General features: G+C 34.9%; 11 protein-coding genes across 15 annotated transcripts in view; 4 read left to right on the plus strand and 7 right to left on the minus strand.

Annotated features, from left to right (window-relative positions):
* The first annotated feature begins 21,379 nt into the window (after positions 1–21,379).
* Positions 21,380–146,471, plus strand: LOC113492231 (allatostatin-A receptor). The gene is made up of 6 exons (XM_026869607.1): positions 21,380–21,759; positions 41,027–41,071; positions 74,290–74,308; positions 124,163–125,030; positions 128,390–128,545; positions 145,996–146,471. Exons 4-6 carry the CDS (start codon positions 124,206–124,208, stop codon positions 146,098–146,100), a joined length of 1,086 nt encoding a protein of 361 aa, XP_026725408.1. The 5' UTR covers positions 21,380–21,759; positions 41,027–41,071; positions 74,290–74,308; positions 124,163–124,205; the 3' UTR covers positions 146,101–146,471.
* Positions 146,472–231,787: 85,316 nt separating this feature from the next.
* On the minus strand, positions 231,788–233,903 carry LOC113508740 (glucose dehydrogenase [FAD, quinone]-like). Its single transcript, XM_026891822.1, has 2 exons — positions 233,400–233,903; positions 231,788–233,290 (listed from the first exon to the last, which is right to left on the minus strand). The coding sequence occupies exon 2, from the start codon at positions 233,141–233,143 to the stop codon at positions 231,788–231,790; it is 1,356 nt and encodes a 451-aa protein (XP_026747623.1). The 5' UTR covers positions 233,144–233,290; positions 233,400–233,903.
* A 4,555-nt stretch (positions 233,904–238,458) lies between these two features.
* On the plus strand, positions 238,459–241,289 carry LOC113492234 (sucrose-6-phosphate hydrolase-like). Its single transcript, XM_026869611.1, has one exon. The coding sequence runs from the start codon at positions 238,779–238,781 to the stop codon at positions 240,243–240,245; it is 1,467 nt and encodes a 488-aa protein (XP_026725412.1). The 5' UTR covers positions 238,459–238,778; the 3' UTR covers positions 240,246–241,289.
* Positions 241,290–243,044: 1,755 nt separating this feature from the next.
* On the minus strand, positions 243,045–244,670 carry LOC113492235 (sucrose-6-phosphate hydrolase-like). The gene has a single exon (XM_026869612.1). The coding sequence runs from the start codon at positions 244,651–244,653 to the stop codon at positions 243,190–243,192; it is 1,464 nt and encodes a 487-aa protein (XP_026725413.1). The 5' UTR covers positions 244,654–244,670; the 3' UTR covers positions 243,045–243,189.
* A 1,035-nt stretch (positions 244,671–245,705) lies between these two features.
* On the minus strand, positions 245,706–248,197 carry LOC113492232 (sucrose-6-phosphate hydrolase-like). The gene has a single exon (XM_026869608.1). The coding sequence runs from the start codon at positions 247,478–247,480 to the stop codon at positions 245,990–245,992; it is 1,491 nt and encodes a 496-aa protein (XP_026725409.1). The 5' UTR covers positions 247,481–248,197; the 3' UTR covers positions 245,706–245,989.
* A 4,554-nt stretch (positions 248,198–252,751) lies between these two features.
* LOC113492233 (lipase 3-like) lies at positions 252,752–256,626 on the minus strand. The gene has a single exon (XM_026869610.1). It carries the CDS (start codon positions 254,973–254,975, stop codon positions 253,494–253,496), a length of 1,482 nt encoding a protein of 493 aa, XP_026725411.1. The 5' UTR covers positions 254,976–256,626; the 3' UTR covers positions 252,752–253,493.
* A 1,502-nt stretch (positions 256,627–258,128) lies between these two features.
* Positions 258,129–260,660, minus strand: LOC113508650. Its single transcript, XM_026891730.1, has 4 exons — positions 260,178–260,660; positions 259,659–259,776; positions 259,070–259,238; positions 258,129–258,576 (listed from the first exon to the last, which is right to left on the minus strand). Exons 1-4 carry the CDS (start codon positions 260,231–260,233, stop codon positions 258,389–258,391), a joined length of 531 nt encoding a protein of 176 aa, XP_026747531.1. The 5' UTR covers positions 260,234–260,660; the 3' UTR covers positions 258,129–258,388.
* A 3,551-nt stretch (positions 260,661–264,211) lies between these two features.
* LOC113492236 (glucose dehydrogenase [FAD, quinone]-like) lies at positions 264,212–267,566 on the minus strand. Of its 2 annotated transcripts, none has more exons than XM_026869613.1 (4): positions 267,548–267,566; positions 266,382–266,528; positions 265,934–266,064; positions 264,212–265,827 (listed from the first exon to the last, which is right to left on the minus strand). In XM_026869613.1, the coding sequence occupies exons 1-4, from the start codon at positions 267,549–267,551 to the stop codon at positions 264,223–264,225; spliced, it is 1,887 nt and encodes a 628-aa protein (XP_026725414.1). In that variant the 5' UTR covers positions 267,552–267,566; the 3' UTR covers positions 264,212–264,222. The 2 variants fall into 2 exon arrangements, with proteins under 2 accessions (XP_026725414.1, XP_026725415.1); XM_026869614.1 differs by lacking the exon at positions 267,548–267,566 and adding an exon at positions 267,176–267,270.
* Positions 267,567–276,381: 8,815 nt separating this feature from the next.
* On the plus strand, positions 276,382–277,422 carry LOC113492241 (7,8-dihydro-8-oxoguanine triphosphatase-like). The gene has a single exon (XM_026869624.1). The coding sequence runs from the start codon at positions 276,680–276,682 to the stop codon at positions 277,178–277,180; it is 501 nt and encodes a 166-aa protein (XP_026725425.1). The 5' UTR covers positions 276,382–276,679; the 3' UTR covers positions 277,181–277,422.
* A 928-nt stretch (positions 277,423–278,350) lies between these two features.
* Positions 278,351–282,918, minus strand: LOC113492237 (nuclear pore complex protein Nup85). The gene is made up of 9 exons (XM_026869615.1): positions 282,709–282,918; positions 281,721–282,413; positions 281,517–281,639; positions 281,088–281,300; positions 280,676–280,785; positions 280,353–280,570; positions 279,871–280,089; positions 279,463–279,562; positions 278,351–278,906 (listed from the first exon to the last, which is right to left on the minus strand). The coding sequence occupies exons 1-9, from the start codon at positions 282,772–282,774 to the stop codon at positions 278,690–278,692; spliced, it is 1,959 nt and encodes a 652-aa protein (XP_026725416.1). The 5' UTR covers positions 282,775–282,918; the 3' UTR covers positions 278,351–278,689.
* A 375-nt stretch (positions 282,919–283,293) lies between these two features.
* LOC113492238 (epsin-1) overlaps positions 283,294–288,358 on the plus strand; it is a 35,625-nt gene continuing 30,560 nt past the window's right edge. For 2 of the 4 annotated variants that reach the window (XM_026869620.1, XM_026869616.1), the window contains exon 1: positions 283,743–284,142. The gene's annotated coding sequence lies outside the window, so the exon portion shown is untranslated. Of the gene's footprint in view, positions 283,707–283,742; positions 284,143–288,358 lie in introns of those variants that run through there. The other 2 variants (XM_026869617.1, XM_026869618.1) reach the window with 2 other exon arrangements.

Genomic DNA, 288,358 nt, shown 5'->3' on the forward strand with positions numbered 1-288,358 from the left:
TTCAATCATAAAAAAAGAGTAATTAAATGTTTTACAAGAAATTAAAGTCGTTTTTGCATGCACGCGAATTCGACTGAAAATAAGCAAGCTTGACGACTCCGGATTTTGGTAATACGATTCCGTAGAGGCTCTTCCCTCGACTTCTATGATCGATGGTCTGGTTTATATTGCTGAACCAAAAGTTTATCAGAAAGTATTAGTTTACCTTTAGAGCTCACGATATTGCCCACTTGAACCCACCGGCTATCCTAGCGTGTGCTGCGGAATTGTGCAGCTATTATTTTATTTTATCTCTGGCAGGAATTTGTTGTTACTTTTATGGCCAAGTTAACCCATAATTTTCGTCTAATGTCAGAACGGATAGCTAAATGTATCATCACTCCAACTGGTATGAACATAGCACAAGTTAAAAGCAAGAAAGGCACCATGAGATTTAAAGGTGACTACTTAAAACTATGCGCAACAACCCCGAGAAGTAATGCCGAAAAAAACTCAAGGGTCGCCGTCTCTATTAAAGTCCAGACAATCGACATGGGTTTGGCGTGCACTAACTCTATTAAAACAATGTTAGTCTTCTAATACCTATATATGAAGGCCATTATACAGCGACTAAGAAGCCTGACCCTTAAGTAAGCTTAACGGCCAATAAATTCTAGGCCTGAAACAAATGGATACTAGAATGTTAATTATCTGTTCATTTATTCAAATACATAGGTCAATTTTGTTTCAATAACCTAACCTACGTAATCATATCAAAGCTCTATTTCTGAGGTCCCGGTGCCCGTCTGTCCAACCGTCCTTTAACAGGCTGTACGAATCGTGAAGCGTGATAGCCAGACAGTTAAAATTTTCTTAAAGGCAGTTAAATTATCATAAACTTCTTTTATATTGTGGATACTCAGTTTTCAGGTATGTTAATTTACGTTTAAATAATCTTTTCTAAAAAATATACACATTTTATAGTCCGTAGTTAAGTAAAATGCCATCTGATTCAACAGCTATTGCTCCTACTCCAGACAACACGGCCATTTAAATAAATTTAAATTTCATGAGATGCTATTTTATACCAGCAGTCAGAAGCTCAGCATCTGATCTTATACGATATGAAGATAATTACGAAAAAAAACATAGTTTTAATTGAAGATGAAGGGGAGAAAGCTTTGGTTGCAAAGGTTGAGGACCCTGGACTATGAATTGCTAATCCTAATTAAAGTGTCCAATCTCAATGGACTTACAGTTTACAAAGTTCATTTTAGTTAAACGATAAGACCCGAAGTGCGGGTAACTGTTAACGCGATTTGAGGCTAAGAAACGGATGGGTGGATAAGCTTTTAATTAATACGCTATTTATTGTTATGAGTAGATTTGGATTAAGCGCACCTGTGGAGTTGAGAGGGTTGGATCGTTTGTGACATCGAGTTTTGAGATTAAATTCTTTTTGTAGCAGATTTTTCAGGTAAAATAAAAACAAATGGAAGCACTGCATTGATGCATTTTTAAATCGATACAATGAGCTCGTGTACACCATCGGGAAATATTAATAATGAGGCTTCCATTATGCACATCAATAGTGAAACGAGAATGTCCTCTGATAAATTTCAGTGCTGAAAAATGATGCTGAATTATTCCTATATCTGAATAATGAAACACTACAGTCAAAAGATTTTAATTTTACGAATTTTCCTGAAACATTTCGATTTCCTGAAATGCTAGGAGAGAGTATGTTCAGTGCGTCCTTTTTCAAGACATCATTTGACTTTCAGATAGCGCGCAGATTCCATAAATGAAATGCTCAAAATTAAAATGTTTGAGATCTTTGAATCGAAATTGATATTGCCTTAATTTAAAGACTATTTTTTCAGTGAGAAATAATTAAAAATGTAATGAGGCCTTTAGGTACCTAATTGGACGTAATTATTGGATACTGATAATTAAGTGATGTGAGGCATCCTTGGAAATATCCTGATTCCAGTTGTAACCAATTTACCTGAGTTTTGAGTTTTGAATAAAGGCTAGATGCTTCTTATCCGACCTCCGGTAACCATTTTAGTAAAAATGCCGTGCATTACAGTTTCATTCACTGTATACTGTGCTAAAATAGCACACTTTAGCACAATGCGTGGTAGCTTAACAATGATCATTTCATTAAAATTGTTGACGCTACAAATCCAAAGCAATCGGGAATCAATGAGTCCACCAACCATCGCGTTTGAAACGCCTACAGTTACAAATAAAATGAATGATACATAATTGCATTCCAGAGATTCGGTAATCTGTGTTAAAAACAAAGCCAACCTATTGTAACCCATTTAATTAGTGGGAGGCAAATCCCGCATTGACCACGTGAATACCTCGTGTTAACACCAGTTTCCAGTTTAAGCTATTTCAAGCAAATTAAACCACAGACCGAGGATTAAATAATAGTTTATTAACATGCCGCCGTCACTGTTTGTAATTAACGAGTAACGCGAGGCAACCATTTTAAACATAAATTAGGAACTTGTTTCACGTAGAGAAATATGGTTGTAATTAGAACGTTGGTGCAATAACGTATGATGGAACTGCTGCAGCAATAATTTTGTGAAATAATTGCTCTTGATTGCAATTATATCTTCGCGAATTCTGATAATATTACGTTTTTGAAAGGTATGCAGTAAGCCTGCGAGAGTTAGACAGATTTTAAAGGGTTGCAGTTGAAATTGATTAATTAATGTTAACTTGTTTTGTAAAGGTTATTACCATAAAGTTTAGATATTGCACTATTATAAGAATTCGTTTGGTAATCTTAGTGTTATTCGTTGTTGCCTTTGTGCTAAGTGCAAAATACTTCTTCAATAGATCGTGCATAACATACTTCATCTTATTTTTTAACCAAGATGTACTATATCATAGTAACTTTAATACAAATTATGTTTATTTTTATATAGTTTATATTACAATCTAAAATGAACGATAAAATATTTTATCACATTTTTCATTTCAGCTTAACATTTGTAATTTAAAAATGTTAGTGTAGAGTACTTTAAATAAAAATGAAAAAACCCAATATTTTCCAAATTCACTTTCCGGAATTTTCATATTTTGATACAAACAATAAAACTTATTCCCTACGCAGAAATCTATTTCGGTGAAGCATGGCTGCAAGGGAGGTCCAAAATCTACGAGCCAAAAAGACCCACAAAAAGCAATGAATTTGAAACATTGGTCATTGAAACAATTTCCGGGAACTGCTGAATTTAACTCGTGTACTTTTTAATTCTAAATAAGCTTTGGATTCAAAGGCTTTCAAATTGAATCAGCTCGCGCAAAACGCGCCGATTTGCGGCTGCCCGTGTAATCGTCGAGCCTTTAAACCTATTGACCCTATCGCACACTGGAAGCGACGGCAATACAGAGAAAAACTATACCTTAGTTGATCTTAAAAAATCAAATTGTTAATGATGATAACATTTCACAACGCCATCTAGTGTCAAATGAAGCATAGCTTGTATGACGAGTACGAGACAACTGAAACATAATTATATATTTAAATACAGTATTATGCATAATGAACTTATATAAATAACACTCAGAAACAGATCTTGCTCATAACACAAACATTTGTCCTGGCTTGGAGTAGACGTCTTCGCGAAACCCGGTTCTGCAGTCAGGGCCACCTACCACATGACAAACGGGCAAGATGGATTGTTGTCTGTGTGTGTGTGTTAACGTCTTATCAACGTTGCTAGTAAACAAGGCAGTGCAATCAACAAACTCTTAAAAAAATACTATGTACTAACTGCAAATAAATGAAATATTGCAGCATAAAAGCATAATTTTCAAAGTAATTTCTTAATTTAGCATTTATTTGAACAAAAAGGTCACAATATTTCCCGGAAACACAAATCTATTAATATTAATTCCGGATACATGCAGTGCATTCCTCGCAGAAGCGTTTCAAGTGGGATATTTCGGTACCGGGAAACTGGAACAATTGAATCCGTTTGTAGTATGAAGTGTTTTACAGATAAACCAGAACAAGACAAAGCTTCGCACTACACGCGAACCAAGCAAAGATTTTTTTTTTTCAAAATTTTGCTATTTTTTTTTGCCATGGATGGTGGGCGGGGCCAAACCACTCTTTAAAAATTAAGACAGATGTAGTTATTAAGATGAGACGCACGCTCTACAACATGAAAGATAGCGTAGCATAGCTTAGCTTTCGCTGTGACACCGCCACAAAGACACCTTTTATTTGGCAATAACGCCGTAACCAATTCTTAACGTGATTACATTTTATTAGAGTTTCACTTTAACGATCACTTTAACTTTAATATGTGAAGTGATACAATTTAATTATACGGTGGCGGCATGTTTTGGTATTTCAATTAGTTTTTGCTCTTAGTCCTGATGTAAACATTAAGCCAGTTGAAGCCGAAAAATACATTCCTCTTCAAACGCAGTAAGGCTTCAATGTTGTGTCTTCTTTTTACTATTTTGTGTAATACATTATTAAATAAATAACTAAGGTTTTAACGCATTGTACTAGAGCACGAATAAACAAAAACTATTTAAAATACAATTTAACATATATCGAACATCACCTGTTCTTCCATTTAAAGTCGGTACCAGTACGAAACAATACCAACATGCCTACCATCATCTCTCAAGTAGGAATTGTGGAAAAGAGACCTTGCTCTACACAGGGTATACGGCATTTCTCTCCCACACTCTTGGTAGGATTCTTGGCCATGGCACAAGTATTGTAGAGAAAAATTTCAAAGAGTGCCAGATAGTAAAACGCACCTGTGTCTAATGAAATTCTTTGTATAATCTCGCATTTTCTTAATAAAAACAATAAAGTGTGGCAGGTAAACGACATTAAAGAAAAGGAAAATAAAATAAAATGTTAAGATAAGAAAAGCAGAGAGCTTTAACTTCGCTTAAATATATCTGCAGTTAATTTTAATACAGACCCTAGCTTATGATTCACAAATCGCCTATCTTCAGACCTCATAGAGAATGTGATATTATTCGATCGTTTTCCGAAATATATTGTAAATGAACCCTCCTTTGTAAGTCCTTGTAAATTTACAAATATGCTTCATGACCGGGTTCCACATTACTTCTAATACATACATGTATCTGGATGCTTCTGTCAAACATTTTTGTATCATTTAAAGGCAAAAATTGTCCTGAGACTGATTGCATTTAATATTTCCACAAGTCACTGCACTGCATACTTGAAACCATCACACATAGAAACGTGCATAAAATAAACTATTTTGCTACAAATACTGTGAGACGAGAGAATATTGACCCGGACTTTGTATCACAAAACATTCCTCAAATAACGATCAGATTGAACTTGGCTAAATGGATTTTGTTACTGAGAATTTTTGGGAGTACATTGAAATTTTTTCCCAAAAATAAAATTGTTGGTAACATTTTTGGTCACACTTTTAGGAAGTTGAAAATTCATTTAGTACTAGCTGTAAATTTATTTAACTCTGTATAATACGTTTAAACACACCTTGAATACCGCTTTAGTAGTGGAAAAAAATGCAAACTGAAATCTAGACAATTTACAAACTGTGAATAAAAATCTGTATCGCTGGAAAAAAATGTTCATAAGATTATGCGTTTTTTTGGACAAAAATCACATATTACATACAATAGCAATTGATAAACATGTCTCACGATTATGAACGTATTTATTATGCTCAGAATCATTCTAGAGTTCGTTTTCTTATTTTATGTTTAACAATGGTAAACTTTCGTCAGATCGACTTCGCAAAACAATAGTATCGGGCTACATGGACTCGGACAGAAGGTAAAAAGTTTTGAGGCCTGGTGCCGAAATACCGAATCCTTAGTTTATAAGTATCGTTATCCGTGAAAGTATACAAAAAAAAAAACACTTTGTTCAGGCCACGTATAATTTTAACATAAAATTCTAATTTACTGATGTAATATAAATTCTTTAAGTGCCAATAACGTTCCACTATCATGTTTCACGAGAATTTCAAACCATTTGTCTCATCATTTTAGTATTACGAAGCAATTTCCAGACATCCGTTGGGATCTATAGAATGAAAATTGCATGCAACGAATTCTCTGGGGCTATGGTCTGATATAAATTAGTATTGTCTTAGAATTCTGAACCAGCTGTGAGTTACATTGGCCGGGAACTCAAAATGCAATTTGCTAAAGTTTTGCTAATCGACAACACTAGACAAGTTGGGACTTACTCAGTTACTGCTATTATTTTGAATGAGGTTTAATGGAAGGGAGTTCGGAGATCTTCACTGGATTTTGTTCTGGAAGTTAAAGCACAAAATCACGGCCAGATCAAGTTTAGATGAGATCATTTTACTCGACCACATTCAGCTTTTTTTTGTTACCTGTAAATAGAAGTCAGTAAAATTTGGGATACAAATGCTAATTGAAACAACTAAACATTCATCCCTGCAAGGAATAACTGTAAACAAGGTGACTTCGGAAGTCAAAAATATAAAGCTTATCAATCGAAATATAGGTGCTTTGTTTATGTAAATTGTGAGAAATGCGATAAAAACAAACCAAATATTGTGTTGACAGCTGTATCAACAAACGAATTTCAATAGTAAATAAAAGACAATCGCATTCACAATAACATTTATTTGGCACTGTAACAGCCGTTGTAAAATCAATCTTAATATTACAATTTAGGACTTAAAATGGCACATCGTTATATATTGGCACAGATTTGATCACATTTTTTCTATAATTTTAACAAATAAATAAAATATATATTTCGTTTAAAATATCTTTTTCGCGATGACGTAAGCTACTAAAGATCTTAAATATAGCCTTATCATACTGTTCCAAAATATATCTTATCGCGTAGGCACAAAGTTAAAATTCGTTAAGGCACGGCTTCCTCATGGGGGTATACTCTTGGGCTTCCACATTGGACATGGGTTCCAGGGTCTGCTTGCGATGGCAGTAGAGGATGACCAGCACGCAGACCAGGCAGAGGATGATGAAAAAGCCCAGCATGAAGAGCAGGTATATCTAGGGGAACGAAAGAACTTTGTTGTACTTTTTGTTAAAATAGTTATTTTGTGTATTTATGTGAGACTAGCTGTTGCCCGCGACTTCGTTCCCGTGGGTAGAAGTTATAAGTTATGATTTATACCTGCCCTGTTGTTTCACATTTTCCATTATACCTATCTTTGCTCCTATTAGTCGCAGCGTGATGGTTTATAGCCTAAAGCCTTTGTCGATGAATGGTCTATTCAACACAAAAAGATTTTTTTAATTTGGACCAGCAGTTCTCGAGATTAGCGCGTTCAAACAAACAAACTCTTCAGCTTTATATATTAGTATAGAAGTATAGATTAAGAAAATATATCTCGTGAATTAAACTAGTACATAGGTTTTTGTTTGATTCAAACGTAGTACAACATCATCAAACGCAAAATCGTAACTACTACACACTCCATCCTAAAAAGTATCATCTCAGAAACTATTTCATAATAAAAAAATGTATAAGGCTCGCATAAAATAACCCTTTGATAATATAATTGAGACGAGCAGATACTCCCAGTCGATTTCCTATCATAACCTAAATCAAAAACCATGCTTATATCACACTACAAACCTTCATATACATATGCATGCACAACAGGAAATTAAGCTATGTTTAAAACATTTTGTACTAGTAGTTTGTATATCATTAAAATTAAAATCTGCATGTTACTCAACCTAGTGACAGTCCAAGTTATAACGAAGCAAATGTAACCAGTCTGCTCTTCTTTCGCTGACAAACAGGATAAATTAATTTACGAACATTATAAATTAGTATGTCTGTATAAATTAAATTACAATTTACTTATGAATTTTAAGTATTTGTTTCGTTCATATGTGTTTTGATGTCTTGATGGATAAAAGTTGAATGGGAAACTCTCTCAGAAAACAAAAAATAATCAAGGTGAAACTAAAAATAAACCAGATTTAGAAAAAACGTGTCTGGAAATTGTATAAACTAGAAAAGAAGATCGATTAAAAAAAGAAAGATCTTAGTAACAATAAACGATATGCGATATCGAAAAGCAGACAACAAAAAATGTATACTTATTATTAATGGGTAAACAAAGACCTTCCTTGATAAAAATATCTAAAACATCTAAGCACCCACGGTACCGCTTAATCCATGTAAATTCCATCACAGCGTCCTTCCTTGTCACATTATCTTCCACACATTTACATCACAACACGCCACTTTCATCACACGAGGGTAACTCGACCAAATACAATATACCACATTGACAGCACACATCAAATTACGAATGCCCTATTTAATTTGCCCGGGTAAACACTGACGTCAACCTATACAAAAACAACAGGCACGCATGCGTGGAGAAAAACAATTGAATCAAGAATATTCGAATTACAAATACTGTGTGATGTTTATTTACCGGCAATTGTTTTTATTTTATTTTTTAAATTGTTGGTTTTGGGTATCCGAGTTTTTGGAGCTCGTTCGCACTTACCCCGAAATAATATATAAGGAATTTTGACGACATGGTGTCTTTATAAATCCCGATGGGAAACTGAGCTATGGGGAAGGCAAACTGCCAACTGTTTATGTAACTCACCCCCTATTTTACATCGACGTTTTGGAAAAAACTTAGTATTTATTTGCGCAACTCGAGTTTAACCTATCAATGTGGGGGGGACGTGTGGCAAGTTCTGTAATTAAGATTACTCTGGAATTAGGTCAGATTTGAATAAGGTTTCTGTATTAGTTGGCGATGGAAAGTTTTGGTTCGATAAGGAGGACTCATCGAAAAGTTTATTTTTTGTTCATCATCTCGTTGACTTTCTGGATGCTTACATTTATTTGTATTATCGAAAAATGAGTACATCAAGGTTTCGAAAAGACTGGCGGACAAATATAGAAATAATTACTACTAAGTACTCAAAAATAAATACAAAGAGTCTTTTTATAATATGAATATACTTTAGCCGAACCCCTTTGGAATGTAATTTGATAGTTTTAAGAGGTTTAATCGTTCATGGTAAACGTGATGTGAGTCATGTTTACCATGAACTCTTAAACTTCATTGAAGCGAGACAGAGTGCTACACTACGTGAGTCGTCGTCTCACTTCCACAAAGACGACAACTCTGTTCAGTTAGCTCATGGTACAGGGGCAGGAGGAATAAAAAGTTGTGAAAAAAACTTGTTTCAGTGGCTTTAGCTAGTGTTATGCAAATTAAGAATTAAAATGTTGCAGTGAAATAAGCAGTAACGATGTAAAATGTTGCTGCTATTAACTAATGCATCTTCCAAGCTTTTTTATTTTAGTCGTTTGTTAAGCAACGGTGCTTCGTTTTATATTTGCTGATTTCAAGGGTTTCAGTAATGTTTGTATTAAATGCCCGTATTCACTCGATATTGTTAGTATTATTTGCCACATCATTGCCTACTTAAATAAAAGCCAGAAAATATTCAGTCTTCTAATGATACTCCTTGAATAGTTTATACATTTCACTCGTTATAGCCTGTATAACGATTGTAAGCACTAAGGGCTTAAATAGGTGTCCAACCTTTTTTGTTACCCTACAAAATAACAGCAACTCATTGTAGACTTCAAACCGTTTATCGAAATCTGTTACTGATTGTCTATTTTCAAGTGTTTTTGTCATTTAGACTTGAAACGAAAACAATTGAAACTGCTGTTTGCCATCACGTTTAGGATGTCGGTTATTGAAAGGTCAACGTCGTACCCTTATCTTGATTCCAGTAATAAAGTCTACCTTTTTAGTAATATAGGTAGATCAGGGGTAAGGATAGGTCGCATGGATACCCCTCGACGAGGGTATCTATGGAGAAATCATCGCAAAATGATGAATTGATTTTACATATTCTGGTTTAGTAAAAATCAAAACAGACGAGTGTGTGTAATAGAGATAGTATTTATTTTTCTTCGAATAATGACTCTTGCTCTGGACAGTATGATTCGTGTGTCGGAGGAGGTTTGACACATATTCAAGACACAAGCACAAACGGCCCGATGACAAGCATTTGTGGATCACACAAATGCCTGTCCAAAGTCCTTTGCGACACATCGCACGCAGTCGCACACTGCCCTGACTGTTATATTTACTTGATGGAGGTGATATTTTTGTGAGGTATTATACTTTGCCACTCTTTTTTGTTCCACTTCTTAATACGACACGACCGAATCTTAGCTCGTTTTCACCTTACTATCCGCTAACATTGGAACCACACATGCCTAAAGTTTTCAGCCCAGACTTTTTATGTCTACTTATATATAAAAACCAGACGAGTGCGAGTTGGACTCGTGAGGCTGAGGGTTCCGTCCAAATAGACTAAAGAAAAATAAAACCATTTAGTGGTATACAAGGTAGGTAGGTACCCGCTGTTCAGCTGTTTTGCTATCATAGTACATGAGAGACAGCCTGGCGAGGGACGGACGGGCAGACATAGGAGCCTCAGTAAAGGGTCCCATTTTCACCCTTATTCTACGGAATCCTAAAAACAAAGAGTAGATAAAACAGTGTAGGTTTGTACACCGCCTTGTTCGTGATTTACGACAGTCGCCATTTTGTATAAAAAGGTAAAGGGTTCCTTTTATGTCAGTTTCTCTAATATTATTATGATATATACCGTTTCGATGTTTGTTTAGCCTTGTGGGTAAATAGCTGAATTCGTTATGTATTTGTTTAACAAAATCTTAGGTCAATAATTATATAGGCCGCTTGAAACGTATGGCAATGAAAATAAATATATTGTACTGGACGGCATTTTTGTCAGTAGAATAATCTATGTTTGGGTAGGTATAATAAATGATTTTAGGTCATATGAATACTAAAATATTAATTTTAGTGATGCGTTTAACTAGTAGTGGCAGGTTCGAGTCTTGTGTAAAGTTTTGTTTGTCCTCAAAATCCAAATTTCATTTACGAGTAAGTATTAACTTCGCATTATTGTTTGACTGATACTAAAACTGCATATTGTTTATCATTTATTAAAACAAGTCTGTATCAACTTTGAAGTGATGATGTTTGAAACATGTGGCTTGGCAGTAATAATAAAAATCAACTCAGTCCGTCCTTCGTTAAACAAGGTTAAAAATGAAATATATCTTGCTGTATTGATTCTAGACTGTTGGTAGAAAACAAGTGACAGCCGACATACACTGTATTTCTGAACTATAAATCCCAATTTGTTCTTGAGACCGAGAGATATTTACGACAGACCTAGAATTTTTCCAATTTGTCTTATTTCTTGTACCATCGGTAACATGAATTTAGTAAATACTTCGAGCTAAAATGGACTTTAAGCAGTTGTAATAAAGATGCCGTTTTATAAACTTGTGAAGTTTAGAAGTGTTCTTAAATGTACCTTGTCTTGTTATTACAGTAATATAATAAATTTCAAAAGTGGTTTTAAAAATGTAAAAGATTATGTGGCGAGTAGTATTCAATTATTATGGAGGAGCAAAATTAAGCAATTAAGCCCGAAATTCCCATATTTTACTAAGTTTCAAAATGTTTAGTCTGAAATATTGCTTTTTATCTACACAAAAGGCATATTTTTTGACGATTTTCATAAATTTCATATTTGCGTTATTTTAATTGTAATGCCGTATCTAGTCAACAAAACAACCTTTTCAATAAAACTTAGAAAGCTCGGGACATGGAAACAGGCGCACGAGTTCTTTATAAAGACCTCGCAACGTGCTAGATAGACTCCACTCGTATATATATCTATCTATATTCATAATGCTATATCATTGTCATGTTAATGCTGTTAACCTTCTGGATACGTTTCCTGCCTTTAATAGGGATAAAAATGTGTGTTTAAGATTTTTAGGACAGATTTCTATAATTTTATTCTTCTTAGTTCACATTATTAATACAAACACCAATAGGTCTTCATTCGTTTTTCCCAATGGGAGAAACTAGATATTGTCAAAATTTAAAAAAAATACACTAATTAAAATATCTCAACAGCATTTTTTTCCAAATGCACTGTCAATAGTTCTCGCTTGGTAAGATACATTATGCCACTAGCGGTCTCAATTGAAGTGGCTCTAAGCCCGTATAATTTCACCGTCACTCAGGCTCGCCTGCTTGCAAACGATAACCGTTTCTGGACGGAAGCGTCTGGCAACTTTTAGCTCAGAGTTGCCAGTGTTGCCATTCTATTTGAGATAGCATTAAGTAACTTAAGTTTTACTGAAAAAAGATGATTCATTGTTGAGGTTACTTTAGGAGTTATTAAACTGTTTCTGAAGAGGAAATTATTTTTGTTTTGTATTGATGATATAGCTTGAAGACACCTGAATAATAATTGTTAAAAAGGAATCAATGAAGAGCAAACGGGGTAGGCTTAATCCGATATTGAGTGATTCTAGGATAAATTATAATAATATTTAAGTGTAGCCTGACTAGGCTTGGTCGAGTCATCTAGTGGCTACCGGCCCTGCCAGAGGTCGTGGGTTCGATTTCAGCCAAAGACAAATATTTATATCATTAGATCTGTGTCTTGGTGTAACTTTTATGTCATGTATGTATGTTTACAATTTTATTTTACAATGTTTAGGTTGACAACTGTGTTCAGACCCACTGACAATCCAATTTAAATTTTACTCAACTAAAAACTTAAATCCATAACTCATTTCACATTGCTCTCCAAAATGATTTTCCAGTGAGACGACTAGTAATAAAGAAACGAAAAGAATTTTTCATAAAAATAATTTCACTTCTTCACTGTAATGCACCGAATAGCGCATGCATATGAAGACATAAATCTCGCATGCATGCTGAGGATGTCTGTTGGACGCTCAACTATTTTATGAAGAGAAATGAATACTAAATGACAAAAAACATGATTAATGACACTGAACCTTCGTGCTCTATGTAGAATGCAATATCGCTGTATTACTACAATAAGGCAAAATACCAGGCTGTGCACTCGGAACTGGAAAGTTTAGTCAAAGTTTTGTTCAATTAAATGGTCCTTTTTGATGTTTTTTTTTTTGTATAATGGTGGTCGAAATCGAGATTTCTACTGTTACCGTGCAACTAGTTCATGTTTAGAGCGATTGTTGTTGCTGTTTTGAAGTAGGCACATAATTACAAAATCGAAAAATTTAGAAAAGGACATCTAAGGCGTTTCACTCTTTCAAGAGCTACGGTGCCACTCAGACTCCACACACAACAATAGAACTTATAACACCCCTCTTTTTACTTTTTACATCATCAGGTTTAATAAAAAATACAACATAGAAGTTTCAATTTAGAGTCGTCAGTAATGTCAATGTGTCTGGACAATTATTTACAAGCACTTGTCGTGGTTTTGCCTGAGCGGCGGGCGCCCCTATGTACTCCTCGAGGCGTGAAATTGGGACAAACAAACATGGCCTTTGTGTGCATAATATTATCGGGGATGGGTGGGCTCAGGTCTTGTAGTAAACAACAGCTGCATCATAAATAACCAGACAGAACTAGATTTTTTTTTATTTCTGACTGAGGATTACGCAAATTGACTACTTACAGTCTTTTTTTGAAGCTACTAAGATAAACGGTTTCACTCCTCATTTTCAAAGTAAATTGTCTTCACAACCTAAATAATAAATATAAATAAATAAATGCGGACAACATCACACACATTGTTCTGAACCCAAAGTTGCTAAAGCACTTGTTTTATGGAATTCAGATACAACGAAGGTACCACAAACACCCAGACCCGAGACAATGTAGAAATGTGAATTTTTACATTGACCCGACCGGGGATCGAACCCGGGACCTCAGAGCTAGCGACACCTTGAAACCGGTGCGTACGCCACTCGACCACGGAGGTCGTCATCCTCGTGCAGTTTTGGTATAACTCTTGATTTTCGACGAAAATTTTGAAGATTGGGTATGAGTATTAATATAAGCAGTATAGGACAAGACTCGAGGCTGGGACATTGATTCATTCACCAAAATTAGAATGCCAACTAGAACCCTTATTAAGACCCATAAAAAGATACAATATGCTGTTGGTATCTGGACACAGCCAATAGCCCAGTAACCAACCATACGAGCAAAATACGAAATCCCATAGTGCTGCAATAAAATTGAATTTCCCATTAGGCAATGCGATGCAATAAATCAAAACGCTTGAGTTATAACCACGAATGGAGCTCATCCACGTATGTGTTTACGAGCATATGACGCGCATGTGTGTGTAATTGTGATTAACGACGCTTAAGGCGTTTCAGATGTCAAGTGAAGAAAAATAATACGTAACTTAGGCAGACTTACTTTGTAGCCTGAAAATAATGTTCTGAGCTTACTGAAAGTAAAGAAGTCAGAAAGTAGGCAATCTATTTATAATGTAATAGATTTGTTTTCTTTTTCGAACTCCTTTTTTAGGACTTCGTATGGAAGGGGATAAAACGAAATCCTAATGCTGAGGCTCCACTGCCTGTAGGCGTTAATAATGGATGCAAAGATTTGCTGCCGCTCATATTATTACAATTCTAAAATAAAGATCGAGGTTAAGCAATTTTTGTTAAGGTCATAAATTTTGTTGGTGGGTGGCAAATCAATTTATGGGTGGGTACCCAGTTGTTTATCGTGTGTTATTTACTTATTGTAGAGGGTTCCCCTCTGTGTCGCGGGTGCTACTCGCACTTGTCCGTTTTTTTTTATTGGTAACACATAAGAGTGTATTTATTCCAGTAACATTGTGTTTATGGCTTCTCGATTTGACAGCGGCAAAAATTCTGCACAGCTCAAAATAGGTGTGCAAGTCACCATTTTAAAGAAAAACACAAAGTGCAAAATCTCCCTTATTTAAGAAAAAGTTTAATTCAAAGCAATTTGGCTAAAACGTTTCTGTAATTTGCGCTAAATTCGTACGAGTGTGATGTATAAGGGGAAGTTGGTGTCACGACCCATGACATACCGAATGCAATGTAAAGAAGCATGACAATGTACCACGCTTCTACCGTGAGCACCTTAATCAAAACTATTACGCTGTTAGAGCGAGACACCGCTATGCCAAGTATATCGCGCCATCTTGCTTCCACACTCGAAATAGTCGTGTTGAGTGAGGTCATAGTACAGGCTCTGAAGAATCTTAAATTATGACTTGACATGAACAACTTATATCAGGTCGTTGGTCTTCTAGTTTCGAATGCTAATATTAGATGATTGTATGGAATGCTGTTTATGAGAATATTGTACGAAAATTGACATCCATTCTCGTACATCGTACTTTTCGGGAAATAATATAATCTGTATGCTTGACGTCAAATGGTTTGGGTTGGCAGGATTGGAAGTATTATCTTGTAAATCGAAGTCCAAACATTAAACATTTTAAGAGGTTTCAAATTAAGTATATATTTGAAAAATAATATATATTGCTGTGTATACTTTCTTTGTTTCCCGGCACCAAATTTGTTTGATAAATAGTAAATTTAAATAAAACAAGAAGAGTAAATACTTGGCTTGCATTACTGATAACTATTATTTGCGTTACAGGATAATTGTTTCCTCATAATGTTTATATGACTGAAGTAAATATGGTAATTTCTGCTATATTTTAAATGATACGTTTTAAAGTTTCTATCTTTATTACTTAAATAGGCTGAAAGCGTTACGGGGAGATAATATTGGTAATTTAATAATAATGATGAACGATCCCGCACACACAACACTAGTTGTGTGTGCGGGATCGTTTAGGCATTGAATAGATTGTAAAAAGTACAACTTACACAACTTTAAGTGATATATAGTGCAAAAATATTAATAAAATAAATACTACCCAACAAAAAACCGATTTGAATCGGTTTTTAAATAGTATTAATCTATAATCAGATATATTTTATACCTATATGGGTATCATGTTATTATTTTTAATATTATATCATTATGCATTATAATTAGTATCACTTCAACAAGGTAGTAGTAACATTAATCATAATTATTACGCGTAGTAGCAACAAATGCCTACGACGTAGCAGTGCGTAGCTTTTGCTCATGCATTTTAAGGTGCGTTTCCACCGACGCTAAACCGAGTGGAACGGGTTGTGAATGTGTGTATCTCTGTCGGAACTTCAGTTTGATTGCCCAATGTAATCTAGCTTTGATGGAAACGTACCCATGTCGTTTACAGCAATCCCATGGTTACAACTCAAAGTAATCAAGAAAACATGGCTTTGATACGCAAAGTTATTAGTAGCCGCGTTCTGATCTTGTTATGTATGTAAAATGCATAATATATTATATGTAACTTGATAGTCAGAGAGCTAGTAATGTTTTCGATTACATTAACATAGAATTATCTCTCCTAAGTTCTGTTGTACAGATCGTTAGGGTGCCCAGGTTTCTTGGTCAGAATCCGGACAGTGATTTATGGATTTTGAGGAATATTTTTCTTTGTGTGATGTGATATTTTATGGAAATACCATTAAGGTAAAAATACTCCTTACAATTAGTTGCAAACTTCAAGTAGTCAATCGGTGCACCCTCTCAAAAGTAATTATCATTAAAATATTTAAAGTATCAAGTCAAATTTCATGTAAGTAAAATCGGCTTTGTGTTCGGCCCCGTCTTTTGGAAACAGGTTGAAAATAACAAGACGGAATGCGAAGTAAAATAAACTTTTTTGTGTCAATATTTTGACACTATTATGACAGAACATTTTTTATGTAAGTCATGCAAACTTATTTGCCTGTATCCATGAAATGAAACAGTGAACTCAAAATCAATATACACAGTCACCGTGTCGTCTGTCCTTGATTATTTATATGACGTCTCCCTCCAGTCGTAAACAAAGCTCTTAACTAATTTCAATGCGAGGTGTGGCACATTCATCCGAATCATTCGCAAAGGGAAATGGTTTCGAGTGTCCGAACCTTGGCTTACGAGGAGACAGGGAATATGAACCAGTGTGTAAATGTCTAATGCTCTCTTAGAAAAGTCACCAAGTCCACTATGACTGAAGTCATTTCAGATCAAGTCATCACTATGACTTAGTGATTTCAGATTTGACTATTTGGTCACTCTCCTCTACTTTTCGTAAAAACGTTAGAAATATTTTTAAAAATTGACAATGAAACCAACAGACCCGGAAAGATGATTACCTAAACTAAAGTACCAAAATGAGTATTTGGGCCTAAACGCAATTAATGAGAAATTCGTTTCGAGGATTCGGTAGGCTTTTACGGCGTTCTCAGAATACTAGAGAAGGATGTAGTTGATATATTTAGGAAGCCATTCCGGCCTTCAATGGCGAAAGCTTTTCTTCGAACAATTTGTTATTCAATTATCATTTGTCTATTGTTATTAATTTGTCTATGAAGACCTATTTATTTAGTATTCAACACATTGCAAATAAATTCCAGGAACAACACACTTCTGGAACCTGGTCTAGATTGGAAGGGAAAAGGAAAAGCCACGGATAGCCAAGTGGTTGAGGTCACCACACCAAACCGATCCCCGGACAAACATTTCTGTGATCCACGAATGCTTGTTCTGAGTCTGGGGTTCTTTGTGTATGTAAAAACCCCCGTGACACAAGGATTGAATTCCTTATTGCGGGAGTCATTATTTAAAAAGAAAAAAAAATGTTTCAGCAGAATGTCGCCTTTGCGTGTTTTTCAAATCAACGTTTTTCAAAATGTTCTTTAGACCTTTGCAGATTTGTTGTGAAGAGGAAGGCCGACAAGGTGTGGTCAGACACATTTACAAACATATTAAGCATTCAGGGTAATCCGAGCTTAGAACAAACATGTGCTTATCTCAATAAAGAGATGATGATTATACGCGCAGTAGTGCTCTGTTTGAACAGGTCTGTGCAGTTAACTTAAGCTTATAGTTGATTGCTTCAACCGTTACCGCAGTGCTAATCTATGTTTACATTTTTTCAGATGGGAAATCATTAAATAATTTCATCTGGTTTAGTGTACCGGGTAACGGAATCTATTATGGTACCTTAATATGTCAAACTTTTTTCTCGTTTCTTAGTAAACTATTTCGCCATATTTATCATTATGGTATCAGCATGGCATCATCCACTGTTACTGTGTTAGTATCCTAAGTGTCCTTTTTTCTACTTCTTTCTTATTTTTCATACGGTTGATTAAGGTCCTAGTATCCGAGTTTAAACTGGTGCCTCTGACAAAGCTCTACAATTCAATATTATCATATCAAGATACAAAAACACTGACTAATAAATATTTTAAAGAATGATTAAATACGATAATCGTACTACAACCTGTTGCACGTCTAGTAACCTACGCTTGCCATTTACGCACAACATAACCTGGGCTATGACGACAAAAGAACTTGCGCTAAAAGTAGAATTTTAGAACTAAAATTAATAGTAAAAGTGGGTGTTATAGGCCTACAATAGACCCAATATATTTTCTAAAAACGCGTGGGATATTGCGTACGTCTCACCTCTTAGCTTGTCAGCTGTTTTGATGAAAAGATGCTCTATTCATCTGACCTCAGACTGGTCTTAAGTCGTGAGACCTAAAGTCATGACTTAAATGGTGGATAATTGTATATATAGGATCATAATTAGAGAAACAGTTTGGTTTCGTCAGTAATAAGCCACTGGAACCAATTAACGCAAGTCCATTTTAAAAATAACTTGCCCAAGAAGGTGTCTCACAATTTAATACTACAAACAAAAATCATCTGTTAAATGAGAACTCCGCTATTGAATATTAATACGGTCCACATCGTTCATCATTCACATTCTGTAGGCTAGACGTTATTATTTTTATATTCAGGTATTGATTTATCACTTAGCCCAAAAAAGTGACAAATGCGTACAATGGTAATGACGAGTCGAGGTCACGTGACACGTCAAAAAACAAATACTGTCGTTTCTTATGCACGTAGAAAATGATAATTAACCTTTCATAATTACATTCAACACACATTGTTAGGATTTATGTGAAAAAAATACATTTAACTAACTTGCAAAACAAACCTAAAATTACGCTTAAAATCTCATAACGTACTCTAGCATTTGTTTATTCCATTCTTCAAATTGAATCAGACACTTTCCAGTCACACACAAATTAAAACAAATATTGCTTAATTTTACTATTCAAATATTTATGATAAAGAATTACTAGCCTAGAATATCCCACAGTTGGGTAAAGGCTTCCCAACTCTCCTTCCACTTGTCTCTCTCATGAGAAGCGAATGAACAGTTCGGTAAGAATGCATCCAGGTCATCACAGATACATAAAACTATTATTTACCTCACTCATAATATTGCAACTATTATTCACCAATACAACATATTAAGCTTGATACTGTATTAACTAAATTCCTGCAGCTCTATTGCCTTGTAACGTCCAACATGGCTAAATAAACGAAGATACACGTGTTATATACATAGATAGTTTAAGGACAGTATAGCTACAATATACAAGGTGTGATCAAAACTCCTGGGGGTTAACCATCACCTGTTCAAACAATGACATAGTTGAAAGCGAGAGAGATCATTCTATGCCGTGTAGTGAGGCTCTGTTATTTTTATTTATTTACAAAGAACGGCACATAATACCACTTACACTTTGCTTAAAAAGTTACATTTTAAAACTTACTCTTATACTATCTACAAACAAGATTTGTAAAAAAGACACAGTAACTAATTATTTCATCCATTATTCATCTCACAAAACTTCAAACATGCTAACATAAAAAATTGCCTAGCTCTCGATTCCCTCGCAAACACGTCACACTCAGGTATTGAATCCAGGAAACGGTTTAACAATTTCAAAATACATGGAACCGGCGAATTAGCTCTACTTATGCTTCCAAGGCTGCAATGGTAATAGTCTGCACGGACAGGCAAGTGGGATAAGTGACCGTGGATCCCCGCTGAGGAAAGCATTTATGTGACTCACGAATGCTTGTGTTGAGTTTGGATGTCTTAGCCTTAGCCTGCTAGCTTATCGGGAAGTGCCTCAGAGTTGAGTTGCGAAAATCCAACCCGAACGACAAAGAAACAAACAAGAAACTTTGTGTAGAAAAACGTGGAAAAATAATAAATAAATGTGACAGATTAACATTTTTAAGAAATAACTTTACTTTAAACTATTTAAGTATAAAAAAGCTTTGTGTCATTTCAGACTCCCGCTTGCCTAGTTTTCTTTAGAAATATGTCAGAAAAAAGTGCTGATATCGCTCTGAATGCATTCCAGTAACACCATGTATTCATTCACCGTGGGTAGCTCACCACCCACCAGTCTCCAAGGAGTTTCAGGTTTCAGCTCTTGTTGATGTGATTTCTTTGCTGTGGTTTTTCATTTTAATCCAATTGTGATGTGGGTTGTTGAAGTGAACAAGATTTTTTTTTCACACACGGTTATCTGATCCCAAGCTAAGCAGAACTTGTGTTATGGTAACCAGACAACTGATAAACTTACTTATATATTTCTAAATACATACATATTATAGATAAATTACACCCAGACACCAGAACAAATGATCATGCTCATCACACAACATTTGTCCTGGGCGGGACTCGAACCCACGACCTCCGGTATAGCAGTCAGGTTCACTAACCACTAGACCAACAAGCCCGTCAAACACATTACGCATTACGAGGTGTAAATAAAAAGGGAAAATGGGTGACATTTTAAAGTTAACTTTATTTTATTAATTGGTTCATTGCTATTTAATAAAGTAGTGAAAGATGAGTTTAATTACCTATATCGATGTATAAAATTTCACAAATATATTCCTAAAACTTTTTTGTGATCGTCTTATTAGTCCACAGTATGAGAATCTTCTGTTTAGTGGTCATCTTACTAGTCGAGAATTTTAATTGAAATAGAATAATGATTAGATGAATCATCGTTTGCAGGTAGTCGTATATCAAGGACATAAGTAGTGTTGAAAATACTTTATAGTCATTTTTTTTAATCAATCAAAATGTTACTGAATGGATTGCATTATTTCTTCAATTATTTTTAAAACTTGCTTAAATCATACAGTTTCACAAAAAATGCACATTTTTGAGACGTTAATAAACTGATGAAAGAGCCTTTCTTTATTACACAAAGATTAGGTAAATATTCTATATAATTTAAGAAAAATAACTACGAGATGAACGACGTAATTTGATTAACGTTTTGTTATAACCAATAAAACCATCAATCATCACGCGCCATGATTAAATTGACACAATTATTTCTCCATCGAAACAATTACTTGCGTACTGTATCCAAATGGGTTTTACAAAAAAGTCGGATCATAAGTATTACGAATATACCACCCACATATAAATACGAGTGCGTTAATAATGTTCTAGGCAATATGTCCGAATATTTACGATAGCGACCGACGAAAGTCCCCAAAATATCGCTTTCGTAAAAGGTATCCTCGCTCAGGTATCACTCGGCCCAGATTTCCGTTCAAACAATATTTCATTAGCCTCGGGTTTTCAATAAATATTTGTCGCTCTCGCCGCTCGTCAGATTTTTCTTTCTCCCTAGGAAATCTCCTGTCCTCAGTCGCTGATTGGGAGGCGAAGTGAGCGGTCGTGCGTCGCGCACCCAATCCTGTATCGTCGACGAGACATTCGAAATTTTCAATTTGTATTTTAGTTTCCATTCGTGTGTTCTGACGTTGGATGCGATAAAAAGTGTAATTTGAATTTTGAGTGTAGTTTGTGTGTGTTTTGTTTCTTTTGACTTGAGTTGAAGCTGATTTGTTCGCGGGGACCTCAATAGGATGTAATGTAAGTAATGAACAAACTTTTATTGGTGGTCGCAAGTGGACGCAATAATTATATCTTTGTTTGGCTTCCCGTCATAAATGTTGTCGTTGATTGAGGTTCTTTCCGGACTTACAGGATAGTTTCGGACTTTACATTTTTTCAGTAATTACTTTTGAAAGCGGGTTTTTTTGTAACAATTGTGGTACGATATATTTATTCTCTTTTAAAGTAATTCCAGTTGGAATATGGTTTTAAGCCACATATATGGGATTTGTTATTTTTTTTGTTTTCCAGCCACATTCAATTAATTAAACAACTTTATCACATTTAAAACTCTTACATTTGCTATATTTTTTTTTATATAAAATTTTCTAGAATATAATAATATCCTTGTTTTGAGTTTGTGCTTTAATAGCTATCAATAATAAAATATAAAGTTATTTGACAATTTAAACGTAATGAAAATAATTTGGAATCGCATGTAGGTCAATTGTATAATAAATTTTATGCTAATTGAGTTTTAATTTAATTTTATTGCAAAATCAAAATTAAATTATCTCGAACTATCAGAATGCAAATAAATTGTTTTGGTATATTGCTTAAATAACATAAACATGGCACAAAGGTTCGTTATTAATTGATTCAAAAATATATCCCACCGTTGGTAAAATTGGTTTTAATACGGTTTTCATGCTGTAAATGTTTCCCGCAGGGTTTTCTTGAGCGTATGTGATGTGCTGGCAATATAAACCCTTAATAAAGGGCGAAATCTTATACTATTGAAGGAGATGTCATTGTGATTGATCAATTACCTTTTTTGTGAGTCCAAAAAAGGAAGTTATTTTCGAATTCCGGACTCGGTTGTATTTTACACGTGTAGAAATGTTTTATCTTCAAGGTTGAAGAATTTAAGTATAATATTTTCTTTCTTTTTGTTGCCAAAATGAAATAAAATCATTTTTTCTGTAAAAAGAATACGACATAGCTTATGCATGTCATATTTTTTTAACTCTCAGAAAAAAAATTGAAACAAAATCCAGATAGAAACTATAATTGTTGTAACTTTTGAGCTGATTTTGAGAAAATTTAATCATTTTTTATCACTCTTAGTACCATTGTCTTCAATAATATTTAGGTAGGTACTTTGCAAATATCGAACTTTTGTTGCAGTTGCAGTGTTTCCATTCAACCAACTTTTAAATGAGGTGATGAGGGATTTTACCGATTACAATGAACTTCTTAGCAAAAATACATATTTCTTATATCCATGAAATCATATACAAAGGCGGACTTAATATAATGAAACATTCTACTGCCATTGGGTGAAGCAGAGAAAGCAAGAATTAGGTTCATTGGCAATATGTGACAACACTACTTGTTTAATTTATACAATTCTATATATTTTTTTGTCTCATATTTTCTTTTCTCCAAAGCCTTATTTCAATAGGTCAAGTATTGGAAGTTTAAAATAAAGAACTAGAATGTTTACTAGATATCTTGGGAGAGTTATCTGGTTGACACCCAAATAAATAATAATACAGTTCAACCCAGTTTATCTAGATTTAGATCTCTCGAAACCACAACTTTTCTCAAATAGACTCAAGATTATTGCATGCCGCCAAATATACTGAGAACTCTTGGTTTTATATCAAGTATCTTGCAACATCAAACCAAAAACAGCACAGCGCAAATTGTAGAATGATTGCTGTCTTTATTTCGTCAGTAGGTAATCATTGTGCACATTTTGCAGACGTACTGCATTCGCAAGACACGTAATACATACATATCTGTGCCGCAGTGGTGAGACGTTCTCAGAATATTTGGCTGGATGCAGTCATCTTCAGTCTATTTAAGACGGGTTGTGGTTTCCGGACTAACTCGATCGGATTTAGCATATGACTATGTTATATGGCTATATTTTCGTTGGGTTTAGAAATGAAACTTGATGATGTAAAGAATGTTCTCTTTACCTATGTTTTTGGAATTTTTTTTTGTATTGTTTTAAAATGTAATTTTACGTTTTTTACTGGTATTCTGTGAAGTTTTCACTGCTGAAGCACTTAGGATGCGTGCAATATGGGTTGTTATCTATTTGTTTTTTTATCTTTTGACGAACGAAAGGTATTACAACTATAAAAAATACTTAGTGTTTTCGATTTTGATGTAGGCTGAAAGACAGATATCAAATATCTATTCCCTTTCATTCTGACTCAAGTAGTGGGACGATAAGGACTTTTAATAAAAATAAATGATAGTTTCTTCTTAAAACAATGATTAACGAAATATGATAACCGCAATAAAAAATGGCTCTTTTTTATTCGATTGTTTTGCTATCTTAACCTACCAGTTCCTTGTAGACATTTCAGTAATTTCATTTATTTAATTGTAGATGTCGTTTCAATTACTTTACTATGTGTTACTTCAATATGCGAGTTTAACAATTAATATTATATGACTTGATTTGATTTGATTGAATTCAATTTGTATAATTCCTTATCCATCGACGAATAAATAATATTAAATATAAATAGCTTTGAAAACAACAAGACGATAACCCTACTTGTTATAATGAGCTAAATAATTATGACATCTAAATAAATAATGGCAACCGCTTTCAAATAATCTCTTAGTCATCCCGTTCGTGGTCTTATGTTCAAATAAACGATTACTAAAACATTGTAATAAATAACACATGTATACCAAACGATGAAGTGAAAAAATAATAAAAGTTTAAATAAACTGACAAACATGAAAAATATTTACAGTGAAATCGGAAAAACAGTTGATAGATATAACACTTAAGCATGTGTTAATGTTTGATATCTTTACGAAAATTTTATCAGAACTAAATTTGTATTGAATTGGGAACTTTCTATTTTTAAAGTCACCTTAGCGGACACTCTTGTGACCGCAAATAAAAATTTGTGGAGATTAGTTGCTCGAACGAAATCCAAAAAAAAACCGTTTAAATCACTATATTTTTATACAAAGTAGAACATATATAAACTAGCTGTGACATGTGACTTTCCCTGCATTTTTTCGATTATCGCTATAAAAAATAATCCCGATTTTAAGGACGAAGAAAGTGCTCTTTATGCGTTTTCAAGCTATGTGCTGTGAAAAATCTCATCATAATCCGATCAGCAGTTTTTGAGTCAAAGAGAAACAAACATCATTTCTACTCTCACAAATTTTCTAGTGTATAATATTAGTCGTATGAATAGTAAGACATAATACTGATCAGGCCATTACAGTTAGATGCTGGTATCATTTCTGTATAGAGCAAGTGATGTAATCAGATCCTTGACATACTCAAAGGATGTCATTATTCCTCATCAAAGTCTTTTATCGTTCAATAGAGGTTTCAATTGTGAAATTCTGTCGACGATTTGTCATACAGACACATATATATTGATGTCAAACGACTCACGGTATATTAACTCTAAGTATAGCGAAGTATGTAGCTCCTAAAATAAGAAATGGTTTTGGCTTTTTGAATTTGAAGTTAACATATATTACTCCTTTTATTATTTTTGGTCAATTTGATGCTTTTTCTGGGACCATTACAGAATATCCATTTCAAGGTTTTTGTACCCATGGATAAAAAATTCAACTGAGATAACGGAGTATCAGTATGTTCGTCTATCCATCGGTTGCCAGGCGGTTTTTCATGAACCGATGGCTAGACAATTAAGTTTTTACAAATGATGTATTTCTTATGTTGGCGCTGTAAAAAGGTTAAGCAATTATTTTTTTGTACATTTGATTTTACATATCCTATTTGTATGGAAATACAAATACAACGCCCGTAGTATTGCGAATCTGACTCGCACTTAATATTTGGACACTTCTTGTTATTCATGACTGTGCCATGTTAATTCCCTGAACTTCCACAGTTTGTGGAAGTTCAGGGAGTGAAGTGTTTATCCAAACCTAAAATACATTGCTGCATCATTTAATAAAGATCTATATTTATTTGTGTATTTACGATAAAAGTGAAAGTCGTTAAAATATCTTTTGAATAGATAAACCCTTTAGAACCTCACGTCCACAAGCCTTCAACACATGTAAAATTTCAATATGATTTAATTTCGTTCAGAATCGACGTTATTGCTAGAATATTAATGAGGGGTGCAGAGTGTGCGGCCGCCATCTTTATACGAGTAAGCTATAATAGGGTTAGTTTAATATAGATAGGTTTTTTATTTTTTTGTGTTACTAAGTACATATAATTTTGTACTATCACGTTGATTTTCAAAATCCTAGATAGAGTTTGCGGAAACTCAGACTTTTTGAAATTGCTTGTTTTGTTAAGATTGATGGTCATTCAATGAGCGTGATATATTGCAGACAAGTATATTAATTTAAGCTCCATATTAGTCAGTGTCAGTAAATTGCATTAATTATTTTTTTTAACAAATACAAATAAATGAGTTTTGAAGATATATTAAATTGTGGTTCCCGGAGGCTATTTATACATTCTTGACAGTCTGTTCAGTTTTAAGCTAGAGGGTTTGACAGAGCAGTCCTTACTAAGAGGTAAAAATGGGTTGAGGATGATATTAAAAAATTAGTGACGTTTCATAACCACTGAAGACAGAAAAACCAACATCAGAAGCATAGTCCCAACCACGCCATAAACCACACGATAACAATACTAATTTTAACCTACACACATCATAAATAATGTATAAAAAAATCCATCTGAAAGTATCTATTTAAAACCTTTAACTTCCGGAAGATGTAGGGAACCCTCGGTATAAACTTTCTAACCTATTGAGGATGCATTGAATTATTTACCAGTTAACTGCTTTTTGCTTTCGTGGTAAAAGGGTACACCAATTGGCTTGTAGACTTGCTGATTGCCTAAAGTAAAGAGTCCGGATATAAATAATGTAAGTGGGTTAGTCCGAGCTCGTTGCAAGCCTACTTTACTGATTAGGTCCTTTTGGTCTTTTAAAAGAGTACTTCCACTAAACAAATTTTGAGAAATCGGCTCTTAAAAAGAATAAATAGAGGCAGGATACAAGTTAGTCAGACTAACGGTAAGGTCACTTTCTTATTTTTTTTAACTACTCCCGCACAAAGTCACCCAGAGTCAATTCAACCATTCTTGGACAATACAAATGCTTGTCCTACACGGAGATCAAACGGGCGACACGTCGAGCACAGTCGACTATTCGTGCATTCAAATATTTCCAAACATCGGTTGTATAGGTTGAAAATCAAACATAACATAATTACAAATTACAATTTAGTTGTTTATTTTTGACGTACTACCAATTAAAATCGTTTTACAAAACGTTTTCAGTAAATGTAAGTACATACTTACAAGCTTTGTTATAAAATTCCGGACAATAATTATGACGAATTAATTCGTGCCATGCAATTAGGCGTTATCCAAAATCACAATGGCCGAAATATGTTTATTTAATTACGAATAACACGAACCATAAATATTTTTACAGAGTTTCCATCAAAACCAGTGATGTTAATAAAAAAGGTTTTTAATAATTAAAAGAGAGCTTTTTTTGCCTGTAATACGGTATTAAAATAACCACATGTAACAGATTTATTTATTGTGAGAGTAATGAGGGCCTAGGCATCGCATTAGAATAGAATAATAAAATTAATTTATATTTTGCACAGATCTCTTCCCTTATAGGGGGGGGGGGGTTGAGCAATGATCTCCACGTAGCTCACTGCGAGTTGGCGATTATAGATTCAAATATTTGGAAACCTCACACTATTTTCCTTCACAAGTGACATGACTTTGACTTGTCAGTTCAATAAATTCAAGTGATTGTACTGCTTAACGAATGAACATCGATACATAGCGAAATATATGTAGATCGTAAGCTGTAAATGTCAAAGATTTGATAAAGCTACGAGTCCAAAGAGGAGTTTAAATTTATAAAATTCAGGGTGGCCATTTCTTTTCCGTTATTTCATCACACCGATGAAATTGCGTTTTTGAAGATAAAAAAGCTATCTGTCTTTTGATGGTGATTAAATTTTGTTTAATGTCCTTCGTTCATTTACAATTTCTTACAAGGTTGTGTTGTATTTTTTTTGAACCCATGCCAAAAAGCCGTGGCTTTCCTTAATATACTTAACTCACATTAAAATTATATCCGTATATTCCTGGCAAACCACAGCATTCGCCTTCTGTGCAATCACTTAGCCACGTTTCGAATTGGGTCACCATTTTGACACTTCCAATTTAAAATATTGCGCTATGAACGTAAATTCTGGAATCCAACTGACTTGATGAAGTGCAACGCCAACCGATCGGGTCTGTTCCAAACTTCTAGAAAGCCGTAAAGTATTGGAAGTGTTTTTATATTGAAAACAGACAGTAGTTTTTTCCTTTCAAAAATAAACAATTTCTGGAAAACCACCTATACTGACGATGTAGTATGGTAATAATACCTATGTATGTACACATTTTATCAACCACTAACATTGCGGAACACATTCATAATCTCTAAATTTTCCAATATCACCAAATCAGCACCCAGAAACGGTAACAGCTCATAAGCATCCCTAAGGGTAGAAGCCGGTAAACATTTTGATCCACGCAGCAATTCTCAACGTCCAACGTTGATCGTGAACGTCAGCGAATACAGTTTGGCAAACATTACAAGCTTATCAACTGTGGATGCGAATGTAGAATGAATTTCCCCGCTCATGTATACGCGGTCTACTTATTGCTGCACGATTCGAATATCGAGATTAAGGACTCCTTCGATTTGCGTCGCGGAGTCTAATCGAAATTCTATGTTTAAATGGAAGCTATACGTCACGCTTGCAATTTTGAATTCCGTATTATGGGGAAGTTTTATACCTCCTGAAGATGTTTTCGTTCCCTTCTTTAATATTGCTTGGATATTTTGTAGGTGCTTATTTGTTTTATTTAGGTTTATTTGATGCAGTACTGAAATTGATATGATATAAAACTCAAATATTGTGAGGAAAACTTAAAAAATATATTGGAATTTACAATAAAAAATAAATAGAAAACCAATATTTTTTTATTCATACCAATTAAACCAATTCGTATTTCCGATGAAAGCTTAGTTTATGCACGAGGATTAAAATCCTATAATTCCCAAAACTAGGCAAAAATTGTATTCCAAATTTATTGATTTTGGGTATGGTTATGATAGAGGAAAATATAGAATATTTAGGGATAATGTTCATTGGGGGATTTAAGGCAAAAGGAAAACGTCAGGGAAATGGAATGATTCTGATCGTATCATGTTATGTGTTCTTTTCTGTATTTGTTCAGCTACCTGCCTACAAATATATTTAGCTGACGTATCTTTAGATCTAAATATGTAATTAGTAATGTTGTACTGTTCGCATTGCTACATTATACATTACTTTTACTAAAGTTTATAAGTCAGAATCTACAGAAAATAAACATAAAAATCTTGTAAGTATAAAAGCCTTCATCATTTGCAGAAGTCCAATGGTTGCAGATTTAAGCCACTCGTAAGCCTCCGACGAATTTTGAAACACCTTTGAGAACTTCTCTGGTGTGCCTCATGATTTTTCCCATAGCGGTTTCAGAAATCCTTTTTTTTAAATACACATGAAAAAAGACATGAATGTGCAGTGTGTTGACTTGGCAGTCCAACGATCATCAATGAATTAATTTGGTCCACTCATCGAAGTTTTGCCATAACACCCCTTCAGTCAGTCTTGAGTATCTAGTCCGAGCCAGTACCAAATTTAAACTCAATAAGTTCTGAAATATATTTCTTGAATATTTGATATTTGATTGACACAGACCGACCTCCTTAGAGAGCTAACAACAATGCTAAAATCCCTTCAAAGCCAAACAAACTTTTGTCCTTATCGAAAGAAATCTCTCTATTTACTTCTGCCTATCACTGTACGGTATAGTCGTAATAATCCACACTTTTTCTCCCATTTCCATTCCGTTAAATGTTTGAAGCCAGGAGTCGGGTGTAAATGTCACCCGTTAACATTTTTATTCAAATAGCTAAAAGGATTTTTATGTTTTGCACACAACTATAATGTGTGCAATACTCACTACTTTAATACTTCATTCTACGTGTTTTAGCATATTAATGTGGTTGATGCTATGTGAAATATTTATATGTGATACCTGTTTAAGTGTTTACGTAATTCAACCTAATATTGGTCATAAGAGGGTGTTATTATTGCTAAGTGCTGTTGGTGTTTCACTACAGGGCAAAAACTGACTTCCGCAGTTCCATCTGTCTCTATTAATGGCAATTTTGAGTCGTTCTCCACCAAAGAAGTCAAGTTTCTCCATGATTCATCTTTTTCTAGAGCTGCCCGCACAATTATATTACCATGCACAGGCTAAAATTACGGTTTCATTTGGAATGTGCACATCGATTTTTTTTTAAACTTTACCTCATTTCAAATTACTCTAAATGTAAGGGAGAAACCACTAACTTGACTCGTCGGACATTTGAAAGAATTCTTTTTAAACACTTATAAAAATGTTTTTCTTTCTACGAGGGATAAAAATCATATTTTTTTATGACTTTCAAATATGAAAGTGAAGAGTCAATTTGAGATCACCCCTTCTAAATTGTCCATAACAGCAAAAACCTTCATTCCTTTTACTCTCAAATGTTATAAAGATATATTTATCTTTTGATTAAACTCTGTTGAGCATTGTCCGCGGTAATCCGGGTTTTGCCCGGCAATCTTAGCTTTGTTACTTTTGTCAGACAAATTTGCCATTGCCGGGGCTCAAATGGACTTGATGCGAGGTATTTTAAGGTCAAGACTGTTATTTATAGTATGCGTGGATAAAATGATGCTGTGGTACAGACATTTTTAGAAAAGAACGAGGAGCTCGGAATGAATTACACAGAAATTTTTCTTTGTATTTAATTGAGAGGAAAATTCCTCAAATAAATGGTTTAAGATGCAGTCTAGGAAAGTGCAAGCAATATACGAAGTTAGATGCAAATATTAGTAATATTCTAAAACTGGTAGCAAAAATATTTGGACCATTCCACATGTTTGCTACTATGAGTCATTGTTAAGGTTCTGTTCATTACTTCTCGTTTAGATACGAGAATAGACTTTGACCTATCTGAAGATCTGTGAACTAAAAGCATTAATATTTCTTTATAAATAATCCAATATTATTCAATATATACCTGCGTAGCAACAAAAGCCATCGTTTACATGATTGAAACTAAAAAGAAGAAGCTTAACGTTTCCTTTATCAAAGAAACAAATCATAATAATATTCGAGTCCCACGTGAAGGGAATAAAGGTATTTTATGAGCCCTTAGGCAGCAAAAGAGAGGATAACACGGAAAGGGTAATAGGTACTTGTGTGAAACTGTTTTGATGTCCCGAAGTAAGGTTGTTGAGCAAGGAAACTGATAAATGTTTATTACAATAGACAGACATTTTACGAGAATGCTTATAGTTACATGGTCCTACTTGAAATGGGTTAAAAAGAGTTTAAGTTGACTATTATTATATTTACATGTAGGTATGTGGTTATTATACCTACTTATGTAAATCATAAGATAATCATTAAAAGTTTATTAGTATTAACAATTTCGTTGGATTAAAATGTGTTTAACGTGTCAGAATGGAATTATTTCAGTGAGAGATTCTGATACTTTTGAGATCTCCTTAACCAAAGATTAAAAACGGATCCATTGGCACGGAGTGCTTGGTACAGTCCATAACTTAATTGGTGGCAACATTTTAGCGACTTTTTCTTAAGTTTTTTTTGCGTGGAATTCTTAGCGTCGCGAGAGCACTCGCTCTTCACTAGTTCTTCTAGCTAGGCTTTACAGAAAAAGAAGATAATTGATTTTGTTGAATTGCTTTTATTATTGATTCATGTTTCAGTTGAGATCAGTAAAGACATCAAACAAGCTCAAGCATGATGGGATTGTTTTGTTTCCTAAAAGCGTTATTTTTGCCTATTTTTCTTAAGACAGGTTCGAATGTAAGTGGGAGGAAAAATGTTTTTTCAGTCTACAATAATATTTTACTTAAATATTCATATCGTATTTACATAAAAAACTTTCCCAAATTAAATCCTGAAATCTGAGAGGTTTTATAAAATCAAATCTCAAATCACAATTACTTTCCACGTGGTTGAAAACATCCAGATATTTTTAATTTTTCCCAAAAAAATATCTCGAATTATCCGTAGGGTTTGCTAAAAAAGTAACGTACGAACGCCTTTAAAATTAAAATGGCGCCTTAATTAGCACATACATTGCTGGGAGCTGGCGTATATTTTTTAATTAAGCGTAATTTACATACTGTGAGTTACTGAGTCTGTAATTTTAGACGTTTAAACCTTAGGCTTTGTAATTGTAATGTTAAGTTGTGGTTGTAATAATTTGATTCAGGTTCAGATTGAAAAACAATGGAACTGTATTTTAAGCACGATTTGATACTGTTAACGATATTCGAATTAAGTTTTCTTAAAGGCTTTCTTATTAAATGATGTAACGGTTTACTTACGCGTATTTATCGGGGGTCCCCGACTAGTTTCTGACCCAACCGGAGTCCTTAATTATGAGCTGACGCGGCGGGATCGCGAGTTATTATAAAAAAAAAACTATCTTGTCGCAAAAAAACTTTATTTTTACCAATAGCCAGACCCTACAAATGTATCATCATCATCATCATCATCCACAGCCTTTATCTTCCCACTGCTGGGCATAGGCCTCCCCTTTTTCGTGCCAATTTCTACGGTCCTGTGCAAATGTATGGTGCATTTCAATTCATACCTAAAAATGAATCTCTTGAGATTATAAAATCAAGTCAATCAGCCGTGTCATGATTGTTTCTTTAAAATCTTTACAACCATCTCAAACCTAAGCCCATCTCGACATTGAATCTCGTAACCATGGCAACGCAAACCAAGTACCCTTGAGGTCAAGACCTCTGGGCCTCGTAAATAATGGTGCCATTGTAAAATGAGCGGAAAAGGGTTCCGAGACCTCCCATTCAAGTAAAAACGGCATTGTAGTTAGCAATTTGAGTGAAAGAACAGTCAATACAATCTTTTTATGTGTTTTTCTTCAGATTGGAAAAACTTGCTTTAAAAGGCACGTTAAGTTGTGCGAAAATTGACAGTTAAAAACTCTACAGTTTGATATTTCTCCGCTAAGTGCTAATGGTCCCTTTTATGCCACTGTGGAAGTGAGATGCAGCATTATGTTCAATATTTCTATTTTTACTGATATTTTATTTAGTTTCACCTGTCCCTTCGTCTGTAATCTAACTTAGCCAGATTTTATTATACTTCCGAGTTTTCGATTATCATCAGCTCTGAATATCCCACTGCCACTGGGTGTTAGCTTCTATCTCTTGCGATTCACATCCAACCTATTCCTGGTATCATATTTTTATCGTCTACCCATTTCATCCTCGGTCTACCGGGAATTCGCCTTCCAAGCCTTCCGGGTTTCCGATAAAATATGATATTCCGATGCAATAATGCATGCAGAACCTTCTTGCGGGACAATGCAATAAATATCATGATATAGAGTTGAACTGATGCTGGAGACTGTTTACATGTGACATTACACTGACGCTGAAGAAATGCTTAACCATTGAACTGACAAGCCAACATCACGTTACATATCTAAAATGGATCTTATAACCATGTATTTAAAGTATTTTTTTCTAATACCCTTTAGTATTTTCTAGGCTCTCCGTTCGTTGAGCATACAAACCAGTTCAAACATATAAAGTAAATGTACGTTAATTGCTTAATTGTTTGATACGTAATACAATCCTTTGAAAGTTTGTTTTAATGGCGTTTATTGATTACCGTCGATCGTCTTTTGCTTCATATAATATTCGCGCCGCTCGGCTCCGGAAAACAGCCAGTGTTTGTTTAAGTAATGTAGATTAACTCACTGGGCTTTTAATTGGAAAATATTTGTTTCAGTTGAAGGGTTTTTTTGTAAACGTGTTTTGTTTCTGGTAGGTGTGTTATTGCACGCCTACGTTGAATCGCGACATTGTTTTTATCAGAATTAATTCATATTTTAGAACTTTGGCTTTCTTCGTTCACGCGTCATAATAGGCAAAACAGTTGAAGAAATCATAATCAAAATAACTGTTAATTACTTGAAACAGCACCTATTGAAATTCAAAGTCAAGTACACTTGCTGCGCTATGGTACAAACTCATTAAAAGCAAGCTGTCTTTCCAGTTTGCAAAATTGTTACATGTCATTTAATTTACAATGATGGTAATGTTTGACTTCAGACTGAGCTGAACTACTTCAGGAAATGGTGGAAGTGTAAACTTTTGTTAAAATTTCCTCCATTTCAAAATTTATTCCGCCAGGAACCTTAATTATCCGCCGCCACGCCGTCGAACATTATAATTATTTTATAATTTCAAAGGGCGATTATTCGAGGAAATGCAGCGAGTCCGTGAGCCTATGTCATTCTGTCAATTACAACGAACCTGTCAAATACAGGCGTTGACATTTTAAATGGTTGTACTGAAAATTATGAACGGTAATATTTGTTTTATCGGAAAACTTGTTGTAATGGCTTCATTCGTCAAAGCGACCGTAAGCCAATATTTGTTCAAGGAATAAATAATTCTGTTTGATTTAAGAACGGTAACGGAAAATATATTTAAGGGAAACTAGTAAGCAGGTAGTGTACCAGAAAACAAAGATCTTTACGTACTTAATGGCATGGAAAATTCTCTGAAACGATGACTCTATCACCGTTGTTATACCTTGCTTTGATATGATACTTTTCTTGGTAAAGTTTGTAATTAAATTTAGAGGGCCTGAAACTACCTTTTAATAAATAACTGTTGAATTTTGAAAGCTAGACAGTTGTGTACTAATAACAGTTCTAATATTACCTTAGGGATCTATATTGACCTTACACATCGTATCTCTCGCTCGAGAGTCTATCCCAAAATTAAACTCTTGTTAACAAAATTCAGTCACAGAATCAAATCAACAAAACATTTACGACTTTAATCGAATTAAAGAATCGATTCCTTTTCCAACTGACATCCATTCTTCACTGTCAATTGTTCAAAACTTGAGAACGCACAAACACTTTTATTTCGTTCTCATATCTATCACTGTCAGCCGGGATGAAGAGACGAACTGATAACAAATTAAATACCGAGAAATTCATTCCAGTCTTCGACTCACAAATGAATCTGGCAAAGAAGCAAAACATCACAATTAATGCTTTACAATAGACTCTTAAAATATGACTAGTGTCGTTGTGAAAGGGAGACTACTACGCGCAATGTAGAGCTCTATCTCGCTTCCACAACTATTCTAGTTTTCAGTTAACAGCTCGTAGTATAAGGCACTGGATTTAATGGTTAGAAATCTTCAAGTCAAAGCTAATGAGCTTAAGGATAATGTCGGTGTCGTTTTTTTGTTTGATGGTGTGCTAATTATGGCATAAGTCTACAATTGTTCATTCTTATCTCGGTTTTGTATTTAATTCATTTTATTGCATTCCGACTGGAAAGAAGCTACCACATTTTTTGATTATTCATTTGTTTATTGACGTCCTAACTTAAATCCGTTATTGTATTAGGATGTATAGACGTTTAACCTATGTTTTTATTGCAAGTGTGCCTCTGAAATACAGTTTGAAATGTTTTATAGATTGAAAATAGTGACAGCTAATTAAAATCACATTGAAAATTTCGCTGAAACTAGGTAGGATAACGACATAATTATAGTTACAGGTGAGTCACCAATTTGTCCAAAAATATTCTGAAATCTAGTACCATTTTGAAAAGCGCAAGCAATTTCAAATTTGTCGTAAACATTGGATGCTACTCACCGAAGCGAGCGTTACGATAATTGGCACATTAATGGTGCAAGAAGACAGGATGCGAAGCAATAAAACTGGCTATATCCAGTAATATCCAGATGTATCTAGCTAGCTGTAGCTCGGTAAGGCCGAGTTGCACGAATTTTAGTATCAAATCGATCGTAAAATTTCGGGGTTCAGCATAAAATTGAGACCACCCCACGTGAATCTGTAGCGATGTCACGTACCTGGCAGAGAGTTAGCTAGGTGTACATCGATATGCAGAAATATTGCTGACGTAATGATAATTCACGCTTGCACTAGACGTATATCTAAGTATTTTAGTAGTAGTTCACAAGTCAAGTCCTTTTCTTTGATACTCATATTTGGGTTATTGTGAAATAACATTCACACCATCATTATGCAGCGGTGACCATCATCATCGGCCTAGCCTTTTCCCAACTATGTTAGGGTCGGCTTTCAGTCTAACCGGTTTCAGCTGAGTACCAGTGTTTCACAAGGAGCGACTGCTTATCTGTGGTGACCATATTACACTGTTTTTTTTTTCAAACTTTTCCAAAAAAAAAGCTATGGGCTTATTCAACATGCAAACCAAAAATATATCAAAATCAAAAACTGTTGATTCGTTTGATAGCCACGATAACGCTGTCACACACGCACACACCCATAAACACACAAAGACACGTCGAACTTATGAGACTCCGAAGTTATTACGTCGGGATTGAAAAAAGCAAAGAATATAATTTCGCCATCAACTGTTGTAATTTGGCTTTTGCACGGTACGTAATACACCGCTCCGGTTAGGTTTTGTTTAGTAATGGAGAGGTTGAACCCCTTTTACAGGTGGGCTTGACTTATCGAGGTATTAAATAGAGCCGGTATGCTTCCGGATTTCTGAAGTGAATAGAAGACAGCGTAAATATTTTACCTTATGTAATGTTAGACGATTTGTCATTCAAAGTTGCATGATAATTTGCAAATTGATCGCAATTAAGATTGCAACACTATGTAATGTCACTCTCTATGAGTATAACACACAATCCATACTTGATAATATCATTGATGAACGGTATAAAATTTTAAGTCACATTTCTAGCTTTTTTATATTATATCAGTCTGCCTTTTCAGCTGGCTAGAATGGAATCCTCTTAAAGCCTTTCATGAGTTTGTAGCCGTTATTTTAAGCCTGCTACGTGAGGCCGGCTGCTCTCAAAAGCCGATATAATGCACGATCGTCCGGTTACAATTACGAAGCCAATGCCACATGAACGAATGAGGATTTTTGAAAAACTTTTTGACAAAAAGGTTTTTTTTTTAATTGCCGAAATTATTTGAGAATTTATTTGTAAAGGTACTTATGGGCAAAATTAATTGAAAATATTATCTCGTCTGGTTTATATTTTTAATTATCATGAAAGAAAGTACACACAATTTGAAACTTATTTTAAATAAAATATAGAAAAGTTTATGCTAACACACACCACCATAAGAGATGAAAATAATAAAAATACACTATATACAAGTCACTAGAATGTTTTAAAGTAATTTTGACTAAATATGGTCAAAAAATATAATTGTATTTTATTCGGTGCAGTTTCAATCACACTACATTCAACAAAATTGAAAACTTTTGTTGAAATATTTCAGTATTCACGCATGGCTGAATAGATATTTGTGAGTTTTGCTCAGTTATTCGTGAAGGAATTCTTCCAAATAGCATCGTCTTCACAATGGAGGCACGGTGTGCAGCGAGCGAGGTCATCAGGTCCCTTTAAAATGTTTGAATAAATTCACTTGTTTCTTAATGCTTTGGCCGTCGAACTGTCAAGAGAAATACAAACATTTCTGGTATATTTACATTGAAATTCAGGTTTTCTCTGGTGTTGGTATTGATATAGGTACATATTTTGAATGTCAATTTATAAATTGATTACATTTTAACAAAGTGTGCAATACGTTACTAATGTTTAAAACACATTAGTAATTAGTAATAATATCACATAGGTAAGTAAACTAGCTTTTGGATAGCTTTGGGATTAAAGTTCTCGAAAAGACAATTTAAATTAATCTGAAACTGGTGTTTTTAGACGAATTCTAATGGCCATCTTCGAGGTTCTACGTCATGTTATGAAATTGCATTATCACGCAATTTATGAAAAATTTCACGCTCGTCACGGAAATATTAAAAAGTGGATCAAATTAAACTTTAAAAATTTGATTACAGACAGACAGAAAAAATTGAGTACATGCTTGTAATAAATTTTGAAAGGAGTGGATACATGAAGTAATTTTTAATATCATATCACAAATACATACTTTTTCAAGTTAAATCTACCTTTAACTTAAAAAATAAATATAATAGAAGTCGCGCCGTGATCTCCCCTTAAGCTAATGTGAGAGACATCAATAGTGAAGGTTTTATAGCCGTGACGGTCTGATGTCCGCATCGGATTGGTTTTTATAGCAGATCTGAATCCTAGTAGTCTTGCATGTCAGAATATAATGTTATCTAGACTTGTAAACTGGTGAATAGCCTTCGAATGGTAATGTGGTCGCATAAACTTTAAATCAATGTTGGTTATTTGGGTTTGGTTACTGAGGGAGTATTGAATCATGTCGTTGTATTTCAATAGTGAATGTCGTAGTTACATCGCTGAACTATGTTTGCATTTGTGAGCATGTGTAGGTAAGTTTGATACCCGACGTAGGTAAAGTATCTAGAGTGACTTTTTATAAGTTAATTTAGTTTTTAATTATTCTTAAGCACCATTGATATACGGTAACAGAAAACAGAGTGAGTGAATTGAAATGAAACTACTTTTACGGATTTTATCGCGGTTTGGATTTTATCGCGGTTTAATTTTAGATTTCAGTTCCCGACGTTTCGACACCTTTGCAGGTACCATGGTCTAGAGCAGACTGAGATGACGTTCGTGTTGACAGAAGATGTTGCTCGGTCCGACAAGACATTTATTATGAAGAGATTGATTACATTTATTATAATAACGTGAGTGAACCTGGATTCTACGTATTGGAATCTGAAATTGTGAGCTAGCGTGTTTATCAATCAGCCATTCTGTATTGAAACTTTACGTGAAGTTTGACGTTTCATTGGATTGGTACTCTTAGTTTATAATCTCAGTTGCTTGTAAATATTTTGCATATTTCTGATCCCTCAGTACTTGCAATATAAAGTTATTGATCACACGTAATCTCATTTATTGATCGACACTGATACAAAATAATATGACATAAAGCTCCTTGCTTTTATATAAAAAAATACGATTCAGCTTCGGCATTCTAACTGACAAGTCATTTTGGATTAATTCAACAACATGACAAAAAAATTGTGTCCCATTGATATACATAAATACTTTTCGATACCAATCGTCCTAGAATCCCCAAATCCATGTGATATTAAGATTTCCTCTCTAGATATAGCAAGCAACAATATGTCAAATAAATGAATCACAGGTTAGGTTTTATATGTCTGGCACATTGCCAAATATCAGAGGGTATCGTGACTTTTAAACACAGATCTGCAGAATGACCATCTGTCAAGAATAACGTCTGTTTTCGACGAAGATAAACTGTGTTGAACATTTAACTTTATACTCGAGATTTAATGACCTTACTGAAGTGCGAGTGTCAATTACTATTTCCATCTCAGTCTTTAAAAATCTGATAAAGTTTTTAAGTCATATGGGTTACTGTCGAGGGTTTTTCCCACGTTTTTATTCACTCGCTTTATTGTTTGTTTGTTTGTCGTTCCTCTCGCCGTTTCCGCATTGTTCCGTTCATACTCAATTTTGAGGCACTTTCCGAGAATCTAACAGGCTGAAATCTTCAGGGTAGCTTCAAACCAGATGACAATGCAATTTACAAGTATAAAAACGGCTGTACCGATTTTGATAGGATTTGAATGGATTTTTTTAATCTACTTTTTATCGGATAGCCTTGTTTTTATGTGTCTTCTTATTTACTCATACAATTATCTCTACTTACCCTTTAAAGAATCAAGTCGTGATTATAACATGCAGTATCGAGTATGGTTGTTTCTGCACATGCTTTGTATGTGTTATAGTCGCCACATGAAATATAAGTGGGCTATGACGATAAAATGTTTATTTATACGCCTAATTGGTACTTTACTGCTATGCTAATTTAAGAATATTAGGAGGACTGTACATCGATGTCGGTAAGCACGCGGTGAAATTGTGATATGTCGTGTGAAATACAATTTGTTTTCGACTATTTTTACTGTTATTATGTTAAGCGTAATACATTATTTTGAACTCTTTTCAGTTGTGCAAAAATGGTTATTGTAAAAGATTGTCATGATATTAGTGGTTTCGGTTAAATTCATGTTTTGAATATAAGATGGTCTTGGTAATTTATTTGGGGTCACTTTAAAAATAATAGCACACTGTTAAAAAAGCCGCTTGAAACTTCGACACAGCTTCTACGAAACACTTCAAAACTTATTGAATAATCGAGAAATTTTGATACAAATCATCACGTATCGATAAAAATAATCGAATAGAATCGGCAGTCGCCTTTAAACTGGAATCAGAGCTGCTTAACATTCCGTACGGTTCGTAAACCGTCAAATGAACGGAATACGTTATTGTTATAATTGGCTTGAGTCCAGTGACATGTCATTTGGGCATAGGAGACCAAAACTACACTGCGTGGTGATGACTGCCATGTTCCAATGGTTTTGACAAGTAGCAAAACCAAAAGACTTAGTATTTACATTTTTTTTAAACGGTCCTTGTGCTTATAAACTTTTTAACGATTCTGTCGCGGGTTGTCTCGCAAACATTCAAATCACATGCAAAAAGACACCCATCACAGACATATTCAGCGAATTAATAATTTGAAATTCCAAGAAATATAATTTCTATTATTTAATACATCACTCACAAAATTAATAGGGGCTAGCGAAAATATGCGTTAGTAATTTAAAGTTATCACAGAAATAGTTAATTGTTAATTTGTCTTAGTTAAGTTGATGTATGGAAAGTTGCTTAGATGTCGTTATTGCCTCTGTATACAATTTGTAGCGCAGTGTGTAGTTTGTGTGCTGATGAAAGTAGTTCAATTTTATGATGCCAAGGTCACTGATAAACCAACACAGCGTTGGAACTCAGCTCTGTAAGAATATTGCCAATGCTGGCCACACGAATACTTTTACGTACAAAATGATATTTTTAATTTTATTTTTTGCGCTATTAACTTTTACTTCTTATAGTATCTAATTTTTGATGCTTATAATACTTACCTAATTTAATTAAATAGATCTTGATTTTATTATGAATCTTGCTTGATCCGGGACAGCAGAAAATTATAATTCTCGAGCGCCTAAAGGATAAGTGAATTTCAATCTGCGAGTAGAAAAAAATAACTGACATTTTTAAACCAAAATTTTAACAAATAATTTATTTTTACAGGTAAATATCTGCCTCTCCTGTAAAGGCTGCACACATACATGACAAGTAAGTAAAACTAATTAGTTAACCTCATGCCTAGATTGCCTAGAATTACTAGAAAATATATCACCGATTCCCTTAAGAGATTTATTGTCTGAAATCTAAACTTATAGCGTATTCATTTATCATTGCCTGTGTTAATTAAGTCAGGGCCAAGGAATTTGGGGTTTGGTTTAAACTCCTCGTTATTACTGGGTGACCTTAATTTAGGTAATGAAAAGGTATTTACTAAATATTGGGTTTGAAGTTGTGATTATTCAAAGGGTCTAAGAGATGTAACTTTTAAAGAAGTTGAAAGTACTAGCCGAATTATATGATACTTCTAAAATTATTGTCGAAATAAGGATTTTCTCAGTCTCTAAATTTTAAATTAAATTACAACAGAAGTATTAATAATTTAGAGATAGCTAGAGAGAACTGTAAATTGCATTATCATTGGGTTTGAAGCTACCCTGAAAATTTCAGCCAGCTAGCTTATTGGGAAGTGCCTAAAAATTGAGTTGCGAAAACCCAACCGGAACGACCAACAAACAAAAAAGAAAGTGAGTTTATAAAAACGTGCGAAAATCTACATTTCTACTTCTATATTGATCTTACATAAAATAAATCATATCTAGAAGACAATCTAAAACTATTTCATAATCTCATCAGAAAACAACAAGAAACAAGAACTCCGTCAATAAAACACAAAAATGTTATTAAGAGACTATAAAATGTCGAGATTAGAAGCCAGTACTTACGTCGGCCATAAACGTGAGATGAGTTATATCAGCATCAACAGCATCACAAGTAGTTCGCGGTAGATTACTCGGTACAATTGCCTTTGTAGCCGAGCCAAGGGATCCGTCACACTAGTTATCGCCTTTCTTAGTAAATTGTATAACTGTGTACAAAGACAGGTTAGGCTATTTAACGAGGTTTGATGAAGCTCGCTCAGGTATTTGATATACGGAGAAAACAACTTTCTCTTGGATTTGTAACGAAGTTAATATATTTCTCCGAATGCTAACAATGATTGGCTTGTTTCAAAGTATTGAACTGATATGTCATTGGAAAACACATTTCTTTTTTTTGGTGATTCGATGAGATATTGTCTAAAGTCTTTCAAGACATTAGGGCCTATATTGCCATCCTTCGGCCAAAACGCCGGAGTCGTTGCACGGCGGTTCAAGTTTAGTCAGCAAGAGTATCACACTACCCAGATAAGGTGGGTAGTGTGATACTCTTGCTGATTCCCTCGCCTAACCACAAAAATGGGCTTGTAGATGAGGTATATAACGCTTATTCTAAATTCGAGTATTTTTTTGTAGATGTTACTTGCATGTTTTTGTAACCCCCTGCGACACATGAGGGTTGAATTCCTTAATGCGGGAGCCACTGTCAATAACACAGTAAACTGAAAAGTCAAAGACACGTCACTTGTCATAAATAAATGACATTCCGACATACATATACGTTTTCGAATCCGTTTCCTATTTTGATTGATGTAATAACTTCAACGCCAAAAAGACAAGCCGTTTAAGAGATTCATTTCCTTTCTCTCATACAAGTTTTAATCAGCTGATGGCAATCACTTTATAATATTAGAAGTGTAAAAGTATTTGAATCTGTTTGTATTCATGTGTCAATTTGTGGCCTCTGCACGCCGAAACGGCTGGAACGATTTCCATAAAATTTAGTATTGATCTAGATGAAAATTACGATTAAGTTAAAGGCTCCATTATTAAAAGAGGAAAATGTTTATTTAGCTATAACTGACACCGAGCTTTATATAACTTTGTGTTATATGTAATTTAATAGTAGCTTTCGTGAGGATGATTCATTCTTAAATAATACAACGGTACGATTTGCGACATCTCGGTCGCGTCAGCTCATGATTAAGGATCCTGGTTGCGTCCGAAATCCGGAACCCGGATAAATACGCGTGAGTAAACCGTTGTATCATTTAAGTATAGTACCTACCTACTTATTTAGTATCCCATTTTAACATAGGAGCTATATTCATGGAGAGGGCTCTGCTCGAACATTGTATGGACTAAATTAATAGCCTTATAAATGACTGTCCCTGTCATTAGAATGTCTATTTAAATTAAACTGGCCATTACCTAGTCAAGCCTTTCGTTTTTGTTTAAGGTATAGTCAATATAGTAAGTTGTTCATCCCTACTAATATTATAAATGCGAAAGTAACTCTGTCTGTCTGTTACGCTTTCACGTCTAAACCACTGAACTGATTTTAATGAAATTTGGTACAGAGATAGAGTTGACCTTGAGAAAGAACATAGGATCGTATAGTTATATATACGATATGAACATAGTTTTTATCCCGGACTTTTGAAGAGTTCTCTTGGAAACGCGATGTAACCGACATCGACGCGGGCGAAGCCGCGAGCGAAAAGCTAGTATATTATATCCAAAAAATACTACTTTAATTTTTTACAAGTACCATTATAAATAAAGAAAGCAGAAATACGCGAATAGTCGTAATATTAACAGCTAGTGAACCAAAGTGTAGCAAATAGGTGAGAATTATTGTGCAGTATATTTAGCCTACGTTACGTAACCAGCAAGCGGTCAGGTAGCGGATCGGGTGTTGTATTTTGTAATGTAAATTACATGTTTCTAATGGAGCAAGTTTGTATTTACCTTGATAAAACTAGATATTATTTTGAATAAATAATTGAAAACTGGTCGGTGAGAAAGAGTAATTAGCCGTCCACGGTCACCAAGGAAATCGGATATGTTTATGTCCAATACAATTGAAGCCTTATAAATAAATTTCCTTTTTAGCCGAAAGGTAAAATCAAAATCCTATGACTGAGGCTCCGCTGTCTGTCCGTCTGTCCTCTCTCGGTCTCATAAACTGTGATACCGCTCGCTTTTTAATAAAAGTTCAAATAATAAATATTTTTTGGGTTACCAATTTTTTTGTAAAGTTTTTTAATAATGACAGAGTTCCGTATGAAAATTCTTTGCAATAAAATACTGAGGATATTGCGACTCTAACTCTCACCCGACCAGTTATTTCCGTTAAGGGAGGGTAGTCTACAAACAAGTTACAAAATAAAATCATGAAACACGTGGAAATATAAGTAAACTTCTAAATCAACGTAAACGAACAAACATGTGTGATCTTCCCGGGGGGCCTTTAGATCCTGGTATTTCCGATTTTATTTTCATCTGTAATTCTGGACTACAATTTCATTTTGCTGTAGTTCTAGAAATGTTTACACGTGCCAATAATTAAAGCTTGATTACGGCATTATTATAAACACTTAATTGATTTTTCACAGTTTATATTCAGTGCTGTATTATCCATAAGGCTCTTTAGGCCCGTACCACAGTAGGGGCCCACTATGAGTAGGGTCCAGCACTCCCGATAAAATAAAAAGAAAAAAATATTGAGTAATTATTGACACTATAAGAGTGACAGAGCCTGTCTTAATAACTGTGCCCAAGGAAGGCATCTCAAAAAAAGCTCGATTAATTTTACACTGAATGAAAATAATTTGGACCAAGGGGAGCTCTACTCCTTTGTTGACCCGAGGCCTCTGGGCCCCGATCAGGCCCTGTTTATATTAACTACTGTATTTATAGACAAATGTTTCGAACTTGTCGCTTTAAAGGTCACTGATAATCCATATTGGAGTATAAGGTACAAAGGTAAACGAGTTAACTGTAATTAGTTGTGAATATTGGTATTTAACCTTCCGTTTACATGCTCCGCGAAACGGGAAGTCGGCTTACAGGCCAGATAGGATCAGAGGGGATTTGAGACTTAACTGAAAAAAAAAATAGTGCTGGACAAAATTTTTGCTTCATTTTCAAATAGAGTATAATCCTCATATACTTGTAATCAGACCACGAACGGTTATAAATTCTACGTGTCTTTTCAGTATGTTCTGAAAGTAAGCACAGTGCATAAAATTTCCTACCGGTTGGCAAAAATAAAATGCATTAAAATTGAACGTTTGGTAAATCTAAAATCTTATTCTAGAAATCTATGTCAGTATAATGATGGAACACGTTCTAAGTTGGATCAAACATTTGCGGCCGATACAAAAGTTTGCCATAGTGCAGATTGGACCCGAAGCACGTAACGTTGGCATATTGCTTCCAATGTTCGGCCATCCGTGCAGTGAAATCATGACTCCGAGTATTTTCCCCGGCTCTCTTTTGTTTTATTCTATTGCCGGAGAGCCGAAAATTGGCATGTGTGAAACGGAGGTAAAGTTGTTGAAGCCTTTGTCAATTAAATACTCAATTGAGGTCAATGACAGAAGCTGGAACTCGAATATAGTCAAGGGAAAAGTTCGGAATGTTTCGATGTCACAAAAATAGAGTTATTTTTTAATTAGTTAAAAAAAATGAAATAGTACGATTAATTATTATATAATATGGTATTTTACTTGATATAAATGTGTTTAAAGCCCAATAACAAAATTAAACTACACATAACACCGCAAAGTATAATCACTTTTTCCTTACGAAAGACACTAACTAAAACAAAGTTTCATTCTTTCAAATGTTTTTGTAATAACTTTTGAGAATTTAAGTATGAATCATTACTTAAATAATACAATGGTTTAATTATGCCTTTAATTTATTTATTGCGATAGCCCAACTCCTTAGTTTTGAGTCCGTGCGGAGTCCTTAATCATAGCAACCTCGCCCCGCTTCTGCTTATGATTCAGGTCTCCTATTGGGTCCAAAACTTGTCAATCCCGATAAATACGTGTGCGTAAACCGTTCTATCACCGGTATATCTAAAAATAACTCAATATTTACATAGTATACCACCACGTGTTGGTTCCTAAACTTTCTTTAATTTAAATTTAATTTTGATTACAATAGAGCGTAGTATAAGTTACTAATTGTGTTACGACTATCATAAACTTTCTCAATTTAGCTTCAAGTTTAGTTATTTGTGTAATAGGTGGGATCCGTAATTTCAGGGCTGTCAATCATGCTTTAATTTGTTTCTTGGTGCTTGTGGGTTGATGTTATCTTTATTAATGGTTATTTCAAATTTGTTTAGCAGTAATACGGACAAAAGACAGCGGTTGTTAACATCGTTAGATAAGAACTTTAGTTGTGAGATTGGATTTTGTAGTGTTAGTAGGTTTTGATGTAGAAGACAGTAGACTATTAATTTATTTCTTTAATAATGGTTTACTCCTGCGTATTATTAGGGATAGCTCGACTATTTTCGGACCCAACTGGAATCAATCAGTTACGACTCGCGATCCCTCCGCAGGTTCCAAAACTAATAAGTAGTCGTAAAAAATATATTCTTATAACGTAGACTATTTCTTTCTCTTGCGTGTCGAAGTATTTTATGAAAACGATTGTATTACATTCATAAAAGTTGTTCAGTGACGGTTCATTACCGACGTGTCTCTAAAATGATTAACAATATTCTGTTTGAAATACTTAAATAAAATTAATGGACTATCAATTATAATTATCTTTCTAGTATTATTGTCTTTCTATTCATCTACGGAGGTTTAAAGGTAGCCATATTTTTGTATTTATCGTCTACCTGAAGGTCATTTACCCCTGGCCAGTAAAACACAAGTCGCAAGTGAAACATGTGTGCCATGCGAGGCAAGAAAAAGGCATAAAAATGTCGTAACTGCTGGAAACCTTTTGTCGTAATATGTAGAAATGGATATTAACGCCTTTTTTCTGAGTGATTAAGCAGATGTGTATGACACTAATATTATAAAAGGGAAAGTATGTGAGATTGTTTGTGTGTTTGTTTGTTAACCCTCACGCCCATACATCTGGATAGGCATACATAGGATACTTTTATCCTTCTTCGTTAAAGAACAGTAAAGTTTTTACTGCTATAACCGACATCGAGGCCGGCGAAGCCACGGGCAATAGCTAGTTACATTAAACACTAAATATTATATAAATAAAGCGAATTTATCTCGGTCTTCTCATTATTAACTACTTAACTCTTCAACTCTACGATAAAATAAATCTGACTTAATTATTCATAAGAAAGGATCTTGTCATGCAATATTTTGACGCGGTATAGTACAGGAATCATATAAAATAAAACTAGTGTATAGCTTGTGTGTGGAAGGTAAACAAGTATTTGAGTTTAAAAGTTTATTAAATTCCACTAAAACTATTATTACACAATTTTTTTCACAGAGCACGTCGTTCGTTCGACAGTTTGAAAACGAGAGAGAGAGGGGCTCGGGCGCGGGGTGATGCGTCCTGTGCGTCGCGTCGGCGCCGAGCGCTGTGATTGGTCAATGCGCGCGGGACGCGTAAGCGGCTATTCAAATATCGCTTACGTGTTCCGCGGCGGGAATTTTAAAATTAGGGATGCGCGCTACAAGTGTAAAATAAAATACCCACCAACTGCGCATCTGCTCTGCCCACTATCCATTAATTCAAGCGCAACGGCTCCTACTGCTAATTTCCCCAGAACACACTCTTAGAAGCCATAATAATTTATGAACGGACGATAAGGAATCTCACGATAAAAGTCCATAGAAAATGTTTAAAAGAACTCATTCCTTCTTCTTTTTCTTTTAAAAAAGAACGACTCCCGCATTATGGAATCTCACAAATATTCAAGCCACATGCACAAAGACATTCAGACTCAGGACAAGCATTTGTGCATCACACAAACTATAGCCATGTCAACTTGGATTTTTACCCGTCGCTCATTCCCACATGCGCTTATAGAGGATAGAGGACTTTTCTTCCAGAGACACTCTCTTTACCCTTCTAACATTACGAATCCATAAAATTTTATGTTAATCTATACTAATATATAAAGCTGAAGAGTTTGTTTGTTTGTTTGTTTGAACGCGCTAATCTAAGGATCTACTGGTCCAAATTGAAAAAATATTTTTGTGTTGAATAGATTATCCATCGAGGAAGGCTTTAGGCTATAAACCATCACGCTGCCACTAATAGGAGCGAAGATACAATGGAAAATGTGAATAAAACCGGGCAGGTATACCTAAATCATAACTTATATCTTCTACCCACGGGGACGAAGTCGCGGGCAACAGCTAGTCTTCATATAAAACAGTACCTGAAGCCTTTGTCTGGTTAGTAATAAATGGTTTAAGTCTATTGTCACAGTTGTAGGTATCTTAGAGAAATAAAGAATACCGCAGCAGACGCTTAAGTGGTAGGGCGACAAGTTTATACAAATTGTGTTACAATGCTCAGAAAATATGATAATAGTTAAAGAGATTTATTGAACGCGTTCCTGTGAAAGTAGGACATATTTTTAATGCCGTTTTTCGGCGTAAAATATATAACTTTGCAACTAAACCTATAGTTTCTCTACCATTTTTTATAAGGCTTTATTTCAAATAGTACGTGGGGTATATTTAAACACACATTCACATTTTACTTCAGAATTATTTACTTCTGCAGTCGCTAATTGTGAAAGGAAGCGCTCGAAAATGTGAAAATGGCAAATCGTAGTCACGTGACATATCGGCACGAAAAATCATTTTCGAATAATTGAATAATTATAGAATAATAAAATATAGAATAATTGACTGTCGAAATATAACTTAAAGTTGAACTTGGCTTGTCCCACTGCCGTGCCGCTTAATACAATTCTATTTAATTTCAGTTACAATAGACGACAATAGAGCCTTTGCAGACATAGGACATCAAAGGGCTTAATTCTCTCATTTATTTTAATTGAATCTTAGCATTTTCTTTTGTTCTAAGCTGATATATTGTTTTCATTCTGTCTGTTCAGTTGAAAAGAAATGAGTTTGTTTTGTTATTTCTTTGTCAGTTTTGCCCTTATTCGAGAGAGCCTACAGAATCTGTACCTCGCTCATACTTAATTATAATAAACTAATATAGCATAATGCCAGAACATCTGTATCCAACCAAAAAGTCGTAGAAGTAACTAACAGAGTAACAGTTCCCAAGACGGTCCTTAAAAACATGTTAACACTTTCAAGCAAATGTGCACCTAATGTTATATTTGACACGGTTGATTGTCGCTTGTTGTCTTTGTTGCGTCTTATGATGTTTTAAGTATTGTGGTCTGGAGAAGATTTACTTCAAATATGATTACCGCGCCAAAGCGTTGTTTAATCTGTGAGAGAAGTCTGGAGCGAGTTACATTGACACACTTGTCGGGAAAATGTGTGTATGTGTGCTATGTGTGTAAGTATGTGTGGGTAAAATGGGGTAATTTGGTAAAAATATGCCTTTTCAAGACAATGTTTATATTTCTTGAGTAAAGAATAGAGATTTATCTTGCTAAGATATTAAACGCTCAAATTTTTTCATTTAATCTACGGGCATTTCGACTTTGAAAAACGAATACTATATATTTTAGGTAAGAAATTATAAGGGCGTGTGTTACAAACGCTTGACTCAATTTATTGATACCGTGGCTATTCAATAAAATAAACTGTTATTAAAAAAAGTTGCGTTGTAACTAACCAACAATTTATCTAAAAGATGTTCTTTAACTGATTTATCTCATTATTATATCTTCAAACACGGCTTGCTATAACTAAAACAATGGAAGCAAATATTCAACTAATTTCATTGTCATTTAAAAGAAAATCTAAATCCATTTAGTATCAGCCAAGATACACCTGGCGAAACCTGAAAAAAGCCTTTTACTTTACTTGACACAATCACATTAAAATAATTCTTTATACGCTTACAATGATACCATCGGCACAGCTACCATGAACTTCTTAACAAAACTCCTGTCGCTGTAAAAGCGAGATGCAGCTATACACAGCGTAGCGCGCTCTCTCTCACACAATGACAACAGTCCTACTACAAGAGCTCATAGTACAAGCCCTGATATAATTTATCATAAAACCTTTTTCCTTTCTCGAGGCTAAGGTTTTCAGTAACAATTTACTTTCTTATTAAACTTGACTTTGCTTTTCAGTCGGGTTTAATTTCGATTCGGTTCTGAAATTAGTTAGAACATTGATTTCGGTTCAAACTTTACTGATAAAAAATTAATTCGCTCTGTGAATGATAGCTGTCACGGATATCAGACAAAATGGACGGGATTTATTTATTGAAATGTACTTTAGACCGTTCAGAGTAATTTTGATGAAAATTGACGTTTCTTAAGATTTGGGTTAGTAGATTTGAGCATTTCGTAGCATGGACATTATAATTAAATTTTGATAAGATTTACTTCCAAATTTCAGCTTATGGTATAGTAAAACTGGTCAAGTGCGAGTTTGACTGAGGTTGAAACTGAGGTTTCTATACAAAATGGCTAAATAAAACAAGGATTGCAACAAAAATGGTTACCAAAGATTTAGTGTTTATTACAAACGTACGAGAATGTAGAAAAAAATATAACAACAGCAACAGACATAAGGATTTTTTTCACAAAAAATAGTACGTAATATTGTAGTAATTTTTTTACGTCGTCAACTGTAGGTATAGAATATATCATAAGCATCGTATGATGGAACTTAGACGGGCCTTTAGTGTGTTCCTTTAAAAACACCTACTACGCACTTTGCAAGTTGGCAAGTCCCAAACTCGAGAAAGTCTGTTTCACTTCGATATAGCAGACTTGCGGCTCAGGGATATAATTTATATTTGAAAATAGGGTTGGCACATATACTTTTTTATATAAGTTGTTTTTTTTACCAGAGCGCCAGACACTGGAGTCTTTTAACCCATTAAAGCTGATATTTTCTCGGTTATTGTATTGCATATACTCCACAGCTTTAACACAGCGCCATATAGTTAAACTAAGCTTGTATTTTGAGTACAAGACAACTGTTAAATATACCTGTACTTACTATGATCGTGCTCACCACACAAATATTTGTCCTGGGTGGAAATCAATCCCACGACATCCGGTATAGCAGTCGCGCCACTAACCACCAGACCAACAGTACAATCAATTGTGATCTAAGCATACAGAACATGCTAGTATACCTAAGAATAATAATTGACTAAAAAAAGTTATTTTTTTTATATTCCCAAAAAAATGTGTCCATCACAACAAAAAATTACTCTCAGCTTGTTTATTACTAGCTGTTGCCCGCGACTTTGTCCCCGTGGGTAGAAGATATAAGTTATGATTTATACCTGCCCTGTTTTCTTTACATTTTCCATTGTATCTTCGCTCCTATTAGTCACAGCGTGATGGTTTATAGCCTTCCTCGATGAATGGCCTATCCAACACAAAAATAATTTTCCAATTTGGACCAGTAGTTCCTGAGATTAGCGCGTTCAAACAAACAAACAAACTCTTCAGCTTTATATATAAGTACAGATGTTCGGTAACAATAAAAAAAAATATAATCAAAAATATTTTTACTAAATTTTCCCATTTTGACATCCCTAGCAACAAAACGTAGGTGTATTCCAATAAGCCAGGTCGTCAGCACTGTATTTACATCATTCACAGAGACTTACCGCAGACGTACAAGATTCGATGCCCCGACGGGAATGCTAATAACAAACCCGATATTGACTTATTCTACTTTTTTCTTTTGTTTATTGTATTGTTTTTTTTAAGGATTTGAGTGGGTCCACTGGGAAATAATTGTTTCAAGATTACTTTGTGTGGTCTATTATAAGATGATTTTTTTTTATTATTATGATGTTTGCGCCAAAATTTTGAACTTGAGCTGACACGGTGTAAGTTTACGCGAGGAAGCCTGAATTTCTGATCTAATGTCTTTAAGACTATGTAACTGCATGGGTTGGGTATATGGTAAAGGTCAAAACTCACTGGGCGCGACGTGTCGCGGTTTTGATCCCCGCGTATCCACGAATGCTTGTCCTGAGTCTGGGTGTCTGAGTACTATTTGCATTCTATTGTTTAAATTTACTTTGTCTTTATAAAATGATAAAAAAAAACTGAGGGTTCCGTACAATATAACAAAGAAAATAAATTTCCCAAAAAAAATTGATACCCATCGACAACTATTGACTAACTATTTTCAACAGATATCATAATTATCTGTAAATTTCAACCGTCTACCTCTCAAAATTCACGAGATTTAACCTGGTCAAAAATAGTCGGCAAAACAGGATGCCTTAAAAATATCCATTTTTACCCGTTGGATACCGAACCCTAAAAACATCATATACCATCATTCGCAACCCGTATTCCATTAAAAACATTCACCACCGGCCTCCCACTGCGGGTTGACATAACAAAGTAGGCGCGTGTCCACACATGCGTTATCCAAAACAAATACAAATACTATATAACGAGATAAAATTTGGATATTTAATATCTGTGCTCTTGATAACAATGTTTGAACAAAGATAAAAGGCTCCATATTATGTATGTTTCTGAGAACTCGATAAATTAGTTTCGTATGTTTGATTTGTGGTTATTGAATGGGAACTTTGGATATTATTGTTTCGCTTGATATAGCTTGAAAGGGCAGACTGACGCAGTGTTAATATACAAGTATTAATAATAGACGTGTTTGTAGAGAGCGGTTACGTTGTATGTATTTACGATATAGCGCCCTGTTTTTTATATTAGGCTTATGTACTTGTAAAAAATCAATTTTCCTCAGAAAATTTCTTAGACAATTATAATGATAAGAAGTAAAAAAGGTTTTTAGTCCGTCAGCTTGATAATTAAAAACTATTGAACACATGTTTTTATTTTTAGGAGGGTGGTTGTGACGTAATGACTTAGCATAATTTATACACAGAAGTGACGTCACGCGTAAGTTTCATTTACTGTGTTTTTAACAATTTATATTTTTAGGATAAAGAAGAAATACGAATTATTATTATTAAACTTAGAATAAGGCTATAAAAATGACATTATTTCTATTCTCAATAATAATTTTAGGATTCTGATACAAAATTTTAATTGAGAGCATGAAAGCAACATTTTCTTTTTTGCAGCTTAGAATTAAATAAAAGGTGTAAAAAACTACCTGGATATAACATCTGCTAAGCCGATGGTAGTTTATTTAAAAACCTCCGCCTAAAACACCCATTCCAAACCGCAAAAAGCAATTCAAATTTAAAACTGCCACCGAAAAGTTATTTGAACTAGTCCAAATTGAGAAATTCAAAACTATGCGGTGGAATTAAAGCCAAAAACTAGTTATACAAAAAACTTTCTCGTTCACATAAATCCAGGATAAAAAATATTAAAATAGGAGCTAAAATGAGGTTCGTTCTCTTATTTTTCTTTCACATTATTGAGTGGTAAATGAAACCTTACCTTATACCTTTGACGACTCGGTCTATTTTTAACTAACTATTATTATTTTCGGCACGAGTATGTTTATATGCTTACCCATATTTTATTTTGGGCCTCTAACAATGTGCTCATTACATATATGATTAGAGTATGTGAAAATATCACGGTGATGGATTCCAGCGTCCGGCAAATTCATATTTATTTCTGTAATAAAGATTTATTCATTCATATTTATTGTGACCGCTCGACTAGTTTCGGTTGCGTCTGCTCATGATTTAGGTCTCTAGTCTGGAATCTTAGGCTATTTTGATTTTAAAGAAACAATGAGTCTAATTAATCAATAGAGAAGATGGCTGGAAGATATCACCTACTTGGGATCCAATAATAAATAAACTCAAGGCCAAACCCAAGAGCAGCGCTGCAAGACATCAAGACACAGTGAGCTCATACTGCGTAGGTCGGACCACAAATAATTAATTAAAATATGAAGGTAGAACGAGCAACATCTTCTGTCAAGACGAACGCCATCTCAGTCTGCCCGTGACCATGATACCTGCAAAGGTTTCGAAACGTCGGGAACTAAAATCTAAAATTAAACCGCGATAAAATCCGTAAAAGTAGTTTCATTTCAGAGTCTAATTAAATTAAATTAACCTACTCACCAGACATAAAGTATAAAGGATGCGGGATTGCCCGACTAGTTTCGGACCCAAACGAAGTCTTTATTGATGGGATAACTAAGGAGGCGGATCAGTGACTCCGTTTGGGTATGAAACTAGTCGGGCAATGCCGATAAATACACGTGAGTAAACCATTGCATCATTTAATAATAAAGCATAAATATGGACTTCAAACAAACACGGTCCGTTAGAAGAAAAAGTCGTATAAAATGTTGCTTATCCATTAGGGACTACCGGTAGTGTAGTGGGATCCAGTGGGACTTCTTATTCAATTTGCCAGTAACTCAATGTACAAAGCACACTTCGGTCTAACAACACTGTTACTGTGTATTACGGTCTCCTCGTGAGCGTTAATTACGTTATACGACGATTTTAAAACAATGAGACAGTCCATTTTTCATTCCTGTACATTTTATTGTTGATAAACGGGAGAACTTACTAGCGGGGAACTTAGTAATGCTGAATTGTTTTTTCTTTAATAGGATCCTTTTAGGATAGTTAAGATTTTTCGTTTAAGAACAAATTCAAATCCATGGCAAATTTTATCGAAATCAGACCATCCCTTTGGACGTGATGTCAAGACAATCACATACATTCGCATTTATAATATTAATGTTATGATTCCAAAAGACAGAATTTTAAGTATTGAAAATATTATGTCACCTGAAAGGTCACGAAGTTAAAAGCTAAAATCCACAAATATGAATATTAATAAGCGTTCCAGAAAATTTGGTCCACTTCAAATTCCTTGAACATTTTACAGATACTTTTCGACGTGTAATTATTTTAGCTTATTACGCAAGACCTGCTGGCTGTTCGTGAAATTCTTTGTCCAACCCAAATAATTTTACTTTTAAATTGTCATGTCACAATTTAAAAAAAGAACATGAAAATATTTTTCATAGTTTTGATAAGGTCGTCGCTTATTTCTAGTGAACTTCTGCTAAATACTAGTATTTAAACGTCAAACGTTTTTCGGCTTTTGAAACAGCCCATACTCGAATGATAAATTATAAAATTTGACATTACGTATGCTACAGAAGCTTCTTCTATTCAAAATTCTTTTCCGACAATATGTCTGCACTTAATGCATTACACACGTTTATGAAGACGAAACTACAGTACCCCTATAACAAACTTGGTATTTCCTGAATACTGAAAAAATCATAGTGCGGAAGATTGGCATCTATTTCCAAAAGCATACAGTTTATTCTTGCTTGTAAACTATGTAATGTCAAGCCAACTCATATAGGGTGACAATGAGTTTTGTTGGAATCCCTTTCGAAATAATTCTTGGAAATTTTGTATAAAAGAGTTTAAGTTGAGAAGCTGTAGCAGGTGCAGTTGGCAATTTTGTGGCACTTTAAGAGATAAACAACGTGCTTAAACTTAGTCCCGTTGAATAAAAATATCGCTTTTCTGCATAAGAATGAATAGCGTTTTCCAGAGTTATTGTGTTTAGTCTGAAAGTATGTGAAGACATAATGTACTGCTCGATATTCTGCACGAAATTATATCAATTTTAGAGGAGTATTGAGTATTTATTTAATACAGACAGTCTAGAGAAATGGCTATTATGAATTTTCCAGCTTCACCTAATAACCATTTATGCCCATATCATTCATATGCCACACATTACAAATTGATGTTTAAGCCATTGTAGCTGCACAATTAATTACCCTCCATTAAGAACTATTAATTATATCCTCAGTAGCATGTCTTGGGATAAGCTACAACGACCGAGATGAATTATCGAAATCTTAAGCGATAATTAAATGTATGTGAATTTTTTTTTTTTTTTTTAAATACGACTCCCGCACTAAGGAATTTAATCCTTGTGTCGCGGGGGGTTTTACAAACATACGAATCACGTGCACAATGACACCCAGACTCAGAACAAGCATTTGTGGATCACACAAATACTTGTCCTACGCGGGTATCGAACCCGCGACACGACACGCACAGTGGTATTGGCGTGGTGACCTCAACCCCCAGCTATCCGTGTAGTCGAATTGACATAGGCTTGCAGGCAGCTTAGTAATTTTTAAAAGTAGGTATATAAGTAAAAGTGTATAGAACGGTCATGTATATAATAAATATGTCTATTTATAATAAATATAAAAATGTTTTTAATAAAATAAAACAGTCTGTGCGAGTCGGAAAAATAAGTTGGATGGCTACAAAGGGGCAACAATAGCTACAAATTTATTTGTTACCCCCTAAATTTAGGATCCTTTCATAAGTTTCTTGATTTTTTTTTTATTTTAAGTATTTGTTATTATAGAGATTACTGAAAAAAAACTGTGACCAGACGGATAGACAGCAGAATTTATATAATAGGGTTTCTGTTAATAGGGAATGTGTTTTCACCCCATGGGTACGGAACCCTAATACGTTGACCATGTAGAAATGTAATTGTAAAAGTAAAATAAGCCAAGGTTGTTGGAAGATGTAAGTACGAAGTTATCCAACAACATCACATTAGTGTATAAGTTTGGTTATGTTTCACAATATCAAGTACAATTAGTGAAGGTAGAAACAAGTTCGCCAGCATTAATTGGTATGATTAGACTAGGGAGTTGGTAACTACGAGTTTCCTTATGTTACTCATCTTTATTTATTATCTTTTTTCTATATATTCAAGATAATAATCTTATTACGTAACTTACAAAAAACTTTTTGTCTGGATGGTAAAAAAACTATGTATGTATGTAAGCTTTCAGCCTTGCTAGGTAAGCGACATTTTTTGCGCTAACGCAGCTGGCATCGAACCAGCTCATTAAATTGAAAAGTCAACTTCACGTGACTTAACAAGCAGTAATAGAACATAAAGAGGGACAGAGCAGTTATCTTGCATTCTTATATTAAATGATTTAAAACAAAGCGTATGAAAATACCGGTTTCTAAAGGCCCAGAGCATTTTTCCTATATTTCAATATCATCTGGTCACCCTACACAAAATGGCTAGTTGTCATCGCCAGTCATTAGATACTTGTGTAGTCTCGTTCTTGACGAAACTATGCGAATGTCACTTTACAAATTTCTCTATTCATATTCCTTGAATTTCTTTTCGCAGAATACTGTGATGAAGTTACAAGTGGCTCGGTATTTGTTTATTGCGTTTGTTCCTGCTTGTCAGAGTCGAGAATGTGACAGTTAAGTGCAGTAAATTCTGTTTGCTCATAAAATTTGTGCGTTGTAACTATAAAAAATAGTACAATGTCAGCTGATTCGTTTAAAAGAAAAGAACACTTGTATCAATTTACGTATTCAAATTTTTATCTTAGCGTCATATAATACTCCTTTTCAATATCTTAATATCATTTGTCCATCCGTCGATCATTGGGGTGTATATCCTATAAAAATTCTGAAGAAATATAATAAAAGTAAAGATTTATATTAAGCCGCGTTTTGTACCGCCAAATTTTTTATGGGTAGCCATTTTCTAGTTTAAAAAATAGCAGCGAATCCCACTGGTACTCGATCGGTATTATTTACCAGGTTATCATTTTAAACCTTACCGTCATTGCTTTCCATTACAAATGCATAATACTTATACATATATATTCCATCGACTCTGCCCACACTTTCCACGCACCACACCTCTGATTGCCCTAATCCATCTTAAAACACTGGCAGTTCAACATGGCGGGCAAACTGTGACGTCACACACAAGCAATTTGTTTAAATGTACCAACAATCTAGTACGGTCAGCAACACAATTCCGTTTTAAACTGGTTTTAGAAACAACTGTATACAATATACCTAATTCAATGCGATACTTTTGTGTAAGTACCGAAATGGGCTTAACATCTAGGCGATATTAAACACCAATAAATAAATACATGTTAAGGAGAAGTGCTAAACAATGCTACTTTGTAAATGAACTGGGTTACTTTACTTCTGTTTCTGACGTTACCAAGCGTTATCAAACGGACTCAAATAGGATTTAAAGTTAATGCTAATTAAGTATATTGACTGTGCTTTACAGAAGTGGGGCGTTTCATTTAGATAACGAAGCCAGAAGTGTATATTATGTTGTTATGCTATATTACGTTGTAACAATTTTTTGTTCTGTACCGAAATGGTAAAAAATACCCAATTTGTTAAACGATTTTATGAACATTAAAATCACAAGGCACCCGTACTCGCAAAAAGCATTTGTGTGATCCACAAATGCTGGTCCTACTCGGAGAACGAATTCCGCTGTCTGTTGCACACAGTAGATTTTTCTTGGTGTCTTATACCACCGAGCTATCCCTTGCCGCCTATTACTAACGCTCCGTTGTATTTCCGTCCGTCACCAGGCTCATGTCTCATGATAGTTAGAAAGTTAAAGCATTCATAGATTATGTATTTATTTCTGATTCTGCTAAAGCTGTATATAAAAAAGACCATCAGGGTTAAGCAACGATAGGTACTCGTAAACCATATGGAAAAACTCAGACTTTCATAGACCCCTCACTGTCCAGCGTCTGACTACACTTGAACGGGTTTTTTTATGAAAAATCGTATGAGCGTTTTTATGGTAATTCAGTCATTCTCGTGATAATTTTAAATACGACAACATTTGTTCAGGGATTCAGACAATTTCAGCCTAAAATACAAGACTCAGGTATCAGAATATTTAATTAAGGGTTTTGTTAAAGTAATTCCAGCCGCAAATTCCATTCTTCTCAGCTCGTCGCGAACTAAATACCGTTAAGACCTTAAATATGAAAATACCAGGTTTTAAAGCTGGGACATTGTCGCGAATACCGCCACTGTAAAGTCGTGTTCTTTGACGTTATTATCATTTTGTAAATATTTTATTACATTTTAATCTATCCTCGAGTTCTTACGTAATTCGACGATGACGTCTTTCACAAATCTATACTAATTATATAAAGCTGAAGAGTTTGTTTGTTTGAACGCGCTAATCTCAGGAACTAATAGTTCAAATAAAAAAAATATTTTTGTGTTGAATAGACCATTGATTAAGGAAGGTTTTAGGCTATATAACATCACGCTGCGACAAATAGGAGCGAAGATACAATGGAAAGTGTGGAAAAAACAGGGCAGGTATAAATCATAACTTATATCTTCTAACAGCTAGTCGTACATACAATTTTTCATTTATCATTTGACTGTCTTCCTTTAATATATTGTCTCTAATCGTAATATCAATTATAGTTAACAATATTTATTTCATCGGATATTGTTCTCTGCCTTCACCAATAGATGGCGCTGTCGAAGAAACTCCTTTTTATTCTAGCTCTTTTCTCAAAGGCGATAACTGCTGACAGAAACTAGTTTCGTTTAAGCCTTCCCTCGCTTGTTTCCTCACGGGGTAAACAGATGCCCAGGTCATGCTCAGCTTCTCATATATATTCATAAAACTTCGATCGCAGCCTCTAAAGGCAAAAGTTTAATACTTAGGTGCAGGAGTTCGACTTGTGCATTTTAAGTTATCTTCAAAGTTATGGGAAAACTTTGGAATATTGCCTTTACTATAAATACTTAAGAATAGTTTCAGGTTTCAGTTCAATAAGGATGCAATGAATGTTGATTTTGATATCAGTTTATTTGTTTAATTTATAAAACGGCGATGATAACATTTATTATTGTCATTATTGTGACGAAGGGGTATCGCAAACATTCAAGTCACACGCACAAAGACTCTCAGACTCAAAACAAGCATTCGTGGATCACACAAATCACACCGATCACACGTTGCACTCAGTGGCTTTGGCATGGTGACCGCAACTACTCGACGAACCTTGCAAATTTATTTGAGGTGGGTCGAAAATTATATTTCTTTCTGGTAAAAAGTTTTTTCTCACGTACCTGTCACATTGATAGAAACTTTGGAGTTTAGACAGTAATTGAATGAAGAAATGGTCATAAAATTGACGGAATTTACGTGGGTAGAAGAAAATAGTTTATTTTTTCCTTGAAATTTGCCAATATTAGTATAAGTGACGAATCGTCCTTTACAATCTATTTTGACCTTTAATTGAAATCTATTCAGAGGCCCCAAATAATCCACTGATTTTCCGGTAATTATTATTCGAGATCCACCAAGAAAATATCCTACATAGACAACAGTTCCTGAAAAACTTTTTCCATATCACTTACATTATTAACGGAAGACTTTCGCAAACTAGATCAGCCAAGGGAGACATCACACATGGCAAGAACATTATTGAGTACTTATAATTACATTGAATAAGTTCTCCGGCGAAGTTTGTTCCGATTAACCTTTCCAAGAAACCCCTTCCTTGTTTTCAGATGGGAATACATCGGGATAACTTACTTATGTAATATAACGAAGAAGACATGTACCGCGTGTAGACAATATACGCTACCCCGGGATAGCAAGTGTACAGTCACTGACAGTGCGTCCTGAAGTTTGAGCGACACTTTTACGACATAATTGACGTTTTGAAATGGGGAATTTTTACTTTATTTGAGGAATAAAAGTTCTAACACATTTTTACACCCACATTAAATACATGTTTATTATTTATGGAAGCGTAGGCAGTTTAGAATAACAGTTAGCTTTTGTAACAATATTCCCCTGATAGTTTTTTTACACGACTGCCAAATAACGTAATCCCGAAAGTAGAAGAAAAAATGTGTATAGTGATAGTAATAAGAAACGTATGCGATATTTCGGCGCTTGTTTCTTTTGTACCCGACTGTACGCGTGTACATTTTTTTTTCGACATCATCAATCGCTTTCTGGGAAAGTTTTGGAAACTTTTCCCATTAATATCGTAGTTCTTGACGAATCGAGGTGCCTCGAGTATTTTTATTGGCAAAAATACTTTTTTCACGGATCTACATGAGTTACGTTATATTAATCACTTATTCTTCGAGGTTTTTAATGTATATTTTAAAACCAAAAAAGTGAAAATGCAAAAAAGTGTTTCTATGTGTTCTATTACAAGGTTACAAGAATTTTTATTATTCGTATTTAGCGATTGTAGTATTTTATTTTGGAATCCAGTATCAAAATAAAAAGTCAAAATTCATATTATTTTAGTATAAAATTACAGTCTTTTTTAAAAATCCAGTTATCTACACGATGTGACAGCGTTATCTAAAAAAGTAATTAAGGAAGTACAAATATCTATAAAAAAAACTCATTTTTGCCTCGGAATCGAATTTACACCAAGTGCATTTACCACAATACTCTTCTCCATTTGCTTGTATTAATGTAACATCACCTATAGTATATAACCTCATTATACAAGTCAGATGACGGACAGTAGTTGCAGTTCACCATGTAACTGACAGTTCTGTCGCTCGTTACTTGTTTAATGATGTAGTTAACAAGTGGTGATGCAACACGACCCCGAGGTGACCATGAAGTATCAAGACGTATGTAGTACGCAGAAAATGTACTAGTGAAATATGTTAATTCAGGTGTCCTGATATGACCCTCTTCGCCTTCCCCAGGGCGCAGAAAGCCCATGAGGATTTCCCCGGAAAAAAAAAAGAAAAACTAAAGAAAAGGTGTCCTGAGATGATAAGAAGAAGTGAACGAGGTTGACTTGGAGAGGGTGGCTAATGAGATACTCGACTTAATATAAAACGCGTATACAAGAAATTACAGTTCATGCGGCCAAGTACATTATATTTATGACTTAGTTGAATGACGGAAAATCTTAACAACCGCCATTGAGAAAACGTCGCCCAACTAACAACGACATCTATTGATAACAGTTGGTACTAATGTTACAAATTCACCTTAATAAGCAGGATACTATTTAAAATTGATAATCATCATTAAACACGGACAAACAGCGCTCATTTTTTCGACGTAGGCTTAGTCATAAATTTTCTATTCTGTTTCACAGACAGTAAACGTATTTATCTTTTTAATTTCAAGGTATAATACAGACATGATCATTTAGTATCGCTTTTCTGATTGAGTATTCGAGCGAATGCTCCTGAAAAGGCATATCTATACGGTCCCTGGCAAAGTGCAGGCTATAATTACACACCCATACCAAGAACCTTTAACGGAAACTGGGAATGGAACCACAAAGGCTAATGGGAATTCTACTTTGAATGAGAAGCTAAATATACCAAGCTTATTACAGATGTTATATCGAATTACATTCAACGTCGAACCTTTGGAAAAGCTATAATATTATGTATGGGCTCCGGGCGAAGTTTAAATATAACTGACAGTATATGAGCATAATGCATTAAATTACTGGCGGGAGAGGGGCACTGTAGTTTCAATACCGTCTTGTAAAGGACGAAGTTTCATATATTGTGGGGAAATGGGTCCTACCACCACATCGTAATGTTAGACTGCTGCCGGTGTGGAAGCGAGATGGCACACCACATGATGTAGAGCGGCATCTCTTTTTGACAAGTGAAACAGTTTTACTTTAAGATCTGCGGGTAGGTTTCCAGTTCCTCTTTTGTTTCGTGGTCAACTAAATTAATGAGGTTTGATAGTTTGGACATATTAGAGTTTCACTAGGTTCTGTGACAGGCGGGTTGTATTGGAGAATGTAACTTAGTCAATATGAACTTTTATTCAATGTAATAATTTGTGATTGTTGTTTGTGATCGTGTGAGTTATTTTGTTTTGTTGCTATTCCTAAGAGATACGCAACTTACAAAAATAAGTAATGGAAACTTATCGATAAATGGAAGAATGTTTATACAATTTTATTTTTCTTGACAATATGCGGGTCAGGCATCAAAATATATATTGGAAAATTTGTAGACAACATGTTCAAATATTCTATCTCGTCTCGTCTATCAAAATAGGCCTAAAATGACAGAAAAGCCTGTAACAATAATAATTCCCAATAGGAAAGTTTTCCAATATGTTCTTGAAGGCAATATCTCTAGAGCCCAAAAATTTCTTTACACAAAACAATGGGATATTGGGAAACTTTGTATTGTTGGTTGTTCTTTAATATTAATTGAACTCCCAAAACGATACAAGGTCGAATAAAATACTTAAATAAAATTGGACAAAGAAGATTAGATTGTGGACCTTTGTTGCTGATATTTTTAACGTAAAAGCGTATATACTTACTACCTACTATTTTATTGATGAAGTGTACCATCTTGCTCGCTTGAGATTCCAAGACAGATTTTTTTTCATGAAAAAAGATGAACTCGTTAAAAATTAATAAATATTTAACAAGTGTCACATGAGCAATTACTAAATTTCATCATCACTAAAGGTAAAGGGGCGTCACAAAAGATGATTTAGTTCGCTATCATGTTAACCTTAATCACTACACTTCCGGCACTTACATTAATGTCGCATTTTGATGCCAGGGGTCTTCTTGAGAGACTCCATATTTCTTTCCAAGCGATGGAAATAATTTATTGGCGGTGTCTTGACAAATTGTATATCATACGTCTGATTTATAGAACCTTTTTATTTTATTTTTATATTTATTGTTTCTTTCTTGTATCGTGATCGCTTTGAGGTTTTTTGGGTGCGATTGATAAATGTGAGGTTAGGTTGGGCTTTTTTTACTTTTGAACACGTTTAACCGTTTTGGGACTTGCTTTACTTGAATATAATCTTCAGATGCGTCTATGCTGTCACTACTGCCTACTTATGTGGAGTTTCGGATGCGAATAATGAACCATTAATTGCTGTTTTACTGACATTTAATTATTTTCCATGTCTTACTGTGCTTCGTTCTATAGGTCATTTTGTTTTACATTGTCCCCTTCGTGAATGTCAGTTTTCATGACAAAAACTAACTTATATCAGCCGCAGCAGTCCTACCCCCGCTCACTCCACACAATCCCTATACGTATTCCATTTACTTTTTCATTTGTAATATTACCATGGAAAGTAAGTACGGTGAACAAAAGACAAATGTTTAACCAAAATTATTACGATTTGTTTTCAAAAGAGTTTGTTATACAACAGAAGCTTGAACTCGAAACAAATATTGCATGTTAGTTAAAATTTGTCGATAAATATTTGTTTGTCCACAAAACATCGAGCGTTTATGTTCCCCGTATAGGGTATTAATTTTAACTGTATGTAGTTATTTTAAACGGTTTTTGTATAAGCTTTATTATGCAACCATAAATCATGTTTAATATATGGTTTAGTGTGTGTTTAATTTTGTTTCGTTGAAGCCCAATTACCGAATGAATGTAGTTGACCATGGAAAATTATTAAATAATTTTTTGTTAAAAATGATTTTGTAATACCTCAAAAAATAGTTAAGCTGGCTTGTAAATGTTTCATTATTCCACAATTAACTGTCAAATAATGGAAATTAACGAAAAGCCTATTGTAAATTCTCTCACGTGAAAATAATTTCTGATTCGATTTTTCATCAAAAGCTTTCTCCTTTCAGCTTCAGCATCATTTAAGCTCCATTTCATCAAAATATTTCAACATACATTATGCAAGTAAAATCCTAGCTCAATTGGAAACTAGAAAGTGAGTTGGATAGATGTAACTTTATGAAATTTGATTTCAAATGAAGGGACTCCATAAAAAATCAGTTCGACTTGCGACCCCGCCGCTGCGTCAGATCATGATTAAGGACTCCGGTTGAGTACGAAACCGTCGCTTCCTCTCATACTAAATAAAAGCTTTTAAAAACTACTAACAATGCTTATGCTGACCGTACGCACAGTATAGTACTCAAAGCAGATGTCAACGACATTACTGAAGTGAGCTATTCTAATACATGGCTTTATGTTGGCTATTAAGGTAAATGGAGGAGGGTCTCCGGCACATGGTAACCACTCCAACATTCTTATGGGAAGCAAACACATGTCAGTAATTGAAGTTTTTGCTCCAAACCAAGCGTATCAAGTTTTGCGATAAACAAATATGAAGCTTACTTACTTTTATTAAGACCCAATTTCATTTGAAAATGTCGAACTGTTCGATACGATATCGGGGCATAAAAGGATTGAACATAGATAGGTATTATATTTTATAGGTCTAGTACAAGGTATTGGCGTTTTTTCAACTCAAGCACATCTATACTTCTATACTAATATATAAAGCTGAAGAGTTTGTTTGTTTGAATGCGGTAATCTCAGGAACTACTGGTTCAAGTCGAAAAAATATTTTTGTGTTCAATAGATCATTCATCGAGGAAGGTTTTAGGCTATAAACCATCACGCTGCAACTAAAAGGAGCGAAGATGCAATGGAAAATGTGGAAAAAACAGGGTAGACATAAATCATAACTTATATATTCTAACTACGGGCAACAGCTAGTACATGAATAAAATGCAAGCTCAAAAATAAATTTTCATTTTTTTGCCTCTGAACAGAAAAACTGTTCAAGGAAATCTTCAAACGCTCACATCACATAGGAATTTTTGATCCAAAAAATAAAAACGCTAACATTTCCCTGAAATATGCGAAGAAGAGAAAAGTAGAGAAAGAAAACAACGTCACTGCTAATAAAAGAAAAATGAGTGAGGATTGCAAAATGGACATATCATACGGATCATATCCTCATGTGATACCTGCAAAAAAGGGTTTACATGTCTAGCTTGCGTGCCCCAAATAGTTGGGAGTAAGACTAGCGAACTCGATAGGAAGGGTATTAGCCAGGCTTGTATCTTTGAGCAGCTTAGACTGCTCTACTGAATACACTCAACATATGCTGCAGTACAGAGTAAAACGTTGAATGTTTTACGAGAATGATTCACAGAAGGATTTGCAAGTAATATGATCTGTTTATCACTTCCACCGGGATGGTAGGCGCTCTTTGGGGAGGCCTACGTTCAGCAGTGGACGGCAATAGGCTGAGATGATGATGATGATGATGATCACTTTAGTGGGTAAAATAACTGTAACTTGGGTTAAATTATTACTAAATACCTTTGGCAAAAATAATTTTTGAGACCTCGGTTTTTGACATTATGGATGAAATATCATCTATAATGACTAGCAAGACCACTATGGAACTACTTTTGGAAGTTAGCGGTCACTGTAAACAATTTAACCATGGTCCGTTTAATTAATTAAATGAAACCATTTGACATACTTTTGGATCCACAACATTTGGGCACAAAGTTATAAAGTTTCTTGGAGTCGTATATATACTTACATTATAATGTGTAAGTCTGGTGAATCACCAGGGGTGGTCCATAAAATAAAAATACATCATTTTTCTGTTTGGTAAATAAATTATCGTTTTTAAGCACTTGAAGCTAATAGCGATTGTGCGTACACAATGTCTTGTTATAGACATTTCCTTGCAAAAATACTTTCCGGTACATTTCTGTTTTTTTTCAGCTAAACCACTTAGTATACTGTTCTATACTTTGAAAAACTTTCGCTGTCTTGATTTTTGCGGCAAAATGTCTGGTTTTGAATGTTCAAACTTAAACATCAATTTAAAGTTCCTCTAATAACATTAAGGTTCAGAGTTCACAAGTTAGGAGACGATACGCCAAGGCGGTGAGTGGTTTCCCTTGCTACTTGTCAAGTAAACGAACACAATGCCATAATGTACGCAAAAAGTTTGAATACCAAATTGCCACTCTGCAGTTAAGCGTCGGCAAATTGACTGCAAAATTTCGAGAAAGGTAAATCAACTCCTTTAGCAACGAAGAAAGTAGATGTTTTGGAAAATAGCTGCAAAAAACCAATGTCAAAGGCATTATTTAAAAAAAAAAATCAAAATAAAAGCTTTGTTTAAAGCAGCATAGGGTGCTCTTCTTTAACACAAAATGGTTTCCAGACCACCAGATAATCGATTTTCTCTCCACGATTAATTTTCTTCGAGAAAATAACTTCCTTATTTTCTTGATAATTTCTTAAAATGGAAACAGTCGAGTGCCATTTTAGGGTAACATCGTTATAATTGGTGTTTTCCTTCCTCCAAACATACTGACCTCGACTCAATTTAGAGCACGTAGCAGAAATGTGCTTTTTGAGACATTCACAAAACTTGTTGGGTTTTTGAAATATCAAACATCGCTTGCTTATATTTTGTACAAAATGAGTTCTAAGTTTCAATAATGGCGACGAAGAAAGTTTAAAGCTAAAGTTACATTCAAACTATTAGAATAGTCATGTTAAGACACCTTATTTGGATTACCAAGTCTTTTCATCAAATGCAAAATAAATCTAATTCTATTAATACACCTTTGCATTTAAAAGTAGTTGCGAGTTCAACATTTTCCTCTACCGTCAGAAGTGTGAAGTCGACCCCTCTCCGACTTCAAACACTCCAGTCTCCTGTAAATAAAGATACTTGGCTTTTTCCCTCTTTTGACGGACTCCCGAGGTACTTTAATTTCATATTTTATTTGTTCCCATTGTTTGTCCTTAAAACGCTTTTGGAGAAGTGAAAAAATGTTTTGCACTTGTCCCTTTTCTGTTTCCGTCACTAAGGGCTGTAGTAGGTGTTATGCTGAAATAACTTCAGGAGTCGAAGCCTCTGTTTGTTTTCCGAGAACACTTTTCAATACGTACGAATATAATTAAGTAAATGGGAGAGTGGTTTTATAAGAGTTCCTATCATTGAACTATGGTCTGATTTTCACTATTTCTATAAATGGTTTCGAGAAATGTAGATTGTCTATTTTTAGTTATCTCTTTATATCGACCGTTTTTGGCAATTGATGTGTCTAAAGGTATTATACTGACCCGGTATCTGGGTTTACAAGGTCAGATAGGTAATCTCTTCTTGTGAATTATTACTGATTTGGATACCTTAAAACTAAAAGCTGAAAGAACACAATTGGGAAAAGGCAAGGCTAGATGGCGGTTTCAGCAATTCAATTGAACTGTTAGATGTTGAAGTAGTAGGTACACTCATTGGCTACGAAAGTCCTCCTTAAACATGTCTAAAGTGAAATAAGTTTAAAGTACCAAGTATTTAATATAATTAGGAAGCTCAACATTTGTATTCGTAATTGCTCCTCATTTGGGAGCCAGGTTGTCTCCGGCTCAGCATTTTGGCAACCGCATTGCACCACAGTTTTGTAACAAACACTTCAATTTAATGGTAATAATTTCATTAAACTTTATGATGTCATGGTTATACCAGGAATAGTTTGGGATTTGGAGCACAGATGGTTTTATAAAGTGTTACTTATTTGATAAGTTCAAATTATGTGTGTTACAGAAAAGTCTAGTAAGTACCTTAAAAAAAAATTGTCGCCTTTCTACAATTCGTATTTCTAATTCTCCAAATAAACGGGGATCATCGTATTCTGGATAGATAAAATGACACATAAATGAATATTCCTCAGTTTTCATAATTCGTTATTTTTTTTAAATTAAGTTCATTTTTTCAAAAATAAATCTGCATTTATCGCGCAGTATCGTTCCAGCTTTGAAAACCAAATTAACTTAAACGCTAAGTTTGCATTAATCTAGGTACCGTTTACTACCTTGGCTTCAACGTCTTAAGTGACTAGACCGAGACTCAGGTCAATATCTAGACTCAACGAATTAATTTCAACAAGAAAACGAGTGTTCGCGGCTCCTCCGCCAGAAGTTCTCAACGTATTTAATATTAAATACTGCTTTCCTTTGCTCCCGATTTGCATTTTATGAAATTCAAATAGAAAAGTTGGACCATAAGTTTGCTTTAGTTAATTTTACTTTTGTAAGGAAATTAATATAAGGATAAGAATTTCTCCAGAAATGCTTTATTTATTTTTTGTCTGGTCGATTTTCATCATTTTCTTCTATCTTAAACAAAGAAGAACATTGTTTTCATGACATGTCCAGATAAGCTAAATAATATTTATGAAATATCCAAAATACTTTTCAAGTGACATCATCCTCGGCCGCTTCCAGTCTAACCGGTTTCAGCTAAGTTCCAGTGTTTTACAAGGAGCGACTGCCTATCTGACCTCCTCAACCCAGTTACCTGGGCAACACAATACCCCTTGGTTAGACTGGTTGTCAGACTTTTCAAGTTTCTGTCTACCTGTAACGACTGTCAAAGATGTAGGAATAACATCCGGGACCCACAATTTAACGTGCCTTCCGAAACACGGAGGAACTCGTTATGACAAAGATGGTCACCCATCTACTGACAAACCGCGCCAAGCGTAGCTTAACCTGTGATCGATTCACTTATGCGGTTATAGCTTAGCCACGAGCTTACTCATACTTTTCAAGTGACAACAAACTTAATATAGAATGACGAGAAAGTTTAAAAACGTTCTCCTCAGCATTAAATACATAAAAGCGAAAAATAAAACCAGATAAAACTGCCAAAAACCAGTTTCTACCTCGTGCTTGCTCTAAATGCGTCCAGTTTATATGACTCGTATCAGACATACTTTCGTCCGGCGTTCATAAAGCGAGTCCGACAATCCCGATAAGACTGTACTAAGCCCCGTGTTTCCCCACATTAAACCTACATGGAGCAGTTTAAAGCATACAGCATTTGTCCTCGTTACCCGTTGAATTTTACCGTTATTTACAAACATTCAAGTAATGATTTCCTTCGACGAAATTTCTTGCTGATAAACAGTGTTGAACTGTGAGCTTTTAAAGGGGCATTTCCGGAGTCAAACGGAAAGGATCGCTAAACTTATTGGTCAATCACATCACACGATTTTTTAACATGTATTCACTGACATCATAGACGTCGTTGATCGGTCAGTAGCTGTTGTAGCAACTAGTACTAACGATATTTGAAGCAAGAATGTTGCCATTATGGAAAATGAGTTAGGGTTAACAGTTTGTAATACACGTGCTGGTACTTTGTTCCTTTTCCAAAGAAATATAGGATTTTAACTTTAAGTATTGTGTAATATTTTACCTTCAAATGTAGAAGGATTTTGATAATAAGGACAAAAGACATTATGTTTTATATGGAGCTTTAGGCATGTTACATTTGCCTGTTCCAATATTTTCATCAATCGTTACCGACGGGTTATGATACAAAAATTTATGATGTTATTTAGTATACGCACGTTCGGCCGAGTGTCCAGTTTGGCCGAGAAAGTATTTCAGGCGATTTATTTGTTTTTCGTGAGCAAAGCTTCGTACAAGCTGATATTGAAATGAATTTTCTATTCTACCCACAATTCTGACTGGGTTGCTATTCGTTTTATTTTATTTAGTGTCGGGTCGGAAAAACGAATAACAATTTTAAAATTCACTTCTTTTCTTTCAGAAATTTTCACAAATCTATAAAGCTTAAATATTTGTCTGTATGCTATGTCATTAACAGTACAAATTGTACAGGATTAACAACATTTTGAATTACTTTTCACTGACTTGTATGAGACCAGTTAATGTGGAGGCATTAATGAAACCGGTACAGAACGTCTAAAAATAGATGTTTCCACGCGAGTGAAGTCGCGGGCTCCACTCTGATTATGATGACAAAAGACGGATCGCATTGAATTAACATAATTGTCTCTTCACCCGTAACTCAATGTTAATTACACACAGAGACTTGGTGAACAAATTCTTAATTTTCCTTGTGCTTTAATTGTAGGCCAAGGATTACATGCATGCGTCAGGAATTAAGATTTTACATTAAATGAATGAATTGAATAAAACAGAGTCGAAGTTAATCAAATTTACCAATACAAGTGTACCGGTCATAGCAATAAACATAAGTAACAAGATAGCAAAGAAACTGGAATAAGATAATAATAATATATTGTACCAATTGCTATGGCCAGCAAAAGAGACTAGAGTAATGTTTCTGATGCACTAGGATGGAAGCCAAAAGACTGAAAATTCCAGACGTTTTCCAGTGCATCTTTTAGACCAAATACTTATTTTGACTTTTTTGGACGAGACGACGTAGGATATGGACCTGCCGAAATATCCAGGAAAGTCTTGTTGAATTAATTAATCAAAACAGTAACAGTTGGATACGCGTAATTGCGCGCGCAATGGAGCGTAAAGGGTCAGCGCGGAAAAAAGGACCAGAAAAGAAATTCAAATTTCAGCTGCGTAACTCCAAAAATGTAATATCTCAACCAAAAGCATCAAAAATACATTTCAAATCAAAATCGACAGTCTGGACACGAAAATAAAAGTTAAATTTATTTGGCAATTAATTCTTGCGTATACAGCCTTTTTATATGCCAATCATTTTGGTCCCATGCCAATCTAAACCGACCGAAAACTTTTTTAATGTCATCAGCCGTTGCTCTGGACCGCTGAAACTCAACGCTGAAACTTTTGCGATAACATGTCCTACAAAATGAGATAACGATAGTACGGGTACTAGGCTGTATGTAGCTTCAATTCCGGGCCATATTTTTCTATGAATTCCGCCCACAGAATGTGTTTCAAAAAGTTTTCTTCTATCCTGTATGGTATATTTTTCGCCCTGAATCTTCCTGTGATATTCTAGCTACGTATTATTTTTGTCGAATCTGAAGAGAGCTACTTCACGATTTTTTTTTTGGTCCGTGGCGAGGATTAGCCTAGTCTTCAGACCTTGAAGTATAAATTATACGTTGTTATTGCCTCTTCAATAATATCGCATGTAATTAAAGTGAAACCCCTCTATAGCCCATCTGATCGCGGAGCAGCCATCAATTACTTATTATGAAACGCTATGTATCCCCCTGTCCAATATCTACAGAACCCATACCTCATCCATTTACCTTAAGGACTTACAAGGGATGATAGACAGCTGCTGCACTCCATTTTTGGGAACCAGCACTAAAATATGGAACCCTTATCATTTTTTTACGTTAATCTGACAATCTGTCATACTAGAGTACAATTAACTATGATTTCTTCCGCCTCAACTTTGACAGTATTTTTTGCAAAGAAAAGAAAAACATTCAATGTTATCATTGGGTGCTTTTTTATTATAGAGCAGAAGAAAACGTTCGGTTGAATTAATCATAGAAAATGCTGGACTGGTTTAAAGAGAAAAATGCGTTCTATAGTTAAGTATTGGAGGATGGTTACGGTCTACGTCAGGCTTCGACTAATAACTGAGTTCTGCAACCGTCTTCTAACTCGTGAAAAGACGTGGAAAATATTCAAATGTAAATTAAACGTGAAAGTAGAAATCTTTACACATCTTCCTCAATTTTCCATCAATCTTTAGGTACACATATTTTTAATTTTTTTATATATGTAATAAGAGAATATCCAATTTTCCTAATTATAAGTCTTCGCCGGGGAATAAGATACATCCATACTTCCAAATTAATCCATCGTTCCAAAATATTAGGAAGAAATAATTAATGTAAAAGTTATGTCAAGAAAAACAAACTTTTAATTATTAATAAGTCGGGCTATTAAAATGTAGATACTACTTGTGAGGCATTAATGTTCGAGGAAAAGTTTTCAAAGAAATAATTATTTTGCTTGTTGGACGCGTCTGCTAGAATTGTCGTGTATTTTAGGAATTTTCTTGAGAATATATAGAAAAAAAGTCAGTATCAAATTTCTTAACTTTGTCTAATTAATTTTATTCTGGTGAATAGTAGGAAAATTCTTACTTTAAATTGATACTTTTATCAAAACTTTTTTGCTTGTAATAACTTTGCAAGTATTATTTATTTTTACGTATAGAGACTTATAATTTAAAATAGCGCAATGGATTTATAATTTAACAATCACACTATAAGTAGTTTAATTAATTGCTGAAAGGTCAATTAACATAAACGGCCAGTAATTGACGGGCCTGTTGGTCTAGTGGTTAGTGACCCTGACTGCTATACCGGAGGTCGTGGGTTCGATTCCCGCCCAGGACAAATGTTGTGTGATGAGCATGATCATTTGTTCTGGTGTCTGGGTGTTATTTATCTATAATATGTATGTATTTAGAAATATATAAGTAAGTTTATCAGTTGTCTGGTTACCATAACACAAGCTCTGCTTAGCTTGGGATCAGATAACCGTGTGTGAGTTGTCCCATGATAAAAAAAAAAAAAAAAAAAAAAAAAAATCAATTACGGCGTGCCAACCACAATATTATCAATTATAGAACACTTAGTTTTAAATTGTGTGACTTGAAAGGACCACATTATAGGTACAAGCAGAAAACTCACTCATTTTCTTGCTCAACGCATTTTTTCTTACTAGGAAAGACTTTTCGTTACGACCTTGCTGCTTTTGGTCAAAAAGTAATTAAAGAAAAAGAGGTCATAAGAAGAAAATACAATAATGAACTCATTGAAATATATTAGGATGTACCTATATATATAAAAAAAGAGATTAAATAGAAATATTAAATAGTGTTATTTTATTATTATTATTTATTTATTTATTTGAATAGACGGTACAACACCAATTACACTATTCAATAAAAACAATGACAAAATTACAAAAAAAAAATGCTTTCAAACAAAGAAAGTAAAAAATATGTTTAAAAATTAAAATAACAAAACATATAAACGTTCAAAAGAAAAAAAAAAAAGTTATGTTATTGTGTGTGTTACGAGTTACGGTGGCAGTATAATTTTAAAATTATTTTTCGAGGAATTTGTTCAGTAGTTGAATAGTAAAGGCTTGGTAAAACCATAATTAAATCAGATTTAAGTAAGAGTCACTTGGCTGTATCAGTGTGGTATTTGTTACTTTAACTTAAATTGTTTTGCTTCAAATAAATTATGTTCAACTTAGGTCCAATGTTATGGCTAAACAAAAAAAAATGTTTAAGACATTATGAAGCGGTTTTCTCACGATGCTTTCCCGTACCGATTGTTTCAAGAGTTAAAAACTTTGTAATACGCACATGAATTTCACTTGGCAGTCCAACGGTCAAACAATTACGCTTACCACCTCTTCCTTTAGTAATAGAAAAAATATGAATTTTAAACCTAGAACTCTATCTCGATATTATGCAACCTTCGTATTAATTTCAAAATTGTACCTCAAAACTAATTTTTACCTCGTTCCTCGTTTATTTTTCAAACAAATAAGGTTATTCAGAAAATATGCAGGCAATAGAGAGCTCTTGAATTTTAATTCAATTTAGTTCATCCGAGGGAAATTCTGGAGAGTTTTATCTCGCTTCTGAATTAGATCCTTGCGTCAACAAAAAGGAATAAAGCCGACGTTGGCTACTTCTATATGCATAATAATAGTTTATCTTTGCATAACAAGGGATCATACATTTCGTCCATTGAAACACATTTTTTCAATTGAATAAATAATTTTTAAATTTGTACATTTAATATGTTTCGTATGTTTCAGTTTTGTTCTTCTATAATGACGTTAAATTTATGTTTTGAAATTATTAACATAACGCACTGCTCTTGTTATTTTTGAAGATAAGTCTTTATTTATCTAAATTCAGGATACTTCAAATGACGGTAGATGTATTTTCTTTTACTAAATATGTATGTGTAATGACTAATGAAGATTATAGTTATAATATAATTCGTCTTAAGTAACTGTTAATAAAACCGTAAAATAATTAGTTTTTTCTTTTGCTTTCAGATCAACGAGCAATCAGCCGGTAAGTTAATTAAAGGATTAATTGTAAAGATTATCAGCACTTCGTTAAGATTGTACCGTAGAGGGAGAGAGACAGCACTACTCGGCGTAGAGCGCCGTCTCGTTTCCACAGCTCCAGTGTTCCTTTAAGATGAAGTGTTAGGCGTGAAAGGACACATAATGTATGCTTGTGTGTTGCCAATAATATTGAGTTTGATTATAACCAGAGAATGAGTATTTACTCAGGTGCTGCGTTTATGTGTGGGTGATTTACGATCGTAATAGTTCAATACTGGTGTAGGATAAATCGGAACGTGGGCGAAGTGCCATTTAATACCGCTACTGTCCAATGTAAGGCATTCAGTTACGTAAATTTCAGACTTCTGTTAATGTCATCGAATATTATCAAATCTATACTAATATTATAAAGTTGAAGAGTATGTTTGTTTTCTGTGTTAGATAGTTCATTTATTGAGGAAGGCTATAGGATGTTTTATAGAATCGCGGACGAAGCCGCGCGCTATAGCTAGTCATTATATAAAGTTTCATACGTCGACGACGTGTCGGGCATTTATGGCCTCGTTTACAAGGGGCCTTATTTAAAAGCCTATTTTCATATTAAAACAACCTAAATCTCAAAAATAAGTACAAAATTTTCTTTGTATAAAAGTAGGCCAAAATTCTGAAACATAAAAGAAAATTACCAAATTGAATGAAAAGCTCCGTAAATATTGTACTAAAAATTAACTTCTTAAACAAAAACACTGTGTTAAATCTCCATACTGATGTAACTAACTCCACGTTTAAAGTCAGAAAACAAGACAGCCCGACCCACCCCGAACTCAGTTCGAAGCGAACTAAAAATTCTATCGACGCTATCGCATACGAAGCATCCATTTCTAGTTTTCATCAGGACCAACTTTAAAAACTCGACGCCAACGCTCAATGGAAATTGAATGATGAATAATGAATGAATCGTTCGGCTCAGTTCTTCATAACAGAACATTACGTTTTCCTATGTAAATTTATTCAATAGCCAGAAGCAATTTTCTTGTGATTCCTTATTTTTACGGCGGCAGTATCAATTTGTTGAGATCAGATCGTTGCTGAGGTTGTATCGTGAACGTTGCTGTATGGAAATGTATGATATAAAACGGTTATTGTGTTCTTTATATCATGCGTATGGTTTGCGGTACTGTTCAGGTAAATACCTATACTCTGTATAAGGGATATATGTTACCAAGATGTTACGATGTTTTTCGTTTTGTTTGCGTGTTATAAGGAGGTTTATAGTCTTAGTAAATTTGGATGTATATAGTTGGTAAGTATATGTATAATTTTGGCATTATTGGTGTAGGCAAAATTCTCGGTTTATTGAAGTGGCCTTGTTTATGAATATAATTAAACTGCTCGATGGTTTTTTGATGTAGGTAAACCATTTTTATGCTCAAAAAGACTAAATGACTATTACCAGTACTCTGTTAAAGGAATCTGTCGAATATTATTCATCATGCTATCTTCCTCAATCATAAGGTAGAAATAGACATTACAAAAATCTTCATCTAAATTTTCTCACTGTAAATACATCTGTCAGTTTTCCAAATTTAAATCTGAGATATTTTTGAACACTTCAAAAACATAAAACGGTTTCGATTCAATGAGAGTTCATAAAACAATTTCATTATCCTTCCCAAAAATTCAGATAGGATACAACAAATTGAAATAAATTGGTGCGCACGAACAATTCTGGCAATCTGCCGCCAATGAGTATTACTCCGGTTAACACTTTCATGGAAATGTTTAAACAAGTTAAATTTCTGAACGAATTATATTAGTTCAACGTAGTACTTGAAGTTTTGTAAACTTGTACGTTCAAAAGATTTTTTAGCAAGGATGTGGATAATAATCATGTTTTTTTCATATTTACGTTGGCGTAAAGTTAACTTTTAATCGTACAGAAAAACGGGGATAATTAACTATCCCACTTTGTTCAACACATTGGGGTTCCGAATAAATACATCTAAAGAATAGGCCTGGCCGACGACCTGGTGAAAACCGCTGGGTTCCGTTGGATGCAGGTGGCAACGGAACCGGTCGCGCTGGAGAAATTATGGAGAGGCCTACGTCCAGCAGTGGACTGCTATGGGCTGAGATGATGATGATGATGATGAAAGAATAGGCTAAAGAAAACAAAATTTCCAAAAGATTATTAATGTTCATAAGATAAAATTGATGACTGTACCTGTTGCTTAACAGGATTATGTTATCATAGAAGTAACGGATATATCACCACCACCATCATATTTGAAAATTTCAACTCACTACTAACGCAGTTCATGACATACGGCCTGGTAACAGACAAATAAGTAGGTTTCCATTTAACACTTGGGGTAAGAACACCACAATTACCAGAAAGTAAGACTTGATATAATAAAGATAATAAGACATACACTGGCTAATATATAGAGGTCCCCACCACCCATACCTGTCTATACTTGAGTCTTCAGCTACGCTATAAACTTTCATTTCATTTCAGTTGGCCGCATGTGGGACCAAGTTAAACAAACGCGCTGATATTGAGTGTCGACTCGGCCGTGTTGACCAGTCCACATGACCTTTCGAAGATGAGGGGAAAATTACAAACAAGTATTGAGTTGGTTACTTAAAATTGAAGTTTCGATGTTACATTGAAGATGTTTTATATTAAATTGAATTTTATTCGCATTTTCGAGTTTTCGTAACTAAAAAGAAGAAATGGAGTTTCACTGTCTGTCCATCCGTATCACATGAACCATAGAAATCTAAATAACAAGGTAATAGAAATGGCATACACCGCGGCGATCTATCGAAACGCATGTCGCCGGTGGGCGGGGCTTCAACACATTCACAGCAAATAACTACGCAATCACGCAAACATTAACATCGAGAAGACCAAGCAAACAACACTAGGCCGTACGTCTAATGCAATAAGATTGACTTTGTCGTTGTATGGATTCACTAACTCACACAGTCATTGCATTTTTTTTGCATTAGTTGTAGTGATTACGTAAACTACACTAGGGATTGACTACGGATCCGAAATATAATGAAAGACGAAATTATGAGTGACAATGTTTTTTGTTGTATTCTTCTATGGATTACATTATAATATGTACCTACTTACAAAATAAAAAAAATCGCTAATTGTCGGTTGACAAAAAAAAATATTATTAGGAAATACTTGGTACCTAGGTAGGTTTGGTTTATACGGTGACTTTTTAGTCGTCTTACAAAAGCAGCCCAGTTCATGTATCGAATGACTAGTAAACGTTCATAATAAAAAAATAGGTATTTATGAGATTTGGATAAATTTAAATTGCAATCTTTATTCAATGCTATGCTATAGCGCATGGCGTACTTTTTGAAACATTCAGTTGCGAGCGCGGTCCGAGCCGTAAAAATGGAGAGGGGCGCGAGCGGCGGCGGGCGGCAAGTTATCAAGCATGCAACTAATTTCATAGTGTATATTCGGCCTAAGTTATAGGGTACCAATTTCGTTTACCCGTGGTAGTCATCTACTTGTCTTTTGTATTTATTTGCATCCTGCGGCCTTCTGAAATAAAAATATATTCAATAATATGTTCACAAAAACAAACGACTATTAAAATTGTTACTTTTCGTATACAATGTTCATTTTGGATAATTTGTCCGCACTTAACCACATCACTATTTCCGACAGTTTTGTGCGGCCGTACCACTACAAATACGATCGCATTGATAAATATTATTTTTCGTTATACATTTCTCTTTTTACAACGGTGCATTTCTGTAAGTCTCTTACTGCAGAGGCAATGATTAGTAAAGAATGCAATTGTTGCAGGATGGTGCGATATAAATATGGTTTATAATGAAGGTTATGTTTTGAAATTTAATTTTGCAATAACATCAATATTACTGCAATAATTTACTTACCGATAAAATGTTATCTATTTATTTATGTTATTACACGATGCAGATGAATTTCCAGCCTGAGAAACGCCGCAAAACACCATTTTTAGTGGTTCTTGATGTGACGACGTTCCGCGAGCGACTGAGCGTAAGTTCGCGCGCTGGTGTCGTCCAAGACACCAGTGTGGCGACAAGGTCACGCGGCGTTGGCACTTCTATTACCTTGTTATTTAGATTTCTATGACATGAACCGTTATGGCCAGACAGTTGATCATCGATGATTTATTTTGGGTACTGCTATAACAACAGCTGAAAATAAAAATCGAGTTTAAGCAAAGATGGTACGGTTACAAATGGGTCACCAATTTTCCGTTAGTCTATCTGAACGGAACCCTCAGTACCTCGAGTGGCGCGTCGTGGTGACCTTGCGGTTTTATAAACATGTTTGTATGCAGGAGATTGCAGGTTTAAACGCAATGCAGGCGAATTGCAACGTTCAAAGCTAGATCTACTTGTCTTCTTTATTACATTATACGACTGATAGGCAAACATTCCTTATTATGTAATGTAGAGAAGATACCAGCATTAATCACCTGCCTTGGTCATTTGCAAGCTGTGCTGATGACCAATGCCTAATTTCTTATTTTTGGGATTACGGTTCAAGATTTTTTTATTTTTTCAATTATTGATTGTATGCAATGACCACACATTTTATTAAATTATCTGATGGTTGGATTGAAATCTCTTCGAATCCATAATGACATTAGGACCTGATTTTCAAATTAGCGGATTTGTTAAGAAATGAAAAAAAGAAGAGAATGAGAAAGGCGAATGGCGTCATTGTGCTCTAAGACAGTAAATCGATGAATATCTAGACTCCTATTGAAACACACGTTAAAATATACAGCTCCAACGACTCTTGACTGCAACACATATTCAAATCACGGCTCCACCTGAAATTTCTGGAAATTTTAATCCTCCTTGTATTTTTCGAGATAAAAATTGTCGATGCAATTTTTTATTATTGGATTAACCTAAATACGAAACTGAATTGGACACGCTCTCTGCTTTTAATTCTTCTTTCTGGGAACAAATTGTTGTGTATTATGTTTTATTTTTGAATTTCATGTGTATGAATAACATGAGCTAGCCAGAGCATGTTACGTGGGCGCGTACTGTTAAATAGAACGCCCACACTTGATCAAATGTTTTAGATTCACATGAATGTTTGATACGTAATTATTACAGCTATTTAGACATTTAATATAATGATTAATTCATTGGGAAATGGTGCAGATAACTGTTTGCATGATTAAATAACGCAGTATGGAATTTAATCCTTGTGTCAGACATACTAAATCATATGCAAAATACACTTACACCTAGAAGAAGCATGGATCAGTCATACGCGGGTAAGCGGCGGTAAGTTGGCCTTTAGTAGTTAGACAGTAAAAAGTCGATTACATCTCGTTTTGTAACTGTTTTTAAACATTATAATTAAACCTTATTTAAAACAGCATAATTCAGTTTAATTAAAATGGTCAAAGGAACTAACAAATTAGTCGGGTCGCAATCAAACTGTGTAAACATTCACTCTTTGTGTTGGAATGTGTACTAAATAGACAACGGAATGCCTTTCCACCGGTGTCATTACGAACTAAATGAAATCGTTTCACCAGTCACTCGATAACATTAGGTGTAAGACTTGAACGATAAAATAAAAATGTGGAAATGCTTGACACGAAAATGAATTTTCAGATCAAAGTCAATTGAAAAATTGCTTTCGCTATGAGTTTAAGAAAGTCTGTATTTTTCATATATGCGTGGGGAGTTTTTCTGATTGCCTATCCTGGACAAAATTTGCCATCTTAAAATATGTGTAAAACAGGTTTGTGTGAAAAAAAAACAACCTGTCCATAGCGTAAAAAACAGTAACAATGGTTTTTTGTAAGAAATTTAAGTTTATTTCAGTTCGGTATTAGACTTTTCTTGTAAAGTCATCAGGAATTATTTTATCCCACCAAAAACATTAAGTGTAAAAAAATGCCAAGTCTCTCGATGCAGTCTTTCCATCGTAAAAAGTTTTGAGATCTCATAGAAGCCAAGTCCTATTCAAAATATTTTGTAGTTATAAATCAACATTTAGTAATTGTATCAATAGTTTTCTTTATATTATAATTATAGTGACTTGGCAATGAGCACAAGAAGAAACAAATAAAACGGCATATTTGTAGGAGTTGAAAGTTACACACACCGCATGCGTAAACATTAATATCACAAAATTAATTTTCTTTTGGTTTATCCGTGTCGTCCCAACCGAATTTCGGCAACGGCAGTCAGTCTTAGTGTACTCTCGATTCATTTACTTTCATAAAGCGATGGCCCGTAAGGTATTCTTAATTATTGTATTGGAGCATGTAGTCGGTAGTGACCATCATGATTCACACATAACAAATAATCTGATCACTGGTCTCGTCAGTAACATTTGCACATAATTCCAGGCATCAAGCAGCTTTTAATTTGTGCTCATTGCCAAGTCACTATAATTATAATATAAAGAAAACTATTGATACAATTACTAAATGTTGATTTATAACTACAAAATATTTTGAATAGGACTTGGCTTCTATGAGATCTCAAAACTTTTTACGATGGAAAGACTGCATCGAGAGACTTGGCATTTTTTTACATTTAATGTTTTTGGTGGGATCTCATTTATTTTTTGTAAGTGTATTTCTTTCTTTTTTTTAGGTGTCATAATTTCTAGGACTTCAGCTACTGCTTTGCTTAGAACCCATTCTCTATCTCTATCTCTTTTGTTTCTTCTCTGAGACTTCGTTACTTCTAATGTAAACAAGCTTAAACTTATATATATATGCATATATATATCTACTAACTTACAAACTATAGCTAAACTAAACTAAATAACACGTAAAGTTCTCCGAATATCAATTATCACTACAATATTTTTTAGTTTCGAAATGGTTTTTCATAGACAGGTGGCGCTATCAAATGAAAATTATCGAATTATTCTGAAGTACTACTTAGACTGCGCTTTGTAACGAAACCATAGCGCGATTCAGACACGTACAACGCCATCTATCGAGCGCGCATACAATATTTATCGCAATACAATAGAGTTTTAGCTTTATTAATTTAATGAATTATGAATTTTATGTATTAATTTGTATTAATGATAGTCTGTGTATTACATTTATATTATTCTTTTCTATTCTATGTATGTATTCATCCAATTGAATAGGTACTTAAACAACGAACAAAGTTAACAATGCAGTCAAAATCCATACATAATGTTCTTGCCAAACCGCAAATATAAAATTGTTTTCTATGGCATATTATTTTTTAATGTTTTTATAATTTTTCCTTTATATGTGGCTAAGGACCTATCTTGGTGCAAAATTTGAAGTTTCTAAGTCTGCTAGAAGTACCTTAGATTTTTGATGATCTGTCAGTGAGTCAGTGAGTCAGTGAGTCAGTGAGTGACAAAATGGTGTAACTTTGATCGACCGTAACTCCTAAACCATTAATTCAATTGGCATGTAATTTCGAACTTAAGCTTGTTCTAATGCCTACTATTATTCCCCGAAAAGCTAAACTCCTAGCTTTGTCCACGTCGAAGATACAGGGGGGGCGAAACAGCCGCGAATCGCTTCGAGAAAAGATGGTACGGCCGTGCCCGTTTTGCTCGAGACTTGGCAGGGGCACTGCCGTGCCCTCAGATTAAGCATTGTAGCAGCATTCACGGTAAGATATCTCATATGAAAGGACAAAGAAATGACCAAACTCATTCAAAAACATAACTGAAGGAAATAATTAGAATGTAATGTACTAAACTGCCACAAAACTATGAAAAATACCAAATTAAATCATTATCAATTCATTTTTCTAAATTGCCAACCATTTAAGACGAACTTCTAAAGCCGCCATCTTTAATTACATAAACGGTGGATGAAATTAAAATTCAAATAGAATCCAATTTTAATTATCGAATGGTCACAGATATTAATGCAGTTCGTTCAATTACTGGCTGATTCAAACGAGTCACAACTATTCTCTGGACTCGCATCGCTAACTTGTTTAAGACCCCATTAGGGCTGCCAAAGGCCGCCTAGAACATTCGATAATGTGGTCTAGACATTCAAATTGACTTTCCCATCAAAATAACATTAGATTTTTTTGCATCATTAGTACGAAGAATTCTTGGAAAGTATGTAAGTTTTCTTCTATTACGTGTTTTTAAGGTGTATTTGTGTATTTTATTTTTATAACATCAGTTTCTAAGGCTGTATTTTTGTGGGAATAGGGAACGTAATATGGTAGTAGTTTAAATTCACATTAGCTTGCGTTAGCTTTAATATTCAGAGTTTTTCAAGATAGTCAGATAAATGCATGGTGTTTTTTTGGCTTCCTGAGGTTCGATTTTTTTAACGAAAATCGTACTATACAGATGTTTTGCTACTAGTCGTTCATCACAGATTTTTAAACTGTCTTGGTACTTGGCAGAAAAATCGTTCGACTTTGTCGACTGAAACTAATGTAATAATCTCTCAAATATCAACGTATGAAGGAACCAAAGGTTTGGTATGCGTTTTGAGAAAAATGGGCATTTTTTAAGAATAATTTGTTTTAATATATTTTATGATGACAGAAAAACGTTAAGAGTCGTGCGACAATGCTTTGACCGAATTTTACATAAACAGTAATTCTGACATTAAAATATAGAGCAAAAAACAGCGCAAATTGAACGGAATCACTCGTTAATACTCCATTATTTTAACGACGTCCATCAAAGCGGATAAAACGATAATTTTATTCGTAGTTAATATTCGATGGGCATAAACGTGATGAACAAATGGGACAAGTCTAACGATATAGCTGTGCTCGATACAAATGAGGGCAAATTCTTAAGACGTAAAAGGTGACAATTATGAATTTATTAATATTTATTGCGTAGGTATATTGATCGAATTGCTTTAATGTATTAAAGTGACAATTCCAAACAACCGAAACGTAATTTCTATACATAGTAGGGTATTCAAGCGAATTCAAATTTTGAGTACCTATGTTTATTCATACTTCGCGCACAAAAAAAAATCCGTCCATATCCGTCTGCCTTTCCGTCTATGCGTCTCTTCGTCCGTCTGATAAAAGGCTGTATCTGCGCCAAACCGTTATAGATAGGCATATGAAAATTTCACAGATGATGTATTTATTTGGTTGTTTTAACAACAAATACTAAAAGTAAAGATCGTAAGATTGTTTTAAGCAGCAGTTGTTACAGTCATAAATTTGATCATTTGATTTTCTTTCAGCGTATGTCCGAATCCCAGTACTGTACGTCTGACTTGCACTGGACCGGTTTCATTTCGAAAAGTCAAGACTCCAGATAACATAAAACATTTCAAATATTACATACCTAGCATCAGTTTTCTCCTCCTGTATTCAAAACTATAACAGACTAGACTCAACACGCCAACATTACTCCGTTTGTTGAAATAACTTCGCTGTTACAATGCATTAGACACTCAAATGAAACGTTCAGTACAATACGAACTAAAATGAAAGTTAAACATTCGCTTAGAATCGTTTTAAACAATCAGAAGATTGTCACTACAGATTCTAAGTGAATTTCAACTTAATTTACTGAAACTTACTTGCTTAATATTAATGCATAGAAAGACTTTCGTGTGAAAGATTCATAATTATTCATTTAGGTACAATTTACTGTATGTGTATTCATCGAGATCGCCCGTCTAGTACTAATAATCGTACAAAAATATCCATTTTTAGTTAACTAAAAGTAGCTTGTGGATCTAACGCCTAAAATATAGTGCATAATACTTCATAACCTAGCATTGCACAGAAAACTGAGTGGTGAGCGTCACGTGTCGAAGGTTTGATGCCCGGGTAGGACATGCTATTGTGTCCACGAATGCTTGTTCCGAGTCGCTTCGTGGTGACCTTAACCACTGCGCTATTAGTGCAGTCAAATCTACATATACTATAACACTCGTGTATGTAATAATAAAAAATAAGCTTTAATCAATTTGAACACTTTTTATTCTACTTAAATTCTTTTCATTCTGAAATTAAAGTAAATTTTTCGATAGTTAAGTTTTGCTCAATTTAAGGATAATTACAAAATTGGTTCTCGTTCTCGAGAAGTGCATTTGTATACTCCCTCACTTAATCACTTATATAAAGCGACCAATTTTGGAGCTTGCAACTCTGGAAGCAATTAAAAATGTACGATTATTGATTGCATCGCGATACCCGATCCGTAATTATTTAAAGACGAACCAGATTCAATTCTGTCGGTCTGATTTTCTGGTATATTGGTTGGAAAGCCTTAAAATTTTGTGGAAACGTTTTGCTCTTTAATCATTATCGTAAGTATAGTTTGTTATAAGTTTTAATTGTTACTTCTTATGATAAAAAAAAACAATGTTATTTTTTACTGTGCACCTATGTATAGTCATTATTGTAACGTTTTAAAATTGCCTGGAAATCTGCCTATTTGAAATAAGAGCTTTTGATTTAATTTTTTCATTTGTCCTAATTTTCATTACTTTATATCGACACTGATCCTCAAACAGAACTGAAGCTTGCATTTGCGAGATTAATTGGTTGAGTTCTTAGTACATTTCTCTTAGTTGGTAAAACAAGATTATAACCACAAATATAAGTTCTTTTTTTTTAATAATTTCCTACATCTATACAGTAATATCTATTTATATACTCCTCAAAAAAAAGCAGCCTTCAGCCCATAAGAACCCTTTTTTCACCTTAACTACACCAAAATCCCTGTTGATCCTTTCCGCATTACATCCATGTTCATTTCTCTCCAGAAACCTCCTACAACCCCATTTATAAAAGAGTTTTCGTCCCTTCCTAACTCCGTTAATGAATATTGAAACAGAAGAAATAGCTTAACTACTATTAATTGGGGCACGATCCCTAGAAAAACAAAACAACAATATGAAAGGCCGTACGTGACTCTGGACGCGGCTGTACACTGGTACAATCAGAGCCAGTCGGGAATTCCCTTGACATGAACAAACAGAGAAAGGTCCTTGTCAACAATTTGTAAATACAGATGTTAATGTTAGGAACAGATTTTAATTGCTTTATTTTGTACTCAGTTTGTTTGCGGGGATTCCAAATATTATCTATGAGAATGTACCACAATCGGTCGATATTGCAAATCCTGTAAGCTTCGGTCTACAGTGATATCTAATGCAAACTAATGATAATACAAACTGACAGTTAGTGGCCATCAATAATAACGTGGAGGAGCGCGTCAAAGCTTGATTTCATGTGAATGAAAGTTATAACAGTTTCTTCTACATCCTTCATCATTTGACGTGAAAATTAGTGTAGTTAATACCGTCAATTTTTAATGGACTTTGTCAGCAAATGACATAGATAAATACGTAAACGTAGTACATGCATTTAATACTTCGCTTTTTAAATTATTAACAAAATAAATGTCAATCCACTTCTACAACACCATATAAATATTTACCCCTGTTTTATCGTCAAATTCAATTACGAACTCAGATTGCTATAAAGACTAGATAATGAAATATCAACAGCGGTATAAAGATCTGAAAACAATCCACAGTTTACAGCCCTCACGTGTAAACCTTTGATTGTGTCTAGACAGATTAACTTCTGTCTTCATTAGAAGGCATTAAGACTGAATTGCAGTACAGAATTCTTGGTAGCAACATTACCAAGTACAGACAAAGAAACGTGAGAAAGTGAGTTTAAATTCTCATAAACAAATTGAATTTCTACAAGTGTTGATAGTAGCTATCTTTGTGCATTGATATAAAACAACTTTGTTCAGAACAAACTGTTAGAAATGAAAAAAAGAAATTGTTAGGGTGCCGCGTTTCTCTAGAAATAGCCGGGCGATCTAAAAAAAAATAGGTGAGTGAATCATTGTATAATTTAATCTAAGAATGAATTATACTATGGTACAAATTGATCAGCAAATCAAAATTAATATTTAATAGATAAAAAATATTTTCGGAAACGAAAAGTTTTGGAATAAATTACTTATTTTGCTGCACTACATAAGCGGGATGTAAGATACGACTGTAGTTTGCCTAAAGCCGTAATTAGAAGACATTTTTCTTTGTGAAAATTATTAGAAACAACGTCAAATAATGATGCTCTTAAAAATAAAGAAATTAGTCCATTTCAAGGATACGTTTAATGAACCAACTCCGACCGCGAATTGATTGAGTGTCGATATCCGCAACACGACACAACATCAGGAGTGACCCAGTTATTAAATCGACTACACTTTGTTATATACTAAATCATAGACCTATATAAAAATAGATAGAACTGTATTTTAAATAATAAAACAAAAAATAAATCGTTAATTTTCTCAACGACATAAAATTAATGTCTATTTTGAACGGTTTTCTTACGCGTATTTATCGGGATCGCTCGATTAGTTTTGGAGACAACTGGAAACTTCAATCATAAACTGACGTGGCACTTTCTGATTTCATGAATTTAACTTTTTGACAACCTCTTCTCACAACGATAAAGCTATAATTAAAAAAATAGATCAATTACTCAGGCCTTTTATCTTTGAACAAGAGCAAGGTTTCAATACCGGCACACAGCAAGTTTCTAAGTTTAAGACGTACAGACTCATAAAAAATAAACCAGCATGCAGACGGATATAAAGAGCCGTCCTCAGTCCTCAAACATACTAGATTGATAACTATTGCTATAAATAAAACCTTTTTTTTTCAGCTACGTTACGTTAGCCAAGTTCACAGAAACTATTCGCAATTTCACTACACTTCACTAAAAAACTATTTTTTCCTCTATCTACCAATTTACTTGGTCTGTGGACTAAATTTATAAAATGTTACAGTTTGTTGCGTGAAATAGATGGCGCACGTCAATTAAAACTGAACAAGTTTGTAGGGGATTTTGTAACAAGCACTTAAGTACTTCAAAGTTTTGGAGTTTCCACGTGGGAATGTCAAGGGTTATTGTGCCCGTGTGACAATTTAAATTCTATACAGTTTTCGAAACTGAATTTTGTTTTTTATATCGTTAGTTTCATTGTTTTAGTTTGACATTAATAGGTTACATTAAATTGGATGTACTTCAAAAATAATTATTAAAGAATACATTTTCTAATAAATTTTTACTCTTCCAAAAAGTGAACCATTTTTTAATTTAAATAATTTATTAGAAGTTGACCTTTAAATACTTTTACTCTTAAACGAAAATAACTGTATATCTGATTTCAAAGAATTCAGTAAAGAGATAGACCTTGAAGACCACTGTTTTCAGTATTTTATTTCTTCGAATTCAAATTAAACTCGAGCATTTAACATCCTAAAATAGACCGGCCCCTGTACTATGAAATTGAAAATTAGAAAGTTGCATTGTGAACGGGATGGTACTATATATCGCGCGTAGTGACATCTCGCTCGCTCACTCGCAGGATTGCCTGTAATGTAACAGAATAATGGCAATTAATAAATAAACTCAATTAATAACTCAACGACGAATACAATGGCTTTAAAAGTATTGAGAAGGCTGAGAGTAATGACTTAATAAAGCCGGCAATTCGGAAATTTCGTTTGAAAGAAACCCTCATTATTTAACAGGCTTCCTTTCAATTATTGAGATAAGGTTTTCAAAGTTAGCGTTGTACGAAATTGTTCAGGTTTAAAAATAGTTGGTTGTCCTTAGAGGCGAATATGTTAATGTTTGTAAGCTTAAATTTTACTTCGACTCATCATCATCCCAGCTTTTTGTCAACTATTTTGAGGTCAGCTTCTAGTATAACTCGCAGTTAAGTACCGTCAAGGATCGTCTGCCTACTTGATCTCATCAGCAAGACGATACCACTTAGTAAGACTGGTTTTCAGACTTTCTAGCTTCTGAGTACTGTTAACAACTGTCAAAATGTACAACAGCTGGGATCCACATTTTAACATGCCTTCAGAAACACTGAGAAACTCGTTATTATAAAGACCACCAATGCAACTTGTGCTGTTGTAGTTTAGCTACGAGCTTCCACTGACTTCTGATTTATATCGTTAATGTACATAAACTTAAAAAAAGCATTCGTAAAACAACATTACAATTTTATATTGGGACACGAAGAAATTTTTCCCTGCATTTATTATAACTTTTCAATACAAATACTTTTTCAATAGCTTTTGGGTTATTTTTTATACCTCGACGCAAGTGTCTCATAACAATTGACGACAAAAAATTGTTAGAATTGTATCCAGTTCTTTGAAATATGATTTCTTAGTTTCCTTACAAAGTCATCCAAATGTATGAAATTGAAAGCTTGGATGGAATTGTTTTAATAATTGCTTTGAGACCTTACACAACGTCTAGAAGGTCCAATATCAATATACATATACGGACTTCTTTCATCGGTATCTAAGGTTACGATCCCTGATGTGTAGTAGTGGAATAATGAAATTTCAGGACTATTCTCGGTCTTTCATCGGTAATTTTACCCTTACGGCAAGTGTCTGGATAACCTACGTTAAATTTCAGGAGAACTTACGTAATTTGTTTGCTTTTGGGTGACAATAAAAGAATAAAAATTTTATACTTATTGGAAGTCATTGTTATTATGTAAAGTTTTTTTATAACTGTGTCTGACACTCAAAGGAATAAATGTCGCCTAGTTTATTTAACGACAAAAATATATGAACTGAACAAAAACGGAGTTGCTCAATAAAACTAAAAGTTTTATTTCTTGTAGCGTCGAGTCTCGAAGGACCAAGAATTGTTTTCTTTTGTTTTTGCTTCAACGACAGCATTCTCTTCATTGCTTCTATCAGAGATTTATAACATTATTGTAGTCTTTTGGACAATTTATTATTATAGTTCTTTTTTAAGACAGAACTATTTAAGTAATAAAGTTTTAATATTTTTTAACTGAAATCTTTAAGAATTTGCAATTGTAACTTATTGTAAGACTCGACGACTTGACTTACAATTTTGCAAAATAAGAGAGTCGTCCATGAAATTTAAGACCGTAAGTACATTTGCTATACCTCATTTTTAACTATTTGCTTTTACAACGGAAATAGAAATCCATCCCCTATGATTCTAACCGTGGTAGCTAGACAATGATCTATCAAAAAAGTTTGACAGCTGCCTGACCCAAGCCGTTAAAAACCTGGATTTTCAAAAGACTTTAAAAAGGGTCAAGCAACACTTCCACTTACCTAAACTAACCATATAATTCCAATAACCAATATTAAAACCCTAAAGAACGAACCTCCATAAATTGCAAATGCATCACTACAGCGAATGACAAACAGCCGACATTATTTCACGTTGATACCTCATTAACATATAAATGAGCGGGTAGCACGTGCCAGCTAGATACCGCAATAGTTGTTCACTTAAATTATGTTTATTATATGCAAAACATTCGTTTAACAAAAACGACTTGGCTCGAGACGCTTTACAGGTAACTTAACTGGCTTCTAATTAGTGCACAGCTGTGATAGTCGTGGTGCGCTTCTGAATGTTTTGTTGTGTAATTTGTGACATATTGTAAGCTCAGATGTTTGTGGAACAATGATTTTAATGGAAGATTATTTTGTTTTATGATTTTGTTAGGATTTTTGAATGAATTGGAGTGCGGTGATGAAAATTAAGCGTGGTTTATAAAAGCATTAGCTTTTGCCCGCGACTTCGTTCCCGTGGGTAGAAAATATATGTTATGATTTATACCTGCCCTGTTTTTTCACATTTTCCATTGTACCTATCTTTGCTCATATTAGTCGCAGCGTGATGGTTTATAGCCTAAAGCCTTCCTCGATGAATGGTCTATTCAACACAAAAATAATTTTTCAATTTGGACCATTAGTTCCTGAGATTAGCGCGTTCAAACAAACAAACAAACTCTTCAGCTTTATATATTAGTAACGTAAGATATGGAGGGTATCATTGGTTGTTAATTATTTTATTTTTAATTTATATGTTTAGAGGTCTGCGATCAATTTCATTGCCAACACTGACGTTTTTCTTTATTTTCGAATGTAACATGTTCAGAATATCTTTTCAGGGAACATGTATTCTTTTTCTTGACTAATCATTACTCCAAGAACAAGTTCGCTTCTTTACCTCTATTTATCTAAACCCATAATAATAAAAGAACATCAATCACGCCGAACTTTTTCACCTTCACCATGAAAGTCAAAACTAAAACTAATCCGATATTTTATTCCGAGCATGATTAGTTGGAATCGTTCCTCGCGCTTAGTTTAATGAGTGGCAGAGTTACACCAGATGGTTCCACTCCAATTGTAACCGATAACTCCTTGAATACCGAGCCTCGTAAAATGGAGGCTACGAATCAAAATTTGCTTGAACGTTATTCTTTAAGTGTATTTTTAGAAATGCAAAATTTGGTAGGGAGGAGTGTGAAAACGTCTGTCAAGTACGATTCGGAGTCCCGATACTTATTGTTTCATAAAAAAGTTAAAGATAACAACACGCTTTTGTGACGTCACGTGATATTTTAAAGAGATTTAATCACACCGAAAAACCAATTAAATCTTTATTGTCGCCAGACTACTTCTGACCAACGGAATAGTTCATTATCTGTCTCAAGCCATTGTCTATCAAAAGCATCGAACAATAAAGTCGTAATTCAATATTAAAAACAATTCGCGTTCCATCGCCCTGTACCAGAACTACGCGTTTGACAAAGTGCTTGAAAACTCGTCAGTGGATATTGTAGTGGGTTCTCGGAACAATCGGATTTCCGAAGGGAAGGTTACTTGAGTGATCAAACCTGCTCTTTAGAGTTATGAACTACTTATCACAAGTCCTTGTTTAGTATGTAGACATCAAGTTGAAAGCTTTGGAGCTACGAGGTTAGTAGTCTGACATAACTTGCATAAAGTTGAATCTGACTTTAGTGGACTTAAGTGGCAAGACGACCAAAATTAGTTCTCAGCTTAGACTGTATAAGCGATCGCGCTGAGAAGCGGATTATATTAATTTGCAGTTAAATATGAATAATGCTGACAGGAGTCGAATTTGCGATTTCTAGCCGCCGTCATACGCATCACTATACAAAAAAGTAATTCAAAATATTGGTATCGGTCGTTTAATTAGTCCCACCAGGAGTAGAATATCCAAGTCTCTCTAGAATTTTTCCACTGTAAAATTCGTATTTAATTGCAAATCGACTATTTCTTGGTTGCACGTGGTAAAAGTAATTCAATTCAGTAAAAATAAGAAAAGATTTAAATTTCACACTTCTACCTACCCCTCGTCACACAAGACAAACCTTCATATAGATAATAGTTCTCATTGCCTCAGTAACAGTATGGCTAAGTATTTTATTGTCCTCTTTGTTTATCGTCAACCCAATTGTTTTTGGATAAGGCCGCTGGGAAACCTCAGCTGGCACTGTGGGTTTAGGACAGGCCTTGTTCTTGACGACATCGTAACCATTACTTCAAGTGTCTTTCTTCATCCATATATCTTTCTATTGTATTTATTATGGATACAAGTGTGTATAAGCTGATGAGGGCTTGAGTAACCTGAAAGGGAAATAAAGATCTTATTATTTGGTAAATGCAAGATAAAGGTTTGGTTTTTTTGCACCTTATATCCGAAAATTATCACAAATTTTGCTGACTTTAACTAAGAAAAACTGAGGGTTTTGAGAAATAGAACCTATATTTCAAGAAAAGAAATCCTCCTGGAATTTTCGTCGAAGCAAGCACTTGAGGCTGACGATGAATATGTTAATCGATATTCAACGGTTGAGAGACGAGGCGCAATACATCTGTACAGCCTCCGCCCCACATCCTGAAGCACCTCTTAACGACGCTTACGACGATATTGAACCATGCTCCAATACCTAAGGTGCGATTCATTACAAGATTTTCCCTGTTTCAAGGAAATCATATTACATCCCCGATTTGGGAAAAGAAGTGTATTATTACTTCAGCGAGTTGTGAAGAACTGCCTTCTTATATAGAGCAATAGTTCAATAGTTTCCGTGAAAAGCGTATTTTATTGAGAAAGTTGAGAAGAGGATTTTTTTTTTTGTGTTAGAAATGGGTCAAAATAGAATAACGCTAAGCTTCGTAAATATTGTGGAGAGGCTGATGGATGAACGGAACTAAAATGGGAAAGTAAAGAATACCCTGCGTTGAGCTTTAATAACCAACAGCACTTCATGCCGTTGATGAAAAGAACATGTAGAACAGCTGATCCTGTAGAACTAATAAAAATAATAATAAAAAAAACCACGCACTCTGGGACTGAATAAAAAACCTCCATGTCCCAAACCCTCATCTAATATTTATAAAAACATAATATCAATTCCTAGAACCTCATTTATTATTATAATGTTGGTCTTTCTGTAAATACTGGGACCCTTAAACCCAGAGCCCGTATGTAACATAAATAAGTAATGTATTATTATCAAACATTATCGGATCACTTCGCTTCACGTGGGCGACAAAAAGGTCAACCATTGGAAAATAGATCTACTTATTTAGATAGGGGTACCTTTTTTAATTCAGGCATCGAAGGTTTGATTCACACTTTTGAAAAAAGACGTGGTGTCACTTCGTAATACATTTCGACCTTCTTGCAAAATGTCTTCGAGGAAAACTTTTTTTCTCATAAGTTTTTGTACTTACTACTTAATTCCGTTTCAAAGCATCCTTAAATATTTTCGAATGTATGTTATTCCTTTGGCTTAGAACCGAGATCCTAAATATATTTTTTTAATTTATTCCAATAACGCAGTACTTTTTTATTTAGCACTTTTATTTAATGGAGATCAAACATAAGGACAGTTTTAATTAAAATTTCCATATATGCTGACAAAAAGGAAAGTTCTTTCAGAACTTCCTAAATATATTCATACATTTGTCATGCTACCTAGTCAATAGGATCTCGATAAGTACCCTGTGGAGAGAAATAAATCCCTGCCGGGTAGACTTTCTGCAGACCCTCTGAATTTAGTGTCCCGGTAAATTGTAGGGTCCAGCGAACGTTTTGTCCCTTTGTTAGGATTGTCGATTGCCCAGATGTGTGCGACATATTGGGTATTAATTAATAAACAAAATAAGGCTTAACTTAAACAGAGGGCTTTCGAAACACCTTCACAACACCTTTTATTACAACATACTGAGAAACAATATGGCCAGCAAATTCTTGCAATTCTACTCTTCTCTTGAATAATTGCGCAAATTAAGGATATGTATTTTCATCAACTTGATGAACGCAGATGCTTTTCCATTCTGTTATAGTATAAAACAAATAAAGTCTATTCTTTTCTCATGTTTACCAACTATTAATCGTTCAAGCACAAATGGTCTGGCTCGGAACAAATAGCGCAGAAGCACAATTACTTAGCGGCTAGAAGTTGAAATACTGCCTGCGTTCTAAGTAATGTTAGGAACTTAACGAATAGAGTGTTTTTGAGAACGTGGTTTCTGGTTTTTATGTTACTTTGTGATATTAACAGTTTGAACACTTTAAAGTTGTTTGGCAAAAATAGAGCGACTTTATTGGGTGTTAAAGTAGGTTTAGCAACATGCACTGCATGGAGAAGGATGACGTTACTGCCGCAATTGGATGTTTTGGTCATTAAGAAAAAGAGAGCAGGGATTGAATCCATGTGTATGAAGGATTGCAACGCATTGCCATACACCGACACAAAAACGCGGATGACGTAGCACGGCGGTTCAGGTTTAGTCAGTAAAAGTCTGACACTACCCATTTCCTCCCCCGAGGGAGTGGGTGTCCATGAGGATTCCCCCGCCTAAACAAAAAAAAAAAAAAAGGATTGAATCCATAGTTATATTCTTTATATCCATCTACTTATTGGGCATTAACGACTAACTGAACATTGCAATGGACAAGCTTGAAGTGTACCAAAGACTGGTTTAGTTTTTACCACAGTGACCGACCTAACAAATGTTGGCAAAACTGCAAGATAAATAACTAGTCAGGTACAAGTCAGAATTGCTACACTTGAAGGTCCTTAACAAATCGGCTAAAGAAAACCAAGTCAGTTTGGTGACCAAGAAAGTGACCGTAATAATCGCCGATTAACCTGTCTTTAATCTTTGTATTGCTTATGACATCTGCAACATAAATTGCTGTCATCCGCAGCATAATTGTGTCAACTTTAGCTGTCTAGCTATTCTCTAGAGTTCTATTTTCCTTGGGATATCTTGGGTGTCCTATAAATACGTACATTAAGGCAATTTGATTAATGCTAAAGTCATTCTTATTAAATCCAATTTCGTTAAGATGACTTTATCAGTAATCCTCTATCACCATCCAACAGTCGTGGTGATTAAAAAGCTCTTTTGTAAAGATCAACAATCATTTATATTTGCAGCTTGTTTAAAGACCCAATTATTTAGCGACAATGCGACATCCGATCTAATTGATATTGTCGAATAACTAAGAAGAATGCCGCAATCTAAATTAGCTCCTTTCCCCTTGATAATAAAGTTTATATTTCAACAAAAGTCCTCTTTACCCTCGTCTATTTAATAGACAATGAATTGATTGATGGTCCACATAATTGGATGTAGATAAATTGATATTATTACGCTGTGTTTGTGATGTGGTGTAAGCAGGAGAATCGGTTGGATGCCATAATGCTTAGCTTAGTGCTGACTTTAAGGAACCGGTAGCCTATATTTGTCCTGGACGAAAGCCTCTTGGATCTTTCCTCGGCAGTCTTATGCCCTCTGCTCCTACTGGTCTGCGCGTCTTCTTATGTCGTCCGGGCGGTTTAGTACTATGCACGTCATTTCCAATCTGCTAGACGTCTAGTCAACCAACTGGGTTCCATGAGTGCAATATGTCTGTCCTGTTTCGTTGGTTTTCAATCACTAGTTGGTTTTATGACCACGTGATTACAATCAACACATTTACAGTTCGGTTAGAGCTGCAAAAACATAAACTTACCTTAAACACTCATATAGAAGTAGTTTGTTTTTTTAATCCAAGGTGTCAGCTACGTCTATACCAAATTTTATTTATTTATTACAGAGGTTTAAGAATGGGGAGTCAACACACACACACACACACACATACTTTCACATTTTTAGTTTTATAATTAGTGGATTTTCCGCCATAGTTTTTATGATTCAAGGAAGTATTATATTATCATACATCCGAGTCATGTCTGCCCAACTAAACCGTGTGGCATCTGTTGTTATCAGCTGTAGTGCCATGCAGACTGATTTGATTGACGCGTGTATTGTCCAGTGAGTGTTCATTGTATACTCAAGCTCTGCCTGTAAAGGGTAGGTAGGAGTGTTACATATTCAGTGCATGTTACATGGTGTAAGTTATTGTCGAGAATTTGATTGATTCATAGGTACGAATTTGTGTCAAGTTGAGGTCTGTGATGTTATGAAAATTATATGTAATAATACAAATACAAATGTGACTTTTCTGTTCGTTTGTAATTACTTTTATTACTAAACCGATTTCAATTGTTTCACCAATGAAAATTGTGTTTTGTTAAGCCACCTTTTAAAAGCCCTTGTCAAAATTACCGAATTGTCAGCGGCCCTTTATGGCTTCTACAGGAACAAAAATATAGTTGATGGTGTCTCTTGAAAAACTAGTTAACACAAATATAGCCAGCCATTTCCAAAATGGATGATTCCAATTATGAGTGAATGAGTGAATTCGCAAGAATCACAATGCATATATTATGTTTTAAATACTAAGGTGACCACACTGTCGCTTTGGGTAAATCCTGTAATGATAGGGGTGTTGGGAGAAATAAATAAATAAATAAATCTTATCTTATTCAACTGAATAACTGGTTTTACTCGCTAACAATACCCTAACCATTGTGCCTACTCAGCAACACATTATCCCATAATAACTGCTATATTTCAGAAATAATCAGACATTATGTAACGTCAATTCTAAATAGAGCTATGAATACAAATCACAATGCTCTTAATAATAGAGCGAATCAAATAACTCGATACAATGATTATCGCACGGCGGGCAGTGTAAATATTAATATGATTACAAACTGAACATGTTTCAATGATCAGACTGTATGTGCGTCACGTTGTTTGGATTAAAAAACAGATGTATAGGTGTTACGTATTGTGGAATGATACAACGATGTTTTGCGAAAAATTGAGTAAAACCTTTGTTTTTTTTATAAAAGTGGCTTCCGTATTGACGAGTTTAATACTCATGGGAGTTTTCATAAACATTCAAGACACATATACAAAGATACCCAAATTCAGGTAAAGTATTCGTGGATTAAATATACGCTTGTTTCACGCGGAGATAGAAGCTGCGACAGGTCGGGCGTAGTGGCCTCAACCGCACGGCTATATGTGCAGTCAACTTTTTATATTAATTGAATATTGACGACGCTAAACTTTGTGACATAATTTTCTTTGCAATTGTCTATAAGCTTGTGTAACAGCAATCACATGAAGACTAAAATCATCAATCATTTAGCATTTATAAACTTTTCGATATATGCTCTCCAGAACAAAACAAATCTATAGACATATTGTATTCAAGATTGTAGACAAGTTTCTAGTTTCACAGTAAATATAATATTTGTAAATTACTAATTCTCCAATCAAACGCAACACAACGTACTTAAAAACCATCTGAAAACAGACAACATATATTTCATACGCTTCAGAATATTTGTCTGAAGCGTTATTCAACTCTGCACTAAGCACCTTTATGAATAGCGTGACCGATAACACCGCGATAATGCAGCGTTAACAAGGTATTGGACACGTCAAAGGGTAGCACAGAAGACTCGAGAGCTGATTGCTGGCATTTACAAGAGGAACGTCCATGTTTGCGCTATTTTGTTAGCGTTAATGTAGAGGGCGCTTTGTGAAATAGGAAGCTAAAATGTTGTTGCTTCAAATACTATCTGTTGGTTATATATGAAGGCTATGTGGTAGTTCTAATGGGTATATATAGATGGATAGTTTTAACAATGAGTGATAATAATTATATAACTTTTGAAAAGAATAGGAGGAAGGCAAAAAGCATTTGTTCTACTTGCAGTGGGATAATTTAGGCTCTAAATAATCTAGAAATTTTAAAATGTACAATAATTAGTATTATAAATTATATTGAGGTGAAATAAACATTCAGCACAGGTGGTTCGAGGAGGCGAATGTTAAATAAGGAATCCCAGAACCATGAATACGATTATTTGATTTCAGCTGCTGCATCAAACCCTCTGAGGGTTTGATACAAAACGAAGTCTAACTGGAACTTGACCGGTTTTATACTTTTGAAAAACCATCAGTTTTGCGGTTTTTTTACTAGTGGCAGTGCAAAAACTGTTGTGGTCCATAAAGGCATAACACGTTTTTCATTCGGAGAACACAAGGAAAAATAACGGGAAACGTGTAATTGTCGTCCACCGAACCGAGTTAGTTGGTTGCATCGAGTCACCGGGTTTCAATGAAAAAATATAGGATATATCGAATGAGTAATTTTACTTAAAGGTTAACAGAAATATGTGTAGTGCACCGTATTTATTTTTATTCATAAAAAGGCTTGGAAATATTTTTTCATTTTTTCAATCAGCTTTTGTTGGGTGGAAATTGATTTTTATTAATAATATTTAAAAATCCTCTTTGGGACCAAAATAGTTTAACAATTTATCAGAAGTCAGAATAATGTAGGTAGGTTTGTCCAACTTTGGCCAGTTTCCAGGAATGGCCAACTGTTGAGTTAGGCTCAATTCATATAATAATTTTCATATCAAAGACTCAATTTTAAACTTTATGAAAGTTGAAAGCAAGTGTGGCCGTCAAATGCATTCGTAAATTACGGTTGAAACCGCCTGGCTAGCACGAGTGCTAAAACTTCGCACAATTATTTTCAACTCTTGTGCATTGGTGAGTAACTTGCTAATAAATAAAAGAAAAATAAAAGATTTTATTTTTGTAGTTCTTAGAATCCGAACTAAACAGTATATCAGTTTTGCCAACTCAACTCTCCACTAGAGGAAATGAAAATAAAATACATTGGCCCTATGACTATGTGCCATGATGCAAAATGCAAACATTTACTCCTGCAATTGCTCTTATACTTCTAAACAACTTTCTAACAGACGACTACCTGGCTATATCGTAGGAATCTTTCAATAGTAAAGCGATAACAAAATAACATTAATTGAACACTTTTAACTGTTCTATGTAGCGTATTAAAGTTTAGTGGTAAAAATATAATAATTATACATAGTATTAAAGTAATAATAGGAGGAGCTCATGGCTAAGCTATAACCGCATAAGTGATTCGATCACAGGTTAAGCTATGCTTGACGCGGTTGGTTCGTAGATGGGTGACCATCTTTGTCATAACGAGTTCCTCCGTGTTTCGGAAGGCACGTTAAATTGTGGGTCCCGGCTGTTATTCCTACATCCTTGACAGTCGTTACAGGTAGTGAGAAGCTTGAAAAAGTCTGACAGCCAGTCTAACCAAGGGGTATCGTGTTGCCCAGGTAACTGGGTTAAGGAGGTCAGATAGGCAGTCGCTCCTTGTAAAACACTGGTACTTACCTGAAACCGGTTGGACTGGTAGCCGACCCCAACATAGTTGGGAAAAGGCTAGGCCGATGACATAGTATTAAAGTAATAGAAGGAACAGTCAATTATAATACAGCTGAATATTATTAAACTACTTCATATTATGTTGTTCCATGTTATAAATTCCCGCGAACAAAATATCTGGCTATTAAACACGAGACGCCGGGGAGCCCGGAAACGACAAAATAGGCCATGAATACTCAAAATACGAGTATTTTACTTTGATATATTACTACATCTACATATATACTACATATAAATGTTAAACAAGAGCTCTTATGACGAAATAACACTATTTCTCAAACACACTAAAATAAAACACGGTAAACGGTTTGGGTGTCGTACAAACAGTATTGAGTGGTGATTGTCATAATATACTGAGTTGTGTTTTATAGAAGTGTTATTCTTTGTCTTGTTTTGCTGACTGTGTATGATAGAAAATCTTTGGAAATCTTGCCTTTTATTTAGAGAATCGCTGGATCTTACGTACTGTCAAGAAAACTAAGTCCTTACTTATATGATGGGTGTAGTTTGACATATAGAAGTGATTGTCAAATCTTTATTGCTTACTGAGTGTACAGTGGGTCTTATGATATTTAGAATTAAAATGTAAATTCAACAACAATAGGCCATCCTAAACAATATCAAAGAACATGATAATCATAAAAATATTGAAGTATTTCACCACACCAAAATATGTTTAAAATGAGTATAGGGGTAAAAATCTCGTGTTTATACCTGATCCTCATAGCGAAAAATGATTAAAAAACAGCAAAAATAATTATTATATTTAGTTACCAAAAATAATTAAAGTTTACCAAAATTCTGGCCAAAGTTTCACATTCGTACGCAACTCAAGTAACATGAATAAAAAAACAATAAAAATTATAACATAGTTCCCCGAATTGGTTAGACTTTACCAACAAAAAGTTAGACAGACTGAAAGTTTCGGGATTGTCGAACAACAACTTTATGGCTGGGGATTTTTGTGGCCCATTTTATTTCAGGTCGCAACTGAGCATCCTTTTTTTGTTATATTTCAAACAACCTCTTTCGTCACGCTACAGTATTTCATGTGGGCTGTTATTTATCTTTTGTTTTTCTTTTAATTAAGTGAGTAGCACTTTATCTTGAAGCTTCGCCGCCTACAGATGTTGTCAAGCATTGATTTGAGAAATACTTTTACGTTTAAAATGCTTGTCTATTTGAATCTCCTGTAGGAACCAAATCAACCGAACACAACATCGAAGGCTGTTTCGCTTCAATATTGAGTGTTAAGATCACGACTGGCAATATTGAGAGAGCCTTTCAAGTTAAGAGGGCTTGAAAGGAGTAAAGGCTCCGAAATTTGTTCGTCTGTCTGTCACCAGGCTGCGTGTCATGAAGTGTGATAGCTAGTCAGTTGTCATTTTCATAAATGATATGTTACAAGTTATAACAGCAATATTTAAAGCTAATCAAAATTTAATTTGACTTGTATTTTTTTTAATATTTGCTTAATTTCGAGTCTGACTCGCACTTGACTGGTTTTTTCACGTACATTGTTGGTTCACGTGCCACAATGTGAGGGTTCACGATAACAGTCCTGTTGTTCTAAAGATTAACCCTCTGCAAGTTAATTGTATTTCTGTGAATGAATATGAACATTTAATTTATCTTTGTTACGTTAAATTTCTCGGTAAACGGAGGTACGTTCTCGACACCACCATTCCCCGAAAATATTTATTTTAGGAAACTCACCATGGGTTCTTAGAATTTAACTAAAGTTCAGATAAAATGGATCCCTCCACAGGTCCCGTTGATTGATCGAAATCCGAATATCTCAATGTAAATGTATTACAGTAATTTATCAATGACTCAATCATGCTGTGACGTCACTTCATGGATACATCGCTGTGACTTCAATACTACGAACAGTTTTTTCCCTAGCTTATACTGTCATATAGCTGGTCAAATGGTCTCTCCCAAATCCTTTCACAATCCTCTGTCCCATTGACTCTGTCTTTTTGAACTAGCTCTCGTTTACCTGTGCCTGTCTGCACCTGCCCTGTGCTTTATTTCAGGGAGCCAATCTAAGGCAGAGGCAAGAAAAACGAATGCCTTTTTGGAAATTTATAATTTGGACAATGTCAAAGCATCGCACATTAGCCACCAACTTAAAGATGTTCGTAAACTTATGACTACGGAGCAAACATTTTTCTTTGTTACACAAAAAGTAGAAAACAATTTTTATATACTAGAACACAATCGCAGCTTGTAAGGTAACAGGAGTTAGCGACAAGCCACAAAATGTTACGTACATAAAACAGATATCATTTCAAACGTCGGAAATGTCAATGGTACATGAAAGCTGACTCTAGAGGTAAAAGAATAAAGTAGGTCATGCAAACACACTTTTGTTGTCACAAAATTTTTATGTCAATCTATGGCATCCCTTTATATAGGGCATACGAGAACGTCTATCCTTGTTGTTGATCCATTCTCTAATTTACATGTTGATTAAATTTTGTGAGGGCTGTTTTTTCCGTAGAGATTATAGAAAAATCGATTTGGAAACAGGTTTTAAGAGACAGATTTTTTTAACTTTAGCTTACCTGGGTAAACACGCTTTCACTTGTTTACCACAAAAGCCGAAAATTGTTAGTTGGATAAAATCAAGTTCATTCCACCTCCTCCATCTTAGTATATCTAGCTGAGGTCTGATTTGTGTTGAGGATCACTTAGTGGTAATTTTACCTCATGGGTTTATTGGCATAGGGCAGACTTCGATAACAGGCTCACACTCGAGGTATGTATGCCGAAGTGGACCTACCTACTGTTTAAAAAATGTCAAAGTTCTTAATTTCATTAAAGTTATCAGTCAGCGGAAAAGATGAAAAAGAAATGGGTTATTCTCAGCCAGATCTAGTAATACACAAAACTTCCATGTTCTAAGTAATCTTATCAACCTTTTCAAGTCACCGAATTTTAGTTCCATTCTTGACAAAAAGTGTTAGCAAGCAGCTCATTCACACACGAATCGACAATAAAATACCAATGTTCCCAGTAAATTGTCGATATTACGTCTATAAGACGTGTTTGGGCTCTCAAACCTAGGCCTCATATTGATCTGATGTCGCAAAAGGTTTTTTGTAGCACGTAGAAATAATGGACCAAGGATTTTATCTAGAATACTTTTTGATTTATGAAACAGAATTAATAATGGGTAAGGAGATAAATCTGGGTGAGTTAGAAAAAGTTGTAAAATGACATGCCTTTGAAACCTTCATGTACTTTGTTTAAACTGTAACTGTAATTTTGTAATTGTTGAAATGAAACAAAGATGGATATTTATTTAGGCGCGTGAAATAGAAATATTATATTCTGATAAAAAACTATTTATTTGGTTTCCGTACTATTTATATTCCTTTTAAAATAGACATTTGGAATTTCACGATACTTACATTTGTTTTAATTGAATCGAACAATATTGACGATATAATATCATAATGTGTGTTAGCGTGTTTTTTTCGTAAATTTATACACTAACTGCACGGATAGCCGAGTGGTTGAGGTTAACATGCCAAACTCACTCAGCGCGACGTGACGCTGGTTCGATCCCCATGTAGGACAAGAATTTGTGTGATCTACGAATGCTTGGCCTGAGTCTGGATGTCTTTGTGCATGTGACTTGAATGTTTTTGAAAATCCCCGCGACACAAGGTTTAAGTTTCTTAATGGGGGAGTCGTTTTCTTGAAAAAAAAAACTAAAGCTCTTAATAATAATGTAACGTCGTATTGTAAAGTGTGGACTTACCTCTTGTTTTATTATCGTGTCTCACCCAAACGTTTAAAACAAGGGAAGGCTCATACAACAGTAGATTATTACAAAACATAATTATAGGCCACACAGTGATAGGATACTAGAATATTGAGAGGTATATAGTATATTAAGGTGGACTTATTCCAAACGAACAAATATGGCTATTTTCATTCGTACTAGATCTTTTATTAGACAATTTCATTGTAAGGACAATGGAAGAATGTTCTATTCCTGTCCAGCCTAATAGAATTGGATTGAGTGGAGTTAGAATGAGCATTCGCTCTTTTGATATAAATCGGCTTAAGGGAACAACGCGTTCAAGTGCGACTTGACTAAAGAGAGACAAATAATGTTTGTCAACCAACAAATCTTAGACCGTTGCAAAAATTACTTAAAATAGAATTTTAATTTCATTTTTACGTTATGGCGGCAAACAAAATACATTATCTGTGAAAATTTCAACTATCTAGCTATCGCGTATCGTAAGATACAGCCTGGAAACAAACAAAAAGACAGACTAATAGATGGATAGGCAGTAGAACCTGTTTGTACCCTTTGCTTACCTTTGGACCTAAAAAGTTAGTCAGTATGACTATATTCATAATTATCCGTGACTTTTAACATAATTTTGTGATTGTACTACATCGAATGTATTGCTTTAAGCAGAACTATTCAACATAAATCCAATAATATCATATTGCGCTTGAATCGTATGTTTAAACTTGTTAAGACCAGCATTCAGATCACAACATACGTCATAATTATTATAACTGAAGCAATTAAAATGTAGTTGGTGTCATTATTCCCAGTAACGCGCCCATATTGAATTTAAACGACATTAATATACTCGTAATAATGTTTAATTTATATCAGTAAGCAATGAATTAATATGCTGTGTTGTTTACAAATTAAAACAATTAAATTGAAAATTATGATATAAAGTTATTTCATTTTGTATTTTAAAAAAGGAGAGCTCAGTTCAGGACCGCTGATCTACGGATGATGGAGGGAAAGACTCGTTTTTTTGAAACCGACAGCTGTAGGCACGGGGTGCGATAAATGGAAAGAAGGAAATTAAGCCTTAAGCCTTGCAATGTAAAACGCTTCTAAGATAAAACAGTCAGAGTAAACAGATTTAGTAATAGTAATAATATATGTCCATCAGATTTTCCAATAAAATATCAAATACGTATTTTTTTTTAATATACATAATATCCGTTATATAATATAGCGCGGGCTGGATACCAACCTACAATCTACGAGTTGGTCCAATGATCATTCCACTAGGCTATCACTGTTACTATTAATAAAATAATAACTTGTTATAACAAATACCATAAATATACAGAACATAATTTTTTCCTAATAAAACGGAAATAATAATCAACAAAGAATCTCACTCTTGTCATAATAATTCTTATCTTTATGACAAAGATATTTTTTCATCGCCAGCATTCTTGTTTTCGCTTACTTTTGTATCTCTCTTGTAACAACATATCTAAAATAACAAAATACTCTGAAACGTAATTAGGTACAAAAATGTTCATGAACTATAAATAATATTTATTCCTGTTTGCAGACAAGTTATATTAATTAATTGTGATCTAAAGCAATTTGCCATATGTTACCCATAGTAGGGCTAGGTAGAGGGTACATTTCATTGTCTGGTAACATTAGTTATCTAAATTGTAAAGTTATTTGCCTTGCTTTTTTACCACACAATAGTTTAATAAAATTGTTTTAATTTTTCGGTTGATTTCATGGCCAACATCTGGGGGCCCTACCAGCATCTCTTAATGTAAGACAGTTACAGTTGTGAAAGCGAAACGACTTACAACACGGCGTAGAGCGGCATTAATCTTCCACATGGCTCTAGTATTCAGTAGTCGGCTGGTGTTGACTAGTAGTCCTCTGACCCAGTAAACATTGTCAGCATCCAAAATAGTGGTTTTACGAAACAAATTTCGATTTCTCGGAAAACAATGTTTGTTATTGCCGTTTAAAATAGATGGAAGTGTGCGAGTATGATGGAGAGGCAAGTTTAATTCAGTTCTTTGGCAACATAAATAAAATGTTTTCCTCATGTCAATGTCTTTACGTTAGGCAGAAGTTTTTTGAAGTAGGAAAATGTAGTTTATTTAGATTAGGTGAGATGTTTTCAATGTGTACTATTTGACCTTTTTGCCCGCTTTTCAAGAAAGGTTTTTTTTTAGTTTTGGTTCTTTGGCTAAAACATTGACTTAAAAATATGTGGTAATACATTTTTAGGGTTCCGTACGTCTGAATACAAAAACGGAACCCTTATAGGATCACTCGTGTGTCTGTCCGTCCGTCACTTACAGACAATTATCTCAGAATCTATCAAACCGATTAAGACTTAACTTAACCGATTGAAATTTAGTACACATATCAATTCCTGTGACCCAAACACAGAGGTGTGACGTGAGCAGATGAAATCTGTATATGGGGGGTCATTTTTGGGGGGGAAGGGGAAAACTAAAAAAAATATTCTGAAAACTGCATCGTGTGGCATATCAAATGAAAGGTCTTGTTGAGAAGATCTTAAATGTATTTTTTTGTAATTTTAAAATAAATAGTTTCCAAGTTATTCAAGAAAATAGACGAAAATTGACCATTCCCCCCCCCCTTATCTCCGAAACTACTAAACCTAAAATTTTGAAAAAAATACAGAAATTAGTTTTCTCCTTAAAGATTATAGGAAAACCTATAAGAAGTCCTTGATATTAAAATAACATGGTAAATCACTCAATATTGTGCGTGCCAACTTACATTTGCAGGTGGAATGTGTGGGAGAACATATTTTTTAACTCCAAAAACATGATAGGTAACATCGTACGGAACCCTCTTCACGCGAGTTCAACTCGCACTTGTCCCCTTTTTTATTATTTATGGACCATCAACTTGAAATTTCATTTCTTTTGTCTTGCCTGTTTTTTATTCGTTTATTTATTGGATTGAAAAATACAAATACTGTTCAATGGATTTTTTTAAAATTCAGATTCTAAGTATTAACGAACATGAAGCCAATAAACAAATGAGTACTATCAGGTAAAGCCAAATATTTTCTAAGAAATATGTTTTACGTAAACGCTACAGGAAATGTTACTCTAATCGTAAACAGATAGGAGTTATTTTCGAATTAGTCTACAACAAATAATTTAAGAATACGAAATGAGTACAACAAATAATTTGTGAGTACAATATTACATGAGTAGGCGCTGACTGGTTATTTAAAAATTCCAAATCTCGCTTCTACTTGTAAAATCAATTTGAGAGATAATTAATGGGTTGAAAATTCTACGACTGGTTGTGCCATGTTGGTGTGTCTCGATGAAATGCGTTTGCCAAACTGCGTGGAAGAAACTGAGGGCTTACTACAAGGTCTTAAACTAATATTATATTATTGGTTGTGTGGAAGCAAGATGCCGCCATACGCATTATAGTGTACTATCACTCTTCTAAAACTGCAAGAAGACAACTTTGAAAGGTGAAAGGGAGCTTCCCGGTTCCCTTACAGGTGCTACTTATACTGTAATTTATATTTAGTACTATTTTGACCAAAATAACGTTCGCTGACAGGCGATTCTCACGATCCCGATAAATTCGAATGAGTAAACAACATTTAAATGGTCTTTTAAACAAATTTTGTGATGAAAATATGTGTTCTTATGCTTGGCTGGCGGACTGATGTCAACTCTAGGTGGATATGTAAAGTAGCTACAATTGACGCTAGGTTCAAAATTTATATCTGATGACATTTTCACAATCATTCAGAAATTAAAAAATGTTTGCTTCTTATTTCCGAACTAAAAGTATCATTTTACGTTAATCCTTGCTTACAACGTCTTAAGTTCTCCAGAAGTCTGTAATTACTGCCTTTTCACAGTAAACGGGTGAAAATTAATGTTGATGTCGGTTGCTTAATTACGGCGATTTAATTCTTTAAGAAATTGCTGTTTTACTTTAAATTATGATATTATGCTTATATCTTATTGACATCTTATGTTTATTTTTTTTATTTTTCACATGTGAATTTTTCAATGAAATTGATTTATAGTCCGATTTTTAATTCGAGGCAGTAAAATGACATTTCCAGTGTGGCAGGTTTTTAATTCCAAATAAATAGTGATGTGTTAGAATCGACTTATTACAATCAAAAGTTAGTCGAGCTTACATTTTTTTATTCAGATTAGCTTACTATAAAAAAAAAATATTTACGACAATTAATCAAAAGACATGCACGGTGACTGTTTTTAAATGTAAAAAAAAATATTAATTTAAATTTATAAAATTAAAGCCAAATGCGGTGCTGGTATAAGATGAAGCACCTTACCATGCAAGAAAAGTCGAGCGCATCCAACTCCAAACTGAATGAATTCTGACATTATGCAGTGGTTGGATGAAAAACAAATTTAATATCAACTTACAATTATAAAAGCTCAATTAATAGAAATAGTAAATTTTTGATACATAATAAAATAAAGCATGACTAAATGTCATCGTCGTAGTAAGATTTCCAAACATCACTACTGTAGCGGGTCACCCTTTTTTGTATAAATGACAGTTGCAATTGTCATTTTACTGCCTCGAATTAAAAATCGGACTATAGTTGCGATTTTCATTTTTTATACGATATTAGTATTTTTAATTGAATATGTAAATTTTGATAGCAATTGTTTCTTTTAATGACAGGTCGAGAATTTAATATGAGAACCAATTCCAAAATATGACCGATTGTATACCAAGCAAAAAATATATGAAAAAATTTGGTGCATTATTTCTTTTGTACTTTGATAATAGGCTTATTTCAAACTTAAGTATTCAACAATACATATTTACTTCAATACAGGTCCCTCGAGTGGTTCTAATCCAATTACTTTAAGGATAACGCCATTGTTGTGATTTTGATGTTTAAAAAAGCAACGGCGAGTTCCATTTATCATCGCTATAATAATTTTCATCAATCTTACTCACTTGCAAAGGTAACGTTTTAAATTTTCGTCCATTTTTTTATCTAAATACATCTTTTTTTTATAATTTTTTGTTAGGGGTCGCTATTTCGGTTAAAGTTAAGACTATATAAATGAAAGAATGGTATAAGGTCATAACATCAATTATAATTGAACGTGATAAGTTGCTAGTTTAATCCGTACAAAAAGAGAAATTATATTTGTGTGGTCAAAAGCTTTGTTCTTAAAAGATGCAAAGGGTTACTCACACATTTTTGTCGGTATTGGCCGACTAGTTTCGGACCCAACTGAAGTTCTTAATCAAGAGTTAACTAACTGAATGTTTGTGACACCCTGCGAAAAGTGAAAATATTCTAATAGAGTCCAAATATTTTTTTTTTTCGATTATCAATCGAGTTCTGTTGTAGATACACTCTTTCAATTTTCAAGAATCCTCAAATTATTATAACAGGTACAGATTGGCATTTTCGTAGTAAATATCGAAAGTTTTCCAATAGACTTAGTGTCTTACAGCTAATTAGATCTTAGACTTAGCGCCATTGACGTTAAAAGGCCCTTAATTTTAGTTAATATTTCTCGGAATATTATATCTAAATTTTCTTGAAATTTGATATTTCGTATTAATTTGACTTCAGTTTTTTTAAGAGGTTAAGAGCCAATTTGATGTTATGAGATTTAACCCCACTTATATAAAAAGAAAACATTAATTTCGTATTAACCTCAACTGATAATTTGATCCCTTTATTTCAGTTTTCAAAATAATTGACAAGGGATAAGCATCTGAATCAAACCAATTTCAACTCAATTTTAAACCGCAATACAGTTCAAAATTAAATGCTAATATTAAATTTGTGGGCACCAAACACGATTTTACCTAACAGTATGTTTCAAATTAGTTTGACGACATGTTGAAAGTTGAAAGTGCAGTCAAAATGAGACTGTACGCTTTTGTCGTTAAGGTTCTGATTAGAATGATCCTAAAAAGGTTATTTGGGAGGTATGTTATGATTACTAATTGTGTTTGGGATAAGAGCTCTTACTGAGGTGACAGTCGTACAATAGGAATTGTGTAAGAGAGACGCCAATACGTGAAGAGTGCTATCTCGCTTCCATTTTGGCAATAGACCTGCTACTAAAGGTATTGCCTGTATTAGAGGAAGGGTTAATGTTTTTAATGATAGATCGAGAATACCTGATGGGTAAATGGTGGGATCAAATAATTAAAGACTTTGGGTCGACCCTTCCTGTCTAAAATTCATCTAATTACAAGGATTAAAAGGGGTTATTCCTAAATGCCATTTATTTAAATTGTACATTGGAATTCGTTTGTTCATAGGACGAGCTAATAATAGAACGATACGTTTGTAGGCATGTATGTGAGTTTCCTCATTTTGATTTCTTTTTTACAATTATAATATTTAAAAAAGAGCGAATATATGTAATAACAATTTTATTATATCGTGCCCGGCTCCACGCTCCACGGAAACGTACCTTTAATTAGTCATAGATTATAAACCTGTGAACATATGCCTTTTATAGTTCTTGGGGTCCATAAACCCTTAGGGAAAACTAATTATAAAGTTTGACCATTCCAAGGGTCTGTACTGCGTCAACTTTGATGTTGTTTCTAAGATTAATGATTTTGCTGAAACATAGGATACATGGCAAGTGTTATGGTGTTAAGATCATAGAACAGAGGAATAAAAGGAAGTGGCTCTCATGCTGCAAATGTCTGTTTGTATGTCAACATGTCATATTACTGGAACCGTGACGGACAGTAGAAATTTCATTAATGAAGTTTGTCGTTGCCGCTAAATACAAATAAAAATCAAGTTGAGGTCTGGTTGTTATAGTCATACATTTTATACGTGACCAATTTTATTTGGACTGCACCCTTTAGTGTCGCCAGACTAACTAACACTGCTGTTTTTATTGTAATTTGACTGACGACAAAGAGCGACATGAATCTCAAAGCGAATATAAGTTTGGCGACAACTCCAGAACTACGGCAATCAAGGTTGCACTTCCTTTTCCCCTGCTCTGTGGTCCAGATTACTATGAGAGTAATGGATTGCGGGATGCCAAACCCAACGCTTGACCCTTCGGGATACTTGAAGTGCTGTTTGGACATGCTATTATAAGTTGTTGGTTCTTTTAAATAGTTGCTTCCTTCGTGCACTATACATGTTGAACACTTTCATAAAACTCTGGTAATTAAGAACTTTTTTCTTTTCTTTTTTTTAACAAACACCAGTAAATTTTCAACTGCAAAAATTGGTAAAAATATAACAAATGTTGTAATACAGACAATAGATAACACGTGCCCTATATAGATGTAAGGACCAAGATTTATGTTCGGAAATAACTATTGTACTTATTTACTATTCATCTTTCAGAAAGTTACGTGTATTCATGGTCACAGTCCGTAGAAATATGGTTAGACGCTATAAACCACACATATGATGTGTTAAATACCTCAAAAAATACTTAAAATATTTTTTTATCCACCCCACCGAGACCACTGCCGGGTAAGGACCTGCCCTAAATCCTTTACTAATTACTTACGTTTAACATTAACATAAAAATACAGCAAACAAAATAACACCACTAACATGATATCAAAATACAAAATGACGTATCAAAACACGAAAAATACTAACTCACATTCAAGACAATCGGTATACAGAAACTAGTGAGTGATGCGACTGCTTTAGATTTAGAACGGGGTCATGTTAAATTCATGTCCCATCACTATTCGCCAATATCAACTGAACGTGAGCGAGTAAACACGTAGGTTTACGTGACGTATATTATAACAGTGTATTTGCTTAGAATTTTTCATGTAAATTGGTCTGATAAGCATGTTATTTTGTTGCTATACAAGGAGTTTTTATGTACCTATTTTGTTTCTAACTTTTTGTCGTACTGTCATAGGTACTGGTGATATGTACGAAATTATAGTATTTGTGTTATTCGATGTGGAGGTTTCGTCATACAGTAAACACAAACATAGTTAAGTAGGGTTGACTATAATAACACCGACATCCGTAGACTGGTTTTATGATTGTTATTTCGTAAGATAATCAAATAGTATGCCATGATAAAATTTACGTACAAGCATATTTAAAACAAAAAAGCACACATTTTTAAGGATTCATACACAAAGAGTGCACACGGAATTCTACTGAGAATGCGCTGTTTGCAACGATGATACAACGACGGACAGCCGTCACTTAGCTGTGTATCATGTACTGTGATAAAAATACTTTTCTGAAGTCATAAATTTGTTTTGTTAGGTGACAAGTAAATTTGTGGGTCAATTTTTTTTAGCCTGTTTGTAAGGAACCAGTTATTTAAGATTAACAAAACGACCCAAAAAATCTAGCCCAGTAAAAACTTTGCGTCCTACTACAGTAGTTTACATCGAACAAGGAAGACAAATCTTCCCAAGGGAAATACCAGTCGCGGGGAAAACCTTAGAAAATTAATCAAAAGGATAGAAGACTCACAAAACCCGATTAGTCTTTTGACTGTTTTTTAGGAATGCTTCTCTCAGGGGATTTTGTTTACAGCTACAAAAGTGTTATTTTATTCACTACAATGATTACTTGTAGATGTTTAGTAACCAGGTCATACCAAAACAGAAGCTACGAAAACATTACTGACATGATTAGTTGCCAATAACAAATCTATCATAATAATAGGGAAGACAAAACAAATGCAAATAATTACAGACAATATCCAACTACATCAATCCCATTATATTGACACTAGACCATTCAATCATCGATTCACAACCTTCAAATTAATCCAAGTCTACATATTTTTGCGCCTACCGACTCCGCTGGAGCGCTTGAACTGTTAAACGTTGATAATAGAGGAATTGAACAATCGTTCTAAAGCATCGCTGTCAGCGCTTGTTTGCCAATCTAATCCAGACCGATCATCGATCAAACAATGAAGGATTATCGAAACTTTATTGCGATTTGCTCCGAGTTGAAAGCGGTGGCGGGTTTAGAGAAATGAAAATTATTGTTATGATGATGGATGCCTTTCAATTGTTGTTACATTGTGGTTTGGGTTGGTAAGAACTATTAATATCTGTTGGTCATTCAGAAACCCTTTTTGTTTCGTGAAACATTTCAAACAATGGTGTTGATCTAGTTGAAATCTGCGTTATAAATACTTTTAAAGTGAATCAGTCAACCAATCAGAAATATCGCTAGTGAAGAACGTTTGGCATCAAAAACAATTGCTCAACATTGTATTGCAAAGGTGGCTGGGGCTAACTAGCATTCTATAGTATTGTAAATTCGTAAATTGCATTCAATGTTTTATGAACATTTTAAATCATTTTAAATGGCAAATCATTTAGAACTCCTAGCACAAAACCGTACTAAATAGCCAATACTAATAAGGATGGTGGACCCAAGCAAATAATACTAGCTCTAAACAGAAGAAACAATTTGCAATCGTCTGCAAAAAATGTCCTTAAAGCGTCGAAATCACGCAGTAGGAGAAAACCCGGCAGACGATACAAGCCAAGACTAATTGATGACTAAACTGCAACGTTCACTTACAGATTGCGCCATCCCATCACCATAACCTATTTCCATCGTTACAATTAACCAAATGCTCATCTGTATACATATCTATATTTAAAACTCTTTCATCTTACTCTTCAACGCCGACAAATTGAAAATTTGAGTTATGAACTTTTAGTTTTGATTTATTTATTTATTTTAAGATGTTTTATAAACACTTTCTCACATTACCCAACTATGAATGGAATACTCGTGGAATGTTCGCGTTCAAAAGTTCACGTAGTATCTAAGGTAAATTTGTCGAAGAATCGCATTATCACGCTTTACTCTATAACCTCGCCAGAGAAGAAAAAATATGAATTGAAAGTGAGAATGAAGGAACAAAAGAACGGTATTTTTCCCGTTTGCCTCTATCATCCCTAACTTGCCTTGATATAGTCATATAGTGTAATACATACACTGAAGGCGTTACTACCGCAGTACCTACACCACAGCGCGCAATCTCCTCTCCGCGACGTTTGGCACGTCATAACTTACTCGGCTGTTTAAGCGTGTCTTTGTAACTGTGTCCGCGACTTCCGCTACGCAACTTGTATAAAGCCTTTGGCAAAACGTTGCTTTGTAAATGGGATCCTCAGTCGATGTTTTGTGATGTAACTTGATAGAATAAACGTTAAGTATTTTGTATTCGGTACGGGACTATTTGAAGAAATTTTCAAGCAATACAACAGGTTCTTAACCTGTGATTTATAGGGAAAAAATATTTCAATAAAGTTAATTCGTTACATTGTGATAATAGCGAAGAGTTGTAGAGATCTGATAACATTTAGATTTAATTCAACTTGTTCCACGAATATTAGTTAGTCCGTTTGCATCTCAAATGAATATTACTAATCATCACATTAGCACACGACGACGTTGGCATCACCAATTACAAGCCCGTAATAAAAAAAAATGGGAATTACAAACAGGCAAGAAATAAGGAAGGAAAGGATATATCATTACTTTTACATGTCTTTATTGTCTTGCTTAAGTAGACTTAAGGGAATTACCTTCCCTCCTTGAGAACAAGTGTCGAAGAAAACTCAATCTATAGAAATGTATATTGCTGTTCTGCCATTTCTGTTCCTGGAACTTGGCTTGACAAGCTGCCGCATCTCTAGATATGTTAATACATAAACACATGCAGAGTATTTCTTGGACTTTGATATATGATCTAGGTGACACGAATGCAGTTCGACACATATCTAAATACCCTGACTGCTTGTTCAAAGCGCCCACAACCATTGAATAATTCACTATATATTTGGACAAGAGAATATAGAGCATATACTGTTGCAATAATATTGTTGATGATATCTCTACTTACTAGCCTATTGGTCTGTTGGTTAGTTTCCCTGAGAGCTATATCGGAGGTCTTGGATTAGATTCCCGCCCAATGTTTATTTGATAAGCATGTTCTTGTGTCTGGATGAATTTATCTATATGCATGTAAAAATATAAGTTAAATGACTTCGTCGCGTTTTAACAAAAAGGTTGTGATACGTTTAAGTCACAAGTCATGACAAAAATGATTCTCAGCCCATACATTAGAGCGGTTTACAGTATCTTCTTATTTATAACCAGTTACTTAAAAAATGTGGAATAAAATTTAGTTTTCTACTTATCCTAAGATATTCAGCTGAAACATTCATAAACGGAATTATGAAAAGGGTAAGTCAAAGTCTGCTGTTGCTGAAGCTGCAATCTGTAATTATTTAAATAATAACAACTGGTAAAACAGCTGTTGTTGGTGATAACACCATATTTGGAGATTCGGGGTTCCCTGTTCATGCCCTCAAGATAACAAGTGTGACCCATGTACGTATGGGCTTTAAATAATTTCCTTTATTCTGAGCCGATATATAAATAGATTGCCAGATACGAATTCGTTGGAACCCTTGTCCGAGATGTCGTGTAGAACATTTATAGGAACCCAGCCCAAGGCTCTACTTCTCCTGTTTCGAGTTGGTAGCTTTAGAGAAACATTAAAATATAATAATAATATAATATTTAAGAGACATATTTTTTAAGGGAGAGAGAACAAAACTTTAATTATGCTTTCAGGGCAACTCAACTCTAAAATTTGGAATATTTTTTCAAATGCAAAAGCTTGTGAAGTTGTTGATTTAGAAATTATTCAATGGGTGTTTTTATTTATTCTGTTTTTGTGATTTTTTTTAGTATGATTTATTTAAAAGACAATTTTAATAGACTGGTTATTAAGACTTTCATGCTCGTCTGGACAATGGGTTGGACTGTCTAAATAATAAAGTCCAAAATGGGAAAAAGAACCTATTGTTACTAAAAATACAAAGCAATAAGTTTGTGTATCTTATGACACTATCTGTACTGTCCTATCAGTTTCGATCAAGCCATGATTGACATAAACTTATTCCGAAGGCTTTTCATTCAATCCATACAAGTAACGCGTCCTCGACACTCCAAAATTAGAACCAAGGACGAATCCATAACAAAAGACAACGCAAACAATAAGGAAACTATAAGAAACTTAGTTACTTACACAAAACCTGCGTAACGACTACAAAGGTTTGCGTCCCCCTAACAAATTTCTATGGGCTAACGCGAGCCTTCACGTTTACATAAACACGGAAACCTGACCCTCAATTGCCTTTATCCTTATTATTACAAGGATACATACATAAAATTTTTGCTAACATAATTTCATTGAGAAAATATTTTCGCAAAAATGTACGCGTGAATTAATATTTTGTAAAGTAATTAAAATGTGCGTTCCCATTATGAATATCTCGGTAACCTTTTATAAAGTGTTTTTTTTTAAAATAACTTTCGTGAGGATTTTTCATACTTCAATGGTTTACTCACGCGTATTTATCGGGATTGCCAGACTAGTTTCGGACCCAGCCGGAGTCCTTAATCATGATCTGATGGATGGACGTGGCGGCGAGATTCCAAATTTCAAAACACCTTGACACATATATTATGTAATCACCAAAACAATACATATATTTTCAGGCGGAAATTATTTTTTAGCTATAAATTATTCCGCAATTTTAGTTTCCGCATAATGGCCGAAAATTTAACATGTAGCATTAAAATGGGAACAGCATAAACATGAATAATGGGATATTCAAAACATATCATAAAATATGTTAACACTTCATTAGTAAACAGACAGCCGTACAATTATTAATATATGGATCTAGTGACAGAGTTATTCATTAAAAATGTCTTCCTCATAGTGAGTTTCACTTTCGTCATGTTCGCTCAGTTTCAGTTATTTTGGTTCGCTTTCATGTAACCTTGAAATTGCCTCTTATTGCTCAGTAGTTTGTCTTTTTATTTATGTTTTGCAAACAAAATAATTAAAAACCGAGAATGATGATTCAGTTACGATTTGGGTATTTTTAATCGGGTAATCCCAGTTTTTGTTTCGGTTTTCTATTTTTAACTTAATTGATCTCATCTTAATTTATAGTATCGTCTTTCCATTTATTACGTGTGCTGTGCTCATTTACCAAATGTACAAATATAAATCCTTGATACATTTTGCACAGAATCAAAAAGCTAGTGAGCAGCTTCATTTAATGGAATCAGCTTTTTTGATGACTCCTCTCAAAAGGCGATCATATTTGATCGGATTTCGCTGGCGCGGGGATGCCTTTATGTGAAAAAATGCAATTCCCGTAAAGTGCAAGCCACGTTAGCACTTTGGAATTTCATACGATTTTATCTATCGCGGTCTGGAAATGTGCAGGACGTGTGCTTTGTCCATAACAGTGTTCTCATCTTGATTCTATTACCACAAGCTTTTAAAACTTTAGAAGCATGTTGATACTATATGTCGGCTTTCAAAGCAATTTATGTTTCTTGACATGCTTCAGTCGTCGGATGTCATTGCATTTGGATTAAACTTGGAATACCTAAAAGGATGTCGTCAGGAACTCCGGATATTTATCAGGTCCATCATTTCCGACCCAAATTTATCAAAAGTACATTTCGGTCGTACAAGTTCTGAGATAGTTCCGACCCCGAACCAAAAGGGTTAAGGAAAAGTATGTTGAAATAATGTCCTTTATAAGAAGGCTTAGCAACAATGATTTGTTGTTTTGTATAAATGTAAGGAAACATGTTTGTTTTGACAAAGGATGGGATGTTTATGATAAAACTTCCCTTGTTATAAAGCTGTGATAAATATGTAAATGTTTAGACAAAAGACAAGGGATGTAAGGAAAGATGTTGAGGGATTTAAACAAAACATGTAAAAGAAAACGCCACGGGTGTTGAAATCTTTAAAGAGCACACACAAATTTATGTTTTTACTGACTGTAAGCCAGCACAGCGTAACTTGTATGTCATATTGGCTTAGTAGTCGATTCTTTTAATTTTATTTTTTTGGAGCATATTCGCCCGAAACAAATTTAACAGCAGACGAATCCGGTACACCAAAATTTTACTAAAACTGTTGTTGTAGTACTTTTTTTTCTAAAATATAATAGTTTATTTAGCATATATATAAGTGTAAAAACCCACCACCGTAGAACACATAATAGAAATAATTCAAAATAAAAAATAGATTCGAGCAGCCGTAAAAGTTCGACGAACCAAATGATTGAAATAAAGTACATCAATATAAACAAAACAATAATAAATTATTGTCCGGAGCAACTGTAACTGCGAAGTGTTTAATCTTACAAAATAAATAAACAATTGAATGGTGGTCTAAATAGCCAATAATAGTCGGGATCATTGGCTGGGATTATTCACAAACAGCGCCCTAAAAGACGCCGACACATCGAAGATTATTGTACAAACACCGATAGCTTTCGGTATCTTGATAGAAATTGATATTTGCTTTGGATAGATGGAGTATAAGCACTTGATACTTGGTTAATGTTGGTGGAGTTTTTTGAAGATTCTTGGTCCTTCGATTAAGTACGTAAAACTAGTATTTGCTCGTGGCACTGTCCGCATGGAAGCCAGTTGTCTCAGTCAAAAATAGCTTATGTATGTGCTGACACACGAATCTTAACAAAGGTTTTTTTAAACGACTCCCGCACTAAGCCATTAATCCTCGTGTCGCGAGGAGTTTCACAAACATACAACTCACATGCACAAAGACACCAAGACTCAGAACAGGCATTCGTGGTCACACAAAAGCTTGTCCTACGCGGCGATCGAACTCGCGACACGTCGCGCTTAGTGGATTTGGTGTGATGACCTCAACCACTCGGCTATACAAAAGTAAAAATATATTTCATTCAATACCAACTCACTCTCCATTTAATTCGTAACATACCTTTCAGTCTAGATATACCAGTTTTGTTATTATACGCACATGGTTCGAAGCTTACGACTTGATTCAGACGAAGCGCCAAATTGTTTCCAACTTCCTCGTTGTTTTAAGATGGTCGTTATAAATGACAATGAAGTTAGGAGGCAGCTAATACTGTTATTGTTCGGAAGCTGCGATATGGAGATTGTTGGCATAACGTATGGGGAGGTTTGTTATGACAATGATGTGACGTCACTTGTTTGTTACTATGGAAGTTACTTGAAAGTCCGTATTGTAAGTGCTTTAGAATAGTGAAATGCATAATTATACTTAGTTCCATTTAATTCTCTTGCTGAGAGGGAAAAGGTAAGAACCGGCAGCGACTTAAAACGATTTACTATTTGGTGATTACATAAAAAAATGTACAAGTTCTAATCGTACTAAGGGGTATATGTATAAATGGGCTCAAGATAAACAACCACGACCCACGAACAAATTTATAACCTAAAAAAGTATTTGTCATAGTGGCAACCGATATACATCATAAGTGAAAATGTCAACTGTCTAGCTGTAGGTTGTTTATGAGATGCAGCCTGGTGACAGACTGACGTTCCGTTTAAATCTCTAATTAAATAAGAAGATAAATGTGAGAAATAAAGATTTATACTGAAAATAATGTTTTTACAGCAAGCACTGTTGTTGTAAAAGCATGGTAAATATAAAAGTGTCGGTATAAATTGGATTAAAGAATATACAAATAGGCTGTTGTCACAATGGCCCAATTCTAGCATTAAAATGGATTAATTCCCAACATGTCGACCCAGCCATTCACCTAAATAGAAAATCCTGTCATTTTCAAAGCCCAATGAGATTTACAATCACAAATTATTATTCTGTCAAAATAATAGAGTCGTAAATTGCTTTTAACGTTTGTTTTCGACGCATTAAACGACTCACGCGAATTTATAACATGTTTTAGCCTATAAAGTTGCACATACGTACATAAATATTTATTTATTGTAATAAATATAGGTGTTTGTATTAATAATTTAGTTAGCACTGAGACAGCTCAAGGATTTTTCATCAGTTATGTTAACCTAGATGCTGTTAATTTATCATTAGATGATACAATATATTTCGGTGTGTGCTGTAAACAAGAAATTGGACTAGGAATTTAGGAGCTTTTGAATTAAGCTGACTTAATGTTTATAATTAATTGGTTTGTCTAAGATATTTCTGATGAATAAAGAGATACAGGAAAAAAGAAAGACGTTAAATAATAAAAAGAAAATTATATAACAAACATTAGCTTCGACGATGAAGAAAATTAGAAAGATAACATAGCAATAAATTAAATTGCTTGTGAAGCCAAGCGTCAGGCACCAAACTCAACGAATGAGGTCTCTCCTAACACGAGTAATTTATTATTTCACAAAGTTTAAATTGTATAAAGAAAAAAGTTCAAGACAACTTCTCCCCTCGCAGTCATTTAAATACATCGGGGCACTTTACAACTGACTTCAAATGAAGGGATCGCGATTTAAATGATATTGGGCAGCGAGATTTGAAGAACATTTTGCAAAATTCTGAATAGACAATAAACTTTGAGCAAAGCTCGAAATGGTTTCAAAGATAAGGTTAATTAATTACCAAACAAAACTCAAAAGACTGATGTTTGTTCTACGTCTGAGTGTGCTGATTCTGAGACCGCCACTGCGCGTCAGCTCATGGTCATGGACTCTCCGCTGTATAGTCTGATACTAATTGAAAGTTTCCAAGGACACAAGCATAAAGTCCAATTTCTAAATGCTCAATTGATCAAAATAATCGTTTTCAAGATAATAGTTGTGTAAAAATATTTAATTTAATTCAGGAATTCGTCGGCGGGACATTGAAAGGGTCTAGAAAAACACGAAAATATTACGCACATACATATAGATTCCACCAATTTTTCTAAAAGGGTCCTTGTCCCCATAGACTTAGGTCGTATAAGAACGAAATGTACAAGCCCTATATTTTTGTACACAGTCACGTATCTTTGTATACATTTTACACGGACTGTGAACACACATGACCTTTTTGAACCTTTTTGTTTAATGAAACAAATTTAAATAAAACTCTCGTTTGGAAGTTCATGCAGCAAATCCTTTCTCCAAACATCCTCAAAGTGATTGCTTCGGCCGATTAGCAAGCATCTCAAGTATTTTAGTCTTTAGTAAAAGTGTTAAAATGTTTTGTTTACCCAATATTTACGATTTTTAGAGAATTAGATATTTAGACAAATTCACACTAAACTGATCTATTTGAGTGTATCTATCAGTTTTACAAAAGTAAACATCTTAATAAAATAATCTCAATAAAAACTCATCAGATCATCAAAATCTTTTATTAATTTAAGACCTTGAATGTACATTTTTGGAAACTTGTTTTTACATCAACTTCTAATAGAACCAACACGAGGTTTGGATTAAAAAGGATACCCTGAATAACATTAACAATTTAAGAATCTATCACTATCCAGGGAATTTCGGACTATACATATTTATAGCTACCAAAAAATTTCGGTTCTCATGTAGAACACCATAAAACACCAATTTTTTTGTTTCCAGGGTTGTAAAGTCGAACGGGAATAAAACTCCAATCTACCCCCACATTAAGATTCATGGCGTTGGGTCGGGTTTATGGGGAGAAAACCACGAGTTAATGTTACACTCATTACGCACTTGTCCGAACGATGAGTGACCGTTAAACTTTTCTGTGGTTTGAGGAAACAATAGGGGTCTCCCATGGGGATCGCGTCTATTGGCGGTAACACCGGGCATTCAATTTGTTTGTTGTTATCGCTATATTCCCCGGTGGCTACGAAGGTTTCTGCGGCTATGTATTCAAATTTATCTTCAACATGTTTGTAATCTAAATCTGGGTCAGCATTCAGAGTGTATGTTACCAAGAGATATCGCGCTATTACTAATACGACGATCCATGATGAGTTGTTGGAGTTTTCTACCTTTAACATTTTGGTGATGTCTTTTGTTTAACATGACATCGCATTAAGAATTTGGGGACAAGAATTACATCCTATTCAAATAAGTACATTGCGGAAGACATACGACTCAAAACCAAAACGTCTCCCAAAATAAATGAATCAAGAATTGAAAATATACGAACCCCATGTTCATAATTAACAGTTTCAACGACTTGGAAATTACAGAAACTGGCATAAACTGGTAGTATGCTAAGTAACCAGACCGAGGCGATACCAAGTGATACAGTACATTAAGCTCGCAGTAAACATGATGCAACTCGTCTTCTCATATAAATTCCTCTCCACGACCGAACATCAAATCTTTATGAGTATTATTAATAACGACTATTGTAATAGCGTCTGTGCTGTGGTTTGCATTCAGATGGGAATAGAAATTACTACTGCCAACAGTATTGTCATCTTGGATGGTAAGAGAAAGCACCTTGATGCGGTTTATGTAAAAGGCTTTGATTTTATTGACAAGGATATTAGTCACTTGCTTTGGAGAATATTGAACCGTCGTGGCTTCGGCGTTGACTTTGTCGTCGTGGAGAAGTAGTGTTTATGAACTTGTTAATGTTGTCCGTGTTCGCGGGTTGGAGTGAGCGTCAATAAACTATGAATCCTGTTGATGGTTGTAAATATTGCATGCAAATAAATCGAATCTGATATGGATGGATGACAAGAGTACATTAAATATAGGAAATTCATTTTCCATTCCATTTTATGGATTTAAAATTTTAATTTGGGTAGAGTACGAATATTCCGGTTATAATTTTGAGAATTAAAACAAATATATAAAAAATCCTTAATATTTAACATTACCAGGTAACACAACAAGAGTGATCGGACATTTTATTTACTTTCTATCTTAAAACTAAAAGGAAAATCGCCTACAACTATAATAAAAAAATCGTGATATTCTGTTGAATCTCAATAAGCATCTTTCTTATAAACTAAATAGTTTCAGCAAGTATTTATAAAATAAAACTCATCACTCATTATTTATAGTCAAAGCTTTGATGTTCGGAGCTCGTCTAAAGCTTGATTTGTCTACACTGTATACACTATAGAAATCTTTTGAACTATCTTCTAAATGTGAAATCCTAATATTTATACTATAGGTAGTTTTAAGAGAAGCTGTAAAGTTAATTTATTTCTTTACTTAAAGATTATTTTCTTATATACTTAAATCTATACTTATCTATACTTCTATACTAATATATAAAGCTGAAGAGTTTGTTTGTTTGAACGCGCTAACCTCAGGAACTACTATTTCAAATTGAAAAAAATATTTTTGTGTTGAATAGACCATTAATCGAGAAAGGTTTAAGGCTATAAACCATCACGCTGCGACTAACATTAGCGAAGATACAATGGAAAATGTGGAAAAAACAGGGCAGATATAAATCATAACCTATATGTTCTAACCACGCGGACGAAGTCGCGGGCAACTGCTAGTATTGAATATATAAACCTCGCTATTGGGGATATAGTCTATATATAGTCTCTTAACATCATCATCATCATCATCATCTTCAACTTCATAATCACAGCCTAGAAAATATTCCCAGTATTAGACTAGACAAGGGTTAGCCCCACAGGTCACTATGACGATTTCGCGCTATCGACTTGTAAACCTATTTTGCAATCGTTTTAATATAATAACGATTTCAGTACATCGATTTCGGTCAATTTTATTCTTCTCGTTGTAGTGACAAAGTGGCTTTAATTTCCCCATTCGAATAAGTTTTATCTGTTAAATAAGTTGGTGGTAGTTACTTTTGTGGCAATGAGATTTCATAAAAGTTATATAAACTCTCTAAATTATTCTCAAACGTTGCTGACATACGGTGAAGACAGGCTTCGTGACGAATATTACCCACGGCGGGGGACCACATTCGGTGCTATGGATGCGGTCCCAATATGAGGCGAGGAGGCCGACGCTCTTTACACGTCGGCCTCCACACAACACAAGAAAGTGACCAACCGGCCCACATTACTGGCCGGTGGAAGCCCACGGTCGGTGTATGAAGGATTGCAACGCATTGCCATACACCGACACAAAAACGCGGATGACGTAGCACGGCGGTTCAGGTTTAGTGAGTAAAAGTCTGACACTACCCATTTCCTCCCCCGAGGGAGTGGGTGTCCATGAGGATTCCCCCGCCTAAACGAAAAAAAAAAGGCTTCGTGACGAAATCTAAATTTCAATATGCGACATACATTATATAGAAATAACCGTCCAATAGAATAGTATGTAAGTATGTAGTGGCCAATGCCAATCACGAATAAAATTACCTAACTACAAAGAATGGAATGTCTCGTATTTTTGTAGGATTTGTATAAAATCAAACTTCAGTATCTTATAGAACCTTGTGGGACCTTTTTTTTAGCAAGCGATGCCTACTTTATACCAAACATTATCCACTACGACAGTCATGAAAGGAATGGGAACTTAAAGTTAATTCTATTACCTCATATCGCACACACATCATACATTATGTAATAACATCCACGCCTTTAGCATGCTCTCAATATTATAGCTTGCGTACTATCCCTCGTAAAAGTGGTTTCTATAAGCCTTTACTATGTTATAAATCTTTCAATCATATGAAAGTAACGAGCTTTCATACTTTACGCGTCTTGAATTTTAAAAAATATCTTGAACATCAGCGCAAAAAAATTGTAGCCCATACAATTTGAAGATTCACCGACGAATGTTTTTTGACATCCAGTTTCAAATTTTTTCAACAATAAATAAAAAAATAACTCGCAATTTAATCTAATAGAGATTTCAACAATACTTGTATTAAAAGCACCTACCTTGACTTTCCAAAATAAGTTTCAAACATTATAATGTAAGAGCTCTGTGAAAGTTAGAGATTTTTCTGAAAATCTTCAAAAGTTTAAAATTAAAGCAAGTTTTCTTAGAAGAACTAGTTAAGCACAAGAAAAACTATGAATTTGAAGTCTCATAGAAAGGAACAACTGGACGAAAAAGGTCTTGAGACATGTCTCTTCTACAGAAAGTTGGTCAATTCGATTAAAACTGTGTCTCGTTTAAAATAAACAAATTCTAGACGATGCCTCTACTGCAAATTCTGAGAGCAGCAGCAAAGGAGAATCACTGCACGCCAGTCTTTTACTTTTTTTTCGTTAGGTATTTTTAATTTTCGACCGCATGGATAGCCGACTGGTAGAGCTCACCATGCCAGGCACAATGTGTGTGTTGTGTCGCATTGATCATCGTATTTGTGATCCACGAATACGTGTTCTGCCTCTAGGTTTTATGTTGCGTGAATATTTTTTAAAGCTTTAATTCCACTAATACAGAATAAAAAAAAGATACGTTTTGGGCTGAAAATGTCTGTAAAATTATAATTCTATAATATATCTTACCCTATGTAGTTAATGTTTTGGTAGTTACTGATCAGATTCGATGGCACTGAGTTCGGAAAGTAGAAACTAATTAATAATAATTTCGATATTATTTTCGTCAAAGCCATCCTTCAAACTGGATGAAAACTTCGGTAAAAGATTACATTTTGATTAAGAAGCGAACGTTTATAATTTATTACTTATCATTAAAGTTTGATCTAGAAATGTCTTCGTGAATACTAAAATTGCTTTTTCATTGTTTCAGATAAATTTCGAGAAATGAAGAACTGAATTAATCATTTTCCAAAATGGAGTCGTCAGACGATGAATTCATGAGTATATGCCTCAACTTGACGAGTGAAGAGGCTTTACTTGGAGGATGTAACTACAGCAGCGAGTATGAAAACGGAGAACTGTTGGAAAAGGTCGTCTCGAGGGTCGTGCCCATCTTCTTCGGTTTCATCGGAATCGTTGGACTGGTCGGCAATGCTCTGGTCGTGCTCGTCGTCGCAGCCAATCCGGGCATGCGATCCACAACGAACCTCCTCATCATCAACCTGGCCGTCGCTGACCTGCTCTTCGTCATCTTCTGCGTTCCCTTCACGGCTACTGATTACGTCATGCCACGCTGGCCTTTCGGCGACTGGTGGTGTAAAGTCGTCCAGTACTTCATAGTCGTCACCGCCCACGCTTCAGTCTACACCCTGGTCCTCATGTCCTTGGACAGGTTCATGGCTGTAGTACATCCCATAGCTTCCATGTCTATAAGAACAGAAAAGAATGCTCTATTAGCAATAGCTTGTATTTGGGTTGTGATACTGACCACGGCAATACCAGTTGGAATTTGCCATGGGGAGCGAGAGTACTCCTATTTCCATAGGAACCATTCCTCATGCGTGTTCCTGGAGGAGCAGGGGTACAGCAAGCTGGGATTCCAGATGTCTTTCTTTCTGTCTTCCTACGTGATTCCTTTAGCTTTGATTAGTGTGTTGTATATGTGCATGCTGACGAGGTTGTGGAAGAGTGCCCCCGGAGGGCGAGTGTCGGCTGAGAGCCGGAGGGGGAGGAAGAAGGTCACAAGAATGGTTGTGGTCGTCGTTGTTGTGTTTGCGGTCTGCTGGTGCCCCATACAGGTGAGTTATTTTAAATCTTATAAGCTGAATAATAAGATTAAATCTCTAAAAGCTGGAATAAAGTAGGGTTAAGCGCTTAACAATAATTTTCATTCGATTATCTCTTTCCGCCTTAGAAGGGAAAATCTGATAAAAGCTTAAGCAGCACTCACTTCCTAATTGTCAATTAAAATGGCTTTTAAAAATAATTCTATGAATTGGGTTGATCCTAAAGCAATATCTAAAGACGTTATTAAGAAAAGGATATCAAGAATCAGATTCAGTTAATAAGCTTATTAAAATGAGTGAATAATTTACGAGTATTGAAAGTCCCTAAATGGGGCAAATATGGCTGTGGTACTCGAATTTCTATTTGATTTATTTCCATATTTCGGTACTGATTTGTGATTGCATGTACTCGCAATATAGGTATTTTAACGTAGTTGTTGCTTTTAATACTCTTCGTGGAAATTATTGAATCAAAACAATATGTTGTTGTATACTGTATAATATATCAAAATAGTATACCCATGAGTCTGATATTGCTTTTCAGAAATCAATCAACGCTGCCACGTATTACAAATCACGTCAAACATAAAGCTTACATTGCAAAATTAATACCTTTAAATACTAACGTATTAACTTGACAACGTTTCTAATATCCAAAGGGTTACCTTGAACTCATTGCTTTATCCGTAATCACAATCCGTAATCCGTAATCCACAATAATCATAATCATCATGATGAATGATTATTGTTAAAAACTTTTGATTTTGATTTTTTAACAATAAACGGTACAATAATGACTCTAGGTCTAGGTCTAGGACGGTTCCAAAATGTCATTCGCATGGAGAGAACCGGCAGAAACTCCATAAGTTACTCCTTCAAAAATAAAACACTCGTCAAAAATTAAAAAAAATACTTCAATAGAATATTCCAATACGAAATACGAGCTATGAAATCAGTTCATTAATATACCCACGGCAAACATCTCAGTACCGTGTTCACTTTAAATGATAATTTCAGTCTAGCCTGCGCGAAGGAATGTTTAATATACGACGGAATTAGGAACAACGTGGACAGATATAAATCCAGGCCACATTCACAGGCGTAAGGCTTATGGCCACAGAGTTTGTCATTGGCCATGTATTTTCTTGATGATCAAGAAAATGTGGATTATTTTTGGAAGTAATTTTACGAGACGCTGAACTTGAGTAGTGAGACCTTTTTGAGTCGTCTCTTTTAAATGTACTCAATTTATTGAATTTGGTATAGGAGTTTATGGTCAAGCTACAACTGCACAAGTTGAGCGATCAAAGGTTACGCTAGACACGGTTGATCCGTGGATGGTGACCGTAGGTAGTTACACGGCCGGTCTTACTAACACGATAAGTGTTGCCGCATCAGGGTTGAGAATATGCAGTTGCTCCTTGTAAAACACTAGCCTTAACTATGTCTGTTTAGACGGGAGGCCGGCTCCAATATGGTTAGTAAAAAGCCAGCCTAAGGCTGATTAAATTTTACGAAATGGTAGTTATTATTTTTTCAGGTACTTTAATAGAATACTTAAAGTAAATGTAACTATTTTAGTCTCCAATTTCAAAACACGTAAGCTCAGAGCATAGAATTTGGTATTAAGCGCGAATAACAAAAACATTGTCATTTCCAATTATTAGCACAAATTTGAACGCACTACCAAAATTGATTGCATAATTCACATTCGACGGAATTGTAACACAATACATTAGCCTAATAAAGTCTTTACAGATTTAAAACTGAAACTAACTTCATTAAACTCGGTCTAAATCCTTCACGAAACAAATATTTTAAACTAGATCGGTTGGGCTTAACAAATACAGGTTGAACTGTACTTTGGGGTAAATTAGAGCTTAGTAGTTTTACGCAGGGTTAGGTTCCGAGATTACAATGAACTCTTTTGAACTATCATTAGATTTTTTTAAGATATAAATTCTATTTCTTGAAGTTCATTAGTAATTTGTAGCCATTTTATTCAAGCATAAAAAATCCAAAGGTTTCAATCTTGTTAAAAGTTGTAAGTGAATTAAAAGTAACTCTGCCACCCACAGAAGCGACATTCAAAAGATTTATAAATCAATTTCTGTAATGTATTTCTAAAAATCGATACCTATTAACATAATTACATGAAAAATGTCTGAAAAAAAATCGTTACTTCGTTTTCGTTTCAGTACCGTGAGAAAAAAAATCGGGTAACAAATCGGATTGTGCTCATCAACTTTTGTTGCTGATTGTACCATCTATTACATGTTCGATGAAGATTCACTAATCATTGTTGTAAGCTGCTTAATATCATTGAGATGTATTAATGTTACCGGGAATTACTTTATATTGTTATTGCCTTTTTGTGTGTAATCGGATTTCTTGGTCCTCATAAAATGTATTAAGAGATTAAGGATTGTTCTTTCTTGTAATGTTTATGTATCTTCACCTTGACGGTTAAATAATTATTTTTAGCTGTTATTGATAGAATGTAGCTAAAAAAAGTGCAATTTGCCAGTTAGACAGAGAAATTACTTAAAAACCTAAAAAAATACTGTAAGATAGATTTTTTTTTAACGTTTGGAATGTGGCTTTTGACTCTGAGCGAAAATTATAATTATTGAATTCTCTGAACTATGAGCTGAAAATATTTTCCAATTCAACATCCTCACTTATTATTTTCGAAACATTTAACTCGGTGTACTACAACGTTTGAACTACATTTGAAATCCAACAAGTAACTGCAGTATGTGGCTGAGCGTTGCCAAAGGGTTTAATTTAAGCATTCCAAAAGCTTCACAACGAATTGTTCAGTTTTAGCCGCTTTTACTTAAACAAGATGCATCAACACACATATTCCGAATGGAAATGGGAATACTAGTAGAATGTATTGTTTCAAATAGTTCGCAAGTGGTTAAATTTATAGCGAGTTGCCTGATGAGCGATTTATGTATGTAAATGTTTGGACAGCTCGCTCTGGCGATGCATTAGTGTACCTCAAAGGAGGCGGACTGTTGTTTTGTGGTCGAATGCGGTGATTGCATTTGTGTCCACGTCGATCGGTTTACGACTGACTGATCAAATGTGTGATAATTTGAAGGGTCTGTGTTGAAGCTAATGATTTGCATTAGCTGTTATTAAATAAACTTGGCATAATAAATAACTCTTCACAAAAACCTATTAATTATGTTACCTGAAGCTGAAAAAGTGTCACTTCATTTCTCGCCAATGATGTTCAATCTCAGAACAAGGGCCTCTCCATCCGTCCGCCTTTCACCTTTGAAACCTTCGTTTAGGTCAAAAATGCAGACACCAAAAACCAAAAACGGCAAATTATTAAAATGTTTTCTTTTGTTTTCCAGATAATCCTGCTGGTGAAGGCCCTGGACGCGTACAACATCACGTACTTCACGGTGACCGCGCAGATAGTGTCGCACGTGCTCGCATACATGAACAGTTGCGTCAACCCCGTGCTGTATGCCTTCCTCTCTGAGAACTTCAGGGTGGCGTTTAGAAAGGTGAGGATGGAAACAACACTTTCTCTTGAATATTTCTTTTTCGACTCGACTACGAGAGTCGATTCGTAGTCGAGCCGAGTCGACTCAAGTCGAGAGAAGAAAATAAACAAGTACTTTACGTTCACGCGTCGTTTGAAAAAGCTCATATACAAGTCTTGAGCAAGACAATGTTGTTTTATGATAAAGTCAAATTCTTTAAATTAATGTCGTAAAAACTTCGTATCGAGCTTTCACGAAGCTTTTGGACTACGACTTTTCGTCTCTCTATCACTAACACCCCTAAGGCAAATATATAACAAGAAAGCTTTTCAAAATCAAAGCAAATTGAACAAAATGTCCTAAAAATACTTGGAACAAAACACTTAGTCGTTATTTCTTTAGACCTCTTCAGGTTTTAGCTCTTGGAAGTTCGTGTAAATTATTTTTTTGTTGAGAAGTCACTGGAAAAGACACCGTTGATCCACTTGTGGCCGGAGCACTCAAGTCAAAAGGTCCAAGTGGGCGTTATATGAAGAGGTTGGCTTTTTGCTTGACCTGTCTTGTTTTGCGGCGAAAATATTAATATTTCCATTTTCTATTTTTTGTCCCTACTGACCTCGAAACATGGAATTTTATAAAGCTCGAAAAACTCTTCTGTAAATTAATGTAAAGTTCTAGTGCTTCATAACGTTGATTATCGCTGCAGTAATGGTGACTTAACGTGTTTAGAGGGTCATAAGAAGTTTTTAATGCATGGAGGAAATTCTATCTTCAACACGATCTTAGCACGCGAAGCTTAACTTTGAGCATCGATTATGCAGTACTCAATAGGAACGTGATTTGTCTTATAATTGCCCTTCATAGCCTACGTTAGGCTTGTCTAGAATTGAGCAAGTCATTGGGTACAAATTAAGTTTTTTTTTTGTTTCGTCATGCTTTGACTGGCATTTCATGAACATTTGCGAATAGTTTCTAAATTTTATCGGGTTCGTTGAATTCTTGCGGTAGGTACTAGAGCTAAGCCAAAGACAGTTGTCAATGATGTTGGTTTCTTGGCCGTATCTTCGATTTTACTTATATGCAGTGTTTTCGTCAATTCGTCTACGCCAGCATCATTCAATGGGAAAAGGATATTCGATATCATTGATCATTGACACTGGCTGCCCTTAGAAAAACGATACAGGAAATTGTTGCTTCATCTATACGCATTATTTTTTCATAAAAAAATACCTTTTGCTTAATCGATTTCTTATTCTATTAATATAATAATATTAACCTCCATAACTAGAGGCACAGGTTTTTTAATATCTCTTCAGATTTTTAATAAATCAATTTCTAGTCTACGGATTGAGCCTTCAATATTAATTCTACAGCAAGCTGCTTTGGAAAATATAGATCTCCTTCATAGAATCCTTGTTATATAACTTATTGTATTTTGCTTTTATCGAGCAATCAACTTCACGAGTCATTAAACACCAACGCTTTTTGAATATTAACAAACTCCGTGAACTGACTTCAGTGCATTATTAAATTTAATAATTAAATTTAATATTGTCGTTTCATATTCATATTTATAAACTTATTAAGAGTATGCTCGGTCACGATTCATTTAATAAATAACTATTTGATCAAAGATTAATTTATTTGGGCTTAATTAATTAAACATTATTTTGTCGTTGTTCGCGAAATTATCTGGAATCGGAATAATTATGTTGATACAATGAGTGTTTTTGTGAAGCACGTTACACGCCTTTGTACACGAGGCAACATAAGGCTCTCCATACTGAAAAAAATATTCTTCAACTGAAAGAGAGATTGTTGATATAATTGTATCGTTACCTGTATTCTCATGATCATTAGTAACAATGACTTGCCGATGTATCAGATTTCTTTATCAAGGCAATTGGAAGCTGCGTTACTCAGCATAAATATCAAGATGAAAAATTACATCAGGTTCATATTTGGACGATGTACACAGTATTTTATAACCCATATTAACTCACAGGATAGCTTTGATCCTGACTTTTCGTTTCTGTGAGATCATTTTTGGTTTGTAGCAGGCAGAGCCACTAGGAAAATCTTTTCTTTTTCTTTCTGTTTAAATGCCTCCCGCATTAAGAAACTTAATCCTTGTATCGCGGGGGTTTCAGAAACTTTCAAGTCACATGCACAGAGATACCCAGATTCACACACAAATGCTTGTCCCACCCGGCGTTTGGCGTGGTGACCTCACCCACTCGGCTACCCGTGCAGTCAAGCTATGTGATCATTTCACCATAAGAAAGGACTTGTTATATTAAAGTTCGATCACTAAGGTCTCCATGTAAATACTAAACAAAATTCTATACAGTACGTCCTCTTACCAAAGAATATTTCCATCATACACAATCTCATCACTGTTACTCAGTGTACCAATATATTTGCATTATACCTTTACCTCATGGTCCCTATTTCTCCACACTTACAGGGTGTGAAACTATTATAGTTTGTATACTAAAAGTAGGGATGTTGTCGACATGCAATTTTTTATTCGGATAGGGATACATGACATTATAGATACATGAAATTATAAAGGTTTCGGGTATTATAATATGTATCCGAAAACTTTTGGATTACCTGTTGTTTTGGGAAACTTAAGTCTAGTATTTAAAGTCTTTTTTGAAATATAAAATATTGTAAGCATTATTATGATTGGTGACGGATTGACCGATTAAAATTCGCAGTAACATTTTCTATCAAAACTCAGCTTCCTACCGAAATTTTTCGATACTTTTATATAGATACCGGGCTCGATTACCCATAGTTTTATATCGGATATCCGCTAGTTTCGGCTACGGTTGCGGAGCACATCCCTACTATAACGCAGTAAACACCTCGTTTGTTTCCACACACTAAACATTTACCCCGTAGTGACGAACCCGCGACTGTCGACGACCTTTGCATGAACTTAGCTGAGGTTCAATCATTTCTTATTCCAATATTATACTCGTAGGTCTTCTACAATAGTGAATATGTACTGGCTATTTTTACGACGTTTAGTTTTTATGGAAGTTTCCAGAACTTGTTGATTTTGTTGTATATTTTAGAAGCAGTATAGTGAGGATTGGTAACCACTTATATACACGTATCATATGACTTATTTTTCTTCGCACACTGTGAATTTTATTACAGTTACAAAATTAACAGTTCTAATTATCTTTTAGATTATGCACGCTCTAAACCAAACAAATTGGTCCAGCATATTTGTTTTATTTTTGGAAACAATTATTTAATTTTGTATTTAACAGTATAGGAAAGAATTTGAATAATTATAATTGTCTCTAGCTTTTCGAATTATCTTAATAGGTGATAATATATACATTTCGTCTTTCCAATCAAAAATTCTAAGATAGAAAAATAAAAAACAGATGGATAGCTTATAAACTTGGCTATCAATATACTGAATTAAATAAATCGGGAATACATTCATGATACACAACACTAAAACTTTACCGCCATTCTAAACGTTTTACTGTTATTACATCGTTTAAGATAACGTCCTCTCTATTCCGCTACTAGAAGCTCCGAAAACAGAACTGTAGTCATTGTGGAAGCGAGAGATCTTGCAAACTCTATAGCGCCGTCTCTCTCAAACATCGGCAATGTTTTTGTTTCAGGAGATCATGGTACAGACTATAAAATATGTCCTTTTATACAAATAGCGCTTTATCCGTCTAGCCTCCTAATAGATTCAGAAGGTTTTTTTGAGATAAAAGGTTGTCCATCAATCGGAATCGTAGGGTTATGTATTATAAATGACTGTTCGAGGAACATTTGAAAACGGTACTCTTTTATTCATGTCTCTTTCGGCCCTTTTTATTATGCCAGTAGTATTTTTTTTCTCTTTTCGATATAAATTAATTTATATCTCGTCATGATTTTGAAATATTGCTAAATAAATAATTATTTATGCAGGTTTTTTAAGCAAAAATTGTATATACACTAAAAAAAATAAAAAGCGCTCAAATGACCAAACATTTCAAATTTTAAAATTCAGATTTTCACGCTATTCTATGCAGAATTTATACCTTATGCACGTCCCATTTTTCTTTAAGAAAGAGAATTCAGTAACACGCTAGAATATACATATATTAATCTTTATTCTCCCACAAGCTATAAGTACTCGTATATACTTATTTCGGTAATACTTACATATGAAGGCATTATAATATATACATATACCTATACCGTATCATCATCGGCCTAGCCTTTTCCCAACTATGTTGGGGTCGGCTACCAGTCCAACCGGTTTCAGCTAAGTACCAGTGTTTTACAAGGAGCGACTGCCTATCTGACCTCCTCAATCCAGTTACCTGGGCAACACGATACCCCTTGGTTAGACTGGCTGTCTGACTTTTTCAAGCTTCTGACTACCTGTAACGACTGTCAAAGATGTAGGAATAACAACCGGGACCCATAATTTAACGTGCCTTCCGAAACACGGAGGAACTCGTTATGACAAAGATGGTCACCCATCCACGGACCAACCGCGTCAAGCATAGCTTAACCTGTGATCGAATCACTTATGCGGTTATAGCTTAGCCACGAGCTATACTGTATATAACCTGTATATTATGTTATATCTCCGTCCCACCGCGGTCATAACAAAACGTTTTGTCCGACGTGAGGACATTTTGTTTCGTGACGTCACTCTAATTTGATTGGCTGTTATCTGCGAACCCGCTGGGCATCGTAATACCCACATGTCCATTCCCCGGCGATGACCATTGTTTGAAAATCCTTTTAGAGATTTGGTTGTTTGTGATAATGTTGTAAACATAATCGTTTGGTTTTTATTTTTTTAAAGTTAGATGTCAAGTGGGGATTAAAGGAAGGTCGTTTTTCTGCAGTGAGACAGGCAAGCAAAAATGGAGTAATATCTGATAGAATATTGTAAATCGCTTGTTAAGTATTAAATGTGATATGATGAAATAGTTTTATATAGGTACCCCATCATCGGCCTAGCCTTTTCCAAACTATGTTGGGGTCGGCTACCAGTCTAACCGGTTTCAGCTGAGTACCAGGTACCTAAATGTAATAATTTAGCATTTTTCGTTCAGGAGTCGCACGACTACTATTATTAATTCAATTCATAGTAATTAATTTGTCCATATTAATTAATTTAACAAACATAGCTTCTAAAATTTGACCTACACAAATACACATGCCTGAGGCCTAATATTAGAAGTTAAATAAAAGTTTTAATAAAAAGTTATTATTTTCTCTGCTACAGCCTGTGTTTGTCTGGTAGTGACTGCCTCAGGCAATAACTCCACCGCTTACCATTGTTTGTGTACGAAAGTAAAAACAAATAAAAAGTGCCTTTATTACCCAAAACCGTTATTAATTTAGACTTAAACCAACAACAAAACTATGTGTTTATTACCTTGGTAACATACCGTGCTTGAAAAATAAACGGGAATAACAGTAGATGAAGGATACGTAAACAAGATTCCATTACAATAATTTCTTGAAAGAGCAAACGCAGCAACATAAAATAGATCCAGGACTGTCTCGATATCAATTGAAATCGATTAACAATAACGATTCGGCTAACTTCTAATTACATGCTTACAACGTACTCTCATACTTTCGTTGGAATCTGAAAACAATTTTTATTATCAGTAACATCGTATCAAGTGTTCGAACTTTATCTTGGACCTACAGGTTTAGGCGGTGTTGTGAATGAATATCGTTTTTTTAATCACTGTCTTTATTGAGCCTTGAACCCACCACGGCTGGTCCCCGCGGGAGTACTAGACCAACACCCTCCTAATGAAAGAGGAAACAATTTGTACATCGCAACACTAAACACGAGGACACTAAGAACCCACGAGAGTTTACTAGAACTAGAAAAATCCTTAGAAAAATCGAAGAACATAACAATTATATACTGTACCATAAGGGAGACATTGCAGGCCAAAGGGGAGTAGGATTTCTAATAAAACGAACATTAAAGAAAAATATACAAGAAATAGTAGGAATATCTGATAGATTAGCCACACTCAGTTTAAAGCTTCCAGGGTATAAGAAGCCATGGAGTATCATACAGGCATACGCACCAACAGAGAAAGCAGGGTTGCCAGTGCTTGAAGCTTTCTATGAAGAATTGTCATCAACTTTAAAAAAGAACGCCGATAAATATATACTCTTGATGGGAGATTTTAACGCACAAATTGGAGCAAGACAAAATAACAACGAGACCATCCTTGGTAAATACGGCTATGGATCAAGAAGTCCGAATGGCCAAAAATTTGTCGAATTCCTAATGGAGCATAACCTACTAGTATTAAACTCATACTTCAAGAAAAACAACAAAAACAAATGGACCTGGATCTCCCCTGATGGCTGCTACAAAAATGAAATTGATTATATAATAACTAACTATCTTAAAGCTTTCACTGATACTAAGGTTATAAGCAACCTCAACTTCAATACGGACCACCGCATGGTACGCTGTTCTCTTCGAAAATCTCAGCCAAAAATACCTCGACACCACATGAAAGCTTTTAACACCGCAAATAAGCAGTCGAGCCAGAAAATATATAAGCCTTCCAACGAAATTTACACAACAATAACAAGCCGTGAAATAGAAACAACAGATAAATACGATACCCTAGAAAAAGAATTGCAAAGCATGCACATTTCAAACAGCAATAACAAAAAAACTAACAAGTATCAACTTAGCGAAAATACCTTGCAACTAATAGATGAAAGAAAACAGCTTATAAATAGCAGAAACAAACAAGGAAACAGAAAACAAATTGCTGACAAAAGTAAAAAAATAAAAGAAAGCATAAGAAGGGATCGCAAAGTCAAGAGATTGAAGACATTAGAACACCACATCCAAAAAACAGGCGGAGTGAGAAAGGCCTTGAAAGAACTACGAGAAACAGGCAAAGAATGGATACCTAAACTCAAAAAAGGATCGAGAATTACTGCGATACGTCAAAAGATCCAAGACACAGCTACAAATTTCTATCGCCAACTGTATGCTAGCACCAGCATAGACCAGAATACAAAGGGCTGCTACGACGAGACGCCTGGCAAACGGTTCAGCCAAAGGAATTTGGAACCTGTAGAGGATATCCTGACATGCGAAGTGGAAAAAGCGATTATGAGTCAAAAGATGGAGAAGTCTCCGGGTCCAGATAAAATTTCCAATGAATTAATGAGGGGAAATATAGAAGAACTGACTCCAATCCTAACGAATATGTTCAACGAAATCTTAGTCAGTAGCCAGATCCCAAAACAATGGGCAGCATCACACATCATTCTGCTACACAAAAAAGGTGACAAAGAAAATGTAGAGAACTACAGACCAATAAGCCTCATGTCGAACGTTTATAAAGTGTTTGCAAAGGTAATACTCAATAGGATAAGCAAACTTTTAGACGAACAACAGCCAAGCGAGCAGGCTGGCTTTCGGAAAGGCTTTTCGACTATCGACCATATTCATACAATCAAACAGGTATTGGAAAAATATAACGAGTACAATAAGAAAATATATATAGCCTTCATTGATTACGCCAAGGCTTTTGACAGCTTAAACCATGAATATATATGGGAAAGTTTAGAAGAACAAGGAATACCAGAAACCTATATCAACATCATAAAAAGTATCTACTCCAACAGTAAGGCTAGAATACAATTGGAAACGCTAGGAAAAGAGTTTAGTATACAAAAAGGAGTGCGCCAAGGAGACCCTCTATCCCCGAAACTGTTCTCTGCTGTACTGGAAAATATATTTCGAAAATTAAATTGGGATGATTACGGTGTTAATATAAATGGGTCAAGACTACACCATCTTAGATTTGCTGATGACCTAGTACTACTTGAGGAAAACCCTGAAAGTCTCGAGCACATGATTAACAATTTAAACGACGAAAGTATGAAAGTCGGGTTAAGAATTAACACCAAAAAGACCAAAATAATCACAAACACTACTGAAGTTACAATAAGAATTAAAGACGATGCTCTCGAATATGTCGAAGACTATATCTACTTGGGTCAAATGATATCTACAAAAGACCAAATGACGAAAGAAATTACTCTCAGGATTGCAACGGGCTGGAAAAAATACTGGTCGCTAAAAGAGATAATGAAATCCAAAGATCTGAGCATGTCTACAAAACGGAAAGCCTTCAACACCTGCGTATTACCTGTCTTAACATATGGTTGTGAAACTTGGGCCCTCACAAAAGCATACAGGGAAAAACTAGCAATCACACAAAGAGCAATGGAGAGGAGTATGATTGGCTGTAAACGTCAAGACAAGGTTAGGAACAGCGATCTAAGAAGAATAACAAAAGTTACAGACATACTCACTCGAATTGACCTCCAGAAATGGAGATGGACTGGCCACATGATGAGGGATAAAACAGGAAAATGGAATTGGAAAGTCACAGATTGGTATCCTAGAGATGGTAAAAGAAATCGAGGGAGACAACAAGTAAGGTGGGAAGATGAGCTCAGACTGACAGCCGGACCAAAATGGAGAAGGGTTGCCCAAGACAGGCAACAATGGAAATCACTGGAGGAGGCCTTTGCCAAAAGGCACACTGAATTAAGAGACTTTTTACTATAAGTTTTGTGATAATTTTTTGTAATATCTTAGTTCAGAATAAAGGGCTTTATTATTATTATTATTGAGCCTGCATGCCCAGGGTTTAAGCAGTCTGTTGACAAGCGATTAGGGGAGACGATGATAGATGATATTTCTTTTCAAAAGGTCACGTCTTTTAAACGTACAAAAAACGACACTTTTCTCTCGATTCTACATTCTACTTGGCAAAGACAAAGACTGTATGACACTCGAGGGGCCGGTTTTGCAAGCCGCTATTAATCTTGTCGTTTCCATGATCTTCAGTGCAGGTTGTTATAGACCGAACCTCTCTTATAACAAGTATGTAGATGATTCATAGCTATCTTAAGATGGTCAAGGGCCAGTCGCCTCGCGACATTAAAAGAACCTTACAAAAAAGTTAAGGAAAAAAAACTACGTCCATTATAATAACCGTATCGCTGGTTGCCTAAGCTAGAATTTCCAGCTATTAAAGAACATTATCCATTACAGAACAAAGACTGTAGATAGACAGACTAATCCACAAAAAGGCAAAAAAAAGTCTGTTAACCGCCTCCAAAAATAGCAAAACCTAAAACAAACGATAGTGTAAACCGTTCAATCAAAAAGCTAAGGGCTCTGTGGCACAGCTGACGGCTCTACTTAATACTTTGATTGAGCGCTACTTGACATCGCGGCCTGGCCAATGGCCATTCAGACATACCCTTTGTGAATATCAAAGGTCAATGATCGGAGATAACAGGTGTAACGTCTTTTGTTTAATGTTAACGATATTTTTAGTCCATTGTTTTATTGTGCGTGAGGTTATGACAAGAGTATTGAAAATTAGACACTGTAGTTCTAAGATTCGAATGGCAAAGGTTTAAATAAAGTCGAGATTTATTTGGTTCATGCTAAGCTCTATAAATTGCACTCAAAATCTGTTTGTTCAATACATTGAAGTTTGAATTTTAAGACAGTAGATGACTAGGATAGTCTAGTTTTTCGAATAATAATAATTAAAATGCGGATGGAGCTTCAGAATTGTGTAATATGTGTATCTGGTTTTCCAAATCGATAGTTAAATATTTTTAACAACAAATGCAATACCAGCAACTTCAAATAAAAACTATTGAGCCACACTTGATGCAGATGCCTCCGGCTTTTCTATTTCCAGCAATTTTGCCCGAGATGAAAAACTGAAGCAGGTCGTACCGACGATGTCGAAAAAAATATCTGTAAAATATTACTTCATATTTCAATTCTTGCAGCTCTCCATACAGTATCGTATTATTTTTATAACGAACGATTAAAAATTTCTATGAAACTCTAACTCACCACTAAAAATACACCAGCCTACAAACTAACGCGAAACCGAGAGTTTTTCTATGAACAAAAAACGATGACCCCGTCGAGTGCTTTAAAAACTCGTGTTTCAACAAAAAAGGTTTGCGACCGATGTTTTAACCCTCCAAAGTCGATAAAAATGTAAGGGTTATTTAGGCCTTTATTATATGCCAAGTGTCAAGGTTTTAAGGTCACTTAAAATGGTAATTTCGGTACTAGACGCGCACCGCTGCGGCCGATCTCGAGCACAGATATTCTTGGAAGGATATAAAAAGATGTTAACCTATACTTAGCTGATACAAAATATTTTAACAGGGTTTTAAAGGTCTTCAACACATTTTATAGTCCTCAAGTAATAAGGTTTCTTTTAAAGGAAGTAGTTTTAATTTAATCAGTTTTTTAAGATTTCTGTAACTTGTGACAATGACATGATGACATATCTACATCATACGTAGAATTATAATATACTAAAATATATAGAAATAATTCATTTAAACTTTTTTGAATAAACTACTTAAATCAATATGATGAAATTTGGAAAAAATAAACATCTTGGAGCGTTAACCGATATGGTAGTGGACAGAGTCGCAGGCAAATCCATAATGAAAAAAAAATGATGAATTTTTCAACTCCTAAAAAAACATGGGCACTTTAAAAGTAATTTAATATATACTAACTCTTCAACGAAATGTTGAAACAAACTATTACAGTACATTAAACAGGCGCTGATTGCTCATCTCCTGAAGATTAAAGGGAGTTAAAATGTAACTGGCAGCCTGGCAATGTGCCAAACGCTTTCGATTATGTAATTCGAATACTGAATGCCAGTCAATTGGCACCGTTTGTATTAAGCGCCAATCTAGTTCCTTGTTTAGTGTTTTAGTTTTTATTTTGGCTGTTGTCGATCAATTTTGCTTTTTATAGTTTTTGTCCACATTGTACCATCTGCTTAGAGAATGATAAAACTGTAGGTGTGCTGGGTTGTTTCTTACGTAGAGTAATTGTGGGATAAGAAGTAAGATTAGATCCCGGGAAAGGAACGGTTACTTTTTACTCGACATCTAAGCGAGCGAAGCTGATGGCAAACCTAGTTAATTAGATAAAAACAAAAAGTTATTTGTCATAAAACAATACATTTGTCTTACAGTTGGGTAAAGGCTTCTTCCCAAATTTCAGTTCACTTCACGATATTTTTCTTAACAGTTTTTCTACGGAGGACACATTTAAACAAAAAGTTATATATGGGCTATTTGTTCAAACCTGGAACCAGCAACAAACAAAACCGTTTACAGAACCACAAAGCCACTGAAATATAAAATTATCTCAAAACATTTCATTAAATCCTTTCACAATGTTTACGTGTACCTTTTAAAATGACGGCCCGGGGATCGGAACCGGCGACCATTAGCGGGAAGCCGAGCACTTAGAGAGCTCTGCAATTGGGTCATCAAGTTGTCAGTTCCGGTCCTTTTAGAACAATGGACGCGAGAACGGAAGGTACAGGTTGTGTATACGATGTCACGCGAGCTTAGGTGAGAAAAAAAATGTTTATTTTAAAAGGGTTCGGCGCATTTCTGTTTCTTTTTACGGTGAAATGAGATGAAATGTAATCATTTATTCTGCAAGTAGGATATATCATCGCTTTAAAATGTCTTTTTTGAGACCGCTGGAGTCGAAAATTCCTATCTGACTACCCTGAGAAGAAATGTCGAAAGAAACTCGGGAGTCGCAGTCTCTTTTAAAGTACAAGGAATTTTATTGTATAATTTAAATTCGAGTATAAATGTATAAACCAATGCAGAGTATTTCTTTGGGTTGGCCTTTTGAGGAAAGTCCCAGATCGATCTGAGCAGGGCATGCAGTATCGACCAGCTCATGAAGCTCAACCATTTTTGAGGGAGCCCCACAACCCGACTCACAAGACAACCACTAGTGGCACTCAAGAGAATGGGAAAAATTTACTCACGTAAGTGAGTACTTACTAAATATCTAATACCATGTCTTATAGTAAAGCTATATCAGGTGTTGAAGAAGCATAGCACTCTATGCCGTGTATTGCACTGTCACGCTTTATCAACCATAATAATTTTACTTTATGATGCGTTGGTAGACACTCTAGGCATAAAGATACATGTCTCCAAGCGCTAACGCTTTTCAATCGCTACGATGTACTAGCTGGCCTTGAAAATCAAAGTCACTTGTCGACAAGGAATTGCATTCCCAATGATTTGGAAATACCTATTCTAGTATACATCTTTGGAGCTATTATTACATAACCTAAAATAGAAGTGTTATAAGTTTGACGCATCTGTGTATTTGTTTGTCTATGGCAATGTGTTCTATACAATCTTTGTCATTCTTTATCAATTCTATGAAATTTTCATCAAAAAGCCAATTGTGAATCGTGTGAAGGAGAAAAATACTAGAGCAATGTTGGAATATTCTACTAGATTTTATTTCATAAACCTGGAGGTCACAGTAATTTTTCTTAGAAGCCTCGAAATGTATTCTGAAAAGAGTCTGATAAATCGTCTAAGAGCAAATAACTGTTACAATTTGGATGAATTGATTTTTTTTATATAATTTTACCTGGAAGTCTAATCAGGCCATGGGTAGGTATAACACGAAATAAAAAAAATCGATACCTGTTTCTCTTGAGACCATACAATCATTTGTCAAAATTATAAAGTGTCAAGAATTAGGATGCCGAAATGAAACAAAATATTTATTCTGGCCTGTTAACTAAATAATAGGAGGCAAAATTGAATGATAATATCTTAAATACCCAAAAGCTGTATAGAGGTGTAAAGTACGAATAAATGAATGATTTATTTTAGTCACTAAGTAAGTAGATCTTTGTAGAAAATGTTGTTTACAATACATAAATAGGCTTCAATGTCTGTATTTGATCTTCTCTTCAAATATTATCGGTGGTAAGAAAACCTACAGGAATGGAGACGAGAAAATATTTGTACAATCAATATGGGAAAAAGGAGGAAAGTACAAAACATACATTCGCAATATGGGTACTTTAGGTACCTATTAGATTATAGGGTTTCAATGTTTGATTTAGAAATTTATGCTCTTTGAAAATGGCCAGAAGAGCTTTTGATAGTTAAATTGTAACACTATTTTCAGTAATCAAAAGACGTATTCCATCAATGATAACAAAAGACCGCTATTAGATACACTTTGACTATTGAGGAAAATATGAGAGTATCAAACGCAAAATAACAAAATACAATGGAACGAACCTATAAAAAGCAAAAGGAATCGTAGTCCATCCATCCACCTTCCGTCATTGGATCGTCTGCGTCAGGCGTGCGTACACTGCGTATGTTATAGTCTACAATTTGTTATCCAAATCACTCAACGAGTCGATTTCAATCGATTTCAAATAACATTCATGTCAGTAATCCCCGCCAACAATGGCTCCGCTATTTTCGGACGATTTTAAAATGGCTGCCTCCTATTCCAATTTTGAAACTTGTTTGTTAGCTGTCAATTTCGAATGTTTGAGTTCATGTGTCGATTTGTTTTTTTTTTATTTGAGGTATTAGATGTAAACTGCCAGTGTGTCGTTGATTTACGGTAATTACTGACTTTGGAATGTAAGCCAGTTCTGATGAAATACTTTTTGTTGGCGATGGTCATATAAGCGTTCTCATAATACTTTTTATTAAATTGTTGTGAAAAATTGCACAATCCTCATGCCACGATTAGAATGAACATGTTCCGTAATATAGAGATCTTGGCAGTGCATTTATGTTTGTTCTTTCTATCTCTTTCTTGTATATATTCAATTCAGCCTTATGAGGTCCATTGCTCGACACAGGTATACCATCTAATAAGGTATTGCTTTTTAATTTAGTCCTCAAACTTCTTTAGCTATCTTAATTAGCCCTGCTGTGGTAAACTATGCTATTAAAAAAGCAGAAATGAGATTTTCATCAATTTTGATCTGATATGCTTCAGATATTTTCAGAACATTATTTCATGAAATATCTTTAAAAGGTACGCAAGCACGGCTATACTTCACATGTTTTACCAGGGAATTTTAATGAAAAATACACTTTGCGCATAAAAATCTAGCCGATGAACGGAGGACGCCTCAAGCTTCCATTTTCCTTCGCATTTTTTAATAATATGGGATATTGATAAAACATGTAACGTTCTGAAATGTTTGCGTTCTCGATCTGAAAAAAAGAGAATAACAAAAAGAGTCTACAAAGTTTGTGTCCATGAAAAGGTCGCTACAATAAACAATAACAAAAACAGAGCCTTTCAAAGTTACACACAAATATTTTTATGGCTATATGTTATTTAGTAGTTTATTGTTTTGATTCTTATCCCACGAAAGCTAAACTGAATTGAAATTGAAAAAAACAAAATATTTTTGTTGAATTTTTCGTGAAAAACCATTCAGTGGACTGTGTTTTGTAATAATAATGTAACTAACTGCTTTACATCCTAAAACTCAATAGGTACAGAAAACTAAAAAAGAAATACACAATAAGAGTTACTTATTATCAAATTAAGTATAAAGGGTACTTAAGAGGGATACCAAGAAAGCCTGAAACAAAGTCGAAAGCCAGACTTTCCAACATTGGTACATGAAGTCTCCGACTTGACATAGATAACATAACTTTGTTTTTAAATAACACTTAGCTCTTGAGGATTTTAGAATAACTTCGTCCTCTTTGGAAAGACATTATAATCCAAAATTATGTAACTTTTGCTCATGTGAGCTTAGTCATGTTCAAGTTATAGCACAAAATGTGAATCATTAACTCGTTAATGCGAGTTATTGTGATTGTTTTGTCAAGGCTTCATGCCTTCGGCAAATTCATGAAAAACGGTTGAGTAGTTAATACTCAACCGTTTTTCATGAATTTTGAAAAGAGCTCAAGAGAAAAAAAGATACAAACGTAAATTGAAATCAATAAGAGAAAGCTACGTCTTCAATTTAAATTAAATTATAAGACGCTTTACTCAAATTTGTTACTTAATAAATCAAATTAAACCTTTTTATGGAAATACAATTTTGAATAGGACTAAATATAAGGACAAAATAAAGTACTTAAAATAAACAGTTCAAAGAAAACGTAATTACTTCCCGTTTTCATTCATTCATTTTAAAGGGGCATTGATTTAATGTCTTTTACATTAAAAACTGTCTTTAAGGAGCGGAAAACAGTTTATTGAGCTGCAGACTATTTACCTAAAAATGTTCAATGAAATAAAGATCAATTAAAATATTCAGCCTTAAACAGTTTTTACTTAAATTCTTTATTCGTTTGTATTCTCATGTAACCAAATAATTTAACTTGATTCCGGCACAGGAACGATGCGCGGTGATACCACTTGCCCCTGATTATCCCACTTTGTAACAAGGAGTTCTGTAATAAAGACTTAACAAGATCCAACTCGGATATAAATCTACCAGATCTATCAATTCACCAAGAAGAGTACTTCAATTTCAAATTCCAATTTCTAGAATCCAAGTCTCTTCCGATCCCAGGAAAACATCTTTGCCGTTTGCATAACCAGTGCAAGTACCATACAATAATTTTAAAAATAGATTTAGATATTTATAGACGTTCTTATTACGTTGCAATAGAACTGACATTCTGGTTAAAAATTGATTCTAATTTACCCAGTGGAGATTCTTGTGCAGAATATAGACGCTTGATTTGAGAGAGGATATTATGGTAACTGGGATAATGAGACACTCGCCTCGGGGTAGTTTAATCACGTTTGAGTGTCTAACCACATTGTCTAGTCAATCATCTTTGAGTTAGTATTACCACATTGCCTCATACAATTGTAGTGTAATGTGGAGGATGAGAGGGGAAAGATACTTAGATACCGATATTCTGACGTATCCTATCATACCGGTATAGAATGCACAGAACGTTGCAGTATCCATGTTTTCTACTAAAATTTCATAAAACGTAACCGATCTTAAATGATATAGTAGTTTACTCACGCGTATTTATAGCAATCGCTTCACTAGTTGCGAACCCAAATGGAGTCAACAGTTCAGCTCATGACGCCGTTGCTGCGTCAGCTCTTGGTTAAGGACTCGCTACATCTGTTTTGCGAGCAGACAATCTGAATCATCTTCGTAGAACAAAGGTAGAAGCAAGAAGTTTTATAAATATGAAGCTTCAGCAAAACGCACCCAACCTTGCAGAGATATTAAGAGCTGTACTTAACAGAGGTCAAACCAGAACAGACTGTCACACTCAATGATAATTATAATCAACGAGAAGAAGTTTTACAAAACTTGGCTATTTGGGTATTCGATTTTTAATTTTCTCCCTAATCAAGCGAGTTTATAACGTGTTAATAATGGATAATTTTACTTGGAATTTCCTTCGTTATGTTGCTGAATAAAAAAAGGTATTTGAGACCTTGCTTGTTTAATAAAAATACTTCCCGATAACATATAAATGGAGGTATATTACGAGTATCAGGGAAGCCGTAAAGGGTTATGTGTGGATAAACTTTTGTTCTTCGTCCTTCGGAAGTACGGAACAAATATCCTCATATACTATTACTGGCCTTGTCGAGTCCTAAGCTATTGTTTATGAATTCCTGTTTGTTGAATAGGTCATGACGTTCAAATAAATTTATATACCTGCCTAAAGAGCAATCAAAAACACCAGGTTAAACAATCGAAACAAGTGCAAGGTTGTGTTTAATTTTTTTATCAAATGAAGATTTTTCTCTTTCGAGAACCAACGAAAAGTGAAAAAATTAAAAACAAGATACTTAAAAGTATAAAATCAAAAGTCACTGACTCAAGTATTGATAGATAGCCCAGCCAAGGCTTAATTTCTGCCACAGTTTGGTGGCGAGGGATGTATCATTTCAAAACCAATCAAATCGCTACGTCAATTATATTGGCATCCAAACCCATCTCTCCCTACGCATCCCTAATGTACCAGCAGCCTAACATGTCTGTTTATATATAATAAAAGAAGGAAGATAAAGGAACAATCATGTGAACAACACGAGACCCTTGACACACTCCCATAACCCCGGTTCTAAGGAACTCGATCCTTTCTATTTAGGCCACCATAACACCTACCCATATATCTGTGGAGGATGTACTTTTACCATAAAAGAATGGGAATGTTTGGCAAGGAGTTCGTTCACCCCTGAAGTATTCAGTTACAGTGAATGTGTTTGATGTTGACACTGCTCTTGCATTTGTTTGTTAAGACTGATTGTTGTCTGACTGGAAGATAAAGTGATGGGAATAATGTAGCTAGTCTTTGAGTTTGGTGGACTGTTTCAGCTGCTGAGATTTGTAGAAGAGTGTGGTAGTAACGGGGAACTAAAAAATAAAATAACTTGTAGATTTTCGGTGGCTAATGGAGTCATAACTTTAAGCCCAAGAAAAAATCAGAAACTAGCTACAGAAAAATAAATATTTTTTAAATTATTTTTAAAAATAAAAAATAATGTTCTACACATCCTGAAGTTCAATATTTAACCTATTTTTTGTTCGCAGGTAATGTACTGCCCACCGCCATACAACGACGGCATGTCTGGCCGTCCGCAGCCAACGAAGACGACCCGCACCGGCAACGGGAACTCCTGCCACGACATCGTCTGAGACTCGGTGAGGAGCAGGCCTCGGCGCCACTCCACCGAACAAGCCACCGTAGTGTGAACTGAGATATGGACTGCTTACTTAGAAAACTAGAATGGTGTAAATATTTCTAGCTCCAAATATTAGGACTTGGCGTGTGTCTTCCTTTATCCAACTTGGCCCGACACACTGCCGTGCCTCTTGACCCAATAGATGTATAGCTAAATTGTTACGTAGATATATCATATTTTTTATAGATTTCGTAAATTTTTATTTAAATAGTTATATTTTTCGTTACGACACGCGTTTCTATATTCTGAGCCCCAATATGGAAGCGGAGTGGCATTCGAAAAATAATAGTCCTTTTGTAAATATAAATTGTTTATAAAATATATCTATAAATATTTAATAAATAAAAATTTTAGTCAAACTAAAATGTACGAATTAGTTCTTTAAATTAATAGATAAACATCGAATTATACGATAAATTTAATGAAATGTAAATAAAAATAATAGTTTATATTTAATTTCGTCATAATTTAAATACACGAGTCTTTTTAATTTAAATTTTATGAATAGTTAAATATTTATAAGTGATTACAAAATGAATGTATATTATAAAATCCGTAAACATGTAAGTCATAATATGAATGTAATATTTATTTATTAAGTGACTTTGTGTAAAACGCTTTAATGTAAGTTAATAATAATTAAATGTTTTGATATAATCGGAGTTTATTATTTCTCGGTTGGAGTTATTTTCACTTTGACATAGAAATGGAAAATTAACAGATTGTATCAACGCTGGATAGAAACTGAACATCAAAGGGGGACTTGGCGGGAGTTTTGATACTATTGTTCACAATTAAGGAATATTCGGACTAACTTTAGATTAGCCAATACCATTTAAATTGGGATGAAATAAATTCGGTTACGTCACTGGTAAAGACATTGAATGTTATTTGAGAACTTACCAAAACCTATTCAAGAGAGCCTTTCGCACTTGTTGAATGAAGAGGGTTACAATACACGACGTAGCTAGACGTCAGAAACTTTTTGAATGGTCTTTTGATCTAGTGGTTAGTAGCCCGACATGCTATACTGGGTGTCGTGGGTTAGTTGTCCACCCGGGACGAATGTTTGTGTGATCAGCACGATTTGTTGATTTATGGCTATTTGTTTTGTGTTTGGATGTAATTGTAGAAATATATGAGTATGTTTATTAGTTGTCTAGCTATTATAACACAAGCTTTGATTAGTTTGAGGCTAAATGGTTTTGTGTGAAAGTTGTGGATTTTATATCTATAAGTAGTTTTATTTTTACCGTTCTTGTAAAATCAGTAAGAAAACATGCAAGTAAAGGCTTAATCGTCAAATCGATTTATTATAAATTACAATTAAACTAATCTTTCAAAATAAATCGTCCTTGGCGAAGGAGGTGTGACAAATCTTGTGAGATGTACGAAGCGCACGTGGCCATCAATTGCAAGAAACAGAGATTGTTGGAAAGAGAAGGAGAAGATTTAGAAGGATCATAAACAAACTAGCCAACCAAAACTACTTAAACACCTTCCAAGGCTTATGTCTCATGCAAAGTAGAAAACAGAACAGTGTCTTCCAAATCATTCAGGTCTCGTTAGAAATCAAATGCCACGTATTTTCCTTCACCATTAGTCAGTGCTGCCTCACAAAAACCATCTCCATTAAAAAGAAAAGGAAGCAAAAGGTTTTTCCTTAAGAAAATCAAATGTTATTCGTTAGCAATTAAGCTTACTCACGATTTCGACAGGCATACTTAGAAAAACGTGACCAAATACATGTATCAGGCCATATTGAAGGCTTTGTTCCCAAGATTTATAGAAGTAATAAATTACAGCTGTGATATACGACGTTATTTTAGTGCCACTTAATTTATAGGCCGTCCAATATTCTGTATAACTTCAACGACTCATTACTTAGCGCTAAATGATTGGATCCATTCCACTTGCGCTAAATAAATGTTGTTAGGGTCTGAAATAGGTCCATCTTGCCTAAGGCTAACGAAAATATTGTTTCAGTTGAATTAGCAATTCTTTTGCTATAATTATTCAGCTTTTGTTAAGCAAAACCAATGCACACCAAAACAAGAATATACTGTGTAATAACAAAACTGACATTTGTCAAACTGAAATAGCCTCATTCCAATCCTAAAAGGTTATGAAGCAAAAATAATGATCCAAGTTTCTCTAAATCCACAAACAAATTTTTTTCAGTCGATATAAGTCAGACAAAAAAAATCAGATTCATGAAACTTTTGATCAATCAACAAATGAGTCGAAAATCTTTATTCCCACAAATATTTTACGTACCTTCGTATAGGTTAGGTACCAAAATAAATGCTTTATACTGAAACGACTTCGTCAAATATATTGTGAAGATCCACTTAAGAATATTGGACGAAATGTGGGAAAAATAGAGGAAAATATGCTTTGTTGGTACCGTTGTGTGAAGAATGAATGGTAGGCGATAATTAAATGGGAACTACATAATGAAAATGGATGGACTGTTAGGCACTGAGAGGAATGTGTTGACTATTACGAGGCCTTGTTTATTCTTATAGGTACAGACACGCGAGCCTATTGTTGGTGTGATGTATATCAATTTAATAGCCGTATTGTATTGTACACGCACTCATACAAAATACATACTAATTATAGTAATATTTGTCTAATTAATGTATGATCGAATATTTATTTATTCACAAAAACATTTATGGGTCTCAGAATGGAGCCCTGGGGAACACTAACTCCAAAACGACAAGAATCTGTGTTTGGAATTTTTAGTTCAAAACTAAAGCAATTTAAATTCAATCCATACGGATAGTCGAAAAGATTATTACAAAACAAAGGAAACTTTCACTCATAACCAACTCGACAATAACAGAACTGTCGAACTCGCATTCAATAAAATTTAACGTTCAGCATAAATTTAATTAAAGTGCTGTAAAAAATGGCGCTCCTGCATGAGTTTGGGTTCCCGCCAAAAGTTACACGATAAAAACTAACGATACGTCGTTATCTGCCGATATTGAGTGAATGGATGATCTGAATGAACTTTTAAGTTTGAGATTCACTCTTAATTGTTCACTTAAATTCCTATCGGTGACAGTTTAATTTCTTCATCTAGCTAATTCAGCTGTCTAATTAATTTGTTACCGAAGGTTCGTTAGTCGTACCTTTTTGAAGGATTAGCAGGTTTTAAGAGTGCCAAAAACGAAACTGTACTACAAAGGTTCCGCAGTCTGATTATCTAGCCTTCTGTTTGACTGTCTATCACTAGGCTGCATCTCATGCACCGTTATAGCTAATCAGTACGTTTATAAATTTAGTACGCGATCAAATTTAGTTTAGTTTTTTTTAGTCTATTTGTAAGTAATTCTCAATCAATCAAACGCTGGCGACCAGGACTTAGAAGACCTAGACGTTGGTACTTGAAAAAGTCTTACGGTCAGGTCACCACGCCCAAACCAACGCACCTCGTGTCACGGGTTCGATCCCCACGTTTCAGTATCCCCCGGGTACAAAGGTAACAATTCCAGTAAGCAAAGGTCGAGCTAGAAAAAAAAACAAACAACACAAAAACCTCCCTATTCAAATATTAATTTACTGATTAAATCCTGCTTGGTTTGGTTGTGGTTACACTAAATTTTGCCAATACGGCCTTCCGTGGTCAATGTTTTGAATGGCATGAAACAAATCAGCGGTTTAGGGATTCCATTTTCAGCGATTTCAAACAAAAAGCAGCTAAAAATACCTGTTTGTTAACGCAATAATATACAAACATATCAACAGTTTAGTCATAGCATGTTACAACAAAATGGAATAAAAAGCTTTTGAAAGAGCAGCAATCTTACTACATTAGTATAATACATTGAGATAGCCATCACGAAACCTTGTAAGCGACGCAATTAAATGTTAATTGAGGTATATTACATACACGTCAATATCAACTTAATACATGACCTTTTTTTCTACGTAAGGCTAAGGTTCCACGGTGAAAAAAACGACCTGTACCGAAAGTTTTTCTCAAATCCAGCGAAAATTTAAAAAAGACAAGAAGGAATTACCAAAATATTTGTAGAAAATAACTAGTTATGGCCACCCTGGATTGAGTTTCTTGCCGGTTCTTCTCCATAAGAATCACATTTTGGAACCGTGAACATAAAGACAATATTGTTATGTTTTGAAAGTGCGTGGGAAACGGCCCAATTGAAATAAGAACTTTTGATTTTGATTTTGAATTGTCCCACGTGTGAGACACGGTTACCTTCATGTAATGACTTGATGTAATATCTCAGGGCCTAAACATCAGAATTATATGTTCTCCCCAATATAGCTCAACTCAGCATTATTAACATAATCGGCTACGTCTAGTAATATCCTAAGTATAAATGTATAGTTTCCAATAGTCCGATCCGTTCGGCCCCTTCGCTCGACCAACCCCATTCATTTTATTTCACCTTGCCATAAGAACTAAGCCTTAAGTTACTACAGAACCATAATTACGTAAGTCCATGTACAATAAAAGCTTAAAATCAGAGGGTTAGTGAATAAAATACTTAATTTCCAAGCAATCGCGTGTTTGATAAGCAATAACTTGGGGAATTATGTTACGATTCTTAGGAAAGTCTCGGTTATGCTTTCTGATATCTGATTATTTTTAATGGTCTCTTTTTGTTAGGTTTCTATAGTTTTACAAAATATTGTTTTTAGTGAATTTTGCAATAAGAAGATGTTTTAGCTAGAAATGTTCAGTACTTATATTCTTTAATTTCTAGGAGAAAATCTGCCAAAAGTTTAGATTACAGTTTTAAAAGCTTGTAAACTATAATTGAAAAATAGAATTAATAAAAATCTAGGATTTAATCCCTTTTCTAGTACCTCTGTAAAATAAATAGGCTTAATAAACATTCAAAGAAGACGACGAAACGGACAGAATCGCTTGAACATTGTCCTAATTATCCACAAATTGCCTTAAAGCAGTGAACAACCCATTCCTTGCTCAGTTTACATCGGCTCTCACCTAAATAACAAAGAGCGATGTATTAACAAGACGTCTCAAAATGATTTCTCCAACATTCCATTGTTTTCCTGTTTCATTTAATAAAAGGGTCGTCTTCTAAATTGAAAATTCTTCATGCCTCAAATATTTTATTCAGAAATTTGTATTACATGGAGTGGAAGGAAGTAAAATAAATTCGAAACCCTTGAAAAGTCGCGAATAAAAGCCACTGTGGTAAAAATGAATGAAGACTTCAGTTTTCCTCGACAGAAAACAAACATTTTGTTTCTTTATCTGTCTCTTTTACGTTTAATATCATCGCATGTTTGTGTGCTTTAGTGTATAATCTACCCCGAGATATTACAACCTGTCGAGACACAAGAATCATGATGCCTACTAGCAGGGAGTAGCATATATTATCGAAAAGGGGTGGTTATCTAGTTAGCCATTTCGTCCTTTTCAAACTTACCTGACCGAGCCAAGGGTAAGCACTCACAACGAGTATTAAATACATTCTCTAATCATAATTGCCACGGGTAATCTCATACATAATTCATTACCGTTTAATCTAGTAACTTAAAACAATGTTCAACAATGGCATGAATTAGTTACCCGTATTTTTCTACCTGAAACTTATTATAATACAATATGTTCTTTTAATATATTATACTTTAATTTGTGCAAACTGAGTTCTTGTTGGTGTTTATTGACTAAGCTGCGAAATAAATATCAATTTTTGCATCGTAAATTGAAAATTGATAATTTTCTTTGAGAAAAATTTGTTCGAGACATTAAAGGCTAAACAAGATGGGTTAGTCGGGTTAGTCCATAACAAGCGACGTTAATCCCAGTATTAAGATTAAACTCTTCTCAAACAGCAAAACCTAGGCAAGATTAATTATAATAATTAAACAGCAAGAAATTCGCATCAATTTCTTAGACACACTCCATCCATAATCTCTCACATGATTAATTGATATTACATGCCCCAATATCAATTAGGTTCAAAGGAAAGTATGTTCCTTATTACAAGAAAATAATTACTTTTATATGAGGCTCGTATATCCCACTCAATCACAGGGGAAAATTAGAAAATTATAACTCTCGTTACGTTGTGAATACATGCATACATTTGAGGCAGGCGCTCGGTAATAGCTTCGTATCGGACACGCAATCGAATTGTGAAGGGCAAAAGTATTATGGCTGTTGTCGCTATTTAGGTATAGAAGTCTAAATGAGTTGCTGTTTTTATAGCGTTTAACAAGACGCTTTACGTTATGTACGTGTTAAATAACTTATCGAACCATGTTTATGGTATCGATATTTTAAAAGGTGTCTTTTGCCTGTATTTGATTGAGTATTGAACTGCAAAAACCAATTCCAATTAATAAGTCAGGTAAAAATACAGATTCATATTTTTTTATCGAGTAAGCAAAAAAGAAATTCATCATAGGTACATTGTGACGTTATTATCACAAAATTTCATATGTTTCACCATCTTTTGTACATTTTATCTCCGTCCTTTTGTAAATCTGATATTTTTTGGAAATCTGTGTGACAAACTTGTTCGATTGTCTTTTTCTCAAATTGCAATTTGAAGAGCATTAAACTTATTCTTTAAATGGATATAATGTGTTATTTTCATTTAAATATTATCATATACCACTAGCCCGATTGAGTTATTCTAGAGGAAAGTCTATAGTCTAAAATTTCAATTGCACGAAAAAAATAACTAACGTATTTGTTCAACCTCATTGCTCCATAATAAATTAAACCGTAAATTTCAATGACCTCTAATCACATCAATCATAATTCTAGAATTTTCCACATTGATTGTTCAAGAAAAATATTTGAACGAGAGCCAACATTAAGAATAGACTCCAATTTCGATAAGTACTTTCCGTGTCTTGCAACACATAAAAATCTATTATTTTCATTGAGCACTTACAAATATCAGTTATTTATGAATCTTTAAACATTTCTATTTATTTGTTTGCGTTTGTTTCAGTCAGGATATATGTTTTATGGTACTACTACAAACTGAATGATAACTGACTTCTTTTAGTCTTAAAAGTTTTAGTTGAAAGACTTATTCATGGACCATCTTATACTTTCAACTGAATACATTCAAAATCAAAATTCTCCTACCGTGGTCTTCAGTTAATGGTGGCAGATATTTGTTTGCAGCGTGAGAGGAATATCCTCAATTGAATACGCCTATTTAATTCATCAAGCTTAGAGACACATAAACCATGTGGAATTCCCACTTGTAACTAACTCTAGACAAAGAGGCAAATAACTATGCTCCCCAATCCACCCATCCTTCAATGGATCCCTCGACGCCTTTTACGACAACCCCGGAAAGGGATATACCCAAACATTTAATTGTCCTGAATTTATATATATATTAAACCCCCTACCACGAGACTAAAGCCACAGGTGTTTCTACTGGTATATTTCTCCACTTCTCCGCCGAGAACAATAAAAATAATCCAATAAGTTGACGAGAAAATAGTTTGATCACAAAGTTTTTTAATATCGGAGTACCGTTGTTTAGCTGAGAAGTTTAGAAGCAAATAATATTGGAGTGCGATGCCGTTAAAATGAAATTGTTGGTTGTTTTAGACGGCTGTGTGTTATTGTTCATGTTTGCATAATATTGCCGAAACGACTCGATCAAAGAATAAGGAGGATTTTGACGTATCTTTTTGTGTAGTAAATAATAAAATAAAAAAAATTATGTGCTGAATAAAATCCAAAATAGAGTTTGGTGTTTCTGATGTTGACACCAGCATTTAATTCCTTAGTGCGGGAGTATATGATATATAAATACATTTATATCTCCAAAGCGTGTACAAACACCCAGATTAAACAATAACAGTCATGTTACATCCAGTTGTAATAATTGAACATGGCTGTTATCAACTCGAGACCCTTCCTACCCTTCCACATGGTTATATTTTACGGTACTGACATATGCTACGTCGGCCACCCATAACTTTAAGTGTTAATAAAATTATCAGAGAGACCTTAGCAGAAATAGGACCCTTAAAACTATATTGTTCCGCAACCTTTAGCTAAACTACACGCAATAGGATCCTTAACCTATCTTTAGGGTCTCGTAACCAAAGAAAAAAACGGAACCCTATTGCTGAGGCAACGCTGTCTTTCCGTTAAACACCAAAATGTATCTCATGAACCTTGATAGCCAGACAGTTGAAAAAATATGTATTTTTTGCCGAGGTCTTTCTTTGGTCTATTTGTAGGGACGGCACCATCAATTTCCTGAGTCCGACTCGCACTTGACTATTTTTTTGCATAACAAAATACGGTCAATTACACTACTTTTTGAATAAGAACTGATCTAGCAATCTTCATGATCTTTAGTAGCAGGATTGGTCTTCGGCGGCCGAATAAAAGGAAAACTAATCAATATAAAAAAAATGATAATGACGAAACGATTTAGTATAGAAACAGAAGCAAATCAACCCTTTTTGAAAAATAGTGGAATTTTGGAGAACCTTACTTATTGAAACAAGATTAGCTTCAATCGCAGAAAGTTTGTTAACTTCATTATTCTACTGCCATAACTTTACTAAATACTCAATCTCAGGTGAGATTAAGTTCCTATCATAATTTTCTATAGGTACTTCAAACTTCAAGGAAATTGGGTTACATTCTGTAGAAATGTTTGAAAATATTCATTTTTGAACAATCAAGTTTCATAGGAAATAAAAAATAATTGAAACCGACAGCTTTTGAGGATTAAAATTGCAGCAAAACTTATTGTTTGTTCATAAAAAAATCCGGCTTTCATATAAAATGATTATTAAAGCTTAAACAATTTTAAATTGATCTGCCCCCGTTCGGCACGTGGTGCCAATTAATCAATCATTGTTTCAATAACGTGTTACCAACAGACTAAGGACTTTTTTTATTTTCATAATACGTAATTGATCAGTGCCTTTGTGAGTAATTTATTTTTAAACTAGCTGTTGCCCGCGTCTTCGTCCCCGTGGGTAGAAGATATAAGTTATGATTTATACCTGCCCTGTTTTTTTTCACATTTTCCATTGTATCTTCGCTCCTATTAGTCGCAGCGTGGTGGTTTATAGCCTAAAGCCTTCCTCGATGAATGGTCTATTCAACACGAAAAGATTTTTTCAATTTGGACCAGTAGTTCCTGAGATTAGCGCGTTCAAACAAACAAACAAACAAACAAACTCTTTAGCTTTATATATTAGTATAGATATAGATATAGATTAAGTGAATCAATAGATATTTTTACTTTAGCAAGAGGATAAAAGTTGGCATTGGCAAAACTGCATTTTGGGCACACCTCTAGATGAAATTTTAAAATTGTTCGATTTTCATTTCTAGAGGCTTTAGAGTCATTAATATACGGTTAATCACCTTTTGTATGTATTGAAGGTGAATCCTAGTTCAAAGATAACTATTTGACTTTGATCGGTGCAAAGGTAAGTTGAAAAAACCCATCATATCCTCAAAAATATGAAAAATTGAAAATTGACCTACATAACTGAAGATTTCTGAAACATTAATTAGCGCCTCAAGTTTAAGTGGGACCTTAAGTGTTGTTCATGAATAATTTCGTTTGATGAGAATGTCAAGTATTAATCGTCTTGATATAGCGAGGTCAAGGTCTTAGTTAGGTAAGATCACTTAAAGTTATAAATTTGTCGGAGACACGAATATGAGAATCGGTTGCTTAATCTTAATTAAAACTGATTTCGTAATAAATAGGATGGAGCTTTGTAATGAAACCTCAATGGTTAATATCAGTATTGATGCTGTCATGTTGTTAATTTTTTAATTAAGAAGAAAGTTTATATGAGGAATGTCAAGGGAGTAATGATTGAGATGTGACGTCAACAACTAACTTAAGAGTAATGAACAGACAGCGCAATGCTGGGGAGTTTGTATTCTCCAGTCTAAGCGTTGCTTGTCGTTTTTGGTAAAGAGGTAAAGTTATGATTTCGCAAGGCATAAAATATTACGTGTACAGATAACGACTTTAATTGAATAACTCATAATGATTTCGGCATTCTTGACCATGCCTATATAGCATCGTATATGCATACGTAGCATATACGATGTCATGAATACTTATGAATAGGGCTTATAGTATGGCAAAATAAAATCAGTGATACCACTGACCTATTTCTCGGTAACACGTTTTTATATTATTATATTTTCTTAAAACATTTGCGTCGTGATTTTTCGTTTCTTTCTGTTTGGCTGCTTGCAGTTAAATAAGGACGTGTAACCAACCATTCAGTTTCAGCTGTAGGGTCGAAAGAATGTCCGGCGAGGCTTCAAATTAAATGTATTATGGGACCAGTCTGTAATGCGGGACTGTCCTCAGATTGTGGATAAGGAACTCGTCAACATTCTTCACGAAATTGGATGAACAGGTTTTGATTAAACGGAAGGCATTACAAGGTTTTATTTAATAGCGGATAAAATGAAGTTGGATTGAGTCAGACTCGCTTTTTGGACTTAAAATAATTCAACGCTTTGTTGTCATTTATTCCTCTATTAAATTTTACGATAACTTTGTATAAAACTTTAAAAGTTGAGTGTGGTTCGGGAGAGACCCTTTTGTAGCAATGGGACTTATGTCATAATTGAACATGGTTTAGTACAAGATAAAACAAATAACAAGATTTGCAAATTCACAAAATAAACAGTAAAAACTTGTATGCGAAACAGTCCTTTGGCAATTGTCCTCCATTGTTTTGGATTTGTTCTTTAGTCACGTAAATGTAAATGTAAAAAGTAAGCGTAGTTTCAGGTAAATTTTGACTTATTCATAACTACCAACATTATGGCCATATAAAGAACCGACCATAAGTGAAAGGGAATATGGAACATTAGTATCACCGCAGTCACTCTAATTAATGCAAGTACCGTGATGAATGCTCTCTGTCTCCGTTAATGAATCCTTTCCTATTGAAAAGGAATGGAAATAATAGACTGATGTAGTTCAAACAGAATTTTTAATTACGTCCATTGAGAGCTTAATCAAGATTCCATGCTCACCACGGACAAGAATTCTACAAAATTTAGTTTCTGAAATATTAAGGCGGGAATCATTATTGTTAGATATATATGCCTTTAAGTTTTGTAAATGGAAGTTATTTATTTGATAGAAAAATTTAGGCAGGAATGGTTATTTTGCCTATGAGTTATGTAAATTGAAGGTTTTTATTTGATACCTTGTAACTTGTAACTGGGTGAACTGATTTTGATATTCATCATCATCTCATCTAAAAGCTGGCCCATTTATCGTAATAAATGGTTCCGCATTCCGGAAGACAGGAGGTCAACGACAGAAGTACTTAATATGAAAGTCAATTTGGCACAAATATTCGGCGTTATAGATAATAGACTGGTCAAATGATAGGTATTCCTATTAGTTGCGGGATGTGATAAATGTTTATATACCAATGAAATTTAATGCCTTTGGTCTATATGAAGTCCTATAAGAGAAAAAAACAGAATAAATTCGATAAAATGGAGAAGTTTCTTTGTTTTTCTTCAAATAAAGTATTTAGTATTTTTTCTTCTTTTGTCATTCCATTATTATTTTTTCGTGGAAAGCTAAAAGAATCAGATAGTTCAAATTATTTCATTCATAACAACATTATAATTGTGTGCATTGAAGCGTGGTGACCGAGTTCTGACATCAAACGGACTCCTTAATCATGAGCTCAATACGGTTTGCGGTCTCGCAACCTGCTGCGCCCGCAAGACCAATCTTACTGACATTTTCTTCAAGCGTTCAACCTGAATGAATGGATCAAATGAATGAAACGGACAATTCCAAATCATGTGATTTATTATGTTACTGATCTGCTGGTCCAATGCTTAATGGCTCTGACTGCTATACCGGAAGTCGTGGGTTCAATTCCTACCCCGGATAAATGATTTTGTCTATGTCCAGGTGCAGTATATCTGTATTATTTTTATATTTGTATAATATTTAAGCATGTTGATTAATAGTCTAGTGTCCATAATATATTTTTCGCTTAATTGAAAACAAGATGGCTTTGTGTAAAAGCTGAGAAACATCTCCATTCCTCCTCAATTCCTTTTTAATATCTCTTGGTTCATGAGATATTAAAAAAGAAAGGATCATTTAATTATTGTCTTCTTGTCTTGCAATTCCAGAGATTCACAAAAACCTATTAACCTTGTCCCTCCTCAATTGATCGTTAAACACACTGAAGTTACTCCACAGTATCAGTTTCTGGTTTTCAAATAACCTTGGCTGCCTATTCAGTACCTTTCATGTAACTTTTTGCCTTCGTTTCTGTAATGACAAGCCTATTACAGACATGCGACCCTAATGAGTATCCGTTCAGTCCACATAAATGGTTAACAAGGGTCTGCCCAGGAAGCAATAACAGCGAAAAAGTTAAGGATAGTTATAACTAGGGTAATCATAGGGGATTAGGAAATGTAGGTCTTTTATACCTGTATCTGGAAAAAGAAAATTGTTGGTGAAATAAGATTTTACCTTCATACCAAAATAACAAAATGAGTTTTCTTTATTAAATGATGTAACGGGTTACTCACGCGTATATATCGGGGTAGCCCGACTAGTTTCGGATCCAACCGGAGTCCTTAATCATTTCAATCGGTTTGGTCCGAAACTAGTCGGGCTACCCCGATAAATGCTCGTGAGAAAACCGTTACATCATTTAATAATGAGTTTTCTTTGTTTCCGCTCCGATCTATTAAGGATCTATAAGAGTTGAAAAGCATGGGGATTTGCGTCTATATAACCTGACAGGTGGAATACAACAATAAAATGGCAAGTAAAAGGAAAAAATAAAAACTAAAAATGTGTTTTATTGAACAGTTAATGGTTCAGCTATATTTATGGATATCTAGCACTATGATTAAAATGGTCAATGCGCAGGTATCAAACATAGTACATCAGTATTACGACGCGACTCCACTCAATTCCAATTTCATTCAATGTACCCAAGTATCTGGAGGACACACTTCTCGGAAGTCAGTCAAACTTTCTGCGAACCAACTCATACGCGTATTTTGAGAGCAGTTCCAAATGATTAAAGCAATTAAAGTTTTAAACTAATATTGCTCTGAGTAGCATCCGGTTCAGATAGTTGGATGCAGTTTGAGTAAAACCACTATTGTTTGTTTACTCTTCATTAACTTTGATGTAGATACAGCTGGTGTTATTTAACTGACGGTTTGAGACATCGTAGATTTGAGAGTTTATCTCTTATATTATGTATGTGTTAAGATTTGCTTGTTGAAATGAATGGTAATTTTAAGTGGGTATGACGTTTAAGTCGAAATTTGATGAGAATTGAGGATGGTGATATTTTATCCCACGTTAGCTCATTAATTAAATCAGCTGTCCTCTAAATGATTGGCAGCATAATTATCTCCAAAGGTAAGGTACAAAAATGATTTTTATTTTGTTTAATATTCACAGAGTGGAAAAATTGATTATTATCTCCAGTTTTGCATACATTTCCCGTTAAAATTATCATAGTTTATGTAACGCTACGTCAATTCAAATCAGAGGAATACTTGTTTTAGAAAACTACAGAAAAAAACATTTTTACCAAAGATAATCCGTGTCCACTTATCCTTACAGTACTTAACCTGCTTTATCTAACCTCAACGCACTGAAAAAGAAAACTCAGTACAATTTTCCTCCTGATTTATTCTTTTTAATTTAAGGGCCCTCGCGTCAGGGGTCACAAAGCCTCTGGTAACCGCTACCGATTTCGTGTCGTCAGGAGCCAGTCGTCAACCAAGAATTAGGCTAGTTCGCCGAACCGTACGAAAGCAATCCGCTTTCATCCCTGTTATGATAGAATTCAATAAATTTTCATAAGAAACATACCAGACGTCATTGAATCGAAGGTACGGCGACAGATATTCTGATGTATGTACATATTTATCGCTCTCTCGTTACGACGCTTTGTGGAATTTTTTGTGAACTTTTTTTATAGATGACGACTAGTATTTTTATGGTTAGAATATTATGTAAAAAAAGTGTCATTATAACTTTACCTCGGAGATAGATTCTTTGGAGAAGTGAGATATTTATCTGCGTGGATACGAATTCATTATTATGGAACGAGTGTGAAACACTTCCTGTTCATATTTTAATAATAACTATGGTGCGGCTGATTCATTATTAAATGATGTAATACAGCGTCAGCTCATAATTAAGGACTCCGGATGCGTCCGAAACTAGTCGGGATCTCCCGATAAATACGCGTGAGTAAACCGTTACATCATTTAATAACTTTCTGTTCATATTTTGTGCTGAAATAATAAATTAAACGGTGTTAAAGAGAATGACGAAGTTCTCAAAACACATTTGCACCGGATGATAACGATCTTTTTAAATAAATAAAAATTCACCGATTAAAAATTGGTTATTTTTCTCACCCGTAACTAACGGTACCTTCACATCGGGCACAGACTAGCTTCCCGCAGGTTATTCTATAATCTTACTCTACGAACACATTTGAATGTAAAGGTACAGGAAATAAGGCAAACATTGCCATCGGCGGCACATGCTGTCGAATTTCCGGTATATAATTCAGAGCCTTTGTGGCAAACAAGAGGAACACTCGGCAGACAATACAGCCTCTACATGATTTCAAAGGAGAAATGAGGTTATTGAGGTGATTTGCTGTTGCTACCTGAATTTTGATTAGATTTCAAGAAGCAGATGAAATCGACAAGTATTATCATCTCTATAAAATTTGCTACTGACCACAAAGTTTGACCACATGTCTAAAAGTACACACATTATACCGAATTAGTAAAGATAGCAAAATCAGTTTGATAGTATTTGATTATACTGAACTACTTGTATACAATAGGCCAATAAAAAGTTTCGTGGCAGCACACACATTCTTTTAGAATTATTGATATTTAAAAATAATTGTACCTATATATTTAAACTAGTGACACGCCCCGACTTCGCACCGGCGCAAAGCTGATATACACAATAATTATTATTTGCTGTAGAGCTTTGTCAAAACTGTGATATCTCTAAGTCCTTACATATTTAATGATTATATATAACAACCTTCCTCTTTAATCACTCTATTTTTTATTTATTTAAGCATATAAAGGTACCGACAGACAGGCAGAGACACTTCCTGTTATAATAATAATATGTAGGGGGCCCATCTAGTGAGTGGCGAGGGGGCCCATCTAGTGAGCGGCGAGTCACCGCCTGCCAATTTATTTACATTACCATGTGTAGAGAGGCAGGTGTCATAGTTTTCTGGAAAATCCAACTAACTGGTCCACATAACTTATCATAATATAATAGCCTAATTCTTCATACACACATTCTTGCAATAGTTTTGTATCTACTTTGGATTCTTCATGTCTGTTCTCCCATAGAGCGGAGATGAATGATCCCTAGTAGATACCCCATCACATATTAGATTAAAATTCTCAACAAGGCCTCTACATGTTGGACCTGTGTCCCCGTGCAAGCCTTTAAAAAGGACCGGGTCTCTTCACATGAAGTGATCCCGTGACTATAAAGAAATATGTAGTGACACGTATTTCCTTCGATGGGTACGATGAAGATGTAGGTATGTTATTAGAGCTGACTTGACAACAAAATATGGCAAGGACACACTGTCGGGATGACATCAAACATTTCTTAGGAGCACATTGTGAAAGGGCTAGGAATAGGGCAGTCTGTTGTAAGATGGAGAAGAACTGACCAGCACTTGCCTGCTGCACTTTAAAGGTGAAAAAAATATCGTGTCGGCAACGTACCGTTGTACCTAATATTCTTTTTTGCTAAATAGCTCGCTTGTTCACAAACAATGTTACCTTAATTTTGGCCCTGCTCGTGAATTGCTAGACGTTTAATTGAATAACTCAAATTTTTCCTTTCAAATAAATATCGTTTTCATGTCAGTCGCATAACTCCATACATTTAGCGGCATTGTTGTTTTATTGGAATTTTATTTTGCGAATATTTCTTTTTATTTGTTTTGAAAGAAGTTTTAAATAAAAATAATAATTAGTTTTTTATTATATGAGTAGAGAAGTTTTTAATTGAATAAGTAGAGTCTACGATTTTCTAAGGACTTAAACGACATTTAATTATACTCTATTAAAGTCAGTTATTAAAAAATATAATTTATTTTAATTATTGACAATTACATTTAGGTATTACTATGTATTTCACAATGTTGGCGCTTATTAACATTTTTTTTTAAGTGGCCTTTCGTTTTTCCTATTTTCTGCTACAGGATTGACATTTTGCAACCGCACAACTAGAATAATGAATCGATCCATATCGATACATACCAGTCGAGAATTTCAGTTAACCGAAAAGTAAGATGAAGTCCCAGTAACCATTATTCCACGAAATGATTAAACTATGATTGCATACAATGTAAATAACAACGAAACCGAGACAGCCAAGCGAGAGATCTTACCAACCTCTTTACATTGAGCATACAGCAAATTATCGGAAATCTATACGAAGAGCTTCTACTGAGAGAAGCTGATAGATATTCCTATATCCAAACGGGAATATATCCCAAACCTTTTCGGTCAAATTCGTTACATAAATCTAGACTTCACCCGGAGCGAGCGTGAGTCACAATCGCAGATGACAAGAGCCGTATTATTGTAGGAGATATTAATAAGTAGTATGTTTTTTTATTCAGCTTTCAGCTTCACAAACTGTCTATAAAAATCCCAACCATCTGTTTATTAAGATACAAGAGCCTGGCGTTCCTTTTTGCTTAGAAACGGGCAAAAAATCCAGTCCAGTCAATCCCTAAAATGGGGAATATGTCACAATGCTGACCTAAAAGACCCCCCCTCTTGAGAACCTAGTTTTTCTTCACTCAATTTCCCCCGAAATACACTTATTTTGGGTCAAAATATTTCATATATATTGGTGATATTACTCAAGATACACTGTAACAGGGTCGTTTTGTTGGAGACCTCATTAGTCATACAAATTGTGTCCATTTTTTTTTTGAATTTTCTTTAAGCTTCCTGAGTCATTGAAAATTTAAGTTTTGACTTCATAATGATTGATCTTAGAACTCCGAGGAGCAACTTTCTTAATGATGATTAATTTATAAACTTTCGAGGGTGTTTTTGTATTTATTTATCGCTATTTTTTTGGACTTCTGCAATATTGTTTCAGGAAAAATGTTGTTTATGTCAATCTAATTGTGTGAATCTAAGGTACATAAAAGCTTTTCTAAAACAATACCTACACGACTTTCCAGCAGAAAATAGACCATAAAAAACTATCTGAAACATTATAATCCAAGTTGAAGTGATATTTATATCCCCGATTTAATCATCGTGTAAAAGTTTTGCCGCCCGCGGTCATATAAACTTTGTTTTCCTCTAACGGTAAGTTTTTATGGTGAACTAGAAACATGTGGAAAACAATACACGTTTGATAAGATAAATTGGATTTATTGTGTTTGGTCTTCAATGTGTCTTTAACTGTTGTGTGTTAAATAAAATAATGTTCTAAAGTCATCGCAATTGCATACCAGTTTTATTTTAAACGACACCCGCAGTAATGAATTTAATCCTTGTTTATTACAAACATACAAATCACATTATAAAGACTCAGAACAAGCATTCGAGTATCACACAAATGCTTGTCCTACGCGGGGATCGAACCCGTGACACGTTGCGATGTTTTTGGCGTGGTGACCGGAAGGTAAGGAAACGGAAAGTGCACATGAGTACACGTTCGAACTTGTACACTGTAAGCAACAACAACAACTCTGTACAACTGTTCTATGCAGTTGGTTGGTGGTTATTAATCACTAGCAGTGTAGTGGGTGTCGCAGTAAATCGGTCAGTGTATTTTAATTTGAGTTAACCACATAGGGTGTCTCAGTCAACTACAGTAAGCCTTGAACTCTCAGAAAACATAAACTTAATAATGCACATACAGACGGAGAAGGTGAAAACATACTATTTCTTGGAATCCTAGCTTATTCCGTTATAAATCTTATCAACACCCACTTTCTACTTGATAATCCGTTCATATTTTATCATCGTTAACAAATTACAGCGACCATGAAGGTTTTGCTATCCTGGTTTGAGAGTTATTTTTCTATTAATCAGCTATGCATGTTGGAGATGACTATTCTCAAAGGTTACCTATGAGCTAAAAAAAATCGATTAAATGATAGCGGTGAATAAAATAGTCATTTACCTTATTAATTAATACCTGCAACTGTAATATAATTTCAATTAATTAAACTTAAAGTTCTCTTTTAACTGAATTCCCATTCAATAGAGTACGTGACACGGTGCCCTGAAAATGTAATGAAAAGCTTTAAAATGATGACGAACAGAGGACGTGACTTCCAGTGATAAACATAAATAGGCTGAAGTTATTTTATACTATAATCTATACTAATACGAGTATATAAAGCTGAAGAGTTTGTTTGTTTGTTTGTTTGTTTGTTTGTTTGTTTGTTTGTTTGTTTGTTTGTTTGAACGCGCTAATCTCAGGAACTACTATTTCAAATTAAAAATTCTTTTTGTAATGAATAGACCATTCATCGAGGAAGGTTTTAGGCTATAAACCATCACGCTGTGACTAATAGGAGCGAAGCTACAATAGAAAATGGGGACAAGTATAAATCATAACTTACATCTTCTAACCACGCGGACAAAGTTGCGGGCAAAAGCTAGTATATAATATGTCGGAGATGCGCATGAGAATAAATAACTAAATCATAATTAAAACCTCATTGGTGATAAATAGTGCGCAACCTCATTCATAAAACCTATATAGTTACTGTTCGCGCCAATACTGACTGGTTGTAAAATAGAAGCGCGGGTATATTTGAATTTAGAATAGTGGATTATAAGTTTTGAAGATGGTCGTGTTACTAAGTGATTATCGCGTAATATTAAAGTTAGTGATTGTTGGGGCGTAATTGATGATTGTGTTGTTAATATTGTGAATATAGATTGTGTAAAGTAACTTAATAATGTGTAATGATGGACAGCGCAAGGCTGGGGAGTTTGTTCCGTTTGTTCTCTCCAGCGCGCTTAGAAAGCGGTGACGGGCGGGCGTTGTTGGGAATATGTCCAGATAGGGTTAGGAATGTTAGGATTAATGAGATAATGAGGCGTGAATTTGTGTTTTATTAAATACTCTATTCCGATGTCGTCTATCCTGACACCCAAAAGAGAGCCACGCCGACATATATTTAATGTAATTTATTAATTACTTTTCTGACGCCTTTCGTTTGACTTGGTATTGGAATGGTCAGAATGATCCATTTTTTTTTGTCTGAGCAGCTTCAGGCATGAAGGTATTAAAATTATGGATACGGTCTAGAGGCCAAGTCGCTGGCTAGTAGGTATAGTGGTTGCTCTGACTACGACACTGGAGGTCGTGGATTCGATTTCCTAAAAGGAAAAATGTTTGCGCCAGGAGCGCTTTCATTTGCTCAGTACAATAAGAAAGTATATGAGACATATGTATGTCAGTTAAAAGTGATTAAAACAAAGCTTTATTAAAAGTTTAAACACTTGATTTTGGCAATTTAAGTTTGGACGAATTGTTTTATTGTTTTCACCTTAACAACTTACATAGCTACAATACATATTATTATTTTCTATTCACATTACACAATACACGGGCTTAAATATTCAAGAGCGTGCGTCCGCATCATAATTAGTTTTGAGCTGTATAACAAATGCCGACTAGTCAAATAAACTCATAATAATACACCGTGATTTTTTAGTCGTCTTACAAAAGCAGCCCAGTTCATGTATCCAATGACTAGAACACGTTCATGATAAAAAAATAGGTATTTATGAGATTTGAATAAATTTAAAATGCAATTTTTATTCAATCTTATTATGCAATTCGTAGGGTTTTTGAAACACAGCTCTGTTGCGAGCGCGGTCCGAGCCTTGTAACGATGGTGAGGGGCGCGGGCGGCGGCGTTTTTATCATTTTTAAGAGTATATTTCAGATTTATCTTGTTTATTTTTTTTCGTACTTATTATCTTAGTTGATGATAAAAAAATAATAATCGCGCCTAGGGGTATTTTACGTGGGATACATGAACTGGGCTGCTTTTGTAAGACGACTAAAAAATCACCGTGTATATAATTAAATTTTAAGTCAACATAACTTCACGACAACCTGAATAAAGGGATTAGTAGTTAAGAGTGTCACTGATGGACAAACTTTAAAATCTTTTAAAATACTTACATTTCGCATTTCTACTTGTAAAGTAATATGTATAAGGAGATATCGTTATTCAGTCTAAAAGACTGGCTGAACGCTAACGTGACTTTAATGTCGTTTGTTTTACAATCTGAATATTTTTTTGATAACTTTTTATACAAATGTAGCTAGAATAATGCTATTGATTAAAGAATAAAAAAATGGGCTTAATTTTTAAATGTGTGGGAAACTAACTTTTGCATTTACAACATCAATTAGGATTAGGACTAGAAAGGACTTAGGGTCATTTTCAAACTTTAGCAAAAAGCAGCGCTTGGATACGATAATTTAATAAAGCAAAATTCATCCTTAACTCAACAATAAAAAGTTGGAATTGCTTTCTTTTGAATAAAGGTTCAGGGGATTTATTTAATTCTGAAGAATTTTTCGCTTTAATGCGCTCTGGCTCCGCTGTTATAGAAAACCGTAACATTATGGTCTTATTACGATGAGAAACTTTGGCAGCCATTTGGTAATCACCCTAATTCTTCGTTTCGGCTACGGTAGCAGATAAGAACCACAAGTTTGTCAAAGATTTTCAATTAAAGATTCAAAGTTAGTCGAAAAGACAGGACGCCTTAACTTTTTGTTCAGTTTTGTTTAGAAGTTTAATTCTAAATGACAGTGATGTTAAGGCAGGGTTTCTTTGAAAAGGTCAAGCAATTACTTAAAATTAAAATAGTCTTGATAACAGACGGGAATATTTTTTACATTACAACTCTTCTAATGAAGATGTGTTAATGTGGATAATCTTACAGGTATGCGATCCACGCGTGGGCAGAAATTGCAATGGCGGTTTTGGAAAATGGGAGCGCAGTCCTTTGCACAGATTTTTCCTTCTATAAATGTCTTAAGCTTTGCAAAAAAGAACCAAAATCACACCTTGACTCGAGTAACCTCCCATTTGGTGTGACTAAGAAAATGTTTTAATTTCTTCTCGTTATAATAAAACATGGCACGCTCCTCAGTCGCTAGGTCAAGCTAACAATGGCATAAATTGAACTAACAAACTTAATTTTTGGAATGAATTCAAAAGATCCTAAATTAAAACCAAACAGCGCGACCTTTTGACGCGGTAACAATAGACATTTAATTAGTAATTTTCTCTTAGAAACCTAAATAATGTTTAAAAAAATATACGCACTTGAATAAAACCTATTTATTTTTTTCTATAAGCATAGTATAATAGGTAGGTAGTTCCATTTTCACTCTGTGGTACAAAAGAAAAAAACCTAGTTTTTTTCGACTTGCACTTGACCGGTTTCTATCATATGCTATTTTAAATTCACCGTTTACACAAAATAAAAAGTGAACTTTAAAGAATGTTTAACTTAAGCCAGAATCAAAGTAAGTACACAAAATAAAATGTAAACGAAAAAGATTGTTTTGAAGCCATCTCCTCAGGACTACAAGATAATTTGTCTAAGGTTGAGTTACTAATTACTGTGCTTCAAGACGAGCTCCTGACATTTATTTATTACAAAAACGTTTGTAAAAGACCAATGTTTTTGCTAAATAAAACAAAAAATGCTTCAAAGAAGTGATTACTTAATTTCGAAACGGTTTCGAAGAAGTCGAGATCTTTAACTATGAACTAAAGATCTTCACAATAACTTTGTTGTAATATTTCGACGAAAATTTAATTCAGAAATGTCAATCTTCGTGTTTTTAATAAATAGAGGATATCTAGTTTTGAAGGGAATATTAAGTAGTGGAGGACATTTTGCCATTTATTTATTTATTGCGAGTAGCATACGCCATGATTAAGGACTCCGGTAGAGTCCGAAACTAATTGGGCTGCCCCGATAAAGACTCTTGCATCACTTAATAATAACGCACGAAAATGGCGAATGGCTTGAAGATATGGGCGGCGCCGTTGTACGTACTAAACATTATTTTTATTTGCAAAAGATAACCTAACCTACTTACTTTGATGTTTTTAAAAAAGGTTAGCTTTTTGACTTTTTTATAATACTCTGACTTTAAGGCGGTCTGAGTAAGGCTTGAAAACTGTTAACGCTTTCGATTTTAAAATATGAACTTATACATTTATTTTTATAGCAAAAGGTTTATTTGTAACAATATTTTACAAAATCATAGTATTTTTTTTAGTTTATTCTCACTTTTTTTCTCAATCTATCAAAAACAAGAAAGTGTATTATATAAAAAATCTAACGTTTATTGGGCCCATAGATTTTAACCCATTTATTGAAGTATTCACATGTGTTAGTTTAATAAATAGTATTGACATTTTAGCCTTTTTTAAATTCTGGTAAGATCATAATTATGATTATTTGAAATAGTTTTTCCATAATGAGTTGTTTCTTGATCGCAGTTATCCTAAAAAAACGTTTTTAATTTCCGAAAGGAAACATTACAATTTCTACGAAGATTTTTTCAACTCATTTCAAAACACAGAAATGGTATTTACCGTACAGCCAGATTTCACAAAGAACGCTATAGAACCTCCACCGTAACGTCACATTTACACCTCAATAGTAACTAGAACACATTTGAGCTTATCTCCAGTCAGACATACAATAGCACTAATACACAGGCATTACTGAAACACAGGATTATTACCAAACTTAAATTAGTTTGAGCTAACTTATCGAATAATCTACAAAACGTACTCGCATAAATGTTATACTATATTGTCTCATAAGTGGTAAAGTTTTATATTTAGTAATTACTTAAATACATATGTTATTGTGTTAATTCTTATAATGGACACCACAATCAGATAATAATATGTCTATTTTTATGAAATTTAAAAATATTAAAGAAAGGATTTTATTTTTAACATGCTTTTTTTGACTGTCGGTAATCAATCTTGCAAATTGAACTTGAGACATTACCCGGCTTTCGATGTTTGCATGCGTATGTATATTGCGCGTTGATGCTGTGTTAAAATAGCGTGGTGTTTATTTGATGCTGGAGTTGGAAGATGGCCTTACGTAACCCTCCAATTGAGGTTGGATTCATTTCATTTGGAGTACCAACCCAAAAGTAACCCAATTTCTTTTTTAACTATATCGTTCCACAACAACTCCGGAAATTATTGAAGAAATGATTTTGAAGTATGTGGTAGCGTTAATAATCTTCTAAAATCTACACCAGCTTCTATCATACTTTTATTGAAGTAAAATATTTACTTGTAATTTCAATAACAGAAGTTGTCCCAAAATACTACGTAGGTTAGCAGAATGCGAGCCAATGAGGCTTAAAGCTGACCTCAACATAATTCTGCCCAAGACTAGGCGGAATAATAGCTGACAATCTACGAAATAGGGTCGCTATTGAACGATTTAGTTCTTCCAATCTAATATTGGATCTCTAAGTAGCCCTATACATTTTTTTTTGTTATAACTTTCACTATCCAATATAGTCTCAAAGTTAGCAATACTTGTATTATGAGTAGTAGACAACTGATGAACATACTTATATATTTCTAAATACATAAATACACATTACTGATAAAAGACCCAGACATGGAAGAAATTATCAAATGATCGTGCTTATCACACAAACATTTTTTAGGTGGGAATCGAACCCACGATCTCCGGTATAGCAGTCGAGGCCAAGATCAAAAGGCCAGTCAAATTATTACTCTCTAAAATAATGTTGGAGCTGTTGAAGTGCGACGTAAAATGTGTTGTCTTGCTTCCACACCTTGCTTGCTCTCACTATAAGACGTAATAACAAGAACTTTACAAGTGCAACCAGAGTATTGTTTTAAATATAAATAATACAAAGTTTACCCAGAATCTCCAGGTGATAATTTGGAATAAATTATGATGGTAATTAGGGAAGATTGATGGAGTGGTGTTCATTTGTTGTAACTCTGTGTTGTAAAATATAGTCCACCTGATTTTAATATTTAGTTAGTAAATATATGTAAAAAAGTTCGTGTATTTTGTGCTGGTTTGTAATAAAAAATACCAATTAAATGGACTTCACAAACACCCTTTTTAAAGTCAAAAAATTCCTACTGCTGGGCAAAAGCCCAATACTCAATACTCAATACTTTATTTGCACTCCACAATATATACATTTGGTCTTGACAAAATAAACTTAAGAGTAACAGTCGTGGACCCTGTCGTGCACGGCAAAGTCTAACCTTTCTTAACCACTTTGTCTGTTGCGATTTATCAGATCTCACCCTCACATTGTTTACACTTTACTTTTTTTAAATATCGGCAAAGTTCTGCTAAAACTTCAATAATTATTTTGAGAGTCGAACTCTATTGGGTCAAACCACAATTATACACACTCCTGTCTTTTTCATCCCGATGACGTTATCAAGACGTTATCATTCAGTAATTAAAAATCTTCCCTTCCTACAGAATACATAAATAAAAACTTATATTTTATGACGTAATACGGCTTCACCTGCAAAAATCATAAAGTTTTTAATAACGCTCATTTTATTATTCTAATTAAATCCCAGCTCAATTAACTTTTACTTGAAATGAATTAATCAGCTTTCAGAGGCGTCTCCCAAAAATATTATTGAATTAGAAGATGTCTTTGAATAAAAACAACATCATTAAATTTCAGGTCTAAAGTTATACGAATTAACTTATATTGTTAGAACATGGAAACTACTCCGAGGCAAATTCTCTTTTTTTCCTCCTTAACCACTGTTAAAACCTTCACTTAAAATCTCGTGAGCAAGCGATGTACATTTTTTCTTATAACTTCTGTCTTATTTTCCCTTATCGCCAATATACAAACTTAATTCTGCGCAGAAACCGTTAAGGGCAAACCAGGCTGATTCACTATATTTTTATATAGAAGCATTGCTTGTTAGAAGATTTCGAATTAATTAGTCTTTGATTCTCGCACTTATCCTTCATCCCCAAATTAAATCTTTGAATATTACTTTCAGTGACCAATATTCTAATCCTATCCATTTTAATGGCCAGACTAGGAAAGTAATTTAAATTTCAGCATTATGAAAATTCTGAGAGACGAGAAGTTCTAGTTAAGTATAGAAATATAATTCGTCATTTCAGACGCGGAGTTTAGCCAGGATATAATGCGGGAAATAGTACAAAGGGTAGCCTTATCGCCTAAAGGAAATCTGCCAGACAGCCTTCAGCGCAAAACTCATTACTCTTTTAAAAAGGGCTGTGAGATGACACGCTTTGCTCAAACGTCACCGAGGAATAATTACATGCTTATATTTTTAAACGAGTCACTTTATTCCAGTATTTTTCCCTGAAAGTGGGGCAAATGTTTGAAGAACTTATTTTCATTGGAATAGAAATGTTTTAGGTGTTTTAATTAACCTCAAAACCCAAAATAATATCTATCGACCACTTTAAATACATAGACATGGTGAAAATAATGAGACTATTTATAAGTCCGCTTGAGAAACCCTACCACTTGTGATGGCAACAGGACGCGGCTTATAAATAAAGGTCAATGTTAATAAAAAAAGCTATCGACCTTTAATAAAGATACTGATTTAGATAATACCTTTCATGTAACTGTAATACCTAACAAATTTGACAAGGGAACAAAAATAGCTTGAAAACCAATAGGGTATTGGAAAAAAAAAAATATGTTTCGTCTCGTGACACAAAGACTACGTATGTAGGTAGTGTTACGTCACTTACCAGTACAATATTTTATTTACTAGCCAGTGATGTTACTAGACCCCAGTAACATTCATTTCGTCATCTTGCGCCTTTAAACTTCTTTATTTTTTGTTGACGTGATTAAATGAAAAATACGTATCCAGTATTTTTTGGAACCCTGTCTGACTCACTAAACAGATTATTATTATAAGAGTCAAGTACCCTTCGTACATACGGAAAGCAAGTCACACGAATATCTTTTAAATTAAATAAACTAGGAAGTTCTGAAACCTTTGAATCTGCCAAGTTCTGAATCACACGTAATCTAGATAAATTGTAAGTCTTTTAGTTCATTTCTGCACTTGAGTCACGTTTCGGAACAGAATGGCCGCTTTTGTTGGACGCGCCGATAGCCGCGGACATTATGGCCGCAGTTTTTAACTGAGGATAGGGGAGATCACACTTTTTGAAACTCTAGGGGTGAATTTGGTTAAATACTGATATTGGATAGACATTGAAGATAGTAAAAAGTGAGTTTTTCTCCCGGCATGGAATAATCAATTCGTTGTAAGATATCAGGGCATGGTGTCACAACACGATGGAAAAAGAAAGCCGATGAGCCAAAAGCCTCCCCGGTACATTAAAGACAAAGGAAAGAACATGGGTGGATTTAAGTCAGTAAAAATCTGATACTCCCTACCGCTCAACGTAAAGCGGGAAGAGATATTTGACAATTTCTCATCGAGAAAAAAGGGTATGGTATCAGGACAATATCTGATGCAATATATAAAGAATGGTAAATCAACTTCGACGGTAGTGACTGAGATGACTGCTCAGGATTGCTAGGGAGCCCAGACGGCCAAATCGTCATCAGACAATAGTCAACAGTGAGGTTCTAACACACCTGAAGCATGTTTATTTTTCTCAAGGGTATCAAAATGTCACGCTTAATGAGCTGTCTAGCTTGTCCTAACACCTCATATCACATTTATCATTATACATTAAGGTCACTGATAATTCTGTCACCATTGATTGTCACTCACCACACCACATATTCGAAATAATAACACAATTATTTTACCCTAAAGCTTCCTAAAAGTAAAGCAACATTACTAATTAAATTTAATTATATCAAAAACATACTTGGCCTCGTAATCCGTAATTAAGAAACACAATTAATTAGCGCCGCCTACTTAACTCGAAGGATAACAGAACTGTATTAATTTGAGCAACACGCGGAGATTTAAAAACTCAGTGTAATATCCCGATGTCAGTCAACAAACCATGTAACTAGGGATGGGAAACAAAATATCGATAGCCAATAAGTAATATAATAATTACAATATCATTAGATATAGTAGTTGTTTTTGATAAAATGAAGTAGATACAAAAAAGGTAGCACTCATAATAAATTATTTATTTGTATTCATGATTATGGACTCATGTTGGAAAAATTTGCTCTACTCTCATTTTATATCTGTCATTGCTTTTAAATATTTTACCTTTTTTCGAATATGAACGTGCAAACAAACATACGTCAACGTGTGAGAAAACATAGCTAACTGAAAGTGTATCACACCCACAATCTTCGCCGAACAAAGACCATACCGCAAGGGTCGTCAAATTAAATTAAAGAAACTTTCTGAAGCCCAAACTATTTCGTAGCATTATCCCAAACTTGTTAAAAGATTTCCAAGTAAATTAACTATGTTAATGTGTGGCCAATTAATGCTGAGCACGTCGAGTTCACTCATGTGTGTGTATGTATGTGTGTAACGATTCGAGCAAGGTTTAAACTTCAGTGGAAGAAAGTTTCTGGCCGAGAGCCAGCTGAGTGGACCTTTGTATCACTTGATTGTAAACTTGGGAGGAATTTTAAACTACTGTTACGAGGTATTTTGAAGAAAATAGGCTTCTAATTTTGGTATTGCTCGCTAAGGCCGAGGTTTGTGAGATTTTGACTCTTGTTTAGAGATAACTTCTTTAACCTTTTCATCATTCAAAATGTACAACATCTAAAACTAATTAATTCTTGAAATCTTATGCTCACTCCTATTATAAGTAGTACATAACAAAATTTTAAGTTTACAATTGAAAATATGTATTGTCGTACCTATCCCAATTGCAACAAAGGCTTAAATAGCTTATCTAAAATATCCGAAATGAACAAAAACTACTTTCATTTCAAAGTATTTCTAATGGCATCGTTACTGAATAAATGTGATTGTGTAAACCATCAATCCATAAACAGAAAACACAATTTATACTTCTCTAATTTAAAACATCGATATATTGTCCCATCCCTAGCATTGCCACGATGCATGAAAAGTTTCCGGTAGCGACGGAACCCTAATTATGTCTTCAATCAACGTCGCCGTGATCTCGGCGAGTTGACAATATTCAATTATTATGTTATGGTGTGGTGCTTTTAGTTATAAATGAATGTATTTTATACGTCTGCTAGAATTTAGTTTTAGCTTACTCTTTTGTCTACTAGTAAGGTTTGAGGACAATATTGTATCGCACTCTATGAAAAGGACAAAATACAAGTATACGGGTTGACTCTCCTAACCCCGCCGCTACGACAGTTTAAAAGTGGTTTTGCAAACCTAGCCCAATTCTTATATAAACGATCCTGATAAATAAGCAATTTAGTTAATCATTATTTACTAATAAAATAACTATGGCACTCTAAGTGCTTTTTCTAAGACAGATGTTTATGTGCAGATGACAGGATACCCTCATAGGACACAAAGATGCAAACTCGTTTTCAAAACAAACAGCTTTCCCATATTACATTTCGGAATCAAAATCTCATCAACGTGTGTGTTAATGAGATTTTGATTCACATTAATTAAGCAAAAATAGACTACAATGTAGGCAAAACTCACCACGTTTTTAACCCTACCGCCTGGTACAGGTCTCTACATTCTCCGGTATCATTCGCAGTAATCTTTATCCTAATGCTTTAACAAACATCATTATTGGATCCATCACGCAAGCCTTGGATTATGGTGATAGGCAGTGTTTGTGCTCCGAGGTTAACGACGTTGATTTTCAGCTCATTTTCGGTGGTTAGTGATTATGAATTTCATGCGTGATCGTTTTCAGGTGTTTGCGAATCGTTCTTTTTTGGGTAGGGTTGTTGCTGTTGTATTTTAAATAGAATGCTATAAATAATATGACTCTAGAAGTAACATAATCTATACTAATATATAAAGCTGAAGAGTTTATTTGTTTGAACTCGCTAATCTCAGGAACTACTGGTCCAAATTGAAAAAATATTTTTGTGTTGAATAGACCATTCATTGAGGAAGGCTTTAGGCTATAAACCATCACGCTGCGACTAATAGAAGCGAACGTACTAAGGAATATGTGAAAAAATAGGGCAGGTATAAATCATAACTTATGTATATCTTCTACCCACGGGAACGAAGTCGCGGGCAACAGCTAGTATGTAAATATGTGTGTGAATGTTTGTCACACTCTCTTCCAAAAATCTTTATCAGATTTTAATAAAATTTGGCACAGTTAGATTATATTACAGCCTAAATTAAACATGAGGTAGGATTCAGTCAAGTAAAAAAAAGGATTTTGCATTATGGTGGTAACCGATATGAACTCCTAGTGTCGAATATAATGTAGGGTATCATTGCTTTTCCTTTTGTTGCTATACAAAAACAAAACAAAAACAACATGTCTATCTCAAATATCTCCTAAACTAAGACAATCTTTATATTTTCCAGGCAACGTGATCAATTAATCTCAACTTTCGAGAAACACTCATATTTTGTAAAAATAAATCTTATAAAATAAAAGCTTACCAACAAACCACAAAGAGAACAAGAACACAATTCCACAATAGCATTTTATTTTTAGCAACAACATGGCAACATCGATTTCCATCCGAGTTTGAATTCACTGAGAAATATATTTATTGCAAAAATGTGGTATCATTTTCAGGGTTGTCAGATAAAAATAGATGTAAACAGAGCCAGCCCTGCAGCTGACGTTTATGGGACAGAACAAAATGGCTATTGGGTGTCAAATTTTGAATAGACTATAAATGAATTTGGCGCTAAACTCGACGGGACTGACATGCAGCCAACAATGTTATGTGGTTGAGTGATATTGTTACACAGACACTGAATCTATTTATTTTGTACGAAACTAAAGGTGAAAGCAGACTTTATAACTATTTTTTATTTTTAGTCGGATCCCTTTGAATAATAAACTTGAAATTGATACACAGAAAACCGGTCCGGAGCAAGTCTGAACCGTGACGCTGGGGTCTCGTGCAAATAGGCTAGACATAAACAAATCGATTGGGTGACACACTAATTCGAGGAAAGCCACAAATTTGTTGATCAACCGTTAATAAACGTATCATCCCTTTATTGCCTAACCTTGATCTTATTAGAGTAGCATAGTATCAATAGCTATCTTAAGAAAAATAAGTTACATAAAAAACGTAAACGTGTTAAAGACTTCAACTACACACTTCACTACAGACACACAGTTACAGGAAAATTTTGTTACTATGCTCGCGTTGATTCAATGTAACATTGTCTGTGCCCTCAGAGTACAAACAATATCATCAAACGACCCGTAACATAGATGTAACTATTAGAATGAGAATTCTGAATTTCTAACAGCATTACCAACATACTCGTATTAACGATATTTTGATAAAAATACTTTTTCGATAGCATTTATTTCAAATGACACGGAACTTTAATGAAAGACGTCCAAAAATATTTTTAAACATAAAGTAGGTCAGTTGGTCTTTCAGCGACAGATTAAACTGAAAACCAGTGATTCCTAATTAACATTAACTCGCAGAAACCAAAGAAACGGACTGAAACTAATTGTCTGGAGACGACGCTCAGCTGCTGAGAGTTTGGGAAAAGTCGTCGAGTTATATGTGAATGGAGGATAGTGGTTTGGCTGAATACTACTCAAAAAAATAGTTACCTATAATATTGCTGTATTATTTTACATCCTAATTTTTAGGTATTTCAGTATCCACATCCTTAAAATTGCTAGAACCTTATTAGTCAGTTTCTAAAACTTATTTTATGCACCAGCAAAATAATTAAATTGCAAAAAAAATGATTAAAAGATTTGAAAATGTAACATTTTAAAAATAGTAAGAAATCACTTTTTTTACACTATCAGACACAGGATATGGTCGTAGTCATCTTCAACATTCTTCTTCCATTTTTTATTTATGTTTTCACGTATCATTTATAATTCTGTCACAGTCACGACAGTCAATATAATGTTTACATCCAAAGAAGATACATGATCGTAAACCACGCTGCAACAGTCAGACACACTGGAGACTTGTCAACGTGGCATTTTCATATCTGCCAACAAATAAATGGACTGCGAAACAATGTAAACGATCCTTCAAACTCCTTGAACAGATACAGTATCTGAAACTTCACAATATACCCTCGGTTTTCAAATAAACACGAAAATAAAAAGGAGACAAAATCCAAAAAAACAAAGTGTAAAAAGGACAAAAAATAAGAGTTTTAAGTGAACAAAAGCTTATTAATTCGCATTTCAAATATTAAGTACTGTAATTTCTTCTTAAAATCTTTCAAAGAGGTTTTAATGAAACAACTTTGCTGGCAATGTCAACAATAAGAAGTTTTAAATTAATTTATTTTACGCAAAAGTGGGGTGAACAAAATGAAGGCATTTTTAATTAATTTATGGAACTAGTTGTTGACTGGGAGCCTATTACTACTAAACGAAAAACTTGTTGCCGTATTTTGCACTGTTTCGCTTCCATAACCACGACATCCCTTAAGGGTGGTGCTAGACTCTGACGAACGGATATCTCTGTATGTCCAGGCCTATGGCGGCAATATTAGTGAGCGACAAAATTGGGTTCTAGTGGTCGCGCCTGCTGTTTACGCACATACGTGTAAAACCAAAAAAATATGAACAAACTGCAAATCTTAAAAATACGTGTATGATAATACGACTTTATGAAGATTTCCTATTCTAAAATCAAACAAATTCCACAAGTGTTTCTTGTGTTATTTTGAGCATGTATTTTCCTTACCGCGAGAAGCTAGCCCGGCGGCAATTTTTCGTAGGCCTAGGGCTGCCAACGTATCCACTCCGCCCATTCACCCAGTGCTATGCTAAATACTGATTTAGATTTTGGTTCCACCAAAGTCAGGCAAAAAATCTTCCTAAAAGTTAAAGATCCAAAAGTTTTGGTCGAAAGTCATGCAGATGAAAATCTGTGGAATTTCGGTACCTTTTGAAACAAGTGTCAAGTAATATGTCTCAAAGTTCCCTCTAGTCACTTAACGCAGAGTAAGATGCGTAAATGTTCAATGAGATAAGAGTATCCAAGGTATAAGAGGTTGGAACTACTCTTAATTGAAGACTACTTGGTGTTAAGCAGTGCCTTTTTTATTATAACGTTAAAATCATTGAAGTCAAAGAAATGAGACGTTTGTAGAAGTTGTAGTAAGTGTAGTGGGAGAACTGTATTTAAAAATTGAAAAAGCAAAACAAGATTTTACATTGCTATTTTTGCTTTGGTATCAAAGTACTCGAAAGACATTCCAAAAGTGTTTTAGCGGAACTCCTATAGCCACCTTCCACCTTGAGCATCAGATCAGATTGTGTTATGACATATATTATTATTGCATCACACATAATATAGATACGCTATCGAGATTGCAGCTCAATCAAAATCCAATCCGGTAAAACTAAACAAAAGCTTTTAAATACGAAAATAGCAACGAAACAACTGACAAATGGCAAATTTGATTTGTTCCAAAATAGCTTGGATAACAGCATTGCATACACAGTGCTCAGGTAGAGCACAACTACTGTGTAGCTGTGCTTACATGTAAAATTCTGTCTTAATATTATCGGTGCCTCACAAAATATGAAACTCGCGTTTCTCAGTAACTTGAACCCTCTCCCTAACCATAAGTAAGAGCGGTAAAAACACTTATTACTTAACTGTAGCAGGTGGCGCGGCTGTCCCGGAAATTACATTAATATTAACTTAAACTCACCTTAAATTCCCGGATATTTTTGATAACAAACTCCTGATATATACTCCTAGAGTAGAGGTAATTATCAAATTGCCGACTTGCAATATATTTTAATATTTTTGGGCTATAAACATGGAGGGGTTTGGTTTAAAATTAACAAAGAGTTTCTGAAAAGGAGAGGCAATTTACTTGTGCTTTTTTACATTATTATTTCTTTTTTCCTTGTTTAAGAGATTGATCAATAAGCTACAAAATAGGCTACATAGTATAATCGTTAGATCAAATCCATTTCTAAGGAAAGATGGATTCAAAACATTTTAAACAATTTTAAAACCGTACTTTGCGGAATACGTTAAAATCACAAAAAATGCACTTCAATACCCTTGTCATATTCTTCAAAACCGATTCCATGCGAGTGCCACACGTACTTCTTATTATTTATTACTCAGCTTCACTTATACCTAGATTGGTGTCCTTTGGCCAGCAAAGGGACTTCAATATAACAATAACGTCTTAAAGTGGCTTTACACTAAATAATGCAAGACGTACTAGTACTCTTACCACAAAAACTTGAAGAAAAACTGTCGCTAATGTGTAAGCGGGACACCATTATAGGCTTTGTAGAGCGCCATCTCGCCACAACGACAGCAGTACTTTTTTTAAAGTTCACAGTACAGGGTCAGTTCTCGGTATTATGTTATCATACCAGTTTTATTATTCAGTTCACCTTCATAACACAATAAAGGGTAGAGCACGTGTCTCGGTGAGCTCGGGAAGATGTCACACTCGTCTTGAAACTTTCATATCACTAAAAGGATTGACAAAAAAAGGTACTTAAGTGCCTGCGCCAGGTATGAATATTGTAATATACTTTTTAATTAATATATAAATACACATGAAAAACCAAAATAAAAACCAACTAGTTTAAGAAGTCGATTAAAAATTAGGTATACTTGTCCTCACTTTAAAACTAGAGAAATATAAAAGCATTTACCTAAACAAACGCCGCTTAAACTATGACAATTCATGAGATACAGTCAAGAACAGACGGACAGCGACGCCTTAGTAATATTGTGGTGACCTAACCCTTTGGGCAGGGAACCTTAAATAGGACACGAAATAAATTTAAACCATCTCTCCCATACTTAATATTCATAGAAACATTATTTCAACATACATATTATATGTATGTACATTACTGAACATTATCTTTTCTAAAATATAAATCTAGTATTTGAATATCAAGTCTACCATAAACCATTCCCAGTAATTATATAAATACAGATTTAGGTATGTCCTAAAATAACAGCCTGCGGCATTCCATGTAAAGGTCACTGATTGTTTCCATATTACAGTATTTATAAACCGTTAAACGTGCTGGGACTCACTCGTGATCAACAAAATATATATCATTGTTTGATAAATCAATAAGATAACTCTTGACCCAAATGTGACAAATATTTGTAACTCTTCCGTGTCCTTGTGTTTCTGTCTGCGACATCAGAACTTTTAAAAAAGAGCTGATTCTGTTTGTCTTTTTTTTAGAAGATGAAACAGTCGAGATTTCATACAGTCGAAAAAAGAAAATATCGACGTTACTCTTTATCTTAAGTTTGTATGTGTCCAAAATGAAATGAAAAACTGTATGTACTGCACTTGGAGAGGCCTATGTCCAGCAGTGGACTGCGATAGGCTGATGATGATGATGATGATGATGTACTGCATAATATTATGCAAGACAAAAAAATTCCATACAACCGCGACGATGGAGACTAAAGTTGTCGAATATCAAAGAATTGCTTCGATAAAGCCTTTCTATTTTTCTCTGAACCAATATAGAAGAAAAACTAAATAGAGATGTAAATGGCGCAATTCCATATTTCCACAAACATCTAAATTATTCTAAACACGTAACAGTCTAATCTAATAAACAAATATTGAAGAGATATTAATAGCCAAATACTCCTCGTTCAGACACTGTTCGTGAATATAGTCTGTTTATTGAACATTGATGAAATATTATTGTAAACAATCGTGTGCCAATACATTCACTGAATTCTCAGAAGCAAAGTCCGATGGGACGACAACCGGAATAGAGATTCGAGACTAAAACAGGATACTATTGATTTGCTATTGAATAAATAAGATACTGTTTGTGTGGGTTAAACTTGGTCATTGCTTTTTATGTAGACGTTAGCATTTTCAGACAAAAAAAAAAAACAGGATAACTGGAAATATCGCATTGTTAAAATCATCCTAAAAAACCATACTTAATGTTTGTGATTTTTTATTATATGTCGTTATCTAGAAAAAATACACCTTGTCAAACAGTCTCTACTTATCAAACGGACAGCCTAGTATTCATCCAGTCCTAAGATCTCTACGTGTATTGAATCACTAAACGTTTCTAACCTTATTATAAAGGCAATAATATAATCCATTGTCCAGTGCCTCTACTATAACTCTCCAAAAATAACTCTTACCAAGAAACTGGTACCATCTTCCAAGCGAGACGGTGGTCTACATTGCTTCAAACTGCATCTCGGTGCCGCAACAACAGGTCGTACTCGAAGATCTCGTAGTACAAAGGCCTTATTTAAAACCTCCACCCACAGAACTTTCACATTCGTTCAGCACAGCCTACATAATGGCTTCCAAGGTTTTAATATCTATCTATCCGTTAGTAATCTATTGACAGGGCCTTTCCCATTAACATTGTAAGCCTCCTCGAATGGCTTACGTAAGGGTGACAGGTGACTTTCTTACTCATTTATCATTCTGATATCCTCGTATGGGTCTATACGTAACGTTTGGGCTTTCATCTTCGATTTGGGCTTCTAAATATACTAGCGATTTCCGTAGTTAAGTTATGTTTAGTACGAGAATTATTGTATTTCTATTTATACTTCAAATGATAAAAATAATTACTAAACAGTATAGAAATATTTTTTACAAGCATTCATGTTATAATTTGCAATATTTTTTCTGTAAAATTTTAAAATCTTTAAACGTTGCAGTATCAGAATTTCCTTTCCCATCATCGCTTACCCACGCTTTCTCAGGATCGTTTCCTATCTAAGATCTAAAGGGAAATCAAGTAAAAAGATTGTCTCGCTTGCTTGCCTCCCATCTAATTATCAAGTAATATAATTAATTTGCAACATTGCTTGTTCTTTGATCAGGAGGGTGTTTATCGCGCCTGAATCGTCTTTGTCTCACTTATGAGGTTAAATTGCTTTGTATGAAGACTTAAATAAGACACGCTTGTGTAACTATTTAAAAATAGACTTTTTCCTGTAAATTTAGTTTACGTTGTAGATGTAAAAAGGTCTACATCGTAGGCTTAAAATGGGTCTACGTCGTAGCCTTTAATGTGTCTACGGCGTAGCCGAGCTTGAAGCTGACTGTAACCTTGTGTGGTTTTAAAACAGATTTTAGTTTTAAGAATTTACCAAGTAAATCCGTGATTTTATTTTTAAATTAAGCTATAAATAATTACATAGTTTAATTTATTTAAAAAGAGTAAGCAAATGTTCAAAACGTTTCTATGTAAACAAAAATTTGTATAATACACATACTTGGAACATGACCGGCTAAAGACAGACAAAATGATATTTTTTCTCTAAAGAAATTACACGAATTTTCCGGCTTAAAAATGTATGAACAGAATATAGTTATCTATACATATAATAAAATTGTAGAAAAGTGAAAACTGTACATTGAATATCTATATATCTATACATATAATAAAATTGTAGAAAAGTGAAAACTGTACATTGAATATTTTTAAAAAAGAATAATTGCAGGGTGGTCTACGAACGATTCCGTCTATACATATAATAAAATTGTAGAAAAGTGAAAACTGTACATTGAATATTTTTAAAAAAGAATAATTGCAGGGTGGTCTACGAACGATTCCGATGCCGAAAATATAATTTTTAGAATTTTTGTCTGTTTGTCTGTTTGTCTGTTTGTCTGTATGTATGTCCGGAAAGATCTCGGAAAGTACTGGATAGATTTGATTCATATTTTCAGAGAATATCAACAAGAGGTCCGGTCAACATACTTTTTACTTATTATCTCGCTTTTCGTTACAGGGGGTGAGCAGGAGCCTTTTATATCTATAAACAAATATCAAATTATCTCATAAACTACTGAATATAATTCGTTCAAATTTTGCATGAATCTTATCGTAGACGTGATAAAACAAATATACAAAAACCATAACGCTACTATGCAGGGGGCATGAGCAGTAAAGTTTTAAATATTTGGACTCACCCGTAACATCGTTTAATACAATTATGAGGTGTACTTTCACCCCATTCAGTAATAGGCAGCACGGTCATCAATTTACACAAAAAAACATCGCGCTATTTATCTTAAGACTTTTGGCAGAGCAATAATAGGATTTTTCGAAAATAAATCATTTTCACAAAATTAGTGATTTCATTCTCTTTCAAGACTGATATAGGCCTACCGCGACTATTTCACAAGTAAAATAAAAGAAACATAAACTATTACGTTTTTTTTATGCAATTGTTACCGTAATCGGCACATTCTTGAAAGAAAGGAACTTAAATTATTTTTATTTTTATTGATGTACTAAAATGACTCAAGTTCAAATGTGGAATGCCGTAATATGATTTTGTATTTATTTACGATAGGTGTATATACCTATGTCTTCAAGATCAAAACATTCGTAGTGACACTCGACCCAAAGTTGCATGTACTTCACATTGATCTCATCTATAAATATGCAACAATAAATTACTGAACGACACAGTTAATTATTACCTTGGTTATCTGTAACAACTAGCAACAAAAATATAAACATTCAAACAAAAAAAAAAGCCTTCCAAACAATTAAATAATGTTTTCTTAAATTTGCAACATTACATAGGCCAAAAGTATTTCGGATAAAAAAGCCCAGAAAACTTGCATAAAACTGCATTATAGGTATGCAATGTGAAAGATCTGTACGACCAAAGCTATCAATGAATAAGAGCGTACGCTAGACGGTTTTTGACATTATGTATCTATTGATAGAACAATGTCCACTGATACCTAGGATTTTTCAACTTTTTAACGATTTGATCGGTCTACATCCGCCATTACAGAGACCGCACACGTGGTCATCATCATTCCTCTGCCCTTATCCCAATTATTTTATTTGGGGTCGGCGCAACATGTCATCTTCTTCCACACCTTCCTATCGGCCGTCATCTCACAAGAAACACTCTTTACAGCCATATCGTCTTTAACACAATCCATCCATCGTTTCTTTGGTCGTCCTCTTCCCCTAAATCCACCCACATCCATGCTTAACGCCTTCCTTACCACATGATTTTCATTCCTCCGCATAACATGCCCATACCATGACAGCCGGTTACCACGTAGTTTCTCTGTAACCGGTGCCACTTTCAAACTTCCCCTTATATACTCATTTATTACTCTATCCGCTCTCGTAACACCACACGTGGTCCTTGAAAGAAATCCTTTAACAATTTGTTGTAATCTCTACTTATTTAAATTTTTCTTCTTTCGTAGCCTGGTAAAAGCAGGAGAAGGAACGAGACTGAATGAGTTTCTGAGATCCCAAAGCTAAGCCGACGAGGATTAGGAACATATTTTTAGAAATTTCCCCAATAAGGCTTATAATAGCGTGTAGCTATCAGCACTTATATCCGTCATACAATGTCTGGAAAAATCATTTTGGTTGTCGGTATCGACAGCGTAACCTCACAACCAACCTCATGTAGTCTTTATTTAAGTTCCATTTATGCAGTAGGGATGACGGTATTTTACTTCAATGATCGTCAGGTAGGTTAACGAATAAAATACGTAATTTTTCTTTGTAAATTGGTACAGTAAATAGAACTCATGCGCATGAAGTCACTTTTATGTTCATATTTTGCTTTGTTGTACACATATCCTATACTTTAGATTTTTGTCATTGTCAATTTAAAAAAAAGGGTTGTCTGATAGTTTTTTATTATCACGCTATTTATTTATCAGCAATTTAAAGGCAAATCATGATCAAAACACCAGGGGGCCAAGATAACACGTTTCCCACCTTTTTTATTTTAGAAATAGTCCAAATGTTTGTGAGGAAGATCAGTTTTAATATTAAGAGGGCAATCAAACGTGTTTCAGGAAACCGTTTATCTGGGCGCAATTTTGCAAAATCTTATATCTTATGACACTATGTAAAATCCACAGTTACCGAGCCTGTCTCTCACTTCACCAGCTCCGTCCACAAAAATAATTTGACATCTTCTTTATATCGTCAGAAAACATCGTGTGTGAAAATAACAACTGTCTGGCTATCACTGTTCCTGAGAAACAGCCAGGTGACAGACAGACGAACGGACACCGGGGCCTCAGTAATATGGTTCTGATTTACCTCCTTGGTTACAGTACAATAATAATTTTATGATCTCATAATCACTGTCATAATCCGTCTAGCAATTTCAGGTGTAGGCCGTCCCAAGAACAGACGTGCTCGAAAATCATAACCCACCCAATTACAAAATGGAAAACCCTCGAAAGTAAAACATTTTTTGGCAGAAGTGCTAAGACTGAGTTATGCCTTCTGTTAATTTTTCTTACTTTAACCCCCCCATTTTTAAACGGCTCGATTTGTCAAACATGTCTAAACGAACACTTGCACATAATTCACGTTTAAATTAAAATAGTTCAATTTGTTCGGAAGCTATGATGTCACAGACAGACAGGCAGGCAGATATGTCAAAGTTATAAACCCCTCTTTTTGGGATTAAATAAGAAAAAGTTATTAAAACAGCTGTGAAATATTTGACACCAGGATAGTATCGTAAACGATGAAATGTGTTTGATTTAAACATTTGATAGTCTTTGGGCCGCTCAAGATTACTTATAATTTAGAAATAAAAAAGTTTAAAATGTTAAAAAAAATGTTTTATTTTCAATATTGCATTACATTTTTGCGATGATCGTTATTAATAAACTTCTTAGTTTTTCACATCTTGAAAATCACGCAGACAAAGTCGCGGGCAACAGCTAGTTTTTTCAATAAAACCGCAGTCACATCGCCATAACATTATTTCCCCAAGGAGAGCCGGGGTCAGACGACAGCCGCTTTGCGGGACAACTTCCTCATAATCTAATAAGCTCCCATAATGTTCCTTGTTTTAATCTTTCTTTTATTTTTGTAACTTACTTAAAATTAATAAAGCCTTAAAAAATATAAAAAGTAAAAATTGTTAATATTTTTTTTCATATTCAGTTTTACATTTAACATATTTTTGATAAAATTCTTAACAATTATTTTAGGCATTAATAACTATACTACACAAGAGTTAGTTGCATTGTAGTTTATAACAAGTATTTTTACATCTTTTCAGTGATTACAGGCAAAGAAGCAAAAACAATGTGGATAAGGCGATTAACACACCGCATCACGCACCGCCGGAGGTTGTTAAGGTGATAGCACCTACGTACATACATGTGAGAAGCATCAAGTGATTTATGAGAAGCCAATACGACTTGACACATGTCATGCTTCATCGCCTAGCATGGCAGTGTGCTAACTTGCACCTCCAGCATATAAATTCATTAGTAGAACAGCAAGGCCATGTCACATGTATTTCGCGAACTTCTTAGTTCGCTAAATACATGTGAGAATAGTTGACGTTATTGAAGTAGAATCAAAGAAATGACGAAACTAGCACTAAAGTTAAGCAATGCATGTTTATTTTTTTAGAGAATTTGAAAACTGCTGAAAGGAAATGTATAGACACAGTTCTGGTTAACTGCTTTTTACATAGCACAAACCGAAAAAATACTCACGAACGTTATACAAAGGCGATAGAATGCAGTTTTTATACCCATATTAATCCTTTGTCTTTGTTTAAACTAGGTAGTGTGCTATGTTATACTCCGCTGGCATCCTCAACCTCGTCCACAAGGCTGTAGCTGTGATTTACAAGTCAATATAGATATAGCGGGTGTCGATCGTAATTCACGCGGGCTATGCATCCGGTGGCAATTTACCAAATAGCCGGTGAGTAGGCGAGATATACGGGGGCACGTCCTGGGCGGTCACGGGAGGAAATGAAAAGAGAAGAAAAAATTGTTTACGATCAGTTTAGAATTTGTTTTTATTGATTTTTCATGAATGAATAACTATGATAAATAAGGAAAGGCAGAACTTGTTTTAAAGATTTTGTAATTATACAGATTTGTAGAGACGATGTTGTATTAATGTAATCTTGACAAGAGATCAACATGTAGAAATAGTTATTTTTTTCTCGCTTCCCCTTACTTTGTATACCAGTAATTTATATCAGCTAATAATGCTCTCTTCAAGAAAGAGCTCAGTTCTGCAAAAAAAGAGAACAGTTAATAGTGCTCTCCTTTTTGCTCTTGTTTTATAGATACCACTTCATCCCTAGTTTAGTCGTAACATAACGATAAAAAAAATATCCTATATTCAACAAGTGTGTGCTCAATGTGAGAGCTTCTTTTATTGCGTAAGGTATGAAACGATGGCAATAAAAATGTTTTATCCGGAACGTATTCATGAAAGATTAAAGACGCCTTGCTTTTTGGTTTTCTCCGATATCGCATTGTGCGTTTAGCAGTTTGGCTGTAATAGAGTCGTTAAGGGCATTACCTGTTTGAACTGAACATGAAATAACAATTTGCCGTTCGATTCCGGTTTATAGAACCTGGTTTTAAGAGTATACCTTTAATTAAACATTTTTCTTATTCTAAAATTGTTACAATAGATAAATAGAATTTCACATAAGCCTTTTGTGACCCACATCTGGGTGATTAGTATTCGTCAATTTAAAAAACGCATTTTAAATGCCTCTATTCCTACCACCTAATATTTTGTGCAATTTACTTTCTCGGTTTCTCTTACCATTTTGATACGTAACTGCCAGTACGCAACAGAATCGCGTATATTTTCACACGTCAGTGATGCACGTCCCTGTGTCGAGCTAAAATACGGTCTTGTAGCTGCCGCTTTAAGCCCTCCTCGTAAACTGATTTACCGGACTATTGGCAATGACATGACTCAACTCAGCTTCACTTGTGGGCAAAATTCTTAGCAATAGCGAATATTTTATTGAACTGAAATAGTGAAGCGAGTTGAAACCAATGTTCTGAACTCTTATTTAAAGTTATCTGAAAACAAGACTTGAAAAGTCAGAGCAAAATGATTTTAAATTTAATTTGTGGTATAAAATTGTAATAATACACAATTATAATACAATACCAGTGTAGACTGGATGTTGAATTTAAATATTAGTTATCGATTAGTGAATTCATAGAATCTGATATTGGATTATTTTAACTAATAAGTATGCATGTTGAAATTAAATTGAATGCCCACGGCATCGTTATAAAAAAGTTAAATCGTAAGGTAAAATAAACGATAATGGCGCTAGATGAGTCTCCTTGTATATTTTAATTATCGTTTTTGAATTCTGCCTATAATAATAGCTCACCTATTCGTATGCAAATTATTTCACAATTGTAATGAGTACTTGCCAAATCCCCTTAAGATATTTAAATACCCAATATGTGATGTCACTTAATAAAACGTTTTCAGAACTGACATCATGTTTATATTTACCGCGACTATATTAGCTATAATAAGTAATCAAAATATATTCTATTTTCAACTCCATCAACTTCCAGAACAAAGCCTTTATAAGCTAAGCTCTAAATGATCAGGTAATTACCGTGATGACTTCTATCACAGCCATCAACATTATTGATGATAAATGGGCACAATGGGCAGACACGCCATCGCTTCCCTAAAATATTATCTGCGCAGCACTTTGTGAGCCGACACGTAAGTCAATTGGAGGCTGATAAGGGTAACAAATAGAGCCTGTTATCTCGGACGTCCGTTTATTTGGTTCACGGAACATGTTGGTATGCCTGTGGAGTATAGAAGAGAGATATATTCGTAGTTTTTAGTCTTTAATTGTGTTTTTGAAATAGCCTACTTTTAGGAAGGTACCGTTTCTTTTTTTAATTTGATTTGTTTTGTTTGTAATGCACTTTGTCGTCTAAGATTTTATTTTGTTTTGTATGGACTTTAAATTATATAAAATATCCAAACACCAAAATATGTGTGAATAACACAATAACCTCGCTTCATTTTTACAACTCACTGCTTTCTGAAGTGATATCTAATCAGTCCCAAAAACAACAACCGTCGTTCTGTTGATGGTAAATTAAAATTGGAAACCTGCAAACTGCGAACCAGCACTCCCTGGTGTACAATAGCTGACAACTTCTAAAGTCACCCCAAGCCTGTTTACTTGCAAACACCAAACTTTCAGACTGTATTTACCGCAGAACACACCAGCTACCTTAATTGTATTTACCATACTTGTAGTTCTTGCGAACAAGGCTGTCACACAAACACTACGTATTCTAAACAGTTGTGTCACGAGGAGCCAGTGATTAGGGGCGACCGAGTTTCCAACTTGTTAAGCGCTCCAGGAATATTTGGAGCCACACTCAAAAAGGGTGCTGGCTCGTACACGGAATGCTAATACTGTAAAACTATGTTTGGGGATCTTACCTTACTAATTATAAACCTGGATGTTTGTTACTTTGGAAGGAGTTCTTGAGTAAACTTCTTAGAATGTAGCCTTAAACCCAGAAATCCTGAAACCTAAATTGCCTAGTAAAGGTATCGAAAAACGTATCATACTCCATTTTTTATGGAATGTAATGTGATGGTATGTAAATGAATAAGAAAATTACGATAATTCCCTAGTCACTACATCGTAACACAGCGAAAGTTCCTTTCAAATTACCAACATGAATACAGAAACTAGCATCATACAATCCAAGACAGAATTCAGAAGCACCTAAGAGGCAATAACTTACTAATGAGCGGAAACATAGAAAACTTGGTCCATGTAACAATGGATGACAACTATAAAGTCGGGAGACGATCTTACTTTGACAGCTCGTTAGCCATGGATACTACAGTACTGTCTATTGAGGAAGATATTGCGGTGCTATATAGCTTTGAGTGGAATAATGATAGAGTGGGATAACGATAATATTATTTGAAAAAAAAACGACTCCCGCAGTAAGGAACTTAATCCTTGTGTCGCGGTTTTCACAAACATACAAATCACATGCAAAACTGAAAACAAGCATTCGTGGATCACACGCGGAGATTGAACCCGGGACACGACGCGTACAGTGGGCTTGGCGTGGTGACCTTGACCACTCGACTAGCCATTAGCACATTCTTGCCCGTATTTTAAGTATATTCTTGTATAATATAGTTGCACACAGCTTCAAAACGTATGCACATGGTCTTTGTGTATTTACAAGACGTTAAGATATATAATATAGCAAATCGAATAGGACGTAACCTTGCAACAATGTAAGCCACATTTATGCATAACCGAATCATGTTTACAAACAAAAATTATATATAATAGCTAAAGCTAAACACACTGCACAGAATCAAAGTCTTACCACAAAAATCTAACTGAGCTACGTCATTAAACTAGACCTCACCCTAGTTATTATTAAGTACACTCTTGGGAAATGAATATTAAGGCTTGTCACGTAACTTTCAACCTCGTTGAGTTTAACTGCTTAAAGGCACGTTTACGAGACGACGCGAGTCTTACGAGTCATACCCTACGACTTAACGCACCAAGGGACTGCCGGCGAACGACAAAGGTTCGTAAACAGGCACAGGCGTAGGGAACCAGAGTCGAAATGTTGGCAGGCATCGAAGACTTTACCTCGTGTAAAACCAACCTAAGATACCATATAGGGAATACTTGTAACGACGAAGCTCCTTTGTTTTCTTAGGTTACAAAATCTTTAGGTTTTTCACTTGATCGTCACGTTCCATCTTATGGATCATGAAAGAAACGTGTTTTTATAAGACTGTTTATGTGACGAAATATGTAAGAGGAAAATTGTTAGTTGATTTTTTGGAACTTATATACATATGTCCTCAATTAATCTATTTTTTAAACATGACTTCTTGTGTTGAAGAAGTTTCACAAACATTCAAGACACATGTACAAAGACACGCAGACCCAGGACAAGTATTCGTGGATGTCAAAAATGACCGTCCGACGCGGAGATCGAACCCGCGACACTGCGCGCTCAGCGGGTTAAACATGGTGACTTCAACCACTGGGCTATCCGTGCAGTCAATTAATATTATTAAAATGAAGACTTATACACAATTAAAAAAAAGCAATCCTCTTCCTTTTCCTATCGTAGCTATCGGGTTAAAAGATCAACATTAAATCGGAAAAAAATACTTTCAGTTATAAATCGACAAAATATATCATTACGCAGTAAAACCTCATGAATTATTCCAATAATTGGTTAATATCTGTAGTTCACGCCTTTTTTAAAAGCTCGTCCAGTTTCCAGTCCATTTCGCCTTCAGTATCTGAATACACAATTCTGCAGGCTACATTTACTGCACTCCACGGCACACTTACGTAATGACACCCGCTTATTGCGGGAGGTTTATGTCGCGCTGTGGCTCGTAAACCACTGCAATTATACCATCAAACAGATATATTTTGTGCCACAACACCGCTAAATAGACCAGTTTATTGTTCCGTAGTGTTTTGATGTACCATTCATTCTACACGCGTTCGAAATGCTTAATTTTGAATCCAAAGTACCTTGGACAATGGTTGAAACAAAAGGAGATCTTTGCCTAGCCATAGGTTATGCAATGCTCGTGATGAAAGTCTTAAGCCTAGTCTGTATTGAAGTTTCATTTCGGTTGCAAGTAATAAGTACCGGTTTTAGCTCAAAGACATGTTTAACACAGAAAATGATAATCCGGTGGCATAAGTGGTTAACTTCCGGAATGCAAATGGCTGGACGAGTTGGAAGTCTTTGAACATTTCAAGATATTTTGTCAAGTAAATACTTAGCCAGACTTTATTCAATAATCAAGAACAATTTCTAGTTTATATAAAGTATTCCAAGAATACAGTTCAACGGTATCATATCACATCAAGGTGTATTCTCACCTCCATAGATTTTTCCTTTATTAAATAAACACGCGATTCATAAATCTTTGTCTGCGTCAAAAGCAATTTTCCGTTTCAATCGTCAGCTCACGTTTTTGTATTTTTTGGCCATTCTTTAGCAAATCATCTTTTTGTAGTAGATATGAAATCTCATTATTATTTCGCTCGATATTTTGAAAGAAAATATTTGGCTGTCTAGAATTCTTACGATACTGAAAGGAGATTGTGGGCTTGTGTTTCATCATTAAATATAGAATTTGAAGAAAAAAGGTTTTGCTGTTTGCTGTCAATTTTTTTTTTTTGAGAAGAAAATGTAATTTTTACGTACTGGTTCTGTCATTTTAAACCGATTTCAAAAATGAAGGTCAATATGTGGTGAGGTGACAAACTACCTCAGAACTTCGGGCTAGACGAACCAATTTTGTTGATTCTTTTTTTATTTAACGTAAAATAGCTAGCTGTCAGTCAAGTCAAAATTGATGATTTTTTAATGGTAGACCCATTAAAAATTCATCAACTTTGTCTTAATAGTTTTTATTTTTCGTCCGTTATTTGTTTTTGTTGTTAGAAGCAACATCATCAATACTAAAATTTACATTCAAGAGCCTCTGAACCGCAGGCCTCAACGACCCACACTTTAAACACCTTTTACACCACAGAATTACAAGTACAAATAAAAACGTATCTCTTTACACAATTTTACGTCTATCACTTCACTCTTTCATTCACACCCACGCCTCTCATCCTTTGACCTCTACGTAAACTTCAGAATGAAAGCGTTTACGTATCGGTTGCAAATTTCCCTAACACACCTTCCATTAAGCTACAAAGGTTCTCTTCATTCACAAACGGTTTTGGCAGTATGTTCATTCATTGGACTATGTGGGCGCAGTCAAGCTTGGCCGCGAATGAATCGGTATACATCACTTGTATCAGCGCCTGGTTGTGTTAAATGAAGCGATATTAAGGCTGCAATGTGTGAATGCGTGTGTAGTAGTGGATGAAGAAGTCAGTTTGGTAGATGTAGGTATGGAGTGACAATTATAATTATCGTTGGATTTTTGTAACTATGAGCCACTTCCCGATAAGCTAGCAGGCCGAAATTTTCAAGGTATATGGACAGGGATATAATGCAATTTACAACTGTAGAAACGACTGGACTGATTTTGATTAAATTTGAATGGAGTGACATTTAAAAACATGAAAAATAATAAGTTGTTTAAATAAAATACAATTTAATTCCAATATCTTGGCTTCCCGGAGCGTATGTACAACATTCTTCAAGATATTTTACGACAACTTTGTTAGAACATATAAAAGACTTTCAAGTATCAGAATGTGTTCTTAGTATTTCTGGTCCAAACTATTTGTCACTTACAGATATGGAATTTCACAACTAATTGTATTGAAGACCATTTATAACATTCAAGTGGTTTAAATGTAATTCGTCAGTTAGAGCATTTTCTGTTACTTCAGAAATGTTATAAACAGGAAGAGTGCCACCTTTCACCTACAAAAGTAGGTAATACCTACTAAGCAAATATCAGAAAGTCATAGCCTTTCGTAGACAAACCAAAACAGCGCTCTTCAAATAAAATACCACTATTGACAGGAAAAAGAAAAAACAAAATAAATAACACATGAAATAGATACCTACTATCTAGGGAAGATAAAATTACCATACATACTGCCGGCTCCCAAGTCGATAAGCGTGATGACACAGCTTCACCAGATTACAGCACTTTCAGGTAGAATGCACGAGTCCCGGAACCCTCCGAACCTTTTTCCATTACTATCGGATTTCGGCTAGACGTGATATTTTTATCCCATGAACTTTCGAGGGTTAGATTCCGTCGTGTTTGTGTTCGAAAGCAGGATAGGGTTAACGGTAATAAAGTAGAGAAGTTTGCGGTTTAGCTGGTATCGGAAATTGGGAAGCATATTGGTATTTTTGAATTCATATTCATTTAGTCAAAAAATTGATCAGTAAATAACTATAATTTTGAAAAAAAAACAATGAAACGAATAGTTCAGACTGGTTTCTTACCATTATTAATTATTCGGTGCCTATATATTCATGTGCCAAAACAGTTATAGTAATTCAATTTGCTTAAAACACAATTTAATCCTATGAGTTATTAAAATCAATATGCATATCTAACTCTAACACGTCACGCAAAACCTCAACATCTCCTAAAACCCCTGCTCCAGATTTCGTTCACCACATAATCTTTCATTTGAATAATAAAGAATTTAGGTACCCAGTATATTGTTACTTATAAATTCTGTTAAATCCCTTTCACACGTACATACTTCTATTAGATGTTGAATATTATAGGCTCAGCTCTGTCTTTAAAATGAATACGGCAAAGGAATAAAAGATTTCAGTTTATTTCGGCTACATATTATGCAAGCAACTGGCGCCTTATGAAATGAGAATAAAGAATAAATTTAAAAAATCTCTTTTGATGTCTTGAAATTCTCTGTGGAGGTTAAAACTCTTTGCAGTGTAGTTGCTTTGCTCATGAAGATAAGCCAGGAACCGCTAAGTGCTGATTACTGCACCGGCTTCCAATTGTAATGTCACTACATTTACACCCTATAAATTTTTCATGAGTTAAAATTATTACAATAATAAAAGTGCAGTTCAAATGCGCCCTGATCAGCACATCACAACGAATTCAAAGATAAGCAAGGAGCAAGCATACAGCGTCGACAACTTTGCAATCGAGGTTGTGAATTTAGTAAACCGTTTTCTACCTAGGATATCCGCATTTCCCATCCAAAAACCATTCCAATAGCGTTTGTGCTAGAAACTCTGCCTCGAAATTGGACTGACTGAAATACCTGGAAGTGTACCACTTTCTGGCTTTAATATGAACCTGCTGTATTGTATACCAAGATAAGGACGGAGTAGACAGCCAAGTATTCGTAGTATAGGTCACCAAGCCAAAGTCGCAGGTTTAATTCTCGCACAAGACCAGCTTTTGCATGATCCTCAAATGCCGTGGGCCTGGGTGTCTTTGTACATGCATTTATGAAACCGATACAAGAATCAAATTTTGAGTGCGGAGAAGGTTTTTTTAAGAAAAAAAAAGTGATTTACCTACCAATAATTCCATAGCAGGTAAACCGATATGTACACACATACGATAACCGAACGTAAATAAATCAAAAGGGATCAGATATATATCACAATGATGTATCACTTGACGGAGGTCGGAGTCTGTGGGGATTTATAAAAACGTGGTCAGACGTCCACGCATATACACAAATCACTTTAAATCGAATATTGCGAGGACAGAAAAATGTTTACGGAAAACTGGAAATAACCAGTTCTGAAGGCAACAATCATTTTCTATATAGGAAGATGCACTTGGCAAGCATTGGGGCAAGGAAATACTTTTTAAATGGAATAAAAATAGACGTTCGAAAGTCACCATTTTATATTTGAACTTCAATAAAGGAAACTGCGATCTAAATATGAAAACTTACTTCTATTATGCTGAAGAATAGATTTTTCAGGTTCTGTAATCAGAGGGTAAAATCAAAACCTTTAGATCCGCTGACTGTCTGTTCGTCGCCAGGGTCTACCTCATGAACTGCGCTAGCTAGATTGTCAAAAATTTCATAAATGATTAATTTATATTGTCACTGTAACAACAAACACCTACTGAAAACTAAGGCTATATACCTAACGATGTAACATAGATCTCTGCAGAGCGAGTCTGAGAAGTTTTTTAAGCTTATCTATCAATTCTGCAATTTTTATTTGTGTTCAGAGTTGCACGTTCACAGTTTGTCACTAATAGAAGGCCTACATTTAAGCTCAGAACTGAATGTAAATCGCTGTATTCGTACTGTTCAGTTGGTAATTATTTTTTAATCTGCGCTTTGTAATGAATATCGGAAATTGCGTCGCTGAGCTATGGCTGTGCAGAAAATATACTGCTTGGATGATGCAGTGGAACAGGCGATAATTAACATTCTGATTTACACACATTACAATTTATGGGTAATTACTGCCAATACATTAAATTGCGATTAAATATAGATACTAAGATACACAGCTAAAATGTACTTTCATAGTTTACCATTTCTAGACTACGACAATCGTCAGGTAAAAGCAACCAGGAAAACTTGATAGATTTAAAAAATCTAAATACCTAGGTTTTTAAATGTCAAATTTTGTCAGTTTTTTATACTTGTAAGTTGCATCGTCATCGGGTTTGAAGCTACCCTGAAAATTTCAGCCCGCTAGGTTTTCGAGAAGTGCCTCAAAATTGAGTTGCAAAAATCTAACCAATAAACTAACAAACAAACATACAAAAAAAAGTGAGTGAATAAAAACATGGGAAAAATCCAGAAATTCTACGACTGTTAAAAATGAATCAAACGTTCACTCAACCTATATTGTACAAGAAATAAAAATGGAAACGTTTTCCAAAAAGCAGACGGCTAAAGTTTTTCCCTCTCATTAATCTACCAGTACCAATAAGACCAATTCCTCTCTTTCTCGTAATCCCTTTATTTTTCCCACATGCCATTCCCACGGCTATAGCTACAAATAGTTGGTCTCCATGCGCCACTCTGCGGTCGCGCTGTGGTCTCCATAATTGATGTAGTCCGGAAGGGTGGTGGCCCGCAAATCACGCTCACAAGAATTAAAATTTCATTTGTTCCAACTACCGGATTAATTAAGCTTTCCAAACAAGAAAGAAAATTTGCTCTCGGTTATTAATATGGGTGTGTTGGCAGATGTGTTGTTTTTTATTAAAAATGCAGCAACGTTTAATATATATGAGTAATTGTAAAATTTAATTATTATGCAGGACTGGGAAATAATTATATTCAAATTGATTATTTGAATTTGAGTTACGCTTTTCAATAAAATTCGAAAGCATAACTCTAAGATTTTTAGTAAGGATGTCTAGTTAATAAGGATGGTAGAGATCATTAAGTAGGCACTTCTCATAAAAAGATTTTATTTTATTTTATTTAATAATTATTTCTTTTTAAACGAATGACCCAGACCGTAGGGAGACTCTGCTACTAAACAATTCCATTCCAAAAATTAGTTAATCTAAAAATTATAACACAAAAATTAAACGAAAAACCATATCAAAATACAGCCCCAAAAACCTTAATTAAAACAACATATTTAACCCACTTCAGCTGTAAATAAATAAAGCGGAACCGCAAATAATTTACGACTTGGTACAATTTACGGGCGCGAACCGCGACATGTAAACGCTTCGTGCTTTATTAAGGGGATCAGAAAACGAATACTAAACGGTTTATTAGATTAAGTTTAAAAGTCCCGACAAACACCTTGAACTGGTTTAAACAATTTGTTTCAAAAAAAAAAAAGGAGGTTTTAAAGTTTCAATATTTGTGCATCGTAATATTTTCTAATAGTCTCTCAGAATCGTGTTTCCCAAGAAAAAGTTAATCATTGCCATCGAAAAAAGCAAAATTCAAAATTGACTCTGCATCATCAATGCAACACTCTGTAAATGAATTAAATAGTAATTAAATTACTCCCCAATCACGTTTCGTATAAATTTAAAATTCTTCTGATGACGTAACAGTTTTCCAACACCGTTAATAAATTAGTTGCTCTCGTAATATTTCAAACCCGAAAAGGGCTCGTTTATTATAAATAGTTTTAGTGGAACCCAATTAATATATTTGATGAAATCCGAAACTTTTGTGAGACGGGTGTGCGCACAGTCAACAACTGGAATGGAATGAGTGACGGCTGTTGCGTCGAAACCTATTCAAGCTATTTTCGTTTATTGTTTGCTTTGTGAATAGTTGGATTTAAATATAGACTATAATTAGATACTTCGTGACAGGCGAATTTAATTACATCCTAAAAACGGACCGATTATGTTTTTTTTTAAAGGCATACATTGTTGCTTCATAAATATTAATCAGTTTTTACCTTTTGGGTATGGAGCAAAAGGTGAAACGACGTCTCAATTAAACCATGATTGCTTGACATTTGAAATTTTCACGAAAGATGAATATAATATGAAACCGACATTAAACAAATGATACAGGTGTAGGTGCAACATTTTTTTGCAAACGTATTTTTTTGCCTATTTGCACACCGATTTTAGTAACGACCCGCGCTATGATACTTAATACTTGGTCTCAGGGTTCACATAAACATTCATATTTTTAAACAAAAAGTTGATCCTTCGTGGGGATCGAACCCAAAATGTAGATGGCAGTGGTCATTAGCGTGGTGACCTACCACTCAGCTCCGTGCAATTAAAATTCGATTATCTCTCTTTCTAAAGACACAAACGCAAATATAAAAAATGTATTATATCATCCTTCAAAGAGATCTTACGTCTTTATAATAAAATTGCAAAACTAACATTTATCAAAGGAAAAATATTGCTTTGAATTCTACGCAAAATTTCCCTCAAACATTTATTGTAAATCCTAGTGAAAAATGTTTCTTTTAAAATATTTTGTACACAGCGGGACTGCAGAGTTTCTCTTTTCTACGAGAAAAATGGCTAGCTTTGCATAATCCTCAGATTTAATGTATTAATTGTACTAGCAATACAAAAACAACTTTGTGAAAGGACCGTGAAATTCTTTCCTTACACAAATCCTGATATAGGTACATTTAGGATAGTAAAATGCGATTTTGAAAATTAAGCAATAAATGATATTGTTGGTATGCTACCACCGCATCAGCGACACGGCGATGCCCATGCCAAGTTTAGTATTATTATTTGTTTAGGGATCTGCTCCCAAAGGGTGGAAAGGGCACTCAATTCTTAAGGATCTGCTGTCAGGCCGACTATCGGTTAATTAGTTTTTATCATTTTTATCAGTTGAACTGTGCACAATCACAACTGATGTAGTTCTGTAGCAGCTAATAAAAAACAAAAATCGATGCCAAGCAAGGCAACGGTTAAACAGTCCTAAATTCCATTCCGTCAGAGAAAAATTGAAGATTTTTTTAATTTTAGTTATCGAACAAAACCGCGGTGCTCCATGGAGGGTGCTCAAAATGACTCTAAGTATGTAGTTAACGAAAAGAGACGCTCTATACCGTGTGGTGTATCTCATTTTGACAGCATAGCTTTAAAATGGGATGAGTGGTACGCCTCTATCGATATTCAAAATAAGTATTAATCAAAATCATTTCGACATTTCAACTCCAACTTCAAAGAAACATGATCGGACACCGGAAATTAAGTAAAATTCTAGCAATATTTTGACGAGTTAATGAGACAGTAATGTTATTTCAGAATTGTTATTCTTGAAAGCTTCTCTCCCAGTATGATTGATAAACAACGTGGTGTCAGAGTTTAAAACAACCCGTAGGCCTTTAGCTTGGCTTAACACACCCTTTAACAATTGAGCCAGAACTCATGAATTATGAATATTTAGTTATAACAACACATATTTCCATACATCACAAATGTTTAATTTTGGAACGAGAGCGTATGTAGTTGAAATCTGTCTTTTGTCTATACCGCTGTCGAAATATGAACATACTATACTAGTCATTCATCGTATGAATAATGGGAATGAATAGAGTACTTAGGAGTTGTAATGTTTGAAATTCAATGGAAGTGGATTCTTTACAGTATATTCTTGTCAATTTGCCACCACAGCCCCTGGATATCACCACGTTCAGCTTTACCAACCTAAAGAGTTGTATACAATTACATAAATACATGACTTTTTATGTAGGAAATTGCAAAATTTAAATTGTTGTGTCAGAAGAGACTAAACAAAGTCGAATTTGTCATACAACAGTCATACAAAATATGTCGAAAATAAAACCCGAGCCGTTAATCATTACGACGGCTGTTTACCCTCTTTATTGCATGTCAGCGTGAAAATATTTCTCGATACCAATGTGAAGCAATGATTTATTGATATTTCGGCCCTTTGTACCAAGTCCAGGATATGTTGACGGCTAAATCAGCGAAATAAGGGAAAAAGTCAGTTCTTTTCCAATTTATTTTTGGTGAGATCTCATTTATGTCAATGCCGGATGAATCTTTGTGTCATCGTGTTCTTAGGTCCTCTATTTTTAAAGGATATTCTTTTATCGTCAACTTAGAGGGACTGTTTTCTGGCTAACTTTTGAACTAACGCATTGCATATTTAAGTTATTTTCGTAAGCGGTAACGATTTTTGTTTTCTTGCTTAAAAGCATATTTTAATGCCTTGTATGGTCATTTGCCGGGTGTGTAAGTGACGGTATGATCAATGCTTATTTCTTATCTATATGTGAAAAGGCCTATGCCAACATCGGTGTAGAAAAAGGCTGACATTAAAATTAGTGTATTTGTGAGCCTAATCATGCAACAACTAAACACAAACCAATTCCATACAACTGCCACGTCTACAGCACCTTTTGAACCTTGAGTGACACCAGATTACTAGCTAAGCTGCCTTAGGATACCTAAAAGAATCTCTAAGTTTAATGATCTGGACAAAATTAAACTCAAAAGAGACAAAAGTGGTCCGTAAAAAAAACAATTTTTTTACTATTCTTTTTACTAAGGAAGCCGATTACCATAATTATTTTTTGCCTATGAATTCTTTATAAATTGACCATCCTGTTTTATATTCTTTGCATGATATTTTTTGAAAGCTTATTTTTAGGTGACGTCAAATATAATTAGCATGCCTAATCTGCTGTGGTCGTGACCAGAATGCTCTAGAAGGAATACTACATATTAAAATGAGACAGTTTTTTTTGTAGGAGCGAGATAGATGTAACACTGCATAGAGTTTTGTCTCTTTTCTACGACACAGCTTTACTTGATGAGGTGGTATTGGGCCCTCAAGGCCTGTCAAACCTTAATTCTCAGATAAAATTTGACGAACATTAATTGCGATGGTTATTAAAAGAAATATAGTAAACAAAATGCTGAAGTAATGTTTTACGATCACATTAATTCTGCCTTCAAAACATGTTTTTCAGCTTTATTTGTCTAAGATTTTACGTGAGTCATTTGTTTTGCTTTTACGCATTTGTTTACGAGTCCAAAGAGATAAGTTTGTTAATAACTGAGACTATAATATTATTACTTAGATTTTTTTTTCGTATACAATCATCCTTCTAATATTATAAACGCGAAAGTTTGTATGTATGGATGTTTGTTCCTCTTTCACGTACTGAACAAAGTTAATAACCTTTTTTACCCGGGGAAATCCTCATGGACTTTCTCCGCCCTGGGGAATGCAGAGAGGTATGCCGGACAAAAACCAAGAGATTGCTTCACCCTTCCCTTGGACCTGAGATCACGGAAACACGATGCAAACTAAAGCAATCCCAGGCAGGCGGAGTTAATAACCTGGATTACCTAAGACATGGAATATTTTCTTCCGGATTCTATGTTTCTTGGGGATCATTTTCGATTTTACTGAACGCTACATGGTTACATGTCTCTCTATACTCGTAGGTACTCTACGCCAAACACTCTTAGCTGATAAATAAAGCTAACTTGACTTCTCCCCAGCATCCTAGAATCAATTAACAATTCCCTATCCATTATTATAATAATTACTAACTTCTACATCAATAAATTATTCGTACATCCCATAAACCCTTAATCTTTGCTCACGGAATATAATTTGATCCGTGATTCGTCTATAATTAACCTTTAATTTTAATTAAACATCCACTGACTTAAACTGAACGTTTACAACCCTATTCAACTGTTTACACGACAAAAAAGAGATCTTCAGTTTTATTTTTGTCGGTTTTTAGTATCGTAAACATCATTATAATAAAATCATCCTCATCATAATGTCCCTGGAATCATCCCCTTCTAAGATGACGCTTTTCTCGCTGGAAATTTTCCGGACTATCGTTTGCATCCTTCATCCACTTTTTCTCTAGGTCAATAGTTTTTGCCATCTTCTTAACTAAAAAGAACTTAGTGGCTTCGTTTAACATCGCAGCTATTTTACCAAAAAAACCATCAGAATGCAGTGAATATTCAAACCAAAGATAAGAATTGATCATAACATTTTCAATAGTCTCGATTTAAAGTAATTTTAAGCTGAATCATTCTACTTCTACATAAAAATGGATCTACGAACTACGACTTTTGGTGAGAACGTCTCGTTTCCATAAGCTGTTTAACAATACCCAACTATCCCCTTCTACCCACTTAGCATTTTCATTTTGTCATACGGAGTATTCCCTAGAATTGTATAATACCATTTTCTTTGTTAGGTCTCAATATAAGCCAAAACTTGGCTTACCATCTCAGACAAAACTGGAAAACGCTGTATTATGATTCTAACGCGTATTACGAATAAGGTCCAAAATCGTGTAGCAATTCGATTTTAGCTATGTTCCATGTTACAATATTGTTTAATAATGTTGCAGAGACGCCAATTATAATACAATTGAGGCACGAGAACAGTGCTATATTGTCTGATATTAGCAATCATTATTGAGAATTATGACCTGTTTCTGCTAAGTGGAGAATATTGCTGGCTTGAGATTGTAATTACAGGTGTTGAATCGTTATTTTGATGTAAACAAGATGATAATAGAGGACGATTATTTCCCGATAACACTTGACTCAGTATAGCGCGCTCACTTCTTACTAATTTTTTTTTACCATTTCCTTAAATAAGACAAAATTAAAAATGGTAACCTTCAAAAAACTCAGAAACAAACTGAGTTGTCATCGCTACTTATTTCCTTAATTGAATGTACTTCACTTCGTTACTTTGTTAGGAACCCATTTTTAAACACAGTCATTTTACAACAGTCACAGAACCAACATAAAATATATTGTTTTTGGTTCCGTACCCAAAAAGAAGAAATGGAACCCTACTTCTGAGTCTTAGCTAAACAGGTAACATTTTCACAAATTATGTATTTATGCTCCCGCTGTAACAACACACACATAACACTTTATCAAGGTTAAAGAACTTTTTTTACAGTCTTAAATTTATACCCTCAAAATTTGTAATCCATCATATTCCTTAATCGCTTTCTTAATCCTATTTGTATGGGACCCTCAGTGTCGCAAGTGATACTCGCACTTGACGGGTTTGTTTCCGATCTCTTTAACAGTCATTTGCATTCGATACAGCTGATGTAAACGTTATCTAGAACATTCTAGCAATAACATAAAATTATATTGTTAGTGAGTCTGAATGTGAGACACGTGTAAGGTTCTGTTGATAAGGCTACGCGTGCTGATTGCTTTCAAGTAATAATACATTTGGTTTCGGTAACAGACACAAACTGGAAGATATGTTTAAGTTTTAAGCTTCAACCCAGACGTTTTAATAACGCCTGTGCTAATAAGGCCTAATTCCCGTGAAAATAAAATATAGTAGAAATTACCGTATTTAAAATCGGCTTATACTGATCTTCTAAAACTGAAACAACAGAAAAAATACATTTCTAATCCCCTAATCCACAGTAATCTTAACTCGCTCTTCCATACTTCACATTTTCTTAAGGAACCGAAAACGGTTGTATTTAAAAATCGCTTTAAGAAAAATAAAGATACGTTTTGAAGAAATCCGAGATAGGCTTAAAGCCGCTTATCTAAAGCCTTCAGATGTAACTTCGAGAGCTGCCGACTAACTCGAAGTGTGAAAATTAAGATAATATTATTACAACATTGTACAAATCTGGTTTGGATTTTATAAAGAATATCCTTGAAAATATAGTTGTTGAGATTAAAAAACGTCTGTCGTGCAATATTTTGTTGATACGGTTTTTGCTTTAAGTGCATTTAAGCTGAGCTGCGTGAAGTATCGCCGTCTTTGTCTCACATACCGTACATATATACTTTGATATCGCGTCGAAACAAATTATTATGTAAAGCTTGGTTCCGCTAATTTCTGGGCAGTTTTGCGCGTTATGGCTTAAACCATCACTTTCAATACTTGTTAGTAAACATTAAAATTGATATTTCGACCTCAAACAAGGTCTTCCAGTCTTGGTGGGTTTAATAGCAGTTCCTTCTCCAAATGCAACACTGATATTGCTAGCTATTTGTAATGTATTAGTTCCGAGTTAAGCATATAATTTTCAAATTCACTCGAATTTTCGAATCTATCTTTCTGATCTTAGATGAATAAAAAAAGCAATTGAAGGTCAACTAATGAACATTGCAATTTTTTTTAATCTCACATCGTTCCATGAAGGTTCATTGTCAATTCAGTAAAATGACAATTTCAAACATTAACCCCTATTATATTATGTACAGAGAGCTAAATAATTGACAGTAACATTATAATAATACACCTTTGTAGGTAAACAGGTATCTTATTTTGGCTTTGTTCGAAGAAATCGTGATGAGGTACCGAAATACCTGGATATCTGGAATACTGGCGTTTTAGTATATTTATATTAGAAACACGTATTGCAATACCTATTTCGTTTTCAAAATACCAAACTGTAAGCCTGTAATCATCCTATCTGACTTTGAGTTTGTTTTGAGTCATAAAGCGAGAAAAACAAGACCATAATGGTATTAAAATCATATTGTTTGCTGAGATTTTGCGTAGGTAAGTAGTCTATTTGCAATTCAGACAATTTCTCTCTTATCAAGGCATTTTTCCAAATATAGATTTATAAGTAAACGAATAATTATCATTTTATAAAGACAAGTGAATTTATTTGAAATATAAAGCAAAACATGTTCTTTGAAATATTAAAATATAATATCCTTATGAGCTTCAAAGAAAACCTATTTGGTCGGAGAGTGCAAGAAAATTAAGTTTTTAGTCAGAAACTCTTTGGTGCCACATCCGCTTGATACTAAGAAGTGGGGAACGTGTTAGAACGAACGTACTTCACTGTTTTAATTATAATCATTAAATGTTTCATATTTAGCGTAGTAGTAATACTGAAAGTAAGACCTGTAGTTATGGAAGTATGACAATGCACTACTGGGCATAGATTGACACGTCACTTTGACTGGCCTGTTGGTCTAGTGACTGTTATACTGGATGTCGTAGGTTCGATTTCCACCCAAGACAAATGTTTGTGTCATGAGGAAGATCATTAATTCTGTGCCCGGGAATAATTTTTCTATAAAATAATATGTTGGTATTTAAAGAGAATATGTTTATTAGTCGTCTAGTACTTGCAACACGAGCTTTGTTTAGTTTGAAACTAGATGGCGCTGTGAAATAACATTTATTACACTACAACAACACTGTTTTCAAAAAAAGAAGTATTACAAAGTGTTTTAACAACATTCAAAACACGAAATAACCTTGAAAACGTACATTTAGATCAGCATGAGCAAGGACCATCAGCATATATCTCCGAGGGACTCGTAAACACCAGCCAATCTATTTTATACCCCGTAAAAGTCCTTCAATGTATGTGATACGGCTAAGTAATTGCGGGCCACCATAAAGGACCAGCCTACGCTTACCTTTTAGGGTTCACTTTCTTTTCTTACATTTTTCTTTTATGGTTTTATCTTTGCATTTATTTACATATTGGAGCGTCTTTGTTTGTATAAAAGTATTTATTATCAGTAATTGTAGACTATTCTGGAAAAGCGCAATGGTGGAGTAAGTCCGTCTACGGTCAGGTATAGTTGTATGACAAGTGTGCTGCGCAAGCCTGGTGAATAATAATCGTAGCTACGAGTATCGTCATGAATCGCACACATCGTCAACGTCATGCATTAAACGAATTTCAAAATTACTACGAAATTCATAATTACATTTGACAAATATTTCACACATGGCGTTCGTTGCACTCGTGGCATTCGTAGCACAAGATATTTGTATCCCTCATGACCTTCGCAGGACGATTCGGTGTAGACTTGACATGCGTAGCATTCTGAACACATTCGCTTCTTATGTCATAACTTCTTCGAATACGCAACAAATATCCAGTCTGTTCGAAATAACATGGGATTTAGCTAATAATATAAAAAATCACGATTTATAGTTCGATAAACACAAAACAAACTCGCACCATAGTACCCCAGCTTTAACATAAATTAACCTTAAAGTAAAAAAAATGATGTAAATTATCCAAAACTATTGACACCAAGACGAATTTGGGATAAAGTAATAGGCCAAACTTTTTACTACTGTTTGCGGTACGGAAGCTACTTCTAGACTGTAACTAGCTGTTGCCCGCGACTTCGTCCCCGTGGGTAGAAGATATAAGTAATGATTTATACCTGCCCTGTTTTTTTTTCACGCTTTCCACTGTATCTTCGCTCCTATTAGTCGCAGCGTGATAGTTTATAGCCTAAAGCCTTCCTCGATGAATGGTCTATTCAACACAAAAATATTTTTTTCAATTTGGATCAGTAGTTCCTGAGGTTAGCGCGTTCAAACAAACAAGCAAACTCTTCAGCTTTATATATTAGTATAGATAGATTATTTACAAACTGGCCACTATTAAAGTAACACCATGATAAAATTCAAGTTGATCTAAACTAATTATTCTCCTGACTATAGTTTACTGCTCGAGATATAAATGAACAAAGTTGCAAGTGCTCGTTTGTCTCGCGAATGCAATAACTAATTCAATTTTCTTTTTATTTGCTCTATTTAAAGTGCTATAGCAGGGATAATACTGTAAAGGAGTCATAATATCTTACGAACACTTATTTCTTTAGGGGAAAACTTATTATATACAACCTTATTTTTATTGTTATAGAAAGTTTTTATAGATCTCATGATTGTTTTTTTTTATCGACATCCTCTTTGGGGTCTTAAAAACTTCAAACTCACGAGTACAATGAACTGTTGCAAGTAGGGGTCAATAAACCTGCAACACTTCACGCACTCCGGTGATTGGAGTGATGCATCAATGAGTTAGCTATCAGCATATCAAAAGGATGTACAACACCAGCTCAGTACACCAATGAGGCTGCCGTAAACCGGATCATATTTTGTGCTCCAAAACTAAAGTTGTTAGTATCGACACGCCAAGAAGGAAGCATTTAGTACAGGTTCCTTCTCTGTCTTAACATTTCACGTTAGGTAAAGACATAAATTGCACAATCTATAGTACTACATGAACTGAATATTGAATCAGAAGTAGCAAACCACCTCTAAATTTATGTCTAAGCCCGGTCTAAATCCAACACTTTATGTCTCTACGCTAAACTGAAACCTTCGCTCAGAATTTTAAAAGAACCAATAATTTGTACTACCTAAATATCTAAGTGGACGTAACTTATTACAAAGATAGGTACTTTCACTTAGGGCTACGTGAAACCGCCGCTCTACCCGCGTAGTACACACGCGGGCTTTTGCTACGAAGTAAGAAGCTCGAAGCAATAACTTTACACTGATAAAAGCACGTATATTATTTGGATTTGTGGTTTCATATGGTGTCAAAAATGTTTATAAGCATATTTAAAAGTTACGTAAACTTATATTTTAATCGGTCATATTTTTTTCTTACCTGGAAAATTCAATGAAATGTCTCGTTTTGAAAACGATTAAGTAAAATGTCTGTGCAAAATGTTACGAAAGCATTTCTAAAGCCGGAATGCTACACTTAAATGGCCAAATTGAATCCTAAATACTAAACGGAAAAATGTTGTCCACCGATGTTTAAGCCCAACATTTATATTGGAAAATAGCTTCACAGCCGCGTAAGCTTTTCCCAACTTTTAAGAGCCTTTTAAAAAGTCAAAATGATTACAAGCTCGCCAATTTAAAGGGTTTTAACACTCAGTGTCGGCCCGAGATAGGGTGACGGTTTATAGAAATGGACGCAGTTTAAAAAAACACTTCAATCTTAATCTTTTTAACAATTTCAGAAAAGGGTGTTTTTATTTAAATTCGGTTATGTTTAATAGCAAGTTCATATTTCATTATTATTGTCATACCAAAGAATTTTGCATTATTCAAAGATGACTATCAAAGACATAAATTAACACGAAAACAAGACGATTTTCAACACCTTATCTAGTTGACATTTCGAAAAGTCACTTCTCCAAATACGATTACACCAAACAACCTCAAATCGACACATCACTTGTCAAAAAATGCCCAAACATTTGAAGTGTATTTTCAGCGTGAAGGGAGATTGCGATCATATCCATTGTTCCTCGTCGAAGCCTGATTGTGAAGGGCGGAAACGCATTGTGGTGTACTTGGCAACTTTCCTGCTCATCCTCCAGCTATTGTCCGATGACTTTGAAAAGAAATCAATTATTTTTACTCCCTCTCGACTATCCGGGATCCTTTGGCAATGGAATTGTTTTTTTGTGAATTATATTCTTTGATTGTATTGGTTTTTTTTGTTTATACTCAGTACATTTTACGGAGTAAAGCCTTGAATAATTGCAATTGGTATTTTTATAAATTGATTTATTTTTCGATGAGTAAGTTCAAAAATATGACTCAAAACAATTATGCATGACTGCACGAATAGCCGAGTGGTTGAGGTCAACATGTTAAATCCAATGATTGCGACGTGTCGCGGGTTCGAACCCCGCGTAGGACAAGCATCAGTATGATCCACGAATGCTTGTCCCTGAGTCTTTGTGCATCTGAATTGAATGTTTGTGTAACCCCACCCCGACACAAGGATTAAATTACTTAATGCGGGAGTTGTTTAAAAGAAAGATGAGTTTAACGCGTAACATTAACTCCCAAAAAAGAACAGCTCAATATTTATCGACTGGCAGTAAAAAAATCAAAACATTATTTTTTAATCAATCTGTAGCACTATTTACTAGGCAGAAAAGCGTTCCTCCTGTTTAAACAATAGTTATAACATAAAATATTAAACATTCCAAAATAGAACAACAATCATCATATTTAATATTCAATTATTTTGTGACACACGACTTAGTAGCTCAAACAACAGCCTCAGATGTTCAGCGGGTTCATTATAACCAGATGTATAAGCTACGCATTCAACGTACCTCTGTCAATGACAAGTGTGGTCGTAAGGGATGAAGCACACACGGTGTGAGTGTGAAACCCCTGTTTATGAAAGATAGTAAATCTACAGCAATTATTTCCTGGGGTTATTCACGATAACAGTAACGAGTGGCAGAAGTATTTATTGATTAGTTGGGTAAGATCTCCCTTCTAAATAAAATGGTTCCTATATTTTCTCCAAGAAGTTACATGCAGAAATCGCTAAACTATCGCAGATAAATTTATACATGAATTGAATAGTATTTCACTACACCAATTTATTAAAGTTCAATCATATAATAGATCGTGCGTATAGTATAATGGTTGGTACAACAGTTTAAAGCAAGATTTTATTTGCAAACTTTAATAACTCTCATTGTGGCACAGTCCTAAACCACAGTTTTCACTCGGCAATCCAAAGCGAGCTTAGGTAAGTTGTATCTTGAATTAATTGTGTATTCAACCGCAGATTCCAAACAATTTATTACTATTACGCAGTTTCAGTAGTTTAGGCAGCTGTTACGCAACGCGGGTTGCTCTCGGGGGACAGATCTCGTTGAGCGGCCAAAAAAGAGAGAAAACAAGTTCGGCGTTTTGACCCTATTGTTATCAAAGAAAACTCGTTTATTGATGAAATAAAAAAATCAATAGTAACCCTTTGCTCACTATGTTGAGTGTCATGGGTAGCAATTATTATTCAACAAGTTGCTTTCTTTCAATGGCATTCAAGTACTCATCAAGAAAGGTGGAACAAAATCTACGGGGTGTCGTCTCCCAACGAGATCTTATGACAAACTTCTTGCTCCAACATCAGATCAGCTCTATGACATCATAATATTGCATTGTCATCCAACAAACAGAGACAATACAAATATCAGCGTATTTATTTAACTGACAAACAGATAAGTTAAGATAAATAAAGCCTTGTAAAATGTTTCCCTCCTTCACCTGTTGTGATTGTTAGAAATGTGTTGTTGTTTCTTCTCTACACCTGTTTCCTTTGACGTGAAGATGCTGTTGGAAGGTAACTAGTCATTAAGCTCACCTTTGTGTATCAAAGAGCTGACACGATCCTCTATCTTTAATTCATACAAGCAAACTGCGATTTTATCTTACTGTATGAAAAAGTAGAGTCTATTAAAATACCAAATAGTTTGTCAGAAAATAATAATAAATTTAATTTTAAAAGAAGGTTCTATTTATGCAATCAGCTAAAAGGATATGAAAATAAGCATAAAGATGGGAAAAGGGACTAGCTTAAGTAAAAACATGGAAAAGATTTTCTTCGAAAAAATATTAATCAATTCGACCCCAAAAGATATGAATTAAATTAGCACTCGAGCAGCACTTTCATAAATTAAGTAAGGAAAGGAAAGATTAAATTGTATTTATTTGGGTTTTTAAATAACGGTATATTTCCAAGAAGTTTTACGGAAAAAAAATAAAAGGTCAGAAAGTTGAGGGAAATCCCTTTGAAACAAGAAATGTTAACAATGCCTTTTTAATATTGTTATAATTATGAGTAAGATTTCCTTTTAATTTTGTAAATCTTTTTCTGTACGTAGTAGAAAAATGTTAAGGACTTTTTTTCCGATAGGGAACCATATTCTTCTTTCCATTCTAACATAAAATCAGAAAGTAAAATATCATGGTCATGGGAGCGTGACAGCGCAATACGAGGCGTAGAGTGGCATCTGTTTTCCACACCAGCAAAAATATGACTTGAAGACGTGATGGCAAATATTTTTCCCAAATCAGTTGTCTAGTGACGTACAGCCAGACTTTTTATCTTCATAATATGAATATGGATTATTATACTCCTACTGTCACTACTTAAAGTTTAACTTTTAGTCGATCCTCACACCCGTTGACAATCTTTTTCTTAAACCTTTCGAGTCGGGGCTTTGTTCCCTAAACTTATTTAAGTAGCCGTTGCCTTCCCGGAGTTAGTCTAGATCCGGAACAAGTTTAAGCAACTTGCTAACTTCTGCCATTATTTTCCAGTTTAAATAAACTGCAAGAGACGTATGCATTAATTAGAACTTTGCGCATCAATATCTATTATTGGATAAATGCATGGATATGAGAGAATATTCTGGGATATCTCGCTTTTGACTGCACGGATCACCGAGTGCTATATACGATTCATAATATTATAGAAGTGTGGTATTCGTCTTCTAAATGGACAACCACTGTGCACTGTGCTGCGGGTTCGAATTCCACAACGACACGGTCAAATATTTGTACGATACAAAATTGCGTATTATAAATCTTTGTTTCAATGGGCATATAAAGTTAATGTATAGAAACCGCAAAACACTACCATTACATTCTTTTTTGGTTTCTACACCTTCGGTTTGAGTAAAAACATAAAAAATATGTTTAAAATATTAAAACTCTTGAATGCAGGTCTCAAAATCCATACAATTGCATAAAAACCTCTTTTCATAATGCATACAAGAGATAATACCACAATCAATACTTTGGCTCTCGGTAAAAGGATTCTGGCTTAAGCTAAGCCCTCACGAGACATGGTAAGCGTTATTGATCTCAGTTGCCACACTTACTCGCGGATGCTGCGTTGTATGGTAATAAGAAGGGTACGTGTCACTTAGTAAAAGGTGGCACGTGACAGTGAAGGTGAAGGGAGCCTTATATAATGTTTGTCAACATATCTCATACCAATAAAAAAAGGGAATATGTTAAAAACTGCTTTTGTAACTGGAAACTATCGAAGTTCATTTTCAGTTCATAAATTGAAATTTACGCAATTTTACGTACATTGTTAAAGCAATTTGGTAGCAAAGCTTAGTGAGCAAGATATACCTTACGTAACTTTCAAGGTTAAAAAGAACTGCTATGTTCCGTATTTTGAATACGGATTTGTTGCTTAGATCAACTAAGGTTTCTTAACGTGATAACGCGAGACTGCAAGACCTGAAGAACTTCATCGAGGATTTGCCTTCTAAGAGAAGCTTACCACAAACAGTTGAATTCTAAGAGTAAAGAAGTATTTATATGAAACTATTATGAAAATAAAACACTAAAATTAATTTTAGCCAGCGGACTGAACTACAACCTAACTATGACTTGTAGAGTCATAAAATGTCCAGAGACTAGAGAAAAAGATTATATGAGAATACTGCCATAATTCATCATGAAGATATTTGAATATTGCTTTATCAGCACTTCTGCAAAGTCCATTATAGCTTCATCACTAGGAAAGATTTTCGCAAACTCAGGAGAATACTAAGTTATATATTGTCTTACTGTCTACTCCTCGTGCTGTGTCAGCGAATATTCAAGTTTCCGATATCTTTCAGTTTTCATTGCAGGAATTAGAGGACTAGCTGCGCCGCGCAGTGTTGCCCGCTATTTCTGAGATGAGTCTCACAGGAACAATACATTTTGTCATAAAAAAAGTGGCCTAAGTTATTCAAAGGCGAAGTCTTCCGAACAAATTTTTGGAGCGTGATAACTACTAAAACGTGACAAGAGAGAAGTGAGAAAGAAGAAAGATATGCATGAAGAAAGTACAAATTTCTTAGTAATGTCGAGCAAAAGTAAACCTTAATACACCGACTTAAGGTTTAACACAGCTACATTGCACTGACATGAAGCACTCGACCGAATATAACGTGTCTCCTAGTTTCCTTAAACAAGGTTCCAAGAAAATAAATTTAAATTACGTTCGAGAGCTAATGTGTGCACATGTTTTATTCATAGGGGTTCCTTACTTCCTAACAAAGTAAAAGAAACGGTTCTCTTAAGAAAATAAAGATAAACAGGTATTTTAAAGTTCAGTTTATAGTAAAACTTAGGTTAATGGGACCTGAGGGTGTATGGGCCACAGGGTTAAAGAAGGAAATGTGTGAAAAGTACATTTAAGGTACGCTTCTACTGTTGCGGATTAATGGATCGTTTTGGACTAAAACTGACCAATCAAACACCACTCCACAACAGAAGGCAGTGTAAAAAAGTTTTACATCGCTGTGATTGGTCTATTTGTGGCCCGCTGTCTTCAGCTCTTGCGCCGGGCTCAGTGTTAGCGGAAATACACCTTTTACATAAAAATAGGTTGACGACGACTGAAAACTTAGACTATTTGGATCACACGGTAATATTTCTGAGGATCACACAAATGCTTGTCATACACGGTAATCTAACACGCGAACAGTGGGGTTGGCTCGATGACTTATACCATTATATTTAAACTGAGTTTTTATGACAAAAGACACAAAAAAATACTTTTTAAATTACCTGAACAAATGGAGTATAAATTCATTTAGAAGTTGATGAAATATCAAACTCTACATAGAGGAGGAATAATGTAAACATGAGTCGACACAAGTCTGTTTGATTTCATGCACATGTTATTTGCAACACGTGTTACCCCTTCCGCTGTTCAGGAAACTTTTGCGCTTAGTTTCGTCAAAGTCCATATTAAATGTATGCATTATTATTCAGCTTGAATTAAACTCAGAAAGCTTGAACCAACACGCTACTGTAACAATGTAGGGTAAGCTGTATAGGATGGGAATTCGACATTTATTAAGTACATTTTAGAGTTTTTTTTTTTAATTTTAGCTTACAAATAAAGAAGAAGGAGCTCGTGTTCATCCCAGATGGTATTCATACATCTTAGACAGTCGTTACAGGTAGTCAGAAGCTAGAAAGTCTGACAACCAGTCTAACCGAGGGATACGTGTTGCCCAGGTAACTGGGTTGAGGAGGGCAGATAGCCAATAGCTCTTTGTAAAACACTGGTACTTAGCTGAATCCCTCCAGACTGGTAGCCGACCCCAACACAGAATATTTGTAGCAGAAAAAATAAAAAATCTCTATCAGCAGGCCCGAAAAGTATAGGAGAAATGGTTGATTAAAGCAAATAAAAAGAAAGGTGTTATTTTAAATTAATATACTGATTCTGAATGTGTTTTGTGTATAATCATTATCTATTTCTGTAACTGTAATCACCCTTATTGATAATAATTAATTATCATATTCACAACGTGTAACTTAATTGTCAGGAATAGATAACTCGATTTCTATTCCGAATAATCCAATTAAGTATAATTGTGAATATTCAATGGATTCGATTAATTTGGTTTATGTCAGGATCATTAGTCTTAATTTGGACATTATAAGGTTTAAAATTGTTTGGCGAAAATGGTAGGAAACATTTTCGGTATTTGCAATTTATTTGAGTATTCGCGAATAAACCTATGTAAATGAAAACCTGCAAATAGTCGATTCTAAAAAACAACCGATCAAATGCGAGTCGGACTCGCGATACTAATAACCTCAAATATTTTTGTCTCCCAACAATTTTATGGCCGTAAGAACCATGATTTAAACTCGATCTATTTTTGGAAATACATTATCTGAGAAAATTTTAACCATATAGCACTGTTACAGTAAAAAGTATTACTCAAAAATGTATTTCCTAAAACTCCGTATAAATAAATAGTTGTAAACCAAACCATCTGCTTCCAAACTTCTTCAAAACATCCGTAACATATACCAGCGAATCCAGTTCATTTGTCTGTACTCTACAGATCTCCTGTTAAGACGAAGCACCTAAACTCTAATGTAATCGGGATAAGTATTCCGCCGGCATCGCAAATAACACCACATAATGTGTTTGGAACTTACAAACAATACATGGAAAGTTCCTTAATTATGTGTAATTAGTGGGAAGGGAACATTAAAGACATCAAACAAGATATTATGGAGTCGCGTCGTTATTTTCGGATAACTTTGAAAATGGCAATGTGTTTCTTAAGTTGGTTTCAGACTTTATGAGTTTGATATCAAATAACTCCTTGCTCTTTTGAAGAAGATGAAACTTAAAAAAATTACTACCGCACTAAGAATTTTAATACGTTTATTGCATTTCACAATGTGGACTTAGATGGTAGATACATAGGGATATTATATGTACATTAGTTTTTAAGTAACATGATATATGACGATAATAACGAGCGTACGTAGTTATCGTTCTCGTAACATGGACTATCCATCGTGCTTATATTTTAAAACGTATTAAAAATCGTCAAATTGGTACAATTATTTCATGTAAGTAAAATGTTTATTTTTTGCCACACATTTTATCTCATTTTCGAAGAATGCAGCTTTAAAATAATGAAAATATATGGAGCTAAGCAACACAAACATAAATCCAATAATTTACAATATCATACGGCGCGCAGCTCGTGTGGCCTCCTAAAACGAAACGGTTTGATTTATGCGATCATATTTTTATTCGCTGACATAATCGTTAAATTGCGGTGTATAGGCATGGCAACATTACCGAGGTTATGACAGATGGCTAACCGTCAGAATATATTGTGTTTGACTATGTAACGAGTTTCGTAAAAGCCCATGAAAATCATGGTCGTAATATTCGTGTACACGACGATCATGCACCTATGAGTGTATCGCTTCTTATATTGTAATAGTCAGACATGCGAGAATCTAGATAGGTAGAATAGTAGACAATGACAAAATGTTTAGAACTTATGGTTGAATATACACCGTGAGGGCTCCTTTTGTAAGACGACTAAAAAATCACCGTGTATTAAAGACTTTATTGGTATTAAGAATACAACCGATTTTCGGGAATCAGGTGGTGGGAGAATAGATCAGATTGGTGATAAAAATATGTTGAGTTAGCTACGGTAGTTGCGGTACTGATAATATTGGAAATGATAACTTTATGCAACTCATCTTTGTGGAACTGTGCAGGTACCTGTACTATGGGACCAGTAGTGGATTACAAGTTGAAGGTACTAGGAGTCCAGAAATAAAGCGTGGTGTCAACAGTCATAGCTGGTGGGAATTACTTACCTACTATTGTAATCACTGAGAAAAAAGTGTTGCGAGCCAGGTTCTGAACCTACGAACTTTGTCTAGGCAGTCCGACGGTCATAATTATGATGATGTTGTAGTCTATCACTACTATATGTATATATCAAATAGGGTGTTTTCTTTATAGACACATAAGGGCAAAGTTATTCCTATATTTACGTGCTAACTCTATTAATAAGGAATGTCAATAATACATAAGTTATCGACTAACGATATAAACTTTATTCATCAGAAAGGCTAGTAAAACTGGAACTAGAACTTCTTCTAATTCCGCCTATATTACGAGCTTCGTCATCTCGCGTCATAGCCTTGTGATAGGTTTTATTACTTAACTTGTTTTCTTTGAAAGTGACAAGGATATGTTTTTGCATATTCACGATCAGATGTTGACTATCTGCCAATATTTTTCCCTGCAAATAGTGGAATAAGCGTATTTTTTTTCGAAGCCATTTTTTTTTCTTTCGGTATTTGTTTTTCAACAATCTTGAAGTAACGTAGCCGTTATTTCGTGGCATTATTCTCTAATCATTGTCATAGTAATTTTATGGAATTAATTCACAAGATATTATTAGCTTTTATAACCAAAGTATTCAGATCAAAAATTTATCATGGCGTCGAATAACAAGCATCAAATGTACAGAAATTCTCAATCGTTTAACCACGGCAATACATTTTAGAATACCAATCTAGTGTTATTCAGAGAGAAGGCCATTAGGATTCTATTCCGAGCAAAGTTGTTCGCTATTCATAGTATCAGGTGCATTCATTGCAATACGCTTTTGAGAAAACCTTTTACCGTGAGAAAAATCGTAAAGCGATCTTTTAACATGGCGCTGGCGATGGCGGTGACGTTCTTACTTTTTATGTCAAAGGAATAATTGTTATCGTCTCGATTGAGAATTCAGGTTGGGTTTCCATTAAACATTGGTATAGAGACAGTTTAATAAGCACAGTGGACGAAACTTGGAGAATGAAGATCACGCAGTTCGGTATCGAATTATGTTGCCAGCATTAAAAAAAAAATACAACGAGAAAATCAGGTTGGTAAATAACTTTCTTCATTCAAAATATGTTGTTATGAGCACCAACGTTTTTCATTCACATTTCTATCTTCGGTGTTCGGATAAGTAATCTTTGAGGTCACCCGCCAAACCTAGTACTTGCAACGCGTCCCCGCATATGACAAGCGTTTGCGTGATCCACGAAAGCTTCTCCGGAGACGGGGTGGGTATTTTGAGCATGTGACATAAATGTTTGTGAAATCCCCGCTTCACAAAGCTTAAATTTAGTAAGGGAAAATAAAGGCAAAAACGTGGTTCGTTACTAAAAATATCAGATTCAAAAACCCAAATAAAAACAATGCAATTGTCTAAAGCTCAGAAAAATTAAACGGTAAATGGAAAACAAAAAACAACTATGTAGATACAAGCGAGATACACACAGTAATCCAATTAAAATAAAAATTCTGCGAAATGCAAAGTGAGTGCGGATGCAATGTAAATTCTCTTTCAACATACCGCAGCAGATCCCTTTGTAGAAGGCTTCGCAACCAGCTCGGAGCAGTAAACAGCACAGGAAAGTGCCTCATCACATGAGGTGTCAACCGAAAATGTGCCTTAACAACTGTTTTGCGAATTCGCCGTTTTAGCTTCATCGGGTAATGATTGTTTGATTGAATATAGGTGCTATTATGCCTTAATCCAAATACACGCAATCGATGTATTGACTGTCGTACTTATTAGAATTGGGATGCAGTTTTTGAGTAATTGAAATACATTTTGATATTATTTACGTCCTCTGTATAACTCTTAGAAATAAAATCTAATTAAGATTATGTGGCCACATATGAATATACGAACCATTTTATAATAAGTATGTAACATCATTTCATGGCAATAATGGACGATTTTGAACAGGTTCAATCACACTCAAGCTAATATTAGATATGGGTATTTTGATGACCTTAATTTTACTCACCTGTTATGCTTGACATATACTAAGTTATAAATATGATCAAAGGAAACTCAACAAATAAATAGCTTTTAACCTTTTAACACAAGCTTCTGATGCGATGTAAAATAAGAGAAAAATAACGATGTTTTTGACACACGTCAGATGCAGCCTTTCATTCTTTGTTCAATCATTACTTACTTCACGAAATGTTTTTTTGTCAGAGAATATATTGTAGTTCAAAATTTATTGTTGTGAAAACTGAAGTGCTTAAAAAAATAACCGGCGTAACGCGAGTCATATTCGTGGTAGTGACGATTTCGTTCAAATAAGCTAAAGAAATACAAACGGTTACCCATTAAATTTATGATCATACTAACCGTTGCTAAACCTTCATATTTATAATTTTTGCTATAGCGGAAATATAAATACATCGGTTTTTAAAATTTCAAATGTCGACCTATCACAGTTTGTTAGAATTAACATGGTGACAGACGTACGGACAGACGGGCGGCCACTGGAGCTTTAGTGTTCGATTTTTTCTCTTTAAAATATATTTTAAAGCCAGACAGCAGTTTTAAATTAAAGAATATTTTACGAGCTTAATGCTTTTTGCCTGTTATTGATGACCTCAAACAAAAACGTATGTAAGAGCAATTTAAAACCAGGCACGCTGCCCATATTCCTGGCTTTCATATGAATCTTGGCGAAATGACTTAACGATGTGTCATCGTAACAACCATATTAAATTCCAAGGGAATGTGAACGTGGAGAACATCGAGCAAGGAAGCTAAACTGTCGCTTTTAATTTACTTTTTTTCGATACTGGTTTTTTTTAACCATGGTAAGAGAGGAGTAGGACTCTTATCTGTCAAAAATACAGAGGTGTTCGTCGTCTGGCCCCCGTTCCCATTATCAAGGATGCTTTTGCTATTACTTTTTTGAAACGACTTTCAAATTTAAACATTGCTGCCTTGGATCTATATCTTGGCTAGATATAGATCTAAAAAAATATGTATTTTAAAATTCTTAGTATTCTTATATTATATTATTTGAAGTATTTTTCCAGTTATACTGTTTGCATGCCTTATGGTAAAATGTACAAGGTTCCTAATGTTTTTTCTGTAACACCACTAAATGTATATTTGATACCTGCATTTTGTGCAAATAAAGATGTTTGAGTTTGAGTTTGGGTTCCAACAACAATCAAAACATTCGTGGTTACCGCATGTCTGTATGTGCGATCACGACACTCTACATTAGAAATAGTTCCTTTTCCAGAATTCACAAAGCTTCTACTTACAGGACTTGTCTGGAAGATCAAGCGACAACAAATCTACTTTATACTACCAAAGTTAAGCTTAGTTTTAAAACAAACTTGATCTGAGTTTATAACTTAACGTTTATAAGGTGCTGTCTATTAACGGCGGCTTATAATGTTGTGTAGGGTTTATCTCAAGTTTCTGGCTCTAAAGACTAGGATTTGGCGCTCCAAGCAAAACACGGACTAATAGGTGAGATGCCAAAGTTTATAGCTAGATAAGATTAAACGAACCAAGAACCTGCTATATTATAATTATTAGTGGGACTTAGAAACTGATAAATTGAAATGGGAATTGTGGGAAATGCAAAATAGTACTCGCACTCGGCAATTGACTTAAAATTGACGATATAGCTACTACTGATATTCAAACATTTGTACCTATACCAAGTCACAATTCAAAAAACAAAAAAACGCTATCCGACCCTCACACCAAATGATTGCAGTTCTGCGCTCCTAAAGCTCGCAAAACGAAAACAACACGCCAACCGGAAACTTAATTCGGAACTGACAAAAATAAACTAGCAACCGACATTGTCGAGAAAAGCTTATGAACAAAAACTGAGTCCCGAAAAGCCGAGTAATCCAGACAATTTTTGTCCCTTGGCGCACTACTACTAACTTAAAAAGTAAAGGTAATCGAATTGTGGAAGGGAGACAAAGGTCTACGCCGTGTAGCTCTATCTCTTTCCCACAATGGCGGTGATATTTTAGAGATGGAAGTTCCCTCAACCCGGGATAACACAAGCTCAGTGCAGCTTGATCTTAACTTAATTTATTAAGACCATTCATTTTGCTCACAGCGTAATGCAACGGGATTGTGGTAATCTTGCTCCCGATTACGAAGAAGATGAGTTATGTACAGGTATAAATTAAGAAGTCTTCGTGTATCTTTTGTTAGGGTGCGGTGCTTAAAGGGTACTGCAGTCTGTCCATTTCTCTGTCACCAGGCTGAATCTCGAAAACCGTGATAGCTGTATGCTAATGCTGTTACAGAAAGTGAAGATCAGTGTGAAGGAACGTTGTTGCGTCCCTAAATTTGTTGGTGAGTGGCAATTACGTATTTTGTACGGAACACTCAAAGTGTCCAGGGGATATCCTTATGGGATTATTTGCTACATCACACGTCTTTATGGTTCAACTATTTTTGCGTCTTTTTTTGTTATTTGCTTAGTGGCTTAGGTAAAATTTATTTTTGAGGTGTTGGAATTATTTACAACATATGAAAATTAAGTAGCATTTTATGTAATCATAAAAAATTATGCTACAAGGCCAGTTACCAGTCATAATGCTTACATGCACGATAATACACATTATTTAACAGTTTACATTTCATTTGAGTCTATGTGTCGTGTTAGATAATAAGCCAGGCTTATAATGGCTTTAAGATAACCAGACATACAGTAGAGCTATAGACATTAAACCTTCTTAAATGTTACCTCTAATATAAAATTCACGCCGAACGAATTTCATTAAAAGTGATAAAATGTTGTTGATCTGTGCATGATAGTGTTTTGTTTATAGTTGTTTTGTGAACGCAGTTAAACTTGCAACTGTGTTTCTGCATTGTAGCATTGTAGCTTATTTAGATGAATTGCTCGTATCTTAGCTGAAACGCTAAACAAATACAAATACAATTATAATTCTTTGAAACTGATTTTGAAAATTGTCTATACGTTTATTTGCCATCTGCAAGCTAAATAAAAACACATTAATTCACAGCAGAAACCATTTCCACGTCTTGCTGAAGCGAAAAACGAAACAAAAGTGATTATAAAGCGTTCGTATGACCAATCAAAGCGAGAACGTTAAATAAGCGCCAACGCCGAGTTTTAACGTTTTTTTAAGTCTCGTGCGAATGAGGCCTCACCCGGAGGATAGACAATACCTATAGGCGACTTCTGTTTTATATATCTGAAACACACACCCATTTTATAGACAAAAATTATAATAATATACGTATAATCTTTCACAGAAAACAAAATCTTTTGTTTTTTGTAGCGAACATGTTTGACGATGTATTTATTTCTATCAAGAGTGACTTTACTTAACAAAAATATCTTTCTTGCCTTCTTGCTTCTTACAACAACAAAGACATCCAGACTCAGAACAAGCATTCGTGGAATGCAGAAATGCGTGTCCTACGCGGGGATCGAACCCGATCCCCCCGACAGTGGGTTTGGCATGGTGACCTCAACCACTCGGCTATCCGTGCAGTCTAAATACAATACTAATACTTTAAAACGTGGAGGCCTCAGCCCAAAACTTGTGCTTAAAAATTGTCTATACTTTTAAGCTATAATAGCAAGTGAAATAGCTTATATTTTGTGCTCCTCTTCCAGGAGGAACGGGCAATACCTGGGGGCGACCCTTGTTTTATATAACTGAAGCTCTGACACGCCATCTTGAAGAAAATATGTACAACCTTTCACAGAAATAATTATTTTTTGAGATTTTGTATCGAACATGTATGACGATGTACTTATTTTTATCAAGATGACAAAACTGAACATAAATATGCTTCGTGCCTTTAGGCAATCATGCCTTGTGATGCCTATATTCGTATATTCATGAAATCTGATTTTACTAACCATTAAAACTCAAATATTTTTACATTAAGTAAACAATAATATGTTGTATTTTTTGTTAAAATCTACATGCACTCGTCGGATTATTTCCATACGTGAACATTAACGTTACTTTTAACAACCATTTTCATATTCTCTTTCATGTTTAACAGAATGGGCTGATATAATGGTGCATAATCCTACAACAGAATATTATTTTTACGAAATAAAATCACACAAACAGGCACATCATATTTTTTGAGGCGAAACATATCTAAGTACTTAATGGGAAAATATTTATAAAAGACCTACATGTCCCGGGACGCTCGTTTAAAATTGCATGTCTTTGATGTGCCCGTGCATGGCTTACGTGATCAATCCTTTTCCTAAACATTCGAAAATGTAGCCTGCACGGATTGCCAAGAGGTTATGGTCATCAAGCCAGAACCCTCTGAGAGCGATGTGTCGCGGGTTCGATTCCAGCTTAGGACAAGCATTTGTATGATGCTCAGACACTGGATTTCTTTAGGCATGTGATTTCAATGTTTGAAGAACCCCACATGACACAAGGAATCATAAAAAAATGCAGAGCCCGGGAGTACCTAAAAAACTGTAGCGCAAGGCGGACGTGCTTTTAATTAATTAGTTGCGTCCAGATCATTGCATCAAGAAGAATTTGATACTAGCTTGAAATAGCTTGAAATAATTAAGGAAGTAGCTCACCAAAAGCAGAGAAGCGAAAACAACGGAAAATTAAAGACTAAAGTAATACCACAGTGTCAAAGCAACAACAATGGCTGCTATTGACACTCTGTGGCTAGGTTTAATTTGAGCAAAATGAAAACGGTGTCAATCTGTCACAGGAGGTGAAGGTTACGGATATCCGACGTATTTCGGTCACAACGGAACTACAAGGATTATAGGGAAAGCCCTTCTTTTATATACTACTTTCGAGTTTTCTATTGCTTGTTTATCTTATTTAGCAGAAAGACTTTTTTTTTTTAAAGATACATATTTTCGTTGATGCCTTTGTGGTTGTGTTTGGTAAGCTCTTCCAGTTTAAATATTCAAAAGCAGCGCTTGGAGGGCGTGTTATTTAGTAACTTAATTTAAATATAATTTGATATTACGTTTTTTTATGATTAAGTTCACATTTGTTCGTCGTGTTCACTCAGTTCACTTTATCCCATTACAGAAGTAAAGACTTATTTGGTCTACAATTATTTCCATGGTTCAAATATAGTGTCTTTTCTAGCATTTATTTTAATTAACGATAGCGACATCCATTTAGAGAACCTTGGTATGTTTCATCAATTAATATTTCCATGTTATTTTCAATACAACCCACCCAGCTCAGTACAACCCACGCAAGCTCGCAACCCAAAGCCCTCAGTCAACCCACAAATCAAAAATCCTCTACTCTTAAAAGGGATCAAGCAAAATTAATCTTTCCTTATAGAATATTAATAACTGGTTTTAATCAAATTTTAATGTTCCTTTGTTGTATCTATAGTACAAATTAATTTAACTTGAGTCGCAATAAAACGGCGGTTTCTGTTTCATTTTCTGATTGGTAAATTATTCTCATAGTATTCTAAGTAAGGTTTATTAGTTTATTCCCACTCACCCAACTATGACGAGATTTCAAACCGAAATTACGGCTTAAACCAGAACATTACAGGGTAAGTATCCCTACTTATTCATTCTCAAATCAAATACAAATAAAAATTCTAAGAAATTACAAAAATCATGAAATTACACCTTGTCAGATGAATTAAACTTTAAACGTCGCGTCCAAACATTTCTGGCGACTCAAAGAGGTCTGCAACTAATTTCCAAGTCGAATTTAGCCCAACACTATCCACATAAACAACAAAATAGTAATGTTCCAGTCTATTCAGATTCTCGGGAGCCACCGCACCGCACCGCTGTCAAAGTTCCTTAAATATTTAAGCCTTACGCCTTGAGCTAGGCATTTAATCAAGTGTACAGCTATCTAAAGTTTCCACTAATTTGTTACACTACCCTCACTTTGTTGCCAATTTATTTCCGTTCATAATTATTTGTTGGGCCTTTATTGCAGATCTTTAGAATTGTTGGCCTTATCCTTGACTTTTGATGTGGCTTCTTAAGTTCAATCATAGGGAAGTAAGGGGATTTCGGTTTGGAAGGCACTTGAACGTGTGAGGGGATCAGTGTGTGTTAAATTACTGTTTACCTGTTGACATTGTCACTAAGTGAACGAAAATATTCAAGATATATTGTAAGTTATTTTAATTTTGTAGTTATTTTTATGGAATTCAGGGTAAAAATAAAATAATGACTTAAAATTAAAAGGCCAAATGCCAAACATTTGATGACCACAACAGCCGAACGTATCAATCTGGGGCCACGAGGTTACTTAAGCGTGGATTTGCCAACATAGGTAACGAAACATTTCTACAGGCATTAACGCTGATAATTTAGAATTAGACATTGTAGCCATTTATCATCACTAACATGTGTATGTATTTGTAACGAGTTTCAATAATTCTAATTCACTGTAATACGTATCATACATCTCAAGTGTCTCCCAACACAAGTTAGGGCTGTAATAAATACAGTAAAGTCGCAGTAATCCTCAGAAGTAATAGGTGGGACTGGTTCAGGAAGCCTGTTATATCACACGCGTTATGTGGCAATAAGAACTATTGCAATGAGGACACAGTTTATAAAACAACCTAGTTTTGTATACGTAAATATATAAGCTTTTATTTATACTTCTATACTAATATATAAAGCTGAAGAGTTTGTTTGTTTGTTTGTTTGAACGCGCTAATCTCAGGAAATACTGGTTCCAATTGAAAAAATCTTTTTGTATTGAATAGACCATTCATTGAGGAAGGTTTTAGGCTATATACTATTACGCTGCGACTAATAGGAGCGAAGATACAATAGGACATGTATAAATCATAACTTATATCTTCTAACCACGCGGACGAAGTCGCGGGCAACAGCTAGTAATATTATAAATGTGAAAGTAAATCTGTCTGTCTGTCTGTCTGTTACGCTTTCACGTCTAAACCACTGAACTGATTTTAATGAAATTCGGTACAGAGATAGAGTTGACCTTAAGAAAGAACATAGGATGGTTTTTATCCCGGATTTTTTAAGAGTTCTCTTGGAAACGCGATATAACCGACCTCGACGCAGGCGAAGCCACGGGCGAAAAGCTAGTAGGAAAATGTTTACACTAGTTTCAAAAGTGATTTGTCTACTACCTTGACGAAAGTTTTATGACCGATCTAAGTGTTTGATTAATTTAAAAGTCAGATAATGTGGTGCTTGTTTTAAGTGGGGACTCGTGTATGTCGTTCGGATGTTTGTGAAACCCCCGCGTCTCAAGGATTAAACTCCTTAGAGCGGAAGTCGCTTTTTATAAATCAGATCAACAAAACCCGCGTCTATTTAAAAAGTATGAACAAAATTAACCTGTTTTAAATACAGTAAACAATTTAACTAACCATCAAGTTTGTAGTGATCAAAAGAAGCCCCCTTTCAATCAAAACTGAACTCTATTTGACAAGAAATAAAAACGAAATTAAATAGTTTCTTTAATAGAATTTTTCAAGTGCTTCTACCAATCTAATTAAATGCGGCACGAAGTGAGATACAGGGAGTTCGTGTATTAAATTTAATGAAATGAATTCTAGATTCATTTTATATGTAAATTAGATGAGGATTTATTTACATTAAGAGTATATTTTCTTTGTTCTGCGCTTGAGAAGTGGTCTCAATTACTTGGGTACCCGACCTCTCAATGGTCTTGTAGGCACTAAATTTGTCTGTAGAAAACCGGCGTGGAGTAAAACACTTCTGCTCCTAACTTAAATTCCAGAAAGAATGGCGATATAAAAACTTGTAATATTTAAAAAAGCGAATCATCATAACGGTATATCTTTTTGTAATCACTAATATATCAAAGTAAAAAACAGCACATGCCAAAAAAATGCTTTAGGCCTATTGTACTTTTGTCCAAAAAGCATGCAAACGAATCGATCAAACCTTTCATCTTATTTACCGAGCGCCACATTAAAGCCGACAATATGAACGCGATATCAATCACCAGCTCATCTGGGCCTTTATTCATGAGCTCGTTATCAACATTCGCTCGAGACGTAATCAAAGCACACGCAGCTTATCTGAGAGATCTGAGGATCCGTAAACACGCCAGTCATCGGGACAAGCCAGCGTCAAAAGGAATATCGTAATGAAAAACTATTTAGGATGGATTAACCCTTGCTTTGAAGGAGGTTTGATAATAAAGTCCGCATTCCCTTTGAATAGCGATTCCTCTGAATATTGGCTGGACGTTTGACAGGTGATTGTTTTCTGTAGTGAATTAGACTTTTTAATGGAACTATGCTAAATGTCCTATAAGTGTAAATCTAGCAATATTTTTCTGATTTTTCCTAGCATCACATTTCTAAGTTAAAAAGGATTTTCTTCCACAAGGTAATTTATCCAAACAATGTTTCTTGAAAACAAAATTCTTGTGTTACTCATACAAGCGCAGCGAACTGCAAAACGTTTTAAGACTCCGCTCACGTTGCCAAGAAAAGAGGCATGAAGATAAAATAATAGTGTATCAGGCACTAATCATCAAACAAGTTAGTCTCCTTTGGTTCAAGTTTGCCGGGTAAGTTTCATCTTATCCGTAAATGTACGTGATCGAAGTACTGATAGAGGTGCTCTGGTAACCATCCGAGCGGTATTGGAATACTTTTTAAATAATCTTGAAGTTGAACTAGAAGCTGAAGTTAGAACAGGTAAGATAGATAAAGCTTAGATAGGTAAGTTTAATGTTTTTTTTTGTCTAGCGTGCATAAGATCCAACAACTGGGCAAAGGCCCTCTTTCGACCAGACTTCTTTATTCTCTACAATTTCTGGGCACGTGCACCCCGCGTATCTGTCAGGATCATCACCTGCACCTTCTCCGCGCAGGACTTCGGCGACGATGCCCTTGCTCTAGTCTGCGGTTGGTTACGATATCCTCCCATCCCTCGGACTACAGTCAAGCAATTTGACTAGCCCACTCCCACATGAAGCTATCGTGATAAAAGTCCCACTGTGTGAAAATAAAAATTTAAAAAGTACGAAAACACTAGTGTTTTTAATTGTCATTTATTGATTTCAGGATTGTGACTAAGCTATAAAGTCGAACGCGATGTATGCACTTTACTCACGTTCACTTCCAGATACGATCAATCGTGACCAAAAAGAAAGTAACTATACTAAACGACCCCTTTATTTAGGCCTCAAGAATTCTTTAGAAAGCTGAATCTCTCTTGCACCTAGAATGTGGAAACATTCTAGGTGCAAGAGAGATTACAAAAAACCTAGTTGACCTGCACATGACCGAAACAAATTGCTACCTGATGTGAATTACTTCATTATATAGGTATGATAATACACTTAAAACGTAAATATAAAACAGCTCGTCAGTTTTGTCTCGAGCCCCGACACTTATTCCTGCGTCCGTATCATGTTCCGTGATTCATGTTAACACGGGACTTGCTGGAGCGTGTTCATTCAACGTCACTAATTGTTTTGTTTTCCCTCCGTATAACGATTTCATCCCCTAAGGTTTTATTCAACATCACACCATCATCAATAGAATTCCAACTTTCGTAGTTAGATATAAAGTTGAAGTTGGTTTGGCGCTTGTGAGTGCTTTAGTCGTTTTGAATTGAATACGTTTAAATTCGAAAGTCCTTATGAATGTAGGTACCCATAATGGTGTTAACTGCTATGTATTTTTAAGCCGATCCCCAATTTAATTAATCTTTGGCACCCGTATATGTGACGTCACCGCATTTGTCGGGTTCACCGTTATGCCGTCAAATGGTTTTGGGATCCGGAGACCTTTTTTGGGTTCATGTTTAAATTATTACAGAATTTTTGGCATTTAGTTCCGACATTTCAAAAGAATCCATTTCTATTGTCGCTTCCATTGTTCGTAAAGCTAAACGATCAGGAGGTCGTTTGCGGTCGATTAATACTGCTTCCCTTTACGATAAAATTATGTTTGTAAGCTGGGTAAGGGCGCATCTACGTGTAAATGTTACAATCCTCTTTCAATTAACTGTCTTCAAGGAATTCCTTATTTAAATTAAATCTTTACTCCTAAAAATTAGATAAATTTATCTTAACAGCAAAAACATCTTATGTTACAAATTTCAACGGTCCTCTCCATCTTTCAGTAAGTATAATTATAATTCCCCCCGAGTCATTTGCAAGTGTGTCAGAAGGAATAATTTCAGGAATCATGCTTGGGATGGAATGGGAGCACGTCACAGATTAGACGCGTGAGTTATTCGGGCACAGTTCGTGGAAAGTGGCTCATTTTTCAGTTAATTTAATACCACTGATGTGTAGGTAGAGTTTGTGTTGAAAGTATAATTATAATAACGGAATCTTTGCAAAGTATTTATATGTACAACCATTTACGAAAGAGTGCTAATGGAACAATGGTTAAAACAGTAGTTTTTTTACCACTTGCAGCTATCAAACTTGATTTAAGTACATTTTAAAATACTCTGCTTTATTGAAAAAGTTTATAGATATAAAAATATCTAATGAAAGCGGTCCTTTTAACTAACAAATGAAATGCCTCCCTATTGTCTAGCCTTCTACTTTAAGTGGAACTGTGGGAGGTAACACAAACTAACAGCTTAGGAAACTAAAGTAACAATTTAACATTTTATCTCTTCAAAACATCCCCGAATTCAATAAAACCGCAATCTGGCTCGCTTTTAAATAAATGAAATGGTATTATAGTTGAAAACTTGGATTTAAGAAGATTTCGTAAATGACGATCAAAATGACTCACAGGGGCATTATTTTGTAAAAAGTGCCAATAAGTTTCATTTTAGTTTTCAGACCGCATTCCATTTAATATCACAACAGTCTCCCTAATGCTCATTGTAATGCTTGGTAGGTAATGCTTTTATTTAAATTTACTTTACTATTAACGCCACTTTGAAACCGAGTGCGACCATTTAGAGACTACTGCACTGACAACCTAAGTGCCTATTATTTCATCCTTAGAAAATTCGAATTTAAATGTAATGTCAAACTGTTATATTTATACGCCTGTGAATGGGAGAGATCGCCATAATTACCTAGCCTACCTACCTAGGTTATCTGTATGAACAGGAAAATCAAATGTATAATAATAACTTTACTTTTCTACAATTAACTTTGTCGCTTATAATTAAGGTTGTTTATCTACCGAGCTGGTGCAAGTAAGCGTCTCAATCAGCGTCAGTGCTAAAAAACAATGTTATTTGCCTGCAACCCTGATGCCGCATCCACAGATTCTGTCATCCACGTTTTTACCCTCTTCACCGCTGCCGACCCTCTATGAACGGATTCCGTCTTGTGGTGCTATTGCGCTTCCCTCTTTGTGATGTAAGCACGACTTTAAATACTATTGGACTCGCAAAGCCTTTTGACATTCAAATGTTACGTTTATTTGTTCCTTTTCGTTACGTTCTTAGTTTAATTTATAAAAAAATATTTTGATGAGAACCTCACCTTTTTTTTGAAATTTTATATTACGTTTAATTCTTTATTCATTGGACCATTTTCACACACGAAATTTCTGACCCAAGTTATACGGCACTTAATAAGTCTATCAACATTGGTTTGAATGTGTCACCTAATTATCTGTTACCTTATTAACCACTCGTATTGCCTGAATTCTCCAATAAGTCGATATCTGATTAAACCAGAAATATATTTTAATTCGATCCCGCTGGGCCACCGCTGAATGACTGATATCTCTCAAAATGTAATTAACTTTGGCCTTATTTCCAATTAACATAAATAAATTAAATTCGTATATTTGTCATGTCAAAAATGCTTGTGCAGTAATTTGTTCGATACAGCTGGAAAGCAAATTTTCTGTCGTTAATGTTTTTGTAAGAATGCAAAAAAACTAGTGCAATTTTGACGATATTTCAGGTACTGTTAATAAAAGGTCAGGGATATAAGGATCCGTTGAATTTTGAAGTTATTGCCAAAAAATTATGAATTTTGGTTATACTTAAATTTTTCGATCCCAATGTTCATTTTCAATTCCGTATTGTAAGTTTTTACCGCTGGGAAATCCTCTTATAATTTTCTAAAAGTTCTGAGTTTACTCTTTCAATATGTTTCCATAAAATTGTCTTGACAACATGTTCCTTCGATATTTCCCCTTCTTCGTTAAAGTTGCGATCAACTTCGCGTGCACTTCCAAGAAACTGCCAAACTGTATATTGTTAGTTTTGTGCTAAACTGGTATATTAAAAAGTTTCGGTATTCCTTTAGTATGTTATCGTGGCGATCTAGATAGGAAATGAGGAAATCGGCAGTAGTCGAGGCGGTAGAGTGAAGTGTTAGGAAACGAGATTTTTGCCCAGTATCGGGACAGTGTATGGAGACAAAAAAAACACAGTTAAAAGGGAAAAGATTTCTGACGGTAGAATGATGATCATGATTCATAAAAAAAACAAAACATCATTGTATACTTATTTCTACTTATGGAGGTGGGGGAGACATAGCCTAAGAATTATAGAAAATCAGGCAAAATGGAATCTAGACGTGGAATGGAATTGACTTGTTTGGTAACAACTAGAATGGCGATCAATGCGCTTGCCTTCCCTGGATATTAAAAAAAATACATAATTTAGCCATGTGTGTCTTTTTGGTTCTAGCTACACTATTAACCATCATTTCATAAGGGACTTTAAATATTATGTAATAATATTAAATATTGTAACATTAGTGACGTTCCGAATAACGACGTTGATGGAATATCAAAACAGTCTAAACTTCTACTAGTCCTGCCGATGCCACGAAAGTAATATCATTAAAACTTCGCGCCATTCCTGTTTGCGCCCAAAAAACGCGGGAACGTTCCCAACTATCATTTAATTAACATATAGTTACAGTTTGTTCCGAGTTTGGCAACTTGGGAATTGGTTGCATATAACTTTTGAGATTCATTGCATATTGCCTGATTTTGTGTTAGATAACGGTTATTGCTTCTATTTGTCGTACCTTACGCAGGTAGTCTTGTGGATAGTACATTTTTTTACTGATGAAGTAGTATTCCGAATGTTGTTACATTACAAGACTTTAAGAATTTGTTTTAATAGCTCATCCAGCGAACTTAATTCTCCCGACCTGATTTGTAAATGTAAATTATAAAGGACACCATCCAAACACATACAAAAAAACGTCCAATTTATCCAGCCGTTTAGGAGTAGTTTAGTGATATACACACGTGACGTACGTAACGTTGTTATTCATTATGATTTTAATCTAACTGAAAATATTCATCAGTGCAAGAAGTCTATGCTGCAAAATGTGATTAAGAATTGTGTTGCAAAACCCTAAGTCACGGTTAGATAGAATAGCCATCCTTCACATTACAAGTATTGAGAGCTAAGGAAAGTATACCTCAGGGATTTCCAGGGATCGAGTAGCGCGGATATAGCAAAGTTTAACCCACTTCGGGGAGGGGTGCCAATTACCGCAGCAAGTAAACTATGATTTAGTTTATTATAGTAGTATAATAGATCTGGTTTAACTAAAGAAGACTGCACTCGGACGAAGGAAATCCCAGATATTTTAAGGATCTCACATTGGATATGTTTACAAAAAGAAAATGATTATACAGGTATTGACCAAATTTTGGACTAAATTTAATCAAAAAGGCGATCACAAGCTTTTTCATATTTATAGTAAAACATATCAAGGAACCAACAAAACAGTCTTATTTAGCTTTAATACACATAAGTGAGTAACTCCCTCCCTCGTGAACCACATCTTGTGATCGGAAACCTTCGAGCGACGTACTTTTTTACAAATAACTCAATAACATTTTGGATATTTCTGTATGCCACGCTTTTTGAATAAATGATGTACGAAATAATACAACTTCAGCAGGTTTTCAGAATATATTGCTTCACTGAAATCGTATCAAATTTTCATAATCTTCGGTCCATCATTCTGTTAATTTAAACCTATCGTCAAACGCTTACAACAACGAATCGTTCGGTTTTAACTTTAACTTTATTTCGTTACATGAAAGCCATGTTTTGATACTGATCGTGAATTATCATTTCGGCCGCTTTCTCAGCGAGAGCTACTGTGGGCGCAAATATTGCTCCACCCAAAGCGTAGGGGAATACGCTCGTGTCGACCACTCGGAGTCTTTGCACTCCCTTAACAGCGAGCTTAGTATCCACCACTTCACCGATGGCACAGGTCCCAGCGTCGCGCCAAGAAACGAAAGTCATGCATAAGACGTAACATCTCCAATAATCTCTAGACCCAAATTCAATGCCATTACACATTTCAGCCACTGGCAGGAATTGTAAGGCATTATCTTGACCAAACGGAGTTGACTCAATTTTAATAAAGTCAAGTATAGCATCAACTACATCCTCTAAATCCTGGTCGTCCGAAAAATATCCAGTTTCAATAACCGGCTGATCCTCAGGGTTTAAGCTGCGAAGTTGGATTTCGCCACGAGATTTGGGATTTAACACGTTTAGGTTAGACCATAACACCTGAGTACCGTCGGTTAATTTATACAATTCGTCGCAAATTGAGTTTTCAATGCCTATAGTGAACCCACAAAATGAAATCATATACTGATGATCATCAATAACAAAATTTAATGACTCATAATTCGGGAACAAGTCACTTTTGTTAAAAGCAGCGTAACCAACTATTACGGGCGCGGGAATTTCGTGAGGGTCAAATACCTCGGAATCTGCTTTTCTATTTGTTTTAAACACTAATGCGGCTCCTACTGCATTGTGAAGGTTCTGTCCTACTGGGAGATCTGAAATCACTGTGATGTCCATATTCTTTAGGTGTTTCTTAGGGCCTATTCCTGATAACATAAGAAGTTGAGCAGATTTAATTGAACCTGCGGTGACAATTACTTCATTGTTTGCAAATACAGTAACATCTTGACCATCCTTTAAATATGTGACGCCCACGACATTGTTGTCGCCATCGAACAGTATCTTTTTTGCTGTACTGTACCTGGTTAAATACAGATTAGGGTTATTATTTAATGGTGGTAAATATGACTCTGACGATGTAGTGCGGAGACCGTCTAGGATATGGTAAAAGCTACTGGAATATCCTAATATTCCGGCTCCAACGTTATCAACCACAACGTCTTCACCAGCTTCTTCGAAAGCCCTTAGGTATTCATCACAGACTTCGCGATTTTCCTTAGTGACACCTATGGGGCCATCAGTGCCATGATATTCTCCAAACTCTGAGCTGAGAACTGCCTGATCATCCAATTGTTCGCTCATTATGAAGTATTTCAGCATGTTATCCCATTTCCATGTCGGGTCTTGAGTGATCTCGTAAATTTTTTCGTAGTCGCTAGGGTTGCCTCTTGAGTAGAGCATGTAGTTGGTATTTCCCGATCCTCCTAATGCTTTACCAGTAGAAGGTCCACTACCTTCCTTGAGGCACTGACCGGAGAGGTTATCTGGTTCTGTCGTAAAATTCCAGTCTATGCGGGAATTCTTCACAAATGTTATGAGCCCAGGATACTGAAAGCAATGAAAAGACGTTTTGACATAGTCATGTTTAGAATCTTAATTTTGTGCTATGTTTTTAAGTTATATTAGTGCGTGAGATCTAAACTAGTTAATTACTTACGAGACTCTCCACGCCAGGATTGCCTCCGGCTTCAATGATCAGAACACTAAAGTTTGCTTCGACCAGTCTGGCTGCGACCACAGCACCCGCTGTGCCACCACCAACCAGCACGTAGTCAAATATGTCGCCCTCTGAAACACGAACATAGTCACGTTACTTTGATAAGGCGTTAAATAAATTATACTTCTTGGCAGTATTTGATAACAGTTAATAAAAGGCTGTCTTATTACATTGTACGATAAACAACAAATTCAAATTACAGGTTTAAAAAAATCTTACGTTAAAAAAAAATACACAACAGCGCTACAAGTTGGGTACAAGGAACCATGATACCAGAGATACTCAAAATAAAATCGGTACCCCAAAGTTAATTGTACAAATCGAATCATAAATACATTACAGTGTAACTAAACATAGCGCGATATAATTTGATTCCAACGCCATCTATTGAAACCCGGTAGTAACCTTTGAAAATACAGATCTCATTTATATGGGACTAGCTGTTACCCGCGACTTCGTCCGCGTGGTTAGAAAATATAACTTAGGATTTTTTTTAAATCGGATTAGTTTTTTCGTTTCTGCCCTTAGTTGTAACATATTTCATTACTGATCTGCTCCTATTAATCATAGATTGATGGTAGATATATATCCTATTGCTTTCCTGAGTTAATGGTCTAACACTGAAATATTTTTTTATACCGCTCAGTAGTTTCTGAGATTAGGAACAAACAAACTCTTCAGCTTTATAATATAAGTAGGTATGTGTAGGTTATGTGCGTGCATATAGGAAAAATTAAACTTAAGGAACGTTTTTTAAATAATATCATAAAGAGGTAAAATTTGTGAGTCTGTGACATTGGGGGGATAATCTCAACATATGCTGAACCGATTTCGGAAATTCTTTTACTAATAGAAAGTCATGTTATTTTGCATTTTGCACCTCTGGCAAGTCACTTTTCCTTCAAAGATTGGACAGGGTTTTTCATACACACTGTATATACCCAAACAAAGTCGTCTAATAGCGTGGGGACGTGGCAGCAAGTCCTCAAGATGATGGTAGAGTGTTCCAATCCTTTACACACCGATCGCGTGCTTCTGCCGGTCAGAAATATGAGCCGGTGGGTCTTTTTCTCGTGTTGTTTCTGGTCATGATAATTCGATACGAAATATATTTGTAAAAACTTTGGTTAATTTTTAGGCAATAATGACCAATAAGGTGGTAAACTTGGGCTTGCACATTCAATGTCAGTTCTCCAGTTATTCTTTCTTTCTGACTTTCTAATTGATTATGAATATTTTAGTGTGTGAGTGTTCGGTACAATTTATGTTTATCTCGGTCTAACTGTTGACCATCACGTTCATCACTTGTTTCAAAAGACTTATTAGTAGATATGCAAATTCGCTGAGAACTCAAGCATAATTTTCTATTGGTAAACGTCTCCGTCTCGCGATACAATGCGTGACGTTCACGATCAGCGGACTGTCGTGCATGTTCTGCACTTGCCTTTAGAGATCTAGAAGCAGATGCGTAGATACGCTGAGATATCAAACGCAATTAACGCAGTTGCAGCCTGATGTTCCCGAACAGCATCAACTCTCTCCTGACGCTCTTGGATAGATTCTTGGGACCTTATGATCCTCCATATTTTAGCTCCTTTGAAACGTTGGGAAAGATTTACCTTTTTTTAGTCATGGTTGTAGTTTTATTGCGAAGTTACCTGATCAAGTAAAATGTAAGTGACTGGTCCGCTGGCTACTACGTAGGTTTTATGACAATATATAAAACAATAAAGACTTCTTTTAATTTACTTTTCGAACTATGACAGACATCAAAATATGTCAAATGTTTGACAGGAAAGTAAGGTAAAGGCACCTAATTCCGTTTTCATTATAAATTAAAAGAACATAAATTGAGTATTTAATATACCTTTCTGTAGAATTGGCAATTTTTATTAGAAGTGTTATTTATCTTAATTTTGAAATATACTCACAGATTGACTGTATAAAAGATAAAAAATGTTAAATAGTGTAAAATACATTTTACACTATTTAACGTTTACACCTTATTCCGTTTTAAAAATTCTAATTCCAGTGCATTTTGTTCCTAATTCTGAGTGTAAAAAATATTTAGGAAAGGCGAAAGGCAAATCTCTTTATTGTCTTTGGATTTTAAATCAATCTTAGTATTTAAAAAGGCTCAGTATTTAAAAACTTAATTTTCTCCTCAATTCGTGAAGAAATACTCAAGAGTTAAGTATTTTCGATAAAAAATATAGACCTCATAATATTTTGATCATTGATTGAAAACCTACACATACTAAAGCCATAATTAATTGTAAGACTATTTGTGTGTGTACATAAATTATTAAAAAAAAACAGCTAAATTATTAATTAAATAAGACCTTGCTTTGATAAGACCGTTTTTTTGACAATATCGAAAAATAAGTACTGTAACATTATGTGATAATGAGAAAAATAAACATTTTTTATTATTTATTATTATTATTATTATATGGTGCCTTTACCTTAGTAAATTAAATTTGTTATTTTTTCGCCTTTTCCGCATTTTTTTCGAATTTTCTCACCGTTTAAACCTTCCCTGGACTTCTACGAATACTTCAAGACTAAAAAAAGCCAAATCGGTTCAGCCGTTTTCGAGTTTTAGTGAGACTAACGAACAGCATTTCATTTTTATATATATAATTAGATAGATAGATAGATAGATAACGTTGAGCTCGATCACGCCATTATGACTGTTCTTTCTAAACCGTACAAAAATGTAGAATTTTAAAAATACATCATTAATTAAAAGAGTTACAAAACAAATTTACTATTTGCAAATGTCAATAAATCAATAGTAAATTGTAACTCAACTCACCCTGAATGTTGTCGTCATCTTTGTACAAGTTTCCGTTCAAGTTGAGCAAAGCGAATGCCGCCAGAGCAGCCTGCATCTGCTTTATGTAAGATATTTGGGCACTAGTAGACATGGCTCAATTCTGTACCTGAAACGACATTCATTACACTAGGAATAACAATAACAAAACAGAAAGTAAACAAAAGTAAAACGCAATAGCACTTCTGTGCGAGAGTGAAAAACTGAAAGCCAATAAGAAGGGATAACAAGCAGCCAACAATAGAAGAAATGTAACGAGAAAATAAAAATTAATAAGCCGTAAGAATATGTAACCTTATCGCAGAATTGAATCAGCTTAGATTTAAAATTAAAGAACATTTATTTACACGATAAAAAAAAACCCTGCATTTACATTATGAATATAAATGATATAATTTAATTTCTACTTACCGTAACCGGCCGTGGTTAGACCTCACGAAAACACAACACTTGTTACAAAACCTGCTCCTTTTATATGTAAATATATAAATTAGCTTGCATGTAGTCTAGTGCCAATTGATATGGATTGATAGTCGAATCGAACTGGTTCGGTTTCATTAAGGCGTAATTACACTGTAGAAAGAATCGTGATAATTGCAATGAGTTTGTATTGGCTTTACTCAAGTGCTTTTTAAGCTGGTCTAGATACTTAATAGATTGCATTAAGAACCGAAACTATTTAACGTATTATGTGGGAAAGAAACGCCGTGTGATGTCTCTTTCAGAACTGCAATAATGTTACTCTAATATGTTTTGGTTTCAAGTTTGGGATCTAAGGTATCAAACATTAAAAAAAAAGAAAAAAGTCTGATTGAGAATCCACTTTTGCTTACGAATTCTCTCCGAGATCATCTATTGTGTCTTACTGATCAAGAAAAAGAAAGAAAAATAATTTTTGATCGTATGTAAAATGGCTATTCTTGTCTCATGTCGCTTTTTCAAGTCTCGTTTTCGTATTGCTGTTTCAAAATATAGTCCATTTTTAAGTAAAATACGAAATAAAATGTGTAGAAGTGATGTTCTGTTTATTACAACAAATTACTCTTTTTAATGTATTCTCCTGATAAAATAGGTACAATCCCTTGCGTATAATCCAACTATAAGTGGCGGCAACAAGTTGATGCATAATTGCATCGATCTCTGATAACATTATCAACACTTACGTTACAGTCCTACTCGTGTGATATCGATTCTACGATTCCATAAAAAGAGGAAATATTCATTGAGGTGCTAATGCATATAGATCAAACCTCAGTTTACATTGTTTCTTTAAAATTGTGCAAAAGAAAACTTTTGGAAGTCCCAAAGGAGTTAGACTGACTCTTAAGACAATATTTATGTAAGGAATCCCTACTCAACTGGTGATTTATAAGTTTGACGTGTTTGCCTGTCTGTGGCATCATAGATCCTGAAAGGATAGATTTTTTTTTATTTAGTTTATTTTATGTATAAATGTTAAATAAAAATGGCTAGCCATTTAAAAGTTGTGTAGGGTAGAAATTTAAACGACAGCATTTTTTTTAATTTACTCCCTTTCCGTAATAAACTTAAATTTGTCATTTTAAGACGAGGATTCACTTTCAAACATAGTAAATCGTATTTTCAACGAACATTTTAACTTAGAGAATTACGACCCAGAAAAATACGTTGAGTAATTATTTAATTTTATCAAAACAACGTGTATGCATAAAGAGGTCAACTCCTAGGTATTCAAGATAATAAGTAATTGGTTTTTTAACACACACAAATAATATACGTTACTTCAGTCAAGGCCAAAATATGGCTAAAAAAAATATTTTCTTTAAATATCTTAATCGCTGATCTAGAGGTTGCAAGTGTATCATTAAAGCACCAGGTCTCGGGTTCAAACCCGGAATCGAACCAGGACCAACATTTTTTCAGACTTCTTTTAAGTTTCGAGAACCTAGTATATAGTATCCATGATAGGCTTCGGATATAAACTACCACACAAAACATTGCTTTTAGTCATAGTCTGACAAAACACTTGATTTAAGAAATACCATAATACTCTCATAATAGTCACATTCAGATATACGATACGAACAGAGTCTATGATAATGAATAAGGCGTGCTACACAACTGCGTTGAATTTTTAATTTCAATGAAACAGCACAAATGCTCATTAATGAATTAGCGTGAGTAAACTGCTATCAAATATTTGTGAATGTTCGAAAGTGATGCAAATAATATATTGAATTTTCTACACGATCAAAGTGATGTTTACATTTGCACGTGGAAAGACAGTGGAGTGTAACCCGCCGACAATACGATGATACAATTTATAGAACTATCAATAGACAAGTTATATCCAATTGTGTGATAAAATTTGCAAATTCAATGCTATGACGTGCATGTCATTCAAAAAAGAACAATTGATATATTATATAGAAATCTCTTACCGTTATTAATTAGCTAGCATTGTCGGAGACTAGACAAGTCACCTCGCAAAACCTAATTAAAACATGAATCTATTCAAAATATACATTATACTAGTTAGTTCTTTCATGACCGTACAACTCGAGTCCCTGAGAGATGTGTTAGCAAAAGCAGAGTTAGAGATCTACATAGAAGAGAAGAAGTTAGAAATCAACCCGAGACATAAACTACACTACCACATTACCCCACCAGTGGGCTGGATGAACGCGCCCAACGGATTTGTGTTCTTCAAAGGAGAGTACCACGTGTTCTACCAGTTCTACCCTTACGACACCCAGTGGGGACCGATGCACTGGGGGCATGTGACGAGCCGGAACCTCGTGGACTGGAGACACCAGCCGACAGCGCTCCTCCCCGGCAGAGAGCAGTGCTTCTCAGGAAGCGTCATCGACAACGACGGCATATTGGCTGTGATGTACACCGCTCACCAGATCAGTGTCGATCCGCCCTACTACAACGAGTCGCAGTACATGGCCTTCAGCATTGACGGGATTGACTTCCACAAGTACAAAAATAATCCCGTCATTGTATCTTCGCCGTTCTCCTCCCCAGACTTCAGGGACCCCAAAATATGGAAACACGGCAACGTTTGGTATACTGTTATCGGCAGCAGGACGGACGATCATAGGGGAGCAGCACTACTGTACAGATCGATAAATATAATTAACTGGGAATTCGTTTCTACATTAGCAGAGTCTAACGGGGAGTTAGGCTTCATGTGGGAATCTCCCGATTTCTTTGAGTTGAATGGAAAGCACGTTCTGCTTATTTCCCCACAAGGAATAGTTGCTCAGGGCGATAGATACAAGAACACCTATCAGACCGGATACATCATAGGGAACTTCAACTATGAAAATTTCGAGTTTACAGCTGAGGCAACATTCCAAGAGCTGGATTTCGGCCACGACTTTTACGGCACACAAACGACTGAAAAAGATGGTAAGAGATATTTAATTGCTTGGTTTGGTATGTGGGAGTCCGCACACTCCGAGGATGTCGACGGGTGGGCCGGCGCCATGACACTATTCAGGGAGCTCGACCTTGTTGGAACCAGAATAATAATGAAGCCTGTAGATGCGATAACTAACCTTAGAATGCAAACTATATCTGAAGGTGAACTTGCAAGAAATTCTAGCATACAATTTGAGCAAACTGCTGAACTGATTATTAATGTGGATTTGAGTGAAAGGATCGAATTGGAATTAAAAGGTAACGGTGTCGGTGGAGATTGGGCTATAGTGCGGTGGGAAGTGGACGAAGCGAAGATGGTCCTGGATAGAGCGGGAGACGTCAGACAAGTGGGGTGGGAGCCCCTGGACTCCATGACCTGGAGGCTGTTCCTCGATACTTGTTCACTAGAACTGTTCTGTGGTGAAGGGGAGGTAGTGTTCAGTACCAGAATCTATCCTAACGGCCAATGGCGGGTCAAAAATCTAGGTCCACAGCCCATTCATGTCGTTGCTTACAAATTACGAAGATCTTTCCCAGAGTAAATGAATGTTCAGTTTTGATTGTTGGTGGTGATAATAACAAAACAACGTTTAGGTTCCTTGGAAAACATGTGAGTTTACAATTTAATGTACTTATTGTTATATTAAATTAGAATGTTGTGTTTAATTTTTCTTTTAAAGCTTAATATGTCTACGGTTTAAGGTTTACTTAGGATAATCATGTTATGGTAATAAACCATGTTATAGAACATACTTTAACAAAGATGCAGTTCACACAATTTCAATTTGGTGAACCTAAGGAGATATATTCTGTTTTATCATACCTTTGATATAAATAAATACTTTTTCCTTATCGATTCCTCCTAAACCTCAAACGACTCAAACAAATTAGACCAGGTATACTACATTATGCACACGTGTTTAATTTGGTCCAACATAAAGCAAAGAATGGCCTCAACTTTTAGTTGCAAGATTATTTTGTTTTAAAATTAGTGCAAGAACGGAACGCAATTTATTTATTCGAATGCAATAATTTGACAAAAAATCGCTGAACTGTAAAACTGTTTGTTGATTGTTGTACATACATGAGGCTGGTACCAGAAGGTGTTAGTCGGGCGGTACCAGGAGAGCAGGTAGCAGTAATACATGGTACCAGGTGAGAACCACTCTCGTGTGTTACCGTTTTGATATTTTATCTGCATTATTGTAGCTTACTAGGTGTTTGGAAGTTCACCGGGGCAACCAGTTTAAGATAATGTTAGTATGTATAACAAAAGGTTGCATATATTTAATACACTGTTACGAGGTTGTGACTCTTCTGACATCTGAACGACGTTTTCTTAAAGATAGAATGTTCTGCGGAATTTAATTCAAAAACCTTTTAAGTAACCGACGACAATCATAACTTTAGTGTGTTTATATTTAGCCTTAATATCTGTAAACTATCTATTCTAGATTGTTCACGAAAAACATCTCTATTGTGTGAAAACAACAGGATTTGACGACGAAAAAGCATAATATTTGCTTAATTTCTAACTTGTACGACGTTATTTTATTATGACAGGCAATAATAATATTATTATTTGATAATTTAGAATCGTATAGCTATTGTTCAAGTTTATTTTAGTCCATATGAAGGTGAGTTATTTACAATAGTTCAGACAATAAATCAATCTGTTTTATTTGGAACACGACGTGTTGCATCGTCTCAATTTACATTTTTATATTCGCTCGCAAATGCTCCCGCGATATATTGTGGTACGTGGTTTATATGAAATATTACTTTAAAATGTACTAGAAATGAGACGACTAAATATTAAAGTGCGTATGCATTGGTGCTAGTCTGAGAAGAACTCTCAAAATATAAATTTAAAAACCGCGATAAAATCCGTAAAAGCAGTTTCATTTCAATTTAAAAATTGTTGATTTGCAGCTTCGATAACGGAAATTGAATTACTTCAATTGCTAACTTTTTTTTATTTGTTTAATTACAATGAAATCTATCTTTATCTATAATATAACATCTGCCAAACTGCAAAGCAATTCATCGGCAGTAGGTTCTCGTGGATTGAACACGTACCTATTTTAAACAATATTTTAAGTAGTACCTCTTAATCTCTTATCCAGGATTCACAGAAATATTAGGATATAAAATAATAAGCACAGCTTCTGAATGAAAATTTATTCCAACTGCAAAGTGAAAATGACCGATACTTAAAAAAGCAAAGATTTTCTCGAGCGTATTTATCCGTCACATCAGCTCTTGATTAAGCCTGCGGTTGGGTCTGAAGATAGTCAGACAATTCCAATGCATGTGTGAGTATAAGTTGCAACTTTTAAGTATTAGTATTCCTGACGAAAGGTACTTACTAAACAATAATTATAACCGTTTGATAGTCGATAATCGATATAATTATGATTCAAGTCGATAAAGTAAATCTCTCCTGATGTTTGTAGGCTTGTAAACGAAATAACGATGTAACAAGATCCACACCAAAATATTGCAAAGAAAAGCTATCATTAGTATGTGTTGTAAGGATACAGCGCGTACTATGAAGTCTTAAAGCAAGACTGTCCGTTACGCGAGAGAGACAGCGCTCTACAGTACGCGTAGTGGCGTCTCACTTCACAACCTCGACAGTTCTGCTCTCCGAGCTCATGGTACAGGCACAGGTGCAAGGCTGCATGCGGCGGTGAGACGTGCTAATGAGCTACACAAAGGTGGCATACTAATAGCCTCGTTACACCCTCCCTTGATTAAGTTGGAGTAAGCCAAATAAAACGAGTTGCAGCTTCTTGCCTTCTGCTAAAGAACAACTGCAAGAAGGAGGGTAAGTAAATTTTATAATTGATGGGTAAGTTTCTGGACGTTTGCTTAGTGTGGTTAGATGCGTGTTTCAAAGATTGCTTTTGCTCCTTAATTAATTTTAATAGCAATCAACGCCTGAAAGCGTAACCTGCAATCAACGCCTTTGTGCACTGTCCAGCAAATAAACCGGTCAGGCCGCAGGAATCTATTTTTTATTTAATAATGTCCTGACCTGTTTTCCAGTCATGTGTGTTGGACATATTATAGTGCACTACCGTAGCCCAAAACTACAAAACTACGAACACGAAAAGCAAGGGGAAGTGATACTGAGTGCGAGTAAATCGTCAAATAATATGTAATTGTAATAAATCGATCTTTTTTTCAGAACCTGTAGAAATGTATAGATTTTCAAATTACTATAACATAGAATATTTTTGTCTCCAAGCTCTCAGGGTAATAGTTGAACGTTATAGCGGCGTTATAGAATTACTATAAAACTAAAATTTGTCGATTACTAGTCGAAAAAGAAAATTCCGTGTAAAACATAATTTATTAGAGTGCATATCATACTTTAGATGTCTAGTTTTAACCTAAACTTAACCGAAAATTGTCTCTAAATTGAAAATTAAACCAAATATCACAACACGTTAAAGAACAGTTTCTGTCTCACTCCAATTTCTACTCAGGAACACTTCTTCTTAATTTATAGGCTACAGTGTCTAGGGCTTGGGGACTGCGATTAGTAACGTACCAATCACCATCAGGGTATACCCTCGTACTGAACACAACTTCACCTTCTCCACAGAACAGTTCCAAGGAACTAGAATCCAGGAAGATCCTCCAGCTTTCGGACTTAAGAGGCAGCCACTCCACCTGTCGCACGTCCCCTTCCCTGTCCACAACTACTTTCCGTACTGCTGTATCCCACCGAACTATGACCTGTCCGCCACCGTTGCTACCCTTAATCTCCAATTCAATATTTTTACTTAAATCCCCTTTGACAATTAATTCTCCTGTCTTTCCGAACTCTATTATACCGTCTTCTGAAAATTCTCCTTCAAACAAAGTCTCCGTCCTTAGGTCTGTCATCGCCTCTACGGGTTTCATGGTTACACGATTAGCTACCAGGTCAAGCTCTCTAAAGATCGTCATTGCTCCTGCCCAGCCGTCCACATCCTCGGGGTAAGGGACATCCCACATTCCAAACCATGCTATCAAAATCCGTTTTCCATCCACCTCAGTGGTCTGTGTAGCGTAAAAGTCATGACCAAAATCAATTTCTTGGAAATCACTTTCTGGCACAAATTCATAAGTTTCATAATTAAAACTTCCAATTATATAACCTGTCTGGTGGGTATTTTTATATCTGTCGCCTTGCGGCTCAATTCCTTGCGGTGACATAAGCAAGATATGTTTTCCTTTAATCTCGAAAAAGTCTGGACACTCCCACATGTATCCCATTCCGCCTGTAGATTCCCCTATAATACTTAAAAATTCCCAGTTAACCATATCTGGAGATCTGTAGAGCAATACTCTTCCCCTTTCATCTAGAGTCTTACTTCCTATAACAACATACCAGTAGCCTTCATGCTTCCATACTTTTGGATCTCTGAAGTCGGGAGATCCGTTGGGCGTAAACGATAGAACAGGATTTCCTTCGTATTTGTGGAAAACTACACCGTCATCACTGAATGCCAAATATTGTGTCTCATTGAAAAACGGTTCCACGTCAGTTGTTAGACGTCCCGTGTACATTAGTATCATGGTGTCGTCTTTAACAACAGCACTGCCGGAGAAACACATTTCTTCTTCAGGCACGAGCGCCGTGGGTAATTGTTTCCAGTCCACTAGATTAGGGCTCGATACATGTCCCCAGTGCATGGGTCCCCACTGACTGTCATAGGGGTAAAATTGGTAGAATAGATGGTACTCCCCCCTAAAGTATGAAAATCCATTAGGATCATTCATCCAACCTACTGGGGGTGCCACATGGTACTGTAGTCTGTACCGGGGGTTGATTTCGGCCTTTTTCTCTGCAATGTATCTCTCTACTTCTTCTATCGCATCGCTCTGCTTTACAGATTTAAGATACACGGTTCCCACCACACTTAGGAACACCACGAACGTTTTTATCGAAATCATGATTGATTGGTATCATCTCGCGTATTTGCTTATATACCCGTGTTGAGTCAAGATAAGACGTTTCAAGTGTTTTGTTTTTATTCTCTGGGTGTCAAAATGTTATAACTGTGTGGTCTATGACGTCTGGTTGAGGGGGGTATTTTTAGGGCTTCGTCTCAAAAGTAATAAAACGGAATCCTTGTACTCCGCTGACTGTCCGTCCGTGCGTCCGTTACAAGATTGTATTTCATAATCGGTCATAACTAGACAGATAATTTTTACAAATGATGTATTTTAGCTGCTGCTGTAAAAACTGAATTAACTAGTAAAAATAAAGATGAAATATAAATAACGCTTATTACGGTCATAAATTCGTTGGTAAAAGAAATTAGTGAGTGCTCTAAAATGGATTGTCGCTCAGCTGAAATGTTTAACTTCTGCCCATGTGTACGGAACCCTCAGTTTTGCGAGTATTTTTACACTTTCTAGTTGCTTTACATGTGTGGTGTATTCGGAGATGAAGATCAAGTATTTTAAATATCAAGTGCAGTTTGGCTGTCGTTGTATTTGATAAGAAAATAAGATATGGCCAGAGATAAGTTAGTGCCTAGTGAATTTCCTAAAGACATAATATCCTACCTGCCTGCTATCAAGTGCTATCTATATCTCAATATCAAGGTCGGGATCACCCACGTATTATTATGTGACATTAGATCCTAATGTACTTGTTTCCACAATGATTTTACATTTTTACTACCTATAATGAAATTCATGAGAAGGATTTGTAATTTATTTATTTAACACTACAATTCCTTTGTCACAACAGAAACAGGGCACAAAAGTATTATTTTTAGCCTATATAAGCAAAGACATTTTTAAGAAAAATTACAATGTAATACCTACACCTTCTACAAATAATTAATATATATAATGAAAGAGCAAATGCAACATGCTGTATTTTGTACGTCTGACCATAAATTACCCATTTCGGTAAGAGGTACTTAAATTGTAAATAATCAAAGGTTAAATAAAAAATAAAGAAATTGAAATAAATTGAAAGCTTTATTTTTATAACATACACAAAAAATCCTTAGTACACATATGTTGTAAATGCTGTGTGTATCTATACTCGTTATGTTCATGCATATAACAAACGACGTTATTCCTGATTTAATTTGTACTAAATGTATGTTATGCTGTTGGTATACTTAATAAATTAATATTCTTACTCAGACAATAGCACAAATTACATAAAATCTCTTAATAAGTCAAAGTTAACACTTTTTATAAATTGAAAGCAATAGAAAAACAATGACGCACAATTTAATTGTTACATTATTTACGTAATAATAATTCACTAAACACTTTTTCTCAATCGGAACGCAGAAACAGAGAGTGACTGGGCACTAAGGTTAGTCACAACCCAATGCCCGGTAGGGTATGCCCTAGAACTGAATACAACTTCTCCTTCACCACAGAACAGTTCCATGGAACTCGCGTCTAAGAAGATTCTCCAGGAGGTCGAGCCCACTGGAGTCCAGGGGCCCTGCCTTACATCACCGTCTCTGTCAACAGAGACTATCTTTGAAGTTGCATTCCATCGAATCCTTACACCACCACCTTCACTGCCCTTTATATCCAGATCAATCGCTTGCGACAGGTTACCACTCACGTTCAGTTCTCCAGTTTTATTCAGTTGTATAGCTGCATTCTGAATCAGGTCCCCATTAAAAGCTGATGATTCTCTTAAACTGTTTATAGTGCTCACTGGCCTCATTAAGATACGGTCTCCCCTTAGTGTTAGCTCTCTGAAAATAGTCATTGCTCCTGCCCAGCCTTCAGCGGATTCCGGAAAGGTTGTATTCCACATGCCGAACCACGCAATCAAGTACCTCTTGCCGTCCCGCTCAGCGGTCTGTGTGGCGTAGAAGTCGTGCCCGTAGTCAATTTCTTGGAATGGTACCCGTTCCACGAATTCGTGATTTTGGTAATTGAAATCGCCAATAATGTACCCTGTTTGGTACAAGTTTTTATATCTGTCACCTTCAGCAATTATGCCCTGTGGAGACATGAGAAGAATATACTTGCCGCCGAGCTCGAAGAAATCCGGACATTCCCACATGTATCCCATTCGACTTGACGGTTGTCCCACTACAGACAAAAACGTCCAACTGGCCATGTCCTGTGATCTGTATAACAATACTCTTCCAAGCCCTTGATCAGTTCTACTGCCGAGGACAACATAATAATAGTCGCCATATTTCCATACCTTAGGATCTCGGAAATCAGGAGATCCGTTTGGTGATCGAGAAATGACGGGATTGTTTTTGTATTTGTTAAAAACAATACCATCATTACTGAATGCCAGGTACTGTAACTCTGTTGCGTTCTGTCCTGCGATTGCCGGATTTATGTGAGCGGTGTACATCAAGACTAACGTGCCACTTATCTCAATAGCACTACCGGAAAATATTTGTTCTTCGTCGGGAATCAAAGCAGTCGGTTGTTCCGTCCAGTCGATAAGATTTGCGCTAGTAGAGTGGCCCCAATGAATGGATGCAGCTGGACTCAAGGAGCTATTGTAGGGGTAGAACTGGTAGAACAGATGAAACTGTCCTTTGAAGTATGAAAACCCATTTGGGTCGTTCATCCAGCCGACCGGAGGCGCCACATGGTACAGCAGCCGGTACTGATTGCCGATTGATGGTTTCTTCTCTTTGATGTAAGTTTCCAAGGATGCTCTCTGTGAAATAACTTTCTCTGAAGATTTTAGCTCACAAGATAGAACACCCGCGCACAAACTGAGCAGGAACACACACACCGTTAGAGAACCCATGATTGATTGCATGCTAACTCATGGAAGAACATGATTTTATAGAGGTAATTATAAGTGTAGTGATTACATTTCAAGTGTTTTGTTTTTGAATTAGTTAACATGATATCTAGTGCATTCCTATTCGTCCTCTATTCAACTGAATAGATATATGAAACTAAATAACTAAGTAACGTTTCTTTTAAAATCTAAACAAGTTTCGTAAAGTTTTGCGTACAGGATATAAAATGTGAAATATGCTCATATTTCAGAAACAGGACTTCTATTTGAATAACAAAGACTTGCATTTATATTAAAGTGAAATGTCATAACATACACCAGCCGAATGCTGAATTGGAAGGTTTTATGTAAGCAAGACCTAGTACGCTGTCGTTAAAATTAAAACTAATATTGAGTACATAGTAATGCGGATAAATGCCTCTCCTTAACAAATTGTACATCCTATATCCGACAACAGATTTTAACGTAAATTATAAAGAAACTACTTATGTCCCATTATCCAAACGGTATTCCTTGGAAATTTTGTATGAGCAGTTCCAAGTTTTTTCAATCTTGTCGTGTGAACCCAATACACAAAGTTCCAGGATATCGTTAAATATCTAAATCGGAAAAGTTAATTAGCAATCGCTCCTCTTCCAAACGGGGAAGAATCCTTTGTCCCAAAAAGGATCTATTTTCTTTGGGAGACGCGATTTCCCAATTGCCGTCAAATTATTAGTCTGTCCGCCTCGAGTTAATTAAAACTTTCAATTTGGTTAAAATAGGACGTTTCTATTTAATCGACTGTTTCTTTGATCTTAACATTTTTGTACGAAGCTGTTAATACAATTTAGATTTCTAGTTCAATATGGAGTTTCTAAGTATTGAAAAAAAATTGTTCATATGCGAGTTGGAATCACGTCACTTTCTCGACACCTGTGTTCCGTACAAATAGGCTTCAGATAAGCAAATATATTTAGGCGGGAAATAACGTTTTGACCGTAACAAATAAAGATCTCAGTTGCTTGTTGCTATAGCGGCAGCAGAAGTATCAATCATCTGTGAACATTTTAATTGTTTAGGTGCGGTTTATCAAAATCAGCCTGGTGACGGATGGGCAGACAGCGGATCCTCAGTAATAACATTCCGATTTTATCTTTACTAAACCTTCAAAACTGCGTCTTATATGGATAAAGACGTAAAGTTTCATCATTCTTATTTCTCCTCATTATCACTGGTTCCGTTTGGCATGACGCGGCAAAACAACTACAGCCAACAGCGAAGTGTCACAGATGGCTTGTCTTGAATTCAAAACTGGGGCTCAAGTGAGTCGTAGATGCAAGAGTCATGGTTACAATGGACTATTTACATTGCACCGTTACTTGTCAGTTGTTACACACAGATGGTGGTCATGGCTCACTATCACATTAAACACATGACAATTCACAATCTTGTAACCTCAAATAGAATGCATGGACAAAAATACTTGCTATGAGCACATTGTGTCAATTCGAGAACTTGAAGGGAATACAAAAAAAATATGGGGAAATCTGTTTTTTGCTAGAAACTGTTTCTCTCAATGGGAGCGGGCGCCATGCTCAAGTGTCACGCGACTGCCGAGTGTTTCGGTGACACAACATCACTCATATCAAGTGGCACTGAGAGAGTGACTAAAGATAGATAGTTAACAAGTCATTTATGTGTATATATGTATACTTACTCAAAGGGGAAATACAGAGGTTTTATAGAGGGTGCAGGTGCGATAGCACATAAATAATATGAAAGATTCGCCAAGTGCGAGTCGGGCTCCGTTAAAACAGGCTAAAGATGAACACATCGGGAGGAGACAAGAAATTGTAACATTGGACGTGTCATCACTTTTACATTATTTTCAGCTGGCTGGAATCGAGTGTTAATCCGGGGTTTTATAATTCCCAGGCCATGGCCAGCCGCCAATTAATGATATAACAATAAATAGTTCTCGTTATGTCCTACAATCGGGGCTCGACCTTGAGCGATACAATCTCTCCAGTAGCATTACTGTTATCAGCGACCACTCAAGCGCCACTCACGTTGACATTATCATCATATTATACAAGGCAAAGGCTGGCTGATATAACTAATGACGAGACATGGAAGCACTTCATGATAATAAGTGCAGAAGTCTAACGTGGACACTATTGTGTCTTATGTCAGATATTAGCTACCGGTGATAGTTTTTGGAGTTAAAACTTCTTTAGCAGCGCTGCGCACTCTTGTTGTATAGGTAAAACATCTAAACTCTCGTCAGGGTCACATGATGCTGATCGAAGCGTTAAGCGTAAGATGAAAACTTATTAAGAGCAATACTGCATCGATAGCGATATAAATAAATTCTGAATTCTACCACATAATTAATAGAACTTTTATAATGATAATAAAAGCAATTCATAAAAAATACTGAAGTATTTTGAAGTTTTCACTTCTGCCGGCACTCCCGGAGTGCAGCTCGAGGTTTTTCTTTTTAGAAAACTAGTGCCTGAAATATGTATAACATTTATTTTGCCATTAGATTACGTTAAGTCATACTCCAGGCGATCAAAAAGTGTTCGGTGTTGGAAAATAAAAGTCATTAGCTGAAAACACGAGCAAAGAAATAACTCTAATGACTGCAATCCTTGAGTCGCCGGGGTTTCACATTCGAGTCACGTAGAAAAATACACCCAGACCAGGATAAGCTTTGGTGGATCACACAAACGCTAGTCCTTGATCGAACCCGCAACACGCCGCGCACATTGAGTTTGCCGTGGTGACCTCAACCACTCGGCTATCCGTGCACCAAACACACCAACTCAGTTTACCTGGCTAGCATTAGAATTTGCCCGATCACTGCTAACTGACACAACAAAAGCGGTTCTATGTAATTGTGTGTCGGCAACAAAAAGTGTCTACGTTTGCACAGCGTTTAAATTAGTACGTGAAACATCTTAATTTTAAAATTCCCTCTCAAAATGTTAGTTACCATACTCCTCCGAAACGGCATGACCGATTCTTTAAATATTTCATTGATTAATAAGTCGAAGTTTTAGTTTATACATAGAATTGTTCAACGCAACTCTAATAAACTTAACATTTATAGTGTCAAATACAGTGACATCAAGACTCAATTACCTACATAAATCAAAACATATTGGTGGATGTTGTTGGTTAATAGGCATTTTCCAAAAAAACTTCAGGCAAAAAAAATTATAAGAGTAAAACAATTCCAAATTGCACCCGGATGTACTTGTACGTAAAAATACTCAATAAAGATATTTACACAAACTTTATCAGACAAAAATTGTCTAGTAAACATACGATAATGTTCTGACGCACTTTGCGTTTTTTTACGGAACAACAACATGACCCCAAGACAATAAGCCAAATAATTACAAAATATATTGTGATATAACAATAATATTATGTAGTAATGACGTAAACTATGTTTACGTAGGTCTGCACAATACATAAAAAATAGGGTCAAGTGGGAATCAGACTCGCGACACAGTGTTCCGTCTAATTAGGCTTAAAACTCATATAACAAATTAATGGATTTAAACATCTAAATACCCACGATTTTAAATTTCACTCAATTCAAATTTTATCAAAATCGGTCCAGCCGTTTTATAGTTGTAAATTGCATTGTCATTGGCTTTAAAGTCACCCTGAAAGAGCCTCAAAATTGAGTTCAACCGGAACGACAAAAATACAAGAAAGTGAGTGTATACAACGTGGGAAAATAAGTCTGTTCAGTGACAAACAAATCTGTTGGTATCATATTTATGACGGAGCAACCGTTACTCTTAATTTTACAGTATTTGTTGTTATAGCAGTAAGTGTTAGCGTCAAAAATTTCAACAGTCTAACTATTATATATATATATTCATTTGATACGGGCTGGTGACCAACGCATGGGTAGACAGCTGGGATCCTCACTGTCTTAGGGTCCGGTTTTTTAATTCTACCCTTTGGGTAGGGAACCCTAAAAGTTATGGTCAGCTTGAGATAATTAAATAGATTAAATATACCCAAAATTATTTCCGCAAGCCATGTTATATTTACAACACCAAAGTGTTTACTTCAAAAAACTAAGCTGGCTTTTGAAAAACAGTTAAAATCGTACAATAACTGCTCATACATTTACGAAGCAGACAGTTTTGATATCAATAGACACTTTCTCTGGCAACAATAAGGTCATTTGCGATAAGACAAAGCTGAATTTGTAATATTACAGTTAGCAAAGTCAAGCCAGACTAACTTATTCCTAATCCCTTTTTAGGTGAAACATCAAAAAATATTACTGAAACGTTTTCTTAAAAACATGTCGCTCAGACTATTTTATACGAAATCACGAACCGAAAATTCTTTTAGCTATCTTTATATATTATTTTTTTAATATTTTATAAAAGGTTTATTGTTAAACATAATATAATAATTGTTTTTTACTGAGACAGTAGAAATCCCATAAACAGTTTCTTTTGTTTTTGTGCAACGAATGGCGCGTCTGTGGGAGCGATTGAGAGAATTATGTGAACAGGGAGTACAGCCGAAATCGGAATACCTATTACCTTCGAAAAATACATCGAATTGCGAAATTGTTCCGAGTAGAAAAGCCTTGAATAGCTGAATTTTATCATTACAATTATCCTACATATATTAGATTATACTGGGGTAGTTGTTTGAAAATGGTCATCCGTCCACTTTATAGTTTAACTTTTAATATGTATTATATGTCCCGGGTAGCTGACTGGTGACTTGTGTCACTAGCCGAGGCTCGTGGCCGAAAGTCAGGACATAGTTATAACGGCAACAGAAATACCTAAACTGTGGAAACTTACCAGTTATAACGATTTATAAGAAACAGTCTTGTGGCGGACGGTTAGACGGACAAATTTCTAAATGGTCTGATGAATACATAGTAATAGGGTTCCGATTTACCGTTCAGTTACGGTTACCAATAAAATAAAAAAATTGCCAATCAAATCTAATTCATAAAAATCTCATGTCACCGCTATACGAAGTTGAACTCTTCCGAAACGGCTCGATCGATTCGTAGCACTGAGGAGGTCTGAGAATAGAACAACATCTAGTTTTCAAAGCCCCATTTTTATATTCTAAAGAACTATTTTTTTTTGCAAAACAACGTTTGCTGGAACATAGCAAGCCAGTGTGGGTATAATAGTATATAGGATGATGCGCCACATTACAAGCACGTTAACAACCGATTAAGATAGTGCTATCAGGACAAAAGATCTATTGGAGGTAGGGTCAAATGAACAAACTCGTGTATCCATATGAAAATCATTTATTACATAATAACAATTCCGAGACACAATATCTTTCTCAGAATACATCTGATGACGCTGAACTTAATCTAATCGGTATAAATAGGGTCAAGGCGAGTTTCGAGAAAATTATACATTAGTATATTAATCTAAAAATATCACAGTCTTATCAATACATCGTTTACCGGAAGTACCTAGAACCCTTGTTTTTCTGACCCCAATGGATCAGGGCCCTCCCAGCTTTGCCTACTACGTCGGAACTAAACGAATTGATTCGTATAACTTCCCGTGAATAGTATTCATATTGTTGGCATATTTTTTTTTATCGCCTCCATCTGCTTGTAAGATCCATATAATTCTTTCTTACATCATTCCTTACTCTTAAATATTCTCGTTCAAGACCATTTCGGAAGCCCGCCGACATTCTCATGATTTGTTATGTTGATTATGTTAGCTTCCTTTATCCGTTTCTGTTTTTACCTACTTTGGCAAGTTGTTATTTTGGCTAGAAACAACCAATACAGATAGTCGGTTATTGCTCCATTTAAAAAATGTAATCTGTCCTTCGTATAGAATGTGTCAAATCAACGAGTTTTTGACAACTGTTTACATTCAAATTCTTTTTTAACCAAGTAACATTGTCACTTGTTCCGTGTTTGAAATGCACATTGCACCTATGCAGGTAGAATTTTGAGGAGATCAATATATTTGGTAATAACCAGCTTCAGTTATCCTAAGAGTCCGCTTCACTTGATGTTGAACCAGAAGGTGTTCATGTACTTGTTCACAGAGTCTACTACTTCATTATTCAGTAACCTTGGGGCGTCGATAGCCCACAGGTAGTCCAAATGATTGAACATCTCGTCTGGCACCAAAAACATGTCAGGTTTGGAAGGTAACTCCTCATAAAGTCTCTGCACGTCTCTTTCACTTGACAGCAAATCATTTTTGGACCAGAATAACTTGATAGGAAGAGTAACTTTACTCAGATCGTACTCCGGGGGCGAAGCGGTTCCATAAATTTTCTTATTCTTCAAATATCCATAATCGAACTGTTGGAATTTACCGGAGAGTATTTCTTGTGAAAAGTGTACCGCTGTCTTCCAAGATGTACCCGTGCCCAGATGTGCCAGAAACACGGGCAACAGAGTCTTATTAAACTGGCGCTCGTTAAAACCGCATAAATAGAAGACTACATTCTTGCAGATCAGAGAATCCATGTTGTCTCCATTGCAAGTACTTGAGATCTTTCCTAATGCTGAGTTTTTGGGTATGAACTCGTAGTTACCTTGCAGCATATCCAGATATGCCAAGTTGTTGGCGATCGGTGCCATGGACCTTAACGGAGATTTCATGTCCGACAGATAAACTACAGGCGCTAAGGCTAGTCCCGCCGTTAGAATTTTATTGTACTCAGGTCTGACAGCCAACATAGCGAAAAGTATGGTAGTACCCATTGAGTGTCCTATATAGGCAATCTTAGTATTTGCACCTTTCATTGATAGTATATAGTCAATGATCTTCGGGACGTCATACATTGCTACATCATGCCAGGAGAAGTTCCAATAGGCTTTGGAGTCAGTTTTGTACGTCGTGTGATATTTTGAATACCTGTTACCTCGTATGTTAGTCATCCACACATCATAGCCAGCGTCAGCTAGGACATAAGCCAGTCCCTTCCCCGGACCATTCATAATCCAGTCAGCAGAGCTTGCGAACAATCCATGTTGGAGAAGAACAGTTTTTGACGACACGTTTCTGCTGTTTTTCGCGCGAGGAATCCGATGTACGTTGAGTACGTATCCTTGAGATACGACGGTGTGGGTCTCGCAAATATATCCATTCCTTGTGATTATCCCGGGAACTGACAACACGACATCCGGGTTGTCGAGTAGCGCATCAGCATCACCTGGGAAATATGGGTCAGCAGCATCTCTTCCTTTCTGTTTTATATCTTCGATGTAATCGTGAAAGTGATCGCTGATCACCTGTTGTTGCTCTTCAACATAATTGTCAACGGAATCCTTCATTTTGACTGCGTCGTTGTAACTCGTGGTGACGAAGGTCTTCATATTATCACTTTGTTCTTGAAAGAAGCTCTTGAACGTCGGTACTAGAGACCATGACTCCGACGCGGCGGAGGTGGCCAAAACTACCAGGATAAGTGTAGTGGCGACGTGCATGTTGATAAGTTTACGATACAGACTGGCTGCGAGACACGGGACCATCAATAATATACTAAGTGTACTCGTCTGACCCCGGAGATGGGGTCACCACGTCACACGATAACATTGATATTGTTTAAAAAAATCACCCGTGTCCAACTTATCTTTTGTGAAAATGTACATGCGCAAATTGTTTTGCACTGGGGTTTTGTTTTAATTGTTATTTGTTTTAAAACGTAAAACGATATTTATGACGCCTTATAAAAATACTTGTTTTTTATATTAGTTTAATGGTTTACCAAGTAACACTTTATGAAATTCAGCAATATAAATGTCACCACCTCACTTTCTCACCCTTCACTGTTTTTTAGTGCTCTTGTTATAAGACTAAATCACAACAAACCCGATGATATAGTTACCAACATGATAATCATCATAATATGAAATACAGACATGTTTAAGAATACCTCATACTTATGCAATGTTGCTAGACAAGTGTCTCTGTGTGAGATGTAATACGCGTGCTCATGTAAACCGTGTCTAGTTGTAACTGTGTGTGTGTTTATGAGTAGTAACATTGTATGCTCGTAGTGTGGTGATGATACGTCATTTGTTTACAAATGGTGTCTGTAACCATGCTGCAAGATACTTCAGCACTATGGGTTTTCTTTGCCCTCATCTCAACGATCAATATTGACGAAGATAAACTGCTTTAAAGTATAGAAGAAACGCTTGTGACGCAAAGACTTCTCAAAAATGATGCACAGAAGTGACGTCACGTGTTACACTGTAATTCGATCAATACATGTTTGCGAGACAAAATAAAATATACGAATTAATTACTTTACTTCGTTTATCTATGTATATTTCGCTAATTCATTAAAAGGTGCTATTAATGTAGTGTTCACATTTTCACGTCTATGTATCTGGCTACTTACAATATTTTGAGACAACGTTGGCAAGAAATTTATTCATCTTATGTGGGCGCCCCTCTGATTCAAGTGCAAAAAAGTGCGAATTTAGTTTTTAACCAACTTCATCTCAGTTCAACACAATAACCCGATTCACCTTCCACTTAGCGCGCATATTGTAAGTGCTCTCCAGCTCCACGCGTTCGTAGAGAACAACCCAGGATTGGATCTGTTTGCTGATGAATGGGAGAGAATGTTAGAATGCTTGCTATATTTAGAATATGCTGAGTAACAGAATATATATATTTTTTTGCTTTTTATTGTGTTTATTGTATTTTTTAAATTTAATTTACTGTAAATTGCCAATGCTGTAGATAAATAAAGTTTCTTACCTAGCTACTCGTTGACTTTGTGTAGTATATAATACACAACATGGGCTAATCTTGACGATGGAACATCGTGACACATTAGCAATTAGTACAGAGTTCAAAAACCTTTAATTCTCTGTATTAATAAGGTGTTTTCCTGTCGTAAAAGAAACAGATTGGAAGTAATTAATTACAGTATTTATTTTATATTGTTTACGATCTTACGTCAATGCGAAAGTGCTATTACAATCGAACTTTATACTTTGATAATAATGTTTATAAATATATGTAAGGCAAGTCAGTGGTCCCAAATGTTTAAGGACTATATTGAAGTGAGGTTATAAAATAGGGCTTGGGAATCATCAATTGCGAGTATTATTAGAATTTAAAGAAGGAGATTTATCAATTAATTTATTAGTGGCTGTTGCCCGCGGGTCCGCCCTCTTCAAATCGAAAATTACCCCACAAAAACACAAAATTAAGATAAAAACTAGTGGTTTTTGCGTGAAAGACGATCAAACATCCATAAAGCCAAACATAAAAACATTCATGTTTAAAATATTAGTAGGAATTTTCAAAGCTCGCATAACTCTAAATTATTTCATTCTGCGTTCTCGAGAACGACCCTGTATATACTAATCCGCCTAATGAACTACTACACCACCACGGTATTTTCTCAACTAACTATAATTTTGTAACTACTCACGATTACAAGGTAAATCTCTTAGTTTATACTTACCGTTGTGTAGGTAAGTTCTTTAGGCGCAATTAGCGAGAGCGACATTTACCGTGGTTAAATTAATACGTACATGGTTTTGTGTAAAGCTAATCGCTTCTCTTTGAACGATTTTAACAGTAATTAAATAAGAGAAAATGTTTGGTTACACAGAACCTTCGGGTGGTGAATGTGATAAAATGTAAGATAAGCGTTGCCTTATTGCTATTGTTAAAAGAAATTTTAATTATTTAGGATTTTTAGAGAAAGATATAGATTTTCCTCCTTTTTACTATTTCTGATTAATAATATAGTACGTAGTTAGTATTAATTTTAGTAGATTTAAAGTCGATATAAAATAATGTTGAAAATTTGTATAGATATAAGTGTTTAAATAGTTTTAATATTACTTTAACTGTCGCATTAGGTGGTACTTACCTGTAAAGATAGTTTTAAGTTGGTGAACTAAAATAAATAAAAAATAAAAATTTCGTTGCGGGTTCCAAGGCAGATAACCGTTTTCCCTGGAACACATCGAGCTTAAGTGATTCGTTGGTTTCATTCTAGATCCTGGCTTACAGACCAAAAAAGATGTATAGAAACTGAATCTCCCTCATCTAGTGATCGCGAAAATTATTTTAGCAAAAAGTGACTTTTTAAGTGAGAAGACGGAAGAAGTAGAAATGAGACGCAAATGAATCGTAGTAAGGAATCTCTCTTCTAAAATTTCTGACAACGTAAGTGCATGTTTTTTGAAAATAATGTTGTTCCGATATGACGCTTGACAAGGACTTACTAAGTACCAGGTTTGGATAACAATAAATAAAACTAACAACATTAAACAGATATCGATTATTTTATTTTCTATAAATTTTGTTAGAAAATACAAATATTTGTAAAATATATTCATTAATATAATTTTAATAAATAGTTAATATACCTTTGAAATAATGATAAATCGACTTTAGTCGTAAAATAAATTAAAATATATATAGATAAAGAACTAATAAATAAAGTAAAATGAATAAAAAAATAAAAGCTAAGAAATCAGTTGCCAAATTATGCACTTCTATTATAATAGTAAGGCAACTATAAACAGTGATTTATGAGCAAATCTGTCTGATATAATTTGAGCGCTCGATACGAATTTGTCAAGTTATATAAGCTGACTAGCTGTTGCCCGCGACCTGGTCTGCGTGGTTAGAAGATATAAGTTAGGAATTTTTGAACGGAAGCCCTCGAAGATAAATAATTTTCCCTGTCGATTATTTTAAATGGAAAATTGATGTGGCAAGTATCTCTGAGGGCCTACTGCCAAATTTCCAAGTAATAATTATAGGAGATATCTAAGTGAGACGGTATATGACAACAACGTAGAACAGCGTCTTCTCCACAACTTCAAAAATATTACTTAAATGTTTCGGTAGCTCCCCTGGATAGATAAACCATGTAAAGATATGTTTGATAAGGTTAGGAGGTCCGTCACGGCTTATCATACATGATGCGCATGATGTGGTGGTCCGTCTTGACGCGCGCGTCGAACTCCCGCATGTCGGTGCGTCGTCGCGCCACGCGCTCCGCGTCGTGCAGCACGTACTCGCGCACGCCGCACGGGCAGCACGCGCAGCACTCGCAGAACGCGCAACAGGCTTTCACTGCACCCCAAGCTCCTATAATTAGATAAAATAAATCCAAGTTACTGTATTGACAGAGATTTTCTTTACAAAAGTGCCTTTGCATGAAAGAACGCTTCAAAGGGCACTTTTGGGAAAAATTTCCTTGCTTTTGTGATTTCAGTCTTTATAGACCTGAACCACACACAGCTAAGATACAGTTGCCTGTCACTATATTCAGCCATTATGTAACACTTTTAGTCAGTCATGATCTATGGCGCCCTGAATTTTTTGTTAATCAAGATTCGAATCTGGCCGCAGTATAGCAAGTCTAACTACAAATTTGACTTAGATAATATATTGTTACAGCAATTGGTTTATTTATTTATTTAATACAGCAATTTTTACTTACTTTAATCAATAGCATGACCCATTTTATAGAAATCGTCAAATAAGCGCGTGTGCCGCACAGTGGAGTAGCACAAGATTTCGATTTAATAGAAGGTAATAAGCACTCAATGTTGAAACAGCTCTGCCTTAATCACCGTACCTAGCGCCTTAGCCTTCTCCGCGTACTCGAGGTATGGCGTCTCGACGGAGACGTCGACGGGCGCCTGGCAGATGCGCACGACCTGCGGCACGCGCAGCGAGTTGCGCTCGTTGATGGTGATGCGACGCGTACGCCCAAACAGCGGGCACGGACTGTTCGGGTACACTTTCTGTAATCAACCGTGATTAGAACATGTGAATATGTTAATATACAGATGGGTATGCCGGGACGCCACGGAAGGCTGGAATTAGAAGTTTAAGTTTAGAAGTTAGTAGTTCTTCCTCTCCTCCAAACCTTGCTATACCCGACAGGGTGACATTTGTCCATTAGATTAAAGAGTATTTATGCAAAAAAAATGATATTTTTATGGATGCTTTAGTATGCTTAAATGCCCAATACCTCTTCCTGATCTACTGGCAGTAATTAGTTGGGATGGTGATTACTTATTCACAAGGAAATGCAATGAATGATGATGTTTGAAAAAATCGATCAAATGATGAATTGCTTTCACAACACTTTAGTACTGGGGCGACTAGAAATTCAGGTGGCAAATGGGAACTCGTTCATATTTTATTAAAAACAAACATACCGAAGGCCATCTTTTGAAGCAGAGAGGGAGAGGTTTCCTTTCCAGCAGCAGTTCTGCCGACGTGTTCTGTATCTGCCCTTTCCACTCACGTCTCCGACTCTTGCAGATCGGTCGGCATCTGAAGGAGTTCAATAGGACTTATATTGCTATTGTCTACTACAGTTAGGTATTGATTTATTATAGGCATTCGACTCTTCATATTAGTAAAGAGTAAGATTTACTTCAAAATAAATTATTTCACAGTCACATTGTGATTGATTAAGGTCTCGGTACGCTTACGCGTTGGTAAACAATTTTATTATCATTCCAATATCGTTATTTAAAATTTCACTTGATGATTTTTCGATGTTATGCGTCTGTCAGGTATCTAGTCTAAGCTCACACTTCTTTATTATCAACGTTTATTTAACTAGCTTAACAAATTATCTGCAATATTATTGACGAAGCTACTTTTGAACACCCCTTTTGTATGATAAAAGTTTAATATAAATTAGTTTATAACAGTTTAAAACACATTACTTGCATAGGTCCTCAGTTTCCTTGGGGTCCCGTTTAGTTTTCGGTAATTGTATCATTTCCTATAAAAATAATTTAAAAGTTCAACTAAACCGGGAAGAATTATAAAGGTGACATTTATTTTGACGGATTTTTTGGGTGTAAATATGTTGGTGTAGTTTTGTTTAAAACCTTTTTGCTCATTGTTGGTAATCAAAAGAAGTTCAGTCGCGAAGAGATTCTTATGTTGTACTTTTTACAGCAGCGTCAAATGGAGGTATTATGTAACATCTAAATCAAAAGGCTTTATTTGAAGTATCCCTTTTGAAAGCATTAAAAATTAATAATACTCCAGTTTGTATCAACATTATTCTTTTAGAGAGAAACGACAAAAAGCTCCTTAAAACTTTTGAAACAAAAACGGTGTTATGGTAAGCATGTAACAACAAAGCAAGTCAGAAAAAATTCAATAAAAGAAAAATAAGAGAAAAATTCCATCAAACGAAAAGAAAAGGAATTTGTACGAAATGTAAGGCACAAAAATACGAATACAAATGAAGAGATAATTACTGACATAGTTTATTTAATTATGACTCATTTCAAAATTGACTTTATTATTTTTCTTCACAATTTATAAATGAACGAATTGCATTGTATTTCCTGGATGAAATAAGTCAATTAACCCTCTTATATTTTCCCATTATGAATGAAATCAAAAAGGCCCTTTAACCTATTTAATTGGCACGCCTCCATTGAATATGGTCTGCTAAGAAAGAGCGGCTCGAGACCTCATCAAAGAAACACCAAATTTGTAATTAAAAAGTTTTAATTCCCTGTCGTTTTGTGTTATCATTGTTCCCGTGACGCTATTTACGGCTTTTAAAGTCCTTTACGTAATAATTCGAAAAGGCTTTACAATTAACCTAACCTAGCAACTTTGTTTGTCGATCTTCGTGCTCGTATGTACCTACACTACCTACTCATTATTTTACGAATAAGAAATTGAATTAAAAAACCAACACTGAATAAACGAAGTTACCCTGTCATAATACCAAGTAAAGTATTCCCCATACTTCATAAACTATCATGTTAATGAAATTTAATCGCACATAATTACATGCGGTACCGGAACGCGGTCGGTGGCGTTCCCGCCAATTTCCTATAATTATCGGGTGGGAGCGCGGGAAATCAGGTTTGCGGTCGCCTCCGCCGGCGCCACGGTCGCGCCAATCTCATTTGTGCTCGAGACGCCGAAGAGGACGCACGTCCTATCTATCTAGATTGAATTAAATTATCATTGTTATTAGCTCTTATACTTGCCCTAAGTGTGGATAAATGCAGGCCTTACTCGATAAGCTGGGGAAAATAAGTGGTGTTGCCACACTCCATACTAAAGCTTAGAATAAAAAAAAACCTTGCCAATAGAAAGTAATACTTTTTTGAAGCAAAGTACTCATACTCTAATATAATTAAATATTGAGAATACCAACTCAAAGATATGCACGACCGAATCTATGTTCACCTATTTCGGATGTAGCGTAAATAAAATAGCACCTAAACCTCACTTGTATAAATTACTCCCGCCATACAATTAGCACGACATGTAGGAATGTTCGTATCGGATCCCATCCCGACAGGACAATTCGCTAATGTGAGCACATCCTAAATGCCGCCAGCAACTGCACATCAATTTGGATAGGTCGGCACATACCAAACGGTTTTCCAACCCTGTTACCTCGCGAGCTCAAATCAATATTATCATTTGATTTAGAGCGGCACTTGTTTCGTGGTACGAGTATTTTGCTATTAGGTTTGATGGACCACCATTATTTGATGATATAAATTATAAACCTTAAATTGTGTCTGATGGAATTCTCAGAGTATATTTTTGGTTTGGTAATTTAAGGTATCTCAAGATTCAATTCCCGTAAGGTGACGAAAAAACTTAAACAATTAAAATGGACAAAAACTTCTTGAAAAACAAAACACGTCCAGTAATTCATTATTTCACGAACAGTTAACTGCATTGTCATAATGAGAAGTGTGTTGAACATTTCCGTTCTGTAACAAGGTGCGAGTGATTGCATGAAGACCTATTGTCCTCTCCTCGACCTTACATAACACCGTGCAAAAACAGATTCAATCAAAAACCTCATTATTTTGTTTTTGACGATATTATACCCCGCCCAAACTGCGTGCCCAGATCAAAATACCATTTATTGTCAACTGTTAAATCTTTTATTTTATTGCTTTATGTAATCGGAGACATTTTCTCTTATTTCTTTTTATAAAGTTATTTGAAATGACTTTGTAGATGTTACTGCTGTGTCATTTGCACTTCAAGTTAAATAAAAAGCGATGAGCAATATTCTGTAGTTTTGCGTCTTGTATAATATAATATTAGATATTGAAGTCTAAGTATGATGTCTGTTTCAGAGCTTAAATAAAGTTAGCAATGCTGTAAGTAATATCTCAACCAAAGGGGTCATCTTGAAATAAAACATCTCAAAAGCTCGTCCATCCTCTTTGCTAAAAAATACCTCTTTTCTGACAATCTATGATAATCTTGTCAAATTAAAATGTCTTACAAGAAATGTTGGTTTATTTATTCGCGTACATATATCTCATTTTATTTGAATCGGTAATACACGAAATTCTAGCCAGTATCGCAGTGTTAGATAAAGGTATATTGCCATTAGAAAAGGAATCCGTTGGGGTACAGTTTTACATAGACCTTGAAAACAACCATCAAATAAACTTATGCAAAGTGAACTCGTGGGCAAAAATGTGTTGCTTAGCTGATGAACAGTACAAGGACTGCAGCTTGGATACTATACATGGCGACAATGTAGAAGTGGTGAAGCCTCAGAAACAAGAGACCTTCGTCTATGTGTACCCAACGTTGTATCAGTACGATCAAGTCGGTTACTGTGATTTCGTCATAGATTTCAAATGCGGTAGTAGCAGGCGGTCCAGACAGCTGGATGTCAGCATACCCTTCGATACACAATTAGTAAACAAAAAAAAATCGCGGCAACTTAAAGCTTTCACTGCTACTAAAGGAGCTTACTGCGAGTCTCTCGATGAGGATACTCTAAACAAATGTAAACCCGTAAATTGTGATTTTAAGTACTCAGGCAGAAGGCCGTTCTTTGAAAGTAGCAGTGGCAAATGCGTGAGTGCCCCAGTCTGTGAGACAAGTTTGTCGAAAGAGCTTCCCGACGTAGCCTACGTCCCAAAAAGTAATATTTGTAGGGATCTCGAACATCCTATAACTATCGGTGATATTTATGCAATAAGCACAGGTCTAGGTGTGGTTACAGAGAACGCACTGTCACATAAAAACGATATGAAGGTTCTATTAAAGTCAAACTGTTCGACAATATCCCAAAATTTGATTCTACTCAAAGACCTAATGTCTGGTAAACTATGCCCTATATTCAAGGGCGACACGTCCGACTACCAAGATTGTTGCACAAAAGCTTTGCTCTCGATTTGCGGATGCATAATCGCCGTCTGTGGGTTATTACTGTCAATGGTGGTGTGTCTTCACACCAGCCTGTGGTTCTATAAAAAATGGTCCAAAGGTGAACTGAAAAATACTTTCAAAAACCTGAGAACCAACATGAAAACTGGGAAGGCTGTGGGGATGCCTGAACCTTCAAAAATTAATAGAGAGGTCACAAATAACCTGTTAAGGGAAGTTATAGTGAGAGACCTACCGATAGAGCTGAGGGACAGCGTTGTGGACATTTGTCAAAGAATTGACCACGACATCAATTTAAAGAAAAGGTACAGAGTATTGGATCTCGGCAGCAATGTGAACCTTAGACAAGATGACAGTGAGACCAGCTCTGTTACTACATCGGAAACGTCGGTGCCCGAGGATGAGGAGAAAGCACGCCTTATAAAATGAAGTACTGTGTATATAAATAATGTTTTTAGTAGAAAACTTAGACGTAGTTTTAAATACAAATACTTATACTTTTGGATAATATATTTTTGTTATAAGTGATGGACTAGAAGAGAGTATTAATTATTATTGAAAACGCATAAAATAAAACTCATATTATAGTTCGTCTTTTTTATTTTCTTTGATTTTATAGTCTTCCTTAATAAAATCAGCTGCTCTCTCGGCAATCATCATAACGGCTGCATTCGTGTTGACACTAGGTATGGTTGGCATTATACTTGCATCCACTACTCTCAGACCTTTGACACCAATCACTCGCAGCCTACTATCTACAACTGATTCAGGATCCTTTTCTTTCCCCATCTTTGCAGTACCAACGGGGTGATAAACATTATAGGTAACCGTTCTTGCCATACACTCCCAGTATGCTTCACTCTCAAACTCTAAATCATCACAACCTTCGAAATTAATCCTCTTAATTTCAGCATTCATGGCTTTTAATGTCGGCGTGTTGACAATCTCTGTAACTTTCTTAATAGCCTTTACAAAAGTGTCCATGTCTCGGGTATCATTAAAGTATTTTGAGAAAATTTTGGGATGTTCCATCGGATTATTTCCTCGCATCAAAATATTTCCCCTAGAATGTGGTCGGCAAAGGGACACAAAGAAAATAAACAGCTCCTTGTCTTTATTAAAATCAGCAAACTGTTTGCAAATGCTATCTTTAAAAGACATAGTATTTGTACACATGGAAAATACGTAAGAAGTATTTGGTACAAAGTAGTTATGGTCTATTTGCACGTCAGGGAGCGACTTTCCATCTTCTACAGAAAGAAAAGCATTAATGTTTGGCTGATCATAGTTTGTTGTATGAGGTCCTGTTTGATCTAACAAATACTGTGCCGCAGCTTTAAGCCAAAAATGTTCATCTCTCTGAGTAGCCCCCGTATCTACTGTTACTGGAATAGGTATACGCACATGGTCCTGAAGATTTTGACCAACGGGCAAGTTACTTTTAACTTTAATTTTCAACTCCTTGAGATGTTTTTTAGGACCGATACCTGATACCATCAATATTTTAGGCGTGTTAATTGTTCCAGCACTTAATATCACTTCTTTATTGGCATAATATGTTTCTATGTCACCATAAAGAAGAGAAACTTTAACTCCAATAGCCTTGTTGGTCTTCTCATCGAATTCTATTTGATTGACAAATGTGTGTTTCATTACTTTTAAGTTTTTGCGTTCGCTAGCAGGATTTAAGAATGCTGTGGCTGTACTTACTCTTCTCCCTTTATGAATACCACCTCTGATTTTGCCAACACCCATCTGAGTGGGCCCATTCAAATCGTCCAGATACGTCAAACCTAGTTCTTTGTACGCATTTGTGAGTTTTTCAACTATATCTCCATGCGTGAAGTTCAATTGATCTACTACGAACTGTCCTTCTGTACCATGTTCTTTTCGTAATTCAGGGTTATTAAGAATGAGCGGATCAACCATTTTTTCGCTTTTCATGAAGTATTTCTTCAAAGTGGGCCAATCCCAACCGTCGTTTTCTTCGAGATGCCAAGGTGCGTAGTCACCTTCGCTTCCTCGCATGTGAAGGTGACCGTTGATGGAACCTGTGCCTCCAAGGACCCTGCCTCTTGGCCAATAAGATATTTCACTGATACTGCCTTTATTACTGTTTTCATCTACCTCAGTATAGTATTGGAATGCGTTTCGAGTCTTGTGAGTGGCGCCTGAAAAATTGGGTACCTGAAATTGAAGAATAATTTAGTATGATTATTTTTAAACCAAATTACATTAATTCTTTTAACCAAGTTTTCAAATATTTATAGTATTAGTAAGACAGGTAACATACAATGCTTTCCATGGGCGGATCTCCTCCCGCCTCGATGAGTAGCACTGTCGAGTTGTCTTCAGAGAGTCGGCTCGCCAGCAGGGAACCTGCTGTGCCAGACCCGACGATGATGAAGTCAAATCTATCGCCACCTTAAAAGTAATTACTCATGTTAGTATCACATAGTTATTTTCCGTTTTTTTTTTCAAAGCAAAGATGAAAAGAGATAAATTCACAAAAGTCACTTCCACTAAAATTGTCTTAAAATTATCTGAATGTTTTTAACTGATGAATATTTAATGTCCCTTTTGCCACGCTGAACATAGGCCTCCCACAAGTTGGGGAATAATACAGTTACAATTTTATCAATCTTATAATCGGAATCGGAAAAAAACGAACACCGAGAAGAAAACCCAATGCTTTCACGCCACTTTCACATACTTTCTGCTTTTATACAAGTAGCACTTACTGGTCAATCCATAGGAGTAGTCCTTAGGCCATGGCTCAGTGATGAGGCACTGAGCTGCCAGGAGGTGTGTCACGAGGCTCGAGAAGGCTGTGCCAGCCGGACCCTGGCCGTAGGTGAGGCATCCGTGAGGGAAGCACTTCATGTTCCCTGAAATATCATGTCACCATTAGACGACATTATAAAGAGGCATAGAAAACGATCATCGCAATTATTAGTGTCATTACATTGCCAAAATTTTAATTTGCTTCTTAAAAAAAAAGCGTCTCTCGATATAAGGATTCGCGGTTTTCACAAACATTTAAGTCACATGCACAAAGACACCTGGAATCAGCACAAGTAAAAACGAATGTTATTGAACTATGTTTATTTTTCGACCAGATACTTTACCTATCAATTTATTACTATAATATAATATTTGGTTACTTAATACAGGTATTATCAGACTCTCTAAGTGATAATAACTGACCGATACGTTTCTAATAGTTAAAATTGGTGCTCATTTTAGATCAAAGTAGATAATAACAATAATGCTGAGATCGGGATACTACTTTGGTGATATTATAAGACCCTTTATTTATGAACATTCGCCACCTGTTACCAGATTTCCAATCATATATGTGCCAGCAGAATAAGTTATTTTCTCCATTACTCTTAATCCTAAACTCTTTAAATCACGAAGAAATCAACACACTTTCGTATTTCACACACACAAATCCAACAAGATTTTATAATAGAAAAATTCCTATGAACCTTTTAGTCGAACAAAAAATTATTATTCAAAATATTTTACTCACAATTTTATTTGTGGCACAATTAATCAAAAATCATGTACGTGCATAACGGTTTAGTAGATAACTGACTGATGAATGATTATTATGTTATTATCAAGCGAATATGTTTGAAAAATATCTAATGATAAAAGCGTGTTTTCCCAAATCATGTACTTTTTTATTCTATATAATTTATAATAATAATAATAATCTTCGCCTGTTTGTTTGTTCGTTGAACATGACACACAGTGAAACGCAAAACACGCTGAAAAAATTGAAAATAATTTCACACAAATATCATAATTATAAATATATATAAATGTATTTGGTCGTTACCACTCTTAGACTCAAAATAAATAAAAGAATTTAGAAATTACAGTTGTAATACTAACTCACACATTAAATCGTTTTTTTTCGGAAGGTTGTGTTAATAGCCGGAGAGCCGGGTGGTAAAGGTTTTACACCATTCCCACTGTCCACCGTCTGGAATGTCTTTATGCAAATGACTTTAATGTTATCAAGGCGTCTAGGACTATAGATAAAAAAATATTATTATTGAAAATAAAGAAGCAAGAGCGCTCGAATGCTTGCACACTAATCTATACTCTATACTAATATATAAAGCTGAAGAGTTTGTTTGTTTGTTTGAACGCGCTAATCTCAGGAACTACTGGTCCAAATTAAAAAAATATTTTTGTGTTGAATAGACTATTCATCGAGGAAGGCTTTAGGCTACAAACCATCACGCTGCGACTAATAGGAGCGAAGATACAATGGAAAATGTGAAAAAAACAGGGCAGGTATAAATCATAACTTATATCATCTACCCACGGGGACGAAGTCGCGGGCAACAGCTAGTTTACGATAAGGCGCTTCCCGCGTTATCAATATATTGTCTAATCTAAGGACACGTCAGTGTACAGAGGATTACGCGGATTGCAATTAGTTAATCAAGCAAGATAGAGTTATGTTATGGACTACTCAATAAAAGTTAAGCTGAATACATTCGTTTTTGGAAAATACCAAAAAATAAAATTTATTCAACTTTTCTTTACATCTGTTTATTTTTTCAGTCTCGGTTACATAACTTTTTAGGTTTTCGTACCCAAAAGGTGAAAAGAGTTACATATTTCTAAGGCACTACTGTCTGACTCTCTGACACCAGGCCGTGTCTCATGACCTTTGATAGATAGAGTTGACATTAAAATTAATATACTTCTACTTGCGTCTGACAGTTTTTTTTTTCTTTTGTGTACATTTCCAATACAACAATTTGAGAAACCGAAGCCACTGAATATGAAGGCCGGTGGACGCATTATCAGCCAAAACGAAGGATCACTATCTTTTAAATGCTCAGTTTGAATACGACAAATTGTGTTTTTTATTTCGTAACTATTTATAAGTAGAAAATACACATATATCTTGACTCGTAAAAGGTAAGTATTAAGAGCAAAACTTCAGACAGCAATAAATAGAAATCTTTTAATATCACCGAAAACTTTCTCCAATATATTTCCCGCCAACTACGGCCTACATACAGAATTCAATAAAACGCGTAATTGCCGCGGTATTTTCCGCGAAAACATGAAAATGATTATAATTTTGAACGTGTGAGCTTTTTTGGGGCAATCGGCTCCGAATATCATTTTTTTTTTGCTTGGAAACATTGTATAAGTTATTTAATTTACTGAATTGTAGGTATCAAAATATATAATTTACTTATACCGTCTGAGTCTGGACCGCCCTGCTCGCCATGGCCCTATGTCTGACATACCGCAAGTTTGATCCTCACGTTGGAGAGCCATCATTTGTTTAGGCACTTAGAAAGAGGGAAACAATCTTGCTGTCTATTTTCCGGAATTTGAAAAAAATATAGAGAAAATAATTAAATACTCCACTGAATTAAATCAGTCCTTTATTATCCTTTAATATGTATTTGTATAAAAAGAAACCAAAAGATTTAGATTATCTATTGTAAAATTGTTACCCTTTTTAGGTACTTTAAGAAACGGTGAAGGGTGGGCGAAACTGGGTGCTGTGCAATGTAACCTGACCTTCAACAAGTGCTACTTAGTAGCCTAATTTGAATAAATGACTTTTGATTTAGAAGTAAAAAATAAGTTTAGAATAAAATGTCTATTATTTATGATGAAAATATCTAAATAAAATCCCGTAGTATCTATTAGTACCAGCTATAGGTCCACTCGGTGATATCCAGGCATCCAGTATGCCTAGATGTATCGATGTAGGTCAGCGCGTCGCTATCTCGATCACAGATACGCGCGATTGCCCCCTCTAATTGTTATCAGCTATGTGGTCTGTAATGAAGGACATAGCTAGGCTATTCGCTTTTATGACTTAATCTAGATTCGCCAGACAAGTCTACCTATACATTGCTACGTATATACGTATTTGAAACTTCTAGAATCACGTATACATTAATTGTACCCATGAAATTAAAATAACAGGATTATTTGCACCCTTATCTTCTGTACAAGACCCAATAATATTATATTCATAGGTTTTTTTGCAGCAATTCGTTGTTTGTATGTTATAAGTCAATTTTGGCGACTACAAATAACAGTGGGTACCTAATAGACTACATTGCTTAGCTGAATTCGGTTAAACTGGAAGCCGACCCCATGATAGTTGGGAAAAGGCTAGGATGATGATAATGAGTCTACATTACAAACAGAACTGACTAAAAATTGACTCTCAGTTATACCTAATTGATAAAAAACATAAATACATTTAGTTATATGCTTTAAGTCAAAGGTAAATAAACAAGCTGATTGCATTGCAAGTGGAATCGATTAAAACATCCAACGGTACCTACATTCTTAGAACAAATAAACTCATTTCTTTAATACGAGGAATCAACTTTAGATAAGCTAAACGGCAATACTAATATATATGAGCAAACATTCATATTTGCTTCCTAAGTACGTATTTTATTTGTGTTATTAAAACAGAAGTAAACATACCTTTATTATCGGGTGTGTTGCACTGACCGTGAACGCATCGGGACTGGTCCTCATACATCTATTCATATATATAGATATACAAGATCATTACCTTATCTGGACTCTGGAGTGCTATAGCGATTGTATGTAATATTGATCTATACATCAACGGTCCCGTGTCCTAGTAGGTCGCCGAGTTTTCGAATCATATCGCGTTTGTTGCCTTGCTGTTTGTGAAGGTCAATACTATATTAAAGAGATGTTAAACAATTTAATTCTTACAGCACTGTAAGTGTGTTTACTTGCGGGACATACATACCCTATCTATCATAAAAATATTATTAATGCGAAAGCTTGTGATTATGTTTGTATGTGTACCTATATGTTTATTACCATTTCACGCCCAAACGGGATAACCATTTTCGATGAAAATTCCCAAGGAGGTAGCTGATTCCTTGGATTTACATAAAGGCTATTTTTAATCGACCTCATTAAAGGAGGGTTATGTCTTTTCAGCTATGAACAACACCCAAGCGGGCACAGCTGCGATCAACAGCTAGTTTAGTTATTAACTATGTAGGTACAACTTCTCTCAAAAATTGTCTAAGTAAACGCTCAATTAAAAATTACAGTTTAGACTTTGTTCTTTTTTTATAAAGACGCGCATACTTAGATCTAAACGTCTTATTGACAAAACTGTCTAGCGCCTACAAAAACTGTACGGGAACAAGTCACGTTAGACAGACAAAGCTGTTTTGTCTCCTGAGAGCGCTCTCTTTTCATTCGTAGAACATTTTAGAGAAGGCGGATGATTGTGTGTCGTGGTGGTGATCACAAACAAGAAGTCAGCTTTGAAGCCAACCCAATTGAATATCCCTCAGTAAGAATTCTTTAGTTTCCAGGGACTCTGAATCTTAAGTTAGAAACTTATTTACAAATCAAGACAAAACTTGTCCAAATAATAAACAACTTTCTTGAAATCCTTCGAACTATTTCGTGTAGAGCTCAATAAACGTCAATATGTAGATAAAAAGTTAAATGATAAATCACAGAAGTTTAATGTCGGGTTTAAATGGGCCCTAGGAAAATATTTTCAACTTGTGCCTACCTTCTCAGACTTCAGAACTAAGTTAGGCGGAAAATTCGAACTAGTTTTTATTAGTTTTCTCAGCATCAGTGATTACACACACACATTGAATTGTACCCAACAAATAAATTCATACTCTTTTACATAATAAGCGAGCTTATGCTCTCAAGCATCTGGCTAAATGTAATTCAGTTATAGACATATTATTCATATTAACTATCCAATAATATAATTGAGAGTTAATAGGATACGGTAATTGAGATAATTACACAGTCTAGTTCAAGTCTATCGATCGGTTAAACTAGAATATTAGTCAATTAGCCTCAGGCTGAAGTAATTTAGTTAGAATTACTCTCTTCGTAATATTGATATTGGCTTTCATTATAACGTGCGGCCCCAAGTTGGGCGCCACTAGACTCAACAACTACAACAAGTAGATGTGATGAAATATTAGAGTTATTACTGAATTATTTTAAATAGTATAATTTTGATCCCATTTTATATTATACTAATCCTAATGCCTATATCTATTTGCCTAAATTACTATGGAAATAAGGCTGTATAAGGCTGACTAACCCGCAGTCATACACTTAGCTAACGGGTTTAGTAGGAAATTGTTCTAAAACAACTGTTTTGTTAAGATTTTAATGAAATAGCGTTTAGTTTTCCTTTTTGTTATCAATACCTTATATAACATGCAATGTCATAAATTATTTTTCATTCCTTTTTCCAATCAGATCTATTACTTAAGCCCGAAATTAAACACATTCACTGGTTTATTTCTACCTAACAATTATTCCCAAAACATGCAATGTAAAACAACACGATAATTAACAAAACCATAAATTAAAAACTGTATATAACTTCAGAATAGTTAACTAAAACCTCGTTACCGAAACTCATTACTTTAAACAAATTACATATTCAGCAACTTTATAACAGATTCGCGTTTGTTAATAGCCCGAGTGATATTCGTCGGTTCATATGCAAATGTGAGGGTATCGCTTCAATACAGTGCTGATGACTCGGGCCCTAAGCTCAGGCTATTCGTGTGATATTGTACCTGAAATCTAGACTAACTAGGGCGGGGATATCAAGGCTTATGCTGACATTTGAGGTGTTAGTTAGTTGTTGTCTAAAGTTACATTGTTTTGCAATAGAACTGTAAAAGCTGTTTGAATAATTTTAATGCTGGGGATTTTCGGTTATTTATTTAAGTTTAGGTAGCTCACCACCATCTTATAAAGTAGTAATAGAGTCGGTAAGAGGCGCAGTCTGTCTTCCACAGCTGTGTACGCTGCTTTTAAAGTGGTTTAGGAATAAGGGTACAATTTAGGACTTTATTTTATCGAAATAGAATACAAATAGAATCTTAAGATAGCCTTTAAATAGATCCTTTTGCTAAACAGATTATAGATATCGCAGAAATAGACATCGCACAACTCTGTTTATTTGTTTATTTCCTCCGGGAATGAAGACGAAACGATATCCATGCTAATGTAGGTATAACTCATTTATACACATCTCCCGCCTATTACACAAATTAATGTTGAAAACAACTGCCATTAAATGAAACATTAACCTCCACCTTATCCGTTATTCTCACAATACATGATATATACAAACAAGTGACTCAATTTGGAGTATCTCGGCGCCCTGGGGTTTACATTATGTCTATAAAGTCGGCTCGTATAACAAACTTCTTACACAAACTTCGAAAGATTAAGATTAAATACGTCTTTGGAATTTTCTGGAAATGTTCAACTTCTCTCTTATCTTGCTAAAACAGGACAAAGATTTGACAATAAGTATGCGACACATTTATGAAGTACGAGACGTTGGTAGTAAGAATTATTATAGCCGACTTCACCGGACAGGTGTAGGGAAGGTATAAGCATTGATCACCTCGCTAGCTCACTGCGAGATGGCGATTTCAGATTCCAATATTTGGAATCTAGGTTTTCTCACGACGTTTTCCCTTTTCAATGATGCATGGCAAGACTTTGAAATTTACCTGCGTTGAGTTCAAAACCTGTAACTTGCGTTTACAAAACCTTCAAACATCGGCTTGTCACAAATACTCCTAAGCATAAACAAGTTTCAAGAAATTAAGATTCATCTGTTTCACTCCCTCATTCGTTATACAAACTTGATGAATTTACATAACCTCAACAGGTATTATAGTTTGAAAGTAAGTATAAAATGTGATGCAGGTAAGTTGCGCCGTCTTGTGCTAGTTAGATGTAGTGTAAAGGTGGGTAATGCATAAATCAGCGGCGAATGTGCGCCGGCGGTCGTAACTCTGATATCAAGACCGAGTCGCAAATCGACGGTTAGAGACCAAACACATGAGACTAAAAAACTCCTCAACTAACGATTTTAAGAATTTTCATTGTAAATGTGGCGACAGTATAAATGGTAGGAGTGTGTGTATATGTTTGTCAGCTCCATTTCATGTTAATATGATTAAGCCAAATTAGTTTAATTCGTTAAGCAGTTAGATCACAGATCAATACTGCTTCAGAAGAAAAGATGTCCGCCACCACGCGGGCAAAGCCACAATAAAAAGCAATTTTAGACATAAGTATATGAATATTTTTTTCAGCTAAAGTAGGTGATAATAAAACTCATAAGTGATCAATATCCCATCCCTATCATTAAGATATTCCTTAATAATTAAACGTGGCACGAGTAATAAAGACTGGCTGAAACAATTCGTACCTCTCCGAAAGAATCCTGGTCTGATGGAGACTGATTAGGACATTAGTAGTGATTGAATTCCGAATGGATTCCAAATTGAATTAGACGCAGACAACGTTTTCATCGCATTAGTGTTCTACAATTTTATGAGAATGTTCTGACAATAGGTACTTTGCAGGTAGAATAACTTATAGAAGTCATTTATTTCAATTGTATTGATATTATTTTCTAATAAAATACCTATTAAACTTTTGCATCATGAAAGATACAGAATTTTTACAATTGGTAAGGAGGTAAGCTCGAACACAAAACACAATTTTGTTTTTATTCTTCTTTTAGTTAATTAACTAAAAACGTCTTATATTTTTAATATAAGAGGTACCGTGTAAGATCTTTTTAAAATATTTTTGTTTTTTTTTTCAAATAAAGAGTTGTTGCTCTGCTCGTGTCTCCGGCACTAGGACTCCTGGCGCGTAGTACATAGCAAATGCATAAAGCATCACATTACGTCGCACGGCGGAGAACTCGATCTCCCCTCATTTTTATTAGATCGCAACACGCAGGCATCGTGGAAAGTGCTTTATAACTACACGATCTGTTGCTCGTTTGGGACTTAGTTCAGATGAGGGTAGAAATAAAATATATTTAACATTTATTTATTTCTCAATGTACAATAATACCTAATAATTAGATATAAATGATGGACAATTATAAAGTAATTGATCAGAGGTCGGAGGCAATATTGTAAATAGGCTTTATATGAAAAAATCGTTTGTGTGACAAATTTATGACCGTAACAGGTGTATACAGGTGCTTAAAGTCAAACTTTATTTTTAGTAAAAAAACATCTGTCTAACTACCATGGTTCCTGAGATACAGCCGGATGGACCGAGGGACAGATTTAGAGATAGCGGTGCCTCATTAGCCAGAGAAGAAGAAGAAAGGAAAGGAAAGAAGAAGCGCAAAATACTAATGCTGTATTTACCGCACTGGGCGCCGCAATGGTGCTAACAACTAGCTACTGCTGATAACGGGTTATTAAAAGACTGCAAAAAATTCCGATAAGTGCCTAAATAAACGCTCTGCCGGGACCGTTCTTTTTTCTTTTAATCAATAATTAAGTTTAAAGCTCTCATTTAACGAGTCAAAAGCCAAATAGCACAAATTAAACGCAAACCCTGTAAATAAATCGTGATGTGTTCACAGACACAGAAGTCAAAGCAAAGCGAACACTAATTACTAAGCCTATATAACGCGCTGGAGTTTCTAATAATGTTCTAATTACGCACTAATCAACGACTAGATTGCTGCCGCAAAGGGTTGTCAGATTAAATATTATGCGTGTTCTAATTCAAAATGTAGGTATGTCCAATCAACTGGATTTTATTTTTTTGTGACTTTTAATGGTTTTTATTTTATTCTTCTTCTTTGTTAAACACGATTAAATTTTTGTGTTGTTCTAGCTTAGTGTGTGACATTTTATACAAATATTTTTCGATATTTGGAAGAATATTTCACCGTTATTATTTTATCTTTAACTCTGTTACCCGCGATTTCTTCCGCGTGGTAATGAAAATAAGGCAGGAACTTAACAAATCAGATAAAAAAATGGTTTCAGAGTAATCGTAAAAAAGGTGTGAATAGATACCTACATATTTTTATGCTTAGTCACCAACCGGCCTCAGTACGTTGTAACAACAATAATTTATCTTGCTGCGTCGTTTTAACAAAACAATGGCAACTCCTAAGATATATACTAAACTTAATTTAAGGCAACTTTGTTCATAATTTAACACCTTCGAAAAGAAGCTTTGTTTTAGAACAAAGTTAACTCCATAAAATTGTTACAGTAAGTGCTAACCATTAAAGTATTTGGCGACTACCAGTCTGAGAATAGTAAAATTCAAAAAATAATACTTACTGTCGTATACTGTTGCATAAAAGTCAGATACTTGCAATTGTCTTGAAACTTTAACAAAGATATTTTATTAAGAATATCCCCCAGTTATAGCGCTCTTACTTCGGATTTTTGTTGGTCTAACACAATGGACTTGTAACCACCCATGTCCAGATCTCGAAATTACTTTAATAACAAAAGGTAAAAGCGACCTATGTTAGACGCCGTCCAATCCTGAACAATTGTTTTGGATTGTACTCCAAAAATTAAATGCAATTATTTTAAAAAGCACAAGAGTAAATAAAAGAGAATCCCAGGAAAACAATGAATAAAAAGAGACAGTTTAAGAAAGTAACAGCTTCTGTTTGTCTCATGATAGAAGTCGTAATTATACAGTTTATAAAATTATTATAAAACACTGTTTTAGTCGGTAACTATATCTACAGATTATACCTTATTTCAAATTTACTTAATCTTTAAGTTTATAGATTTGCATAATGTAAAATCCATAAACTTCAAGCGTACTTAAGTTCCTATTAAATCCTTGAAACTTGATTCCTCGAATTAGCAAACTTATATAATTGATGACTTAATCCTATCATATGATTTAAGCTAATCTCAAATAATCACAATGGGTATTTGAAGGACTAGAACTTTGTTTGGTTCTTAGCACTCCATTTGTTAATTTTAAACGTAATTATAAATTGATTCACGAAGCTACAAAACGCGTTTATTTGACAAAACTTTGTTTACATTGAGCTGTCAAGAAAACTGACATTCCGCTCCGCTCTTTTCTTTACGCAGCTGAGTGCAGTCGACGGCGCTCATTTTATAAATTGTAGTATTCTTTTGAATGAAAACTGCAATATTCCAATCTAGTTATGTCACTGACAAAACTTTTTACCCTCGTGTTTTTACGCAAAGAAGATCAGATATTGTTGGGTTTAAAAAAACGTGGTTTCGGCATGAACAAATGGAATGGTTTTGGCGGCAAAGTGGAACCTCATGAAACAATAATAGAGGCTGCAGTGCGTGAATTGTCTGAAGAAAGTAGAATGACGGTTAAACCAAGTGATTTAATTAATATTGCGCACTTAGAATTTACTTTTCATGAAGAACCGGTCATGATGGACGTTCGAGTTTTCGTCACAAAAACCTTTGAGGGAACTCCCAAAGAAACTGAAGAAATGGCGCCGAAATGGTTCAATATCAAAGATTTACCTTTCTCTAAAATGTGGCCTGATGATGAAATATGGTTTCCGTACATGCTCGAAGGCAAGAAGTTTGTTGGAAAGTTCCACTACAAAGGATTTGACACAATTCTGCATCATACTATTGAAGAGCAGGAGTCAATGGAAGCTTTCTACGCCAACAGAAAGTAATTGTTTTTATTTTATTGTAGGAATTTTGTATTTATAGGGCCAAGCCCTTTTTTTAAATATGTATGTAGTTTAGAAGTTAGAATTTGTCTGTGATCAAAATGTGAATTTTGATAAGTTTATATGTATCCTAGTGTTTAATATTTAGACTCGCAAATTTAATGATCTGACATCATGTTTTTTAAATCCTTGTTCTCAATCCTATACTTTCAACCATGTAATACATTTAAGAGATATATACTATTCAGAGACTTTTTTCTCTTAGTCTATCCAGTTACTCTTTAGCTTCTTTAAAAGATTTTATTTAACATAGAAGTTTTAATCAATTGATTTAGTGTTTATACCAAATCAGTATTTTTTTGTAGTTAAGTATTTGTAAGTGTCAACTAGTACAAAACAATGTTTTTGTAGGTATAAGTTTAGATTAGGTGCCATGTCATGACAAAAATTGTTAATAATATTATAAACCATATTTTTGTGATTAATTGTGTAAGAAAGAAATAAAACAAAAAGTAAAAATAATATTTTTATTATTATTTAGTATAAACAGTAAGTAAGTTATACAAAAATTTGTTACTTATGCAGGTTAGCTTGAACATTTTTGATGCAACTTCAATGAAAAAATATTAGTTGTGATAATCAATTGATGATATAAAAAATATCACCTTTAATTAATAGAGAAATCATTAAAGTGTGTCTTTACTAATTACTTGACTGTCATCAAAAACGTTCCAGCTTTTGCAGAGTTAAATACAGCATAATCTTACATTTTTATTCCATAGAAAGTGGCAGTGTAAAATCACTTATAAGATAGTAATAACCTGAACTGATTCACCTTAGCATTTGATAACTATACTGAAGTCCATCATTCTTTATGAAACATTTTAAAATGACCAATTATTCTTCCGTTAATCTTTTACTAACAATGATGTTCTATTCTCAATGAATTTAATTCAACTTAAAGAAATCCTGTTACTGTAAATATTGGACAATAATCATCTATAGATTTTCAAGTTTATAAGAACAGTGACAAATTTAAATCAGCTATTCTATGGCGTATTTTGTGCTATTGAAAATTTATTTCACAACTTCACTAAAACTTAATCTAGGACCACTAAAAACAGGGCTCTTAGGATATTAGGTATTTTTTATTATATAAAAATAACATTATCACCATTACTTAGCATCATTATTTATAAGTAACTTATCCTAAGCACATTCTATCAAGTCTTATTGAACTGTGAAATGGCTGTGAAAGTTATCATTTCATCATAGGATCAAATTAAAGATCGAATAAACATGTTGGCAGCAATACACACTCGGATAAATGAATGTATATGAGGTTCTTTGGAAGCCTACCAAGACAGAATGTTCTAATCTTTTCTTACTACACATTTTGAGATAACTTTCATACAGTTTAACTTGATTTTAGTCCATCTTGATAATATCCCATACAATTTGACTATGCGCACTGGTAAGCACAGAGCTCCATGGCTGGTTTCTCCTGAACAATCATTGTCCTCCTTCGTCGGCCCCATCGCCTTCGGCCAGGGCAGTGCGGGCGAGGTTGCGGGCCAGCGCCAGCCGCATCAGATCAGCTTTCTCACCCTCAAGGCTTGAGGACCGCAGCTCTAGGCACAGCATGATCTCGTACGTGTCGTTAGACGTGAACACGGGCTCATCAGATTCAAGGAGTGGTAATGTATCTAAAAGAAGGGTTTCCCAGAAACTGAAACAAAAGGGATATACTATACGAAAAACTGTAAAAACCAGGTCAAGTGCGAGTCGCACGTCCGACACAGAGTGTTATAAGGCAAAAAGGCTTAAAGATTAATTTGCCACTCAGGAATGAAAATTATTTACGAAAGTTTTAACTGTATATCACTGTTCATGAGATACAGCTTGTTGTTAAGTGTCCTGACTCACTGTCGTAACACAACATTTTAATAGTTCTTAGAAGAGTTTTTATCAAAAGAATGTTCTACTCTGTAGTTTTAACAGTCATCTCTGTTGTACAATAAACAAACCAGGAATGTGTTATATAAACAAACATCTACTGTTAAAATGTTTATGCAATGTAATAAAGCACACAAATTGTCATGGTTTGTTAGGAGTAAGCACTATAACAAACTATCTGATCTGGCGATCGTCGTTCTTCCGTGTGATTTGTCAATCTAATCCACCTAGGGTGTTACCCAAAAGCATAAAAAGGACAAACATTCTAGTCAGTCCAACTATTTAGTTCAGTGACATACATACATTATATTTAGAAAGATTAAACTTACTATTCGGGAGCAATTTTCGATGTGATCAGGGACACCAGTAGTTGAGCAGCCTTTTTGAATTCTCTTGATTTGTAAAGCCGATGGAAGTCACAGTATTTACCTGTAAAAAGAATTTTAAATATCAAATGATAAAGCATTACAATGGTTTAAGGAAACATGAAACCAGAAAATTTCTTTAAAATTAAAGATCTAAAGTCTGTCTGTACCATCCAGTTATATACAAAACTGGATGGTACAGACAGACTGGAAGGTTGAAATGTAAAATGAACTTCATGTAATGTGAGGCAGTCTGTAATTGTGAATTTCCTTTTTTTGACTTGTGACTAATAAACCGGCTAAAAGTAAAGAAGTACTAACTGTACTTTTGTACATATAGGCCCGAGGTAACGCAGTAATAGTGTATCGTACCTAGGAAGAGCAGAGTGTCGGACAGCAGCATGGAGCTGCCGGCGGTGAGCAGCAGGTCCTGCGCCGGCAGCTCGGCGCGCGCCGCGTAGTGCGTGAGGCAGGCGCGCGCCGCCCGCGCCGCGCCCGCCGCCCAGCGCGCGCGCCCCGCCCAGCACAGCGCGCCGCCCGCCCGCGCGCGCGCCGCCGCCTGCGCGCAGCGGCAGCGGGACACCTGCGACGCTGCAAACAGGGCTCCGGTTACTACATGCCATACACTACTAATCAAACGAACCATTAAGACCGGCGACACTCAGTGACAGCGACATGCCCGAACAAATAAATTGCATTGGCATTTCTGCTGGTGTGTAGCAAACTCACACAAGCATAACAAAAATTACACTATACTTATGCGAGTTTGTTTCGTAGAAACCGCCACAATTAAAGACCTTAGATTTTACTTTGCAAGCTACTTATATTAGGCATAATACATTAAAATGACTTACCGACACTAGACAAGCCATGTTTCTTGGCTTCAGCAATCACCCTCATAGCTTTAGCGTCTGTATCCACTGGTATCCTCTCTAGTAACAGTTCAGCTCTTCTCAAGCCTTCTGGTGGACATGAGGCCAGGTAGGACAGACCTACAGACCAGAGTGACTTGTGTTCCATTAGTAGAGACCCATATTCTAGGATTAAGCTATCACGAAGGCGGGATGTGACGCTAGAAAATAAATTGGTTCTTTAAAAAAAATACCAATAATAACATTACTCTTTTCCTGTGTAAACTCATTTCATTATTTTAAGTACATTAATAACCACAACTTACTTGGTTTGATGTTTATCCAAAACTTTGAGTTTGCCACAGTGGAATAAAATGTCAGTGAGGTGGGTGGCAAACCAGCCATTATCTGATATCTGTTGTATTTCATGAATAACCTAGAACAAGAGGTGAGCACTTTATTTTTACTATTGATTGAATTATTATGTGGAATGAAATATTTATATAAATATTTCACTAATGCTTCAGCAGCTGCGTAATGTTGACATCCATGGGAAATGTAGCATAGATTGCTTTTTTTTAAACCCATTAATATACTTGCCTATGTGGCCTCATTAGTCATGATTAAGTAATTCACTTGGCTTGGCATTCATAATTTCAATACAGCTTTACATAAAACTTGTATGTGTTCAAAGACACCAACAATGAGCCAATTTGTTTAATTTTCTTGAAACCTTACCTGATGCAAGTCTCCCTCCAGCAGAGCCCGCACCATGTCATCCAGATGTGACCTGTTGGCGGGCGCCATGCCAGCGCAGGCCGCGGCCGCCGCGCCCAGCTCGTGTCGCCGCGACCACGGCGCCGTGAACAGCACCCAGCCACCCAGAATGTCGAACCAGGATGAGTACTTGCTGCGGATCGACTCGAAAGCTGTGTAGTCACCGATTATTATCTGTAATTCGGTGAGTCTAGGTTAATTTATGACAGGTTAACAGCGTAATTATAGTTTTAACTGTATATACCAAAATTGATTATGCATTAATTTGATCAAACAAAATATGATCATCATCAAATCAAATTGAAAATTGGGAGGAACTTCCAGAGGTTTGATTTTTAAAGAACTAATATTTCCATTATCTTATCATCAAATAAATGCAGAGACAGTTACCCTCATGATAAGCTCCAGGTTAGGCTGTGAGGCAAGTACCCTGCTACTAAGCTTAGACCTACACTCAGCTTGCCAGTGCTTCCATGATATAGTGAACTCTCCTGTAGATATACCTCCATATACCTAAAACAAAAATATGCAATTAATTTTGATTGTATTATGCATAAACATATTCAATTCATTAAAAGTTTATTGCATACTTACACTATAAACTGGCATACTTCGCAAAGAGTTATCAACCAGTTTAAACTCATTGCTCTCACCAGCTGAATGAAGTTTCAGTAGAGCTCTGGCAACATCCACACGCCCTTGCACCACCATGCCTACTACTGTATCCCAATATTCTGCATTCTCTTCAGAGCCCCTCTCACAAGCCTCCAGCAGGCCAGCAGCAGTCTGCTCATGACAGGGAAAATGGAAACGCACCCACTCCAACAAATAAGGTAACACTATGTCCCCAGGAATGTTGTCTATAAACAAAATCTCACACAAATGCCAAATACATTCAATAGAGTAGAATATTGTAATGTATGACTGCAAACTGTTCTTTGCAACTCCATCCTGTTCTTTCGAAGCTGCCTCCTGGAGACCCTCAATACATACTCGGATGATTGACCGGAATTGGCGGGAAAGTTTCAAGAATTCTACTTGATTATCATTTGTTTTAGCTGCTTCTGCAACTTTTTGTAAGGACAAAAATGTTCCATTAGATTCGTTGACCAGTTTCCGCAAGATCGGCGTGAAAAGAAGGACATCTTGACGGACATTGAATAGCCTGTTGTCGAGTGCTTTAGGAGTCGCCTTGTTGACCGTTTGGCTGCGAGGGTATATAGTGAACTTGTTGCCTGGACCCCATGCGCAACCGAAATGTTTTGATACGCATTTATCAGGCAAAATCTGTGAATAATAGAAAACAATGTGAAATTTATAACACTTAGAGCAAGTTATCTAGCAATGGCATAGGACAATGTACGAATAAATTGGCACCAACCATGAGCTACAAACGAGCGGCTACGTAAGATAAATACCTTTGAATAATGATAATACTTAGATTTTTTTGTATTTTTCATATTATATGTTAAGATATACGGGTTTCATGGATTTTGATTCAATTTTGAAATAACTTAAATGTTTATATTCTAATTTGAGGACAAACATAACCTAGATGTTCTTAAATTTAAAACATACTTACAAACGTTTTCGCTGTATCTGAAGATTTACCACGCAATGGTTCTAGTCCGAAATTGGAAGTATTCATGTTTCTTGTATATTACCACTTTACGTACAACAAATACAACAATACTTTATTTTCATTAGTAGGACGACCGTTTCATTTCGCTCTTTCCGAAGTTTAAGAGTATGTTTGTAGTCTGTGGCTGGTTGCTTGCTGTCAATCAGACAGAATTCTAGTACTCTATGGTTCAGTGTAATGTTACCATTCTGCAAACGAGAAAACTTGGCAAAAACATCTAAATGCCTTTGTTAATAAATTGCACATTTTATACAAGTTATTCATTTTTTATCATTTGATTAATAGCAGTAATTTTCACTTAATTCTATTACAAAATAATTGCATCGGATATTAAACTTTCTTATTTTTTGTACGCAAGTAATGCCTAGTCTAGACTAGGAATCTAGGCTGACTAGGCTCTAACTATTCAGACCAGCTCACCTAAGCTATAATTATGTAGGAGATTTATTGAGCATTTTCAATATTCGTTTATGATTATAAGAACAACCATCAACAATCGTGTAAACGAGCTATTGGAAATTAGTGTACATTTCCAGGCGGAAAGAGTACCTTCTAATGTTATAAATTGAGATACTTTCAAAAGTAAATTTGTCTCTACTATTCAATAATTGCTTTAATATAGCATGTAACAAACATTAAATAATAAAACAGTCAGTCGTTGCATTTAGTATGAAAAAATCTTTACACTCGTCTTAATCAAATAATCTTATGACCGGATGACCTGTTGGAAGACATGTTGATTTTGTCACGAATAAAAACGATAATTGTCAATTCGTCAAAAACTGTTTTGTTTAGACGAAAAACTAACAAAATTTTACAGTAAATCGTGTGATACCGTGTTGTGTAAAGTGATAACATTATAATGTGTGATATATATTTACATATATAAGTCTTACTGAAGGATAAACAATCATTACAAAGTCAATTCTTGTTATTTGGTAAGTTTTTTTGATATTGCATTAATGTTTGCCCGTCACTAACTTTCTATCTAGCAAGCGCTGACTGTGTGACTGCAAGTTAGACCTTCACCCGGTCGGAGCAGCCGTCCGCCGTAGTTAGTAAACGTTGCGAGCCTGGGCTGACGTAGCGCGCCGCGTACTTATCGTATTTAGGCCGCGATTAGCAGCTTTATCGGATGTCTGTGTTGTGTATTTGCAAATTGGGTGGTTGTTTTGTGACGTCACGTGTATGCAAGTTGAATATTCTTTGTGCTAACGTTGGCTGTGATATGATAAACATTATCTACAGATGATAGTAGTATCAAGTTCTCTCCAGTTAATTCCGTTATTCGTGTGCTCACCGTACGTTTTGTACGACGAAAGTGTTATTTTATAGTGTCTTGTGTAGTTGATAAAGATCCTCATTTATCATTGTGTAAGTTTTTATGATTTACTTCATATAACCTTAGTTTTTGCTGTGTCTTGCAGGAGACCTCGCCAGTAACCTTGTGCCTGGTGCTATTTACTTTGTATTAGCGTTATGTTGCACTCCTAATTAATGTTTGATTGTTTTTATTGCTCTAGTCATTCATTATCAGGTTTCATGTTATCACTAATATTTCTAGCTGTAATGGGTTATGCATCTAACCACTGTCACACCACTGCATTAACACACCATTAAACCTTTGAACCTGATTACCTACATAAACTCAGTTGACATACTTGACATAGAGGAAAAGTGTAGATAACTAACATATTGCAACAAAGTACCTATTGAAGCATCTAGAGTGCTAATCACCATAAAAAATATAATTTTGCTTTAATTTTTTTTTTTAAGTTTCCTTTTCACTTAATGTATGCCAACACAACTTTAAAAGTTGAATAAACTTTCTAATGTTAAAAACATTTGTTTAATACTATGAAAAGACATTAACATACTTTCTAATTGTAACAAATTATTTATTTACTATAACTCAGCAACTGTGGTTTATTCTGTACGGGATAATTTTTGATTAAAAATAATAAGTAATAGACAAGTTTCTTTAAACAAGATTTAGCTTGATTAAGTTTATTATTTATGTTTTACTACACACATGTGGTATATTGAAAGAAAAAAAAACACAGCATAAAGAAAGCTTTGTATGAACACTGAACCTGTAGCAAATTCAATTTTTGGAGGACTTTATGTGATTCCCGCAAGACTCTAAAGGCTAATTACTATTTTGAGTCAAACTTAACATGATTAAAACATATACTTTGGAAGACTAGACAGAATATAAGGATTGTAAACAGAATTAACAACCTTGGATATGAAACAGATGCACGTCATATGGCTTTTATTACATGAGGTTTCTAAAACAAATGTACCTTTTTATCAAACACTGCAGTGCACATAGTTTGTTTAGCCTTATCTGCTTGCATTTAATATATTAATGCATTTAAAAAATGTTAATTAGTTTGTGTTGTATGACATAGTTGAACAATGAAAATATTCATGGATTTCATTTACCTATTTGGTAATACCTTCAATATAACCTGGATTATTAATATAATTGAGCTCAAATTGTTCCACCATGTAGAAATACACACATTGGGATACCTTTTTCCATTTGTCTATGCTGAGAAATTGATGTCAGACCTTGTTTAGGCATCTAGATTTTGTGAAAAAAGTTATGGTCAACATTTTTTATACAAGTATGGCACATCCACAAATCCTATGGTTGTCAGAGTAGCAGGATATTTTGTAAGTTTAAATACAATTTATTTGGTGTTCCATTAGGCTATAAAAGCACAGCACATTGAATGCCATAGGCATACCTAATAGGCAATTTCCTCCTTCTATGCGTGCATAGGGCTGGCCAATGAATCAATAATATTATTATAGTTTATTTCACGATGCAAGAAACAATTTTTACGACGTCATTAAATATTTTTGATATTTATTTTAATTTGCACATGAATACGTGTTGACGTAAACACGAAGCTGTGTTCTAACAGTCGAATGCACGTCAGAGGTATTGACAGTACTTTATGTTAAATCATAGGGCATCATTAAGTTTTCTGTCATGCTTTGCAGTACACGACGTACATCTTTTACAGCTAAACTTAGTTTTTCTATCGCACTCACCCTTATCTTCCTCCTACGTACATAATGACGGTAAATGTATGGTATCTATTATTACCAATAATCTAATACGTACATAAGACATATGCAGTAATTAAATGGAGTAACATTAAAAAAGAAACATAGGTTTTCTCGCTAAATTGATCTTGAAAATAATTTTCTCTCGTTTTTCGTATCAATATTCGTAATATCTTGAGGTTTTGGATGTCTACTGTCGATTTCTGTTCCGCCCCACTAAAAGCCGGTAATATTGTACGGTTATTTATCAGAATAAAGGCCAACTTTCTTGAAAGACGAGTAAAAGTTTGGTATCGATAATTAAATGTTACAAAAATTTAATAACTAAAAGAAACGCTATAAGTTTATTTACTATTTTTTATGATGTTTGCTTTTTAAATAATTGTTAGGGCGTTCAACGCTAAACATTCTTCAGAAAAAACAAATTTTATACCCATGACGAAATTTATAACCTTAATAAATGTTTCATAGGTAGATACTCCAAAAACAGGAAGAAATAACTCGTGACACCAATGTTTTATTGATGCCTCAACTATTACAATAACCTCACAATTTGAAGAGGTTTCACCAAATCTACATGATACGTTAAATTCTGACGTCACTCCCTCATCATACCTGCGTGTCTTTTGTTTCCACCGTAGACCGAAAGGTCAATAAATAACGTCAGTCTCCCGGTAACACCAGCAAGGTTATAAGTCAATGACAATGTTCGCGACGCTGGGACAATGTCGTTTCCTTAATAGGAACAAGATAAGTTGGTTTATCGCTTTATTGTTAGAATGCATGTGCAAACCGGTAACGATAAGGACAAGAATCTCACGTCACGATGATAGATACAATTTGTCTAACTGGAGCTCCAATTAATAGTTTGCTATCAAATTAAAGCGTTGGATTTGCTTTGCGGTATGTTTCACTACATATATTGATGTCTGGCTTGCAATAAAATAAGGGTAATTACGGCTCTGATAGGAATGTGAAAATCGTTAAGTCATTATGCAAACAAAACAAACAGATTAGATTGCCTGGATAGTGGATATGTCGAATCTTGATCCGAGCCGAATTGTGATGATAAAAACGACGCCATGTTCCAAATCTATTCGTATCGACGAAGACTTCAAACTTGAATCGGTAATTAATCTACCGTCTAAAATAATTTTGCTGTCAACAACATTTTTACGACTCCAGTCCAAATAAATAACATCGTAACGTAAAGCTGTGCTCCCAAATACGTTGACCCCAGATAATCACAGACAAAGTCGAAATTACTTCGTATCTAAATTACAACTTGTTGTCTCAAAGCTTTGGGGCTATCAACATTTGTAGATTTCTGATTGAGATATAACTGTAACTATTATGGTGATCTCCTACTTAAACAGTTGTTATGATGTCATGCTTAGTTTTCGCTTTACCATCACCAGGCTATGGCAGCTTGTTCCTGCTTTTGATGAGTCAAGTATGAATAATTTTAGCCGTTCGCCTACACTTACTTTCCCTAGAATATACTTAACGTCTAAGCGACTGAGTTGTACTTGAATGTGTACAGTGTAACTTTGTGTGTTTTTCTCTGAACATATCTACAAGCTGAAAAATAATGTTATCTGCTTTCATTTACAACCAGGCTTGATCAAAGATATTTGATCACGTCAGAGCACATCCGTTTATCGAAGATACTTATAAATGTTTCAAAAAATTAAATATAATACGTAAACCTAGCTTTCGAATTATTGTTAAGTCACGATTCTTTTCAAATATGATTTGCACCATATTTTGACAATTCTATACAAAGGTTCTCACTACGAAAACAGCTTATGTATTTTCGTTTATTTTTATATTACTAAATACTTATCTGTGTCATTGATACACCTCATACAATACTATCAGTCATAGAATCGATAAATTATTATGTTTTTTATTAAGATAATATAGAACATTCTGGCTAGAAAGACTAGTTACATTCTTGGGGAAATACGTTGTACCAAGGAATCCGATGATTATAATGCGGTATAGATTAGTATTTATATTTCATTCGGTTTTGGAGTACTTTTATTTTTGTAGAAACAAGCCAAATTACACTAAATAAAGTCTCGTTGAGAACGCTTGAGCCAGTTCTCTCTGGTTCGGTTGTTCTAGTTTCTTTAAGCGTTTTATAACACTTAACGAAGCAGCTCCGATGTTAGCCTTACAATATTTTTTACAGCATCATAAAAGGCCACGTTTTACGGCCAGGCTGACAGTATCGTGAGGTCGTCCTATACCTCCGAATTCTGCTTACTAATGGTTTACTTTACTGTCCCTTAAAATACTTTGTCGGCTGGCCGTTTCAGGAGGTTATATTGAATCGTCATGAAAATTCATCATGGTAATGGTCTGGTCGTTGAGGTAATCTCCTTGGATGCCGTAATTCATCTTTTAAGGAGTAATTTTCGTTTTTGCTTAGCCCACAACTTATCAAATAGAGGTTTTACTAAGTATTTATGTAACCGGCCTTTTATCATTTATATGTGTGGAC

Source organism: Trichoplusia ni, chromosome 3 (genome assembly GCF_003590095.1).
Source record: "Trichoplusia ni isolate ovarian cell line Hi5 chromosome 3, tn1, whole genome shotgun sequence".
Lineage (NCBI taxonomy): Eukaryota > Metazoa > Arthropoda > Insecta > Lepidoptera > Noctuidae > Trichoplusia > Trichoplusia ni.

Coding starts and splice junctions, on each gene's coding strand:
- LOC113492235 (XM_026869612.1), bottom strand. CDS start 244,653: ATGATTTCGATAAAAACGTTCGTGGTGTTCCTAAGTGTGGTGGGAACC.
- LOC113492236 (XM_026869613.1), bottom strand. Junction 266,065..266,381: donor CTACTCCTATGGATTGACCA/GTAAGTGCTACT, acceptor ATTACTTTTAAG/GTGGCGATAGATTTGACTTC. Junction 265,828..265,933: donor ATCCGCCCATGGAAAGCATT/GTATGTTACCTG, acceptor CTTCAATTTCAG/GTACCCAATTTTTCAGGCGC.
- LOC113508740 (XM_026891822.1), bottom strand. CDS start 233,143: ATGCTCTACTCAAGAGGCAACCCTAGCGACTACGAAAAAATTTACGAG.
- LOC113492232 (XM_026869608.1), bottom strand. CDS start 247,480: ATGCAATCAATCATGGGTTCTCTAACGGTGTGTGTGTTCCTGCTCAGT.
- LOC113508650 (XM_026891730.1), bottom strand. CDS start 260,233: ATGATACAATTACCGAAAACTAAACGGGACCCCAAGGAAACTGAGGAC. Junction 259,239..259,658: donor GCTTCAAAAGATGGCCTTCG/GTATGTTTGTTT, acceptor GGTTGATTACAG/AAAGTGTACCCGAACAGTCC. Junction 258,577..259,069: donor GGAGAAGGCTAAGGCGCTAG/GTACGGTGATTA, acceptor ATCTAATTATAG/GAGCTTGGGGTGCAGTGAAA.
- LOC113492237 (XM_026869615.1), bottom strand. CDS start 282,774: ATGAATACTTCCAATTTCGGACTAGAACCATTGCGTGGTAAATCTTCA. Junction 279,563..279,870: donor CGACACTCTGCTCTTCCTAG/GTACGATACACT, acceptor TTCTTTTTACAG/GTAAATACTGTGACTTCCAT. Junction 278,907..279,462: donor TCGAAAATTGCTCCCGAATA/GTAAGTTTAATC, acceptor CTTTTGTTTCAG/TTTCTGGGAAACCCTTCTTT.
- LOC113492231 (XM_026869607.1), top strand. CDS start 124,206: ATGGAGTCGTCAGACGATGAATTCATGAGTATATGCCTCAACTTGACG. Junction 125,031..128,389: donor TCTGCTGGTGCCCCATACAG/GTGAGTTATTTT, acceptor TTTGTTTTCCAG/ATAATCCTGCTGGTGAAGGC. Junction 128,546..145,995: donor TCAGGGTGGCGTTTAGAAAG/GTGAGGATGGAA, acceptor TTTTGTTCGCAG/GTAATGTACTGCCCACCGCC.
- LOC113492234 (XM_026869611.1), top strand. CDS start 238,779: ATGAATCTATTCAAAATATACATTATACTAGTTAGTTCTTTCATGACC.
- LOC113492241 (XM_026869624.1), top strand. CDS start 276,680: ATGTCACTGACAAAACTTTTTACCCTCGTGTTTTTACGCAAAGAAGAT.
- LOC113492233 (XM_026869610.1), bottom strand. CDS start 254,975: ATGGTCCCGTGTCTCGCAGCCAGTCTGTATCGTAAACTTATCAACATG.